The 288,358-nt window shown below is 41.3% G+C and overlaps 5 protein-coding genes across 24 annotated transcripts; 1 reads left to right on the forward strand and 4 right to left on the reverse strand.

Moving 5' to 3' along the window:
- Positions 1-38,262: 38,262 nt before the first annotated feature.
- Positions 38,263-123,013, reverse strand: LOC111563637 (heterogeneous nuclear ribonucleoprotein L-like). 6 transcript variants are annotated; one of them, XM_055018583.1, is made up of 16 exons: positions 122,876-123,013; positions 122,512-122,767; positions 107,111-107,229; positions 93,154-93,263; positions 92,909-93,036; positions 89,511-89,588; positions 88,769-88,854; positions 88,150-88,246; positions 84,534-84,606; positions 58,026-58,097; positions 54,720-54,937; positions 53,821-53,942; positions 44,268-44,469; positions 43,308-43,365; positions 43,044-43,142; positions 38,263-42,196 (listed from the first exon to the last, which is right to left on the reverse strand). In XM_055018583.1, the coding sequence occupies exons 2-16, from the start codon at positions 122,746-122,748 to the stop codon at positions 42,141-42,143; spliced, it is 1,755 nt and encodes a 584-aa protein (XP_054874558.1). In that variant the 5' UTR covers positions 122,749-122,767; positions 122,876-123,013; the 3' UTR covers positions 38,263-42,140. The 6 variants fall into 6 exon arrangements, with proteins under 6 accessions (XP_054874558.1, XP_054874557.1, XP_054874559.1 ...); XM_055018582.1 differs by having other exon boundaries at positions 122,866-123,004; XM_055018584.1 differs by lacking the exon at positions 89,511-89,588 and having other exon boundaries at positions 122,512-122,923.
- Positions 122,935-166,155, reverse strand: galm (galactose mutarotase). 7 transcript variants are annotated; one of them, XM_035944745.2, is made up of 11 exons: positions 166,043-166,155; positions 164,097-164,290; positions 162,383-162,537; positions 161,030-161,068; positions 160,679-160,792; positions 160,225-160,317; positions 142,402-142,489; positions 141,161-141,311; positions 140,946-141,059; positions 123,832-123,891; positions 122,935-123,076 (listed from the first exon to the last, which is right to left on the reverse strand). In XM_035944745.2, the coding sequence occupies exons 2-10, from the start codon at positions 164,281-164,283 to the stop codon at positions 123,837-123,839; spliced, it is 996 nt and encodes a 331-aa protein (XP_035800638.1). In that variant the 5' UTR covers positions 164,284-164,290; positions 166,043-166,155; the 3' UTR covers positions 122,935-123,076; positions 123,832-123,836. The 7 variants fall into 7 exon arrangements, with proteins under 7 accessions (XP_035800638.1, XP_035800635.2, XP_035800633.1 ...); XM_035944742.2 differs by having other exon boundaries at positions 140,885-141,059; XM_035944740.2 differs by lacking the exon at positions 122,935-123,076 and having other exon boundaries at positions 123,784-123,891; positions 140,885-141,059.
- A 3,889-nt stretch (positions 166,156-170,044) lies between these two features.
- Positions 170,045-204,439, reverse strand: si:dkey-191g9.5 (rap1 GTPase-GDP dissociation stimulator 1). Of its 9 annotated transcripts, none has more exons than XM_055018308.1 (15): positions 204,131-204,436; positions 197,628-197,736; positions 190,882-190,986; positions 189,349-189,471; positions 188,496-188,621; positions 183,737-183,865; positions 183,018-183,143; positions 181,677-181,820; positions 180,727-180,885; positions 178,911-179,045; positions 178,398-178,523; positions 177,293-177,432; positions 177,040-177,166; positions 174,789-174,917; positions 170,045-171,981 (listed from the first exon to the last, which is right to left on the reverse strand). In XM_055018308.1, the coding sequence occupies exons 2-15, from the start codon at positions 197,728-197,730 to the stop codon at positions 171,854-171,856; spliced, it is 1,800 nt and encodes a 599-aa protein (XP_054874283.1). In that variant the 5' UTR covers positions 197,731-197,736; positions 204,131-204,436; the 3' UTR covers positions 170,045-171,853. The 9 variants fall into 9 exon arrangements, with proteins under 9 accessions (XP_054874283.1, XP_054874284.1, XP_054874288.1 ...); XM_055018309.1 differs by having other exon boundaries at positions 180,727-180,858; positions 204,131-204,435; XM_055018313.1 differs by lacking the exons at positions 197,628-197,736; positions 204,131-204,436 and adding exons at positions 196,879-196,987; positions 197,102-197,583.
- Positions 204,440-205,388: 949 nt separating this feature from the next.
- Positions 205,389-213,935, reverse strand: LOC118469776 (uncharacterized). Its single transcript, XM_055018315.1, has 3 exons — positions 210,567-213,935; positions 210,423-210,493; positions 205,389-210,339 (listed from the first exon to the last, which is right to left on the reverse strand). The coding sequence occupies exon 3, from the start codon at positions 206,685-206,687 to the stop codon at positions 205,692-205,694; it is 996 nt and encodes a 331-aa protein (XP_054874290.1). The 5' UTR covers positions 206,688-210,339; positions 210,423-210,493; positions 210,567-213,935; the 3' UTR covers positions 205,389-205,691.
- Positions 213,936-257,569: 43,634 nt separating this feature from the next.
- On the forward strand, positions 257,570-275,731 carry chchd1 (coiled-coil-helix-coiled-coil-helix domain containing 1). Its single transcript, XM_023262837.3, has 3 exons — positions 257,570-257,906; positions 273,623-273,741; positions 275,440-275,731. Exons 1-3 carry the CDS (start codon positions 257,768-257,770, stop codon positions 275,548-275,550), a joined length of 369 nt encoding a protein of 122 aa, XP_023118605.1. The 5' UTR covers positions 257,570-257,767; the 3' UTR covers positions 275,551-275,731.
- Positions 275,732-288,358: the final 12,627 nt, after the last annotated feature.

A 288,358-nucleotide genomic window follows, 5' to 3' on the forward strand; every position in this document is an offset into this window, starting at 1 on the left:
CACATAAGTCACAAAATAGTTTATTAGTCAGCAGCAAAATCAAAACTATTTACAATGTGCAAAGTACAAACTGTGGTGGGCCTCTCCTACAGTGGAGGACTAAAAGTAAAACTATATACAACTATAGGTGCTGGTCATATAATTAGAATATCATGAAAAAAGTTGTTCATTATTTCAGTAATTCCATTCAAAAAGTGAAACTTGTATATTATACTCATTCATTACACAGAGACTGATATATTTCAAATGTTTATTTCTCTTAACTTTGATGATTATACCTGAATACTCTGCTTAGGACATTCTACGACTCTGTGGTAGCGTCTGCTATTTTCTATGCAGTGGTCTGCTGGGGAGCAGGGAGCACTGAAAGGGACAGAAAGAGACTAAACAGACTGGTCAGGAGGGCTGGTTCTGTCCTGGACTGTTCCCTGGACTCCATAGAGGAGGTGGGTGAGAGGAGGATGTTGTCAAAGCTCACATCCATCATGGACAATCCCTCTCACCCACTGCATGACACTGTGGGGTCTTTAAGCAGCTCCTTCAGCAGCAGACTGAGACATCCACCCTGCAAGAAAGAGCGCTATCGCAGGTCCTTCATTCCATCTGCTATAAGACTTTACAACATCAGCATCACTGGCTGATGTTAACATAAACTGGACTATATCATTACCACCCCAAACCATAAAATTTGCACTGACATTCTTGCACTGCACATCTCTGCACTTTTAAACTTTATTTTTATTTTTATTTTTTCTGTTAAAAATTTTTTTCACCCTTGTATATATTGTAAATAAAGCTGCCGTAACAATGTAAATTTCCCCTGGAGTGGGGAGAAATAAAGAACTTTATCTTATCTTATACTAACAAAAATCTCAAATTTGGTATCTCTGAAAATTAGAATATTGTAGAAAGGTTCAATATTGAAGACACCTCTAATCAGCTAATTAACTCAAAACACCTGCAAAGGCCTTTAAATGGTCTCTCAGCCTAGTTCTGTAGGCTACACAATCATGGGGAAGACTGCTGACCTGACAGTTGTCCAAAAGACGAGCTTTTTCATGATATTCTAATTATATGACCAGCACTTGTAAATCTCAAGTCTATGGGAGGTGGACTCGCTGCCCACTGCCTACCCAGCTACCCCAGCTGCCCCAGCACACCCAGGAATGACTGGTTGAAGGCAGTATTCTGGGCCATCTCCTCCCGCTGCAAGGCCGCTTCATTCTCTCTTGCCTCGCTGAGGAACAACCAGATGTTCTCATCATGCTGGGCATGACTCCACTCCTCCTCAGCCTGCATCTCCACAAGTACGCTAGGAAGGTCCAATTTTCTGTGGCCCCCTTTCCTCTTGCCTAGACCAAAGACAGAAAAGTGATCAGAGTCAGCTTTAATGGCCAAGTAAGTACACAATATACACGGAATTTGGTTTCGGCTGTTGGTGTCATCCTAGGAATATGGAAGAGAATAATAAAAAATAAACAATAGAAAGAGGAACAGGGAGGAAAAAGAAATAGTAAAATAGAACACAATATAAACAGAAATGTACAGCTAGACTGGAATGTATGAACACATTAGCAAAATGGTAATTGCTATAAACACAGTAGTGGTGATTTTTGTGTACAGGGCTCTGTAGTCCAAATGTCCAGGGTGAGTGGGGTCTCTGATGATGTTTTCTGCAGTCCGTACTATGGGCTGTAGTCTGTTTCTGTCCTGCTGTGTGGTTGATCCAGAGGTGCACAGGACAGATCGGATGACTGCAGTGTAGAACTGGATCAACAGCTCATGTGGCAGGCCATGTCTCCTCAGCTGTTGTAGGAAATACATCCTCTGCTGAGCCTTTTTCAGGAGGTCCTGAGAGATTGTAGTCCCCAGGAGCTAGAAGGACTCCACAGCTATGATGTGATGTGTTTAGCCACCCGTCCATCCATTTTCAATCATGATCATGTCTTTGATACTTTAATAAACTTCTGGCACTCTTCGCTTTAACCAAAGCACAAGCAGTAACTCCTCCACCACAAACAAAAACGACGTGGTGTGAACTTCACTTCATCCTGTGCACATTTTGGAGTTGGTAAGAACAGCTGTGTTTTCTCATTTTTATGTATATTTTCATTCAGTTTCACAGCTACCTAGTGACTATAAGAAGAATGGTTGCAATACTACACCGCACCAGAACGTAAATTAATTAGAGTGACTTACTTGTTAAATCAATGGAAAATAAATGCAGCTGCATGTGTTCTGTTTATGTGTCACTGTAGCTACATGTAGCTTTCATCAGGCGTTCCTGAGCTGGCTGCTGCACAGTTTGCATTTACACCTGCCTGAATTCTTGGTCGTTGGTCTCGTTGTTCTGATCATGCTTGCAGGCATTTACACCTGTAGTAATAATAATAATGCGAAAATCAACCATGCTCTCTGTTTACCGTGTCTTACCGGTGATAAGACGTTGCTGTGACGTGCTGGAGGTTGATGTTGACAGGGTCGGTGTCGAAGCTGGTGCTGGAGAGGAGCTGCTGCTGGTGGTGGAGAGGAGGCAGGGGAGCTGGGGGCTCCGCGACGGAGGTGGAGTAGGCTTCGCATGTGGAAAGGGATTCTTGAACAGAAATAAACACTCACACTAAGTACAAGAAAAACACGGCATGCTGACTGAAGTATTAGCTTCTGAGAGCTAAACGTTAGAAACAGCAGCACGAAATACAAGCAGAGCACGGAGTTAGCGCCGATGGCTAACTAGCTATCTTATTGTCTGCTACAGGAGACAACGACGTTACTTTCTAAAAATACTTGTTTGCTTAAAAGAAGCTTGCCACCAATGGGATAAATGATGTATAAGTTTCTTGAAGTTACAAAACACTCACCGTCCTCGAACGTCTCCAACAATGCAGCGGCTGAGTCTCCCTCCTGTTGCTCGCCGGTGCGATGTAGCCATCGGTGCCAGTAAATGGCTTCCATTAAACCTCTTCCAACACCTCCTGGTTGACCCACGCCGGCCGTTGTGGTCCTGGGTGGACCGATAGTCACTTTTGAGCTTTTTCAGCTTCTCCCTACACTGCTTCTGTCCTCTTTATATACAGTCTACTGTATATGTGAGCGGCCATCCGCTCAGAGACCTCCTGATAAACTTTCTCCGTCCAGCTCTCTCTGTATTCTTTGGTCCGCCACCAAAGACAAAGTCTCGACCTCTTCATTCACCCACGGTACAGGTCTGGCTGTCATATTAAAATTATGAAGAACAGAGAGTTTCGTGAAGAGCAATGCACACCATCGCTGTTTACAGTCATTTTTTAATGCAGGATTTTGTTTTCGTGCTGAAGTTGCTCTGTGTCGTCACTCCCTGCCCAATCAGTGGCCTGCACTATGTAAACGCCACATTATCGGCTCATCTCAGCTCGCTGGGAACCTCAGCCGAGAAGGTGCTGAAAATTAGTCCGTATGGAAACGCTCGCAAACAAAGATGAGACGAGCCGTACCGTGCCGAGTAGATGCTTGTGGAATCGCGGCTAAACAAAGACGAGCGGAGCCGTGCCGCGCCGAGTAGGTCCTAAAGGAAAAGCGCTCGACACTCCGAGCATCGCTGCAATTTGACAGGCTGGTAATCCACAAAGAACGTGATGTTCCAGAACTTCCCTCGGTATGCCAAACGCCCTGGTCCCTGTGTGTGCTCCTGTTGCACCCTGGTACCAGAAAACCGGCGGAGTACTTCCTCTAAATTTGCAGTCACTCTACGGTCAACATCTTGGTCGGAAAGTGCGGAAATAACTTCAACAACTTCAATAAATTCCTCTGCTTTACACGCTACATGCTCGCGGTCAGCAGGTCCTGCTTCCACATACTCTGCAAGGTCTAAAATATCTCTCACCAACTCTCTAGAAAGTTCACAGCGACTCTCCCTCTACACAGCCTCCATGTTTAGAAAGACTTCTACTTCCGGTTTCAAGGCAGACAAAAGCAGTGGATTAGACTAGATTCACGTTAGTCCCGCCCACGGACTTTGACGGGCGAGGTTGACAGATAAAATTAATTCATGATCCACTGCAACACAAGGACCATGAAATAATTAATTAAATCGTGAAATAATGAAATATGTTTTTTACTTAAAATAATTGTTATTTTAATAAATTAATGACATATTTAATAACACATTTATGTATTTAATTCCAATTTTAATTAATTAATGACATATTTAATTCCAATTTTAACTAATTAATGACATATTTAATTATTTAATGATATATTTATTTAATAACACATTTAAGTATTTAATTCCAATTTTAATTAATTAATGACATATTTAATTCCAATTTTAATTAATTAATGAAATATTTAATTCCAATTTTAATTAATTAATGACATATTTAATTAATTATTTAATGATGTATTTATTTATTTAATTTTGGCACTTTTAGTCCTCCATACACACATACCTAACCAAGGTATTTATTTAAACTCTGTGTGATCCTGCCTCCTCACTGCCTCCTCACATGCGAAAGATGTCGGATATAGCCAGATTTTCTCTAAGTCAGCTCGACAATAACTAACATCCCACTTAGAGAGATAACAGATATCATGACGGTGGTTGTCATGTCATGCTGAAGCAAAAAGCTAAATAGCAAAAACAATTAATAAAGAAAACTTTATTAATTGTTTTTGCTATTTAGCTTTCTGCTTCAGACTGAGTGTGTTCACATAAAAGGGACCTTAAACGCATCATTGGGCTCTTCTCCCTCCCTCCTACTTCAGTCCACAGGTAGTAATATTGAAGACAATGAGTAATGTGATAAAGCGGTGAAAAGCGCTGCTACTGCAAATGATATGAGAGAGGAATGCTGGTAGAAAACGGCTGTTAATATATTTATTTTACTGATCAATGCAGCCGCTTATTTCTAGCGGACAGCTCCACGTTAAACTTAATTTATTTAAACACATTGTATTGAAGTAAATTAAGGTCTGACAATGTCCCATAATGAAGGGTATAACTTCAGATTTTGGGCAACTTAAAGTGAAGTTAATGTTATTGATTTAATATTCTGTGTAAGAAATACAAAATGTTTTCTAATAAAATAGAATAGCCTTTATTGTCATTGTACACAAAAATAGTAAGAAAAAAAAAGTGGGAGCAGCTCCCCATAGTGCATTTAAAAATACAAATATGCAATATGCATGACACAATAACAGTAATAAATAGAAATGCTCATGTTGCACTGTCCCATGTTTGACCAAAAGAAAATTGTCCACAAATAGTACTCCTTTGAGTTTAAAAGGATAAAAATTGTTCCTCAGTGTGTCTGAAGAGACCCTGGCCAGGGTGTGAGAGGTCAGACAGGATCTTCTTTGCCTTGCTGAGACCACAAGGACCATAAAACACACAATTTGATACATGCATGATAATACATATATAGCTGGTGGTAAATTCAAAAATATGTAGATGAGCAAATCAAGGGCAATGCAGAGTAGATTGGTGGAAATGGGTAGCTGGAAGAAGTGGGCTGGAGGAAGGTTGAGAGAGGAAGTCGGTTGGGCAAATGAAAACATCAGCTGACCCCCTCAGGGTCCCCCAGTCAGCCCTAACTATAAGCTTTGTCAAAAAGGAAGGTTTTAAGCCTGGTCTTAAAAATAGAGAGGGCGTCCGCCTCCTGAACCCAAACTGGGAGCTGGTTCCACAGGAGAGGCACCTGATAACAGAAGGCTCTGCCTCCCATTCTACTTTTAGAGATTCTAGGAACAACAAGTAAGCCTGCAGTCTGAGAGCGAAGAGTTCTGCTAGGATAATATCGTACTATCAGGTCTTTAAGATATGATGGAGATTGGTTGTTAAGAGCTTTATATGTCAGAAGAAGGATTTTGAATTCTATTCTAGATTTAACAGGAAGCCAATGAAGAGAAACCAGTATAGGAGAAATATGATCTCTCTTGCTAACTCCCGTCAGTACTCTGGCTGCAGCGTTTTGGATCAACTGTAGATGTCTGAGAGAGCTTTTGGGACAACCTGATAAGGAATTACAGTAGTCAAGCCTAGAAGTAACAAATGCATGGACTAGTTTTTCTGCATCACTCTGAGACAGGATGTTCCTGATTTTTACAATAAGGAAAAAAGAAGTGATACAGATTTGTTTTATGTGTGAGTTAAAGGACATGTCCTGGTCAAAGATAATGCCAAGGTTCCTCACAGTAGCACTGGAGGCCAATGTAATGCCATCCAGAGTAACTATATGCTTTGAAAGCAAATTTCTAAGATGTTTAGGGATAAATACAATGACTTCAGTCTTGTCTGAATTTAGTAGTAGGAAATTATAAGTAATCCAGGTCTTTATGTCCTTAAGACAATTTTGCAGTCTGGCTAGCTGATTAGTTTTGTGGTGTTTAAAGAAAAAATGTGTAATTGTAAGAAAACCAGGATGCATTGTTAAATGCCAATTTGGGTTTAAGGTTGAGCGTTGTTAGCCACCACAAGAGGGCGTGTTCTGTGTGCGACAATGTAGCCGGACAAGAGAAGGAGACGTGACATGAAGACGGCACGAGATAGACGTTAATAAACCAAGCCGCTGTTTGCAAACCTGCTTCCTTCTCCCATCGTTTTTCACCTCTGAGCCAACTTCCACTACATCTGTTATAAACACAACAGATTTTGGCGACGAGGATGGGATTGCGCCAGAGGTTGAAAAGAGTCAATTGTAGCTGGAAGCTATAAACTCTGTTGAGATGAGAGAAAGAACAGTCAAAATGGCGGCGGCAGCGTTCGGGAGAAGTGAAGACTTTAACTTCGACGAGAACGAAGAAGGATTTGATGCCTATTTGGGAAGGTTAGAGCAGTTCTTCGTTGCAAATGGGCTGACATATGGAGATGAAAAGTCAAAAGCCGTGTTCCTGACGATAGTGGGCAAGAAAAACCACACACTGCTGATGGACTTATGTGCGCCACAGAGACCGTCAGAAAAAAAAACTGATTTAATAGACCTGCTACGTGCACATTTTGTGTCGAAAACGAACTTTATTGCAGAAAGATACAAGTTTAATTCCAGAAACCAGAGAGAAGACGAGTGAGTGAGTGAGTACATGGCTAGTTTAAGGAAGCTGGCTTCAACATGCAAGTTTGGGACGTTTCTAGATGACGCTCTGGGGCCTTGTCCACACGTAGCAGGGTTTTTGGAAAACCGAATATCCTGCCCCCTCCGTCTAGAAAAAAACTTACGTACACACCACCTCGTTTTTAGAAAAAACTTCATCCACACCTAACCGCATAAGTGCGTTTTTAAGCACATTCATAAGCATGCCGGACCTTTAGGTGGCAGTAGTTCCCCAAATCCTAGCAAGGTGGTGGAGAATAACCGTACTTAACGTCGTCCTTCGCCTGTGTTGTTGAATGTGGAGCAGTATCTGGGCTTGTAAAAACAAGCAAGTAAAAAGCACCTGTACAAGAAACAGTGCCCAAAACCTTGTGAAAGCATCCATACTGTTACCAAATGTAAACACAGGTCGCATATGTGACGTAAGAACATATTTTGTCGCAGGCGGTGACGTTTCGAAACGCAAAACCCCGGTTACTGATGTCCACATGCAGACGCATAAAACGGAGAATTCGCAAATCTTCACTTTGGTCGGAGTTTTTAAAAAGAATCGTTTTTGATGACGTAAATCTGCGTTTTCGTGTGGATGATAGGCCGAATCGTAGAAAAATATCTTCGTTTTGTGAGATACCCAGCTACGTGTGGACAAGGCCTGAGAGATAGATTCATGTGCGGGGTTAAAAATGCAGAGCTCCGTGATCGAATGCTAAATGCTGCTCACACTGGCTTTGACACTGGCGGGAGCTTATGATATGGGACTGGCACATGAGGTGACAAAACAGAATGCACAGCAGTTGTCACACCAGACGTTCAAAAATAACGCCGTCACAAAAACAACCACACTAAAAAAGGAGATAAGCGCAAAGCTATGTTACAGATGTTCAGGAAGTGGACATAAACCAGATGAATGTCGTTTCAAGGATGTGGAATGCCGGACGTGTAAAAGGCATGCCGTTCCCGACCGCCAGGAAGAAATGACAAGCAGACCAAGTGGACCAAACACCTGGATGCAACAGCTGCAGCGCCAAGGGCCCCTAGTGACCAGGGTCAAGAGCACCAAACACCGGTGGAGGGAAACACTTTTTCTGGTGCTCCGCAGGAGAACGTGCATTCACGGCAGCCAAAGTCGGAAGTCCAGCCTCTCCAGACCAAGCACCCTAAGGCAGGGACAGCAAAGGGTCACTCAGCACCGAGCTTTGTCACAGAGTATCGAGCAGGTAACATTAAAGATGTTGAACTGTATTCAGTAGAAACTGGAGGTGAGGACACTGGTCCTGAAAGTGATGTACTGATTGAAAAGCCTTTCTATGTGTATGTAAGGGTGAATGACAAACGTCTAAAAATGGAAGTAGACACAGGGGCAGCTGTGTCTGGGATCTCAGAAAAACTGTACAAACGAAGGTTTAGGAAGATAAAACTAATGCCTGCAAATTGGGTGTTAAAAACCTACTGCAAGCACTCACTGGTAGCATCTCTGTAAATGTGAAAAATAATGGGATCAGTCACACACTTGCTGATAGTACAAGGTAATGGTCCAGCATTACTGGGAAGAGACTGGATCAGGAGGCTAAAACTGGAGTGTTCTTCTGTAAACAGAGTAGTGCAGGAGAGTGTTGAGGAGTTATGTTTCAACCCAGTCTGGGAAAGGTGAAAGGGTTTAAAGCTAAACTCCATGTAGCATCAGGTGCCATGCCAAGGTTTTGTAAACCTCGTTCTGTGCCTTATGCACTTCGGGAGGCTGTAGAACAAGATGGAAGAAGAGGGGGTTATTACAACTGTTAACTATAGTGAATGGACAGCTCCTACTGTAAACATTCCAAAGATGGACCAGACTGTAAGGATATGTGGGTGTTACAACCCGACTGTCTAGGGTAGTCAGGTGGTAATCAAAAGAGAGAGAGAGAGAGAGAAAAAAAAAAGGAAAGAACCAACCGGAAACTGAACTATAGAGTGACGGGCCGTGATTTATTTTGAAAAGCAAAAGGGGTACATGACAGTAACAAGCGATGGGGGAGTTAAATGCAAAAGAGAAAAAAAAGCGGGTGCTACAGAAATAAAAGAACCAAACATAACCGAAAGCGAACTGTCCTGACAGTTGTTGAACCAAATAAAAGGAAAAGGTATAACGGGGAACTAATGTACACAACTCACGTAACTCAAACATACAAATGCTGTAGCACCCCTATCTAAACTAACAAGGAGCATATGACTGAACCTGCTAATTGCTAGCGTTTATCTCCCCCACGGACACTAGGTTTACCAGAATTTCGCAACACAACACCGGGCAGCTCAGCTTCACCTACGAGCTGCCGCCGACATACTGCGTGACTGACTCTTTTGACAGCTCTCCCCGTCAGCATGGTAGGAGGAGTCCTCTCGTCCTGGACCAATCCAGCAGCTCCTCGGACAGCAGGCGGGCCCAACCCCAGAACCACGGAGGAAGGATGCCTCTGATGGCAGACGGCTTACAGCTGTTCCTGATGGAAAATCAAGAAAGGAGGAGGAGCGCAACGGCCCAAGGCCGTAACACTCCCCCCCATAAAACACAAACCCAGGGTTTGAAACTCAAACATCACACACCTAAAACAAGTACACTCACATCCTGGACAGGGCATCCGCAAAGGTGTTCTCCGAGCCCTTCTTGTGGCAGATCTTTAACTTATAGTCCTGCATCAACAGGGCCCAGCGCATCAGCCTCTGATTGTGGTTATACATACGAGACAGAAACACGATTGGATTATGGTCAGTGTAAACAACAGTAGGCAAAGGGCTAGATCCAACATAGACCTCGAAGTGTTGAAGTGCCAGTAACAGTGCCAGTGTCTCCTTCTCAATAGTCGAATAGTTTACCTGATGACCGTCAAATTTACGTGAAAAATAACACACTGGATGATCCAATCCTTGGGCATCCTCCTGCAAAAGCACAGCACCAGTGCCCACGGCACTGGCATCAACCTCCAATTTAAAGGGACGGGCCATATCAGGTGCAGCCAGCACAGGAGCATGACAAAGAAGGGACTTGGCACACTCAAAAGCATGCTGACACTCAGAAGTCCACAGAAAGTCAACCTTCGGACTAAGTAAGCTGGTAAGGGGATGTACAACAGAAGAGAAATTACGACAAAATCCTCTATAGTATCCCACCATTCCCAAGAACCGGCGCAACTCACGCCTAGTGGAGGGGGCAGGGTATGCGAGAATGGAAGCTATTTTCGCCCCCACAGGTCGCACCTGACCCTGTCCCACCTGCCGCCCTAAGTATGTGATGGTGGCTCTACCAAAGTCACATTTAGCCAAGTTCAGTGTGAGGGAAGCCCTATCCAGACGACTGAACACCTGATGTAATATCCCTATATGGTCCTCCCATGTGCTAGAGTACACCACAATATCGTCCAGATATGCGCTGCAATTGGGGAGTCCACGCAGAACTTCATTCACCAGCCTCTGAAATGTAGCAGGTGCATTGCACATACCAAAAGCCATAACTGTATACTGTAAAAAACGGTTGGGCGTCACAAAAGCAGAAATGCTGGAGGCGCGCTCGGTGAGGGGGACTTGCCAGTAGCCCTTCAGGAGGTCAAGTTTACTCACATATCTGGCATTTCCTACACTGTCAATGCAATCCTCCATCCGTGGTAGAGGATAGGAATCAGGAACGGTGACAGAGTTCACTCTACGGAAATCAGTAATAAAACGAGGGGAGCCATCTGGCTTCGCCTCCAGCAAACAAGGGGAGCTCCACGGACTGGAACTGGGCTTTGCCATACCGTGCTCCAACAAATAATCAGTTTCCGCAGTCATTAGGGCCCTCTTCATGGCATTCACCCGATAAGGGTGCTGCTTAATAGCTCTAGCATTCCCAACATCAATGTCATGCTTAACCACAGTTGTTTGTGTGGGAATATCATTAAATAAACACCGAAAGTCACTTACTAATGCCAAGACATCCTTCTTCTGATCACCAGGTAAGTGATTCAGTTGCTCAGGGAGAGCCTGCAGCATCTCCGAATTCGGTAGTCGGGCGCTTTGTGCAGGAACATGGGGCATGCGCAAACCATCATCACCATCAGGAGCCACTGCCTCCGCAGACACCGCAGATATAGCAGCAACTTGAGCAGGTTTCAGGGCACCTACACTGGGTGTCTGACCACCATGATATAGCTTCAACATATTAACATGGCAAACCCGTGACTTGCGCCTCCTATCGGGAGTGCATAAGACGTAATTGGTCTCCCCATGCTTCTTGAGGACCTCATAAGGACCAGAGTACTTGGCAGCAAGTGCAGAACCAAGGACAGGGAGAAGGACCAGGACTTTATCACCAACCTGAAATTCCCTTTTAACGGCTGACTGATCAAACCGACGCTTCATAACGACCTGGGAGGCCTTTAGAGACTCCTGGGCCAGGAGATTTGCACGGCGCAAATGCTCACGAAACTGACTCACATATCCCGCAAGTGATCTATCGCCAGCCTCCACTAGAGACAGAAACTTCTCCTTTAACGCCCTCAGCGGTCCTCAAGGTGTATGGCCAAACACAAGCTCAGCAGGACTGAAGCCAAGCCATTCTTGCACAGCTTCACGTGCAGCAAACAATAAAAATGGGATCCCCTCATCCCACCCTCTCTCAGTCTGCAGACAATATTTACGCAGCATCGACTTTAAAGTCTGATGCCATCGCTCTAACGCACCTTGCGACTCCGGATGATACGCACTGGAGACAACACGCTGCACGTCCAAAGACTTAACCACCTGCTTAAATAAACGGGACTGGAAGTTCGTGCCCTGATCCGTTTGGATTATTTTCGGGAGCCCAAATGTAGAAAAAAACTTAGTTAGAGCCTTAACAATCGCACTGGCTGTAATTTTCCGCAGCGGAAATGCCTCAGGAAAACGCGTCACAGCACACATTATAGTCAACAAGTACTGGTTGCCACTTTTCGTCCTGGGCAGCGGACCAACACAGTCGACTAAGACCCGGTCAAATGGCTGTCCAGAAGCAGGAATCGGTTGCAGAGGGGCTACAGGTATAACCTGATTCGGTTTCCCTGCAATCTGACATACATGACAACTACAACAATAATGAGCCACATCCCGTTTCAACCCGGGCCAAAAGAAATGCCTAAGCAGAAGTTGGTATGTCTTGTTAATCCCCAGATGTCCCGACCACTGGCCTTCATGAGCCAAGGACAGAATAGCTGTGCGATAGCAAGCAGGAACCACAATCTGCTTCACAACATTCCAGTCAGAAACAGCAGCACCATAGGGTGACCATTTACGCATCAAAATGTCACGATCAATAAAATAAGCCGCACCGGCACTGTTAGGTTCCTCAGCACTTACCACACTGGAGAAACATTTGTGCAATGTTGGATCAGCCCTCTGAGCCGCGCATAACTGATCGCATGTCACTGGGAGAGAGACCCATCGTCAGGGAGAGGCTCCGAAGCACATAGCTTCACCGGCTCAGCCTGCTCGGACGAAGACGCGGGAGTGTCCTCCGCCGACGGCTCCGCGGGTGCTTCACCTGAAAGAGCTGACATTAATACAGTATCCGACAACGAAACATCGGATCGATTGCGCAACTGAGCACGAGTAACCACGCACGCCGGATATAACGGAGACGGCGTGGATGCCGGCAGATCAGTGACTGCAGGATTGTCCAATATTTCTAAAGTGTGCAGCACTCTGCCACATCGTTCCCCATTAACATTACAACACCTTCAATCGGGAGCGCCGAACACACCGCAACAGGGAAAAACCCACTGACAAGTTTGGAGTCAATATGAACTCTGTGAACAGGCCGCGGGACTTTTCCCATCTCTATACCACGCAAACAAATATTGTAACCGCAAGCTGACCGTTCGGAGAACGGCAACGCACTGGACAAAATTACGGAGTACGAAGTGCCGGTGTCTCGCAAAATACGCACAGACTGCTGATCAACCGATTCACCAGTTAAGGACACACGACCCTCGAAAACAAACGGCTCAAAACAAGAGTCAAATTTCCCATTGCTATGTACATTTGTGGGCTGGATGCGGGGCTCTGCTCGGATCAGCCCAACGCCTTTCGGTTGCGGAGGATATCCCTGAGTTTTGCGCCGCAGTACACCACAATCTGCGATGACATGTCCAGGATCATGACAGTAATAACATCCACGACTCCTCCTCCTCGGACTCCCAGGCTTAACAGAAGGAGGACGTTGCCGCAGACGATAATCATCGGCACTATCATCGGCCACACCAAAGGATGTTTTGTGCGTCAGCACATATTCGTCAGCGAAAGTGGCAGCAGTGGTGAGTGACATGACTTTTTGCTCATTTAAATACATAACAATGCGATCCAGCAGACACCTTTTAAATTCTTCTAATAATAATAACTCCTGCAAGGAATCAAAAGTATCAGCTTTGGAAGCCACACACCACTTATCAAAAAGAACTGACTTCTCCCTAGCAAACTCAACATAACTCTGATCAGACGCTCTTTTCTGGTTCCTAAACCTCTGTCGATAAGCCTCGGGTACCAATTCATAGGCCTGCAGTATGGCAGCTTTCACAGAGTCATAATCCAAACTAGCCTCAAGAGGGAGCGAAGCTACAACCTCTTGAGCTTTGCCATGTATTTTACTTTGAATCAGTAGCGGCCAAACCTCCCGCGGCCACCGTAGAGCGCCAGCTCAAAGGCTGCAAAATACGAGTCAACCTCTGACTCTCTAAAATTTGGAACAATCGGAATATACTTACAAACGTCAAACGAGGCGGCTGGCAAACCGGTGGAAGCGGACCCAGCAGCTCCATCAGAGGCAGGTAGCGACCGAGCAGCCTGAGCGTCTAGCTCCAGCTTACGCAGCGTCACAGCCGTGTCGGCTTCAATCTGCAGTCTTTTCACCTCCAGCTCAAATTGTCTTGCCTGCTCCTTCTCCTGGGCGTCTAAGCGGAGACGAGCAAGGCGAACTTTCAGCCGCGCCTCATCCCGCGACCCAGCACTTACAGGTGAAAGTGGATCAAAACGGGGAAGTGTGAGCGGAGTTTTCACCCGCTCATCTCCACCCACATCCACACCAGCACCTGAGGAAGCGTGAGGCACCTCCTCATCTTTAGAGCTTCCCCCATCCAGGGAGCCATGTTCCATCACAGCAGGGACAGCAGACGCAGACACCTTAATCACACCCATTTCCACCAGCCTACCTGCAACGATAGCCTTCAGTTCACGTTTGACTGTTTGCTTCGGAATATCAATGCCGAAATGCTCGGCAATCTGCTGCAAATCATACTTGCGGCAGCACTCAAGCAGCTCGAGAGAGGGGCTGGCCACAAACTGATCCCACCTGAATACAGCTGCCATACTCGCCTCACAATAACCCCCCCTCCAAAAAAAATCACAGCCTGGCCAACTCCAGAAGGGACGAGCCCCCACTTGTTACAACCCGACTGTCTAGGGTAGTCAGGTGGTAATCAAAAGAGAGAGAGAGAGAGAGAGAAAAAAAAAGGAAAGAACCAACAGGAAACTGAACTATAGAGTGACGGGCCGTGATTTATTTTGAAAAGCAAAAGGGGTACATGACGGTAACAAGCGATGGGGGAGTTAAATGCAAAAGAGAAAAAAAAGCGGGTGCTACAGAACTAAAAGAACCAAACATAACTGAAAGCGAACTGTCCTGACAGTTGTTGAACCAAATAAAAGGAAAAGGTATAACGGGGAACTAATGTACACAACTCACGTAACTCAAACATACAAATGCTGTAGCACTCCTATCTAAACTAACAAGGAGCATATGACTGAACCTGCTAATTGCTAGCGTTTATCTCCCCCACGGACACTAGGTTTACCAGAATTTCGCAACACAACACCGGGCAGCTCAGCTTCACCTACGAGCTGCCGCCGACATACTGCGTGACTGACTCTTCTGACAGCTCTCCCTGTCAGCATGGTAGGAGGAGTCCTCTCGTCCTGGACCAATCCAGCAGCTCCTCGGACAGCAGGCGGGCCCAACCCCAGAACCACGGAGGAAGGATGCCTCTGATGGCAGACGGCTTACAGCTGTTCCTGATGGAAAATCAAGAAAGGAGGAGGAGCGCAACGGCCCAAGGCCGTAACAGGGGATTATAAAGTGTCTATCAACCCATGGCTGGAGGTAGATCAGTACCCCATTCCAAAACCACAGGATCTATTCACAAAACTTGCAGGAGGTGAGAAATTCACTAAGCTTGATTTGTCACAAGCCTATCAACAAGTAAAGTTAGACGAGAGCTCTAAGCAATACTTGACCATTAATACACACAAGGGGCTTTATCAAGTAAACAGACTCCCCTATGGTGTAGCAAGCGCTCCTGCAATATTTCAAAAACTAATGGATCAAGTTCTTCAGGGCCTTGATGGTGTCATTTGTTACTTAGATGATATTCTAATCACCAGACAGGACACAGAAACGCACATGAAAAACCTGGAGCAGGTGCTTAAAAGACTGAAAACTCATAACCTACGGGTTAACAAAGAAAAGTGTGACTTTTTCCAGCACAGTGTTTCATATTTGGGACATGTCATTGATGCTGAGGGAATACACCCCATGCGAGAAAAATGTGAGGCTATTGCTAAAGCAGCAGTTCCTACTAACACGACTCAACTTAAATCATTTCTCTCATTGTTGAGATACTATGGAAAGTTTATACCTACTCTTTCTACCCTGATAGCACCTATGACTGATTTGCTACAAAAAAATGCTAAGTGGGAGTGGTCTGCATCATGCCAGAAAGCATTTGAGGAAGCTAAAAAGCAGCTTATCTCTAACAGAGTTCTTGTACACTACAACCCAGGGCTACCACTCATTTTAGCGTGTGATGCTTCACCAGTGGGGGTAGGAGCAGTGATATCACACAAGATGTCTGATAGCTTTTGCCTCTAGGATGCTAACAAAAGCCGAAAGAAACTATTCCCAGATAGAAAAGGAGGCATTAGGCTTGATTTTTGGGGTGATGAAGTTTCATGAGTATTTGTTTGGTCGTAAGTTTACGCTAGTAACTGACCACAAACCACTACTGAAAATCTTGGGTCCTAAAACAGGTGTACCTCCTTTAGCAGCAGCTATGATGCAAAGATGGTCTCTGCTTTTAGCAGCATATATGAGATCCAGCTATGAGATCCAGTACAAACCCTCTGGACAGCATGGAAATGCAGATGCATTATCCAGACTGCCTGTAACAACTGACAGTTTTCCAAAACCCACTGTAACAACTGACAGTTTTCCTAAACCCAATCCAGTGTTTAGGGTATCCTATTTAGACAGTTTGCCCGTCACAGCAAAAGTTATAGCACAAGAAACAAAGAGAGACCCTGTGCTCATAAAGGTGAAACAGTACATTTTGTCAGGATGGCCAAAGTATGTACCAGAGGCAGTGCTACAACCCTACGCGAAACGAAAGTTTGAGCTCACATTGGAAGATGACTGCGTTCTCTGGGGTTTCAGGGTGGTCATACCAGAACAACTACAAGGCAGGCTCTTATCAGAGTTACATGATAGTCACTGGGGTATGGTGAAAATGAAGGCTCACTCCAGAAGCTTATTTTGGTGGCCAACACTTGATGAGGACATAGAAAGTGAAGTAAATCTGTGTGACATATGTAAGCAGCAACGTAGCATGCCAGCTACAGCGCCTGTTCACACATGGAAATGGGCTACGGGTCCATGGGAAAGAATACATCTGGATTTTGCTGAGGTTAATAAGCAAATGTTTCTAGTTGTTTTTGGATGCATATGCTCGCTGGCCTGAGATATGCCATGACATATGCCAAACACAACAGCCAGTAAAACTATTGAAGTTTTGAGAATCTTATTTGCCTCATATGGGTTGCCAAAAGAAGTAGTCACAGACAATGGACCTCAGTTTACTTCAGCTGACTTTGAGACATTTCTTCGGCTGAATGTGGTTAATCACATTAAAACTCCAGCATATCACCCAGCCTCAAATGGCTTGGCTTAACGTCTGGTTCAAAACTTTAAAAAGTCTTTAGCAAAGAACAGAGCAGTAGGTGGCATGTCATTGCAGCATTGTATTGCTAATTTCTTGATGAGTTACAGAAACATGCCACACTCTACAACCAAGAAAACTCCAGCAGAGTTGTTTTTGAAGAGACAGGTCCGCACTAGGTTATCCCTAGTTAAACCAGAGGTATCACAGGTTTTCCAACCAAGGGATTTTTCTGAACAGTCAGATAAAAACAAGAAACTCGGGTCTTCCTCTGTAGGTCAAGCAGTGCTTGTAAAGAACTACAGGGGAGGAGAGACGTGGCTTGATGGTGTGATTATAGATGTCTTGGGTCCTGTTACATATTTAGTAAATGTACAAGAGATATGTGTAAAAAGACATGTAAACCAAATGTTGGATGCAAAAAGAAAGAAGGTGACGACTGAACGGACTGTGACAAACACTGAGGGAAACTGGGATGGTTATGATCATCCAGAGGACAATGCACAGAACACTGACGCAGTAGCTGATGTGGATGAACAGACACTTCAGGACTCTCAGAGCTCAGAGGAACCTGACGGAGCTCTGGAAAATCCTGCAAGCTCCAAACGTTCAGAGCGCCCCAAGCGAAATGTGCGCCCACCTCAACGCTTGGACTTATAATGGAATTTCTAAAAGACAGTTCATGGTGTTCTGGACTGTATATGATCTCTATGCAATCGTTAAAGGCACACAAATTGAACAAGGAAAACTTGTGTGTAAGTGTTCGTAAATTGGGAATTTAGAGATGGCAAGTTGTTATGTCTCTTTTTGAGAAATATTTTGTTTTGAATAGAACATAAAACAATAAGAAAATTGTTAGTTTTAAGCTACAGGGGAGGAGCTGTGGTGTTTAAAGAAAATGTGTAATTGTAAGAAAACCAGGATGCATTGTTAAATGCCAATTTGGGTTTAAGGTTGAGCGTTGTTAGTCATAACCACCACAAGAGGGCGGTAATGCACCCTGGCATGTTCTGTGTGTGACAATGTAGCCGGACAAGAGAAGGAGACGTGACATGAAGACGGCATGAGATAGACGTTAATAAACCAAGCCGCTGTTTGCAAACCTGCTCCTTTCTCCTGTCGTTTTTCACCTCTGAGCCAACTTCCACTACATCTGTTATAAACACAACAAGTTTTATCTGGCTTCATAGATAAATACAATTGAGTGTCATCAGCGTAACAATGGAAATTAATACAGTGCTTCCTAATAATATTGCCTAAGGGAAGCATGTATAATGTGAACAGTATTGTCCTAAGACAGAACCCTGAGGAACTCCATGGTTAAACCTAGTATGCTCAGAAGAGTCATTGTTGACATGCACAAACTGGAACCTGTCTGATAAGTAGGGTTTAAACCAGTCCAGTGCTGTCCCTTTAATGCCAATACAATGTTCCAGTCGTTGTAATAAAAGCTTGTGGTCGATTGTGTCAAATGCTGCACTAAGGTCCAACAAAATAAGTACAGAGACCAGTCCATTATCTGACGCTATGAGATGGTCATTAGTAGCTTTTCACCAGAGCTGTTTCTGTGCAATTTCTGTGGAAATTGGTCTATAGTTGGCTAAAACATCTGGATCTAGAGTGGGCTTTTTAAGTAAAGGTTTGATTACAGCAATCTGTAAAAGCCTGTGGTACATAGCCTGTTACTAGAGAGAGATTAATGAGATCTAACATTAAGGAATTAATTAAAGGTAGAGCCTCCTTGAACAGTTTAATTGGAATAGGATCTAAAAGACATGTTGATGGTTTGGATGTAGAAACTATTGAAATTAGTTCAGAGAGATGTATGGGGGTGAAAAATTCTAAATAACCATCTGGTCTTACAGCCATTTCTAAAGCATTTGCATTCGATGATACATCTGTGACATTTGTAGAAAGGGCCAGATTAATTTTTTCTCTAATCGTTATAATTTTATTTGTAAAGAAGCTCATGAAGTCGTTACTGCTCAGAGCTAAACGAATACAAGGTTCAACAGAGCTCTGACTCTTTGTCAGCCTGGCTACAGTGCTGAAGAGAAACCTGGGGTTGTTCTTGTTTTCCTCTATTAAAGATGAATAATATGTTGTCCTGGCATTACGAAGAGCTTTTTTATAAATTACTAGACTATTTTTCCAAGCGTCATAAACTTCCTCTAAATTAGTAGAATATACCACTTCCTTTCCAGCTTTCGGGACGCCTGCTTTTAAGTCCGCAGCTGGGAATTATACCAAGGAGCAGGTCCTCTCTGAGATAGAACTTTGTTTTTTACAGGTGCAACACTATCAAGTGTTGTACGCAGTGAGGCTGCAGCATTATTAACAATATAATCCACTTCTGTGGGGGTAAAATTATAATATTTCCCTTCCATTTTATCAGTAAGTGGTGCTAAAGTAAATAGAGAGGGTATTATTTCCTTAAATTTAGTCACCGAATTGTCAGACAGACATCTACTGTAATGATATTTATTCTTACCTCCTATACAATCTATTGTTGTAAATTGAAACGTTATCATAAAATGGTCAGAAAGAAGAGGGTTCCGGGGAAATACTGTTAACTGTTCGATTTCTATGCCATATGTCAGAACAAGGTCTAGGGTGTAATTAAAACTATGAGTTGGTTCATTTACATGTTGAGAAAACCCAATTGAGTCTAATATTGAATTAAAAGCTGTCGTAAGGCTGTCACTGTCCACGTCACCATGAATGTTAAAGTCACCCACAATAATCACTTTATCTGAGCTGAGCACTAAATCAGATAAAAAGTCCGAGAATTGAGATAAAAACTCAGAGTAAGGAGGACGATATACAACAACAAATAAAACTGGTTTCTGAGCTTTCAAATCTGGATGAGAGAGACTGAGAGTAAGATTTTCAAATGAACTGTAACTAGGTTTAGGTCTCTGGTTCATTTTTAAGCTAGATAGGTAAATTGCTGCCACTCCTCCTCCTCGGCCCGTGATTCGAGGAACATGACAGTTAGTATGACTAGTAGGAGTTGATTCATTTAGACTAACATATTCTTCCTGCTGCAACCAGGTTTCAGTCAAACAGAACAAATCAATCTGGTGATCAGTTATCAAATCATTTACTAATAGAGATTTAGACGAGAGAGATCTAATATTTAACAGACCACATTTAATCGTCCTGTTTCTTCGCTCAGTTGAAATAGTGGTATTACTTTTTATTAGATTTTTATGGTTACTATGTCTTTTGTTTATTTTTGAATTGTTTAATTTATTGAATTTTGGTGGTCAGGGGACAGACACAGTCTCAATAAAGCTAACTGAATTACTGGAGGGTGACAGCTGAGAGGAAACTGCAGAGGTGTGTGGAAAACTACAACTCTGCATCCTGGTCTGAACTCTGGGTTGTCATGCTTTAGGACAGGGGTAGCCAACACGGTGCCCGCGGGCGCGTGGTTGCACGCAGAGACCATGTGAGTTACCCCAGACATGTTCTAAAAATAACACTAGTCACCATGAAATTCCTTATAAAAAAATTGGAGTTGCTGTTCTTTTAAAATCAAAAATACTTACATTAATGCAGATTTTAAATTACAATATTTGTTATAATTATTATTATTATTATTATTTTTTTACAAAAACGTCTTCGGTATAAATGAACTTTGACCTTGTCCAAGTCAAAGTTCGCTGCGCATGTCCAACTATACGTCACCCTGCTGAAGCGCCCGGGCGCAGACACTTTGGGAAGCTAGATGTGTTTTTTTTTTTTTTGTTATTAAACTTTTTATTCGAAGAAACAGCTCATACATGTTGCTCTTATTTTGTATACATCTCGTCAAGTCTTAACAAGCTGATAAGGAAAAAAAAGAAAAAAAATAGGACAAAACAAAACAAAGAGGGAAAAAAAGGGGGGGAGAGAAAGAAAAATAAAATTACAAAAATCTCAATGGGCGTCCTCAGTGTTTGAAAGGTGGGAAATTATCATGGTAACTAGAAAATAGCAGTAACAGCCGTAAAAATAAATGAGTTTGTCTGTCCCATATGCTCCTTCCTTTATCTGTGATTTCTCCTGAGAACATTATCTTATCAGGGGTGAAAACAGCATTGACGAGCCACATCCGCCCAAATGATAACAATAAATATAGATAGATTGCTGCATACATTTATAACACTGACCAATAGTAGTTTAATTGCTGAACTGAAACAGAAAACAGAACCCGGTGAGTGGAGTCAGAAACTAGGTTTTTTTTTTTAATCACTTTACCCAGCCTTTTGCCTATAAGTTTCTAGATAGTTTATCCAGATTTTCCAGTAACTTTCAAACTTATCTTGTTCAAGCCTAAGAATGTATGCTAGCTTCTCCATTATGAAAATGTCCTGAACCACTTTGATCCAATCCTCGACTGTAGGAGAATCTTTTGCCAACCATTTCCTTGTGATTGCTTTCTTACTCGCTACTATTAAAATATTATACATATATTTGTTTTCAGGTCCCTTCACATCATCCGGTCTTAGTCCCAGACATAAGGTCTCGAATCCTGATGGAATCACTATTTTCATAATTTTCTCCATGTTCAATTTAATTTCTTCCCAATATTTTGAAATGACCGGGCAGTCCCAGAACACATGAAAATGTGTTGCCTTACTCTCTCCACAGGATCTCCAGCAAAACGTACTTCCTCCCAAAGCAATCCTTTGAGCTGGAACTCTAAAAAACCTAGCGATACTTTTCCACCCAAATTCTCTCCAGGACAGAGCAGATGTACTTTTCCACTGTTGACTAATTATTTTCCCCCATGTTTCCATCTGTATTATGGTGTTACTCTCCTCCCATTTTTCCTTTATATATGCAGTATCGTCCCTTACTAGCTCTTGTAACACCTTATAAATTTTCGATATGTTTCCACGTCCAGGGTCTGACCTGAGGCTGAGTAGAAATATTTTCGCTATACCTAGATTAGTTTGTTGCAATTCTTCCTTTTTCGTTATTTTCTCTAGGTAATGTCTTAGTTGCAAAAATCTATAAAAATCTTGATTGGTTAAATCAAATCGATTTTTTAGATCTTGAAATTGTCGCAGTGTGCCTCCCTCATAAAGATCGCCATGCTTTATTAACCCCTTATCAGCCCACTGCTTAAATCTTGCAACCATCCTGTTTGGTAAAAAATCTGAGTCATATCCTATCCATCTTAAAATCCAGTATGGTTCCTTGGTCTTGTTTTCACTGACTACCCTGTGCCAAATCCTAACTGACATTTTTCTGCATGGGTTTATATCTTTTAAACAGGAATACAGCCCACTGTCCCCTATAACTGCTTGTAATGGGATATTGCTAGATATCTGACATTCTATGTCTTTCCATTTCGCTTTATAGGAAGGATTGCAAATGTTAACCAAAATTTTTATCTGCACCGCTTGATAATTTTTAATATTTGGGAGAGAGAGGCCTCCTTTGTCTTTTGCTAGCTGAAGAGTCTTACAGCGAATTCTTGGCCTCTTCCCCTGCCAAATGAATCGAGAGATCAATTTGTCTAATTCCCTAAATTTCCCCTCTGGAAGTTCTGCTGGTATGTTTTGGAACAAATATAATAATCTGGGTAGCACGTTCATTTTTATTGCTTCCACTCTCTGTCCTAATCCTAGAAAGGGAACTAGATTCCACCTGGTCAGATCAGATTTAATTTTGGAAAATAGGGGGTCATAATTCTCTGATAAAATCATGTTCGGGTGTTTTGGGATATTCACCCCAAGATATTTAATTGACTTTGAATCCCAACTGACTTTAAATTCCTCTCTGATGTCTTGGTTAGGAGAATAATTAAAAGTCAAAATTTGTGGGTAACATTATCAGGGTATACCCTGATAATGTTCCATACTCCCTTAGAGTTAAAAGCAATTCTGAGAGGGAAGTGGATGGATGCCCCAAGTATATCAAAATATCATCAGCGAACAGGGCAATTTTGTGTTCTTTTTGGGACACCATGATCCCCTTTATCTTCTCATTCTGTCTTATCCATTGACTCAAGGGCTCTATAAAGATGGCGAATAAGAGCGGAGACACAGGACAACCCTGTCGACATCCCCTTTCTAGTTCAAAATTATTTGATAATCCTCCATTAATCCGAATTTTAGCTATTGGTTTATAATGTAGAGCTTGTATTATTTTAACAAAATCCTCGTGGAACTTGAACCTCTCTAATGTCTTATATAAGAAAGACCAATCAACAGAGTCGAATGCCTTCTCTGCGTCTAACCCTAACAGCCTCTAAATTGCTTTCGTTTATATGGTTAATAACATGTAATGTCCTCCTAATGTTGTCCTGTGCTTGCCTCATTCTAATGAACCCTGCTTGATCCAACTGTATAATATATGGAAGTATCATTTCTAAGCGTTTTGCTAAAATTGATATGAAGAGTTTATAATCCTGATTCAACAAACTAACTGGGCGGTAATTACAGCAATCTGTCTTGTCTTTACTATCTTTTGGTATTACAGTTATAATTGCTTCCCTCCAAGATGGAGGAATCTCTCCTTTTTCAAGGACCCAGTTGAATGTTCTCAGGAGTACTAGCGATAAAGAGTCACTGAAATTCTTATACCATTCCCCTTGTACTGTCTTCTCTGCACTCACGATGCATAAACAGTCAGCTAAACACCTTTCCTTCACCATGACTCCATAGACAGTATCCAAGTTTGTCCACAGGTTTATTGGCTAAGAAAGGGTGAAACTGAAATAAAAGGCAGAAAATACAATTATGGTCAGGCTGCCGTACACTAGACAAAGGGTTACCTAAACTGGCTTATGAATACAAGCAATTTTCCATTAATATGTTAAATCTGTAACTTAAATGCAAATAACAAAGACAATAATGCACTCATCTTCTGACTATCACAAACAAAATGTAATCATAATCAGCCAACATAGACGGCTCTAGTGCAGGCAAACATTATGCATATCAGCATACCATTCTCAGTTTAAAATATTATTATCTGTTCAACACCCATGCAAGAACACAACTAAACATGAGACAAGACATACATACTTGCGATGCTGCCACAAAATCTAACGCTGGAGCAGATGGATGCAGATAACATCAGCCTGTCTTTCTGACCACATTCTCTCTCTCAGGAGCAGAACGCTTCCTGACTCAGGTCACATGACATGAACAGATGATCAACTTAGAAATTATCAAGAACGGCCACCAGGAGGTGCTACAACTAACAGAAATCTTAACTGTAACAGAACACTCCCCGCCTGGCGTGATTGAACGCCACTATACAACAGACAACATGCCTATGCTTTGTTAGCAGGAAGAAGAATAACCAGTTCAGTCACTGGCCTCAATAAGAGCTTAGTCCCGTCTCTCCTGGAGACTTTGACTTCTACTGTGCGTACTTTGCTGTCCGCACTGGGAAAAGTTTGTGTGATCAGTCCTAACAGCCACTCATTCTGTTTCAGCTGGTCATCCTTGATGAGCACAACGTTCCCAGTTAGGTTGACTGGAATGCCACTTTCTCCGTGGCTGAAGAGTGGCAAGATAATGTCTTTTCCATTTGTCCCAAAAGGTCTGAGCCAAGTGCTGGACTTGGCGCCACTGGTGTTTAAAAAGGTTCTTGTCATTAAAGTCACCAGCAGGGGTGGAAGGCAGGCTTACCTTCTGTGTAAGAAGAGTGGCAGGTGTCAGTATCAGTGGATCATCCGGGTCGGTAGATACCGGAATAAGGGGTCTGGAATTAATAATGGCAGTCACCTCTGCCATGAGGGTAGTGAGTACCTCATGGGTCAACTTAGAAGTTCCACGCTGGAGGAACATAGAGTTGAGGATCTTCCTTGCCATCCCTATCATCCTCTCCCATGAGCCTCCCATGTGTGAAGCATGAGGAGGGTTGAAAGTCCAAGTACAGCCCTGTTCAAGCAAGTACTTCTCCACAGACCTATTGTCAATGTTGGAGGGAATCCGTAACTCCTTACAGGCACTGATGAAGTTTGTTCCCCTGTCCGATCGAATGGATGTCACTGGGCCCCTGATGGCCAGAAAATGTCTGAGAGCATTGATAAAACTTGAAGTATCAAGAGACTCAATGATTTCTATGTGGACTGCTCTCACGCTCATACAGGTGAATATCACAGCCCATCGTTTACTTTGTGCAAGACCTCCTCTTGTTTTGCGTGAGGAAACTGTCCACGGTCCAAAGACATCCAATCCGACATTGCTAAATGGAGGTTCTTTTGATAGTCGATCAGCTGGAAGGTTAGCCATCTGCTGTGTCTGGAATGATCCGCGGAGCCTACAGCATGTCACACAACGATGAAGGATGCTGCTGACACATCTTTTGTCACCGACTATCCAAAGGCCAGCAGCACGTACTGCTCCTTCAGTGAGAAGTCGTCCCTGATGGTGGATTTGAGCATGGTAATGCCTGACCAGAAGTGTGGCAATGTGATGCTTACCAGGGATGATAAGAGGTTTCTTCTCATCTTGCTGAATGTCTGATTCTGCAATACGTCCTCCAACTCTTAGGAGTCCATTAGTGTCAATGAAGGGATCTAAAGCCCTAATCGGACTGTTCTTTGGAAGCATCTTTTTTCCCCGAAGACAGGCAAACTCTTGAATGTAAGTTTCCTCCTGCATAGCACGGATGATGGTGTCCTTGGATCTTGAAAGTTCTGCAGGCGTGAATAGTCTTTGACAATGATGCCAACCTTTGCAACCACCAGTCTCGGTTGCTGAGTCTTTGTGGAAGAGACGTGCGATGTGAATCAGCTGCGCAGTAGCACAAGTCAGAGACTTCCAAGTGGATAACTTGGAGAAACGCTGGGATCCGAGTTGATTATTGAATGTGGTTGTGCTTAGTGTGGAGACTTGTGGACGTATCTCTGTGTCCAAAGAAGGGTTTACAAGTTCAAAAACATCCTTCTCCTGAGGGCCATTTTGAGGGTGTTTCAAGAATTCAGGCCCACGAATCCAGGTAGTATCAGAGAGACGACTGGCAGTGACAAACCGCGTAGCTAGATCTGCTGGATTTTTGTCTGTAGGAACATACTGCCATTGCTCTGGGCGAGAGGATCGCCTTATTCGTAAGATCCTATTGCTTACATAGACGTAAAAACGTCTGGTCTCGTTGTAGATGTAGCCCAGTACAACCTTACTATCAGTATAGAAGGTTGTGTCATCCAAATGTATGTCAATCTCGGAGGAGATAAGGTCAGCTAATTCCACTGCCAAAACCGTTGCACAAAGCTCCAACCTCGGAACAGTATGTTCAGGTCGTGGAGAAAGCTTGGCCTTACCCATGACGAAGCCTGTATAGATGTTACCGTCCTTTCCTGTGAGTTTGAGATAGGCAACTGCACTTATGGCTTTAGTTGAAGCATCAGAGAAAACACACAGTTCTCTACGTGCAGCTTCCATAGGAGAGATATCAGTATATGGTCTTGATATCTTGAGATCGCTCAGACCTTTCAGTGAGTCTCGCCATGTGACCCACATCTCCGCCATCTCTTGAGGCAAAGGAGAGTCCCAGTCACCATTTTCCAATGTAAGTTCTCTGAGGATCGATTTGCCTTCGATGGTGACAGGTGCAATAAATCCTAGAGGGTCGTATATGCTATTCACCATTGACAACACACCTCGACGAGTGAATGGCTTCTCTTCTGTGCTCACTTTAAAGGTGAAAGTGTCAGACTTAATGTCCCAGTTAAGACCCAGGCTGCGCTGCATTGGCAAGGTGTCAGAGCCTAGGTCCAGATCTTTGAGGTCACTGGCGTGGTCCTGAGATGGGAAGGCCTCCATAACTCCCCTTTTGTTTGAAGCTATTTTGTGCAGCCTCAGGTTGGAGTTGGCAAGAGTCTCTTGTGTCTTTTTCACCAGCTCAACCGCTGCCTCAACTGTAGGGAGAGATTTCAAACCATCATCGATATAGAAATCCCGGTTAACAAACTGCTTGACGTCCGGATCTCCATCTTGCACAGACTGCCTTAGACAGTAGACAGCTACTGCTGGAGAGGGACTGTTCCCAAAAACATGGACCCTCATTCTATACTCCTTTATCTCCTTTTCAGGGTCATGGTCTTCAAACCACAAAAACCTCAAGAAATTGCGGTCCTCTTCCTTGACGAGGAAACAATGGAACATCTGCTGGATGTCCACTGTAACTGCAACTGCCTCTCTGCGGAATCTGATGAGTACCCCCACCAAGGTATTGTTAAGGTCAGGCCCGGTTAAAAGAACATCATTAAGCGACACTCCGTCATGCTGAGCGCTTGAATCAAACACCACGCGGATGTTGCCAGGCTTCCTTGGATGATACACACCAAAGGCAGGCAAGTACCATCGCTCTTCATGTTCCTTGAGAAGAGGTGCCTCTTCAGCATGTCGGTTTTGAAACACCTTGTCCACGAAAGTGACAAAGTCCTGCTTCATTTCAGGCCTTTTCTCAAAGTTCCGCTTGAGAGAGAAGAGACGTTTCAGAGCCTGGGCTCTGTTGTTTGGGAGTCGACGCCTGGGTGACTTAAATGGCAGTGGAGCCACCCAATGGTTGCTGCTGTCTTTCTTTAGGCCTTGCTCCATTATTTGTATGAAGAAAAGATCTTCGATTGAGGGAGCCACGTTGTTGTCCTGGCTTGTCTGTTGAAATACTGTGTCACCGCAGAGCTCACCTTTGTCTTTGCTGCAGGTAAGTTTCTCTCTGGAATGCATTACATCGCCATCTAGGGACCTAAAGCTGTTGAATTTTTCCCTCACTTGAAAGACGTTGGGGCAGGGCTCAAAGATGCTAAGACGTCCATGTTCCATCGTGTTGGTGTATAATGCATTCACACTAACAGGCTTATGAATGCTTCCCAAACAGACATTGCCGACTATTACCCACCCCAAGTCAAGCTTCTGAGCATACGGAGCATCATGGGGCCCGTTCAGCTGTTCACGAACCTTGTGGACTCTTATGACATCTCGTCCCAAGAGAAGCATGATTTGAGCTTCGGGGTCTAGTTTTGGAATTAGGTGAGCCACTGACTTCAGGTGAGGGTGGCCAAGAGCAGCGTCTGGTGTTGGGATCTCTGACCTGTTATCAGGTATCTCGTTACATTCTAGAAGGCTTGGTAGAGGAAAGCTGATTTTCCCATCCAGAGATCTAATCCGATAGCCAGAAGCTATTCTTCCCATAGTGTCAGTCACTCCAGAGCAGGTGCGAAGAAAGTACTGAGCGTTGGGCCCCTGAATGTTGAAATGCTCAAAAAACTCAGAACGAGCAAGAGATCTATTACTCTGCTCATCAAGGATTGCATAGAGCCTCAATGTTTGTTTTTGGCAGTCAATAGGGTGAACCTCAACTAAACAGATTTTAGAACAGGATCTGTCACTGAAATCACCTCTACAAACTTGCATGCAGTTTGCTGTTACCTCTGAGCATGTTGTCGAGTCCTCCTCCCCGCCATGGTCTGGGGAGGAGCCTTGGCCTTTGGACCAGGGTGGTGCTCCTGGATGGAGGGCGGAGACATGTTTCTCGCTTTGGCACTCAGAGCAAATTACACTCACTTTGCAGGTTCTGGCCATGTGTGACGTGGATGAGCAACATCTGAAACATATTCCATTCTCTTTTAAGAATGTTTTGCGTTCATCGAGTGGTTTCTCTCTGAAGGCACGGCACTTTGCTAATGAGTGGGGCCTTTTGTGTATAGGGCACTGCCTCTTAGGATCTTCGATGTTCTTAGGATGCTCATCCAAATCAAGTTGGGCTTCAGAAGATATATCAGTCTTATGAACTGAGATTTCTCTCTGTCTGTTAGTTTTCCATGCAGTCTTGTCCATTTTTAGGTGAGCATCAGCCTGACCAGAAAGATTGAAGCTTGGATCGTTCCTGATCCTTGCCTGAGTGCTAATGAAATCGACAAACACAGCGAAGGGAGGAAAAGACACCCGATGTTGCTGTTTGTAGCTGGATCCAACAGAGAGCCACTTTTCCTGTAGGCTGTACGGCAATTTCTGGACTATAGGATTAACACCACGTGCCGTATCGAGGTAAGAAAGACCTGGAAGATCTCCTTCCACCTTTGCTGCCTCTAGCTCCATTAAGAGATCGCTGAGATCGCGAAGCTTTGAATAGTCTTTGTTTGATAATTTGGGGAAATTGTCTATGCGTCGAAAAAGAGCAGCCTCGATTACCTCTGGCGCACCATAGCATTCATCCAGTCTGTCCCAGATCATCTGTAGCCCTCTGAGCGGGTCATTAATATGGACGGCCCTTATCCGTGCAGCATGCAGAGCTGATTCTTTTCCCAGCCATTTAACTAGAAGGTCTATTTCTTCACTAGTGGTCAGATCTAAGCCTGCGATGGCATTTAGGAAGGTTCTTTGCCAAGCTCTATAACTTTCTGCTAGGTCATTGAATTTCAGCAAGCCAGTAGTGACAAGCTCTCTACGAGCAAAGTACTTTGCAAAATCAGTGGCTGAGTCGTCATGCTTGGTGTAAGGGGATTGTGAAACCCTTGGCTGGTTTAATGCTGATAGCCTTTTTCCAAAGTCACTTTGATCTTTCCCGAAAGGGTGTCGAGTATCTGAAGCGGGGTGTGGCCTCTGAGCTGTGTTTCTGTAGGGTGTCTGAGGCATGGGGTTGATGGCTTGGTTGGCATCAGCTGAAGGACGGTTACGCTCTACGTTGAGGTGATGAGTTTGAAAGGAACGTGGAGGCTGTGGTTCCATGAAACCCTCCTCGTGGGTAGAGAATGCACGTGCGTCTGGCGCTGGCTCTATGATGTCGTGCTCCTTAGCCTGCTCGGCCACATATTCTCTAGTGCGCTGTGCTGGATCAAAGGGAGGTGCATGAAGTCGAAGACTATGACGTTCGCTGTGAGCATCAGCAGCTGACTCTAATGCCACTGCTTCTGCTGTAGCAACCGCTGCTTCCTTTTCTAGGTTTAGCATATCAATGGATGCTTCTAAACATGCCTTTTCCAACTTTATTTTCATCTCTTTCTCTGCAAAGGATAAGCGTGCTTTGGCAGCCTCTGCTTTGGCTCTGGCCATGGCCGCAGCCGTCGCCGTAGAAACTCTGCTGGAGCCCCGTGAGGACGTCTTCTCTTCATCCATCGTCTGTAGGGATAAAGCTGGCTTGTCAGAGGCGTGGCGTGACTGAGGTGTTTGCATCTGGTGTGCGTTGCGTTATCTGATCTGCGTCGCAGCCGCAATTTCACTGTACTGTCTTCTCTGCACTCACGATGCATAAACAGTCAGCTAAACACCTTTCCTTCACCATGACTCCATAGACAGTATCCAAGTTTGTCCACAGGTTTATTGGCTAAGAAAGGGTGAAACTGAAATAAAAGGCAGAAAATACAATTATGGTCAGGCTGCCGTACACTAGACAAAGGGTTACCTAAACTGGCTTATGAATACAAGCAATTTTCCATTAATATGTTAAATCTGTAACTTAAATGCAAATAACAAAGACAATAATGCACTCATCTTCTGACTATCACAAACAAAATGTAATCATAATCAGCCAACATAGACGGCTCTAGTGCAGGCAAACATTATGCATATCAGCATACCATTCTCAGTTTAAAATATTATTATCTGTTCAACACCCATGCAAGAACACAACTAAACATGAGACAAGACATACATACTTGCGATGCTGCCACAAAATCTAACGCTGGAGCAGATGGATGCAGATAACATCAGCCTGTCTTTCTGACCACATTCTCTCTCTCAGGAGCAGAACGCTTCCTGACTCACGTCACATGACATGAACAGATGATCAACTTAGAAATGATCAAGAACGGCCACCAGGAGGTGCTACAACTAACAGAAATCTTAACTGTAACAGAACACCCCTGGGAACCCATCGGAACCTGGAGACTTATTAGGTTTAAGTCTAGAGATTGCTTTTTGGAGTCCTCTTACAGTCACATTGGCCAATAAGACTTTATTCTGGTCTTCTTTAATTGTTGGGAGATTAAGTGAAGCAAGCAGAGATTCAGGTGACTTGTCCCCTTTACTGGCCATCCGGGCATATAGATTTTTGTAATATTTTTCAAAACAACTACGAATGTCCTGAAAGTCATGTTTCATTTGTTTAGTGACTGGGTCTTTGATTTTATATACTATTCTCTCTGCTTGTTGTTTTTTTAATTTATAAGCCAGAATTTTAGCTGATTTACTACCTGCTTCATAGTACCTCTGTTTCAAAAAGGTTAGCTTCTTCTGAATGTCAACCTCATAAATTTCTTTGATCTGATTTTTATTTTCCTCAATTTTCTGAGTAATGTCCTGTTGGACATCCTTTTTATGTTTTGTTTCCAAATTACCTAGCTCTTTTTCTAGTTTATCCAATTTTTCCTGTCTGAGCTTCTTTTGTAGGGCCAATTTCGCGATGATTTTCCCTCTCAGGACAGCTTTACCTGTGTCCCATACCATGAGTGGGGATACTTCCCCATTATCGTTTTCTGATAGGTATAACTGAATTTCCTTTTGAAGTTCTTCCTTCATTTTTCCTTTAAGTACATTTAAATTAAGTCTCCAGGAAAAAGTATTTTTGCTACTTTTTAAACTTAAATCTAGGTAAACCGTACTGTGGTCCGACAAATCCATTATCCCAATTTTACAAGACCTTACAAAACCGCTATCTTTACTATACATTAAAAAATAATCGATCCTTGAGTAAGATTTATGTGGTGGGGAATAAAATGTGTAGTCTCTAGTTGTGGGATTGAACTCCCTCCATACATCACAAATGCCCATCTCTCTTATCATCTTTCTCACCTTATTGCCTACCGTGTTATTCTGAGCCTGAGTTAATCTTGACACATCCCACTTTGGGTTTAGTCTCAAATTAAAATCACCACCACAAATCACCATTCCCTGGGCTTTTGTAATCATTAGATCAAATATCTGTCTATAGAACCCCCATGTCGCACCTGGAGGTGCATATACATTTAAGAGAGTGATTCCTGAACTTTCTAATTTTCCTACAATCATATTATACCTGCCTTCTTTGTCCACGATTTCTGATATCTTTTCAAAAACCACTCTTTTTGATATCAGTGTTGCCACCCCCCTTCTGTGTCCTGTTTTATAAGACGATGAATAGACCTGGTTAAAGCCCTGCCTTTTAAGTTTAGCATGTTCGGAATCGGTTAAATGGGTCTCTTGCAGAAGTATTATGTCTACCTTGTCTTTTTTCATTTTTCCCAGAATTTTACTTCTTTTTACCAGGTTAAGTGCACCCTTCACATTATAAGAAGCCAACCTAAGTGGAACTTTTCGGCTTTCCATTATAAATCAGGTGTTACCTTTAATCTTACTAAAAGGAGTCTGGAAGCGTATATTATTCTCCCGCAGCACCTTCTTCGCCTCCGCGTACTCCCGGCGCTTCCTGAGGGTCTCCGGTGCATAATCGTGGTCCACAAAAACTCTTCTCTCCTAATACAGAAACCCCTTTTTCTGCCACACCAGTTTCAGGATTTCTTCTTTAGTTTTGCTACTGGAGAACTTAAAAACTATGGATCTCGGGGGAGAGTCGGCCGGGGGTTTCGATCCCAATGCGCGATGTGCACGCTCAATGTTGAGGTCGTCGGTGGGAGGCAGTTCTAGTTTATCCCTCAGCAAATTTTCCACGAATGTTATCATCGATGTGGAGTTGCTCTCCGACCCCTCCTCTATACCGTGAATTCGTATATTGTCCAGTCTCGCTCTTCCCTCATGATCCGTTAGCTTATCTACCAACTTAGCTTGTAGCTTTAGCAGCTCCCTCGTAGCCTCCTCCAGCCCCTGCACTCTTTCCTCTGACTCAGAAATTTGCATTTCGGCTTCGTCAACTCTGCTGTTAGTTGCCTTAATGTCCTCTCGTATCTCTCGAAGAGTGTCTGCATTTTCACGCTGAAACTCTCTCAGCTCTTGCAATATCATCTGCAGGCTAGCCATGTCCGCATCCACCTGTAGCTCTTCTTTGTCAAGATGGCTAGCTGTATCGTCCTCGACCGATTCTTCCTCGGTTGTTTGAGCTCTTTCCTTCGACTGTGAGACGTTTTTTTGTTTAGGTTTAGGCATACTGTAAACGCCTCTCAAACTTCTTCTGTTCATATGAAACAATTTTTCTAGAAATACGGCGTTTGTCTTGAAGATCGAGGAGCTCTGGTAATATGCTGTCTACCTCATGGCTGCTAGAGCAGAAGTCCTAGATGTGGTTTTTACCCCCCAAAACATGACAGAGAAGTGAAAGAGTAAAAACACTATTTTCACGATGACTGGGAGGAAGAGTTCTTTTTCACAACAGTGAAAGATAAATGTATGTGTCCTATTTGCAGGGCGACTATTGCGTCGGCAAAGCGGCACAATGTGGAGAGACTCTACTTGAGCCGCCACAAAGCTTCCATGCTAACTACCCACCTGGTAGCACACATAGACTGTATGCGCACTATGGACAGAAAAAGCCCGGGACTTAAAGGCAGCTTTGACATCTACTACGCGGCAAAAAGTTTCTTCGTGGAGAAAAATGTACCAGTAGAAATGCTTGTTTCAGTGACGACGGATGGGTTCCTCCATGACGGGTCGGCATGCAGGCTTCATTGTACAATGCAGAGGTGATCCAGACTTCCCAACATTCCTACATTACCATTGCATTATTCACCAGCAGGCCGGATTTGATCATGTGATGACTCGTGTCGTGAAGATCATAAATGGCTCCAAAGCCAAACAACCAGGACATTGAAGGTGCTGCTGGAGGAGCTGTCAGCTGAACATGGTTAACCTCTTACTACACACAGAAACCCCATGGATCAGCAGGGGACCAGTTTTGCAGCATTTTTTTTGTCACTTTTGGCCGAAATCAAAGAGTTGATGCAATCCAAAGGGGAAGACATCTTGCTGCTTGAGGACACTGAGTGGATTCTCGACCTTGCATTTTTAACGGACATCACTGGGAAACTGAAACATCTGAACTGTGAGCTGCAAAGTAAAGGTAAGACATGATAAGCTCTGCAATGCCAGTCTTCTCACTAACACACATTTACAGACAAAGAAAGAGGTAACATATGTTGTCATTCAAAACACCGTGCCATTACACAAAAATGTGAAAAATAATTAGTTGAAAACATGTAATGATTTGTTGTTATGATCTGTTAAAAATGTTGCAATGCTGGTGAAAAATGCTGGTGATTAGTACTAATGTGATACGATTCATTTCAAAATGTGAAAGAGTTGATTTTTTCTTACATAATCGATAATTTGTACAAACATGGGACAGAGTTCATGAATTGTTCAAAAATGTTACAAAGGTAGTGGACTGCAGAAATGAAGCATGATTTGATGACAGTTAATGATTTCCTAAAACTGTTAGAAGTGACAATTTGCACAGAAATGTGTGATTTTGAACAAAATGCTGCAAATATGCTGATTCATACAAAACTTACAAGAAAGATAGTTACAAAATTTTCAGAGATGGGATACCTCTGACTTTTAAATATTGTAACAGATTTCCATATGTGTGTGTGTGTGTGTGTGTGTGTGTGTGTGTGTGTGTGTGTGTGTGTTTCCTACCGTCGTTGTGGAAATCGTTGTTAATAATTATTTTAAGGAATAATTAACATAAATAACATAAATGTGATCAGACGGTCTTTTTACATATTATTTTCATTATTATTATTGTTGTTTAAAGATAATGGCGCAAGTTTGCTATTGAGGAAGTCTGTATCAAACAAGGTGCCCTTCATACTACTCAGTACCCTTGAAGTTACTCTCAGGTTCAAAAAGGTTGGTGACCCCTGCTTTAGGAGTTCTAATAAAATCAGCCATATTCCTAGAAATGAGAGCTGCACCAGCCAAAGTGGGATGGATGCCGTCTCTCCTAATCAGACCAGGTTTTCCCCAAAAAGAGCTCCAATTGTCTATAAAGCCAATGTTGTTTGCAGTACACCACGTAGACAACCAGCGGTTGTCTACGAAATGATGACATGCGGCTAAACATACCGTCGCTGGTCAGATATGGCAGGGGTCTAGAGAAAACTACAGAGTCCGACATGGTTTTGGCAAAGTTACACACCGATGCCACTAACTTTGGTGACCTCCGATTGGCGTAACCGGGTGTCATTACCGCCGACAATAACAATCTTACTGTATTTATGATTATCTTTAGCCAGCAGTTTCAAATTTGCTTCTATGTCACCTGCTCTGGCCCCTGGGAGGCATTTTACTATGGTTGCTGGTGTCACTAGCTTCACGTTTTTGACTATGGAGCTGCCAATGATCAGAGTTGGTTTCTCAGCGGGTGTGTCGTTGAGTGGGGAAAAACGATTAGAAATGTGAAGCGGTTTGTGGTGTGCCGGGACAGCGGGCTTGAGTTTAGGACTACGTTTCCTACGAACTGTCACCCAGCTACCCTGACTTCCCGGCTGCTCGGGAGCTGCTAGGGGACTGCTAGCAGAAGCTACACTAGCAGCTATGCCATTGCGGTCTGCACCGGCTAAGGGGGCCTGGCTAACAGCTAGCAGGGTGTTTTCCATGGTGCGGAGCCGCGCTTCCAATTCAGAGAGCCTCGCCTCCAAAGCTACAAAGAGACTGCATTTATTACAGGTATCGCTATCACTAAAGGATACAGAGGAGTAACTAAACATGTGACACACTGAGCAGGAAAGAGAAGGAGAGGAAGAGGGAGAAGCCATGCTAACTACTAAGTGCTAGGCTAGCGGACAGATATAACAGATTAACTTAGAATTAAGTACTGAGAAGGTGCTTGAAGAAAACGAGTGTATGTTCCGATTCAAGTATTACCGCTACACACAGATTTAGTGAATATAAAATTAGATGGAGTATCCACTCGTCAGTCAGAGAACACAACACAGCGCTACAACAGGAAGTGACGCAATTTGCTCACCGTGACGTCAGACGTCAGTGGGAAGAAGCATAAGTATCGAGATCTACCTAGGTAAGAAGAGAGCCATCTTTGTGACACTGAAAACTCTACAAGAGTACATATAGGCATCTGATGAACTTAAGACCCAGTTACTATTAGCTTTTATTTCAGGTCAGAACTCTGTGGAAAGTGTAAGGGACATTGAGTGATGGTGGAAAGTTTAGGACAATTTTGAAACCAATAAACAAGGATTGGGTGTGTTTTGTTGTTCCCTTACCTTTAGTACATCCTAAATTCAGGTGATGTGTACATCTGTTGCCTTCAGGGAAGGCCAGCAGCGGCTCATTAACAATCAGAGCAAAATAGCCCGTTTAGAAAAATATACACTACTGTTCAAAAGTTTGGAGACACTTAGAAATGTCCTTATTTTTGAAGGAAAACCATTTTTTTTCAATGAAGATAACATTAAATTAATCAGAAATACGGTCTAGACATTGTTAATGTGGTAAATGACTATTCCAGCTGGAAATGACTGATTTTTAATGGAATATCTACATAGGAGTACAGAGGCCCATTTCCAGTACCCATCACTCCTGTGTTCTAATGCTACATTGTGTTAGACAATGGTGTTGAAAGTCTAATTGATGATTAGAAAACCCTTGTGCAATTCTGTTAGCTCATGAATAAAAGTGTGAGTTTTCATGGAAAACATGTAATTGCCTGGGTGACCCCAAACTCTTGAATGGGAGTGTATAAAAAAATGTATGTAGAATGTATTTGTAATGGTCTTCCACTATGCTAGTTGCGTAAATATGTTTGTGGTGTTTCACTGGAATAATTACAGACTTTTCCTGTGTTTAATTATATTGAAAGAAGAAATGGAAGCATTTTCACAAAGCTATATGAAATCAATTAATTGAAGTGGTGGCAAAGAGAGAGTAATTAAATGATTATTAAATTTGATTGGCACTGTTTCTATTTCCATATTATCTTTACAAGATAAATTAATAATTGACTTGAAAAATGTTTTCTTAGAATTGTCATCAAATTAATTGGGAAATAAATGTCTTTTCATACTAGCATTTCACTTTAACTAAATTGATACATAATTTCAATGCTAATTCAAATAAACCATTTATAGTTGTTGGAGCACAATCTCATTCTACCAAGAAAACAGACTATGTGTGAGATAGCTCCTGCACATTTGTTGAATGAAGCGATAGGAGAAGGTATTTAGGTCTCATTAAACATGTTTATTTAACAGCAGATTGAATATAGTACAGAGCTCTGGGTCCAAACTTCTATCCCTGACAACAACAGAGTTCTTGTCAGTTCACGAAGTCTACCACACTATTCTTCCCCTGACCCAGCCTTAATTCTAGTTTCACGGGTGCATAAGCATTCAGGGTGTGTCTTTCTTCTGATTGGTTGTCTTCTGCGCATCTGACTCCCTCCTTTGCTTATGAGCAGCCATCTTGTTGTCCCGATATGGATGCTCCGAACCTCACAGCCATGAAGATGGTTCCCCTCTCTTTGTGGGGGAGGATGAAACCTCAGCAGTTGTTCTTATATGTGGAACAGAGTCTTCCAGCACAACCTTGAAACAGAGTCTCCATCATAACTTTTCACCTAGTACTTTTCCACTCTTGCATATCTCCCTCCTCCAGTATTTTTCCATTTTCATAGACAGTGTAAAATATCATCATAAACAGTGCAAAGCATTAAGACATATGATTCTATAAAAGCAAGCAGTTAGTATAAAAACAGAAATCCCACATAGTAAACAACTTATTCATTAATGTGCTTAAATGTTTTATGACAGAGGCACACAATAGACAAGAAAAGCACTCAGAGAGCGCTCCACCAAGGCTGCTCAGCCATTGTACCATTGCCGCTATCTCGCAATGATACAGAAATCTTTAACAAATCCGTGGATCCAGACTATAAGCCACATCACTGCCAAAATCCAATTAGGTGGCCTTTGTATCATTTCTGACCTTCCCTGAAAATTTCATCCAAATCCGTTGGTCCGTTTTTGAGCAATGTTGCACACAGACAAACAGAAGGACAAACCTACGCCAATCGTCACATAACTCCGCCACGTTCCTTGGTGGAGTAATAAGAAACTAACTGGCATTACAGTGTTTTTCTCTTTTAATGATTGGCAAAAAAGTTTAAGGCACCCTGAATATGGTACAACGTACCAGATGGTCCTTTTCATCAGACTAAAGTGAATGTTTGATTTAATTTTATTCGTATAGTGCAAATTCACAACATATGTCATCTCACAGCGCTTAGCACAGTAAAGTACAGGCCGTACAAATTCTAAACAGAGAACCGCAAACCCAACAAGCCAAAACTGTGAAACTGTAAATGAAGAAAAGTCAAAAACAGCAGTGTGTCTGTGACTTCACAGCCCAAATCTGATTTATTTCATTTGAACATATACACATAAGTTACAACTACAGGGATTCTTAAATGAAGGGAACAATCTTGTTCAGTGTGTTTTTCTGTGTTTTATTGCTGACTATAAACTATTACCAACAGGAAACCTTAACAGCCTCAAACTCTGAAGATAACTATGGATCTGTCTCAAACCATCAGTTCTTCGATTAACCCACTTGGCCACTGTCTCTTACTATAGAAAATAAAAACGTAAATTCAGCCCTCTAAGATACAAGAAAGTAACTGATCTATTTTAATTTTTTACCAGAAGCTGATCAATTCGAATATGTATGCTGCTAAAATGCTGCATGGTGTAAATAGATGAAAGTAAAATTTAATTTGAATTAAAAACATTTCTATTATTGGTTTTTTATTTAAAGAAAAACCCACATGCTACATATTGCATGTTTGGTTTCTATAACATTGCCATAAATGTGTTTTTCCAGTCCTCAGAGGATTAAAAACTCACATCAGCTTCCATCATTAATCAAAGCTTAAAGGCGTGAACTTTAAAAACAGAAAATCTTGTTAGAAATTACAGTAAAATTTAGCTGATGTAAGACAAAACCTCTCAGCATCCATTTAAAACTGTTGCACAACATCTAAATGAGTAATAACTTAGACTGAGATAGGCTTGGTCTGCTGAAACCTTTTCCAACTCATCCTTATTTACATATTATTTACAATAGGCATGCATTAATTCACAACTGTGATGGATCCTGGCGTACTAAAAGAGAGTTTTAGAGCAGTAAGATCTGAATGGAACAGATGTACATGATGTTTGCGACTATACCTCAGCAAAAAACAAACAAAAAAAAAAGACCTATAAGAAGCTCAGTGTGTCTCCTCACCCATACTGTGCCTTCATGTTAATCTTATGCATCTTGTAGTATTTTGATAGTCTGTTTATTCACTTATATTTTATGCAAAATCCAAAAAGAAAAGTAAAACCACTGCATTGGCAATATATTTTAAAAAATAAACACCACAATGAAAGTGAATATGGTGTTCTATATGACAAAGCAAAATGTCATAAGATATTACACAACTGCAGTAGCTTTATGTGCACAATGCAAATAGTTACATATTTCTATCTTTTGTAATAACTGCAATCTTTCCCTGCTTTAACAAGAATGGAATTGTTACATGCTGAGACTGAAACTAAGATTAGACTATTTCTGTTAAAATTACCACTCAAACTGCAGAGTTCTACTTTAACATCCTAGTCTTATAGTAACTGTGCATTTTCTTTTTAAAAAGCAGAGCTGCAATAGATATTTCAGCTGGATTCACTTGTTTTAAAACATCAAATTGGACTCAGCTAAAGGTCCATCTTCTGTTCGGTTGCACTCAAGTGTAATGTTATATATTGACTCAGAGCAGGTAAGCTGATGAGTGAGCTGTCAGCATGTTTCTTGTTCCGGACAGGAATAAATAACAAATTGGCAAGCTCACTATTCATCATATCCAAGTCATTACACATATTCTATTAGTTTACAGTGACTGCTACAGTGAGCTGCCACTGCAACAGCCTATGAAGTATCGATAAACAGCAGAAATTTTCCTTAAAGATCAGATTATAATAGTGACTTGTTGACATATTAGGGCCAATATCTCTAGTTGAATCACCTGGTAAGCTATGGCTGTGTTTACATGCATGTAGAATCATATGGTTTTTGTCTCAACACATACCAAGATCTGAGCTAATTTTCAGGTTCTGATTCTTGGCTTGTCATGTAGACTTCTCACATCTCTGGTTTTTAATTTAACAGTTTTATACTGTTTTAATTCTGTTTTGTATGTGTGACATTATGTATCTACCATAACTGAAATGCCATATAGTGAAAGGCCTTATGTCACCACTGTGTCTGGGGTGGTCAGCATACTGTGAGAAAGTTATGATTATTCCACTGAATCATACTGAAAATCATATTTATAGACATAATCCACAGCCTCATGGGTAAAATTAAATATCATCTGTACAATTATACTGATTCCATGTGAATAAATACCCATTATAATACTACAACAAAAATGATATTACTACATGTGTACAATATCCATCCATCTATTTTCTATACATCACTCTATCCTGTGGAGGGTTGTGTGATGTATACATTTGTTCCAGAGATATAGTCTTTAGCCTACCAGAATAATTTAATATATTAAATATTAAAGAAACATGTAAGAGTGTTGAATAAGCAGCTTTAAAGTCTGAACATCTGCCAGTGGCTCCTTGACACTGTATTTTAATAAAACCTATAATAAGAAAGAAAGAAAGACAATAACAGTAACAATACAACAATTGGGTTTTTTATTATAACAATAATAAAAAACCCAACAATAATAACATTCCTATTCATAGAGCGTGATAAGGAGCTGAAAATGTAACATTTGTTCTGAGGGCACTGCTATCAAAAAGGTCACAAACTTTAGAGTCAGAGTAGTTCAAGAGTCCCTGTGTTTGGCACCCCCAACTCCTCTGCTGCTCGTTTCTATCTCAAGTACGTGTTCACGTTTACCTCTTGTTGTGATTGGAATACTTTGAAAGTGTTCAACTGAAGATGTCATGAGAAACTTTTTAATTACAACACTTTTCAAACAGATCAGGATGGTTAGCTCAACACTATCTGTTTTAGGTTCACCCACTATAACAGAGTATGTACAACAGGATGCAGTAGTTTGTGAGCATATTGTACATTTAGATTCATGTATGAAATGTACAGCTGTCTACAACATTAGTAACAGTATTTGATAACATGAGATTTTGACTTGACTACATTATCAAAAGCTAATAATGTGTTGCTAATGTTAGATAAAGGCTCACAAATTTTCCTTTTGCAACTTTGAAAACGAAAACAGACCACGTTTGTTCTTCTCCTCCACGTCAATGGAAAACCCCGAGCTGTAAGTTAACCCAACCAGTACTGGGAAAGCTGAAGATGGGGATAAGACAAATAACAGGAGCTTTTTTTTTTTTTTTTTTTAAGAAACATTTGAATTCCTTCTCTGAGAAACATGAATATTCACTAAAGTCCAATGGAAATTAACTAGCTTTCCAGATGCCGTGTCATAGACCAAGTGTTTGAGGTTTGGAGGTCACCAGAACCATTAGGAGTTTACTCTGGGGACCAATGTCCACAGCAAACATGAAAGTTGAACTGAGATATCTCATGTTCACCAAACAGTGGAGACATATCTCTTTCTTAAGGCTTAGCTACCATCATAGCAGTATCTGTTTGATTGCATCCACTTTTACTGTATTTGATGGATAACAGTTTAAAAGGACTTTGTGTATTTACTTACTGTTTGAAACAGTAAAAGGTTATGTAAGTGACCATATACCACCTGCACTGATAATGTCTTAAGAGATGTTTGAGGTCACTGAAGCAGATTCAGGTTCGTACAGCCGACTTCTCAGAGTAGGTCGTCCTTGCCGGTCAAAGACAGGTTTACCATGCAGTGAAGACATCTGGGACAAACAGATCCTCCAAGTGTCATACATGATGATAAAATCACATTAGAATCATTTTTCAAGTAGGGTACTAGTCTGTCAGCGTGTTGGCTTGTGATTTGATGCTGGGATGACAGATGTACATTGATGATCCGTTTGAAGACAGTGACAGTGTTGTCTCCTTAATACTCTTCTTACAATGTTGCTTTATCTTCTTTAAATTCCATCTCTCTCTCATTTCTTTTTTCATTTTCTTTCTGTTATTCTCTCCTGCACTGTTTCACGTGTCTTTTCTCAAGATCCTGCTCCTGCTTCCTCTCTCAGGTCAGAGGTCAGCCATCTTCAGACTCAGCAGCCTGTTCTGTGCTCTGCAGGTTTTTATAGATGAGATGAGGTGGAAAAACACAATTTCAGGGTGTACGGGTTGGATCCATCTGCAATCACACAAACACACACATAAACATACTTTCTATAAGAACCTGAGTAAGACATTAGCTGTGCCCTGTTACAGATAGTGTATTTCGTTGAAAGAAATGGCACTTCTTCTGCCCCTTTTGGCTTCCTTCTTTAAATATCCATTTATTTAGATTTATTTATTACTTTTTGCACCTAGGACCAGAGTTACTAAGAAATAAGATGACATTATGGAAAAGGACTTACAAATTGCTTAAAAGTGTTTGTTATACATACATACACTACAGTTTAAAAGTTTGGGGTCACTTAGAAATGTCCTTATTTTTGAAAGAAAAGCAGTTTTTTTCAATGAAGATTACATTAAATTAATCAGAAATACAGTCTAGACTTTGATAATGTGGTAAATGACTTCTAGCTGGAAACGGCTGATTTTTTAATGGAATATCTACATAGAGGTACAGAGGAACATTTCCAGCAACCATCACTCCTGTGTTCTAATGCTACATTGTGTTATATAATGGTGTTGAAAGGTTAATTGATGATTAGAAAACCCTTGTGCAATTCTGTTAGCTCATGAATAAAAGTGTGAGTTTTCATGGAAAACATGGAATTGCCTGGATGACCCAAACAGATTTTGTCATACTTCCAGAAGAACTAAAATAAACCTTTTTTTTCATGAGTGATTGGTTTTGTTTGACAAAGGTTTACATGATTTTATCACAGAAAATTCTGAGTAATAGCAGTCATTGGAAAGTCAGGACTGCCATGATATATGGTCTTTACCATTTTCACAGATTTTATCTACAGACATTTTTTTTTTTTCACAAATAGAAACCCTTCTTCTGCACAAACTTAAAATACACTTACTGGGTATCCTAATCTGGTAGTGGTTGAGAACAGTAAGAACCTCCACAGCCTCTGTCTTACTGTCAAACTCCAACAAGCCAGAGATGGTCTTAGAAGAGGCTAAGAGAAAAATACAGAATGAGGCATTAAAGACAGATCATCAAAGTGATGATTAGTTCAGACAGAAGTAAAATTATCCAGCTTTTCACAGTCTAAAAGAAAATGTATTTGATAAAGAAAAATATAAGAATCAAATAAAAAGTTTCACATTGAAGTTCTACTTACGTTTGGCATCAAACATCTTGAATTTGACAAAGCCAGGCACATCATGCTCCGTACAAAGCTGTCAAACAAACACAGTCACTAATGAATGAGTATGTCTGCTTTAGGCAAGCTTTAGATTGTGATTAGTAACTTGTGTGTGTAGTCTTCCTTGCCCATTTCCTGAGTTTTGTATTTTGGAGTTCAGTGTTCAATTACTTAAAATTAGCCTAGCCTTTTGTTTAGTTAACTTGCCCACTAACCCTCCCCAATTCACATCCCTGGTTAATTTCTGTTTATTTGGTTTTTGTATGTCGTATTCAACATATACTAATTCTAAATAAATACTTTCTGCACCCAGAAACCCACCCAAAACAATCCAGCATTGTTTCCCCTCCTGTGTCCAGAGGGCTCTACTATGAAGCAAGTGTAGAGGGTTAGCGAGGTATGTAAGCTTAAAGCCAGACGTTTCAGTATCATGAAGGTTGCTCTCTTTGGCTCTTCTATTATATTGTGGAATTAACATGGTTGGGAGCAGATAATGTTTAGAGTTTCGGATTTAAATTGTCTGGAAGGAGCCAAATTTTCGTGATGAACCTTTATGAGCGATATAGATTCTCAGTTGATTCTTAGAATGTTATGCAAAACTGCTGAGCTGTGAGTTACTGATATCAATGAGTGAAGCCATGCAGTTACAGTATCACATGCTGTAAGCATCCCATTGCCACAGAACCTGATGTGTATATAGCTGGTGATGCAGAAATCGCATGTTTTTAATTTAGGTCCATTTACACTGCTGGTATTTCAGCTGATAGAACAGAGAGTAGGTTTATACTTAATTTTATATCTCAGAAATTCTTGTGTTTTTATATATTTTTAATTCCTCAAACTTGCGCCTTACATGCTTCTGGGTTTAGAAGTAAATGACGGATTTTAAAACTTCATTGAGAAAAGAAGGTCATTAATTAGAGAGAAGCACCATACCCTCAGTAAATGGTCCTGTGATATGCATGGAGGAACATTGTAGTAGTGTAGCACTGCAGAGGGAGGCTGGATGATGTTTTTGGAGGCCTGACCAGCACTGCTGAAGCGGTTGTTCCTGGTCATGGCAAAGTCTTTATAGCTGCTGCTGCCATCCTCTAACTCAAACACCTGACTGGGGATCACAGCATGCTGCTTGGACACACTGCACACAACAAAACAGTGTTACTTATATATATGATCAAATCAATGCAAAAATAACTAAAATACCATAAACACAATCAAAGCACATTTTTCAGAGCTAAGAGTGTGAGAACAGAGAACCTTTAACAGAACAAAAGAGAGCAGAGGTATCAAATATAAAACACTTTTGTAAAAACTTTAAAGCCCATTTTAGAAATGCATATATATGCATGTATAACCTCATATGACTTACATAAACATTAAATTAATAAAACAAATACTGTATTGGTCTACAAACATCTGCAATAGGCACTGGCTTTTCGCTTCTGTTCCCAACACAAACTCTGAAGAGATCAGTGCAGGACTCTGGGAATGTTTATTTCACAATTTAATGGCAAAATAATGAAGATAATGATGAATCTTAGTAATATTGTATTTAACTTATATGGAGAGGCTTTCTAACTGTGAAGTTTCCATGTACTTGTAAAGACCATGTTTATCATGTTAGTCTGAACATTACAATACAACTTTGAATTTTCCATGATGGAACTGTACAAAGTCTAAATGATGGAAACATGAAAAATTCAAATGAAACCCGTGCATCTGATGAAATCTGCAGGGTTAAAAATATTCAGATTCAGAAAACTTTACTTGGGGGACTTTATTTGCCCCCAGGGTACAAATATACATACAGCAACTTCAATGATCAGTTTTGGTGATTTGGAAAACTTAGTTTTTCATAGCAGCATGAACTCTTAACTTCTTGTGAGCAAATACTATTGACTACAGCTGGTGACTCTCTGTGACAATTTAAACAGAGCCCATTTCACACACGCATTAGACTCTGCCACAAGAACTACAATGGGAAAGTCTGAGGAGCTCAGTAAAGATCTGAAAAAGCAAATCGTTGACTTGGACAAGTCAGGAAAGCCTTTTGAAGCATTTCAAAGTATCTACAGATCCCAAAACCATCTCTGCAAATGTTTGTTTCTAAATATAAAGTGAATGGCACAGTTGTGTCACTTCCAATATCAGGAAGAAAACACAAACTACCACCTGCTGCTGTGTAACAACTTATCTAGATAGTCAAGAGTCAACCAAGAATCACCAAAAAGCAGGTCTGCAATGCATTAGCAGCTGCTGGAACACAGATGTCAGTGTCCACAGTCAAAGGTGTTTTACATTGCCATGGACTGAGAGGCTGTCATGCAACAAGTAAGCCCTTTCTTCAAAAACTGCACCTTTAGACTCAACATAAGTTTGCTGCTGATCACATGGACAAAAAAAGATCTTCTGGAGAAAAGTTCTGTGGTCAGATGAAACAAAAACTGAACTATTTGGCCACAATGATATATTTGGAGGAGAGAAGGTGAGACCTTTAACCCCAAGAACACCAAACCTACTGTTTCACATGGTGGTGATGGTATGATACTCTGGGGATGTTTTGGTGCCAGTAGAACTGGTGTGTAAATGTTGTTATTTAAGGTCTGAGTTCAAGTAATGAATAACTTCATATGGTTATAATTTAATGTAATAAATAGTATTTCATATTTTCTAATTTGATGAGTTAAGTTAAAAAAACAGTAAAAAGGGTAAAGGTTCCATGTAAGAACTAAAGTTGCACGTTTTGCTTCTGCTACGGATTGAGTGAGGGACAACATGATCAGAGGACAGGTTCACTTCCCGAGCCGATTTGGACATATTTGAGTGACTTCATGGACTTCAAAGGACTTTAAGGCCACTCTTTCATTGACAGGCAGTGCAATGAGGTACGTTTATTTGTGTATTTGTTTTCTTTATGTCTGAACAGTTATCGTTATTGTGAACTCTATTCTTAAAATGTTTCTACTGTTCATGCACAATTGCAGTTCTTACGGCGTTAGCCTGACGTTAGCCTGGCCATCTTGGCATGAACCCGACATGTAAGGATGAAATCACTCGTGGAGCGGTCTGATGGAGTAGACACGTGTGTCCGAGCTCCCAACCTTCAACATTCCTATTTGCCCATTTGGCCTCATCTGTTTTTGCTTTACCTATACCTTACTCATTACATAAAGTCCGAGTGAAACCATGTCGAAGAAACCGAAAAGAAAGGAACAGGGGCGAGAAGAATCTAACATCACCAGTGTGATCTCAGCGTTGCTAATGGCGCAGCTAGGGGAGCACAAAGAGGCACTTTTGGCGGAGATAAAAGGCACCTATGTGAAATATGAGGCCAAACTGGACATGGTACAAGCCACAGTAAATGACCACCAACTTCGCATTGATAAACTGGAGTAGTTTGCGAACTCTGTTGGAGATATGGATCCGAGGCTAACTGTTTTGGCTTCGGAGAATTCTATGATAAAAGCTAAAATAATAGACCTCGAAGGGAGAAGTCGGCGCAACAACATTCGCATCCTCGGTCTCCCTGAAAACCTAGAAGGCTCTCAACCGACTGCCTTCTTCTCCCGATTGCTCTTCGACGTGCTTGGTACTGATGTTCTGCAATCTTCACCTGAATTAGACTGGGTGCATCACACTCTAGCTGCAAGGCCGGGCCCACAGGGTAGACTCCAGGCTGTGCTAATCTGTTTTCACCGATTCCAAACCCGAGAGCTGGTGGTGCGTGAAGCCCGAAAACTTCAGGGCAAGCTGAAATACGATGGCCATCCTTTCCACATCTTTGAGGACTACACTCCCGAGGTCGCGGAACAACGTGCCCAGTACCAGGACATCATGAAGAAGTTATACAACCTGGGCCTTAAACCTGCCCTCCGGTACCCTGCTAAGCTCTCTATCATGGCCGAAGACATATCGATAAAGTTTCTCCCTTCGGTGAAAGAAGCCATTGACTTTATTGCATCATATCACCAGGACACACAGCCTGCCGGAAATTGACTTTTATGTAGTTGGTTAATATACATGTTTCAGTCTCTACCTGTCGCTAAAGAGGAAGGCCGGCTACTTGGACTAATGTTGATATGGCTCAAAGAATGTAAGCTGACTGCCATAGAGCGGTACGGGACTGTGTTCTGTATGTGTTGGAAAATATTACTTTCTTAGTTTCTTTCACTAGTTACTTGGTGCTTTTCGCTGAGCTAGTGCCTTGTTGTCCTGCTATTACAAAATCACAATTTCTCAATATATTTGCCCTTTTTTTCCTGCTTTCATGGTTATCAATATTGCCATGGTATTTTTGTGTGATGACACTAAGTGACCAAAATCCAAAATGCCTTAACGATATGGGAGATGGGAATTTGGGAAGAGGAAAGTCTTAGAGTGCAGTTAGCACGATGGTGCAATGAACACAAAAGTTTTTGATTTTTGTGTGGGAGTTCTCAGACCTGTCTTGTTTTTTTTTTGTTTGTTTTGTTTTTGGGGTTTTTTGGCTTGTTTTTTTGTTTTATTTCTCTCCTCTCTTGGTTTTCTGTTTTTTGTTTTTTTTTCCCCAATCCCATTGCAGATGCTCAATCTGCTTACCTTGCGTACCTCGGACTCCAGTGGTATGTTACACATTTACAACTATCCCTGTGACTTTGTCATTGAGATATGACTTCAAACAATGTACTTAAGCTTGTATCTTGGAATGTGAAGGGGATGGGGCATGCCACAAAGCTGGGTAGTGATCCACCTGGATCGGCTGAAAGGTGACGTGTACTTTCTCCAGGAAACACACATGCTTAACAGGGATATAGTTCAACTTAAAAAAGGCTGGGTTGGAGAGGTTTTCCACTCAACGTTTAACCGCAAAGCCAGGGGTGCTGCCATACTTATTCGTAGGGGGGTGCCATTCACCACAGATAGATCAATATTAGACCCACATAGGAGGTATGTGATGGTTTTGGGGAGACTCCAAGGCATTTCTGTTTTGTTTGTGTCTATGGTCCCAACTGGGATGACAGCCTCTTCATAACTAGTTTAATCACATCCTTTCCCGACCTTGAAAGCCATTACATGATCATTGGAGGCGATTTTAATTTAGTTCAGGATTTGGTGCTGGATCAATCATTCAGTAAAGTTGCTCCACCATCCAGATCAGCAAAAACTTTAGCTACCTTGTCACAACAATTTGGCCTTACATGGAGACATAGATTTCCGGAGACCAAAACATACTCCTTTTTCTCTCATGTTCATCACTCCTACTCCCGGATTAATTTTTTTTCTTTTAGATGTGAGGTTAATTTCAAAAATAGTTACAACAGAATACCACACCATCATTATCTCGGACCATGCCCTAACTTCTCTGGATTTGGCTATGTTTGCACACCCGCACCTGCCGAGACCTTGGAGGTTCAACTGTGTCCTTTTGGCGGAAGACCGCTACAAACAATTTGTGCACTCACAAATCACTATGTTTTTTGAGCTGAATGACTTGCCCGACACAGGTAGAGGAATACTTTGGGAGGCATCCAAAGCCTACGTTAGGGGCCACCTTATTTCATTTATATCGAACGCCAAGAAAGTTGAGAATTCACAAAGAGCCAGAATTCTGAGGGATATAAAGGCTATTGATGAACGTTATGCTGTCAACCCGGACCCAAGCCTATATGGGGAACGCCTTAAACTGCAGACTGAGTTTGAGTTTATAGACCTGATAGTACCATATTATCCTATCAGAACTCTTTGCTCTCAGACTGCAGGCTTACTTGTTGTTCCTAGAATCTCTAAAAGTAGAATGGGAGGCAGAGCCTTCAGTTATCAGGCGCCTCTCCTGTGGAACCGGCTCCCAGTTTGGGTTCGGGAGGCAGACACCCTCTCTATTTTTAAGACCGGGCTTAAAACCTTCCTTTTTGACAAAGCTTATAGTTAGGGCTGACTGGGGGGACCCTGAAGGGGTCAGCTGATGTTTTCATTTGCCCAACCGACTTCCCCTCTCAACCTTCCTCCAGCCCACTGCTTCCAGCTGCCCATTTCCACCAATCTACTCTGCATTGCCCTTACTATACTTGATTTGCTCATCTACTTATTTTTGAATTTACCACCAGCTTTATATGTAGTATATTTAATGCCAGAGCCGTACATCATAGCAGTAAACTATAATCAGTTTCCATGTTAGTTGTACTTTGCATGTATCATCTGTCTTATCATGCATGTATCAGATTGTGTGTTTTATGGTCCTTGCCCCCCCACCCCCACCTCTCTACCTCTACCCCTCTACCTCTATCCCTCTACCCCTCTAACCCTCTACCTCTAACCCTCTACCTCTGCCTCTCTACCTCTAACCCTCTACCTCTAACCTTCTACCTCTATCCCCCTACCGCTACCCCTCTACCTCTACCCCTCTACCTCTATCCCTCTACCCCTCTACCTCTAACCCTCTACCTCTACCTCTAATCCTCTACCTCTATCCCTCTACCTCTACCCCTCTACCTCTTCTGTCCCTCTCAACCCGCCCGGCCAGCAGGCAGATGGGTCCCCCCACATAAAGAGCCAGGTTCTTCTCGAGGTTTTTTTCCCTGTTACAAGGGTGTTTCCTTGCCACTGTCGCCTTTTGGCTTGCTCTGGGGGTCAGGCATATGGGTTCTGTAAAGCGTCTTGAGACAATTTGACTGTAATTGGCGCTATATAAATAAAATTGAATATAATTTAATTTCCATCACTAGGGTTAACACCTTGTTACTAAAATCTAAACAGCATTTTTATGAATCAGGAGACAAAGCAGGCAAGCTACTCCAGGCAAGGGCTGAGGCAACTTCAAGGCTAATCCAAAGAGTTAAAGCAGCTACAGGAGAGGTACTTAGTGACCCAAACTTAACAGTACTTTTGCAGAATTTTACACCTCTCTCTATGCCTCAGATCACCCTCATTCACCAAACAGTACACTGGCCAAAATCGATTTTCCACAAATTTCCAGGGATAAAGCAGAAACGCTGGGGGTCCCTGTCCCATGGCTGAGGTTCAAGAAGCTATTAAATTGCTTCAGAGTGGCAAGTCACCTGGCCCAGACGGCTTTACCACCGAATATTACAAGACCTTTTCCAACTTGCTTAGGCCTTATCTGACTGATATGTATAATGAAAAAAAAAAAAAAAAAAGCTCAGCTCAGCTCCCGGATACCCTGTCAGAGGCCACCATCTGTCTTCTTCTCAAAAAGGGTAAGTACCCTCTTTTATGCAGCAGTTACAGGCCAATTTCTCTTCTGAACATTGACCTCAAAATTCTTTCCAAGGTTCTTGCTTTACGGCTTCAGAATGTTTTGTCACCTATTATAGGGATGGACCAGACTGGTTTTATGCCAAGCCGACAATCCTTTCACAATATGAGGCATCTGTTGAACATTGTTGCATCACCCTGTTCTTCATCCCCAGAGGCTGTGGTCTCCCTCGACGCAGAGAAGGCCTTCGACAGGGTTGAGTGGAGCTTTCTATATGAAGTGTTGGCCAGGTTTGGGCTGGGTGGGACTTTTGTTGACTGGGTTAAGCTTGTCTACTCCTCACCAAAGGCCTCAGTCTGAACTAACAATATTTCTTCTCCCCTATTTCCTTTACGCCGTGGTACGAGACAGGGATGCCCTCTTTCCCCAATTTTGTTCACATTGGCCATAAAACCGTTGGCTCTTTGGTTATGCTCAGTTGCTGGCTTTCAGGGTATTATCCGTTCAGGTACAGTCCAATCAAGGTTTCCTTATATGTGGATGACCTCCTCCTTTATGTATCAGATCCAGTCCCATTCCCTACAATTTTTAACATTCTTGATGAATACAGCAGTGTCTCTGGAAACAAACTCAATTTCCAAAAAAGTGAGATCCTTCTGATAAATGAATTGGCCAAGCAGCTTCCTCATTCCATAGTTCCGTTTAAATGGTCAAGTGATGGTCTCCGCTACCTAGGTATTCATATCACCACATCTCTCTCTGATCTTTATCGCAATAATCTTGCTCCCCTTCTTGTAAAGACTGAAGGGGATTTTGATCGCTTGTCAGCTTTACCCCTATCACTTATGGGCTGAATAAATTTGATTAAGATGGTTGTCCTCCCCAAATTTTTATACTTTTTTCAGCACCTTCCTGTTTTGCTGACTAAATCTTTCTTAGACACTTCGGACAAGAAAATCTCAACATTCTTATGGAATGGTAAGCTGTCAAGAATCCGCAAATCGATTTTGCAATCCCCCAAGGACAGAGGCGACTTTGCTCTTCCCGTTTTCAGACATTATTAGGCAGCAAACATCCAAAAGCTTCTCTTTTGGCTGTGTGAAGATCAAGAATCCGTGCCTGTGTGGGTACATTTAGAAAACAACGCCTTTCCGTTTTCACCGCGATCAATTTTGCGCGCACAACTTCCTCTACCTGTATCGAATTTGGCCAGCTGTTCCATTGTGACTGTCTCTTTAAAGATCTGGTGTCAGTTTAGAAAGGCTTTTGACCTTCTGGCTCCATCTACTCTGACCTCCATATACAGAAATTGGCCTTCGAGCCGTCTAAGTCTGATTCAGCTTTCCGGGTCTGGCATAACAATGGTATAAATTCAGTCAATGATCTGTACACAGACAAGACCTTTTCGTCTTTTACACAACTTGAAACAGAGTATAACCTCCCACGACGTCATCTTTTTTGTTTCTTTCAGATCCGCGACTATGTCAAAAAATTATTCCCCCACTTCCCAAATCGCCCTCCAGAAACCTTAGTTGATACTCTTTTAAATACAGATCTGATTGCTAAGGGATGCATTTCTTTTTAATATAGGTCAATTTGGTCTATATCTTCAACTTCCCTCTCTGCTGTTCAAAGCATGTGGGAGGAGAGTCTCAATGTTAAATTAACAGAACAACAGTGGGAATCTGCACTTTCTCTTGTTCATTTGTCATCAATCTGGGTCTGGTACAGGCTGATTCAATGTAAGGTTTTATTCAGAACTCACTATACAAATGCAAGACTAGCAACAACTCCTGCCACAGGAGTCACTTCTGTTAGTGACTCCTGTGGCAAATGCAATTTATCTCCCGCAAATCATGCACATATGTTCTGGTTGTGTGTTAAGCTGGGGTCATTTTGGTCATACATGTTTGATACATTAACTAAGGCATACGGTTATGCTATTGCCCCAAACAGTTTGTCTGCAATTTTTGGCATTGTCCCTTTCATGGGCGCTCCTAAAAATTTGAAGCAGGCCTTGGTATTCTCCACCCTGTTAGCCCATCAGCTGATTCTCCTTAACTGGAAACTCCCCAGTCCTCCTTCACATTCTTGTTGGGTCTGTGAGGTGCTTTATAGCTTGAAGCTTGAAAGACTCAGGTTTGCACTAAGAGGCTTGGTGAAATCATTTCATGTTACTTGGGATCCTTTTTTGAACTATGTACATTCCCTGAATTTTTCATCTAAGCTGGTAGATTGATATGTGTAATTATTCTTTTTTTGTATTCATTTTATTTAATATCATTTATCTTATCTCCCCTTTTCCTTCTTTGTTTTTTTTATTTAACTTCTCTTTATTTACTTTACTTATTGTTCTTTTTCATCAATTTTTCTTTTTTTCTCTCTTTTTTTGTGTTCTGAGCGTTTGGCCTGGTAGTGGGTGGAGGGTCAGCACCCTAGCCACCCGCTGGTGGCTAGGGTGCTGACATTCGGATGTGACAATCAACACTTTTGCTATATTTTCATACCTTGTGCTGTAAATCACACTGTCTAAAATGTTCAAAATGTTCTATAAATAAACTTGGGAAAAAAAGGATGAAATCGCTCCAAGGATTGTGATGAAAAAACGCCCGTTTCAAAAGAATGACCTGCGTCTGTGGTCATGAAGAGAGTTACATGGTGGTTTACATAAAGTGCCAGAAGGCTCTGTCTTCGACACAGTTGGGTGTTCCAAGAAGGCAGTGAGCCCCAACACACTTTAAAAGGGTTAAAGAAATGGCTAAATGAGGCTAGAATTAAGGTTTTGGACTGGTCTCCCCAAAGTCCGGACTCAAACCCCATTAAGAACCTGTAGACTGTGTTGAAGAAATAAGTCTGTCACAAAGCCAACAAATTTTGTTTAACTGTACCAATACTGTCCAGAGGAGGGGTCAAAGACACAACCAGCCATTTGCCAGAAGCTTATGGATGGCTACCAAAAGCCCTTAGTTGGGGTGAAAATGGTCAAGGGACATTTAACCAATATGTGTATATGTGTGTATATTTTTAAACCAGCAGATTTTGTCATATGTACAGAAGACCTACAAAAAGTCTATGAAAGAATCAAAATTCATTATTGTTTTTTGTGACAAAGAGGCATGGTTTCAATGACTCCATCAGAGAAAATTCCGAGCTGTACAAGTCATTGCAAACTCAAGACTACAATGATACTAGCATGTCATGGTCTTTACAAGTTTATGTAAACTTTTTTTCATCACTGTATAACAGCATACATTATAAAACATATGAACCTTGTGTGTATTTTCATCTGCTTCTTACCAGACGTTAAGTCTTTTGCCAAACACCTTGATGCTGTTGAGGTGTGTGATGGCTCTATCCACAGCATACTCATCCCCCATCTCAACCAATGCTGTACCAGGAACACTCTTCATAAACTTCACCTACAACCACACAGTCACTGTTAATAATGGACATGCTGTAATTATAGTGACCTATTAGGACACCCTTTTCTAACCCTAACTTCTATAAGTGACACAAACAAAATCCACTGTCCCAGTTCTGTGTAAAAATACATTGGAAAGTTTGTCTAAATATAACACAGGAAGGATATTTTAGATTGGCATTTAGATGGCATCAGGTGGTAATTTATACATTATGCTTAAAAAAGTTTACTTATTATATTTAAGTCAATTTTGTTTATACAGTGCCAATTCATGACCAATGTCATCTCAAGGTACTTCGCATTGCAAGGTGAAGACCTCACAAAATTTTTACAGAGAAACTCAACAAATTTAAAGTCTCTATTGGATTCCCACTGAGCAAGCACTTGGCAATAGTGGGGGGAAAAAATCCCATTCAAAGGGAAAGAAACAAAAACCCACAGAGCCAGGATAAAGGAGGACATCCATTTGCTGAAGTATGTTGAAGAGATTATAGCTGTAATCAGAGCTGCACTTGGATTTTATGAAATAACAGTGTTCTATGAAAAGGTCTGATTTTACATCTTGCAGTACTTCTGTCAGTGGTATAATCATACAGATTATTTTGATGCTAGTATTGGGATGTCCAGGCCATGAGAAGTACATTCAGAAAGGTGGGAGTTTTTTGTGTGCAATTCCTACACTCCAATCATGTAACAGAAAAATCTACAAAACTGCAAAAGACATGAAACAGCAAAAGTTTACAAAGGTCAAATTTAAGATTATACACACACCTACCTTCTCAATGTTGCCATAGAGGCAGAAGAGGTTGAAGATCCGGGTGCAGTTCATCTTGGAAGGATGGAGACCACTTACCATGGCAACAGAGCTAGGGGCATGGCCAGAGTATGAGGAGGATGACTGGGGCAAAGGATAGGATACCATGTCTGGAACATCCACTGACGTAAGCTTGTATCTGCTGTTGTTGGGCAGAGGTAGCAGGGGACATGGTGGACCTGAGTGTGGAACACAGTCGAAGTTCACAAAACTCTTCTGCAATTCACTGGAATAGCAGCATTATCATCTGGACGATTATAAATAAAATAGGAACTCCTCCTACTAGGATCCCCCTTAAAGGCCTAAAGTAAATGCAACCTTTGTTGTATAAACACCTGTACCTGTGTTTTGATAACTCTCTTGTTACTATCATTGCCCATCATTCACCATTCTCTTCTGCACACACCAAGAAATAGAACCTTATGGTTCTAATTTACTTTGTTGAGGGTTACACAGTTTATCATGCACAATGCTAGCCAAAATCTAGTGTTAGAATCATGTACATTTCATGCTGAAAATGTAAACACATTTGTTGCTGATATTGGACATGTTTGATGTAATGTTTATCCACACCGTGATTCCTTGCTGATCTGTAGCAGAGAATACAAACACAAAGAGAGAATTTTGTACACAAAAGATCTCAATTTGATTTGGCTAATTTAGATCCTGTTGATTTACAGGGTAAATTTCATACAGATTGAAAACTATGGATTTTGTCACAGTGGGAAAGGTATATGGCTATTATATATTGATAGTTTAACTGTATGATTTCTGTTGTTTGTTGATGTGCTAATGTCAACACCCATACCACACATGTTGTACATTTGTGCACACTTGTACATTTGTCTGCCTCTTTATCTTAGTAATATAAACAAACATGCGCAAGATTCTATCAACATGTATACAGTAGCCAACACAAGTGTGTGTACATAGTGTGTAACTTCCACAGTGTGCATACGAGTAATTCTATAATTCAGATACACTTTACATCAACAAAAACGTATAAAAACAACGGTCTTCTCCAATAGAATAATGAGTGGTTCAAGTTAATATATTCCTTCAGTGTAATACATCTGCCAGTTGCAAAGCTTAAGAATGAACCTTTTTTAAATATATCACACTTGGAAAGGATTTTTGAGCTTTTAATCTATGTTACAAACTAACTACATGCTAATACAGATTTTGATTTAGTCCTGCAATTAAAGTCACATGCATTTTAAGTGCTCTTGTGCCTATTCTCCCCCATGTACAGTGCCATGAAAAATAATTCAACCCCCTCCTAATTTCTTCTGTTTTTGTGTGCATCTCAGATACCCAAGTCCTGTTCAAACACCGAGAACTTTCAGCATACTATGTTAAATGAAAAGAAACTCCAGAAGAGATTGGAGGTGACTGAAATACATCAGTCTGGGAAGGGATACAAAGCTATTTCCTTGGTTCTGTGATTACAGATCCATAGTGAAAACAACACTCAACTTTGGTGCTTTAATAATAATAATTTAACACTGAAAGGGATCATTTTCAGTACAACAAATGTATATTTAATATGTAAAGCATATTTTGTTGGTAATTTGTACTGTACTTTCACTATAGCCAAAATTATTTTTTTTCCTAAGGCCAGGAATTTCATTTGTGCATCATTTTCAAATGTTGTTGTGTAGGATTTCAAGCTACTTTAAAACTCTTTCACAATAACACACTCACTAGTTTTCCCCAGTGTGCGGATGTCTATCCTGGACACCAGTACATAACAGTTTACCAGTAGCAGATCTGTCCTTCTGATTATTGGATTTAGACAAGGTTAGTGTCCCCCTGAGCCTTGTATCTCTGCTGTTTTTCGACTGTGACCTCTATTAAAATCGGGAACACATTTTGAAATGTGTTGACTTTGGAGAAAGTTAAAGTTTACCCACACGCATGTGTGTGAATAAAGTATGTTGGAATATACACTACCATTCAAAGGTTTGGAGTCACCCAGACAATTTCATGTTTACCATGAAAACTCACACTTTTATTCATGCGCTAACATAATTGCACAAGGGTTTTCTAATCATCAATTAGCCTTTCAATACAATTAGCTAACACAATGTAGCATTAGAACACAGGAGTGAAGGTTGCTGGAAATGTTCCTCTGTACCCCTATGTAGATATTCCATTAAAAATCAGCTGTTTCCAGCTAGAATAATCATTTATCACATTAATAATGTCTAGACTGTATTTCTGATTAATTTAATGTTATCTTCATTGAAAAAATGCTTTTGAATGCTAAGGACATTTCTAAGTGACCTCAAACTTTTGAACGGTAGTGTGTAATTTATTTTTGTCAAACCAGTGAACAATCCCTTTAATCCTAATGGTTCATTACATCAGGTCCCTCTGATGCATAATATAGGAAGAAACTATGACAAAACAGAGTATGTAACGCAACTGATCCATTACCATCTGTTATATCAGGTCAAATCAGTTAAGCTACCAGTGAGTTGGCTTCACTGTGTAACTTAAGTGACAGGTAACTTAGTTGACAATTTTCCTATTTTGACATAATTTCAGTGGTATGCCATGTCTGGTTAACCATGTCATTTTCTAGATCAGCTTTGCTCCAAATTTAAATTAAACTATAAGCATGTATGTAATATAGTTGGCAACCAACTAATACACTAATTGAAAATACACTATTTTTGATAAATCACTGGAAAATAACAAGACATATATGTTACAAATATCAACAAGCTCCCATTGCACTCTTTCTTGTGATAGATGTTACACATGTATGCAATGAAATGTTCATAAGTAATTCAACAAGAGTGTTGACATGGATGCTGTAGGCAGCTTGATAACAAAGTTTGATGTAATCTTAAAATTGTGACATCAAACGGATGACTGTCATACAGATGACACACATCTACTTTAACCCCCTTCCAGCCCATTTTGTCCACGTGTGTTATGTGTGGTGTGAAACAAAAATAAAATCAGAGTAATTACCAGGGATCAGTTTTCAAATGCATGTGAAGGTATACCTACCGCTACACCTGTGTCCATTACACAACTGGTAATCTACACTTACGTTATGCTGTGTGTGTGTGTGTGTGTGTGTGTGTGTGTGTGTGTGTGTGTGTGTGTGTGTGTGTGTGTGTGTGTGTGCAGGATGCAGGATGCAGGAGAGTGTCAGGTTTCTCCTTTAAGTATGGGGACATTAGATGAAGTAGTAGCATTGTGTAAAGCACGAGATTCAGTTACAAGTTTAATTCTAATGTGGCTTAGACTTACCATAGCCATTATCACTGTAGGATGATGGGTGTTCTCCTAAAATGGCCTGTCTCTGTCTTCCCTTTCCACGGTCTGAAACACAGATACAAACACACACACACATTACAAATTGAGCGCACTTTCCTGAAGTCAATACATTGAAAACTTTGCATTCTCTACTGATGACAACTTCAAAGTAAAACATATTTACCTCATGACACTGCTTCATCCAGACAAATTAAGTTTGGGAGGGTGGTTACAATGTACAGCCTGTGTAATGATTTTTCTGTTTACTTTTATTTTTCACATAAATAAGCTTAATTAACCTGCAGGTTTATTTACAACCTGTTTGATGATCTGACTGCTTGGATCTATCTTTCGCAAGGTTGATGTGCTCCCAGATCTCAGCGATTAACTTGGTGATTAAAATAACAATGTTGTTGCTAGAAGTAATACACAAAACAACAAGAATAAGACCCAAGCTATTAAAAAAACTATTCTTCACCATATCCCTAAACCGTCACAAAGACAAAGTACACTAGTAGAATGCTGCAAGATCAAGCTTAATGTTTTCTTGAAACTGTTATGTTGTAGCCTAACATGTAGGGGCACTGTCAGTCAATGATGGAGCTCTATAACAGGGGTTCCCAAGGGGGCCGCGAGATGCCGGGGGGGTGGGGGGTGGGGGTGGGGGGGTGGGGGTGGGGGGGTGTAACCCATAGACTGTATATAAAGATGGACATAGCACCGTGACGTCACCCGTTGGTTTCTGCACTGAGAAAATGAAGATCGGATTTTGCTACTTCCTGGTTGACATCTTGGATTTTTGGAGCCAGAGACGAAAAAAAAGTTTCTCAGAGGGCGGAACCGGAGAGCAGTGATTGGTCAGACTGACTGAGAGCCAAGGACTCTGCCCCGCCCACATTTACCGGCTTCTGCCGTTTACCGACGCTGCTGCTAACAACGGTAGCCTCCAAAAAGTCGAGCGTAAGTGTCAACTAAGTCACCTTTGTAACTAGTTGTACTTTTCTCCATATCTGGACAATATCACATATAAAGCAGTGACCTACATTATTGTAGCTGAAGTTACTGTAAGTTAACATCAGACTGTAACCTCTGATATAAACATGTTCTAACATCGTGTTTTAAAGTTGTTCTGTAAATCTCAAGTTATGTTTCCTAACTTTGTGTTCACACTAATGCTAAATCAGGTTTGTCAGTATCATAAATTAGTGAACTGTTAGCTGTAGCTAAGTGTCCTGTAGGTCACAGTTGATAAATCATAATGGATCAATCATCCATCCATCCATCCATTATCTATACACCGCTTATTCCTCACTAGGGTCGCGGGGGGGGGGCTGGAGCCTATCCCAGCCGACTCGGGCGAAGGCAGGGGACACCCTAGACAGGTCGCCAGTCCGTCGCAGGGCCACATACACAGACAAACAATCACTCTCACATTCACACCTACGGGCAATTTAGAATAATCAATTAACCTCAGCATATTTTTTGGACTGTGGGAGGAAGCCGGAGTACCCGGAGAAAACCCACGCATGCACAGGGAGAACATGCAAACTCCATGCAGAAAGATCCCGGGAAAGCCGGGACGCGAACCAGGGATCTTCTCGCTGCAAGGCGAAAGTGCTAACCACTACGCCACTGTGCAGCCCTGGATCAATCATAACAGATCGATAACTGCTGTCTTGAGGTGCAGTTCATTAATTATCAGCAGATATAAATGAATCTATGTTAATGTTCCTCCAGAGAACTCTGTTACTGATCAATGTTGATCTCTCAGTTCAGTGAATGAAGAACAGTTCAGTTCTGAGTTAATATCTCTGTTCTTTGGTACTGTTTTTAACAGCTTCTGTTCATACAACAGTGTATGGTCAGGTAACTATGTGGAACTCATGTTAATGCTAATGATATATTAGAATAAAACAATAAAATTTATTGTCCATTTAAGGCAGTAAAATGTTCTTTGGCCTCAACCAGGAAAACAAACATTTCCATAAGATTAAAAAATAGGACAAAATACAACATTCTATTGTGTTCCATTCATATACTGCTGTGTTCACTCTCATATTTAACGTTCCAGCAGTTGGAATTAAAGAACCTTGGAGATCTTTTCCTCACTGTTAGTGTCTTTTTCTTCCAGCCTTGGTCTGGATCATTGGGGACATCTGGTCTGATGGACTGAGAGCTCCACAGAGCATGAACATCCAGCTGTGGTTGTCTGAGATGAAGAGTCTTCTCTCCTTCATCACTGTGAAGAAGAGCAGCACTGATGTCCTCCTCATCCTTCCATGAATAACAATAATGCTGCAGATTCAGCTCCTCTCTTCAGAATACAACTTGTCTTGTGACTGTTCAGTATTTACACTTCACTGTCAGCAACACATTATTTATTTAATCCATTTATTACATGTGTTTACACATCTTTACAGTTCAGAATTGTTAAATAATGCAGTTTTTACATGTGCAATAAAGGTAATAATGAAGCTCCTGCCCTGAATGTGTTGATGTGTTAATACTGCATATCTGCTATAAATAAGATGGACTTTTTATGTTGTATTTCTGCTACAACAGCAGAGATGAAGTTAAAAGTGATGAATAGAACCCCTGAATACTAAGAACAGAGAATAATAAACTGCTGAAACAGTTGGTCTGTCCTTCTGTAAGTGAAAGCTAAACTGGAAGTGGTTCACTGGGGATGTCCATTCGGTGTCCTTCTTCACAACCAGATGAGGTTTTCCTTCTGTTGCCTTCATTCAGAATATCCTCACAGGGAACATGAGACACCTGAGATGAAGACAGATGTCAGTCAGCATCAACAGCAGAGGTTCATTTTAAAGTGACCTTGGAAAGATTTCCTCTGTCATATATAGTTTTCCAAGCACTGAAAGACAGAAAGGCCTGTAGTCACTTTACCTTTAGGAGAGAGGATTTTACTATCCAGCTTCTCTGTGCTGCAATTTAAATGTAGTACGTAGTGTATGATGTAGTGTTCATCATTACTTTGGGCATATTCTGGGAGTTTATTTTTCCAATCTACACTGTACTACATCATGTGAATCAGTCATTAAACAGCGTTAACCGTTATGGAGTAAATTTACAGTTTTCTCCAGTTTAACTTAAGAGACAGCAGATACTCAGGACTACTGACAACACAGAACCTAACGTTACTGTTTTAATCACATTTAGGTTTTCTAAACATTCCATTAATATGAACCAGCGTCTCAATTGACAGTTTTATCAACTAAATGTACAACATTACACTAACGCAACTCACTTCAGCTGTTTACATGAAACACAACACAAACATTGTTAGCTTAATGCTACATTAGCTTTAATCAGGCTACGACTGAGCAGCTAGCTCGGTTAGCATCGTTAACATTAAAGCTAATATTTACTGGAAACTAACTCTTTTCTCTGGTCAACACACACAGAAATAAATTCCACCAACATCTGGAGTGCATTGTACACATTATATCTGACACTAAAGCTGCATATAAAGTGCAGTAAAACCGGCACCGTTAAGAAAATAAACTCTTACCGAACAATCAGAGTCCTTTCAGTGTAGAAGGTAGAAACTGGTTAAAACAAGCCAACACGCAGAAAAACTATCTGTGGAAAATGTTCTGCTGCTTCACCGATAAATAAACCAACAGTGATCACATCAGAGTTAATCCAAATGAGAATACGGTTTACGGTGAATGAGGGTCTCGGCTGCCCTCCTCCAGATGACCTGTCAATCATTCCAGACCAGACAGTCAATCAAGTAACCCCGCCCCTTGGCTCTGCAAAACTTTAACGCTCTATATAAAATTCAGTATTGATTTATTTCAAGATCGGCCACCTGATCTCTCGTTTTGACCATAACAGCTAATGAAAAAATCCTGAGCAGTAGAAAAGTGATCTATCAAGTCTATCAAATTTTAGTTTTTCCCGTGATGAACTGGGGTCTATGGAGCTAGAGCTTTTTGGAGCCAGCCCCTGGTGGACGGTGTGATATTGCAAGTTTTTGACACTTCCGGGTAGGCTTCATTTTTGGAGCTAGGCACTACGTCCATCGTTATCAAACAGTCTATGATGTAACCCCAGAGGTCATTACGACAGATTAGCAACAGTATCATTTGCAGGTTACAGGTCACTTTACAGCGCCTCAGTAAACATCACAGACTGCGTCACACACATCAGTATACACTAGTGGATTTCTTCTGAACATCGCATATCAATACAGTAGGATTTAAGCTGTTGATATTATCTTCAAAATGAAACGTTGGCTAATACCAACAAAAGATAAGGTAGAGAGGCAAGTGGAAAAGGGAGCAGAGGAGAGCGGAGAACCACCTTCAAAAAAAGCCATCACCTTCTGGCGCGGGAGGAGGAGCGGATCACCACCGTAAGGGGATCAGTAAGCAGCCGAACCAGCCTTCCAAGTGTTGCAAGTATCGAGAGGAGTATATCCAGTATGGATTCACGTGCATCATTGTCAATGAAAGTGTGCACTCAGATGCTTGCACACGAGAGTTTAAAGCCGGTGAAAATGCTGAGACACTTGAAAACGAAGCACCCCTCTCTTGCCGCCAAACCAACTGATTTTTTCTGCCAAAAAGAGAGTTGCAAGGCCAAAAGAACGTAATAACATACCAAACAACAATCTCTACTAAAGCCCACAAGGCATCATATGAGGTGGCATATTTAGTTGCACGGGCAAAAAAGCCTCACACAATCGGGGAAACCTTAATAAAACCTGCTGCTGTTGCTATGTGTCGGACAATGCATGGAGATAAACAGGCGCAGGAGATGGAAGTGCCGTTGTCTGACGGGACGATATCCCGACGCATCACCTACATGGTCCGGGACATAAAATGTCAGCTGATTGACAGAGTGAAGAAAGGGAAATATACTTTGCAATTAGATGAATCTTTGGATGTGTCAAACTCTGCCAATCTGCTTGTTTTTGTGAGATACAGTTTTGGTGGAAAACTTAATGAGGACATGCTGTTTTGCACCCCACTGGAGGCAAAGTGCACAGATGAGGACATTTTCACTAAACTTGACAGCAAACTAAAAGAAGAGGGGCTGTCCTGGGATCAGTGCATCGGTGTGTGTACAGACGGTGCTTCTGCAATGCTGGCGAAAAAGAAAGGATTAAAAGCGAGAGTTTTACAGGTGGTGCCCCACGTAAACTTCACGCACTGCATTATCCACAGAGAAGCTCTTCCGAGTAAAACGCTCGACCTAGAGCTTAACAGTGTTCTGGAGACCACGATAAAAATGGTCAACTACATCAAATCCCATCCACTCAACACCAGGCTGTTTACCACCCTCTGCAGTGAACTGGGATTGGAGCATCAGGGCCTTTGTCTTGTACATTTGACAACCTGAATGGACTGAACATGTCATTGCAAGGTGAAAACACAAACATCCTGTCGCTGAATGACAAAATCCACTCATTCAAAAGAAAAGTCGACCGCTAGACAGCGCAAGTTAAAATGGGCAGGATTGATGTTTCCTGAGCTGGAGGAATTCATGGAGGAAAATTATCTGCATGTGAACACTGTGAAGAAGTCTATCACATCCCACCTTTGAGCCCTCCTGGAACATTTTAACAAGTTTTTCCCAGAGGAAACGGCACCGGAAAAATATGACTGGATACGATCACCGGTTCACTGCAACGACAGCCAGTCATCTGTCATCCGACATGAAGGACGCGCTGGTTGAACTGTCCAGTGACCGCACCTTACAGACAGCCTTTAATTCAAAGCCACTTTCTTAGTTTTGGATTTCAGTTCAGAAAGAATATCCTCAGCGCTCCAGGGCCGCCATGGACATACTGACGCCGTTTGGCTGTACATACCTGTGTGAAAAAATGTTCTCAGCACTGACATATATTAAAAACAAGTACAGATCGCACCTGAACATGGAGAATGATCTCCGAGTGGCTGTCTCCAAAATTAAACCAAGAATAGACTTGCTGTGCTCCACGCACAGTGTCCACCCATCTCATTAGTTGAGACTGAGCGATTGTAACATAGTTATTCTCAAATGAAACTTTGCACCGCAACGATCCTCATGTTTACTCAGTGCCACAGGTTATGGCTGCTACTTTGACTGAGATATTGTTCTGCTTACATGAAAATTAAAGTGTATAAATAAGTAAGTTCGCACATAACAGCAACAATGTTCATTTATAAATTACATGGAGATTATTTTGGCTGATGTATTCTGATTTCCTCATATAGTAAATTGTTAGATGTAAAATCATATCATGGCTGTCAGGCTGTTCTGTTCCTTCTTGTTCCGATTGGTGCGTGTGTCGTGTGCACACGTTTTGTTAGGTTTCAGTCACCTCGGAGGATAGTGTGGGTCACCAGTCTCAGGAACCGTTATTTTGGGGGTCGCGGGCTGTAAAGTTTGGGAACCACTGCTCTATAATATCAGAATGGGTGCACTAATATACTTGTCAACTGTAATCAGAATATTGTGTAAATTTTGCTGGGATTTTACTGCATTCACAGTCAAAAGTACACTTTTAGTCAGAAGGGATCGAGCAGTATTGCTTGAAATGTCTTTTTTCTGAACAAAATGCAGAAGTAGAAAACCTTGGGGGGCAGCTATGAACCTGTGAGGTCGCATTTCTTGTCGCTCCGCCAAATCCGATTTAAATCTTCAAAAACGAACAGAACCAGAGTTGAATATACCATATTACAATACACCATTTTGCTAAGAAGCTGTTTAGTGCATAGGGTTTGCTGCAATGTCTCCGAAAAAGGCAAAAACAGAATCTACGGTTGAAGCAGCTGCAGGCCCTAACGAAGCCCCGGGACAAAGTAAAGAAGCTAATGACGCTAGCCCCCGTACCCACTCTGACCCAGTCCTCTTAGCCATTACATCTCTCCGCTCGGAACTGGCCGATTTTAAGACTGAAATTTGCCGTACAATTGAGACCAAGATCGCAGATGCGACCGCTGTGTTAAGAGGGGAGTTGGCAAGTCTGAAAGCCGAGAATGATTCCACGATTGCGGCGCTGAAAACCAAAATGAATGAGCACGGCCTGGAGCTACAGGAGCTAGCCGAGGCGGCTAATAGCTCGGCTGAAACGGTGCGGGAGCTTGATTCCAGCGTTAAGTATCTACGAGAACAAGTTGCTTTCCTTTCTGAAAAATGCACTGATTTGGAAGGGAGGTCTAAGCGGCTAAATCTGAGGGTGGCTGGTTTGAAAGAGGGCAAAGAAATAGGTCCTAGTATGAGAGATTTTGCAGCCCAGTTATTGAAAGAGGCACTGGACCTGGATGAGATTCCGCTAATTGACAGAGCCCATAGAGCCCTGAGGAGAAGACCCGGAGATACAGAGCCACCCAGACATCTGATTATAAAAGTGCATTACTGCCATACTTATGATGACATTATGAGCAAAGTTATGGGCACCAGTGAGATTCACTTTCGAGGACAAAAAATCCGCATCTTTCGAGATCTGCCACCGGAGGTTGCTAAACGCCGTGCAGCATTCACCACCGTGAGGAGGATGCTTCGAGACAAACCGGGCTTCAGATACGGACTTTGGTACCCAGCCAAGCTTCGCCTCACTCACGATGGAATAGAGAAGATTTTCACGGATCCTAAGGAGGCTACGCGATATGTGGAGCGGCTTCTCAACAACCAGAACAGTGGGTAAACCTTAACATCAGCGATGGATAAAGAATTAATTTGCCCAAAACAGGTCTCTTTTTTTACTATATTCTAGCAATGCTTGTCAACCCAAAACTTTGACTTAAGACTTAAAATGTTTTTTCATAATATGTGTTCTTGGTTAATACCTGTTTTTGTCTTGTTAATTTGTTACTACTTGCTATATAGAGGCTTGAATTATTTTCTGGTTCTTTGTTCAGTACTAAACTAGGAGCTACTTCTTAGCATAGATATGTCGGAAACTGAGTTAATGGATAGTCGGAGGATTGTTGGGTTCACTAGGGAGGATGGCTGGCACCACTCCCTTAGACCCACTAAAGGTGGTGGTATTTTTTGTGTATATTTAGTGTTTTTCTTTTTTTTCTTTTTTTCTTTTTCTTTTTATTTATTTATTTTTTTATCGGGTGGGGTGCTATCTGTGACAAATACAAAACCCGGTGCCACATAACTTAAAAGCAAATTGTAGCAATATGACGGAAAATGGAACGAGTAGTGAATGTAATAAAAAGGGAACTTTAACATTTTGCTCTTGGAATGTGAATGGGATCAATGAACCAGTAAAACGGGGCAAAGTGATTGCACATTTAAAATCATTACATGCAGATGTGATCTTCCTACAGGAGACACATCTTAAAAATGATGCACACTGCAAAATCAGAGCTAAGTGGATAGGCCAAGTATTTCACTCTAAATTCCCATCCAAAGCAAGGGGAGCAGCAGTAATTATACGGAAAAATGTCCCTTTTCTACATAAATCAACTATTGCAGATAAGGAAGGTCGATTTGTTATAGTCATAGGTGAGATCCAGTCTTTGCCTATTACATTATTAAATATCTATGGTCCAAATAAGGATGAACCTGATTTTCTTAAGAAAACATTTGACTTGATTCCAGACATTTCAACTACAAACTTAATAATTGGGGGTGATTTCAACTTAGTTCTTGATACATATCTGGATCGATCTTCAACCCAAAGAATGCCTTTGCCCAACGCTTCTGTTTTTTTAAACACATTTATTTCAAATTCAGGGCTTATAGACATCTGGAGAGTGTTAAACCCATCGGGAAGAGAATACTCATTCTACTCTGGGGTCCATAATTCATACTCAAGAATTGATTTCTTCTTACTGGACAATAAACTTGTGCAAGGGGTCCAAAATGTAAAATATCAAAATATTGTTATTTCAGACCATAGCCCAGTAACCATTTCGTTACAATTTTTGGAGCCTGGGGTAAATCATAAAAGTTGGAGATTAGATCCTCAACTTCTTACAAAGAAAGCTTTTTGTGATTATTTGAAAGACAACATAAATCTGTTTTTTGAAAAAAATGATACAGATGGTATATCTCCGCTTCTTCTATGGGACGCATTTAAGGCTTTTATACGAGGCTGTATCATTTCTTTTCAGGCATCTGAGAAAAGAAAATCCAACTTAGAACGTTTACAATTAGAAGCAGAAATAAAAAGGTTAGACTCTGAAAATGCAAAACAGCCATCTGTGCAGCTCCACAGTAAAATATCTGCTCTAAAATATAAACTTAATAAGCTTTTGTCTGAAAAATTATCTCGGGCTTTCATGTATGTGAAGCAGTCCTACTTTGAATTTGGTGATAAGCCACACAAATTACTTGCAAGACAATTAAGAAAAAGAGAGAGTGAACGGGTCATTCATGCAATCAGGTCAAATTCTGGGTCGTTGGTGAACTCTCATAAAGAGATCAACAAAACTTTTCAACAATTTTATAAGGACTTATATAGTTCAAAATGTAATGCACCTCGCGAAGTAATGATCAGCTTCTTAAACAAATGTAAATTGCCTACGCTATCACAGAATGACAGACAATCCCTAGACGGAGAACTAACTCTTTTAGAACTGACTAATACTATCCGTTCTTTAAGTAATGGAAAAAGCCCAGGACCAGATGGTCTATGTGAGTTTTACAAGAAGTTTACGAATTTATTAACACCATATTTGCTAAAAATGTTTAACAGGGCTCTAGAGGAAGGCCGAATGCCCCAAACCCTAAATGAAGCAGCAGTAACTCTCATTCCAAAAAAAGGAAAAGATCTAGAGCAGGTCGGATCATATAGACCAATCTCCTTATTGAATTCGGATCAAAAAATACTGGCAAAATCTTTAGCTAAACGACTAAGTATTCACATGGTTAAACTTGTACATCCAGACCAAACAGGGTTTATCCCAACAAGACATCCATCCCACAATTTAAGACGCCTTTTTAATATAATCCACTCTGCAAGGTATCCAAATGAAGATCTACTTATTTTAAGCCTTGACGCAGAAAAGGCTTTTGATTGCGTTGAATGGCCCTATTTATATGCTGTGTTGGAAAAATTTGGCATTGGTCCAAAATTCATTGCTTGGACACAGCTGTTGTACAGTGATCCTTACGCCAGGATACTCACAAATAAAACTCTGTCGGAACCTATAAAATTATTTCGCGGGACACGACAGGGATGTGTTTTGAGCCCTCTTCTCTTTGCCTTAGCATTGGAACCTCTAGCTGAAACAATTAGAAAACATAACAACATTTATGGTTACAACACCAAATATTCGTCAAATAAAATTTCATTGTACGCCGATGATATTTTGATGTATATAACTAAACCTTCAGACTCAATTCCCAGTGTGCTAGAAACAATAAATCTTTTTAGCTCTTTTTCTGGATATAGAATAAACTGGGGAAAAAGTGAGCTGATGCCAATTAAATGTGATGATCCCAATATACTTAATCAAATGCCATTTAAAATTGCCTCTGAAAAAATTACTTACCTGGGAATTGAGATCACAAAATCTTACAAGTCTTTGTATGAAGCTAACTTTGTAAAAATATTAGAAGCGTTTAAAAATAAGGTGGAATTTTGGAAGTCACTCCCACTCTCCTTAATTGGTAGAGTGAACGCTATTAAAATGGTTTGTCTCCCCCAACTCCTATATCTATTTCAAAACATTCCGATATATCTTACATCGTCTTTTTTCAAAAGATTAGATTCAATATTTCTCCCTTTTATTTGGAATTATAAGAGTCACAGAATAAAAAAGAAGCACCTTTGCAAAACGAAAAAATTAGGTGGATTGGCCCTGCCGGAATTTAAATACTATTATCTTGCAACTAATATACAATATATTGCTCACTGGTTAGATGACACTGCTATAGTGGGAAGCTGGCTGGAAATAGAGCGAGAAGACTGTCTACCTTATGCTCTAGGTGCTATTGTATTCTCCCCTGTTTCCCTCAAGAATTCTTATTATAATTACAATCCTGTTATCCATAATACAGTCCGAGTTTGGAGACAGTCAAAGAATTTAAGTTAAAAGCTCTGTCTTTTGCAACTCCTATTGCTGCTAATCCGTCCTTCACACCTTCAGTCATTGATGGAACTTTTGACCGGTGGAAAGAAATGGGATTACAAAATGTGGGGCACTTGTATGCCCAAGGTAAATTTGTCTCATTTCAGCAACTTAAGGAAAAATACAATCTAGAAACCAAAGACTTTTTCAGGTATCTGCAAATCAGGAATTATGTAAGATCCCATATTCAGTCCTTTGAAACAGCAACCCCGGACAGAATAGATCAATGCCTGATGGATTGTATCACAGGGAACAATACCTAGGCCTATGTTATGTTCATTTGTGTTCAATAAATGCACGACATTGTTTAATTCAATTTAAAATATTGCATAGGTTACACTTTTCCAAAACACATTTACATAAAATATTTCCTGATGTATCACCAATTTGTGACAAATGTGAATGTGAAGAAGCAAATCTACTTCATAGTTTTGTAATGTGTAACAAGTTGCAGAGTTTTTGGACTTCTTTGTTTATGTTTTTCTCACGTCTTTTTAAGGTAAAAATAGAACCTGACCCTGTCTGGATTATTATTGGACTTTCAGAACAGTCTATAAAACTTAACAGCTTCCAAAATCAACTCATGTCATATTGTCTCATGACTGCAAAGAGACTGATCCTTCTATTATGGAAAGGAAAAGAGGTTCCCTCATTAAAAGCTTGGATATCTGTAATGACCGACACTCTTCATCTAGAAAGGATTCGTTACTATATTAATGACAAACTGGAAGATTTTGAACAAATGTGGAAGCCATTTGTTTTGTTTCTGGAAAATATGGATCAATAATTTAATCGAACAAATGGATAGCACATAGTGGGTGGGAATGGGTAAGGGTATTTTTGTTTTTGTATTTGTATTTCTTTTTGTTTATGTGTATACATATATATGTTTATATTTTATTTATTATTGTTATTTTTTGTAGTTTTAATTTTGTTTATGTGGCTTGTCTTTTTTTTTTTGAAAAATGTTAAAAATGAAGCAATAATGGCTGTACTGATTAAGCTGTTTAACAAAGAGGCTTCTAATAAAAACATTTGAAACAGAAGTAGAAAACCTTGAAGGAAAATTAAACTTTATTTGCAATTGTTTTGTCAATCATTTCCATCCATCCAGCAATCCCTTTTGAAATGTAGCGTTGCTTTCACTGCAATATACTCCATACAATACTATGCCCATCTCCCCAAAACATACTGTAGCTCCTTCTAGGGGATCTCAACAGATAGGATGCCTCTGGAGGGAGGCTTCAAGGAAGCATCCCAGTCAGAAGCCCCAAACACTTCAAGTAGATCATTTTAAGGTCAATGCGTCGCAGTTCTTCCTAAAGTTCCTTCCTGATTTCTGAGCTCATCTTCCTGTCTCTAATGTTGAACCCAGCCCTGCCACCTCACAAAGAAAACTAAATTCCTCCACTTGCATCATTCATTTGGTCACCACCCAAAACACAAAGCCATACAACCTTTTCCATCAGGCTCAGTTCCCTTTTCAACACAATGATTTGATCCAACACTCACACTGGCGGCTCGATCCCTGGCTTGACCACATGCTGAAGACACCAGACTTCAAATTTCTCTCAATGGCAAGGAAGCACCTTGCATGGTAGCTCTGCTACCACTGATATGTGAGTATGTGTGAGTGCACTGTAGAGCCTAGCTAGGGTTAAAGGCACTACACTAATCAGCCACAACATTATGACCACTGACAGGACAAGTGTATAACATTGATCATATTGGTACTATGTGGTGTTCTGCTGGAAAACCTCAGATTTTGACATCCGTGTTGATGAGACTTAGACACCCAAATAAATGTCCCAGAACAAGCACATTCCTTCATGCAAATGGAAATCTTAAATGTCACTGGCGTTCCCCCACAGTAAAATGCACCCCACCACATTGCAAAAACATCAAACAGTCAGGAACATCTTGAGGAACATGACAATCGCCCAAGATAAGGATTTGACCTCTAAATTTCCAAGATCCCATTCTGATCAAGCATGAACAGGATGCAGTGGAACAAGTTTGATTCACAGACGCTCCACTGCACAACCCAGAGTACCCAAAGGATCCACTGCCAGCATCCTGGTGCCAGACCCCATAGGACACCCTGAGAGGTCGTCTGGTCCATGCCCAATGGTTAAGACCACATACAGTCATGGCCGAAAATATTGGCACCCCTGGAATTTTTCCAGAAAATACACAATTTCTCCCAGAAATTATTGCAATTACAAATGTTTTTGGTATACACATGGTTATTTCCTTCATGTGCATTGGAAAAAAACAAAAGAGCAGAAGAAAAGAAGCCAAAATTGACATAATTTTATACAAGACAAAAAATGGGCTGGACAAAATTGTTGGCACCCTCAACTCAATATTTGGTTGCACACCCTTTGGAAGAAATAACCGAAACCAATCGTTTCCTATAACCATCAACAAGCTTCTTACACCTCTCAAATGGAATTTTGGACCACTCTTCTTTTGCAAACTGCTCCAGGTCTCTCAAATTTGAAGGATGCCTTCTTGCAACAGCAATTTTGAGATCTCTCCATAGGTGTTCAATGGGATTTAGATCCGGACTCATTGCTGGCCACTTCAAAACTCTCCAGCACTTTGTCTCCAACCATTTCTTGGTGCTATTTGAGGTATGTTTTGGGTCATTGTCCCGCTGGAACACTCATCACCTCTGACACAGACCGAGCTTTCTGACACTAGGCCCAAACACTGCGGCCCAAAATATTTTGATAGTCTCCAGATTTCATGATTCCTTGCACACCATCAAGGCACCCAGCGCCAGAGGCAGCAAAACAACCCCAAAACATCTTTGAACCTCCATCATGTTTGACTGTAGGTACTGTGTTCTTTTCTTTGTAGGCCTCATTCTGTTTTCTGTAAACAGTAGAATGACGTGTTTTTCCAAAAAGCTCTACCTTAGTCTCATCTGTCCACAAAATGTTCTCCCAGAAGGATTGAGGCTTACTCAGGTACATTTTTGCAAACTCCAGTCTGGCTTTTTTATGTCTCTTTGTCAGCAGTGGGGTTCTCCTCGGCCTCCTGCCATAGCGCTTCTTCTCATTCAGATGACGACGTATGGCCCGAGCTGACGCTTTTGCACTCTGAGTCTGCAGGACAGCCTGAATTTGTGTGAAAGTTGACTGAGGATGTTTATCCACCATTCCAACTATCCTGCGTTGCATTCTTTCGTCAATTTTCCTCTTCCGTCCCTGTCCAGGGAGATTAGCCACAGTTCCATGGGTTATAAACTTCTTGATTATACTACGCACAGTGAACAAAGGAACTTCAAGATCTCTGGAGATGGTCTTGTAATCTTGAGATTGTTCATATTTTTTCCACAATTTTGCTTCTGAAGTCCTCAGACACTTCTCAGCTCTTCTTTCTCTTCTCCATGCTTGGTGTGACAAACATAGGCACATGACACAAAGGTTGAGTCAACTTTTATCATTCTGCCTTCAGGTGCGATTTCTATATTGCCAGCACCTGTTGCTTGCCATAGGTGAGTTTAAACAAGCATCACACTCTTTTTTTTTTCACACTCTTAAAATAAAATGATTTACCCACAGTTTTAAAAGGGTGCCAACAATTTTGTCAGCCCATTTTTTTAAGTCTTGTGTAAAATTATGTCAATATTGGCTTTTTTTCCTCTGCTTTTTTGTATTTTTCCAATGCAGATGAAGGAAATAAACACGTGTATACCAAAAAGATTTGTAATTGCAACAATGTCTGGGAGAAATGGTGTATTTTCTGGAAAAATTCCAGGGGTGCCAATATTTTCATCCATGGCAGGCGGTCATAATATTATGTCTGATTGGTGTATGTAAGTGCAGACCATTTACCATTTTATCATTACTCTGTCAAAAGTGCGGCGGAGTTATGAGATGATCAGTGTTGGTTTGTATGTCTGTTAGCAACATTACTCAAAAACAGACTAACGGATTTGGATGAAATTTTCAGGGAAGGTCAGAAATGTCACAAGGTCCAACTGAGTAGATTTCGGCAGTGATGCGGTTTATAGTCTGGATCTACGGATTCGTTAAAGATTTCTGTATTATTGACAGATAGCGGCACGGCATCCTGTTTCAGTCAATTCCCGCCACATTTAGGTCACACGATTTGGTATCCGTACATAATGTACACATGCATAACACACACCTGTGTTCAGTGCACGGCCATTTTGTTTGTGGGTACATCTATATTAAATGTCCACATTCTATAGTGTCATGATTTCTGATCATCAATAACTAAAAAACAAATGCTGCATTTCCAAAAAATGCGGAATCAATGAATGAACATCCTTGAAGGAGTACTGCGCTCTCTAAGTGCTTTTCTAATTTACTACTGCACTTTTTAAACTTGTTTCATCTTACCATCACCTCTGAGCAGGCCTCCTGTCATGGTTTGCTTAACAATAGAGCCGTCCCCCATATAGTGCAATGTATAACCACTATGGTGAGGTTGGAGGTGTTTGTGCCTCACACGTAGCCGCAAATTTATTTTTTTAATTCACTTAAATCCAGTATTATTTGTATCACAGCAATTCACAATATATGTCATCTCAAGGCATTTCACATAGTACGCTGAAGACTTCAAAGTCGTACAAAGAAATCTAACAAAGTCTCCTTCAGATTCCCTTTAAGCAAGCACTAGGCAACAGTATGTGGAGTATGTGTGAACATCGGTATGTTGAGGTCACACATCGAAACTAAAAGAAATACAGCACTGGCAAAAAGCAAAAATACAGCTCAAAGGCCACCACACTGGACATTCTGTTAATCTTTCTGTGCCTTGTGATTTTTTTTTACATGAAACAGACCATGGCAGAATCATGCCAGTCCCCAGTGCCACCCGGAATGTTGCTAATAGCTGAGATCTGAGCCACAATAACTTGCAATTTTCACTTTGCTTGACTTTCTTTGTAATTTTTGTTGTGTCTTGAAAAGAGCTGCCTATATGTGATAACACATCCAATGCACATAACAGCTCATGAAACATGAAACAGCTCATGGACACTTTCCTCTGCATTGTCATCCAGAGATTAGAATTACATAAACAACTGTCAAAACAGAAACACTCTGTTTCAAAGAAGTGTGACATTATGACATCAGGTAGAAGAGCTGCTGCTTGTATTCCAAACATTATATAATCATTCCACTTTTTTGTGTTAAAAGTGTGAATTGTTTCAAAATACATTAATTTCTTTAAATTACACTCGTTAACAATGATTCTACACCCAAAAATATCAATGTCCAATGCATGTTATGTAGAAATGGAAGTGAGTAAACAGAATTAACAGCTTTAAGGCGGTTTTATTCAGAAATAGGTAGTATAGTGATACAAAGGCTTTCAGATGAACAGAGATTTGAAAGAGACAGTACCTGTGAGGCATCAAGCTTTCTCTTTTTTCTCCCTCAGCACGAAAGAACATCAACCTGCATTTCATTGTCATCATAATGATAAACACATCACCATCATTACTGTGGCTGTCAAACACATTTAATCACCATCTCATCCAGCAAAGGATTACATAGTGCAGAGTATTCACTTCATACAAGCTATACCACATTGGAGGTACACTGAAATGACAGACTTTTTTTTTTTAATGAGACCCAGAGATATTTGAAATGAAGACAGAATGACCACCTAATACAAATTATACTGTAATAATGTATAAAGATACTTGCTTGAGATTGTTTTGGTCGACAGTGCATGATGTAACTGACTGCCTAAAATGTGCAAATGGAAACTCTGAATTTAATTATTCCAAATTTCAGTAATCTTAGGGTTTGGACAATGTTGAGCGTAGATGGATGTAAAAGAAATGATGATGTCCATTCCCCAAAAAAGGAGAAAGAAAACTAGACAAAAGGAGTGGTACTGTCTCCAGAAAGAGATACTTGAGCTGGTTCTGAACAACATAAATGATTTCAAAATATAGACCATGAGACTGCTTCTCTCTAATTTAGGGAAATCAAGTCCTTGCATGACAGATTTTTAGGAAGATTAAAGATGCAAAAAATGCATTGCATTAGTGTTACATGAGTTGACCAGTTATCAGTCTGACACACATAACTGAATACAGGACTCTCCAAATTTCTACCAGAACTGAGGCATGGCACAGACAGTATAAATAAATGCTTGGAACAACAAGCTCTTACAGAAGGAAGTTGGAAAATAATTTAATAACTGCTGTTGATGACTGCGATAGACTGGTGACCTGAGCAGGGTGTCCCTTGCCTTCACCCTAAGTCAGCTGAGATAGACTCCAGCCCCTCGCGACCTTAATTAGGATTAAGTGGTGTATAGATAATGGATGGATTGATGCTGTTGATGGATAAAGTTCATTTAAGATGTCACTAGTGACTGATTCTTAGCAACACTATCATGGGCTGTCTGGTATGTATGTTGTCATGAGAGAAATGTGGTTAAATCTGTAGAGTTACCACAAAAATGGTGGTCTAACACCATACGGTGAGACACGTCCACCAATGGCCCGTGTTGAGCTCTATCGGTGACTAAATATTTTATTGTCATAGATTTTCTTTTCTGTCTTTGTGCAAGCTAATCTGAAGCAACATGAACCGCGTCATGCCTCAACACACAAATATACATACGCACAAAAAGGTGGTTAATGTATGGCTAACATCAGTGATAGATGACAAAAGAGAGAAAGGGGCAAGAGAAAGGGCAGAATAAAAATTACAAGGAGTTAATTTGAGAAGAAAACAAAAGAAGGAAGTGGTGGAAAGCAAAGTGTGGAGAATGAGGGTGAAGAAAAGAGGAGAAGGGACATGGATCAAAGGAAAGACAAGAAAGAAAAGAAAGAGAATAAATGTATTGCTGAAGAGAAGGGGAAGTTAAGGTAGAGGTATGTTGGAGGATGTTGAGCACTGAGTAATTATTGGACCATAACTGAGTCATTATTAAAGCCATGGTCACTGCATTCAAATTTAATGAGCTACAGTACTTAGAGGGTTACAGTTCGATAGAATTTTAAAACATACCTACTGGTACATTTAATTAGTGTTTGTAAAGGGCATAGACACTCAAATAGTAGTAGAGATGCAAAGAGTTGTTAAAGCTTTTTGTTTTTATTAAAGAACAACAGCAGCTTTTGTCCTGGTCAAACAAAAGAGAGGCAGAACAGTACAGACAGGCTCTAAGTTTCTGGTAAATATTGGTAACAGAAGCAGAAACTATGAGAAAATTTTTTTCACTAACATATCTTTAGCCCTGTGTGTTCACTGCTTTCTGTCATGGACAATGTAAGAACAGAAATGTAATGTAAGATCATCAGCACCACAGCAGCCTCCACTTCAGTTATGAGTCCTGGTAAAACACTTGTTGTAGGAAATATGAGAAAATCAAGTCTAGCATCACACTTGCACAAAACTGCTTGAGTCACAGTGTACACAAAAAAGAATCCAAATCATCAGAACCAGATATGTCAACTTTTTATTTCAATACATTCCTCTTCCTTGGCAAAACCTGCTACCTAAATAACCTACAACATGTGTATGATATTATTAAGAGAAAATATATCCTGGAACCTATAGCTTGCAGCAGAGATGAGGACTGGGTTGCAGAGGTCTTATGAGAATACTTATTTCTAATTCCACACCCTCAGATGTTTTAATTTTTCACATTTGTAGTAGGTAAAATGTGATGTTCAGCTATAAATTAACCTGTATGATGTGATATGACTCTTGTTAAAAGATGTATGAAGCATGACTTTGGCGTTAGGTAAATATCTCAGACTGTCTCATTAGAAGAAGGTATATCAAATATCAGATATGTGGTGAATAAAAGTTTAAATGACTGCTGCATTGGATCTTCACCTCTCCCTTTGCTCCATTTAATCTGTTACAATGCTACTCAAGACAATTCTTATTTTGACTTGTCTCTGTCTGGGCCATTGCAATGTACCTCCATGAAAACATGAATTACTGAACATATGCATTTATTTTTGTTAACATTTATTCTACAACAGAGTTGGGACCAGTTCACTAGCAAACAATTATTTCAATAATCATTTTTTAAAATTCTCCTATGTTTATTGTGCTGTATACCTCACAATAGCCAATGCTTGATTATGTAATATTTGTCCAGAGTGGCACTGCAGAAAATATCATGTAGTCATTGAAATGAAAAGATTTTATAGCATTAAACCACAAAAATGGCCACAAATTTATTGATAATCTGCTCATTGAATGCAAACATTAATTGTGTATGATGGAAAGACCTGACCTGTACATAGCATTTAGGGGAAGATCAGGGTCTAGGCCAGGGGTCGGCAACCCCCGGCTCCAGAGCCGCATGCGGCTCTTTAGTGCCCCTCTAGTGGCTCCCTGGAGCCTCTTCAAAAATGCATGAAAATGGAAAAAGATAGGGGGGGGCGAATATATATTTTTTTGTTTTAATATGGTTTCTGTAGAGGACAAACATGACAAACATTCTTAACGTTTTCCAGTGCTGTAAAAATGTGCAAAATAAATAACAAATTTCAACATTTCTGTCAACGAAGATTTGCGTCTAGCCTACGACACAAGTTTCGGCGCGGCGCAGTGCCAGGCAGGTGACTGTTGTAAACAAACCGGCGGGTGTGTTATGGGCCATGGATCGCAAAGGTTAAAAAGAGAAAAATAGCTGACGAGAACAGAGGATTTAAGGAAGAATGGACCGAATTATTTGCTTTCATTTCCAATGCGGAAGGATTGCCTGCATGTTTGCTCTGTCATGAGAAGTTGTCCAATAACAAAAAGAGTAATTTGGAAAGACATTTCCAGTGAAGGCATGCTAAATTTGCAGCCGACCACCCAATTGGGAGTGAGAGAAAAAGTGCGATTACAGTACTTTTGTAGAAATTAGAGGAGCGCAAAGATAGATTTAAGAAGTGGATTGCATCTCCAAACTCCACTACTGCTGCAAGTTTTGTTGCAACCCGAGAGATAATAAAGCGTGGAAAACCGTTCACAGATGGTAATTACATGAAGGATTCATTCATCAAAATATCAAACATGAACTACATCAAGTCCAAACACCGCACCCGCCTCACAGAGGAGAGTTTGCAGTCCTGTGTGAAGATTAAAGTTTCATCTTACGTGCCCGATGTTGAGAAGCTGTCCAGTGATGTCCGAAAACAGAAGTCACATTAAACAGGTGAGAACACAATCCTGTCAAAGGCACATATTTAGTAACAAAGTGCCTGTTTTTATAAAGAGATTTCCGATTTTTGTTAGTATTTGAAATGACGCTTCGATATTATTGTGTTTTATTGCTCAGGTCCGAGGATTGCTGCGCTTGTATTGTGCGTGTCTGTTGCTGAGATAAGAGGGGGAAAAGAGAAGAGTATGCTGCTACGTTGTACCCTTGCACTGACTTACTTGGCATTTGCAGAAAACTAAAGAGAAGAGGAAAATGCAACAAAAATTGAGCTTAAACTGTCTTATAAGAGGTCTCAATCTTGTTGACATACTGAGGTGTCCTGTGTATTTTTTGAGTGCTTGGGCGTCTGGGTGTAGCTGGTTTGGGAGTATCTATAAGTATCTATAAGGGTGGAGGATTTTATGCTTTACATTTTCAAAAAGCTACCTTACTGCGTTTTATTTTTTTAAGCAAGCTGTCTTTTAATTGCAGGCTGTTTTGTTACTCGTTTGCAATTGTAGCCTATTCGTGTCTGTTGCCACCATAAAGGGGGAAAAGAGAAAAGGATTGCTCTGCATTTTTTTCATTTGCACTGACTTAGGCTACTTAACTTGGCATTTGCAGAAAACTAAGAGAAGAGGATAATGCACAGAAATGCACTGAAATCGAAATCAAACTGGCTTGTTTTCATTTCATAAAGCCTAATTACCTTTTCAAAAGGCTGCTGTTTTATTTTTATAATTGCAGGTTGCGTTTTAACTGCAGGCGTTTTATTGCACTCTGTTGCCCAGATAAGGGGGAAAAGAGGATTGTATTGTTATTGAGGTTTGAAGAGGACTGCATTTTATTTCCATAGGAAGGTCTGAAATTACAGGAGGCCTATTATGCACATTCCGTTCTGTTTTGGTTTTTTTCGAATCCTCAAAATAAAAATGACACCAAAAATCTTATTTCTTTACTGTATTTTTATAATTGCATCAGTGCAACAAAACATAATACATTAATCTTGTAATGGAAGTTAAACTTAAAGCACCAAATAGCGTACAGCAGAGTAGTCATGTGGTGTGTCATTCTCTCCAGGATGTGCTGCAGGGAAAGTAAACATTTAATCATGAATGTTCATTATGTATTTGTATGCTATTTTGTCAGTTTGATAGTAGGCTAATATAGCTAATATAAACTTACAGCGTGTGTTGCCTTCATATAAGGCTTATATAAGGCTTTTAATATTTTGCGGCTCCAGACAGATTTGTTTTTTGTTTTTTTGGTCCAATATGGCTCTTTGAACATTTTGGGTTGCTGACCCCTGGTCTAGACAAAACTTGAGGTAACTTATCCCGTTTCCCCAGTTGCCTGATAACATGAGTGACATGTTTCTCTATGAAGGGAATGCTCTCTCAGCATTATCTTCGGAAGCCTTTTTATCATTACTCTGGTCAGTACTGGCTAGCAGTTGTGATGCTTGTTTCAAGGTGGAGCCACAGCCCCTCCCTGTAAAAGGGATTGACATGGCATCACCCAACATTCAAGCTCACCCCAGATCACCCTCCTTGCTTTACACAAGGAGGGTGATCTGGAGAGACACCTCATTCATGTTAACAGACAGCTGGGGTTACGAGATAAGTAGCCTCAGGGTCTCTTTCAAACATTTATTTCAGTGTCTCACTATGGGGATACACAGACTCCCTCATTGCCATATAAGCTCATCTCAATGATTGTTAATTTAGGAGGTCCCATTCGGGCCCATACTTCAGACAGTATGAGCAGTGATGGTAAAGTGACATCAAACCTATGGAACCTTGCAAAGGTCATAGGTGAAGCCCAACTTGCTGCTGCATATATTTCTTCTACTGTCACCTTTTTAAATACCTTTGGTCAAATTGGCACGGGGTCCTGCAAGGGATTGCAGTCCGTTGCTGCTGTAGGCCATCTCAATCGTCTCCACTGTCCAAAGCGATAGGCAATGCTTACTAATGGGCTTGCCCACGAGGGGTTTATTCCATGGAATAAAGAGATGATCAGACCTCCTAAAAGATTTTGTTCTTTCAACATAAGCGTCCAGTGCACCCCAGCTCTAAAGGAACACACATCAATGATGGATTTTTGGGCACAGAGGCAGGGTTTAGTTTAAATATGACCTGAAGATTACCCTGTGTAAACAGAGTGCATTTTGCATGTACTGACAGTGCATGAATGTCACAGTCTGTCACTGGCTCTTTCTGAAGGGATCTCCCTTATTGTCCATTTAGACAGCAGAGAGGAAATTTCCTCCTGCAGATTCCTTGCTGGTTCTCCCTTTTCCCCCACACATTTTTCCTTTGCCCTCAGCAACATGCATTGATGCACCAGAATGGAATGCATGTGCGACTGTGACACTCCTGACTGAACTGATCAGTGTCTCGTCTCTTCAATAGAATGTGCTCTGTAGGATCCAACTTGGGCCAAACTTGCCTCTCCAACTGGGCTCTGGAAGTGAGCCGTGAAGTGAGCGTGGAGCTCGGAAGTCCGCTTCTTCTTGCTGTCTGACTGCTTGTCTGTAGGTGGGGCTGGTACCCCACTATGAGTAGTAGCAGGTGGGAAGTTTTTCCGGCGCTACTGGCTCTTTGGTTCTGTGATGCTTGCTGACAGAACCAAAGCATTAGCTGTCTTTGGAGGAGCTGGACCCATGACCTGCATGAATGTGCGCCAACCAGGCTGGACAGACAACTCTCGCTGTGTCTTTCTGGGAAGGCATAGCTGGAGGGCTGCTCCCTCCTTCTTTTTCTCTTCACAGTGCCATTACATGGTGGCAAAAGAAGTGCCAAAGAGGACAGCGGGGTCAATACTCTTGTACATGATATGTCTATTTTCTCTTTCTGTGAGCCCCAACAGATTCAACCATCTACTTCTTTGCTGGACAGCAAAGCATCTTGCCCTAATAGCATGAGGTGGAGGTTTCACCTGTTACCATGATCCTTGGAACTGACAATGTCGAAGGACAGTTTTTTGCAATTTTCTCCATCAGTCCCATGTATCTCTTTTGCAGAGATTTGCGTAGAGACGGCAAAGGTGAAGTCGTCACCCTCATTCGAGAAGTGATGTTCCAGCATTGTTTTGGAGGAATCAATGAGGAGCTCCTCATCAGCTTCAAGAGAGTGTGACATGATAGCTTCATACCTGGCCTTGTTGTTCTCTACCAGCAGGAGAATAGCATTCATCTCATCGTCCGATCTGGACACCATTTACGATAGCTATCGTCGGATCGTTGCTCGACAAACTAGCCTGACATGCTAGTCTGTGGTGCAGACACTTTGAGGTAAAGCTGGCGCACTGTTCACAGGACCACGGTGTGGCTATTGGCGGTTGGGTGCTTTGCAGCCCAAGGCACATCATACACGTGTACGATCCTGAAATTTTGCAACCCTAGGGACACATTCTGGGTGGCAGTTTGCTGTCTGCCATTTCAAAATTAGCCTGGTATAGCTAGTTCAGTCAGGCAATATAGCTAATGCTATTAATTCTGGGTAGGGAGTTGTGTTGGGCAATGATGACCTAGCTAATGTGGTGACTAGTGCTTGTGCTACTGGGCTTGTTGACCATGTGTAGCAGGGGCAGTTAGCTTGGGCAGCTAATTGCTTTGCAAGGTGCATGGTGCCAAATACATGCTCTCCATCCTGACTCTCAGGTGAAGAGTCAGCAGCGACTGACCAGCATAAGCCGTGCTAGCATCCAGTGATTAAGGTGTTAGCTTTCTCCATTGGACTGGTAAGCTAGGAACTAGTGCTGACAGTCAAGAGAGAAAGCTTTCTGAGTAAAGCAAGGAGAGGAAATTGAATGGAGGAGGGCACCACATCATCCTCTTTTATCGGAAAAGAACATGGCTCCATCTTGACGCAAGCATCATGACTGTCAGTCAATACCGGCTGGACTAATGACATCAAGGCTTCTAGGGATAATTCTAAGTAAACATTCCCCTGGCGATACAGTGAAATGAACATTTGAAAAAGAACTGTAGTAAATGTTGCTCTATGGATCGTGACTATCCATAGAAAACTTCATGGCGATCTGAGTAGTAGTTGCCACAGATATCGAGCTTTGGACCAATAAACATGGGTTTTGTTGTTTAACACCAATTTTAAATAGTATGGCTAAGAAGCTTTTTCATATTTTCATTTATGTAGTCAACTTATTCTCATTTCTTGAAGAGACTGAATTAAGAATGAACTGGCCCCAACGTCAGTCTCATCAAACAGTTCAAGAATATTCAGAAAGAATTCTAACCTACACAGGACATACAGTATAAAGAATGCAGCATTTGTTGTAGTTTGCTGTACACTGGACTGTGCATAGTTAACACAAACAGTTATTTCTCAAGCTGTATTACAAAACAACCACTGTCCCCATTGTTTTAAGAGTCATTGATACATTTCAATTAATCATTAGAAAGAAAAAACAAACATAAAACGTATTAACATTAACAAAATATAAAAGGCACATTCATGATTGTATCTGAATGTACCAGCTACTGTCGCTGGGGATTTCAGGTTAGGGCTGTCACAGTATACTGGTTTTTACAAACAGTGAAACAATAAATAGGTCCTACTTTTCAAATTTGCTTGAACGTGTTATGTCAGGGTCAAAGGAAGCATTACTGCATTCAAATCATTTCTATTCCTTTAGTTTAGCTGAGCAGTCTCCTATTCATTATAAAGGTGATAAAACAACAGGTGTGTTAATAAGTCAGATCAGACCTCTTTAATGGAGTAAGGTGAGAGATTTTACATGTAATTTTAATAATTGGTTGACACTCTTGTCTTCTATTGTTTAATCTATTGTTACCTGTTTTATGTCTGAAGTGCTAGAACATAAACGTGGGCCCCGCCTTAACATTAACACTGTCTTATTTTTACTGAAGAACAAAGTTAGACTTTTTGTCATGAACTGGGTTGCTACACACACAGACAAGCAAACACATACATAGAATGTGAGACAGCGTGTGTAGACATATGTCAAGCTCCTTCCACTCTGTCTTCCAAGTTAATGTACAAAGACAGCTACTATGTTGTTTAGCTTTCATCTGTCTATTAACTGTATGTCTTCATGCTGTGAATTTCTGCATGTTGTCCTGCATTTTGCACAGAATGGTATGTCATTTTGAATTTCACAATGAAATGCTCACTAAAATGTTTCACACTAATTTTATTTAGCCATTTCATGACTTTCTAATAGGAATATGTAATATGTTATTTTATGGAGTTGTGATTTTTGCTGTGGTATTGTCTGGCATGTAAAGGTACAATAAAAATCAGATATTGTGACAGCCTTAACTCGGAAAGTGTAAAGTGACAGAGAACACAATTTTGACATTTAAACTGTAGATTAATACAGCCAGAATTTTTGACCTATGCACAATGTTGAGCTTTTACCCATTAACGTTTCTTAATCAGATTTTGCAGTAAAAATGAATCAAAAAAATGATTTTAGGTTATACAGTGTTTTTAATCTTCACTTGGACTTGCGTGACTTTCATTAAAGAAACACTGCAGTTAAATTTAGAGGCTGTGTAAATGATCAGGCCATGCAAGATTATTTCTGCAGACAGAAGAGATAAAAACACAAGATGACGTAGATAAATAGAAGGAAGTGCTACTGGAGTCCTGCAGAGAGAGGTGGGGCTGAGGCTTCCTGGGCATGTTGAAGCAGCAGCTGCATGGTGGTCAGCAGGAATGAGATCCATCTCCTTTTCTCCCTCTCTCTTTTTTGCTGGGTTGCGAAGGTGAAGATGGAAGAATGTTGCTGTGCATGGTCAGCCTGTAGTCCATCCCTTTTTCTGTTCTCTTTCTGTCTCCCTTAATGTCTGTCTCTCTCTCCCTCTCTCTCTCCCTCCCTTTCTCTCCCTCTCTCCCCCACAGTAGGCGGAGGTGCAAGCTTGTGAGAGGCTACTGACCAGCTGGTGTGAGAGTGTTTAGGTTGGAGATGGAGAGACAGTATGCGTAGGATTCTTGTGATGGATATCTACGGTCCAAACTGATAATGACTGTACTCGTAATCCACAGTCAGAGACTGACCGATTAGTGAAGATCTGGATGCACTTTCACAAGTGATTGCAAATACTGAGACCATTGTCATCTATTTGCTTAACATAAATCAAGGACAGCCGCATTTGAAGGAAATATGCCCTCAGAGAAAAATAAGACTGAAACAGTACCTTCCACATCACAGAGTGTCCAGTACTGCAAAATTTAGGGTTATACCACACAGTGCAGTTGACGGCATCTGACATTAGTGTAAGTATGAAATAAAGAAAAAAGAGAGACAGTTTATGTCTTACCTCGTCTGACCAGGTACGGTTTAGTGTAGTCCCAGCTCTCATTGTCATTCTTAATCACATTCAGACGTGTTGGCTGTTGACACACAAAGTAAAAGAATTGTTTAGGATGCATGTTAAAATATCAGATATACAGGAACTGCCACACTATAACAATAAATAAATCTCTACCTCTACAGATCATAAGTACTATTTAATGAAGATGACACCATTTCATTTTTATCCTCTTTTTGTCACCATTGGAAACCTTCTGTCTGTTTTATATCCAACTCTTTCAACATAGTCTAGTTGGAAAAAATAACGTATTTTATTTTTAAGAACACAGAGGAGACTCTTGCATAGAACCTCATATCCAAACCCATCAGGGAAACTGTTAAACGTTACAAAGTTGTAGGTGTTTGGATGGATAAAAGTCTAATTTTTAAGACGCACACCGATCAGACTTAACATTATGACCACTGACAGGTGAAGTAAATAACACTGATTATCTCTTCATCATGGCACCTGTTCGTGGGTTGGATATATTAGGCAGCAAGTGAACATTTTGTCCTCAAAGTTGATGCGTTAGAAGCAGGAAAAATGGGCAAGCATAAGGATTTGAGTGAGTTTGACAAGGAGCAAATTGTGATGGCTAGATGACTGGGTCAGAGCATCTCCAAAACTGCAGCTCTTGTGGGGTGTTCCTGGTCTTCTCTGTCAGTATCTATTAAAAGGGGTTCAAGAAAGAAACAGTGGTGAACCAGCGACAGGGTCATGGTCAAGGCTTATTGATAAATGTGGGTAGCGAAGGCTGGCTTGTGTGGTTCGATCCAACAGACCAGCTACTGTTGCTCAAAATGCTGAAGAAGTTAATGTTGGTACTGATAGAAAGGTATCAGAATACACAGTGCATTGCAGTTTGTTGCTAATGGGGCTGCATGGCTGCCCATGCTGACCCTTGTGCACCACAGAAAGTGCCAACAATGGACACATGAGCTTCAGAACTGGTTGTGGGGACGTGGAACATCGCCTCACTGGCGGGGAAAGAACCTGAGCTGGTGCTCAGATACAAACTGGGCTCACCTCCATGCATACCAAGGGTTCTGAAACCAAACTCCAGGAGAGGGGTGACACTCTCCTTTTCTGGTGTTGCTCAGGGTGACAGGTCCCAGGCAGGTGGAGGGATACTCACAAGCCCATGGCTGAGCGCTACTCTGTTGCAATTTTCCCCGGACAACGAGAGTCACAGACAGGCGATTGCATGTTGCGGAGGGGAGAACTCTGACTGTTGTTTATGCTTATGCACCAAACAGTAGCTCAGAGTATTTGGCCTTCTGGGAGTGTCTGGGTGGTGTCCATAGTTCTCCTGGCAAGAACTGCTGACCTGTACTAGGGACAATGTCAGGTGGTGGAAAGAGCATTTCAAGGAACTCCTGAACCCAGTTAACAGGGAGGCAGAGCCTGAAGACTCAGGGGAATCTTCATCAATATCTGTGGTAGAGGCTGCCGTGGTAGTTAAGAAGCTCCTTGGTGGTAAAGCGCCAGTTATGTTTTGCCCCGAGATGCTGAAGGCTTTGGACATTGTTGGACTGTCTTGGCTGGTACGTTTCTTCAATGTCATGCAGGTAATGGGTACGGTGCCTGTGGAGTGACAGACTGGGGTGATGGTTCCCATTTTCCGAAAGGGAGACCAGAAAATGCATTCCAATTACCAGGGTATCACACTTCTCAGCCTCCTCGGGAAAGTTTACTCTAGGGTGCTGGAAGGGAGACTGTCAAACCTCTGATACAGAAGGAGCAATGGGGATTCTGTCTTGGACATGTAACAGTGGACCAGCTCTTTACTCTTGCCAAGCTGCTGAGGAGGTCATGGGAATTCGACCAGCCAGTCCACGTGTTTTGTGGATATGGAAAAGGCCAACCGTGTCTCCCGAGGGGCTCTGTGGTGGGTACTGCAGGAGTATGGTGTAACGGGATCGCTGATGTGAGCTATTCAGTCCCTGTACAACCAAAGTGAGAGCTGTGTCTGCATTTTTGGCACAAAGCAAGACAAAGCTGGGTGCCAGACTCTGCCAGGGTTGCCGCTTGTCCCTGTTCATGGACAGGATCTCAAGACACAGCTGGGGTGAGGAGGGTATTCAGTTTGGGGAGCTCAGGATCGCATCTCTGCTTATTGCAGTTGATGTGCCACTGTTGGCTTCATCAGAATGTGACCTGCAGCATGCACTGGAGCGGTCTGCAGCCAAGTTAGCACCACCAAGTCCAAGGTCATGGTTCTCTGCCAGAAACCGGTGGATTGCTCCCTCCGGGTTTAGGAGAGTTGCTTCCCCAAGCGAAAGAGTTAAGTGTCTTGGGATCTTGTTCAAGACGGAAAAATGGAGCGAATGATGGACAGACGGCTTGGTATGGTGTCCCCAGTAATGCGGGTGTTGTACCAGACCATCGTGGTGAAGAGGGAGCTGAGCTGCAAGGTGAAGCTCTCAATTTACCAGTCCATCTACTTTTCAACCCTCACCTATGGTCATGGGGGTTGAAAAGTACACCAAAAGAACAAGATTGCGGGTACAAGTAGCCGGAATGAGATTCCTCCAAAGGATGGTTGGGCTCAGCCTTAGAGATCAGAGAGCAGCTTGGACAAGTTAAATTTCAGTTTTACTTCTCTCTTTTTGGCCATATATTCTCTCTTTCTTTCTCTGCTATGTCAGAAGATGGGCTGATTAAAAGAAGAAAGGCAACAAATATATATATATATACACACACACACACACACACACACACACACACACACACACACACGCACTGTTGAGGTGACAAAATAAGTACTAACTACTGAAGTAATGCTTTACATTTGTGAGTGACTCCAATGCTTCATACAAAATATCAATGGTAAAACAAGGTTTATAGTCCTGGGTAGCAGGGAACTCTCAGGTATTGAATTTGATAGCATTTTAATTGGTTCTGAATCCCAATTTGACATTAACAATGATAGAAACTATAGTTAATAACTATCTAATCTAAACCAGGCCATTCTGCCAGGCTGAAAATTGTAAGACTTTCAGTAAATATGTCATCACCACTTTATGACTGTCATTAACCCTGTCATGACTCCTTCATTTATTAAGGAAAAAACAGTTTGTTCCCCACTGATGGCCTCTGGTGCTGCACAAGGTAAAGGAAAATATAAACTTTAAATATATATTAATTGTACTTCAGTCAATATCCATTAAAAAGTCACTGATGTTTTTCATGCACAAAGCAGTAAACATTACCTGAAGGCAAACTCGGTTTATATTGCTACAAGTTACAGAACTGACGCTCTATCAGAGTACAGTGATCAGGCTGAGGCACATGTTCTTCTCAAGTTATCAAAAATATTAACACAACTTCTTACTTCAACATACTGAGTATCTCCTACAAACATCACATTTTGCAGTTTTGTTGGTTACTGAACATTTAAACAATATTGCTAAGTTTTATCGTATTTCTAACCATCAGAAAGAGAGAAAAAAAGAGACTGGGTACACACATGACATGAAAGGTTCATCTTAAGGAACCTGTAGTTTCAGCACATCAATGCTAATATCACCATTACAAAATGGCACCAGGCTTTAACTGCTTTGACGTGTTTTGTGCATCTTACCCTTGCATATTCAATCTTGAGTGTACAGCAACCAGCATAGATGTCAGCTCCATTCAGAGCTGCTTTGGCCTTTTGAGCACACTGAATAGACTCAAACCTGGAGCAGCAGGGTTAAAGAGAGGCCACTACACATTCCAGCACAAAGATACACAAAGTATACATTACATTTATTCGCCACATATTTTTGAAGAGTAAAAAATAGGAGCTAGAATTGACAGTGTATCTGTTTTAAATAAATTACTAAAAGCATGCTTTGTGTAGTACAAGCACTTAGAAGTGTTTATGACAAAATATGAGCCAAAAGTTGTACAAATGTCTGAAAAAGCACGGAGTCTGTTGTTCACACTTCAATGTTGATTTATATCCCTGATAACAAAGAGGAGTTATGACCAATATGAGCACAGGTTTGAACTGGATACAAGCAGCAGAGAGCAAGTTTAGAAACAGCAGAGGAGTGCTGGTGGTAAGGAGCAAAGGGTACCAGATGGGCACCAGCACTCTGAATTAGCTGCAAAGGGCTGATGGCTTCCACTCTGAGATGCCAATCCTGCAAGTAGTTAGCTCTACCTTACTCATATGGGGGTAATGACACACACATTCACCCATTCAGGAAGGATACTCCACCATGGCTTGGATTCCATTTCGTTTAAAGATGACAATCCTCAGCACACTGCCGATAGGGTTACATACGGTGTACAGAACATCCTGGACGAAAATGGAAAATGAAATTCAATATTCAGCACAGCCTATAGGTTTTTAATGCTGAGGACTGAGGACACTGTGTATTTCACGAATAAAATCATGAAGGTACTGTAGTGGTAAGACAGAAATATACAGTTACTCCATGCTGATGCATCCTCTGGTCATTTTTTTCATTTATTTTTTTTTAGTATCTGGGCAGTTTGTATGACATTCAGTAAATCAGCATCTCACCAGAATAATGCAAACACACCTCAACAGAGTTTCGAGCCCACAGTTTGTGTTTTACTTTTCTGAAATACATAAAGTGAAAATAGTGTCATTTTCTGGTCAAACTTTTAAAGAAATAAACCATTTGACCATGTATAAAATAAAATAAAATACGATGAAAAATTTGAATTATATCAAATATAAATAAATTCATATATTATAAACATTGTAAAAAAAAATCAATTACATTTATTAAAATACAGATTTTGATGTTGACATTATGTACAGGTTTATTTGGAAACTATCCATTATTTTTCAAACCTTAGTATACATAATTTTTCTTTTGAACATCAGCAGAAGCATCTGTAAAATGATTTTTTTCCCCTGAAATATATAAAGTGAAAACAGTGTCATTTTATAATCAAACCTTGTAAAAGAACAAATCATTTTACCAAGTATGAAAACACAGTGTTAGGTCTGCCTCTGCAGGTCCTGGCTAGGGCCCCTCCTTCCCCTTGTGTGTGTGTTTCCTTTTTAGGAAAGAGTGACAGCGAGACAGCAGCGGCATGTTTCACAGTTCTCATCTGAGCAATCAGCAGAAGTGGGAGCAGATGTGCAGAACCAATCAGTCCACCACTCCATCACTTTATAACGTGACTCCTCTCTTCATTCTTCGTTGGATCGTAAAAAGCAACTAGTTAGTGTTTACTCAGTTAGTCTTGCTGTTATTTTTTTAAGAACCTTAGTAATTGGTGTCTATTCTCCTCTCAGCCTAGACTGTGCCCAGATTTGGACTCCTCGGACCCACCTGCCTACCGGCCTTCCCCCACTGTCAGGATTAGTCACCCGGTTCATTCTCCAACCGTTTCTCCGTCGATTACCAGCTCCTGCCTCACCAGCCGTCGCCGCTGCAGCCGCACGTCCATGCCTCCGTTCCATCGTCGAGCCACAGCCAGCCATCCCTTCTAGTTGCCAGCTGAGCACCCGTCCGCGCAGACTCCATTAGTGTTTATAGTTCTTAAAGAATAAAAGTGCTATAGTAGTTTTTTGTTTACAGGACCCCAGCTCATAGTTAGAGTTCTAATAGCCATAATGTTTATCTTCCTAGTTGTTGGTTATTCCACTTAAAACATTTGAGTTTCTAGTTTGCGTGTCTAGTGTGACACTTTAGTTTGGGTGGCTTCCTTAATAGGCCTTTTGTTTTCTGAACTTGCTGTAGAAATTTAAGCTAGCGTAAGCTGTAGTTCTCCTGCCCAGGAATTACCTGTTGTGGGTCCACCAGCCACTAGAGGCAACAATCAATTCTAGTTAAAGTCGTTATCCTGTTGTTCCGGTACTCCCGGTATTTTGAGTTTCTCTGGGAATTGTAGTTCGTTATCCCTTGTTTTTGAATAAAAGACTATTACCGCATAGTCTGACTCCATCTCTTCCCTGCATCTGAGCTTTTAAGATAACAAAACCTAACACACAGATTTTGGATATTATTATTTACAGTTTTGAACTGTTAATTCTGGTTAACATGTAAATAGATATTTACAGAGATTCTACTAGTTAATATGTCTGATTTAAGCAAATCTATACAATAACAGTAAATTGTTTAAACATAGAGTGAAAACCAGTTTTTAACAGTTTAGCAATCTTCAACACTCCATTAGAAGAACACAACATGGCTTTGAGTCACATCATATCAAACTAAAACAACAATTAAAACTGAAACCTTCAGTCCTGTTTAAATCAGAACCACCATTTTGTACAACAGCAACATGGTTCTACTCAACCATAGAGGCAGACACATGCAGAAATATACATTTTAGTTTGGTTTATTTGATGAATTTGGATGTGTTTTGTATTTTTTCCTTTAAATTTGTTCATCCTCTTCTTTATTTATTTATTTTTTTAAATTTGAGGACAATTTAGACAAAAACACAAATTAGGCTAATTGTAGCCTAATTTGTGTTTTTTTGTGTTGTGGGAGGAAAATGGAGCATCCTGGGGAAAACCCACGCTAACACGGGGAGAACACACAACTTCACACAGAAACATGAGGTGTTTCTGTGAGGCTGCAGTGCTGAACACCGTACTACCGTGCTGCCCTTTGGATAGGGAAAGATAGAGGAAGGATAGAGGTGTGAGAAAGGGGTAAGAAAGGGTTGAGGAAGGGGGAAAAAATGGGAGGAAGTTGGGAGGAAGTTGGAGAAAGGAGGTTTAGAATATCCAGCTACAGCAACACACCTTCATCTTCTTTGCTTTCTTCTCTTTTTTTCGCATTTTTTCCTCCTCCCTCTGCTCTGCTCTCTTGAAACAGCAAAAGATCTCTTGTTCAGCTGTTTCTTAGCGAGGAGCTCCTGCAGCTCTTCATTGTCTTTCTGCAGGATTTAATTTTCTTCTTTAGATTTTTTGCTCTGTTCCATCAGGACTTTTACTTCCTCCTGAATCGACAACTTGTCCTGCTCCAGAGCTTGCTTGTCCTTCTGGAGATCATTCTTTTCTCCTTCCAGACCATCTTTTTTGATCAGGAGATCATGATTTTTAACATCCAGATCCTGTTTTTCTTTCTGGAGATTTTCATTTTTAACCTCCAGATCCTATTTGACTTTCTGGAGATCACTTTTTTTTCCTCCAGATTGTTTACCTCATCTCTGAGGATTTTGGTCGTTTCGTCTAATTGCTGATTTTTCTCGTGGAGGTCTGTATTTTCTCTTTCCAATTGTACATTTTGATCTTGGAGGTCTTTATTTTTGACCTCCAACTCTTCTTTCTCAGCACAATATTTAGCCTTCAGTCTCAGAAAGGCCTCTTTAGATTTGGTTTTTGCCTCCTTGTTCTTCTCCTGGAGGACCTTAATCTCCCCGGTCAACCTTTCCGTCAGCTCACTCAGGTCCTTGTTGTACTTTTCAAGAATATTATTGGAGGCCTTTAGCAACTTTTTATCGCAGGTCAGAGTTATTGTATCTGCCTGCATGTCGGACCTGCCAGACCTCTTGTTATTTTTTTCTGGTTTCCTTCCTACTTCCTGCAGTTGCTTCTCCATTTTTTAAATTTTGCTCCTGGAGCTTCTTTTTGGCTTCCTGCAGCTCCTTTATCATTTTCTGCATTTCTTCTCTCTCCTCGAGATTTCTCTCTTTCTGCTGCAGACAAATGAATTCTTTGTCAACCAATTCCTGTTTTAACGCCAGTTCTTGGTTGTGAAGCTGGAGATCTCTGACTTTTGCCTCCAGTAGTTTTTTGTCCTTTATCAGAAGGGCCTTTTCTTCCTGGAGGTTTTAGCACCTCTGTTCCAGTTCGTGCAGCTTTTTCACATCCACCATCTTTGGAGTGATCATTCTTTTCTCCTTCCAGACCATCTTTTTGGATCTGGAGATCATAATTTTTAACTTCTAGGTCCTGTTTTTCATTCTGGAGATTTTCTTTTTTAACCTCCAGATACTGTTTTATCTTCTGGAGATCACATTTTTTTTTCTCCAGATTGCTTTCTCTTTCCAATTGTGCATTTTTTTACAGCAACCCTGTGATTGACCGATCAAAATTTTTTTTATCGTGTCACAGCACTAATAATGTTAGTTTATCCAATAATTTTTGGTCCCTTAAAAAGGTGGAGGACACATATGAAATATGTTGTAATTCCTACACCTTCACCTGATTTCAATGTAAACACCCTCAAATTAAAGCTGAAAGTCTGAACTTAAAGCACATTTTGATTGTTTAATTTCAAATCAATTGTGGTGGTGTACAGAGTCAAAATGTTGAAAACTGTCAATGTCCAAATATATATGGACCTATGTGCATTTTGTTCTCCATGACCCTTTCTACTCCTCATAGTGTGTGTGTATGTGTGCATGTGTGTGTTTACCGTGGTTATAGGGTAGAGGGGGTTCTGTATGGACAGCAAGAGGACCTTGTTGCCACTGTTAGGGTTGTCTGCATTGGTTGGCCTGGTGATTCTCTTGGATGTGGAGTAATTAAAGTATGCCTGTTGGCCTGATGAACAGATGGAGGAAAATATGAACATATAAAGTACATTACATACAAGCATGTGTTACCAATAAATTTATGGCCATCAGTAAGTCTTCACAGTGAAAAAGCTGGGAATCAAACCTGCGATGTATACAGGTTCCTTGGCTCCACAAGACACACAGAGGTCAGCACTCTCTCCTGCAGAGAACTCCACCAAGGCCTGACGCTTGAACGGCATCATCATCACATAACTGAGAACACACACATAAACAAGTTGATAAGACATACACATGCTTTTCACTCAAATATTTTTTAGCCTAATTGGCCTTTGGGTAAGTCATCTCCTCTGTCCGCCAAATTGCAGCTCCTCCATGTTTACTGTGTTTCAATCCTCAGTATTTTGTTCTCAGCAAATCTCAATGGAAATGTGATGCTGTCAACTTTGAGGCAAGGGCATATGCCTTCCCATCTCCAGTGAGGAAATAAAAGAGGTCACTGCCTTCGTTTAATGAAACAAAATAAAGCACGAAATTATGTGAGTGTGAGAGCCTTTGAAGAAAATATGAAGGCACTACAGCAAGGTATGCATGTGTGGGTATGCTGGAAGCATGGTTTTTTGGCAGCTCATGATACACCTGGCCTTGAGACATCATCTGTCACATCTGCCAATCCTGTTGCTCCACTGACGAAAGTATGATGTCATGAAACTGCTTGTGTGAAATACAAGTAAAACCCTTACATTTTATTTTATATACATTATATATATGGGGCAAAGTCAACAAACTGTTTGAATTATGATTCTATACATTTGGTTTTTATGTGCCAAAGACAAGTACTGCTACCTGCCTGTTCTGCCTGCTCACCTGCAGTCTACTTCCCTTTGGTGAACCATCCAGTTGAAAGCAAGGTTAATAAATATTGCACCACAGATGGAGTATAAATAATGAAGGAGTTATTTAGAGTGGAAACTGCAGCATCACAAATTGTTTAGTGTAATTACTCAGCACATGTAATTATCTTAACACTAACACTACTAAAGCTCACTGCAGATTATTTATGCAGTTAATTTTTTCTACTTCATGTGTCTCACAATAAATATATATTAATGTTTAAATGTTCAGATTGTTGGAATGCTTGTTGTTCGATCCTAAACAAGTTAATATATCGAGAACACAGAAAAAGTGCTGAGTGAGGTGCCTGTGGGAAATTTAAAAATAGTTTGATTCAAGTTTTATGTGACTTTCTAAATAATGGTTTAGTTTGGGGGTTTTATTGATGATGATGTAGGCATTTCTGTGTATTTGTTTAGTTATTTAGATATCATTTGTTTAGTTTCATATCACCTACTTATCTACCATACTGTATATTTGCTATTGCTGTCTTTATGCTGATGCAGTTCTACCATTATTGACATTCTATAACAAATTTAGATACAAAAATGGTGGTTTGATTTCAATGAAATACAAACCATTTGGTATTGTGGTGTTGCTCAGTAGTGCTTATTTTTTCTCAGGCAGGGTAGAGAGACCAGCTTGCAAAAATCAACAGAACAGAATATCTTTACTGTCATCGTACATCAAAAGTTCAAACAGTGTGTTCATTGTGGGATGGGTCTTTTAAAATGCTCTGGGCCTTATTAAGGCAGCAGGAACTGTACAGTTCTTCCATGGAGGGGAGAGGGCCGGAGATGATGTTCTGGTGACAACCCTCAGAAGTGCTTTCCTCTCCACTTCTGTGCAGCTGGCAAACCACACACAGATACAGTAGGTCAGTATGTCCTTTATGTAGCAGCGGTGGAAGGACACCAGTAGCTTTTGTGTGACATCATTCTTCCTGAGAATTGTCAGGAAATCTCTACTGTGCCTTCTTCATTAGTGATTTTGTGTTACTGGTCCAGGTCAAGTCATCCTCCATGCACACACTGATGTAAATAGGTTAAATGTGTGTTTAATTCTTTCCGAAGTCTATAATCATCTTCTTGTTTCTAGTGGTGTTAAGGACCAGGTTGTTGTCTGTGCACTACACAGAGCTCCACCTCCTCCCAGTGAGTGGACTTATTCCACAGGAGATGAGCTTCACTACAGTGGTGTCATCTGCATATTTAATGTTGCTGTTGCTGGGGTCGGTGGGGATGCAGTCGTGAGTGTAGAGGATGTAGAGCAGGGGGCTCATCACACATCCTGTGGGGAGTCGAGTGTTGAGAGTAAGGAGATGTGGGGATCAACTCTTACCCTCTGAGAACAGCTGTCAGGAAGATTCAAGAAGAAGTTCCAAGTCACTGAGTTTGGTCACCAGCCTGTGGAGGAGGATGGTGTTACATGTGGAGCTAGCTTCTCCACTGCTTTAGGTGAGACAGGGTAGTGTGGAGAGTTGTGGTTGTGGCATCTTCTGCGTACCTATTAGCCCTGTAGGCAAACTGATGTGTGTCAAAAAGGTGGGAGGCTGGAGATGATGTGCGTCTGAATCAGTTTCTGAAAACACTTCATTATGACAGGAGTAAGTGCCACTGGGCGGCAGACATTCAGGCTGCTAATGGTGGTCTTTTTTTGTCAATGGAACTATGCCTGAGGACTTCAGGCAGAGTGGGAGAGTGAACTGTAATAGAGACTGGTTGAAGTTCTTGGAGGAGACACCTACCCACTGGTCAGAATATACTCTCAGGACCTACCCCGGGGACACCATCAGGATCTGCAGCCTTCCTTTGGTTCACTGCCCTTGGCGTGCGCTTCACCTCATGATCCTCCATCATGAAGATGTGGGCTGCATGTGATGCAGCCGACTCCACCTCAGAGTGGGCAAAGAAGTGGTTCAGCTCCTCTGCCAGCTAGTCATCACCATCCACGGCTGAGAGGTTGCTAGATTTGTAGCTGGTGATGTGTTGAACCCCCTGCCACACCTGCGTTGTATTGTTGCTGCGGAAGTAGCCCTCAATCTTCCTCCTGTAAACAGCCTTGACATTTCTGATGCCTCTCTTCTGGTTGGCTCAGACAGCACTGTATTTTGCCCCGTCACCAGACCTGAAAGCAGCATTTCTGACCCTGAGCAGGTGCTGGACTTCTTTTGTCATCCAAGACTCTTGGTTGGGATGAACCCGGATAGACTTGTCCATACTGACAGTGTCCATGCAGTGTTTAATGTAACACAGGACAACTGCTGTGTTATACAGACCCTTTCCACTCAAAAAATAGAATACCATGGAAAACTCTATTTCCATAATTCCATTCAAAAAATTAAACTTTCATAGATTATAGATTCAGGGCCCGCAATTTAAATGATTTCAAGTATTAATTTGTTTATTTTTTCATAATTTGGGCTTCCAGCTCATAAAACCCACGAAAACAGGAATTCAAAAAATCTGAATACTGTGAAGAAATCAGCCCAAATTTTGCAGGGCATGAATGTTTTAAACTGAGTGTCACACACTAATCATCTACTAAACTCAGAGCACCTGCACAGGTTTCCCCAGGTGTCATTAAATTGTTTCAGTTTGGTTCAACTGTCTCAGTTTGGTTCAATATGGGGAAGACTGCAGACTTGACAACTGGCCAGAAGACCATCATTGATACCCTCCATAGGATGGGTAAGCTACAAAAGTTCATAGCTAACGAGGCTGGCTGTTCACAGAGTGCTGTGTCCAAGCATTTCAATGGAAAGTCTACTGGAAGGGAAAAATGTGGCAGGAGAGATGCACCAGCAAAAGAGATGACCGTGGGCTTCAGCGGATTATTAAACAGAGAAGATTCAAGAATCTGGCAGAGATCCAGAGAGAGTGGAATGAGGCAGGAGTCACAGCTTCAAAAACCACCACATTCAGACACATCGGAGAGATGGGCTACAACTGTCGGGTTCTTCGTGTCAAGCCACTTCTGAGTCTGAGCCAACGTAGGAAGCGTCTCAACTGGGCCAAGGAGAAGAAGGACTGGACTGTTGGCCAGTGGTCCAAGGTTCTCTTTTCCGATGAAAGTGTGCCTTTCATTCGGGAATCAAGGTCCAAGGGTTTGGAGGAAGACAGGGTGAGGAACAGAACCCAAGCTGCTTGAGGTCAAGTGTGAAATATCCAGTCAGTCATGATTTGGGGTGCAATGTCCGGTGCAGGTGTTGGTAAAACTCTGCTTTCTTAAATCCAAGGTCACCACAACAGTCTACCTGAATGTTATAGAGGACTTCATGATTCCTTCTGCTGAGAATCTGTATGGAGATGCAGATTTCATCTTCCAGCAGGACCTGGCCCCTGCCCATACTGCCAGAAGCACCAAAACCTGGTTTGATGCCCATGCCATCACAGTGCTTGACTGGCTAGCCAACTTGCCAGACCTAAACCCCATTGAGAATCTATGGGGCATTATCAAGAGGAAAATGGGGGGCACCAGACCCAAAAACAAAGAAGAGCTGACAGCAAGCATCAAGGAAATCTGGGCTTCCATAACTCCCAGGCAATGCCACAGGCTGATTGCCTCAATGCCATGGCGCATCGAGGCAGTGATTAAGGCAAAGGGATTCCCAACCAAGTACTGAAGATTGACATATCGTTTTGTAAGGTACCATATTTTGATTGATTTGATGTGATCCTAATTTCTTTTTTTTGTGCAAAAACTGAGAAGTAAATGGTGATTTCTTCACAGTATTCCAATTTTTTGAATTCCTGTTTTCATGGGTGTTATGAGCTGGAAGCCCAAATTATGTAAAAATAAACGAATAAATATTTGAAATCATTTAAATTGTGGGCCCTGAATCTATAATCTATGAAAGTTTAATTTTTTGAATGGAATTATGGAAATAAAGTTTTCCATGGTATTCTAATTTTTTGGAAAGGGTCTGTATGTACTCCTCCAGGTCCTGGTGTTCAAAATTATCCCAATTTGTCCTTTGAAGGCAGTTCTGCAGCTAACGAGAGGCACCATCAGGCAATGTTTCAACAGTTTTTGTTGTGGCAGGAGCACTTTTCTCTGAGAGAGGTGTAAGCCAAAATTAAGAGAAGGGACAAATGGTCAGACTGATCCAGGCATGGTAGTGGTTTGACTCTGTAGCTCTGTATTATGCTAGAGCACTGCTTTTAAATTAGCATGGTTGAAGTCCCTTGCTATGATGTGAACAGCCTCGGGAACCCTGCTCTGTTGATAGCTAAACCAGTCAAGCAAGTGTCCAAGAGCCAAGCTAGCACTGGCATCAGGTGGTATATACACAGCTGTTAGCATGATGACATTAAACTCCCGGTGTAAGGGAGTTTACTTTGGGCATGCATTTAACAGTCACGTTCTCCAGGTCTGGGGAGCAGCGGGTGACGACAGACTTAGGCCTTGTCCACACGTAGCCGGGTATCTCACAAAACGAAGATATTTTTCTACGATTCAGCCTATCATCCACACGAAAACGCATATTTACGTCATCAAAAACGATTCTTTTTAAAAACTCCGACCAAAGTGAAGATTTGCGAATTCTCCGTTTTATGCGTCTGCATGTGGACATCAGTAACCGGGGTTTTGTGTTTCAAAACGTCACCACCTGCGACAAAATATGTTCTTACGTCACATATGCGACCTGTATTTACATTCAGTAACAGTATGGATGCTCTCACAAGGTTTTGGGCGCTGTTTCTTGTACAGGCGCTTTTTACTTGCTTGTTTTTACAAGCCCAGATACTGCTCCACATTCAACAACACAGGCGAAGGACGACATTAAGGACGGTTATTCTCCACCACCTTGCTAGGATTTGGGGAACTACTACCACCTAAAGGTCCGGCATGCTTATGAATGTGCTTAAAAACGCACTTATGCGGTTAGGTGTGGATGAAGTTTTTTTCTAAACACGAGGTGGTGTGTACGTAAGTTTTTTTCTAGACGGAGGGGACAGGATATTCAGTTTTACAAAAACCCTGCTACGTGTGGACAAGGCCTCAGTGTTGATATACCAGCAGTTGTTCACATAAATGCATAACTCCCCTCTTTGGCTCTTACCAGAGTCCTTGCTTCTGTCATACCGGTGTGTGGCCTGCTAGCTGGATAGCTGTATCTGGAATGAGTTAATGAAACCAGGTCTCTGTGATTAGCAGAATGCAACTATCCCTGATGATTTTGTTTGCTGCAACCTGTAGCTTCAATTCATCCATCTTATTTGCAAGGGATCCTGCATTGGTGAGAAAAATACTTGGAAGTGGCGGCTTATGTGGTCACCTCCATAGCTTCACCAGCACGTCCACCCTGCGGCCTTGCTTTTGTCTCCAGTTCCTGCGGTGCCTCCATCTCCTGCTCACGGGATGGTAATCCATGGAGAACCCTGGCATCTGGCTACATCCATGGGGATGTCATGGAAACAGAAAAACCTGGCTGTCGTGCACTATGTATTCCTATATATAGGAAATCGCGCCAGCTGTAGATGTGATTCACCCAACAGAGTGTTGTCAGAATGAGTAACAACAAATACTCAAACTGTAGTCTTTCAGTACCCTTTGTTTCTGTCTGTTGCTGATGTATGCCTGAAAACTTCACCAAGACTGTGTGTGAACTTGACTCGACCTGTCTCTTCATGAGCATCAACAAATAACAGAAGAGCCTGCAGACTAAATTATGACTGATAGTTACAAATGTGGACAAAATTGTTAGTACCCCTCGGTTAATGAAAACAAAACCCACAATGGTCACAGAAATAATTTGAATCTGACAAAAGTAATAATAAAAATTCTAGCAAAATTAACCAATGAAAATCAGATATTGCTTTTGAACCATTGTTCAACAGAATTATTTTTAAAAATAAACTCATGAAACAGGCCTGGACAAAAATGGTGGTACCCCTAGAAAAGATTGAAAATAATGTGACCATAGGGACATGTTGTCAGGCCTGCCACTGCAGGCTCTGGTTAGAGCCCCTCCCTCCCTTTGCTCTTTCATTTTTAGGTATTTGGGGCACTGAGGCAGCGGCAGGTGTGAATGATCCTGGTAATCAGCGGAAGCAGGAGCAGGTGTGCCAGCGCCAATCAGCCAACTACCTCCACACAATATATTCGGACTCCAGTCATCAGTTCGACGCTGGATCGTGAATGCCGTGAATAGTCAGTCTAGACACATCCACTCTAAGCCAAGTTCTGTAGACGTTCAGTAATTCTGTCTATGATCTTTTGTAGTCTGGACCACGCCAGCTCCTGCGGACGACCCATTCAGAATCCCGGCTCGAGTTTCAGTACTAGTGTTTTTCTAATGAGCATTGTTGCTCTTTTTTTTCTATTAAAGCTCAGCTCTTGTTTAGGAATCTTCTGTAGTCCTTAGTTCTTACCTATAGTATTAGCGGTAGCTTGTAGTCTGAATTTTAGTCTTTATTCTTAGCTTTCCCGCCCAGGTAATACCTGCCGTGTGTTAGTCATCTTGTTTTTGTAACTCTCGGTTTTCGTCCGTCCGCCATTAGAGGTACTAGAGTTTCTGTTATAATTTGTAGTTCCATTAGTTCACTACCGCTGGGACTTGTAGTACTTATATCAGCTTCTTTTGTAAATAAATCGTTGTTTCTGCGTCCACTCGTCTCTTTCTCTTTCCCTGCGCCTGAGCCTCAGAGAAATCGTAACAGAACGATCCAGCCAAGATGAGCTCAGCAGGGAACGAGATCGAGGTTGATGGGGCAGCTGGGATTACTATTGAGGAGGTCGTAGTGAACCAAGGTACGACATTAAACCAGCATAGTGATATGTTGAAAAATCTGTCCTCTAGTAATACGGCTATGTACAATCATTTGTCGTCACTTACTGAGAGAGTTAACCAGCTAGCTGCCCGTCCCTCCGTATCCGCCCCAATAGCTAACACTGTCAGCCCTGCTACTACCGTAAAAGAACTACAAGTTCCATTTCCCGAATGCTATGGCAGTGACTTCGGCTCTTGTCAGGCGTTTTTACCACAGGTGTCTTTAGTTTTTAAGGTTCAGCCACATTCTTATTCTTCAGAAAAAGCCAGGATACCTTTTTTAGTTAGCTTATTAACGGGACATGCTCGTGACTGGGGCATGGCTGTTTGGCAGCAGTAGGGCCCCCTCTGCCATTCTTATTCTGCCTTCGCTGAGGAAATGAAGAGGAATTTCGACCATCCAGTCCAAGGAAGAAACGCATCCACCAGGTTGATGAACATTAAACAAGGAACTCGAAGTGTAGCAGAATATGCCTTTGAATTTCAGACACTGGCGGCGGAAGCCGGGTGGAATGAAGTGGCCCTGCGAGGATCATTTTACAACAGACTTAATGAACGTTAAAAGACGAGCTAGCCATGAGAGAGGAGCCCTCGACTCTGGAGCAGTGGATCACCTGTGCTTTAAAGTTGGACAACCGACTTCTGGAGAGATGGGAGAAAAAGAGCAGCAACTGGATTGGCAATCTGGAAAGATCTCTTCTTGGAGACCTTCATGTCATCAGAGCTGCCTTTGATCAGCCTTGTCTCCCTCCAATTCCAAACCTGCCAAGAACACTGAACCCATTAACTTGGAATCTGTCCCTCTACAGTATCATGATTTAGCCCCAGTATTTAGCAAATGTCGTGCTCTGTCCTTACCCCGCCACAGACCGTATGACTGTGCTATAGAACTGTTGAAAGATGCTACTTTGCCTACCAGCCGGTTATATAACCTCTCTAAGCCTGAACAGACCGCTATGGAGACCTATATTCGGGAGTCCCTGGATGCAGGAATAATTCGCCCTTCTTCATCCCCAGTAGGTGCTGGATTTTTTTTTTTGTAGAGAAGAAAGACAAGTCCCTTCGCCCCTGCATAGACTTCTGAGGCTTAAACGCCGTCATGGTAAAGAACTCATACCCTCTTCCTTTACTGAACTCTGCTTTTACCCCCGTTCAGGGAGCAACCATTTTTACTAAGTTGGACCTGCGAAGTCCCTACCACCTGATATGGATTCGTGAGGGGGATGAGTGGAAAACAGCTTTTAATACTCCATTAGGTCATTTCGAATACCTTGTCATGCCTTTTGGTCTTATCAACGCACCAGCTGTTTTCCAAAACCTTATTAATGATGTTTTAAGAGACATGCTTAACCGTTTTGTTTTCGTGTACCTATACGACATCCTAATCTACTCTCGGACACTGGAGGAACACGTAGGATATGTACAACAGGTATTGGAAAGGCTCCCGAAGAACCGCCATTTCATCAAGGGGGAAAAGTGTGAGTTTCAGGCATCCACAGTCCCATTTTTAGGCTATGTTATTTCCCCCGGGGAAATTAAGATGGATCCTGGGAAACTCACTGCAGTGCAAGACTGGCCTGTTCCGGAAAATAGGAAGCAACTGCAGCGTTTCTTAGGTTATGCCAACTTTTATTGTCATTTTATCAGAGACTATAGTAGAGTTGCTGCCCCCCTCACTGCTTTGACCTCCACAGCACGGCCCTTCTCCCGGACTAAGGAAGCTGGACGAGGTTTCCAGGACCTTAAGAATCAGTTTTCCTCGGCTCCTATCCTCACCCACCCTGATTCTTCAGTACAGTTTGTAGTGGAAATAGATGCCTCAGACACAGGAGTGGGGGCTGCCGTCTCCCAGCGTTCTCCCAAGGATCAGAAATTGCACCCATGTGCTTTCTTTTCCCGTAGGTTAAATCAATCTGAACGCAACTACGACATTGGAAATAAAGAACTATTCACTGTGAAACTGGCCTTGGAGGAGTGGCGTCATTGGTTGGAGGGCACAGAACAACCGTTTGTGGTATGGACAGACCACAAGAACCTGAAATATGTGAAGTCTGCGAAGTGTTTGAATTCCCGACAGGCTCGATGGACACTATTTTTTGGTCGTTTTAATTTTACATTGTCTTATCGCCCAGGCTCACGTAACATTAAACCCAATGCTTTATCCCGACAGTTTACCAGCTCAGAGGAGCCCAAGTCTCCAGAAACCATTCTTCCTAGTTCCTGCTTGGTGGCCACCTTGATGTGGCAGGTGGAGATCAAGGTCCAAGAGGCACAGCGACATCAACCAGACCCATGTAACGGCCCTGTTAACCGTTTGTTTGTCCCTGATAATGTTCGCTCTCAGGTGCTGCAGTGGGGGCATTTCTCTAAAATCACCTGCCATCCTGGGGTGAGCCGAACTATAGAGGTTCTTCGTGGCAAGTTTTGGTGGCCAACCATGGAGACGGACACCAAAGAATTTGTCGGAGCATGTACCATCTGTGCTGTAAAAAAACCTCCACTCAACCCAGCTGGCCTGCTTCAGCCTCTGCCGGTCCCCAGACATCCATGGTCCCACATTGCGGTGGATTTTGTAACGGTCCTGCCACCATCGCTGTCATCCTCACTATTGTAGATCGTTTCTCCAAAGCCGCCCATTTTGTGCCCCTGCCTAAGATACCCACGGCCAAAGAGACTGCAGATGCCATGGTAAATCATGTGTTTCGTCTTCACGGCATACCTGCGGATATTGTTTCAGATAGGGGACCACAGTTCACGTCAGATGTTTGGAAGGCTTTCTGCACAGCTCTCGGAGCCACGGTTAGTCTATCTTCAGGTTTTCACCTTCAGTCTAATGGACAGACTGAAAGAGCTAACCAATCTTTAGCAGTTTTTTTGTGCTGCATGGCCTCTGAAAACCCTGCTACCTGGAGCGAAAGATGGCCCTGGGTAGAATATGCTCGTAATGCCCTGTCCAGTGCTTCTTCTGGCCTTTCACCTTTTCAATGTTCTCTAGGATATCAACGTCCTCTGTTCCCTTCCCAAGAGCAAGAAATTAATATTGCCACCGTCCAGTCTGTGGTTAGGCGGTGCCAGGGCACCTGGAGGAAGGCTCGGAGGGCCCTTCTTCGGGCCGCACACAGGATGTCCACCCAGGCCAACCGCCATCAGAGACCTGCACCAACCTATCAACCTGGTCAATGGGTGTGGTTACGAGCCAAAGATCTTCCGCTCAGGGTGGAGTCTAGGAAGTTGGCTCTGTGCTTCGTGGGACCTTTTACTATAGAGCGCATTGTGAACCCTAGTGTGGTACGTTTACGTTTACCCCCTACTATGAAAATACATCCTACCTTTCACGTATCGCAGATTAAACCTGTTATGGAGAGGGCTCTTGCCCCCCCCCATCCGTTCCCCTCCGCCTCCCAGGGTCGTCGATAACACTCCAGCATACACAGTCCGACGGCTCCTGGATGTACGCCGTTGGGGACGGGGTCTGCAGTTCATCGTTGACTGGGAGGGATATGGACCAGAGGAGCGGAGTTGGATCCCTCGCAGCCTGATTATCGACCCAACTCTGATTATTGACTTTTATCGGCGTCACCCCGAATCACCCTGTTCAGGCACCTGGAAGTGCCCGGGTGGGTGGGTGGGTGGGTGGGGGGTACTGTCAGGCCTGCCACTGCAGGCTCTGGTTAGGGCCCCTCCCTCCCTTTGTTGTTCTTTCCTTTTTAGGTATTTGGGGCACTGAGGCAGCGGCAGGTGTGAATGATCCTGGTAATCAGCGGAAGCAGGAGCAGGTGTGCCAGCGCCAATCAGCCAACTGACTCCACACAATATATTCGGACTCTAGTCATCAGTTTGACGCTGGATCGTGAATGCTCATAGTCAGTCTAGACACATCCACTCTAAGCCAAGTTCTGTAGACGTTCAGTAACTCTGTCTATGATCTTTTGTAGTCCGGACCACGCCAGCTCCTGCGGACGACCCATTCAGAATCCCTTTGGATCCGTCAAGCCTTCGTGCTCACCTCCGAACCGACACCTGGATCATCTCTGCACCCGTCCAACCCTCCACGCTGACATCTGCCGTCGCTGCCGCAACCATCCTGCTCCATTCTCCTGGATTCCATTCCCTCTCCCTCTTCAAAGCCCTTGAGGTCCATAGCTGCCTTGCCCAAAGTTTGTTTCAGCACGAGCAATATGAGTTTGTAATTGATATTTTGTATTGTAGGTTAGTATTTTTGTTCTTTTTAACTAGTAGCGAAGAGATCACCGGTTGTTTTTTCCGGCTTCATAGTTTTGTTCCGTAATTTGATGATTATAGATCTTTGTTGAGTGAGAATAATAGTTCTTCGTCTCGAGTTCTGTATCTAGTTTTCCTAGTGAGCGTGGTAGCTCTTTTCGGCTCGAGTTTCAGTACTAGTGCTTTTCTAATGAGCATTGTTGCTCTTTTGTTTCTGCTAAAGCTCAGCTCTTGTTTAGGAATCTTCTGTAGTCCTTAGTTCTTATCTATAGTATTAGTGGTATCTTGTAGTCTGAATTTTAGTCTTTATTCTTAGCTTTCCTGCCCAGGTAATACCTGTCATGGGTTAGTCATCTTGTTTTTGTAACTCTTGGTTTTTGGACGCCCGCCATTAGAGGCACTAGAGTTTCTGTCATAATTTGTAGTTCCATTAGTTCGCTACCGCTGGGACTTGTAGTCCTTATTATCAGCTTCTTTTGTAAATAAATCATTGTTTCTGCATCCACTCGTCTCTTTCTCTTTCCCTGCGCCTGAGCCTCAGAGAAATCGTAGCACGTTCAATCAAGGTGTGTCCTCTAATTAGCATCACAGGTGTCTACAAACTTGTAACCAGTCAGTCAGCCTATTTATACGGTTACAAGTAGTCACTGTGCTGTTTGGTGACCTGGTGTGTACCACGCTAAACACGGACCAGAGGAAGCGAAGGAGAGAGTTGAAAGAAAATTAGGAGATTAGAAAGAAAATTATAGACAAGCATGTTAAAGGTAAAGGCTATAAGATTATCTCCAAGCAGCTTGATGTTCCTGTGACTACAGTTGCACATATTATTCAGAAATGTAAGATCCATGGGACTGTAGCCTACCTCCCTGGACGTGGCCGCAGGAGGAAAATTGATGACAAATGGAAGAGACGGATAATACGAATGGTAACAAAAGAGCCCAGAACAACCTCTAAAGACATTAAAGGTGAACTCCAAGGTCAATCAGTGTCAGATCGCACCATCCGTGGTTGTTTGAGCGAAAGTGGACTTCATGGGAGACGACCAAGGAGGACACCATTGTTGAAAACAAATCATAAAAAAGCCAGACTGGAATTTGCCAAACTGCATGTTGAGAAGCCACAAAGCTTCTGGGAGAATGTCCTATGGACAAATGAGACAAAACTGGAACTTTTTGGCAAGGCACTATGTTCACAGATGCAAAAATGAAGCATATCAAGAAAAGAACACTGTCATTACTGTGAAACATGGAGGAGGCTCTGTTATGTTCTGGGGCTGCTTTGCTGCATCCAGCACAGAGTGTCTTGAATCTGTGCAGGGTACAATGAAATCTCATGACTATCAAGGTATTCTAGAGAGAAATGTGCTGCCCAGTGTCAGAAAGCTTGGTCTCAGTCGCAGGTCATGGGTCTTGCAACAGGATAATGACCCAAAACACACAGCTAAAAACACCCAAGAATGGCTAAAAGGAAAACATTGGACTATTCTGAAGTGGCCTTCTATGAGCCCTGACCTAAATCTTATTGAACATCTGTGAAAGGAGCTGAAACATGCCGTCTGGAGAAGACACCCTTCAAACCTGAGACAACTGGAGCAGTCTGCTCATGAGGAGTGGGCCAAAATACCTGCTGAGAGGTGCAGAAGTCTCACTGACAGTTACAGAAATTGTTTGATTGCAGTGATTGCCTCAAAAGGTTGTGCAACAAAATATTACGTTAAGGGTACCATCATTTTGTCCAGGGCTGATTCATGAGTTTATTTTTAAAATAATTCTGTTAAACCATGGTTCAAAAGCAATGTCTGATTTTCACTGGTTAATTTTCATAGAATTTTTATTTATTATTACTGTTGTCAGATTCAAATTATTTCTGTGACCATTGTGGGTTTTTCTTTCATTAACCGAGGGGTACCAACAATTTTGTCCATGTGTGTAGCTAAAAAATGACTTGCTAAACCATCAGCCTTGTTGGGTGAATTGGTGACTAAAATCTGTCCTGCTAGTCTGCATGTGTTCTCCATTTACGAATGTACAGATGTGTCAGCCAGCTAACATGTCACCCCAAGCTGTACATTAGCTCTTAAAGGCATTTAGGGTCATCTGTGAGGATAAAACAGGTTTAAAGAAGTTATAAAGTTGTGTGTAGACAAATACAAGGCTCAGTTTACCTGTCTCCCACACTTAGAATAACAAACGCATAGCAGTTGCAGTCTCACCATATGGGCCCAAACCTTTCCAGGGCATCTATCAGGTCCGCTTCCACAACAGCCTCACACAGGCCCCTGACATGAACCACAGGACTGGGAGAGATACGATGGGAGTCCTCACCATTTTCCTGCAACACACACAGTCAGTCATACTTATCCAAAACAGCCATGATCACATCAAGCCAACCTTAAGGATTTTTTCATTTGCACAACAGGCAATCCAACAGACACACATCTGGTATAAAAATATGGCTGAAATTAAACCTGCCACATTGAACTACAAGTTAGTAAGATCAAGTGCTGCCAATTAAATGAACACAGATTCACCTGTACACATACCTAGAAGATCACATTGCAACATAAAAAAAAAGATTCAACTGTTCCTGCTGCAACTGTCTAGATGGTAGATGAAGCTAATGTCACAACGATAATGTACCAGAGTGAATTCCTGTGTCAAAGCAGTACATGCTGCTGTGTAGTATTTAAGCATTTGCTTAGTTTACAGTTTACAGTAAATTCACCTGTACTTAGTGACCACTTTAATAGGTTCACCAGTCCACCTGATCATTAATGCAAATATATATCAGTCATGGGGAACATACTCAGAGCAATAAGGCATGGATGATGAGAAGGTACTGTTGTTTTTCAGGCATGACACATGAAAGGAGTAAATGTTATGTCATGACAGTTGAATGTTTGGTGGTGCAAGTAGTTTCAATATTTCACAACTTGCTGATCTTCTGTATTTTTAATGAACCACAGTCTCTAGGTTTTAGAGAGAACGGTGCAAACAAGGAGAACAAAAAAAAAATCCACTGAGCAGCAGTTCTATGAGTGAAAATACATTGGTAAGAGTTGTTGTGAAGGAGGAATATGACAGTAACTCTAACAGCCAATGTTCTCTGCACGGGAATACAGGGAACCTTGAAGTGAGCAGGAGACAACAGCAGGTTCAAAAATACCGCTAAGAACAGGAAATGAAGACCACAGTGACAAAAAAAAAACCTCACAATACTCTGCTCAAAAAGAATTAAGGGAACAACTGTATTTTGCACCAGAGCTTAACTGTGCTGTAACACAATATGTCAACTAGGGCTGGCCCGAATAGCAAGTTCTGGGCTCCGGATATTTGGGCCCAATTAATGACGAATATCCAAATATTCGACTCGTTCGTTAGGAGAAATAGAATAGAAATAAGGAAGAGGGGAGATAGTAATGACACACGAAGAAACACACGAAAGGACGAGCCGAATATTCGGATCGTCAGACGGGGGAGGGGGAGTATTCGGATCTCAAAATTAATATTCGGATACCACCATATTGACCGAATATTCGGATATTTAGGTCCAGCCCTAATGCCCACACTTCTTGTATTATAAATGCATGCCACTTATTTCGACGCGTCATGTTTTGCCTTGAAAGGTTTAGAAGTACTATTCTGGAAGATGAAGAGCCATAAAAGGCAAAATCATCATCAGTGCTGTCTGTTCATTAGTACAGAGAGCTTTTTTCAATTGTCCCAGTAACTGCTAAAAACAGATAAAAAGAAGCCAGCCCTCAGTGTCTGCATAGGATGCAGTCTGGCATGTAAGCCTCCAGGAATAGACAAAAACAATTAGACATGTAAAACTGATGAAAGTGTATGTGAGGCCTAAAATTGTGCTTTGGCTAAAGGTAATGTGTGACAATTGTAGGGGTTGAAAAATTCACAAAATTAATAGCTCATATTGTAGTTTTGGGGTCACAGGTTTAAGTTCAGTTTGGTAAGTTTTTGGTAAAGCAAGAGAGGGAGGGGAATTGCCAGTTCCAGTAGAAACAGGGTTCTCTGCGTATTTTCCTGACAGAGATGAGTTTTTAGGGATTTTATCAATGACTGAAATGGGACTTTCAATGGTAATCATTTTTGAAATTAATGCAGCGAGCATTTGCTACTTGTTTTGCTTAGTGTCTGTCTGTTGCAGTCATAGTCAACTGATTGATCTAAATTATTAAATTTCCTTGAAAAAGGTTAATGACCATTGCATTCATGTTAATTTTTATTAATAACTACACTTGTAGTTATTATCTGCTGTCAGACTGCAGGCTTACTTAGGCCTGCAGTCTGACAGCGAAGAGTTCTGCTAGGGTAATACAGTACTATCAGTTCTTTAAGATATGATGGAGATTGGTTGTTAAGAGCTTTATATGTCAGAAGAAGGATTTTGAATTCTATTCTAGATTTAACAGGAAGCCAATGAAGAGAAACCAGTATAGGAGAAACATGATCTCTCTTGCTAACTCCCGTCAGTACTCTGGTTGCAGCGTTTTGGATCAGCTGTAGATGTTTCAGAGAGCTATTGGGACATCCTGATAGGAAGGAATTGCAATAGTCAAGCCTGGAAGTAACAAATGACTCATTGTTGACATGCACAAACTGGAACCTGTCTGAGAAGTAGGATTTAAACCAGTCCAGTGCTGTCCCTTTAATGCCAATAGAATATTCTAGTCGCTGCAATAAAAGTTTGTGGTCGATTGTGTCAAATGCTGCACTAAGGTCCAACAAAACAAGTATAGAGACCAGTCCATTATCTAATGCTATGAGAAGGTCATTAGTAACTTTCACCAGAGCTGTTTCTGTGCTATGATGCACTCTGAAGCCTGACTGAAACTCTTCAAACAAGCTGTTCCTTTGTAAATGTTCATATAATTGATTTGCAACTGTTCTTTCCAGAATTTTAGAGAGAAATGGGAGGTTGGATATTGGTCTATAGTTAGCTAAAACATCTGGATCTAGAGTGGGCTTTTTAAGTAAAGGTTTGATTACAGCAACCTTAAAAGCCTGTGGTACATAGCCTGTTACTAGAGAGAGATAATCAGATCTAACATTGAAGAATTAATTAAAGGTAAAGCCTCCTTGAACAGTCTAGTTGGGATAGGATCTAAAAGACATGTTGATGGTTTGGATGTAGAAACGGTTGAAATTAGTTCAAAGAGATGTAAATGCATTGTGCAGTTTTGTACTTCTAACTTCATGGCTCCGGTAGTCAGTCCATCATTTTTGTGTTGCCTTTGTAAAGTACTTTGTGACCTTTGTCTGTGAAAAGCACTTTATAGTTCAATTTTATTTACTTACTTACTTCTATCAGCACAGCAGATAGAACTTCTATGACATGCGCAGCATTGACTCTTGACAGGGTCTTGACTTTATGACAATCCTCCTCTCAAAAGAAAAACTCTTTGGATTCGGAAGATTCCTACAACTCACCCAAAAAAATATTTATATATATATTTTTTTTATTCGGATTTTCATTTTTTAAACAGAAAAGACACACACACAAGAAAAAAAAAACACTGCCAGTTCACATTCACATAAAGTGCAAGCAGTTTACATATAAGCCATATGATGCACATTGAAGGTTCCAGCGGTTCAGAATGAGTTCACTTCAGTCTTTTGAGGATATAGGCTGAGTCCTCCTATTCTTAATGTGCTCCATAAATGGTCCCCAGATTGAGAAATTTATCATGATTGTCAGACAATTTATATCGAATTTCCTCCAAATACAAACAAGATGCCTGTCGTTAAGCCACTTATAATAGCTGGGCGGCGTAGTGGCCTTCCATTCTCTCAAGATAACCCTCTTTGCAATAACCACACCAAACATGATGGCCTGTTGAGCTGACTGGGTACATGCCAGAGTTTGATTTGAACAACCTAGTATTACTGTTAAAACATCAGGTGTTATGTTTTTTTTGTATATGGCACTGTAAAAATGAAAAATCTCAGACCAGAAGTTTTTAAGCATGGGGCAGAAGAAAAATAATGATTTAATTGCAGCCAAGGCTCGATCCCATAGATCATCTGCGATCTTTGCACTTGCATCTCTCGTCCAAGCTTCCTTGAAATGGTTAGATGAGATTGGCCGAGAGAAAAGACTGACAAATTGTGAGACCGAATGCTTGGAGGTTGGAGGTTTTCTCAATAGCTCATAAAAATCATGTTGTACTGGAAGTTTGTCAAATTGAGAGATTGTTGTACAAAATGCCTGATCTGCAGATATCTAAGGAAATGAGCGGGTGAGAGATTATACTTTGTTTGCAATTTATTAAAAGATGCAAAATTATTATCGATATAAAGGTCTTTGAATGAGAGAATACTTTTATTTGACCATTGTCTAAACACGGGATCTAATGTGCCTGGTTTGAATGCTGGATTTTGGCATATAGGTGCATATATAGAAAGGTCCGGAAGATGCGGTATCTTTTTTATTTGTTTCAAAATCCTTAACGAGTTATGTAAAACAAAGTCATGTTTGATTGTTTTTAAAGGTATTTCTGGCTTACTAAATAATAAAGCAGATAAAGATGTACCAGTAAAAGATTGACAATTATGAGATTCAATTGCGGCTGCACAGTGGCGTAGTGGTTAGCACTTTCGCCTTGCAGTGAGAAGATCCCTGGTTCGCGTCCCGGCTTTCCCGGGATCTTTCTGCATGGAGTTTGCATGTTCTCCCTGTGCATGCGTGGGTTTTCTCCGGGTACTCCGGCTTCCTCCCACAGTCCAAAAATATGCTGAGGTTAATTGATTACTCTAAATTGCCCGTAGGTGTGAATGTGTGAGTGCTTGTTTGTCTATATATGTAGCCCTGCGACAGACTGGCGACCTGTCCAGGGTGTCCCCTGCCTTCGCCTGAGTCAGCTGGGATAGGCTCCAGCACCCCCCGCGACCCTAGTGAGGATTAAGCGGTGTATAGATAATGGATGGATGGATGGAGATTCAATTGCAGGCCAACACGGCTTCTGATCATCATTATGATTTTGGGACCAGAAAACCAAAGACCTGACATTGCAGGCCCAGTAGCAGTGTCTCATAATGGGCAGCCCAAGACCACCCTCTGAAGAAGGTTTGTGAAGGTGTGCTTTAGCAATGTGAGGAGTTTTACAGGCCTAAATGAATGAAGTAATTATGGAATCAACTGTTTTAAAAAATGATGTAAGAAAAATGGGTATATTCAGGAACAAATATATGAATTTAGGAAGTACAACCATTTTCACGATATTTACTCATCCGATTACAGAGATTGGGAGTAATTTGCATTTCTCAATCATGTCTCTAAGTTTATATAATAAGTGTGTAAAATTCAGTTTGAAAAGAACTTTGGGATCCTTGGGAATGGTGATTCCTAAATATTCAAAGTGCTCAGTAGTAATTTTAAAAAGTAAATTGTTAAGAAGACTTTTGTCTAATCCATCAGAAAGCAGCATAAGAACACTTTTGTCCCAGTTTATAGTAAAACCAGAAAATTGACCAAATTCCTTAATTACCTCAAGGAGAGGTGGAAGAGACCGTCTGATGTCACATAATGTCAAAATATAATCGTCAGCATACAAGCTAATAGTGTACTCCGATGCACTGTATCTGAATCCTACTATTTCAGGCTGATGGCGATGGCGAGTAGCTCAAGCGCCAGTGCAAAAAAACATTGGCAACAGGCAACAACCCTGCCTCATGCCCTGATGTAGTAAAAATGGAGGGGACTTGTTATTGTTATTAAGTATGCAAGACCTGGGACGGGCATACAGCATTTTTGCAAGAGCCATGAACCTCTTGCCAAAACCGAATTTCTGAAGAGCAATAAACATATACTCCCACTCTATTTGGTCAAAAGCCTGCTGTGCATCCAAAGAGATGACAGCAGAATATGGTATGGGCTTATTAGAATACATGATATTCAAAAGTCTACGGGTATTTGAAAATGTAAATCTTTCAGGGATAAACCCGGTTTGGTCACTATGAATTAAGGTACCAATGTGTTCGCTCAACCGATTTGCCAAGACTTTAGCAATCATTTTCTGATCACTGTTTAAAAGACTAAGAGGACGATAGGAGGTCAAATTTGTTTAATCTCTACCCTTTTTTAACAATACACAGATATTTGCATCATATAATGTTTCTGGAAATGAACCTTTTTTCACACAACAATTTATCATGCGAAGCAGCAATGGGGCAACTTTGTCAATGTGAACTTTAAAATTCAATGCCAAAATCATCAGGACCACAAGCTTTACCATTCAGAAATGAACAGATGGCATTTTTTATCTCTTCTAATGTGAAGTCTGCGTCTAGCTGTTGTTTCGCAGTATCGCTCAATGTTGGCATGTCTAATTTGTTCAAAAATTCCGATATTTCTTTCTTTGATGATGATGATTTAGATGTATACAAGTCACTGTAATATTTACAAAACGCGTCATTAATCTGCAATGGGTCAGTTATTAGTTCTCCGTTAGATAAAACTTTATAAACTGCATGGTCAGCCTGAACCCCTTTTAGTTGCCTGGCCAATATACTGCCTGCTTTGTCTCCAAGCGCAAATTGCCTTTGTTTAAGCTTTTGTATATAATTGCAAACCTGCTCACCAAGAATGCGACTGAACTCAAACTATGCATCTGCAATATTTTTTAGGACATCATCTGATTTTGAGTTTCGATATAATTCCTCCAACAAAGGGAGTTGAGCCTGGATTTCGGCCATGCGCTTCTGATTTTTTTTTATCATAAGACTGATATGAGATGATATTGCCCCTGATTACAATTTTGAATGTCTCCCACAGTATGGAATCAGACACCTCACCATTATCATTGAAATATAGAAAATCTGTAATCTTTGTTTTGTCCACTTGCCATTTCTAAGGTTAATTGCAGCTAATTGCAAGTTTTACTGCTTTAATAGCAGAAGACTTTTTCTGCGCATGCCTTATCAAATCTTATTTCAAGTGTATGGAACAAGACTTATCCGGGTCAGATTCTTGTACATGATCCATTCCACTCATTGTAAAATGTGAGTCACCTGTGAGATTTTAAATGGCCTGAGTAGACAACTGCAATAATTCAATATCTCAAATAAAAACAGTTTGTGTCAAGAGACCGAAGAGAGTAAGCACTCCCGTACAATTCAGGGAAACAGATGAAATCAAGTGTTTCCAATCTCCTACCCCGATTAAAGAAATCTGGCTGTTTGTTGGCATGACATTTAAGACATATGATTACTGGAGGAAGGTAACTGTTAGCGGGTTGCAGAAGTGCGTGTGAACTCACATGCTGACACTGGAATATCGTGAGTAATTACAGTTGGACTTCACCTTCAAAGCAAATCTTGGACAGAGTTTGGTACCAACAACTTCAAACACATTGTAATGTAAATCGATCTGCTGCAAACAAGCTTGCTGTGATAGGCCTCAGTTCTAGATGGGTCTTTGGTCAAAGTGTGACTGTGTGGGTTTAATAGCCATTGAAAAAGATATTAGGTGTTTGAATGATGTTTTGTATACTTGCTACCCTTGAATTTGGAATAGTTTTGTTTGTTTCTGATCTTGCTTTTAAAATTGAAAATATTTGAATTATTCAATGAATATTGAATTATTATTATTGTGAATGTCCAACTCTAATACCCTTGTTTTCTGTAGTGGTGAGACAGTGAGGAAAGAAAAAGCACAAACACCGTGTAGTTTACAGTGATAGCCACTTGTATAAATTACATCCTTGTACTGGAGCCAAAAAACTTCTCTTTACTCTGATGGTTATCTCATCACACAGCTGCATTAACAGCTGTAAAATCTTACATCAAAACCTGAATACACATATAGGTTCCCAGCCACTGACTATGTTTAATAACAAGTTTAATTTTGCTGTGTGTCCTTTAGCAGGTACAGAGGTAGTTGTGGCAAAATATCTTTTTGTATCAATTCCTCAGATGTGATTCTGCAAACTGGAGGCCTGTACTACGAAGCAGGATTTGATATTAATGGGGTAACATAAGGTTTACTCTAGGCTTTCAATAATACAACGGTGGTATAAAAGAATCGCCTACTGACCAATCAGTTCTCCTGGAAAATATTATCAGCATTACTCAAAGATCCAGCAGAGTTTGGAGCCCAGACAGTGAGAGGGGAAGATAGAAGTTTTTACAGCTGCAAGCAATTTCAAAGCCATTTCACTGGTCTATATGTCTTGTGTCTATATAATCTTACACAAAAACTAAACTTAAACCTTGCACTTGTTGACCTTATAATTATTACTCCATCCAGGAATCCTGCAGAGTTATGTAACGATCGGCTTTGGCTTGTCTGTCTGTCTGTTCGGAACATTACTCAGAAACGGACCAACGGATTTCGATGAAATTTTCAGGGAAGGTCAGAAATGACACAAGGACCAAGTGACTAGATTTAGGCAGCGATGCGGCTTATAGTCTGGATCTACGGATTTGTTAAAGATTTCTATATCACTGCGATATAGCGGCATGGCGTCACTGTAACTATGACAACAAGTGAACACCAAAACAATGAGACTGAATGTGAGATTACTAAATTCATCCATTTTCTATACACCACTTAATCCTCTGTAGAGTCGTGGGAGGGCTAGAGTCTATTCCAGCTGACTTAGGGAGAAGCCAGGAGACACCCTGGACAGGTCACCAATCTATCACAGGGCTACACAGAGACAGACAACCAAGTACACTCACATTCACACCTACAGACAATTTAGAATCTCCAGTTCTAATAATAATGATAATTTTATTTGTTTAGCACCTTTCAGAAGAACAATCACAAAGTGCTTTGACAGGTAGAACATAGTGAACATAGTTAACCTCAGCATATCTTTGGACTGTGGGAGGAAACCGGCTGTTTTTGGTCTGTATCATATTTTAAACTTCTTGCGTTGGTTTAGGGATTATAGTTTGTTCTTCTTGTAAGAAATACATTAACTTGTACAGGCTTGCATGTAGCCTCATATATGAGAGTCAGCCTTTTAATACCTGCTGATATTGAGAAGCCTGTTCACATTCACACAGTAGGTACTTCTATGTAGCTTTCTCTTCTGCTTTAGCTGCTGCAGCAGTGTTGTTTTTAGCTTGTTCTGTGTGCTTAAAATCTTCCTGTTTCTTAAATATTATAGTATGCCCTTCGCTTGTAAAATATATCACTCTGGTGCCAGCATATGTCCATGTTGTGATTGGTCATCAGTTGCTTCACGACCTTCATGTGATTACGCTCACAGGCAAGTTCAGAAACCGTGGGTTGACTTACAGGGTTGATAATTAGTAACGTACGACTGCTTATCCTGACTGTAGTTGTTGGTTCAGGTGAAGATTCCAAGCAAATAACAACAGCCTCAACACCCTGTACCAAATAAAGGCTTTTGCCTGGTTCCAATGTGTGGCTTTAGAGGCAAATCCAACAGTTTCTTTTATACTCTAGTTGTTTTTTAAGTGCACTTCGGTCAAGAATGGAGTGTGGCAAGGTTTCTAGGCATGAGGTCCTTGCTTATTTGGTGTTCTTTTTATAGCCTGTTGGCCTTCTGACTGTTCTGCCTTCTATGCCACCTACAGGTCTTTGGCATATAAATATTTTTCTCAGTTGTTGATTTGCTGTAAACCAATCAGTTTTAAACTTCTGCATATGAATCTGCAAACTGTGTCTGTTGAAACATATCTTGGAAATTATGTTTTAAACCATTTCCTTTTTGGTGTGATTAAATCATTTCCTCTCAAAGATATAAAGACAACTCCTTTATTATGTTGTTACGTTCTGTGGTGTGTTTGAGTAGGTAAGATAGATTATGTTTTTCTTCTCTCTTTTCCCTGTTCCCAGGTTACGCCCAGTGGGAGTGGCTAGGTGCACCTGTGGCTCCTTACAATCAGCAGGGATGGTTAAATGATGAGCCAAACCTGATTGTCATTGCCAGTGGGCCAGATCAGCTACCAGAGTGTGGAGTTGGTGTTGTTTTCTCGCGTTCTGTTTAAGACCAAGGGTCTAATTGTTAAAGGGCTGGTGACAGGGCACCTAGCTTTGTATTTACGAAGCCTGCTTTGTGTTGGAATCCTTTTCTGCTTGGTAAATGAATTCCTCTTTGGCTGAGGTCACAACCAGTTTTCCTGCCTCTGTACCTGTTCCTTCATTCTATTTGTTGCTCCCCTCATCCCTAGTTCTTGGGGACGTAACAATGTTTAGTGCTCAATGTGAAAAGGCTGGAAATATATCTATCACAGCTAAAGGAAATTCACTAACATCACAGAGATCTCAAAAGCTTAACTGTTTTGCAACTATCTGGTAGCCCTACATAGAAGAAAGTGATTAAAAAACTAAAATAATGAAAAAAATGTAGAAATCTTAGTTCACTAGTATTTTCATCAGGGTTTTACTACTTTGTGATCATCACAGCAATAATGGAGTGAAATCTCTACTGACTTTATGAAATCAGTGAAAATACTTGTGATATTTGTGATTCTCATAGACCTATTCATGCCCGAAACATGGACTTATATTTAAGGTCAATCTGACCCCGGTGCACTGTCACATACACTCTTAAATTTTGATGTACTGTCAAACTTTCTCTTATGTGTTATCATTTCAAATGACAAGACTTACCAGCAAATGCAATCACCAAAGGCTTTACACAAACAGAACTACAACCAGTAGGAGAATGGTGGGGGATGCCATTCCACTTGTTAGCAACGTGATGAAAGTGTATTCCCATTGTTAACCTGACATACCCCCTGTCCATCCTCTAGTGCCAGTGACAGTGAAGGGCAAAGGGATAGTCTAGCCGAACATGCAAGTCTAGTCTGCTTGACTGATTGATTCTTTTCTCTTGGTGGCCAACTTTTACACCAAAAGGGCTTTCAGACACAGTCTAACTCTTTCATGCTGCCTAATTTAATCCCATTTAATCCCAAACAAGAGGAAGCCTCAAAGCCCTTACTTCATTAAAAAAAACTGTTATGTGTTAAACAGGCTTTATCTGCATAGACAACAAAATCTGACCAGCAGGCTTTTTCTACATTGAAGCATAAACATTTATCCATTAACATCACAGAGGTGCAAAAAACAGTTAGCGTGTTGGCACACACAGACATCAATTTAAAAAAATTTACTTCAATGTATGGCTGATGAAGAAGTAATATTTAAGTGCACTCAAAAATAGCGTTTTTTTGAAAATCCAAATAAGTGAATGACATTCATACTATTTAGGTATGACATGTTTGCATATTTTAAGAGGGTTTTGCAAGTCTATCTACATTTTAAAACTTCCTGTGATGACAGTAAATATTTCACAACTGCAGTTTGTTTCACTTTATATCATTACCTTCACAAAGTATGTTCAGCTTGGTGCTTACAGAACCCCATGCAGAATAATTTCTACATTGTTTTTATCATTTGTCTATTATAAGCCACAATGCCACATCCTCTAAATGTATGATTCTTGATTTGGTGTACTATCTAGAAATCAGAAATCGCAATTCTGATGTATATAATTGCTTTGTCACATCCTGGAAGGCATATTTCACTATTAATGAACGTAATAATGAAACACTAGCAGGGAAATGTATGATTTGCCATTTTAGTATTTCAGCTAAGACTGAGATTGGCTGGAAGGATAATGATGGTGTCTGTGTGCACACTGTGTAGGGCTGTTACTGTTCACAATAATTAAACAGTTCATAGCCTTTACATATTAATTTGTGTTTCTATATATAGTCCTTGTTTGATGTAAACTGTTTAAGAGCCTGATCAGTAGAAAAATTGTAGCAACCTGAGCCATTCTTCAAAATCATAAACAGTATGAAATCCTAGTCAAGCCATTTTTGGATGGATGACTCAGATACATAAAATCTATCTCCAGGTACCAAAGCTATAAAAAGAATGCTGCACACATTCCAATACAAAACTGGAACTGTACACAGCAGCACAAAATATATTAAAAGCAGCCAACACATTTAGGTACCGATATGCCAGTAAGTATCAGAGTCACATTAAACAAATGCTGTACATTTTTTGGATGCACTACACTTCTAATTTGTTGCGGCCTTACAACAGATAATTACTGTCTATAACTGCACAGTAGAAACACAAAAAAGAATTAAAAATACATTTAACATTGGGAAGTCTCTCACAAATAGAAACACCAAATAGTTCTCGCAAGAGCTTTTATGAGCCTTGTAGGACTTGCATATGTCTGTGGTTATTTGTGAAAAAAGGTATGTTGTGCAGTGTCAGCCGAGTTCACAGACTGCTTTCATAAAATGGCTAGTTTTGGAATTTCAACCTTTAAAGCGCACATTCAACATTACTTTGATTTACTAATCTGAACAAGTGCTTAATACCACCTACGTAAACACTATGCAGGTATCTTAGGGTACAAATCAAAAACTAAATCAGACTTGAGATGTGCTGCACAGTGTTAGCACTTTTACGTTGCAGCTAGAAGATCCCCGGTTCACATCAAAGCCTTCCCAGGATCCTTCTGCATGGAGTTTGCATATTCTTCCTGTGCATGTGTGGGTTTTCTCCGGGTTCTCTGGCTTCCTCCCACAGTCCAAAAACATGCTCAGGTTAATTAGTAACTCTAAATTGTCTGAAGGTGTGAATGCGAGTGTGATTGTTTGTCTTTATGTGTAGCCCTGTGACAAGACTGGTGACCTGTCCAAGGGTGTTCCTTGGCTTCACACTAAGTCAGCTGGGACACCCTGCGAAACCCTAATGAGGATTAAGTGGTGTACAGATAATGGATGGATGGATGATCTGAAACATTTAAGTGTGACAAATGTGCAAAATTATGAGATTTCAAACAAATACTTTTTCATGGTACATACACAATTTGAATTATTGTTGATGAGTTTTCTATGCCTGGCAACACAGCCAGAAACAGTCTTTAATTGCTGTGACGTGGCAATAAATTAGGATGGGAGGATGAGGGACATAGAAAAAATTCCAAGTGCGTGGGGTTTCTCTGGATACTCCGGCTTCGTTCAACAGTCCAAAAACGTGCTGAGGTGAACTGGTGATTCTAAATTGTCCATAGGTATGAATGCGAGAGTGAATGTTTGTCTCTATATGTAGCCCTGTGATAGACTGGTGACCTGTCCAGGGTTTCCCCTGCTTTGACCCTAAGTCAGCTGGGATAGACTCCAGCCATCTAATGAGGATTAAGCGGTGTATAGATAATGGATGGATGGACTCTAGATTACCTGACAATTTAATCTAATATATCAAAACACTAAACACCATCCCTATCTTAGACTAAGGCTGTTGATTTTCCAATGACAAATGTTAACAGTTTCTCCAGACGATCTATATATGGGACCCAAACCTTACTATAGCAATATTTTTTACTTAAGTATACAAAAAATCTGCTGGTAATAGGACATAAAGAAGTAGAGAAAATTTTACTCACATGTTTATCAACTTATAAATACTTTCAGATCGTTTTTTAATGAATAATAATAATGTTAGATTATTCATAACGTAGCCTGAATTGTTCATGTGCTCTTCGTGATGAACATGTGTGACAGCCGAGAGCAGGGGTCAGCAACCCAAAATGTTCAAAGAGCCATATTGGAACAAAAAACAAATCTGTCTGGAGCCGCAAAATATTAAAAGCCTTATATAAGCCTTATATGAAGGCAACACATGCTGTAAGTGTATATTAGCTATATTAGCCTACTGTCAAACTGACAAAGTCGCGTACAAATACATAATGAACATTCATGATTAAATGTTTACTTTCCCTGCAGCACATCCTGGAGAGAATGACACACCACATGACTACTCTGCTGTACGCTATTTGGTGCTTTAAGTTTAACTTCCATTACAAGATTAATGTGTTATGTTTTGTTGCACTGATGAAATTAGATTTTTGGTGTCATTTTTATTTTGAGGATTCGAAAAAAACCAAAACAGAATGGAATGTGCATAATACGCCTCCTGTAATTTCAGACCTTCCTATGGAAATAAAAAGCAGTCCTCTTCAAACCTCAATAACAATACAATCCTCTTCTCTTTTCCCCCTTATCTGGGCAACAGAGTGCAATAAAACGCCTGCAGTTAAAACGCAACCTGCAATTATAAAACTAAAACAGCAGCCTTTTGAAAAGGTAATTAGGCTTTATGAAATGAAAACAAGCCAGTTTGATTTCGATTTCAGTGCATTTCTGTGCATTATCCTCTTCTCTTAGTTTTCTGCAAATGCCAAGTTAAGTAGCCTAAGTCAGTGCAAATGAAAAAAATGCAGAGCAATCCTTTTCTCTTTTCCCCCTTTATGGTGGCAACAGACATGAATAGGCTACAATTGCAAACGAGTAATAAAACAGCCTGCAATTAAAAGGCAGCTTGCTTAAAAAAAATAAAACACAGTAAGGTAGCTTTTTGAAAATGTAAAGCATAAAATAAGACAGTTTAAGCTCAATTTTTGTTGCATTTTCCTCTTCTCTTTAGTTTTCTGCAAATGCCAAGTAAGTCAGTGCAAGGGTACAACGCAGCAGCATCCTCTTCTCTTTTCCCCCTCTTATCTCAGCAACAGACACGCACAATACAAGCGCAGCAATCCTCAGAGACCAATCCTCAGAGACTTTGTTACTAAATATGTGCCTTTGACAGGATTGTGTTCTCACCCGTTGAATGTGACTTCTGTTTTCGGACATCACTGGACAGCTTCTCAACATCGGGCACGTAAGATGAAACTTTAATCTTCACACAGGACTGCAAACTCCCCTCTGTGAGGCGGGTGCGGTGTTTGGACTTGATGTAGTTCATGTTTGATATTTTGATGAATGAATCCTTCATGTAATTACCATCTGTGAACGGTTTTCCACGCTTTATTATCTCTCGGGTTGCAACAAAACTTGCAGCAGTAGTGGAGTTTGGAGATGCAATCCACTTCTTAAATCTATCTTTGCGCTCCTCTAATTTCTACAGAAGTACTGCAATCGCACTTTTTCTCTCACTCCCAATTGGGTGGTCAGCTGCACATTTAGCATGCCTTCACTGGAAATGTCTTTCCAAATTACTCTTTTTGTTATTGGACAACTTCTCATGACAGAGCAAACATGCAGGCAATCCTTCCGCATTGGAAATGAAAGCAAATAATTCGGTCCATTCTTCCTTAAATCCTCTGTTCTCGTCAGCTGTTTTTCTCTTTTTAACCTTTGGGATCCATGGCCCATAACACACCCGCCGGTTTGTTTACAACAGCCACCTGCCTGGCACTGCGCCGCGCCTAAACTTGTGTCGCAGACTAGACGCAAATCTTCGTTGACAGAAATGTTGAAATTTATTATTTATTTTGCACATTTTTACAGGACTGGAAAACGTTAAGAATGTTTGTCACGTTTGTCCTCCTACAGAAACCATATTAAAACAAAAAAATATATATATTCGCCCCCCTCCCTATCTTTTTCCATTTCCATACATTTTTGAAGAGGCTCCAGGGAGCCACTAGAGGGGCGCTAAAGAGCCGCATGCGGCTCTGGAGCCGCGGGTTGCCAACCCCTGGCCTAGAGACTCTCGACAGCATGACAGCACCAGCTAACGCACGTGCGCGTGCTCGTGCTGGTGATGCTGTGCCGCAGGGTACCGTTAGCTAACGGTTGCTCTCCTTACCCTTCGTCCTGCTCCGAACTGGCTGGCGCTCCACCGGGCCCGGTTGTCTGTCGCAGACTCTCCGTTACCGTTACCGGGCAGGGATCCAGAGTCTGAATCCTCCCCCTCCTCCAGCTCCTCTTCTCCCTCTTCTCCCTCTTCTCTTTCCTCCGCCTCCGTCTCCTCAGTTTTCAGCCGCTTTGCAGCCCTGCCGTACTCCCCTTCGTCGCACTGGACGGCTCCTTCTACCGTCGACATGCTCACGGCTGCGGTGAACCTGTTGAAGAGCGGATCTGTGTGTGGAGCTGCTCACTCTGATACGTCCATGTCGACTGTTAACCCGCAGTGTCTCCTCGTCTGTCTCCGTGTCCCTACCTGTTTTTACCTGTGGGACTGCCTCGTCTCGGCTGCGTGGTTGTCTATTGCTCTCCAACCAGTGATTTCATATGGGTGGGAGGTGAGACTGGACCGGACACGTCCCGCCCCTTGCCCTTCTGTTATTGGTCAGTCTAGTCCTGCGCCTTGGAGATACGCTGCATCATTGGTCAATGTCAATGCGTCGACAGATGGCTTATCTTTGCGCGGTCTGCGGAGGAGTGCGCAGAAAAAGGAATGGTGGGAAAAAAGCGACACAGAAAGGAGACAGACTATAAATCATAGAGCGTAGAAAACAGAGAGACAGTGTCAGGATAAGCGTTTATCTTCTGTGCCATCATAGGGGCATTTGTCTTTATCATTTTCGATATCGTTGCTGAAAACTCAACATTATCACCTGTGCATTCACTTATGACTGGCTGTCTGGCAGGCTGAAATACAAATCTGCACTTCATTTTCTGCACTATGTTTTTTGTTTTCAGTACAGTAAATAAACACATATGATGAATAATCCCAGGAGCTTCATTAGAAAACAGCTTTTAGGTTCTTTCACCTTCATCCAAGACCTTGTTTAGTTCTAAATACCTGATGGGAAGTTTCAGAAAAACAGACACATTTCTAAAACATTTGATTAAGCCTTTAAAAATCATTATTCCTATTGATGAGAACAAAATAATAAGGATGATAGTTATCAGATAGAAAATAGCCACTGCAAAGGCAAAAAAAAAGAAAACCAAGATGCTGGCAAGAATATCAGGCATGTCAGTAACATCATTAAAATGAATTAGTAATAACTCATCTTCATACATGAATCACGTCAGTAATCGCCTAATTTTATACATGATCTGTGATGGTGAAGATACTGAAAAATGAAAATGCATGGCAAAAATAGCATAACATCAGTATTTTAGAGATCCAACAAAATTCCTCAAATCATGTTTTTAGGAGAGATTGTTTCTTACTAACAGGAGTCAAGTTCCCCCTGGCTCTTCTGCAGTTGACCTTATGGCATGGGCCTCTTGATCTCTGATCAACAAAGAAGAAGCAAAATGTTAAAGTAATAAACTCGTGATCATGAGAAAACAAGTTTTGTTATCTTGCTACAATAACATAACTTAGCCACTATCTCAAGATGATCATATTAAAGAATAATTTCAAGCAAAGCTATTCCTGGGTTCCATAGTTTTGAGTCATCTATTAAACCTTTATTACAGAGCTGAAAAGAGGGGGAGCATTGTTAAAATGCTTCTTTTTTTTGTTTTTTTTTTTTTTTAAATCACTACTTTTGTCTCATTGTTTGGGTGTCCTATCTTCCATATAAGTTTCTTTCCTTTACTGCTTCCTCACAATCTTTTATATCTACTATAAAGGCTAACTATCATTATGTATGTAGCTTAGCTGTGCCAGAAAAGGTCCTCTAAACGTTGGTTGATGTTTAGCTGCTACTGTATCCCATTACATTTTTCAGTGTTCATCACCCCCATCAGTGACATTACAGTGGTTCAGACAGGTTGGCCTTTAATGTATCTCCATCACGTGCCTCATGCTGCTTTGAAAACACACATGAAAACTGATGACTGCTAGAGATTTCAAAGTTTTCCATTTTCATTTCCCCCACACAATGATGCTGCCCCCATCATGCTTCACTGTGGGGATGGTGAGTTTGTCATGATGCCCACCAAACTTTGTATCTACTCTGATGGCCCAAAAAGTTATTTTGGTGTCATCAGACCAAATGAACCTTATTCCAGTTGACTTCCACTTGACTTCTGGTAAACTTTAGTCAAGTTTTAATACAAGGTTTCTCAACAGTGTCTTTCTCTTTGCCACTGACCTAAAGCTTTGTCATGACCCCTGACTTGTAAAGAACCTGAGCAATGATTGTTGTATGTAGTCTCTGTCTTAGCCAGTGAATCTTCCATTTTGTAATGATGGCTTTAACTGTAGTCCAAATAATATTCAATGACTTTAAAATTCCTTGTATCTATCCCCTAAATTGTTCTTTTCAATAACCTTTTCACAGAATTGCTTGGAGTGTTTTGTTTTTTATTTTCTTCATGGTGTACTTATCGACAGGAGTGCTGATTCACTAGTTGAGCTTCCAGATACAGGAGTCTTTATACGACAATCTCTTGAGACATATTCACTGCACTCAAATGATCTCCATTTCACAAACTGTGTGACTCCTAGTGCACAAGTTGAGTTATTTACGTCAACATGAGAGTGATTTTATCTTTAATTTTTTTGTAAAATGCTGCAAAGTGCTGACACATTGTAAAAGATATGAAATTCTTTTTATAATATGTGGTATGGAAGGTTCTAAAGCCCATATCATAATTTTTGAAAACATTTTAAATGTGAATTTGAAAAGAATGTATTCATGCAATATAATAACATATATCATAAGTGAGATGTAGATTAATAATGTTATTGTTATTCTTGTTGCCCTAACCTCCCAAACTCTAAAACCTTCAAAATGATTTATCACACAGGAAAAAAAAAACACTGACGTAGATCTTTCCTCAATGACAGAGCTTTTATTCTAAGAATGTTTGGCAGTTTTATTTAAAATCAAATGATTCTAGCAGAAATTGAGACAAATGCTAGTGTTATTGTTTGACTGCCAAAGAAGAGGGCTTTGCCCACTTTGGACTGTTTCTCTAGGCGACTTCAATACTCATGGGCAAGGCTGTAAAAACCCGAAGAGGGGTGATTGAGAGGGACAGACTAACTGATCTGAACAAGAACGAGTACCACGTTCAAACGTGAGGTTGCTCATAAGTGTGTTTGATACCAGAGCACCTTGCAACAGGTCGATGATAAATTTTCTGGTCACATCAACAGACCTGCAGCTGTTTGTCTTGGACACTCAGGTAAAAAGAGGAGCAAAGCTGTTAGCTGATCATTACCTAGTGATGAGTAGGAAGACTGCCAAACAAACCTGGAAGACCCAAATGTGTAGTGAGGGTAACTTGTCATCAGCCGTTTACATCGCCATGGCGGACTTTTGGCCCACTCTTCTCTGCAGAATAGTTTTAATTCAGCCACATTAGATGGCTTTCAAGCATGAACTGCCCTTTTCAGGTCTTGCCACAGCATCTCATTTGGATTCAAGTCCAGACTTTAACTCAAAACCTGAATATTGTTCTTTTTGAGGCATTCAGAGGTGGACTTGCTTGTGTGCTTTGAGTCATTGTCTTGCAGCATAAACCATTTGCATAAACCTGTTATGAACTGATGGTGGATATTCTCCAGGAGGATTTTCTGATAGAGAGCAGAATTTATGGCTCCATCAGTTATGACAAGTCGTCCAGGTCTTGTGGAAGCAAAGCAGCCCCAAACCATCACACTACCACCATGTTTCACTGCAAGTATGATGTTCTTCCTTTGGAATACAGTATTAGCTTTACCCCAGATGTAACGGGAACCCATTTCTTCCAAAAAGTTCCTTTAACTCATCAGCCCACTGGATGTTATCCCAAAAGTGTTGGAGATCATCCAGATATTTTTTTGCAATTGCTGAATGAACCTTTATGTTCTTATTGCTCATGAGTGGTTTATTCCTTTCAGCTCTCCCATGGATCCATTTTCTCCCAGAGTCTTCCTTATTGTGGAATCATGTAGACCGTCCTTAATACTCCTTTCCATACTGATAAATGTCAGTTACTTTTTTCGCATCTGTTCTTGAATCTCTTTAGAACGTGCCAATATGTGTTGTTTTTTGAGACGCTTTAGCTACTTCATAATACCAGACAGGTTCTATTTAGGGATGTTTAGATTCATCAAGTCAGGCAGGAATCATATGGGTGTGGATGGTAAAATTGAACCCAATTGCCAAATGAATTTGGTAATTTGTTAGGTTGGTAGCTAAGGGGGTAATTACTTTTTCACATAGAGCAAGATAGACTGGACAGTTTCTTTCCTTCAAAAAATAAAATCATCTAAAAACTGCGTTTTGTGTTTTCTGGGGTTGTCTTTGTCTTATATTAAAATTATTTAGATGATCTGAAACATTTGAAATTGACAAACATGAAAAAAATAGACGATTTCAATCAAATACTTTTCCGTAGCAGTGTACACATAAAATTTCAATTATTGTTGATGAATTTTCTATCCCTGGCAACACAGCCAGAAATTTCATGTTTTTAATTGCTGTGAAATAATAATGAGTTAGGGATGAGAGAAAAAAATCCCAAGTCTGTGGAACTTCATTTCTCAATTCTGCCAAATGACAAAGGTAACATTTCAAAAACCATACTCCTGTAGTGTTGTTCACATTTTCATTGTGCAATTAAAGCATTCTGCCATACTTGCGGATTTTCCAGGTCTTTCATATTACAATTACTGAGGAATTCAAAAACACTTAATCACAAATATCCCTAACAGGCTTAAATGCAGTGTGGATTCCAAATAAGTTCAGGACACATCTCAAGTTGAACCATATTGTATTTGCTCTTATTTAAAATAAAAACTAATAGTTTATATTAATCACTATTAAAATTACAGTCCCTACTGTAATAAGTCAATGCAACAGTCAGTCTAGCTTTCGGTACTGACATTAAAGCACTTAATTTTTTTCAGTATTGTGTCACCCTTTATTTTTGATGACAGACTCCTCTGCAAAGAGGGTGCCATTGTTGTACAATTCATGTTGGCCAAAGCAGAATATTGGATGATAAGCTCTTCATCAAGTAATGTAATGTAATGCAATCAATACACAACAGATTTCTGTTTCTAGTGCAGTTCACAGCCTCTCTCTCTCTTATTGTTCCAGCGTCCAGATAAAATTCAAGCTCTCCCTCCCTTTCACCACCTCTGTTCCCTGCTCTTTTTGCATTACTCCTTCTTTCCAACGGTCTTTTTAAGACTCATGTCTGCAGTTTGCAGAGACTCACACTGTTCTAACCTTACCTGTGGCGTGACAGCATTACTGACCGTAAGTCAACAGGAATGTGTTACTCAGACTGTGAGCAGTAAGTGTATGCGCTGTACATAATTAGGAACTGTAAAAATTCCATCTCAGTACTCTCCAACCATGCTACAAAATCTAATGTGGTTTAGAGTTCCACTTCCCCTGGTTGCATTTGGTCATGCCTCACTGTTGCTGCTTCCTGAAAGGAAACAGCACACACACATTGTGAGAATGGTCACACATTCTCACAACACTGTTCTATATTGCAACTTCCCTTAAAATGTTCTTCAATGAAGAGACCTTTGTCACTTAACTTACTCTGTAGTCCTGTTCTAACTGTAGAACCTGAACTTGAAGCTGTGCAAATAGTAAGGTCCATATGAGTTTCTATAATATTATGACATAATTAAATCTTTGCTGTAAAAATTTACAATATTCTATAGTTATTCAAAAAAGGCCAGAAACCACTTGTGTGAAAGTGATATAATTAGAAAAAAATCACAACTGCCAAAATTATTATAATTTTACCCCCACAGAAGTGGATTATATTGTTAATAATGCTGCAGCCTCACTGCGTACAACACTTGATAGTGTTGCACCTGTCAAAAAGAAAGTTCTATCTCAGAGAGGACCTGCTCCTTGGTATAATTCCCAGCTGCGGACTTTAAAGCAGGTGTCCCAAAAGCTGGAAAGGAAGTGGTACTCCACTAATTTAGAGGAAGTTTATGTAGCTTGGACAAATAGTCTAGTGATTTATAAAAAAAGCTCTTCGTAATGCCAGGACAACATATTATTCATCTTTAATAGAGGAAAACAAGAACAACCCCAGGTTTCTCTTCAGCACTGTAGCCAGGCTGACAAAGAGTCAGAGCTCTGTTGAACCTTGTATTCCTTTAGCTTTGAGCAGTAACAACTTCATGAGCTTCTTTACAAATAAAATTATTACGATTAGAGAAAAAATTAATCTGGCCCTTCCTGCAAATGTCACAGATGTATCATCGAGTACAGATACTTTAGAATTGGCTGTAAGACCAGATGGATATTTAGAATTTTTCACTCCCATAATTCTCTCTGAACTAATTTCAATAGTTTCTACATCCAAACCATCGACATGTCTTTTAGATCCTATCCCAACTAGACTGTTCAAGGAGGCTTTACCTTTAATTAATTCCTCAATGTTAGATCTGATTAATCTCTCTCTAGTAACAGGCTATGTACCACAGGCTTTTAAGGTTGCTGTAATCAAACCTTTACTTAAAAAGCCCACTCTAGATCCAGATGTTTTAGCCAACTATAGACCAATTTCCAACCTCCCATTTCTCTCCAAAATTCTGGAAAGAACAGTTGCTAATCAATTATGTGAACATTTACAAAGGAATAGCTTTTTTGAAGAGTTTCAGTCAGGCTTCAGAGTGCATCATAGCACAGAAACAGCTCTGGTGAAAGTTACTAATGACCTTCTCATAGCGTCAGATAATGGACTGGTCTCTATACTTATTTTATTGGACCTTAGTGCAGCATTCGATACAATCGACCACAAACTTTTATTACAGCGACTAGAACATTCTATTGGCATTAAAGGGACAGCACTGGACTTGTTTAAATCCTACTTATCAGACAGGTTCCAGTTTGTGCATGTCAACAATGACTCTTCTGAGCATACTAGGGTTAATCATGGAGTTCCTCAGGGTTCTGTCTTAGGACCAATACTGTTCACATTATACATGCTTCCCTTGGGCAATATTATTAGGAAACACTGTATTAATTTCCATTGTTATGCTGACGACACTCAATTGTATTTATCTATGAAGCCAAATGAAACTGATCAGCTAGCTAGACTGCAAGATTGTCTTAAGGACATAAAGACCTGGATGACCTATAATTTCTTACTACTAAATTCAGACAAGACTGAAGTCACTGTATTTGGCCCCAAACATCTTAGAGAATTGCTTTCAAAGCATATAGTTACTCTGGATGGCATTACATTGGCCTCCAGTACTACTGTGAGGAACCTCGGTGTTATCTTTGACCAGGACATGTCCTTTAACTCGCACATAAAACAAATCTGTAGGACTTCCTTTTTCCACCTGAGAAATATTGTGAAAATCAGGAACATCCTGTCTCAGAGTGATGCAGAAAAACTAGTCCATGCATTTGTTACTTCTAGGCTTGACTACTGTAATTCCTTATTATCAGGTTGTCCCAATAGCTCTCTGAAACATCTACAGCTGATCCAAAATGCTGCAGCCAGAGTACTGACGGGAGTTAGCAAGAGAGATCATATTTCTCCTATACTGGTTTCTCTTCATTGGCTTCCTGTTAAATCTAGAATAGAATTCAAAATCCTTCTTCTGATATATAAAGCTCTTAACAACCAATCTCCATCATATCTTAAAGACCTGATAGTACCATATTATCCTAGCAGAACTCTTCGCTCTCAGACGGCAGGCTTACTTGTTGTTCCTAGAATCTCAAAGTAGAATTGGAGGCAGAGCATTCAGTTATCAGGCACCTCTCCTGTGGAACCAGCTCCCAGTTTGGGTTCGGGAGGCGGACACCCTCTCTATTTTTAAGATCCCCCCCCCCACCCCCCACCCCACCCCCCACCCCCCCCCCACCCTCCCCCACCCTAATGAGGATTAAGCGGTGTATAGATAATGGATGGATGGATATACCAGTCTGAAGACACTAATGTGAGGCCAGAAACACACTGACTCTACAGTTTAAAGTAAGAATGTTTTTATACCATCATTGGCTGGTATAAAGATGTGGCAGTGTTTCAGGAATATTGTTCTGTAGTCTGGAATTCTTTTTCAGTGACTGCAAACCTTTCTGCTCCCTGCTTGGGTTTGCTTCCTTCACACTGGTCACTGTTTACATTGACTCTATGCATCACAATAACATACAGCTTCTTAATAAGATTATTATTATCCTTTTGCACATTTCAAGTTTTTTATATTACACACTGGGTAACCTGCATATTCTCAAGGGATTAATTTGCACATTCCTGCCCACTGGAAGTGTTGCTATTACTTTGTATGACTTATAATCCCTTGATAACACTATATCCATGGCTGTGCTTTAAGTTTATGCCGTGACACCCGAGTTTGAATGAGTATAACTAATTTCTTTTAATTTTTTTTCCACCTTCACAGCCAACTCTATTAAAAAATTACGAACGAAATCACATCTCTCTGAACTAATTTCAATAGTTTCTACATCCAAACCATCGACATGTCTTTTAGATCCTATCCCAACTAGACTGTTCAAGGAGGCTTTACCTTTAATTAATTCCTCAATGTTAGATCTGATTAATCTCTCTCTAGTAACAGGCTATGTACCACAGGCTTTTAAGGTTGCTGTAATCAAACCTTTACTTAAAAAGCCCACTCTAGATCCAGATGTTTTAGCCAACTATAGACCAATTTCCAACCTCCCATTTCTCTCCAAAATTCTGGAAAGAACAGTTGCTAATCAATTATGTGAACATTTACAAAGGAATAGCTTTTTTGAAGAGTTTCAGTCAGGCTTCAGAGTGCATCATAGCACAGAAACAGCTCTGGTGAAAGTTACTAATGACCTTCTCATAGCGTCAGATAATGGACTGGTCTCTATACTTATTTTATTGGACCTTAGTGCAGCATTCGATACAATCGACCACAAACTTTTATTACAGCGACTAGAACATTCTATTGGCATTAAAGGGACAGCACTGGACTTGTTTAAATCCTACTTATCAGACAGGTTCCAGTTTGTGCATGTCAACAATGACTCTTCTGAGCATACTAGGGTTAATCATGGAGTTCCTCAGGGTTCTGTCTTAGGACCAATACTGTTCACATTATACATGCTTCCCTTGGGCAATATTATTAGGAAACACTGTATTAATTTCCATTGTTATGCTGACGACACTCAATTGTATTTATCTATGAAGCCAAATGAAACTGATCAGCTAGCTAGACTGCAAGATTGTCTTAAGGACATAAAGACCTTGATGACCTATAATTTCTTACTACTAAATTCAGACAAGACTGAAGTCACTGTATTTGGCCCCAAACATCTTAGAGAATTGCTTTCAAAGCATATAGTTACTCTGGATGGCATTACATTGGCCTCCAGTACTACTGTGAGGAACCTCGGTGTTATCTTTGACCAGGACATGTCCTTTAACTCGCACATAAAACAAATCTGTAGGACTTCCTTTTTCCACCTGAGAAATATTGTGAAAATCAGGAACATCCTGTCTCAGAGTGATGCAGAAAAACTAGTCCATGCATTTGTTACTTCTAGGCTTGACTACTGTAATTCCTTATTATCAGGTTGTCCCAATAGCTCTCTGAAACATCTACAGCTGATCCAAAATGCTGCAGCCAGAGTACTGACGGGAGTTAGCAAGAGAGATCATATTTCTCCTATACTGGTTTCTCTTCATTGGCTTCCTGTTAAATCTAGAATAGAATTCAAAATCCTTCTTCTGATATATAAAGCTCTTAACAACCAATCTCCATCATATCTTAAAGACCTGATAGTACCATATTATCCTAGCAGAACTCTTCGCTCTCAGACGGCAGGCTTACTTGTTGTTCCTAGAATCTCAAAGTAGAATTGGAGGCAGAGCATTCAGTTATCAGGCACCTCTCCTGTGGAACCAGCTCCCAGTTTGGGTTCGGGAGGCGGACACCCTCTCTATTTTTAAGATCCCCCCCCCTTTGTTTTTGTCTCCCTCTCTCAAGGGGAGATAGCCTGTCAATGGAATACACAGAGGACGTTATGTCACCTCCTTTGCAAAACACCACCTTGAAAAGATTAACCGAGACTGCTGAAGCCTCAGGGGCCAATCTGTGTCATTTCAGATAGGGGTGTTGCGACACCATGCCAGATTTTCTTCAGTTAACTGTTGTATGGGACCTAAACCAAAGTTCTGTAACATATTTTGGCAGAATTTTGACCAGGTATTTTTTGTAATTTCCCCATAAAGAAATGTCTTACCCTAGAACCCATTTTAAGGGTTTATTATCCTTTGTTGGAAAACAAAACTGGTGTACATAAGGGTCTACATTTTGTCGTGTGCAGTTCCAAGTTGTTTCCATGTTGTCTTCATGTTGTAATTTAACAACATACGATGCTTAGTTTGCATTACCTAATGTTCCCATTCGTACAGTCATGAATAAAAGTTCCCATATGCTTGTAAAGACCAAATGCATCATGACATTCTTGAGTTTCCGAGACCACCATGACACATATGATCTTTACAAGTGTATGGAAACTTATGTTCACAAAGGTAGACTTGAAGTGAAAAATTAACAAAGAAACTGATTATTTAACACAAGTCACAATATATCTCAAATTTATTTAAACATATCATGGTAATCATTATAACAAGAAAAGTGAAACCTGATATCAATGCTGTACTAAAAGCAATACAAGAATTAAATGAAAACGACTATCATTCCTCATTGGATTTACATTTCACTTATTTGTAGAAAGGAAATTCTGCAAAGCCATTTCAATGTCTCTGTTGCGCTTGTCAAATTTGTATTGTTTTTACCTCATTCATGTAGTTGGAGCTGGGATGGTGATAAAACATGAACTTTTGGTGCTTTCTTGGTATTTCAATGTTCACTAGACCTTCACAGGTAAATCGAAAGTGTCAAATTACCAATTCAAAATTACAAAAACAAACAAAAAACCCCAGCAGGACAAAAAACTGAAAATTCTGGTAGGTAATAAATCAACATTGAACCACCAGAGGTTAGTGCCCCTTTTTCTGTGTCTGAGATACTATCACCAGTGTAAATCAGAACCCTCACACTTTCATGCATTAATTCAGCTGCAGCTTCATGATGCTGACTATGTGGGCTCCATAAAGCTGAGAAAGAACGTAAAGAAGTCACACAGTCAGTGCTTAATGAGGATTTTGTTATGATCTCCAGCTCTGGCTCAGATATGCTTACTAGTTCTACTGCGTTTTATGAAATCTAAGCTGTTAAAAGCTTCTCTGTGTAATGAATGAGAGGTTTGCCAATAGCTACCCAAGATGTCTTAGCAGGATAGTAAGATGTCCTCTCATCCAAGCCCGCCTCCTCGCCTAATGGTCAAGGAGAAATTTAGCCGATGTAAATTTGTTCAACACACTGGTGGAGAATCACATCCATTGCATAATGTACCATGTCATGTGTGCAGCCTCTACCTGACTGCCTTCTATTTCCTAGAACTGCATAAACAGACTAACACTAAAAAGAACAAATGAAACTGAAACAAATGAGTAGCTTGAGTGTATGAGTGCTTCATTAGTTTTGTGTTTAATATAGGAAGTAACACATATGATCATAAATCACATAACTAGGAATGTTAGAATATCTTGTCGCTGCCCCACATCTCACATAAACAGACTGTATCATTCTGCAAATCCTATCATAGCACAGGTGTAGCAAAAATAACAATCTGCATTAAATTCCACATGTGTAAACTAGGCTAACCTTCAACTAAAAAAAAGGCACTGGTTGCTGAAGTTATGGTACGTCATTATACTGTAAACTATTACAGATGATATGATATTCACAAATGTAATCAATTAACTTTTATCAATGAAATCTTCTACTCAAAAATACCCAGTCCTCTTCTCCTCTGTCCTAATAACAGCTAAATCAGACAGTGGTGAACGTAAAGCGAGTGACATGTCGGTAAATCTCACCAGGACGAAGGAGACATTCAGGAAATGAAGCCTGTAGAAACACACACATTTTAAAGAAGAATATGAGGTTTTTGTTGGTGTTTAAGTTCAGAGCTACACTGACACGAATGGTAAAAACAGTTTGTTAGGTTGAATAATATTAAACTTTGTCTAGATAAGGGCTATCTAAAATTATGCTATAATACAAGGTTCCCATCCTATTTTTAACAAAATGCTTAGCTTGTCGCCAAGACTTACATTTCCGTCTCCGACTCATTTGTCAGGCAAACACAAACAACAGATGCTTTAGCATATGTGGCTGATTCAGAATTTTTGATTGTCAAGTAAATTGTATTCATACTGCACACTGCAAAATCACGAGTCAACTACCACAGACAGCTTTACAGTCAGTACAGCACATAACATCTTCTACAACAGCTTCATCTCCCTTTCAGTAATGTAAACATATGATCAACGTATCTGACAACCTCCTAAAGATAAATATGGATTTGAAAAGACTTGGGCTTTCTCAGTGCTACTGGACTGTACGCTACAGGGCATATTGTTAGAAGATGATAATTGTATAGCACATTAAAGGTTCTACATTATATATGGTGATAAAGAGTCATTCTTGACCTTAAGAACACATATCTGTGAAACCATATTCTAAATGCAAGGTTCATTCACGTAGCTTATTCTGGAGCTTTTGACTATTCCACAACCTTCTGCAGCAACTGTAGGTAAAACTCAGCAAAAGATAACCAGACCTTGGCTTTAGGTAATTCTGGATATATATTACTTTGTCTGTGTGTAGTCTGCTGCCCAGTCCTGCCTCTGTGTTGGCTACAGTCTGGTCAGCGTTAGTACGAGTCTTTGTGATGGCTTGCCTCCTGCCTACTTGCACTATTGATATTCCCAGAAGTCTCCTTTCCAGGAAGGAGGGCAGGCATAGCCTTGAAGATAGTTTCTACAACAAAGCAGGGCTACCAATGACATGGAAGTGTTAAGTTATGTTTTCCCTACAGCGCATGTGCGAGAGGTCCTGGAAGTACTGCGTGATCTCACAGATTATGGCGCCCAAAAAGATATACTGTGACTGTATTCTGTTATGTGTAACGGATGGCAGTAAACAAAGTTGTTGCTGAAACAAGTGTGGTTAATGAGTTAACTTTGGTAGCAGAGGATGGCTGCTGCTGGTGACTACAAGATTCCTCCGTCTCTTGACGAGAAGACGTCGTATGAAACTTGGAAAAATGAGATTGAAATCTGGAAACGAGTCACTGATCTGAATAAAAAGAAGCAAGCGCTAGCGGTTACCTTGTCACTGGCCGGCAGAGCGAAGGAAAGTGCGCTGGAAATCTCCGCTGATGACTTGAATGCAGACACTGGTATGGCCACACTCTTGACAAAGCTAGACTATGTGTTTTTAAAAGAAGAGAAGGATCGGCAATACGAAGCATGCACAGAGTTTGATAGGGTCACTAGAGAGAGCGGCGTGTCAATGGTGGATTACATTGTCAAATTTGAAAGGCAGTACAAGAAGCTACGCTCGTTTAAAATGGAGCTCCCAGATGCTGTCCAAGCCTTCAAACTACTGGATACGGCCGGTCTCGACATAAAAGACAAACAGCTAGCGCTGACTGCATGCCCCATGGTTTCCTTTGCTAATATGAAATCAGCTTTGAAAAGAATCTTCGTTGACGCCACTTCACCACGAGAGGGCAGTAATGCGCTGCAGATGAGTACAGACAATGACTGCGCCTATTACACGAGATATACAGGGAGAAGAGAAGGAAAATCAAACAGTCCACAAGTGCAAACAGTGGCACATGGCACAAATCCCCTTGATAAACGTGGTAGAAGATCACGATGTGCAGTTTGTCAGAGCACATTTCACTGGGCAAAGGACTGTCCAAACAAAAGAGAAAACGTCAAACTGACAAAGGATGAAGAGCAAAAAAGTAAATATGAGGAATGTAATATCACTTTGTTCTCTGATAGAAATCTTCATGGTGGAAGCTCTAGGGCCAGCAGTGATTGACACAGCCTGCACAAGAACAGTGTGTGGGGAAAAATGGCTTGAGGAGTATACAAGTGGACTGCCACAAAGTGAGTTACACAAAATTGTGGATGAAGTAAGTGCAAGGCCATTCAGATTTGGTGATGGCAAAGTAGTTCATTCCACAAGAAGAGTGACCCTACCAGCAAAGATAGGGCAGACCAGATGCAAAATAGAAACTGAAGTTGTCCCAGCAAACATACCAATGCTTTTAAGTAAAGCTTCATTAAAAAGGGCCAGCGCTGTTAGACATAGCACATGACAAAGTGACAATGTTTAAACAACCGGTTAAGCTTGAGCTAACATCTTCAGGACACTACTGCGTGAACTTAAGAGACGAGTGTCAAGACAAAAAAAGAGACAAGTGAAACTGAAACTCAAGGTGAAGATGAGATACTCATTGTAAAAGAAAACATGAGCACCAAAGAAAAGGAGAAAATACTACAGAAACTACACAGACAGTTTGGACATGCTTCAGTTGAGAGACTGCAAAAGCTGCTGGCCTGCTCAGGTACTAAGGACAAAGAAAGCAGTACTATTCTCAGGAACATTGTCAAACATTGTGAAACATGTAGCAGGTACAGTAAGCCAAAGCACAATCCAGTTGTAGGTCTTCCTATGGCTTCAACCTACAATGAGACCGTGGCTGTTGACCTACATGAGCCTCAACCAAATGTGTGGTATTTACATGCTATTGACCACTTCACTCGTTTCAGTGCAGGGAGTATCATCACAACAAAGAAACCTCAAGAGATTGTGAAGCAGTTCATACACTGTTGGATCAGTGTTCATGGCCCTCCGCGCAGGCTGCTTAGTGACAATGGAGGTGAATTCAACAACGAGGAAGTAAAAGACATGGCTGAGAAGTTTAATATTGAGATTAAAACTACTGCAGCTTACAGTCCATGGAGTAATGGCCTTTTGGAAAGGCACAATCAAACTCTAACTGAAATGTTACTGAAAGTTAAGAAAGACATTAAGTGCGACTGGCAGATGGCACTTGATTGGGCACTCACGGCAAAGAACTCCATGCACAACGTACATGGTTATAGCCCCTATCAACTAGTGTTTGGCCAGAACCCAAACCTGCCCTCAGTGCTCACTGATAAACCCCCAGCACTGGAAACCACTGTAAACTCTTGGGTAGCTCAACACATCGCAACTCTACATGGTATGAGAAAGGCATTCACAGAGGCTGAATGCTCTGAGACAATCCGAAGAGCTTTACGCAAACAACTGCAGCCAGTTGACGACAGATATGACACAGGAGACAAAGTCTACTATAAGAGGGTGGACTGTAATGAGTGGAAAGGGCCAGGGGTGGTAATAGGCCAAGGTGGAGCTGTTGTATTTGTAAGACATGGAGGAGTATATGTGCGAGTACATCAGACAAGACTCAGAAAAGTGGATGATCCTCAAACCAAAGATGACATTATAAAAGCAGAACAAGAGAAACAATAAATTGACACTGTTGAGAATCACACAGTTATACCAGCAACAGATTTCAGTGAAGCTGAAAGTGACAATGAGATGTCAGAGACAAACAATGGCACTAATGATGCTGATGATAATGAACCCCCTGATGCATCAGAATGAACTACAGGGAGCAGTCTTGATCAGTCTCAAATGCCACAAGCCCCATCAACACATGGTGGCCAAAAGATGAAAATTGGCCAAGTGGTAAAGTACAAAGACATTCAAAGTGGACAACCCCATACTGGGACAATTCTTAGCCGAGCAGGAAAGGCTACTGGAAAACACAACGACTGGTACAGTATACAGTTCATCCAGCCTGAGGAAATAGCACAACAGGCTCAGTCAACCTTGGTGCAATGGACAGTGTTGAGGTGGTTCCTGCAGAACAGGAGAACGTCAGCACTAACAATGAGGATGTGTTAGTTGTTAATGAAGACATCTTTCTGCCCGTCAAACATGCAGAGCTTGTCAGCTGGAAAAAGAACAATGTGTTTGATGAAGTCGAAGATGAAGGTCAGAAATGTCTCTCAACCAGGTGGGTGTGCACACTAAAGGAAAGAGGAGATGGAGTTGTGCCAAAGGCTTGACTCGTAGCAAGAGGTTTTGAAGAGCTTAATACTCAAGACCTTCCAAATGACTCACCAACGTGTGCTACAGAGTCTCTGAAAATGATCATGGCAGTCTTATGTCAAAACAAGTGGCAGCTAAACACCATTGATATTAAAGCCGCCTATCTACAAGGTAAAACACCGACTAGAGACATTTACATTCGCCCTCCTCAGGAGACACAGAGCAAAGGGACTGTGTGGAAGTTAAAGAAATGTGTTTATGGTCTAACAGATGCTTCTTTGTACTGGTACAACAGAGTCAGAGACACCATGCAACAGTTAGGAGCCACTGTGTCAAAAGTAGATCCAGCTGTATTTTACTGGTTAGATCAGTGTGGCAAGGTGATGGGGATCCTTGCATCTCATGTAGATGACTTTATCTGGGGAGGTACAGATGCATTTTCTGCTATGATCATCCTTCATTTAAAAACTGCTTTTCAGGTTGGTAGAGAAGAGCGCAGTAACTTCAGGTACATAGGAATGGAAGTACATTCTATGCAGGATGAAATTCAGGTAAAACAAAGTACATACATTAATAATCTGCAAGGCATTCCCATTGATCCTGTAAGAGCGACACAGCATGAAGTGCCCTTAACAGACAATGAAGCAGACATGTTAAAGTCCAAGATTGGACAAATTTTGTGGGTAGCAAGGCAGAGTCGACCAGACATGATGTGTGATATTTCTATCTTAGCCTCTAGCACCAAACATGCTACTATTCAGACACTGCATTCTGCAAACAAGCTCATTAGAAAACTAAAATCAGAGGATGTCATGTTGCGGTTTCAATATCTGGGAGAAAACAGCTCCCTCAAACTTGTGGTGTTCATTGATTCTTCCATGGGAAACCTCTCGGATGGTGGCACACATGGTGGACATTTTATCATGCTCATGGGTGAAAATGGGAAATTCTTACCCATCTCCTGGCAGTCCAAACGCACCAGGAGAGTTGTGCGGAGCACATTAGCAGGAGAGACTCTAGCACTTGCAGATGGGATAGACAGTGCAGTTTTTCTTGCATCACTATATTCTGAAATCACAACTGGAAGCTGTTCATGCAAAAATGTACCCATTGTGTGTGTAACTGACAACCATTCACTCCTGGATGCAGTAAAATCCACAAAGTCAGTCACTGAGAAAAGACTGCACCTTGAGATCAGTGGTATGAAGGAACTGATACACTCTGGGACCATTCAGCAGATCATCTGGTCAGCCACCAAAGAGCAGCTTGCAAACTGTCTAACCAAAAAGGGGGCATCTGCGCTCAGCCTTCTAAGAGCTCTCAGTGAAGGCGTTTGGAAACTTAAATTCTAGTTGACTTTGCAATGCTTTGCTTATTCTGTTAAGTTCCCTTTTAACTATACATTCTTTGTATAGTTTATTCTATGTTATGTTGGATATGTTTGCAATTCTGCCTATTACAGTTATTCACTTTTAAAAAAGAGAAAAAGGGGAGATTGTTAAGTTATGTTTTCCCTACAGCGCATGTGCGAGAGGCCCTGAAAGTACCGCGTGATTACACAGATTGTGGCACCCAAAAAGATATAATGTGACTGTATGCTGTTTTGTGTAACGGATGGCAGTAAACAAAGCTGTTGCTGAAACAAGTGTGGTTAATGAGTTAACAGGAAGCTCCCTGGTATCTTTGTACCTAGACCTACACTACCGTTCAAAAGTTTGGGGTCACTTAGAAATGTCCTTATTTTTTAAAGAAAAGCATTTTTTTTAAATGAAGATAACAGTAAATTAATCATAAATACAGTACATTGTTGATGTGGAAAATGACTATTCTAGCTGATTCTAGCTGAGATTTTTAATGGAATACCTACATAGGGGTACAAAGGCCCATTTCCAGCAACCATCACTCCTGTGTTCTAATGCTACATTGTGTTAGCTAATGGTGTTGAAAGGCTAATTGATGATTAGAAAACCCTTAATCAATTATGTTAGCACATGAATAAAAGTGTGAGTTTTGATGGAAAACATGAAATTGTCTCGGTGATCCCAAACTCTTGAACAGTAGCGTAGCTCTAGAGCTGGACTGCCCCCAGACTGCGAGCCTTCTGTCAGTTAACCAGTTAACTGGCACTGAAGTAGAAAGCTCCTTGCTTGATCCTGCCTTGGAGCCATCATCTGGGAATCATCTCATGTCCCACTAGATACTATGGAGTTGACCCCCCTATCTGATCCTGTGATAGCCTTTGACACCCCCCATCCCCCATAACACATACCAGTTTTGAAAACAGGTCTCTCAATGCAACATTGTATGAGTAGGTTTCAATCCATCATACCTGGTTGACAGCATCAGGCCAGTTCTGTGTCTCTAGACAAAAGGAGTTGTGCTTCCCGTACCTAGAACCACCCTTTCCTGTGATAGAGCCATCCAGGAAATTAGCAGTGTAGAACTGGACTCCTGGTTGGCTGGTAGAAACCTCTAAGACACGCCTACTTGCTGGGTGACAGACTCTGAAATAAAAAGGTTTTCCTCACAGACTTCATTAAAGACAATGATGTGTGTAATATAATAATATAAGTGTGTGTGAGAGAAAAATTATTCTGCAGCAAACCTGGCTGCAGGTCTCACGGCCCAGGGATCTTTGGGTCCTGACAGACAGAAGTTGTGGTCAAACCCTGGACCTGGAAGTTCCTTCAGCCGAGGACCAATCACAGTTTGCTGTCTGAGGTCAAAGGGTGTGCCTTCCACTGCTCTGATCTCTCCTGTCAATATATTAGATAACTGAGCTATGACTGATCCTTCTGCTACTTTTTGGCTGCACTGGGCTGAACTACAGGCTGTTTACAGAGAACAGAGATGAGAGAAACTTATTAAAAATCTAAGAAGTGAAATATCCATAGTATGTACAGTCATTATTTTTTCCTGTGTTAATAACCCATAGCATGTCATACATATTAATTCAAAATAATGTTTTTATGAAGTAAATAAAAACACTCAGGTCACTTTATTGGATAGATCTGATAAAATCCAATGCAACAGTTCTGCCATGTATTCAACTTTTATGAAGCTACTACATGTTGAAATTTTCCTGATGTTATCATAAAGATGATAATTCCACATCATCTTTATTACTGTAATGCATTGTATTTAAAGGTGATTTTAATAATTTGTTCCTTACAACAAACATAAGCAGGGGAATATATAAGGAACACTTGTAAATCTAATGCAATCCAGTACCCTAGCACTACCCATTATGATTTCGTAATAAACAGAAAGTAAAATTATCAACTTTTTGACAGTGTCAACAAAAACTGAAAATGTAGAAGCTTCTTAACAGCACAGTTTATGCCAGAGCTGTTGTGATGGACTGCATTAGATTTCACTGGTGTAGGTATTTAAGTGGCCAGTGATATACTGCAGTGAAAATGAGCACAAAGTGAGTAAAAGTGTGACAGATGCAAAAAATTGCACAAAAACTGCTTGGGGTTCAGAGGGTTAGGGCACCTCAATATCTCTCTGGCATGCTTGTAAACTATGAACTAGCTTGACCCTTGAGGTCACTCGGAACAAGTCCTCTGGTTATTAACTGTCTCTTCATGAATGCTGGAAAAACAGCCTATAGCTTTTATGCTCCAAGCTACTAGAATAACCTATCCAGTCATTGCAGGTATGCTCCAACACTATCACCATTTAAAACTAAGGTAAAAATAATAATTTCTGGCTGTATCTTTCAGTAGTCTGATTTGGCCATCGTATTAACCACAATATAATGATGCACAATCCCAGCAAATCAAAAGTGAGATAAACAGGAAGGACAGGTGAGATTTGATGATTGTTCTGTAAATGTTTTACCAGTAGGAATCGATGTGTCATCCACAGGCAGATAGGACTGTGCACTGATGGACACCTGATGGTCGTAAATATTTGAAGCATCGTGGACCTACAACACACAAACAAAAACAGTTCAGTTCATCTGGCAATTCATCCATTCAGTATTTAGGGTCTGAGCACCGAATGGTGCGAAGACCATAATGGAATGCAAGGAATTATTAGGGTCCGAGCACCAACAGTGCATAGGACCCTATTGAAACCCTAGGGTTTATTATTAGGGTCCGAGCACTGACCGTGCGAAGATCCTATTGGAATGCAAGAGATTATTATTAGGGTCTGAGCACCAACGGTGTGTAGGACCCTATTGAAACTCTTGGGTTTATTATTATTAGGGTCCGAGCACTGACGGGGCGGAGGACCCTATTGTAACCCTGGGGTTTATTAGGGTCCAAGCACCAACGGTGCGACGACCCTATTGTAATGCAAGGGATTATTATTATTAGGGTCCGAGCACCAACAGTGCAGAGGACCCTATTGAAACCCTAGGGTTTATTAGGGTCCGAGCACCAACGGTGCCGTAGGACCCTATTGTAATGCAAGGAATTATTATTAGGGTCCGAGCAACCGAATGGTGCGAAGACCCTATTGGAATGCAAGAGATTATCATTAGGATCCGAGAACCGACGGTGCCGTAGGACCCTATTGTAATGCAAGGAATTCTTATTAGGGTCCGAGCAACCAAATTGTGCGAAGACCCTATTGGAATGCAAGAGATTATTATTAGGATCCGAGCACCGACGGTGCCGTAGGACCCTATTGTAATGCAAGGAATTATTATTAGGGTCCGAGCAACCGAATGGTGCGAAGACCCTATTGGAATGCAAGAGATTATTATTAGGATCCGAGCACCGACGGTGCGGAGGACCCTATTGTAATGCAAGGAATTATCATTTTATATTCTTTATCGGCCTGGAAAAACGCACGTTTGGTGGCCTTAACATACTCAAAAACTTATGAAACTTTGCACACACATTAGGACTGGTGAAAAATTTGATATTTTATGGGGCTTGTGAAAGTGTGTGCCAAAATGGCTCCATAGCGCCACCTACAAATTTGAAAAAAGTGGTCACTAGGCCAACTGGGAGGACGTTTCATCGACAGCTACAAAATTTGGCATGCCTATGCAACACATCAGGACACACGAAAAAGTCAGTGACAGCCATGCTCTATACCCAACAGGAAGTGCGTCATCTTGCATGAACTGTAAAAATATTGTGATGAACTCCTCCTAGGGGGTAAGTCCAAGACACCTGAAATTTGGTCAGTACACACAACAGGCCTTCCTGATCAAAATTTATCAAAACGTTTCCCAGAAGCTAAAGGGTGTGTCCATGGTGATCTTCTAAACTTTGATCCTTCGCCATGAAACAGGAAGTACTGGTGTAACTCTCCTGAACATGCTCCAATCTGCCTGAAACTTTACATGTATGATCAGTGTCCTGCCCTGATGACAGCCATAAGATAATATTCATTCACAGTCATAGCGCCACCTTGTGGTATCAGGGCATTTGACATTTTTTACATTTTGACATATTGTTATCAGCCCATTGGGCAGATTCACCTCAAATGTAGTGACATAAGCCTGAACACACTGATGATGATTCACAGAAAAAATGATGTGTCATCAAAAGGTGTGTCTGTGGTAGTGCGGCGAAATTTGATGTTTCGCTATGAAAATTGAAGTACTTATATCTTGGCTGAACAAGATCAAATCTGCCCCAAACTTCACATACTGAACAACAGTCCAGGTGTGAAGACATCCACGCTCAAAAATTTGGAAATTATCATAGCGCCACGTGCCAGCAACAGGATATTTCGGCATTACATTTGCACACCCCATTTCCCTGAACTTTGTCACATAAGTCTGAAAATTGGTCAGCTGAGTCTTCACACAATGACCATGCCACAGTGTAAAGATTTTGAGTTTTCACACAACACTGTTGCCGTGGCAACGCATAGTTGATATGACAAACAATGTGCTGCTGACAGGTTAAGAATGCTCAAAACATCACCAAAATTTGCACACACATCACCACCAGCTACACGAAGAACATGCATGTGCTATAGCGCCCCCTACAGCATTTCTAACAAATAGCCCCCGAAGTGTGTTTAACCTACATCCACGAAATTTGGGAGGCCTATAGAGCACACCAGGACACACAAAAAAGCCTCTTGGAGCCATGCCCTAAACCCAACAGGAAGTCCACCATCTTGGGTTAATTGCGAGATTTTTGGTGATTTTTTTCATTTTTGAGAGCGAACTCCTCCTAGGGGTTAACTCCAGGAGACCTCAAATTTTGCAATTCCACAAAGCAGGACTTAGTGATGAAAAGTTATCAAAATGTCTCACAGAAGTAAAATTGCATGGCCATAGCGGCCTTCAGAATTTTGATGGTTCGCCATGAAACATCAACTGCTGTGTAACTATCCTCTGCATGCTCCAATCTGCCTCAGACTTTACATGTTTAATCACAGTCCAATCCTGATCACATCCATAGGCCAATATATACTCTCGGTCACAGTGCCGCCTGGTAGATGGACAAGAAATGCTGTATAACTAACCTGTACATGCTACAATCTCTCTGAAATTTTACAGATGTGATCAGAGTCCTGCCCTCATCACAACCATATGCTGAAATACAGTCACAATCATAGCACCACCCGGTGAATGTACAAGACGTGTTCTATAACTAGCCTATACATGCTCCAATCTGCTTGAAACTTTACACGTGTGATCAGAGTCTGGTCCTGATGACATCCATCGACCAATATACAGTCACATTCATAGCGCCACTTAGTGGATGGACAGAAAGTGCTGCATAACTAGCCTGTACATGCGCCAATCTGCCTGAAACTTTAAATGTGTTATCCCAGTCCAACCCTCATCCCATCCACTGCCCAAAATACACTCTTGGTCGCAGCGCCACCTGGTGGATATGCTTGAAATCGCCGACCAGCAAGGATGCGAGGACCCGTTGAATGCTGCTTGTGGCTTTAATTATTATTAATGTCCGAGCACCAACAGTGCGTAGGACCCTATTGTAATGCAAGGAATCATTATTATTATTGGGGTCCGAGCACCGCTTGACAATGCCACAGTGTGAATATTTTGACTTTACATACAATGCTGTTGCCGTGGCAACACGTTGTTGCCGTGACAAACAAAGTTCATTTTGAAGAGTTAGGAATGCTCAACAGCTCACCAAAATTACCACACACATTACCGCCGACCCAAGGTAAAACACCATATGCATCTCGGCACTGCATGTGCTATAATATTTTTAACAAACAGCCCCCGCAGCACGTTTCACCTACATCCACAAAATTTGGGAGACATATAGAGCACATCAGGACGCACGAAAAAGCCTCTTGGAGCCGTACCCTAAACCCAACAGGAAGTTCGCCATTTTGAATTAATTGGACAAATTTTGACGATTTTTTTCATTTTTGAGAATGAACTCCTTCTAGGGGGTAACTCCTAGAGACCTCAAATTTGGCCCGGACATACAACATAACATAATGATCAAAAATTATCAAAAGGTTCCTCGCAAGCCAAAGCGTGTGGCCATGGCAGCGTCCAGAATTTTGATCCTTCGCCATGAAACATCAACTGCTGTGTAACTATCCTCTGCATGCTCCAATCTGCCTCAAACTTTGCATGTTTAATCACAGTCCAATCCTGATCACATCCATAGGCCAATATACACTCTCGGTCGCAGCGCCACCTGGTGGATGGACAAGAAATGCTGTATAACTAGCCTGTGTATGCTCCAATCTGAATCAGACCTTACCATATGCTGAAATACAGTCACAATCATAGCGCCACCTGGTGGATGGAAAGGATATGCTCTATAACTAGCCTGTACATGCTCCAATCAGCCTGAAACTTTACATGTGTGATCAGAGTCCAACCATCATCACATTCATTGGCCGCAATACACTCGCGGTCAAAGCGCCACCTGGTGGACATGCTTGGATTCGCTGACCAGCAAGGATGCGAGGACCCGTTCAATGCTGCTTGCAGCTTTATTTATTATTCTTCTCCAGACAGAAGAAGGGCATTTTTGAGGGCCTAAACATGCTCTCTAAACCCATTCTCTAAACCCATCAGGAAGTCCACCATTTTGAATTCAGTGTCAGATTTTTGGTGTTTTTTGGTCATTTTCAGCAATTAATTTCTCACATGCAGTAATTCTAAAACACCTGAAATTGGGACAATATATACAACATGCCTTCAGGTTGAAAATTTGTAAAAAACTGTACATAAAACTCAAAGGGCGAGGACTTCCGGCGGCGCCATGTTCGTAAAGGACGCAAAAGTTTGAGATCTGCTGATTAACCAACTTACCAAACGACATTTGAACTAAACTCGGCAATAAACATGCCCAACGACACCGCAAAGATGAGCTCCGGAGACAGACTCTCCAGATACCAGTTTAGAAACAAAGAAGGGGACGAAAAATCGCCGGAAACAACTGAAGCTAACAAGCCTGCTAAGCCGGGCGCAGCTAGCGCTAGCAAAGATACTGAACATGCCGCTAAAACCATGGAGGAGATGCTGCAAGTTATCGTCCAATCGAACCGAGAAATACAGGGGGACATTCTGCAGATGAGGATGGATGTAAAGGAACTCAAAGGCCAATCCCAGGAATCATTCACGCGACTTGAAACATCAGTTGAAGGTTTAAGTACACAACTAACAAAGTTAGAAAAGAGGGTTGTTGACGCAGAGGAGCGTATAACAGCCACAGAGGAGACCACCGCGGCTCACAGAAAAGCCATCGGCTTCCTCCTGCAGCGTGAGGCGGAACTTGTGGAACGATGTGAGGATCTTCAGAACCGGGCGAGAAGACAAAATTTAAGGCTGTATCAGGTTCCTGAAGGAAGCGAGGGAAGAGACATGGTGACTTTCATCAAAAAGCTACTGCCGACGGTGCTGACCGAGCTACCGCTAAAAGAAGGGGACATCAGGATTGACCGGGCGCACAGAGCGCTTATGCCGAAACCGAAAGAAAATGACCCCCCTCGCTCCATCGGGATTAGATTTGCGGACTACACGGTGAAGGAACGGATCCTCCAACAAGCTTGGAAACAGCGCACAGTGAAAATGGGTGAGAGGCAGATCTACTTTGATAATGATTACTCATCTGAGCTGCAGAGGAAACGTGCCCAGGTCAGATACGTTGTTAAACAGCTGAAGCAGAAAAGTATTAAAGCGAAGTGCTTGTATCCAGCGCGATTAAGGATGATGGTGGGCTCCGAGGAAAAAACCTTTCAGACGGTAATGGACGCAGCGCCGGTGCTTCAGGACCTGAACATCCAGTTCCGAGTTGATGAGCGGGACAAAGTGGAGCGAGAGTTGGCCAGACACAGGTGGGAGAGACGGGTCGCCAACCGAGGTGGTCGGAACATCTTTACGGAAAAAGACTGCAGGTTTTTCTTTCCTTGAAATGGCTGGGCAGATTATACAAAAATAAGGTATTTCTTGGTTTGTTTGTTTAACTTAGAGAACTATGAACAGCTCTGGATAATTTTAAGTTAGATGGGTTAAAGCTAAATGTTCCTATTACCCTCCTATTATAGTCGTGTTGTGGGCTTTATATGAATATATGGACACATGGATATACATATGTACATAATATATGTGCATGTGTGTATGTATACATATATACATGTTTTTATTATTATTATGTATATTTTGCCGAGTCCAGAAGGTAATAATAGTACATTAGTTGGTCGTTTCGGTTTGTGGCATCAGCTGCAGTGGACTCAATATGAGTGATCTACACTCAGCCATCATAGGGCCGCAGCAATATACCCGATGGAGCGGGATTGCTGCACAATGTGTCATTATCCCGGAGGGACTCCGCCACCCTCCGCCCGGTTCCACACGGGAACTGGTCACTTTTGGAGGTAGGCCAGTTGAGGACTTGGAAGACAGTTTGGTATGTTTGATTCTTGATGTTCTTTATTGGGAAATGTTCAGTATTTCTGTTCTATTTTGTGTTACTTCCTTGACAACTAATAGGACTTTTATAACAGGTGATGAAGCATATGGCATTTATGAGATGAATACAAAGCATTATGACAGTAAGGATTAAAAGTATTGTTATATGGATGGTTTGACTGTGGTTAGCTACAACATAAAGGGTGTGGGAAGTCCAGTTAAAAGAAAGAAAATAATCAACTTAAAGCTTTACAATGTTCAGTTGCGATGTTACAAGAGACACATCTGTCTGAGGCAGAACACCTGAAATTAAGGAGGGATTGGGTAGAACAAATATATAGTGCATCTCATGAAGGAGGAAGGAAAAGAGGGGTTGCTATCTTAATTAGAAGGAATGTTTTTTTTAACAGTGAAAAAGTACTGAAAGACAAGGACGGCAGATATGTCATGGTGATAGGTACGATTGGGGAAGACAGATTTTCATTCTTGAATCTGTATGCACCAAATGAGGACTGTCCAAATTTTTTTAAGAAAATAGCTTCCAAATTGGCAGATGAAGGGGAGGGAATCATAGTGGTTGGGGGGGATTATAATTGTGTACTAAATTCAAATATAGACCGACTACCTGCTGAAAAGGGACCTCGAACCAAAAAATCAGTTACTGTCCTGGGAATGATGGATGGATTGGGCTTGACCGATGTATGGCGATATCATCATCCCAGAGACAGAGACTACACATATAGGTCCCATGTTCATGGGAGTTACTCCCGACTGGATATGTTTCTTGTTTCAAAGGCTGATGTACATAGAGTGACAGAATGTGAAATAGAACCTATAACTTTATCAGACCATGCCCCCATTAAGATGAAAATAAACTTAGGTCAAGAAAAACAATTCAGATACTGGAGACTTAATGTCTCAATATTGAATGACCCCCTAATTCAACAGGAACTACGTGACAGACTAAAAGAATATATGGATATAAACGATAATGAGGATGTTACTCCATCTATTCTATGGGATGGTGCCAAAGCAGTTATGAGGGGACATATTATTCAAATTACCTCGAGAATAAAAAAACAAAGAGAAGCCAGGAGACTTGAATTGGAGACTGAAATTAGGAACTTAGAGAAGGAACATAAAATATCAAGAAGAAGAAAAACCTTAGAATTATTAAAACAGGAGAGACAAAAATTAGACGACCTACTTACATATAAAGCAGAGGGAATGCTGAGATTTGTTAAAAGAAAATATTATGAAATGGGTAATAAAGCAAGTAGGTTGTTGGCTTTTCAGTTACGGAAAGCTCAATCGAAACGTGTGGTACCTAAAATTAAGCACCCTGACACGAATAGAACTACTTCCCAACCAAAAGAAATAGCAGAGGCGTTCGCTGCATACTATAAGAAATTATATGAAGGCCAAGAATTACTAGGGAAGAAGAAAAAAATAACAAAACTTCTGAATTCGATCCAATTGACCAGATTATCACAAGATGAGGCTGAGATGCTATGTTCCCCCATAACAGTACAGGAAATAATAGATAGTATAAGTAAGTTAAAGAATAGTAAATGCCCGGGTGCCGATGGCTACTCTGGGGAATACTATAAAGTTTTCACTAAGGAGTTAACCCAATTTTATGTCGGGTATATAATTATGCACTGGATGAAAGGGATCCCCCAAAAACTTGGTCAGAGGCAATTATCACAGTCATACATAAAGATGGAAAGGACCCCACTCAGTGCATGGGATATCGGCCTATAAGTTTGCTTTGTCAGGACTTAAAAATCCTGACCTCTATCTTGGCAAATAGATTACAAAAACACATTCGGAAATTAGTTAATTCAGACCAAACGGGATTCATCAGTGGACGGCAGGGCACCAATAATGTTCGTCGAGCTCTAAATCTACAATCTATTGCTTCTCATAGAAAGACTCCGTCAATGCTTCTCAGCCTTGATGCTGAGAAAGCATTTGATAGATTGGACTGGATGTTTTTGCAGCAAACACTGGCTCATATGGGTTTTAATGAAACTTTTGTGAGTTGGATTGGAGTGTTTTATATGAACCCGCGGTCAAGAGTTAGAGTTAATGGCCAATGCTCTGATTTTTTCGATCTGGGACGGGGGACAAGGCAGGGAGATGCACTTTCCCCAGCTCTGTTCGCTCTCAGCATTGAGCCCCTTGCGGAATTGATTAGAAGTAATCCCCTTATACAAGGAATTAGAGATGAGGGTGGAAACCAACATAAAATAGCTCTATACGCGGATGACATATTATTATTTATTGAAAACCCCGTCCATTCAATCCCGGCCCTCCTACAAAATCTTAAGGAATATGGTCTAGTATCGGGATATAAAGTTAATACCAGTAAATCAGAGGCAATGATGGTGTCTGGGGCATGGCCTAGCCAGCTTGACGATGTGGTGTCCTTTCACAGAGCCAAACAGGGCTTCAGATATTTAGGAATCATACTCACCCCCCAAGTAACACAACTATACCAGGCTAATTATAAAAAATTATTTGAGATATTCAGAAATGAATTGGCAAGATGGGATGTACTACCTTTATCATTTTTGGGCAGAGTAGAGGCGGTTAAAATGAACTTACTCCCCAGACTCCTGTTCTTGTTTCAGTGTCTTCCAGTCGGGATCCCAACATCAGCCTTCAATATGTTGGACAAGCTTATATCCAGATTTATATGGCAAAATAAGAGACCAAGAGTGAGACTTAAAACGCTCACTCTTGGGAAGAATAGGGGTGGACTTAGCCTCCCCAACATAAAATATTATTTCTGGGCAGCACAATTAACAGCAGTGGTAACCTGGATTAACAATGATGTGGAGTCTGGATGGGTAACCATAGAGCAGAACTCACTGCCAACTGTACCTCTCTCTGCTCTAGTGTTTCTGAGCAAGCAGTCCCAGGAGAAATTGAAAATTAAAAATGTATGGGTGAAACACACCTTAAAAATATGGTCGATAATCCAAAAGAGAATTAGAGGGACGGCTGCTCTTTCACGGGCTATGCAGATTGGTGGAAATCTGGACTTCCCCCCCTCAATAACAGATATCACTTTTAAGAGATGGGCAGACAGAAATCTAAGAGTCATTGACCAGTTGTTCTATGACAATGTTTTACAGCCATTCTCATATCTCCAAGACAAATTTTCTCTCCCCCGAAGTGATTTGTTCCGGTATTTTCAGATTAGACACTATATTACAAGCCACAAAGATTGGAATATAATTAAAAATGCTCCAACAAACGTAGAGACATACTTTATTAATATAATTAAACATCAGCTACCCAACAAAAAGCATGTTTCCCATATATACAGATATCTGTTAATGGACATGCCAGACAATACTCTTCACATTAAAAATAAATGGGAACTGGAGTTAAACATTGTAATTGAGGATGAAGAATGGGAAACAATATGTACTGGATGTCATAAGGGTATTAATAGCAATATGTGGAAGGAGTTTGATTGGAAGATGAAGACAAGGTTCTTTAAGATGCCTTCAGTGGTTTCCAAATTTACAGATAACCAAGCTGCAATATACTGTTGGAGAAAATGTGGAATGGTCGGCGACCACTCACACATATTTTGGGACTGCCCAATGATGCATCCTTTTTGGAAGGGGGTAAAGAGAGAAATAGATAAAGTTATAGGATCTGATTTACTACTCACCCCGAGTCAGTTTCTTTTTGATCAAACTCCTGAAGACAGGTACACCAGAGACCAAAAACACTTGTTACATATACTTTTGATGACTGCTAGGAAAATGGTGACAATAAAATGGATGAATCCACAGTCACCTACAGTGGCACAGTGGAAACAGAAGCTAAGGGAGGTGTATGGAATGGAGGCTTTGACTGCTCAATTACAATTAAAGGCTGATGTATTTGTGAGAAGGTGGCTACCTATAGCAAGATACCTCTCTGACTGAGGGGAACCTCACACTATGCTGAAATGTCTTCACTATCCATTTAATTTTTATTCATTCATTGATTTGATTAAGTTTTCTGGGCCCCAATAGGTTTATTTTTTTTATTCTTAATTTTTTTTTTTTTTTTCCTTTCTTTCTTTTCTGGACTCACTTTTTTGTACGGCCATACTTATTCTGTGATGTTGTCAAGGAATGTTGTGGTTTGTATGTATGTCTTATGTTCAATAAAAATACAGTTCAAAAAAAAAAAAAAACTCAAAGGGCGTGGCCATGGCAGTCGACTGAACTTGCTTCACAAAGAATCAGGAAGTTTTGTGTAAATCCCCTGTACATGCTGCAATCTACCTCAGACTTTACATGTGTGATCAGAGTCCAGTCCTGATGAATTCCATAGACCAATATACAGTCACAGTGATAGCGTCACCTGTTGGATGGACAGGAAGTGCTGCATAAATAGCCTGTACATGCTCCAATCTGCCTGAAACTTAACATCTGTGCTCAGAATCCAGCTCTGGTTGCATTCATGGACTAAAATACACTCTCAGTCGCAGCATCACCTGATGGACATGCTTGGTGTCACTGACCAGCAAGGATGCGAGGACCCGTTCAATGCTGCTTTGCAGCTTTACTTTACGATTGTTATCTCTACAAAGGAAACACGTTTGCTTTTTGCATGGGTAAATGTATGAGTCAGTGTTAATCACATGTCTGTCACAATCAAATACAGTTTAATGGTTTTCTTTATCATGCAGCATTCAGGGTAATTAGCCCAAATGACTATTAACAGAAAATTGTGTAAGGAAATGACTTTGTTTAACTAAAAGTAATGTTTCTACATCTATACATCTAACATTAATATTAGCAATTAATGAGTCCTACCATACTAAAGAACAAAAAATATTCTTGCTAGTGTTGTGTCTATTTTAACTATTTCTTTCTTCTTGTAAACTATTTGATACATGCAGTCATTCTACATTTTCCTTCTTGTATTTCTCTCTTTTAGCTAAGTCTTTTGTCTTGGCAGGTCGTCCCATTTGTTTTGTTGTTTTAGTGTTATTGCTTGTCTATTTCTGTTTTACTTTTTGCACTTTATTCTGCAGTAACTGCCTAAAGTATAGTAAGTTAAAATGGTTTGCCTTAAAGGTATATGTCCACAGGATCTGTCAACTTCTCGCATCCCACTCTTTGTCTATGTGAAATGTACTGCATTGCATACGGGTTGTGTTGGAGTGCGTCATCCCGGAGCTCATTTGCATAAAGTAGTTTCATTTATGCAAATGAGGTACAGGGGGTGGAGGTCCGACACATCATGAAACTTTCGCTAAATGTCTGAACCAGCCATTGTTGAACTAAAATGAGGATAGATTCAGCAGATTATTTCTCACCTTATATGATTTCAGAAATACTTCTTACTGAACTGCTTTCATAATAAAAGAGAAGCCTGTGGACATGTACAGAAGATAAAGTGAAGATTTACTTTTTTTGTGCAAATTTCTCACATTCATAGTAATCTACAATCCGTTAGACATTTCTGTAATTTCCACTGATTTTTAACGTATTTTACCCAATACACATACCCTGGCAAAATTTGTGAAATATCGTACATGTTTTTTTAGAAAATATGTTTGATCATGGAAAAATTTTTCTTTCATTTAGGGTTAGTGGTCAGACAAAAATATTTACAATCACGCAACTGTATTTGCTCTGATCATTTGTGTTTTCATTACAGAATAGTTTACATTAGAACATTTTACAAATTCTGCCAGCGTATGTAAACTTATGTGCACAACTGTATGTTTGTCTGCCAGTCAACCTTGGTTTGAAAGACTATGTGTATGAACGTGAAGTTCTAATTAACATCGGATTAAGATGCATCTTGTCAGTGACCATTGAGTTTCATGACTCTCACAATATCCCGCCTCATACTGTGAGAGCACCGGGCTCACTGTGGCTTGTTGTTGGTCTCTGCAAGCAGCAGAGATGGAGAAGAGAGAGGAACCAGAAGCAAGGCTGTTGGTCTGGCCTACTAGCGAGGCTGTGGAGACAACCACACAAACTGCCTCTTACAAGCCTCAGCAATGCCAGGTCTGTTGTCAACAAGGGGGACAACCTAGCGCTGCTACTGGCTGCTAAAGGATCAAAATAGTTGTGTGATGGTAATCACAGAGATTTGGCTGCACCCACTAATCTCTGACACAGCTCTTCAGCTAGATGGCCCCTCGCTACACCGCTCTGACAGGAACCGAGCCTCCAGTAAGAGCCGAAGAGAAGGACTGTGTATCTGCGTTCATGAGGCATGGTGTACTAACAGCAGGAATACAGACTGTCACTGTTCCCTAGACCTGGAGTTTCTGTTGGTAGTATGCAGATCCTTCTATTTACCCACTTGTGTTGTGACTTTAACAACTGTTTGCATCCCATCCATCCATCCATCCATCGCTTAGTTGTCAATAGGGTCGCGGGGGGCGGTTAGGGTCCCAGCTGACTTGGGGTGAAGGCATGGGACACCCTGGACAGGTTGCTAGAAACGATCACACTCACATTCACACCAGCAGGCAATTTAGAATAATCAGTTAACCTGTAATTAAACTGTGGGAGGAAGCCGGAGTACCCGGAGAAAACCCACACATGCAATATGCAAACTCCATGCAGAAAGATCACGGGAAGGCCAGGACGTGAACTGGTGGTCTTCTAGCTGCAAGGCGAAAGTGCTAACCACGCCACTGTGCAGCCCCCTGTTTACATCCCTCCCAATGGAAATGTTAGCGTCACACTTAGCCTCCTTGTGGCTAATGGAAACAAAGCAGGAAACAGCATGTGCTGGAAAGAGCAGCACAGTTACCCTGATGGTGTCCATATCCTGGCCTGCAACTTTGACCATGCATGCCTCAAATCAGCTCGCCTCAGTTTTGTGCAGCATGTGAACCGTGCCACTAGGGGCAAAAACACTCTGGACTGTGTTTATTCAAATGTAAAGCATGCTCAAAGAGCCGTGCCAACGCCTCACTTGGGGCTCTGTGACCATTTCTCACCACTCATGCTTCCAGCCTATGTTCCCCTAAGGAGGCGAGCAAAGTCAAGCAGGAGGGTAATTTGGACCTGACTGGAAGATGAACTGGCTAAACTACAGGACTGTTCTGAGCACACATCATGGGGCATTTTTGAACAAGATGACATCAGTGTACAGTACCAGTCAAAAGTTTGGACACACCTTCTCATTTAATGGTTTTTCTTTATTTTCATGACCATTTACATTGTAAATTGCCACTGAAGACATCACAACTATGAATTAGTTTGAATGAAGGGATGCAGATGGAAAATAGCTTAAAGCAAACTCTGGTGCAATACATCAAATGGAAATATTTATGTTTAATACTGTACATGGTCCCTTTTTAAATAAACTGATAATATTAATAATAATAATACAGCAGCTGACTATCTACAAGGGCTGCACCACCAGCAGCTCCGACATCGACATCTTACCGGCAGATGATCTAAATCACTTCTTTGCCAGGTTGGAACAGCCTGCAAATCCACTGCCCCTACCTGCACCCCACACAAATTCATTCACCTTGCAGGAACAGGAGGTGAGGCCATCGCTGGGAAGCCCAGGAAAGCAGCTGCCCCGATGGGATTTTCACTAGACTCTTCAACATCTCCCATGCTGCCATCCCTTCATGCCTAAAGACAGCAACAATCATTCCCATCAACGACAAAAAAATGTCTTAACTATAGAAGAGTGGTGATGAAGTGCTTGGAAACGCTGGTGTTACAGCACATTAAAGTCGGCGTCTATGTTTGTCTCGACCCACATCAGTACGCATATCGACAAAACAGATCCACCGACGATGCCATTTCTACTAATCTGCATATCAGCCTGGGACACCTGGAACACCGACACAGCTACACTATATTGTCAAAAGTATTCGCTCACCCATCCAAATAATCAGAATCAGGTGTTCCAATCACTTCCATGGCCACAGGTGTATAAAATCAAGCACCTAGGCATGCAGGCTGCTTTTACAAACATTTGTGAAAGAATGGGTCGCTCTCAGGAGCTCAGTGAATTCCAGCATGTAACTGTGATAGGATGCCACCTGTGCAACAAATCCAGTCGTGACATTTCCTCGCTCCTAAATATTCCACAGTCAACTGTCAGCTGTATTATAAGAAAGTGGAAGTGTGTGGGAACGACAGCAACTCAGCCACGAAATGGTAGGCCACATAAACTGATGGAGCGGGGTCAGCGGATGCTGACGTGCATAGTGCGAAGAGGTTGCCAACTTTCTGCAGAGTCAATCGCTAAAGACCTTCAAACTTCATGTGGCCTTCAGATTAGCTCAAGAAGAGTGCACAGAGAGCTTGATGGAATGGGTTTCCATGGACGAGCAGCTGAATCCAAGCCATACATCACCAAGTGCAATGCAAAGCATGAGATGCAGTGGTGTAAAGCATGCCGCCATTGGACTCTAGAGCAGTGGAGACGTGTTCTCTGGAGTGACGAATCGCGCTTCTCCATCTGGCAATCTGATGGACGAGTCTGGGTTTGGCGGTTGTCAGGAGAACGATACTTGTCGGACTGCATTGTGCCAAGTGCAAAGTTTGGTGGAGGAGGGATTATGGTGTGGGGTTGTTTTTCAGGAGCTGGGCTTGGCCCCTTAGTTCCAGTGAAAGGAACTCTGAATGCTTCAGCATACCAAGACATTTTGGACAATTCCATGCTCCCAACTTTGTGAGAACAGTTTGGAGCTGGCCCCTTCCTCTTCCAACATGACTGTGCACCAGTGCACAAAGCAAGGTCCATAAAGACATTGATGACAGAGTCTGGTGTGGATGAACTTGACTGGCCTGCACAGAGTCCTGACCTCAACCCGATAGAACACCTTTGGGATGAATTAGAGTGGAGACTGAGAGCCAGGCCTTCTGGTCCAACATCAGTGTGTGACCTCACAAATGCGCTGCTGGAAGAATGGTCAAAAATTCCCATAAACACACTCCTAAACCTTGTGGACAGCCTTCCCAGAAGAGTTGAAGCTGTTATAGCTGCAAAAGGTGGACCGACGTCATATTGAACCCTATGGATTAGGAATGGGATGTCACTTACATTCATATGCGAATCAAGGCAGGTGAATACTTTTGGCAATATAGTGTATGTGAGGATGCTCTTCATAGATTACAGTTCAGCCTTTAATACAATCGTCCCTCACGTACTGCATAACAAACTGCTCAACCTGGGCCTCGCTCCACCCACCTGCACTTGCATCCTTGATTTCCTCTAACAGACAGTTAGACTTGGCCCCCACCTCTCCTCTACCATCATGCTCAGCACGGGTGCCCCACAAGGCCACGTCCACTACTGTACTCCTTGTACACTTATCCCTCCAACACAGTTATTAAATTTGCTGATGACACCAGTGTAATGGGACTTATTACAGGGGGAGATGAGTCTGTCTACAGGGATGAGATTCAGCAGCTGACAGAATGGTGCTCACTGAACATCACCAAAAAAAAAGGAAATGATTCTGGACTTCAAATCAATTAATTGTCAACTCTATAGGTTGTCCAGAAATATCAGGCAAGCAGTGTTTCCCTAGCACACAGATTCAAGTAGTTAAGGACATTTCTAATTAATGCATTTTGGTCAGATCAAATCAATTCAATCTGTAGTCATTTTCCACGAAACTACATTGCCATCTAGTGGTAGTGAATACCTGCTATAAGAAGGTCACTATATTGCCAAAAGTATTCGCTCATCCATCCAAATAATCAGAATCAGGTGTTCCAATCACTTCCATGGCCACAGGTGTATAAAATCAAGCACCTAGGTATGCAGACTGCTTTTACAAACATTTGTGAAAGAATGGGTCGCTCTCAGGAGCTCAGTGAATTCCAGCATGGAACTGTGATAGGATGCCACCTGTGCAACAAATCCAGTCGTGACATTTCCTCGCTCCTAAATATTCCACAGTCAACTGTCGTCAGTCAGCCATATTATAAGAAAGTGGAAGTGTGTGGGAACGACAGCAACTCAGCCACGAAGTAGTAGACCACGTAAACTGACGGAGCGGGGTCAGCGGATGCTGAGGCGCATAGTGCCAAGAGGTTGCCAACTTTCTGCAGAGTCAATCGCTACAAACACTTCAAACTTCATGTGGCCTTCAGATTAGCTCAAGAACAGTGCACAAAGAGCTTCATGGAATGGGTTTCCATGGCCATCTGTCTACATGATTCCACAATAAGGAAGACTGGGAGAAAATGGATCCATAGGAGAGTTGCACGGATCAAACCACAACTTAGCAAAAAGAATATAAAGGTTTGTCTGCCATTTGCAAAAGAAGTATCTAGATGAGCCCCAAGACTTTTGGGATAACATCCTGTGGACTGTTGAGTCAAAGGTGGAACTTTTTGGAAAACATGGGTCCATTACATCAGGTGTAACGCTAATACTGCATTCCACAAGAAGAACATGATACCAGCAGTGAACCATGGTGGTGGTACTGTGGTGGTTTAGGGCTGCCTTGCTTCCACAGGACCTAGACGACTTGTCATAATTAATGGAGCCATGAATTCTGCTATCTATCAAAAAATCCTCCTGGAGAATATCTACCATCAGTTCATGACCTAAAGCTCAACACAAATGGTTTATTCAGCAAGACAATGAGCCAAAGCACACAAGTAAGTCCACCAAGTGGCTCAAAAAGAACAAAACCCAACCAGTTATTAGGTTTCGGGGGGCAACTGCTTTTTCACATGGGTGATTACAGGTTTTCAATAAATCATTTCAAAACTACATTTTGTGTTTTGTGGATTATCTGTCTAATATTAAATGAATAAAAATATTAGTTTGGTGATCTGGAACATTTACATGTGTAAAATATGCAAAAATATAAGATATTAAGAAGGGGGCAGATACCTTTTCTTAGCACTGCGCCACGCATTCGTGCCAGTGCATTATGCTGTTTTGATTCCTCTCCAACAGCGTGGGTTGCAGCTGCACCATAGTGCTGGAAAGTCTTTTTGACTGTCTGAGTTAGTCTGTCCCTGCCTGATGCATGAAACGAGTTATTTAGCTGTTGTATGTTCCAAAGATAAAGTGATCTCTACCCGATTATTATACAAAACAAAAATGAGAAGAGAAGGCTGGTGGAGAGGTATGACTCATATACACCTGATGATCAGAGTGCAAGCACGGGCTGAGAGATACCAACTGACCCAGCAAATAAGGAACAGCACTACATTTACAGTAATTGCAACATAGCACTGAGCCTGCAAAACTGAATGAAAACTACTCACAATCGTGATTTTGGCTTCCCACGATTATGTGATCATAAACGACTACAGCACTGACAGTTAAAATGTGTTGCACACATAGAAAACAATCCATGCAGATAAAATCAATGGATTTCTCCATGGGTAAATCTGACCTTAGACCTCTTTTGCTATTTTCAAATAATATTTGGTCAGATACTTGCCCAGGTGTTTAGCTTTTTTTAGATGAATTCAGTGCTAATACCAACAACACCAGAATACAGGAGAGACTGGCTTCAAAGCTTCCTTATACCAGTTCTGAAGTGGGACACACTGGTTTGCAATAAAATCTACTTTACCGCCGGTTACTATACAATTTGGAATTAGACACTCATTCCTCTGTCAGACATCATCCTTTTTTACTATTAACAGTGTGCGTAAAAGTTTTAATAGTACATTAGTGTACTACGTGTAGTGGTTGTTCTGAATGACTGATTATTGTGATCTTGTGTTCATGTAATGATCTATTTTTTGTCCTCTCATCACCTTCATACTTATCATTGCTTCCCTTAAACATTTACTGAAACAAATGTAGCTGAGACAAGTTAGCTGATCATATAGTTGACTATGTGCTCTTACCTGCCCAGCCAGGTTGAAGTAGGAGTGATTGGTGAGGTTGATGGGGGTGGTTTTGGTAGACGAGGCTTGGTATTCAGCAGTTAGTGTTTCCCCCTGAACAAACAATTCAATTCTTACTGAACTCACATCATTTATTTAACAATAACTAACGACAACAAACTTATTATGGCATTTTGCAACACGCAAGAAATGTTTCTTTGAGGGAATAAAGATATCTTCCTCTAATTTTGGGACAAATACCATAATTATTCAACATCTAATAAGTCTGAGACATTTTTCATCCCAGGGTGTTTCATTTTATTAGAAATGTTTTCACTGAAGAACACTGTGTTGACCTCTGTGACTCGTTTGAGTGGAATCATTTGAGCTCTGTTCGATCATCCCAGTCAAAAGCAACCTTTGTGTGCTGAAGCAGAAAAGAGCTGGAAGTTAGGAACTCACTAGGTGTGTTTACCTGTAAGGTGTAAGACACAGAGGCCTTAACCTCTCCAGGATAACCCTGGTCTTCATCTGGACTGGTAAGACTCAGCTGGACACCATCCTCTACTGCTGTAGCAAGCCAGATTGCCTGGAGGGACAAGCACACATTTGCTATTCAATAAATACATAGAGTGAAAGTGGTCACAGTTTGACAGCTAGCAATGTAAAATGAAATAGTGCACACATGTAAGCCCATGTCATGGAATGTTGGTGAAAGAAGAATATCTACCGATATTTTATTGATTCGCCTCTTTATTTTTGTATAAAATTGAGGCATCACTGGTCTGATTTAAAAATCAAGTGATTGTCGTAAAGTTTCACTTACTTGGACCAAGATTTCATCCTTCAGTGAGTCTTGACAAAACTAATGACAACAGTGACCAAAATGTTAAATATACAGTGCATTCCAAACTATGTTAACAGCAGAAGGTAATTTGATATTTTGGCTTCTTTAGGCAAAACAAGACAAAAGTAGAGACTGGCTTTTAGTTGTTATTTTATGCTATTTACATCCTAATATATTGTATAATGTTATAGTGTGCTCTATCAGCATGACAAATCTAACAACAGCAAAATCCACACAACTGTTACTAATGATATTAACAAAGCATTGATACGTGTTATAACAGGTTCAAACAGGTTCTGACAGGTTCTAATCTGTCCCAGACCAACATCCATCAGCCCTACAGTGTTTAGTGGCTCCACATCCGTTAGGTTAAGCTTCTAAATAAGAGTCTCTCTTGTGTGTTTGCTGAAACACCTGGATCCATGCAGGCTTTTTAAGTAGAGGGTTAATTACAGCCAACAGAGTAGATGTGCCTTAAAGTGCAGTACCACTGAGGGTCATTCAACGCTCGCTCCAAAAGGCTTCCATTCAAAAAACATAAATTTCTCTCATTAAATGTTGAGTCCAACAAGTGTTTTCAACAAGTCACTATATTTGTTAAATTCACTCTTCTGATCAGAGTGCTGGCACTCCATCTGAAAATAATTCCATAAATAAGTAGAAATTAGACTTCAAAAAGAGGTATGTTTATGGGCCAAGGGAAAGATGACCAGGAGGGTTATTCACCGCTGAATTTAAGTTGTTGCCTTGTTGTTTTGATGCTACATTACTGTTATTTTCTCATTATTTTCCAATATAATAGGCAATACATTTTTAACAAACATTTTTGTTAGTTAGCTTGTTTTAATAAGTTAATAGGGCGCCCTGATTCCAGCCTGACACTAGAAGAGTTAGTAAATTTGCTGCCCGCCACCCTTGTGAATGCCCATCAGACTTGATCAATCCAGAAAGGACTAAAATCAAGAGCAATGAATGGCTGAACCCTTCAAGAAAAAAAACCAAAACATACATAACACAACAAATTTGAGAGAACAGAGACTATATTGTGGGCTACCTCTTTAATCGCCTTTTTAGTTTCTCTTCAAGCCCCACCAGCAGCTCCACTTGTCTGCTGTCAGTTGCTGATGGAAACTCCACACTTCCATGCAGTATGACCCATTTCTGTCTGCTCTACACCTCACCTCAAATCAGGAAGTGCAACAACATAACACCACACTGATACCAAACAGTGTTACCTTGGTTTATCCAGGTTCTACAATTTTTGGCTACAACCTTTTTTTTTTTAAATCTCATTGAAGTTTATTTCATAAACACATATTCACCTAGTCTTACCTTATTGAAGCCCTTCAGACCTCCATGCAGTGCGTTTGGTCCATTGTTGATTTCTAGTTGGTATTCCTTTTCCTCCACTACAAAGCGTCCCCCTGCAATCCTGTTGGCCACACGGCCTACCACAGCACCCATATACCGCTTATCTGACACATAACCTAAAAAGAGAACACAACACAGGTCATCTTAGTGGGTTCAAGTGCTGCTTAAAATATGCTCAATAAAATAAAATTAAAAAACAACCAAATAACACTTTTGCCCTGACACAATGTAGCTCCTCTATGCTGTGATGTTGCTATCAGAAAAACAAACCTTCATGTCAGTTTATGCTATTTAGTCATGACAAAGCAATGCCTTGTTTCTGTGATATGAATTCAATAACCAATGCAAATTTAAATGTTAAAATAACTACCGTAATTTCTTAGTGCAGGTTAACATATGTGTGAAGAAAAAACAGTCATATATGTATCCAGTAGGAGTACTTTGGAAGTTACACATACACTGCCTGTCCAAAAAAAGTCACCACCTGGATTTAACTAAGCAAATAGTTAAAAGCCTTCCATTGGATAATTACTGCAGTGATGAATACGTTTCAGCTGGCAACAACTCATTTAACCCTAGCTGATGCAGTGAGGAGCTTCAAAAAGAATTCTCACGTTGACCTGGTCGATTATCGTGGCCGATACTTGGTATAATTCTGATTATTGGTATCGGTATTTTTATGGACTGATTGTTGATAAATCAAATGCACTATTTCAGCAACCTCTCTCTGTCTGTAGTCACTCTGTGGTCTCAGAAATGTCCCTCAAGCAGAGACTGCAAAAATTGAACAAGAAATACAAGTCGTTGCCACATTCAAGGAAATTAGTTGCTATCACAGTGGTTAAGTATAGCCACCAACGGTTAGTGGCAGCTACTAATTACCCTGAAACAGAGTCTGGAAAACAATAATAACAAAGCTTTGAGATATAGATCTACGTCGGAAATAAAAGTGATCGAACAATGACAGAAAATTAAGAAGAACATCACTGAAGGAGACAAACTGATCAGTCTCAGGAGGGGTTTGGTAGGGTCTCCCAAGGCAGATTTGTCCTGGCGTAACTCACGTGGACAACAACTTGCTACAGTCATTCATTGTGTTTTACAATGCTAGCAAGAGTTAAGGGTAGTTTTGGAATAATTTTAAGATTATAATAAGACTGCAAATCCTCGTAAACATCCAGAACTCATTACGTACAGATCTCAAACTAAATCCTGGATCATGTTAAAGTCAACCCTTTTTTAAGAGAGATGAGTTTTCGATAATCTGGTGCTTATTGCTTCATGATCCTTCAATTGCATCATAGTTTTTTTCTTGTGCATTATACCATATAGTCTTCTGAATGTAGTTTGTGATCTCTGCTGTCCATTGTGGGTGTTGTTGTTGAGTTATTTGTTTTAAAGGTCCATTTAGAAGAAGGCAAATTAGCTTTGACTGTAAATGCTGCATTTTGTGGCACTGATTCATTTTACACAAATAATCACTAAAATGAAATCATCTGATGCCAACATTTTTCTTAAATTCTGAAATATGCATGTAATTATCTCTGTTCAAATACAGGGTTCCAAAAAAACATCCTTTTTAGTGATTTGTTCTCAAATCTACTCATTATATTCATTCTAATTAATTTTGTGCAGTGCAGATGCAGATGGAAAGATGCTTTATTTTGCCTCCTACCTTCCAGGTCATCATAGCCCAGGACTACATCCTCCATTTGACCATTGTTTCCTCTGCAGCACACAGCCCTGATGATGGCACCCAGGGTCAGGACCTCCACTTTCACGTTAGAAGACTGGAGAACCCACAGGTCCACGCTGCCCACATCAGCCACCTCTCCCCACGGCTGATGGCTTACCTGAGTCATCTTGGACCTTGTAGACACCATGTCAGGGCAAAACAGAACATAGAGCAGGGGTGTCAAATAGGGCTGCCACAAACGACGCGTCGACTAATCGCCTGAGCACGATACGTCATCAAAAGCGGAAGTGAGCGCGCAATGCAACAGAAATCACCGTCCGAGTGGAGCGCGGAACACGCATGGACATCCGCGCTGTATCGTGCATATATAGTATATGCATATATTATATACGCACAATACAGCGTGGACATCCGCGTTTACGATACAGCGCGGACATCCGCGCCGCATCGTGCATATACTATATATGCACGATACAGCGCGGATGTCCATGCGTGTTCCGCGCTCCACTCGGACAGTGATTTCTGTTGCATTGCGCGCTCACTTCCGCTTTTGATGACGTATCGTGCTCAGGCGATTCGTCGACGCGTCGTTTGTGGCAGCCCTAGTGTCAAATTCATTTTAGTTCAGGGGCCACATACAGGCCAGATTGATCTCAAGTGGGCCAGACCAGTAAAATCAGAGCATAACAACCTATAAATAATCCCAATTCCAAATTTTCCCTTTGTTTTAGTGCAAAAAAGTACATTCTGAAAATGTTCACATTTAATGAACTACCTTCTTACAAAACATTATGAACAACCTGAAACTTCAGAGGAAAAAAAAGTGCAATTTCAACAAGACAAGCACTCAGAGAGCGCAGTACTCTGCCAAGGCTACTCAGTCGTTGTATGATTTCCGATAGTTAAGTCCCAATAAGTCCGCACTGGTCGATTTGCAGCAGGATCGCAATCATGTGATCGTCAACAGGCAGCTGACATAGTGTTCACTTGTTGTCATAGTTACAGTGACGCTGTCTCACAATATAATACAGAAATCTTTAATAAATCCGTGGATCCACACTATAAACCGCAATGCTGCCAAAATCTAATCAATCGGTCCTTGTGTCATTTCTGACCTTCCCTGAAAATTTCATCCAATCCGTCAGTCTGTTTTTGAGTCGTGGAGAACAGACAGACATACAGACGTACACCGATGGTCACATAACTCCACATTCCTTGGCGGAGTAGCAACATTATGCCTCAGTCTATCATTTACACATTACAACTTACAGATCATAGAGTATCTCTAAAGATGCAAAACATTTAGCCACTGGTATCTGGAACTGAACAATAGAGTATTTTACTGTATGATCAAAACAACTGGTCATGATCTAGAAATTATTTTAAATGCAGTTATGCAGTTTTACAAATTGACAATTTACAGTTAATGTCTTCTCTAATTTTTACCCTGCGGACCGGACTGGAGGCTCTGAATGGCCGGTATTGGCCCGCGGGCCGTATGTTTGACACCCCTGAGAGCCTCATGTAAAAGTGACGGTTGAAATGTTTCTCTCAATGAGACTACAGTCCTTCACCCACACCTTCATTCCTCCTACTTCATGGTTATTCTGAATGGTTTGTAGCTCAGTACATGCCGCAGTGGGACTGAAGAGATTTTGGATGGAGCCTGGACATGTATGTGTGCCTTTCCCTGCATATAGTTCATTTATGTTCACGCAAAGTGCACACAGAAAGGGGCGAAACTACTCTTTAAGATCTGATACACAGTATTTACAAGCGGTGCCTATATACGAGTCCACACAAAACTTTCAGCACAACGAGACAACTGCCTGCGAGTCTTTAAAGGACGTGACTCTTGACAACTTGACCAGAAGTAAATCATAGACCACCATAAATGCATTGCTGGACATTGTATCGCCTCTTACCTTGAAACACTTCGTCGACTCAGAAGACTTTGCCCTCGTTGTGTTTATATCCTGCTTCCTACTGTGATGACGCCTGGATGTGAAGTGCCAATTCTCCCTCAGTACAGCCTGACAGGCAGCCACTCACTGCTCTTCACAGGCATAGTGGACTTGCTTAGGTTTTTTAAAATGGTTCATTCCTGAATTGGAGGACATTTTACGTCCCACCCATCAAATTTCAAATAATCCATGTACAAAAAACTACAACATGCAATTATTATGCAAATTTACTTTTCCTGAGAGCAAATCTAAAAAAAAAAAACTAGGCGAAAAGAATGTTTGAAAATACTTTTTAAAATACCAATTAAGTCTGGAGTTCCCCTAAAATGCAGTTTTCTCTTGTCCCACCCCTCTGATGGCCAAATTGAATCTCAAAACTGTCAAAATTAAATTTAAATCTCCTTTTTTTGGTATCATTTTTTCATTGCTCTCTCTTGTAATTGTGGGAACAATTTTTTTAATCAACATAATTTTTAAATACTAATTATGCATGAAACGTGTGTCCCACAACATGTACCCAACCGTGTTAGCATAACCTTTTTAGCTGGTAGAAGAAGAAAACAGTGAATCACATGATATGCTGGAATTAACATCATCAGTTTTCCAAAAGAATGTAGAGCAAAGCTATGTCCTCTCTTCTATTTTTCAGATTTTCATAACATTGTCACCCTTGACTGAGTGTCTCTAACTCATGCAACCCTGTTGTTCATATCATCAGGATAAGACAAATTCTTTTGACTGTTTTCCATCAGTCAGTTTGTCCTCTTGGTCAGCAGTAACAGTTAGCTAAATATCTAGCTTCTACTGCTGTGAAAAAGCTAACATTAGCATGGATTAGCAACCCCTTTACTGTGATTGAGTAGGGTTAGCAAACAACAAATAAAACATGGAATAAAAATGGTACCAGTGATGTGTAAGCTGAGCCAATCAAGCCTTTGATAGTTTATTATCTATTATTGATGAGTATGTAGCAGAAAACTGTAAAAGAGAAGGTTTATTTTTCAAACATTTTGAAGTCCAAATGTCCTCCAATTCTGAAATGACCCACATACTAGTATCTCCCATTTGCTCCATTACAGGAATATTTGACCAACATAAAAAAAGATTTGAATTTTAGTCTTTTCCACACTACATTAATCAAGAATAGTCGAACAGCAGTGATGGCCATTTGTAAAAATCCATCCATCCATTATCTATATACTGCTTATTCCTCATTAGGGTCATAGGAGGCTCGGGTCTATCCCAGCTGACTTAGGGTGAAGGCAGGGGACACCCAGGACAGGTCACCAGTCTATCACAGGGCTACACATAGAGACAAACAATCACACTCACATTCGCACCTACGGACAATTTAGAATCACCAGTTCATAAATTTATATTTTATGGTGGCGTTAAAAAATAAAAATGCACATTTCTAAATTCTCTTCACATTCTACCATCGTGTGACTTGAATTATAAGTAAAAATATATACTGTATTATTGCACTGACCTGATCACTTTCAATCACACCTCTAGACCCACTTGTTCAGAACTACTTTTAATACATAATACTAATTAATTTTTATGTGTTTTATGACTTGTTTTTTGATGCTCCTCTGTTATAATGTTTGCTGATTTTATAATGTAACTATGTAAAGTGTCTTTGAGTATTTTGACCCAGAGATCATGAAATACAGCTGTAGGTTACAACACTTGAGATTGTTTTATGGCTCTTATCCCGGTTGTTTTCTCCTGACTAGATCCTTGCTTGTGTTGTATCTATTCTCAGATGTACATCGCTTTGGATAAAAGGGTCTCCTAAAGGAAATGTCGAAACTGTAGAATAATGAAACAATGGACAGGTGGTGCAGCTGTGCCACACGTCATATTTAACTGACTAAAATGTCATTTTAATCTTAAGGCTACCACGTGAGGATTGAAGAAAATACACTGTACAAACAAGAGACAGGAGACATCCCATGACCCTATACTGCTCTCCCTAGATCAAAGCTTTTAACATGTCACAAATGTGCCTCCCAGCTGGAAAAAGTAAAGATTTGCTGACAAATGTGAAATAATATCTGGTTGTGTATACAGAATATATGTAATATATGTGAATACAGATATTAAATGAAACATAAAAAAACTACTGCTTTATTTCTATTAACACGTTATTGATTTAGGTTGTATAGAACACACATGCTCCTTCTCTCCCTATGATTACATGAGCAGTTCAATATGTAGCTTCTTCACATTGTGCTTCGATAGAATTCCTCTGTCAGATGCAAAACTTTCTTTTCTTTTTTGCTGTATACAGAAATGTCCTTTATAGAGGAGTGTTGGATATTGCTGTTATACTGTCACCACATGTACAAGCAATTTGCTAGTGGCTGATTGTGTACACCGAAAAGTATCAAAATGCTAACAATAGGATGAGTGATGTACATTGGTAGACAAGGATGAGGTGGTTCTTATATATTTTTTAAAAAATCTTTACCTTCTAAAACTATTGTCAAGCTGACAGTTTATGGTTCTTGATTTTGATTCCAAGTTGCACTGGCATTTGTGAGAGAAGCCAAAAGCTGAAGCCCATTAATAAAGATTAAAATTTGGAATGAAAGATTGAATAAGTCTGCTAATGTCCTTCAGTGCTGTTGTAATGTAACTCTGTGATAAGATGTGCCAGCGAATGTACCTATGCATTAATAAAACATCACATTTAGGCCAAATTCAAACAAATAAATCAGTTTTCACAATAAGGTACCTGGTTTCATCCAGAAACAGTTGGTCTGATGTTATAGGTTGTAAAATATACAAAAATAGTCTGTTGCAAAGTATTTTCTAATTCACTCTTGATAATAAAATCACTCACTCCCATAAATAATCCTACATGTGCAACACATACACTGCTGTTAAAAAGTTTGGGGTCACCCAGACAATTTCATGTTTTCCATGAAAACTCACACTTTCATTTGGGGCTAACATAACTGCACAAGGGTTTTCTAATCATCAGTTAGCTTTTCAACACCAAAAGCTAACACAATGTAGCATTTGAACACAGGAGTGATGGTTGCTGGAAATGTTCCTCTGTACCCCTATATAGATATTCCATTAAAAATCATCCGTTTCAAGCGAAAATAGTCATTTACAACATTAACAATGTCTAGACTGTATTTCCGATTCATTTGATGTTATCTGCATTGAAAAAAACTGCATTTCTTTTAAAAGTAAGGACATTCCTAAATGACCCCAAAGTTTTGAACGGTAGTGTATGAGCATAACTTCAGGCCAGACATAGCCAGGTTATTTTGTGTGTAATGATAGGCAGCACCACAAATGACTTCAATAATGACAAAATGGTTCTTTCTTTAACCGTGTAACAGCAATGGTTCTCTAAGTCTAACCTATAGTATACAGTGTAATTTCACTGTATGAATCAGGTACTTTGTGGTTCCTACTGGTAATGTCGTGTGGTACAGTGGAAGAAAACAAGACAAGGAGGAATAAGTAATTAGTAACAATTTAACATTGTAGGAAAAGAAGAAATGAGTTACTGTCATTTTCCTCCTTAATGACACAGTAAAACAAAGTTCAGAAAATTAATTTTGTAATTCCATGCTGTACTCGTAGGCACACTTTAAAAAAAAATACAGCATTTAAATATCAGCAGGAACCAGTCAGTATTTTATTAGCATCTGATTCATGGAGCAAAATAACTTCAAAATCCTTTGTTTTTGCATTTGGACATTTTGCTAATGGTTGTCAGTAACAGTTTTGACATACTCTGACAGACAGTGTTGTCCTGCTGATGAAGCCTTAATGCTACATTCATGTCATATCAGAGTTACTGTGAGTCTCACATCATTCTCATCGACTCCACCATGAGGATCACTTCTTAAAAGTGAAGCTTTCACACATCTGCCATTCATCATGTATGACATGATCACAGCTTCAAACATTTAGATCATTTCAGTCTGACAAATCTAGAGGCAAAGGGCACCTTTATTTAGTGCTTCTACTAGGGTTAGCAATTATTTGGTTATTCTTTTCGTAACCTGTAATTCTATCTACATATGCATAAATCATATAACAATCTTCACTTTATGTACAGTGCAGTTCCTACCGGAAAAGCTCGTGGACAAAATCCAGTAGACCAAAAGATTCCAGGATGAGGCCATGCAGTGCACTATGACTGCTTGTTAATGTGGCTCCTTTGATAGCTTTACTTCACTTTTCTTTACAGAATGACAGTACCAGACATTAAAACGCTTTGATGGTGGTCAATGAGCTTCTTATAAAATAAAGATTCTGACGATGGGAAATATCTTTAGTCAATGAGACCAGGTTACAGCCTGCCAAAAATATCTTAGGGACATTGTACACCAGTAATTTGCAAAGATACAGAGAACATAAGCCTAAAACACCGTACATTGACTTTTATATTAAAGATCTTATCTATTGATTTGATTTGTAAGTTAATTCAAAATGCACACAATACTGACACATTACATGTCACATGTTTGATTAAAATGTTACTTAATTCAGATTTTTTTAACCATAGTTCCATGCTTAGCACATGTGATGACAGCTGAACTATCTCCATGACAACAGATCAGGCCGTCTTCACTGAGGAGGGCTGTCAAACTGGCTGTCACTTTTTGTCACATATCACACCTTTCTGATTTAGAGAGAGAGGCCAGTTTTTAAACGTGTTTTTGGTGCATATTCAGTAAAAAATAAAAATTATAGTCATCTAGTAAATATCTGAACTTTGTATGAAATACTTGCTACTACTAAAGGAAATAAACATTGAACTTTTAAACAAGTACAAACCTAGCTTATAAGGAAAACTCATTTGCATCTGCTAGTTGAGCACAAACAAGATAAGCTTCATCCATTGGTACATCCACCTACCCCTTTGGTCCAGGGCAAGGTAACATAACAACGTTATGTTACCTAGGTAGGTTTCTGTTAAAAAAAAAAAAAAAAAAAAAAAAAAAATATGCAGCTATTCATGTCCTTCACTAAATTACCTAAAGATTTTAAAGATATTTGGGAGCTGGCATGTCCTAATTTTAACACTAGATCTTAAATGCATTTCTGTAGATATTTATTCTATTGGGGACTTGGAGAATTAGAGCCCATAGTTTCAAATCTTAGGCATCTCCAAGCACATCTGTTATTTTAGTTCAGTACAAAACAAACAATAAAAAAGATAAAAGAAGAAGTGGAAAATAAATCATTGGGTTTGGTCTTTGATAATTATACTCTCAGCCAGTCAAATCAGTAGTCTCACCACAGGGAAGCATTGATGATAGTAGCTAAAAAGATGAACTTGTGTGGACTGTGAAGAGCAGCACTGTGTGATTACACGGCACCACAAACCTACAGCCAGAGCCAGATGGTGTCAGTTTTAATTTAATTTGTGCAAATGACTGCATCAGTCCGAGCGATTTCAGTTGATCTTGCCTCATAAATGGTCATATTATGTCAGCATGTGCATCATCATGCATCTAAAAAAATAAAACATGAAATTATTCTTGTCAAAAAGAAAATTTTGTCAAGAGGCAATGACACAAAACTAATGAGCCCTTCACTCCAACATAGACAACATACATAACACTGCCACTAAAATTTGGTCCTTAAGTCTTTCACTGCCACAAAAGAGGTGACATTTTAAAAGTCAGTTTTCAATATCTGTGCAGTAAGATCATTTGAACCAGAGTATGTGTTTGACAAAGCTGGATAAATCCATTGAACAGATGAGATCCTTTGTTGCTGCAGGATGCTGGTTTAGCTGGCATCACCGAGAAGTGTCAGTATGGAGCTGGCCTGCGAGGCAAGTTTTTCGCTGCTATGATCTGTCAGTTTTATGAGGCTTTCCCTCATATTTATGGTGTTCAGCTCATCCTTCATCGCACCTAGATCAGACAACAATGTAAACAGGAAGGAAGAGAAGCATGAGATAGGTTGTAGTAGTGGTCAAATTATGAAGATGTGCTGTATTCAGTTCCAGATAATTCTCTGAACGTCTGTGGGTGTGTACGTTGTGTACATGTGTGGATTGTGTCATCTATATGTAACTTTTCCACTCGTCTTTTAAAATGAAGAACATAAGATGAGCTACTTTTCCCTTAAGAGCACAATAAAGAGCCCTGCAACATCACAGGTCTTTTGAACTGCAGTCCCTCCAATGGAGACCAAAGGCTTTTTGTCTGGCACACCTCTCATGCAGGTCATATTGGTAAAATTTCTTTCTAAGTACAGACACATGTATGTTGATACCAACAGCTATACATTTACCTTCAGATCCTGTAATGAAATTTAGGAGTTCTTGGAGACGGTTTGTTTTGGGGCTGAATTTGCTGTGGCAAATTTGTTGTTTGAACTCCTTCTAGGCCTTTCGAAACTCCTTCCCAGACTTACACAACTGTTCAAAAGTTTGGGGTCACCCAGACAATTTCATGTTTTCCATGAAAACTCACACTTTTATTCATGTGTTAACATAATTGCACAAGAATTTTCTAATGATCAATTAGTCTTTCAACACCACTAACTAACACAATGTAGCATTAGAACAAAGGAGTGATGGTTGCTGGAAATGGTCCTCTGTACTCCTATGTAGATATTCCATTAAAATCAATCAGCCGTTTCAATCCAAGGAACCATAATCGATTTAATGAGCCATTCGCAGTTTCACTGTACCAGCCGTGTGTACTTAGACTTGTATTTCATTAATCTTTGAGACAAGCATATGCTACTAGCAGGATCAACCAGGTAGCCCAGAGAATGTGACGTTTCATTTAACACGTTAACAATGTCTAGACTGTATTTCTGATTAATTTAATGTTATCTTCACTGAAAAAAATGCTTTTCTTTCAAAGGTTCAAGTATTTGCTTGCTCAAATATGCTTAAAATGTCTACGGCATCCACATTTTGCTTTTTCACATGACTATTTAGGTCAACATATAATTGACTTTTGAAGTCCATGGGATATATCTTACATACGTTTTTATGAAAAGTTTTTAAAAAAAATCAATATTTTTTATGTTCATTATGATCATGTCTTTACAAATTCCATAATTAATTTTTATGGAAACAATCACTTATTAATAACAAACGACTGGATATCACTAAAATGTCAACTAAATAGCCATCCGAATTTAAATCACAACCATCTTCTAATTAGCTAAACAATAATAAAAATTAGCTTATTCAAAAATAGTTTTGACTGTGTTCTTTTTATTAAGTTGAGATAATCAAGATGGATGTTTCTTTTTAGGCAATATGTCAAATTTTACATGGAAAAAAAACTAACTGTAACTGTGTCTGAGAAATCCCTTTCAACTAAGTTACCCATTACAAAAACACCTCTCAAGAAAGTGTGTTAATTCCAAATCTCATGATCCATGATGTCATTTCCTCTTGAAGAAAACACTGGCGAGACTCCAAGGCTTTCTGAGTTATTTAATATAAAGTAGCGTGTGAGTCAAGTGTGGATTAATTGCATGTCAACAGGTTCATTACAATAACTTTATAAATAACTTTCAATTTCAATTTTACTCAGTTGTATATATAATATTTAGAAGAATCTTTCTGTAAAAATGCCATGTGGTGTTTGGTTGTAGGTGGCCATGTTGATTTTAGGCCTGAAAACAGCAAAAATGTCAACTATGATACCTGTCAACTATGGTACAAAACGTCCCGCAATTATATGTTTACCCATATACAATTTTTTCATAGATCTGCCTAAATTGATCATGGCCATCCAGATTATTGAAAAGTGCTTAGCATGACCTTTAACCTTCTGACCAGAACTGTGGTTTTAAGCTACTAGATCATTAATTAGTGGAGAACTAGACATAAATCTAGATTATTTTCCATATAAGGTGTGTAAAAACTATACGATAGGTATTCTCAGTTTGTAACAAAATGACCATGCAGGGCTGTGTTCACACCTACACTACATCCCAAAAGTTTGGAAGCAAGATCAAATTTGGACAAAACAAGATCATGGTTCCATTGGTATACTTTACAACAAAATATACATGATTTTTGTATGAAGCGTCACTCATCAGAACACATTTTACTATAATTATCAAGTATTTGTATCTGTACTTTTGTTTCTTTACTCAGCTGTTTCTTTCCAGTCATTTCTGTTGTAGTTACAGAGGGATGGACACAGTTGAGATTTATTGGGACACAAAAGTATGTAAACTCTCAAAAACCAAAGAGCTAAAGCGAATAATGCAAACTACAGTTTGTTTTTTATTTTTGCACTGAAGTTGTGACTCTTGTAAATCTTCTCGACCCTAAAATTAAGTCCTTCTTTTGTTAACAATTATTCAGAAGTTGTCTGGTAACTTCATTGTATACCTAAAGGTAAAGTGAGGAAAACAGTTTATATCAGTGAAAGCAAAGTCTGATCACGCAGTAAATCCCAATATCCATAGAATTCATATTAGTTTTTAAGAAAGACATGAACAGAAACTTGAAGTTGCTTCCAAATGTTTGGCCTGTGTTGGCATTGCTTCCAAACCTTTATTTACTTTCTGTAAATGCCAGATTTATTGTACTGTGCACCCTGTTAGAGGCCTCTGCTGTGCTAAAACAAACAAACAAAAAACATTATTTCTAAAAAATAATTACAGTTTTTCTCATCATGAAAGTTGCTTTAGAACAGAATTTCTGTGATTTTTGTGTGTTGCTGTAAAATCAAACACATACTGGAGTTGGCGAGGCTGCAGATGAGACCCAAAGCACTGAACTTGACCTCGACTGCTCCTGTATGATCTTCCAGCATCTTCTTCAGCATGTGTAACAACTCTGCCTCCCTAACCGGATCCTTCATTGACTCTGCAGTGTTCACAAACACCCACAAACATAGAGGTAAACATGCATGCAAATGCATTATAATTCCATTTCTAATGTTTTTTTTATTCAAAACTGGAACATGTCTTGTCATATACCTCAAGCTGTTGTCTATGATGTAGTTTTTTTGCAATAGGACAACTAGAGTGTAGTTTAAATTTTTGGGTTTGTCCTGTGTGTTCCTTTGCATTGATTGCATCTGTTTAAAATGGTCTTGAGTGTTTCAATGTTTGAAGTTTGTCATTCACTTGCAGTACTTTTGTGTTTTTTGATAGAGTACAGGCAGGAATTTTGCTTTCTTCATTTTGCATTGTGATTCTCACTTCACCTTTTCATAAAGGCATAAAGCTTAGTTCACTTGTACAGTTTGGGGCTCTAAACCTTTTCAGAAATGGAGCAATTGCTTTCACAACTTGTAGTGAGAATGGTTGCATTTTACTTTCCATCATAATCACATTTAATATTTTGAATCATATCTCCTGAACCAAACATGTTAACACAGAAAAGAGGACATCGGGTCGAGTGTTTTCATAATCAGGGATTACAATGATACCATATACAACATCATAAACAGTTTTAAGACAACAGAACTTAGAGATGCTACGTGAAGGAAATCACATTACCTGAGAATCTATTTTCATAATATCACATCTGTGACATAAATGCTCTGCAGACCTTTAAAAGCTTCTGTTCATTAACCCTGGTGATACAGTGACTGTAGTGAGTAGAACAATACTCATTATGACTTTCTTATTTCAGAAACATGTTTGATTGTTTTGTTGTTCTTCAACTTGTTCTTTACAGTCTCCTCTACAGTTTCCTCGACATAGACTAAGAGGTGTCAACTTTGTGGAGGTTTCTTTGCATTTGCAGTGATCCCTGCAGCCACTTGACAGTTCTACGATGGACAAGCTTAACTGTGAGTTGACTTGGCTTTCATGGTTTTGTCAAAGACTGATGATCAAATGCAAAAAAGCAACAGCCTTTCATACAGTTACAACTGTGTTTTTGTGCTATGATGCTTGGTTCGGGAGACATGATGTAAAATATATAATTTGCTTAAGGTAGAAAGTAAACGGTGGTCATGGCCACCATAAGGCATTTTTGCAATGATTCCATTTCTGAAAATGTTCTGTACAACTGTACAAGTGTAACAAGTTTCATGCTTTTATGAAAAAATGAACACATCTCCTAAACACTGGCATAAAATCATTTGAACAACTCCCGGATTTCTTGTTTTAGTAAAACATTCAGTGCATCAGCAACTGACACTCATGAACTGCCTTCTATAATCTGTTACAAGCCAAACATTTTGTGCAGAAAATTTAAAATATTATTTACAATTACATTTTATGTAAAGCAAATATGATGTACTGTGCACAGCAAATGAAGTAACAAGAAACCTCAAACAGCTAATACTCAGAAGGGATTAAAAAACAAGGGTGGTAGAGGAGTTAAAGTTGGGAACAATACAGCCATGTGTGCATCAGCATGTAACAGAGGAATCCCACAGACATAAATTGTCTGAACCAGAAGAGAAATTAATGACCTGAACTGAGAACACCTCAGACCAGCTTCTCCATTTTCAACACAGCATGACATTAACTAGAAAGCTTGTTTTTGGAGAACACTGACAAGCATTTCCACTCATTCTCATTCTCATTCCATGAGAGTAGAGACAGAAATATGCAGCATACACACCAAATCAATCTAAGAACACATCCAGAGAAAAACTCGGTGTTTGTTTTTGTAACAAAACATTTTCCTACCATTTACAAATCAAATGTCTGATGTATTTCAGAGAGTGTTAGGGTCTCTATTGATCAAGAATCTCAGAGTGGTATACTCAGTTCTAACTGGCCGATAGTAATTTTGGTGCCGCTTCTAGGCTAAGGAATAGCAATGTTGTTGTTCTTCAGGATATAGAAGAGTTGCAGTGCTGTTCTAACCTCTCAGAAGTTCCAGGTATGTCTACATGTAAATCACAGACTGATGAATGCACATCAGCCTAAGAGTTCATATTTGGATCTAGTCAACTATCTAGACTCTGACATGCCTGATAAATTTAGACCCAGAACTTCCGACATAAACTCTGAAATTGCCTTACCAATGTCAATGGCAGATGCTATCGCCAGGGCAACCAGGGCTTCATTCTGCATGATGACATGCTCACTTGTTGCCATACATATAAGGTGCCGAACCCCATCCGCCCTGGCTACTGCACGGACAACTTCCTGTTAGAGAGAGGAAACCAACCCAACAGCCACTGAGTTAATCTCCAATAAACTCTGTATGACCACCAAGAAGAAAACAATTTCAACTTTATCTGAAGCAAACTTTCAGATCAGAAAGAGACTCACAGGGTTGCGGCTGTGTCTGATAAGGGCAGCCAAAAGGCGACTGGCTTCACCTCGGACTCCCGCATGGTCTTTGGCTTCACACCACTCCATGATACGAGCTAGCAGCACGGCATCTCTTCCTAGCACTAAGGCCGCCTCCTCTGACAAATAGAAAAAAGAGAGAAGGAATAATAGTAGGGTTTGGAAGAAGAGTGGTCTAACTCACTTTCTGCAGTTTTTGAGAAAAATGGGTTAAAAGTTTTGTGTTTTCAAGAATGGCCTAATACTCAAAGCACCACTGTAACACAATATTTGGGTTGTGGGTTAGACCATTTTGCCACTAATATCTAGACAGAAATTATATAAAAACCCCTCAATACATTTAAACAATAACAGAAAACATCAATGTCATCAGCATTTAGCAAGTTGTTCAGGAGAAAAAGAATGGACATACACACAGAACACCCTTTGAAGCTCCAATGTACTTTAATGAAACAACGATAATGAGAGTGGAGCACAGAAAGAACTTTATACATGCCATGCTACAAAATGTCCAATGTTTGATGAGGATGGAGCAAGAGTAAAAAAAAAAAAAAAAAAAAAAAAAAAAAGATCAAATGGGCCCTTCCCCCTAGAAACACAATGGGCATTTTTCACTATTTTCTGGCATTGTATAGATCATTTGATTACTTGGTTAACTGAGAAAGTAAAAGGCCTGGTGTCCAAGGTGTAAGGGGGAATTGTAATCGGAGGGAGGGGATTGGAAAAGAAATAAAAAATTTAAAGGTAACCCACAAAGAGTGTTCAAATTGAGACACATGTTATCCCCTCAGTGGAGTGTCTGATGGAGCCATCCACAAGTCCTTCTTTGCACCCCTCTATTTTTTTCCACACTTGTAAACCCAGTCCAGTCTTTTACAAAGATGTACAAAAGTTATTCAGATATCTTCTACAAAATGACAGTCATGGCCATGGCAAATTTAAACAATTCTCTTGTCCAAATTGAAGGTTTTGTGTAATTGTAATGTCACATGACACAAGAGGAATCCCATCTGGTAACTCTAGTACTGAATGCAATTATTCTCATGCATAAATATTTAATATTTCAACTAACAGCTTTGCTCACCTTGTCCATCCACCATCATGCGCAGTGTACCCAGCAGTTTGAACTGAACTGGTGGCATGTCAGAGCGCAGCAAGGACTTTATTCTCTCAGTCACCCCATCTTCCAGCATCCTCACTTTGTTGGTGGCTAGAAGACACATGTTTGGCATGTCACACACTTTCCAGGTGTTTCAGTCTAAGAGGTATGCACGTTCACAATGGATTAAAAGAACAAGAAAACACTGAGAACAACTTTAGCATGTCATTTTTAATAAAATTTGAAAGAAAGCATTTATTTTAATAATGCTTCACATCTTTTTACTAGCATGTTAAGAGTTTTCTTGGTTTTTCTGATTGACCCATGTCTCATATTTTTCTGACAATTTGACAGCTTAACTTTTTTTGAAGACTGCTCAGTGTAAATTGTGTTTTGCTGGTGGAAAGACATACCTCTTTCCTTTAAAACCTATGTTACAGTGTTAAAGAGGAGTGTTACAGAGGAGCCCTATTGCTACTGTTTTGCTGAGAACAGTACCAGGAATGGCTAGGTTTCTGAGCGCGCTCAGTCCAGCATGTTGAACAGACACATCTCCTTCATCCACATGCTGCTCCAACAAGGTCAGGATGTGAGGAACCACACCAAGATCCAGCATCTTCACACAGTTACTGTCTGACAGAAACACAGTGACCCAACAAAGACACCTTCAGATCCTGATTATTATATTAGAGTAAACAACCAACACACAAACTCAATATTGTTCTCCTATTACAAGGAACATCACTTAAAATAAGCCAACATGCAATCTGGTGAACTGTTGTTGTTTTTGTTGAGAAGCTGATCTGGTTTGGCTCCTTTAAGCTCTGTTTTTGGTGTTTACTTGTTCCTGTGAAAAACACACTATATTGCCAAATGTATTCGCTCACCCATCCAAATAATCAGAATTGGGTGTTCCAATCACTTCCATGGCCACAGGTGTATAAAATTAAGCACCTAGGTATGCAGACTGCTTTTACAAACATTTGTGAAAGAATGGGTCACTCTCAGGAGCTCAGTGAATTCCAGCATGGAACTGTGATAGGATGCCACCTGTGCAACAAATCCAGTCGTGACATTTCCTGGCTCCTAAATATTCCACAGTCAACTGTCAGCTGTATTATAAGAAAGTAGAAGTGTGTGGGAACGACAGCAACTCATCCATGAAGTGGTAGGCCACGTAAACTGACGGAGCGGGGTCAGCGGATGCTAAGGCGTATAGTGCCAAGAGGTCGCCAACTTTCTGCAGAGTCAATCGCTACAGACCTTCAAACTTCACTGTGGCCTTCAGATTAGCTCAAGAAAAGTGCTTCAGCAGAGAGCTTCATGGAATGGGTTTCTATGGCCGAGCAGCTGTATCCCAGCCATACATCACCAAGTGCAATGCAAAGCGTGGGATGCAGTGGTGTAAAGCACGCCACCACTGGACTCTAGAGCAGTGGAGACACGTTCTCTGGAGTGACGAATCGCGCTTCTCCATCTGGCAATCTGATGGACGAGTCTGGGTTTGGCGATTGCCAGGAGAAAGATACTTGTTGGACTGCATTGTGCCAAGTGTAAAGTTTGGTGGAGGGGGGATTATGGTGTGGAGTTGTTTTTCAGGAGCTGGGCTTGGCCCCTTAGTTCCAGTGAACTCTGAATGCTTCAGCATACCAAGACATTTTGGACAATTCCATGCTCTCAACTTTGTGGGAACAGTTTGGAGCTGGCCCCTTCCTCTTCCAACATGACTGTGCACCAGTGCACAAAGCAAGGTCCATAAAGACATGGATGACAGAGTCTGGTGTGGATGAGCTTGAGTCCTGACCTCAACCTGATAGAACACCTTTGGGATGAATTAGAGTGGAGACTGAGAACCAGGCCTTCTCGTCCAACATCAGTGTGTGACCTCACAAATGTGCTTCTGGAAGAATGGTCAAAAATTCCCATAAACACACTCCTAAAACTTGTGGACAGCCTTCCCAGAAGAGTTGAAGCTGTTATAGCTGCAAAGGGTGGACCGACGTCATATTGAACCCTATGGATTAGGAATGGGATGTCACTTACATTCATATGCGAATCAAGGCAGGTGAGCGAATACTTTTGGCAATATAGTGTATCTGACTCCTCAGCTGCTAAATGTTCCATTATGTTCAGCAATTTCTGCTGTCTGCTGGCTGTGCAGTAAGTGCTGCTGCTGGAAATGACCATTTGAAAGCAGGTAAAGACAAATAAAGCCTAATGATGCTAAGAAGTTCTGTGGAGCTTAGAGCAGCTGTAAATGTCCTGTCAGAAACTTAATAGTGATGCCACAACACTTCACAGTCTGTGTTCTTACCGTTCCTGGCGAAGTTAGCAATGGCAAGGGCTCCTGACAGCTGCAGCTGGGTGTTGGAGCTCTGTAGCCAGGACAGAACATCCTGATACACCAGACCCGTTCCGTCACCAAAACACTTCTGCATAGACTCGTCTGACAAATACGCACACAGAAACACACCTTTGAACAGACAAATTGACAAATTACAGTCTAACACAACAGATAACACACTGTTTTGTCCAAAAATCAGTAGTGACATTATCATCCCTGTGAAGCCTGAAAAGGGAAGCCAGTGCACAAGTGTCACAAACCCCCATTCTTTCTAAGAGCCAGCAGGGGGTGACATCTCTGTTTGCAACAAGAAATCTGGAATCTGAAAAATGATCCTACTCCTCCCCTGATCTGTAACCTTATCAAACATTTTACCAATGCGTTTATGATCTCTGTGGCTAGTTTCAAGACTTTTTCAATAATAGCAGGTCTTCATGTCGTAATTTCTGCTTCTATTTAGAAAATAGCAGTGAAAATAGACATTAAATAAAGTGTGGTATGTTTTCGGGAGGGGATGTTGTGTGATGACAGGTGGCTACTGTATCACTGTGCATACTGTTCTTGAATGCTCAGTCAGATCCATTTGCCATCATTACTTTCAGTTTTGAAAAGTAAGATCTATATCCATTATTTGAAACAAGTGTGGTCAAGTCTCTGATTTATCTTTTGCTGGCCAATCTGAGCTAAATATGCACAGTAATTCAGATGCACAGAATTTTCAGATGATTTGCATCAGATTTATCACAACACATCTTCAGTGAGGAATGCGGTGCAATTTCTGTGATTTAAAGGAAAGTGTGAAAGGGGTGAGAGACAGACAAACAGAATTACAGAGAAAATTTCAAGGGTGGATGTGAATACACCTAGGCAGAGCTGTTGGTGATACGCAGACACATTCCAAGATGTCTTTTTTCACTCACCTCCTAAAAGCAGGGATACTATGAGGTTGGAAGCAATCTTGATGCTGCAGAGGTCATGTGGGTCAGAACCTCCTTGCAGACCCTGAATCATCTCTGATAAAGCCTCTGGTACTCCTGACTCTGCAAACTGCAGCTTCAGTGTATCTGGTAGCACAGCACAGTTAGGTAAACCCTCTTGTTGTCTTCTTTAAACATTATTAACAGCTAATGTACATTTTTTGATGTTTTTCATGTATAACATCATTAAATATGATGATATTTTTTATACACTGTCATTCAAAAGTTTGGGGTCACTCAGAAATGTCCTTATTTTTGAAAGAAAAGCAGTTTTTTTTAATGAAGGTAACATTAAATTGATCAGAAATACAGTCTAGACAATGTTAATCTGGCAAATGACTATTCTTGCTGGAAACAGCTAATTTTTAATGGAATATCTGCATAGGGGTACAGAGGAACATTTCCAGCAACCATCTCTTCTGTGTTCTAATGGTACATTGTGTTAGCTAATCATGTTGAAAGGCTAACTGATGATTAGAAAACCTGTGTGCAATTGTGTTAGCACATGAATAAAAGTGTGAGTTTTCATGGAAAACATGAAATTGTCTGGGTGACCCCAAACTTTTGAGCGGTAGTGGACTGAAGTTTTTTCTCTTTTCTGATACTATAAGATCAGATTTTCATCAGAAAGGCTGACACTACATCCAATGATCACACACATCCTAAGTTTTTGTTCCTCATCTCTCTGTCTTCAGTATTTGTTGACACAGTCACACAACCTTTAACTTACATAAGTGAGAATACTAAACCTGCACTGGTCAAAGTTTATCTTCAGCCGAGGTGACTTGAGGAATTTGTTCATACATTTTGAATAATCATAGCAGATTCAATTGATCCAACTTTGTAACTTGTCTGCAGTGTATTGTTTTTAATAATAGTGATATGCTTGTGATCCATGAGCATGCTGTTTTATGCCTAATATTCTGAATTGTTCATTCCTCTACTTAAGAGCTTACAATAGGGATGAAATATTCTATTAGGTATGTGTAATCTTATATTATATTAACAGTTTATATTGTTAGCTAATCCAGCAAATTCAAGGTAATGCATTCCAAAATAAAATCTCTCTATGATGATTGTGTTGGTTCAGATTTCGATTGTTCGATAGCGGGTTTACTGTACTTTATGTGCTGCTTCTATAGCAAGGGATTGGCTGTCTCATAATAAAAACTAAGAACAATGTCATAAATGATGGCTTATGATATCTTCTGACAAATTTAAGAGGTTTCATCAGTACGTTTTCCTTTGTCTAACCTTTTTCCTGCAGCACCCTGTGTGTCTTACCACTCTCGCCCAGTGAGCCCAGTATTTCCAAAATGACATGTCTGCGCTCAGCATCAGGAGCACGTTTCAGCTGAGTAATCAGTACATCTGCCACATCCAGCTCTGTCAGGGCCTCCCTTGCAGAGTCTGCAAACACAGAGGTCTATAACCATTGACAGTGCTGGAAATAACTAATTATCCTGACTCATATATCTGACGTCTGCAGCTAAATTAACACAGTAGCTTTTTGAAATGGCACATTTCCCATCCGTCTTCCTGAGAAGAGTTTCAGTATCAATATTATTTTTATTATTATTATTATACATTTAACAGTGTTAGCCAGCTGTCTTCTGGGACAAGCTTTCCTTGCTTTACCCTGGTTGTATCACTGTGTAAGCCGTAACTGTGTCACCCATCACGATAAGATGAGTTGGCAAGAAAAATGACTAAAGTTAGATCAGTGCTTTTTTGTTCATTCTTCTCCCTGAATTCTCTTGATACTGTCAAATTGTTGAAAGATTATACATGGCTGATAGTGTTGGACAGTCTGTGTTTCATGACTGACAAGAGCCATCGAAATAAGGCATGGAGAATACATATAAAATGTAGAGCTGATCAAGAACTCAAAAAGGGCAATCCTGTAGCTGTGGATACCATGTTTAAATACTGAGACACTGTGATTGAAATCACAGTTCATTAATAAATAATTACTATAATGAATACAATCACTTAATAATCACCCAAGTCCACCAGGTTACAGAGTGCCAGCAGGCAGACGTTGACCAGCGGGTCGTTCTCTGGATACTCCTTCATTATTGACACCAGTCTAGGGATGACACCACTCTGGACTAACTGCTCCTGCTGGTATGCTGGGTAAGAGTTGAGAGAGAGAGGGGGGAGAGTGTAAGTGTTCAGGGCTAAAGTGACAGATATAGACATACTGTTTTAACATTTACTTCACTTCAAAGGTGAGAATGTGATGTCAGTCATTTGGAACTTGGCATGATTGTTGACAGGCTGGTTTTCTCAAACTACTGATGTAATCATATTTCCATTGCAGCAGTCTCCAGAACTTAATCAGAATGATGATGAACAAAGCTGTGCATTGAGCAGCAGTAGTGTAGATGGAAATGTCTTTTTGATAAAGCAGGTCAGAGGAGAACGGATCAGGCTGCTTGGAAGAAGAAGCTTTCATGATCCACATATTCTGTACATTGTAGCACAGGCAAATGCGTTTTCTACATATCCTGGCTTGTTAGGTTCCACTTCTGTCAGCCAAGAACAGAAATCTGAAGTTGCAGTGGGAACAGCATCAATTAAAGTGGATAGTCAGGTCAAGTCAATGTTTTTTTTTTTAAATACAAAACATTTGAGACAATAATGCTTGATCCAAACTGCTTTCAAGTAAAAAACATTATGATTCGTGTTATGAAATTAACCAAATTTTTGTTTTTATATTTGTTTTAAGATGGCGAAACCACACCTACAACCAACATGATCTTCTGATCATAGGTCTACAGCGTAATCAGGCCGTTATGAGTGAAATTCTGCACTCAGACAATATACCTGAGGACATAGCCAGACCAATGGGCTTTCTATGGATTGTTATTGATGCCGTCGGGTTCCAGAGACAGAGGCGGCGCAGGAAGCAGAAGTGAGGTTGCCGGTCCGGTCTACTTTTGTCAAGCCTGCCTCGGCAGGCTGTGGCTAGGGTTCCCCCCTCCTCTTGTTGTTTGTTTTTCCTTTTTTTTTTTTTGTCTGCATTTGTTCTCATTGTTTAACTCCACAAAAGGGGAGTCAACATTGTATGAGTTCGATGCATATTTTAGTCTTGCAGCCAAATATTTTAATATTTAGTGCATGTGTGTGACCATCACCGGCCCTCCCTGAAAGCTAAGCAGATATTCTTTATTAGAATTCCCTATTATAAGCCAGGGAGGGCAGTGCTACACCTCAGTGATGTGTGGGGGAAACAAAGACTGGACAGGACGAACAGGACCAACAGGATGAACAGGATGAACAGGGATAGAAATTAACAGGCGGTGCTATTGCAATTAAAGATTGTAAGGTGGTGTGTTATTCCCAACTACTAACTGTCCATCAATGAATAAAAAAAATAAATAAAAATTTGAAAAAAGAAAAGAAAACCAAACCAGCACAAAAGAAAAAGAAAATCAATAAATAAATAATTAAACAAACAGTACTGAGCACCATAATTGTGGATGTCTTGATAGTATAGAATAGAATAGAATAGAATAGGCCAGAAAAGGATACTAGTGCAAGAGAGAATGAGTTTAGGGTAGAGAGTCTGGAGAGATTCTCAGCACATTCTGGCGGGTCCCATCATTCGCTGAAATGGGACTCGGCAGTAGCTGGCGAGACCTGATCAAACATGCCAGTGTGAAGAACCCCGAAGTCCAGAACAGCAATCATGGCAAGGCAGGGCCAAGCCAACAGGGCACCCCTCCCCCCGGGCCGTAGGAGCCACAGGGTGGCGCCCCCAGAGAGCCACCGGGGCCACCGTGAATGACGCGAACCCGGAGAACAAGAGGGAGCAGCTACCGACACCCCCTGCGCGCCCAGACCGACCCAGGCGGCCCAGGGCATGAGGACCCACCCGCCACCCAAACCCCAACCCCGCCTACCGCACCAGCCTGGACCCGTCGGGCACGCAGGAGAACCCCCCCGACCACAGCCCCCAGGTCCCGGGGACCCCCCAGCCACAGCAACACGGGTGATGGTCCACCCCCGCCACCCCATAGCCATAAGGGGGCCGGGTCCCACCAGCGAGGCCATATTAGTGAGATCTCCCCCATTACTCCCTATTAATATGTCTCCCGATCCCAGACTGGAGACATTATCCCTGCACCGTGATACTGTAACCCTGAGTGTCATGTGGTGCATTAAAAGTGGGGAGGCTGGGCGAGGCGTCCAGGGGGCAGGCCAGAGGACCACAGAAGATGGCTACTCTGCAGCCTACCCTGGCCCAAGTTCCCCGAGCCGTCCCAGACCTACCCCCAAGGTGTGAGTGTGTGTTTTTCCTTTTTAGGTATTGTGTGCTGTGGCAGTGGCGGCAGGTGTGAGCAATCCTGGGCATCAGCAGAAGCAGGAACAGGTGTGCCAATACCAATCAGTCATCCACCTCTACACAATATATTCAGACTCCAGTCATCAATTCGACGCCAGATCGTGAATGCTCACAGTTAGTCTGCTACTCGTTCACTCTAGCCAAGCTTGTAGTATTGATTCTTTAGTAATTCTGCTTTTGCTCTTTTTAGTCCAGACCCCACCTGCTCTGGTGATCGAACCATCCTGCCTTTTTGGACTCACCGAGACCTCTGTGTTCCAAGCTGTTTTCTGGATCATCTCCGTCACTCTTCTGTCCACCGTCCGATCCACATCTGCCGTCGCTGCCGCGACCACCAGCCCCAGCCCCAGCCCCCTGCACATTAGCACCCTAGCCGACAGTACGGCCCAACACGAACTGATTCAAGGCATTATAGGATAACGTTTGTCATAGGTTAGTATTTATTTGTGGTACCTTATAACTGGTGAGGGGTTCACCCGGTACTCTTATTTGTAGTTCTGGTTTACAATCTAGTGATTGTGAACATTGTTTCCAGTAAGCTTAATTGTTTCTCAGCTTCGAGTTCTACCTTAGTTTTACTAGTGAGCTTAGTTGCTCTTCATTTACAGTTCTTCCTCTGTACTTTTGTGAGCATATAGTTGCTCCTTAGCTTCGAGTTCTACCTTAGTTTTCTGTGAGTATAGTTGCTCAACTATTCCTCAGCTTTGGCTGTTATAGTTCCTAGCTCTCCTGCCCAGGTTGTGCCTGCCGTGGGTCAGTCTCCTTGTGTTGTTGTGACTAATTGTTCATTCCGCTTGCGATTAGGGGCACTCTAGCTCTTTTGTGTTTAGTTACTGTATCTGTTTCCCTTTCTGGACACTAGATCATAGGGAATTGTTGTTCCTGTCTCCATTTGTTATTGTAAATAAATCATTGTGTTTGCACCTGTTCGTCTGCTCTTTTCCTGTGCCTGAGCCTCAGAAATACTTAACAACTTGCCAGGCTAAGGAAACAACTACACAAATTGCAGCTACCTAGCATTATAATAACAATCTAACAAATCCATTACCAACAGAATGGATGAACTGAAGCTACAAGTCTCCTCAAACAAACCTTTTATTATGATCATCCAAGTTTCAGTGGCTGAACTTATCACCCGTTACAAATACTTCATTGCCAAGGGACTGAGATGGAAATTAGCTTAAAGCTAATTCTGGTGCAATACATCAAATGGCAACATTTATGTTTAAAATTGTACATGGTCCCTTTTTATATAAACTGATAATAATCATCATCATCATAAAAAACTATGTCATAATTGAAACAGTGTAAGGAACACCCTTGCTAGATACAAGCTAGTCATGTTCTGTAGTTCAGCTACCTAGCAGACATTGAGATCAAGTGTACTAACAGTTGCAATTAAGTGTTGCTAATATAAACATATTTAACTGTAGAAAACGATTGCTCATATCTGATGAAGCATTTTGATGATACTGATTGAACTTGCCAACTGCCTATGTTCAAAAAGGTTGACTATTTGGATTGGTGTCAACAATCACACTAATAGACAAAGATAAACACTGGATGGCGATTAAGGTCAACACCTTAAAATTAATTTGAGATAATGTAGGTCAGCTGACCTCAGGTAGTGGTAGATAGTGAAGCGTTGCTCATGTTAGTTAACCGCAATTAGAATCTAACTAGCTATGTCTCATGATAAACATCAACTAAAGCTGGTTTATAAAATGCTGCTATTAACTAGATTAGAGTTCAGTTGATGCATTAAAATGTCAAAAAATGCTGTTATTTCGTCAACTTTGGAAATGTCAACATCAGTATCTGGAAATGTCAATGTCCCCATCAAACGCATCCCATCCGTATTCTCCAAATATGACAGAAGTCTATGGCACTCTCACAACTCTCTTATTCAACAGCACTTGGTCTGGCTATGTGGGACTTGATGTGGTAGAACACGAGATTGGCAGTATGAGTGTGCAGCTGACAAATCTGCAGAAATGTGATGCAATCATGTCAACATGGAACAGAATGTCAAAGGAATATTTCCTGCATCTTGTGAAATCCATGACACCAAGAACTGAGACTGTTGCAGATTCTGTTTATGTCTTAAAAAAAACATTGTAGCTTCATTTTCATTCCTTGATCTCACTGGTTGACTGTAATTATAATCATGTAGCTGATGCAAGAGATAATACTTTGGCACAATGCAGAAAATTTGATCAAGTGATAGTAAAAAGTAGTTTTACATTTGAGAATTATAAGCCACATTCATGGTACCTACTTAACCCAAAGACAGCCTTATGTCTATCATTTTCTGTAACCTTCAAAAGAACACAGACTCATCATGTCTCATATTACACTGTTCACCATTATCAAACTCTGCTGACTGAGCGAGACCTGTCAGACCAACTTACAGTTGTCAAAGCAAATGCGTCCAATGGCCCTGCCAGTGTTCAGCAGCATTTCCTGGTCATTGCTCTTTAGATGGGGAACCAGCACTTTCACCAGGCCTGCCTGGATGCATGGCTCCCTGACTGCAGCTACAACACACACACGGACAGGATTTATTCTCTTGGACTCTGTTGTACCAGTGATTACAGGTTTAATGCAGCATGGTATTATACTTTCATACTACAGTACTGGAACACAAGGTGCAGAAAAAGCATTAACTGTTAACACTAGCTGTTGATTATAGACCGGAAACAATTATAACTAGCAATTACAGTTTCAGCTATATTTAGCCACTATTTCAAGAATTTGAAAATGTCCTGCTATAGTGGCCACAGAATTAGTACTAAAAGATACAGTGGAAGACTGTATTATCTAGTGTTGGGGGCACTATTACCTAGTAATAGGTTACATCCAGTATTACCTATTACTAGGTAATACTGGATGTAACTTAGACAGAGTTAAAAGCAGCTCACAGATCAGAATAATTCTACATATATTGACTTTAAATCACAGATGACATAAAGAATAAAAAATGTTTTCTTCCCTGTACTGTGACATATTTTACATCTAAAGTACATCTAGCATTATATATGTACTCTATATTTGCTTCAGCCAGTGCTATTTGAAACACAGTGCAAAATGTTTGAAATGGGTCGAATCAAACCCTAAAGGTGGTTGTACATTATGCAGTCAAATGCTATGATTCATCCTTTTACATATAACATTTCTCTGTAATTCAGCCTTCAGAGCTGTTTTTTCTATTGCTCATGAAATATCAATGCAATATAACAACTAATAACTGTGCCAATATTCTACCTTCTCGTGCCATCTCTGCTACCACCAGAGCCACCTGGCAGCTCAGGTTGCTTTTACTCCGTAAGGTCTGAGCCAGTGTGGGTAGGATCCCACTTCTGACCGTCTCAACAGCAGCATCTTTCTCTGTGAACACACAAATGCATTAGTTCAGAATGATCGCAGTGTCAAGATATCTAATAATATATTACAGCATACACCAGAAGTATGTCAGCTGAGTTTAGGTTGATCATTTAAGTTTTCACCATAAGTCCTTAGACAGACTTTAAGTCAAAGGGTATATACTGTAGCTTGTCTTTTCTCTATTGCACCATTCAGACTTTTTCTTTCACAAATTATATTTGACAAAGGTAAAGGTTCTGGAACCAGACTTCTGGAAAGGGGTTGGATTCTCTCTTTTTACAGAGCTACCCAGGATGAGAGGCATCAAGCGGGTGTGACGATACTCGGAAGTTGGAGTCTTCACTTAAGAATGAGCAGATCAGAGTCTTGTTGGAGTCCCTGGATGGTGTCCTGGAAGGGGTTCTGCCCAGGGACTCCATAGTTCTCCTGGGGGTCTTCAAATTGGTGTCGTGTTATTTGACTTCTGTGCGAGTCATGGACTCACCGTAAAAACACCATGTTTGAACATAAGGTGGTTCATAAGTCTACTGTGCACCAAAGGACCTTTGGCGTGAGGCCAATGTTTGACATTGTAGTCATGTCATCTGCCTTGCAGCCGTATGTCTCAGACACTCAGGGGAAGAGAGGAGCAGAACTGTCATCTGATCACTGCTTGGCGGGGAGCTGGATCTGAAGGGAAAGACTGCAGCACAGACCTGGTGAACCCAAAACGTGTGGGTGAACTGTGAACTATCAGTTTTCCCACTTCTGAAAGAGTTTCTCCTGCATCCATAGGGAGGTCGGGGGGAATGAATCTGAGTAGGCTATGTTTAAAGCCTCTATTGCTACAGTGGCTATAAGGAGCTGTGGTCAGAAGGTCACTGGTGCCTGTCGTAGCAGCAACCTAAAAACCTGCTGGTGGATGCCAGTAGTGAAGGAGGCCGTCAAGCTGAAGAATGAGGCCTTTTGGGCTTGTTTGGCTGCTCTATAGCAGCAGACAGGTACCAGGGGACTAAAAGGGCCGCAGCTGTGGCAGTTGCAGAAGCAAAAACTTGTGGGTGTAGGAGGAGTTTGTAGAGGCTATGGAGAACACTCACTGACAGATTCTCAAGGCTCAATTGGGGTAAGGATGGTGAACGGTCTTGGGGACCTCAGGTTCACATCTCCGCTTTTTACAGATGATTGGTTCTGTTGTGGTCATCAGACTGTGACCTTCAGCGTGAACTGCAGTGGTTTGCAGCTGTGTGTGAAGCAACCAGAATGAGAATCAGTACCTTCAAGTCTGCCACAATGGTTTTCAGCCAAAAAATGGCAGGGTTGGTGATGGAGTACGGGAACACAAACCTGTTCACTCACTCATAATATTAGGAGCACATGCGTGTGTGCATGCATGTGTCTGTGTGTGCATGTGTGCAAGTGTGTTACATCACTTACTCTTTTCTAGCAGCGCAGTTAACACTATATCCAAATGAGACTTGAGCTCTTCGTCAGTCAGCTCTGTACTCACACTGATAGCCTTTAATGCATCGCTTAGAGAGTCTGCAACATACATAAAAATACACATCACCAACAAGTTTAAAAAAAGGTCAGCTTCTCTGTAGCATCTATCATTTTCATCATAGTATGGCACATGTTTCAATATTGTAATTGACAATATTTATTCCAAAATTAATTCTTTAATGCTCCAACCCATTTACACAAAAGCTGGCACACCATGGTGGGAAATTAGCAGTATTACTATTGAATGAATCACATTTGGAAATATCTGTCAGCGGCTTAAAAAGTTAATTTCACTTCCTGGCACACACATATTCACACACACACTCACGGCTTGTCACTTCAATTAACAAGAAAAGCACTGAGAGAGCCAGTACTCCACCAAGACTGTTCATTACCTAACCTTGCACAGGCCTGTGTAATGCATGTGTACATACTGAATTGCATGACATAAATACGTAGTGGGTGGCGGGAATTGATGGGAATGAGAAACACTCCCACAGTTTGATCAGTTGTTCCTTGTATCATTTCCGATACGTCCACAGCGGTGGATTTGTAGTAGGATCACAATCATGTGATCGTCAGCAGGCCGCCGAGGTAGCGTTCACTTGTTGCCATGGTTACTGTGCCGCTATCAGACGCCGTGCCGCTATCTCAATGTGAAATCCTTAAGAAATCCGTGGATCCAGACTTTAAGCCGCATCACTGTCAAAATCGAATCACTTGGTCCTTGGGTCATTTCTGACCCTCCCTGAAAATTTCAACCAAATCCCTCAGTCCATTTTTGAGTAATGTTGCTAACATGCTTCAGCATTTTTTAGGAGCTGGGCTTGGCCCCTTAGTTCCAGTGAAAGGAACTCTGAATGCTTCAGCATACCAAGACATTCTGGACAATTCCATGCTCCCAACTTTGTGGGAACAGTTTGGAGCTGGCCCCTTCCTCTTCCAACATGACTGTGCACCAGTGCACAAAGCAAGGTCTATAAAGACATGGATGACAGAGTCTGGTGTGGATGAACTTGACTGGCCTGCACAGAGTCTTGACCTCAACACCTTTGGGATGAATTAGAGTGGAGACTGAGAGCCAGGCCTTCTGGTCCAACATCAGTGTGTGACCTCACAAATGTGCTTCTGGAAGAATGGTCTCAAATTCCCATAAACACACTCCTAAACCTTGTGGACAGCCTTCCCAGAAGAGTTGAAGCTGTTATAGCTGCAAAGGGCAAGTTGTCATTTTTTCCTGACATGACCAGGGAAACTGCAGAAAAGAGGAAGAAGTTCACTGATGCCAGACAGATGCTGAGTGAGCTGGATGTGCGCTTCACCTTGGCATACCCAGCGGAGTTACGTTTTACGTGGAGGGGCAAACGAGTGAAGTTTACTGACCATCGCCAAGCTATGGCCTTCTTAAACAATGATGAGGAGGACACAATGGAGGAACTGCAGTAGTGTGTGGCTTTAAAGGAAATTCCGGACGCCAAATTCTGCCATGTGTGACTTGTGTTTTTGGATATGGACCTCCGAGACAGACTTCTGTAGGTAAACTTTTACTCTGACCACTCGTGTGTCACATGGGCCGTGTATATGGGAGGGTTCGCTCTAAACAGAGGGGGGTTGCTATGGGATTAGGAAAGTTCATGTTTATTGAATTATTTCAGTTGTTTGTTCTTAAAAATAGGTTTGCATCATTTTTGTTTGTGTTTTGTGACAACATAATGGCACATCTTGTTTTTAACCCTTTAACGTTCTGCTCAACCATTTGGTAGAGCACATTTTAACTCACTATATCTTAATGAAAAATATGTTTTGCTTAATTCCACTTGTTTCAGCCATCTCTACCACTAATTAAGTACCACTCTGAGGTATATTACACTAAAAAAAAGTCCAGTAGATGTCATTGTGGCTGGATGATTTATGGAGAGTAGTCAGTCCAAAAGAAACAGAGTATACATTTTATTCACATAAACACAAATCACATTCTAGAATTGATTATTTTTTAATAGTAACAATTCGGTTGAAAATACTTCAGATTGTACCATAGGACCAATAGCATTGACAGATAATGCTACAGTGCACCTGGGTATGATTCTGGAACCGGAAGTAGTTAGAAAGAGCAGATGGAGACTAAATGTGTCTTTATTACAAAACCTTGACTTTCTTAAATTATTAGAAGATAAGCTTGATAGTTTCTTTGAACTTAATATTGGGTCAACAGAAAATATTGGTACAGTTTGGGAGGCATCAAAGTACGGAGGACTAAAAGTGCCAAAATTAAATAAATAAATGAATAAATACATCATTAAATAATTAATTAAATATGTCATTAATTAAAATTGGAATATGTCATTAATTAAAATTGGAATTAAATACATAAATGTGTTATTAAATGTGTCATTAATTCTGTAAAATACCAATTCATTTTAGGTAAAAAAAACATATAATATTATTTCACTAATTAATTATTTCATGGTCCTTGTGTTGCAGTGGATCATGAATTTATTTTATCTGTCAACCTCGCCCGTCAAAGTCGGTGGGCGGGGCTAACGCGAATCTAGTCTAATCCACTGCTTTGGTTTGCCTTGAAACCGGAAGTAGAAGAAGTCTTTCTAAATATGGCAGCTGCGTTGATGGAGGATCGCCGTGAATTTTCTAGAGAGTTGGTGAGAGATATCTTAGACCTTGCAGAGCATGTGGAAGAAGGACCTGCTGACCCCGAGCATGTAGCGTGTAAAGCAGAGGAATTTATTGAAGTTGCTGAAGTTATTTCCGCACTTTCCGACCAAGATGTTGACTGTAGAGTGACTGCAAATTTAGAGGAAGTGCTCCGCCGCTTTTCTGGTACCAGGGCGCAACAGGAGCACACACAGGGACCAGGGCGTTTGGCGTTTGACATACTGAGGGAAGTTCTGGAACATCACGTTCTTTGTGGATTACCAGCCTGTCAAATTGCAGTGATGCTCGGAGTGTCAAGGGCTTTTCCTTTAGGACCTACTCGGCGCGGCACGGCTCGGCTCGTCTTTGTTTAGCCCTGATTCCACAAGCATCTACTCGGAGCGGTACGGCTCGGCTTGTCTTTGTTTGTGAGCTTTTCCATCAGGACTAGTGCCTGGTACCAGGCACTGTTTTCAGCACCTTCTTGGCTGAGGTTCCCAGCGAGCTGAGATGAGCCGATAATGTGACGTCTACATACTGCAGGCCACTGATTGGACAGGGAATGACGACACACAGAGCGACTCAGGCACGAAAACAAAACCCTGCATTGAAAAACTGTAAACAGCGACGGTGTGCATTGCTCTTCATGGAACTCTCTGTTCTTCAAAATTTTATTATGACACCCAGACCTGTACTGTGGGTGAATGAAGAGGTCGAGACTTTTCTGTCTTTGGTGGCAGACCAAAGAATACAGAGGGAGCTGGACGGAGAAATTTATCAGGAGGTCTCAGAGCGGATGGCCGCCCACATATACAGTAGATTGTATATAAATAGGACAGAAGCAGTGTGGGGAGAAGCTGAAAAAGCTCAAAAGTGACTATCGGTCCACCAAGGACCACAATGGCCAGCGTGGGTCAACCACGGTGTTTTTAGTGTACTTAGGGTGAGTGTTTATTTCTGTTTAAGAATCCCTTTCCACGTGCGAAGCCTACTCCACCTCCGTCATGGAGCCCCCAGCTCCCCTGCCTCCTCTCCAGCATCAGCTTCGAAGTACCAGCTCGGACACCGACCCTGTCAACATCAACCTCCAGCACGTCACAGCAACGTCTTATCACCAGTAAGACGCGGTAAACAGAGACCATGGTTGATTTTCGCATTATTGTTATTATTATTGCAGGTGTACATGCCTTCAAGCATGATCAGAACAGCAAGTCCAATGACCAATAATTCAGGCAGGTGTAAATGCAAACTGTGCAGCATGCCAGCTCAGGAACGCCTGATGAAAGCTACATGTAGCTACAGTGACACATAAACAGAACACGTGCAGCTGCATTTTTTTTCCGTTGACTTAACAAGTAAGTCACTAATTAATTTACGTTCTGGTGCAGTGTAGTATTCCAACCATTCTTCTTATAGTCACTAGGTAACTGAAACTGAATGGCTGGATGAAAGTATACATAGAAATAAGAAAACACAGCTGTTCTTAGCAACTCCAAAATGTGCGCAAGACGAAACGAAGTTCACACCACGTTGTTTTAGTTGTGGTGAAGGAGGTACTGTTTGTGCTTCAGTTAAAGAGTACCAAAAATTTATTAAAGTAACAGTATCAAAGACATGATCATGATTGAAAATCAGTGGACGGATGGCTAAACACATCACATCACAGCTGTGGAGTCCTTCAAGCTCCTGGGGACTACAATCTCTCAGGACCTGCAGTTGGAGACGAACATCCACTTCATCCTGAAAAAGGCTCAGCAGAAGATGTATTTCCTATGACAGATCAGCCACACAGCAGGACAGAAACAGACTACAGCGTGTAGTACAGACTGCAGAAAACATCATCAGAGACCCCACTCACCCTGGACATAAACTGTTCTCCCCCCTCCCCTCTGGCAGGCACTACAGATCCCTGTACACAGAAATCACCAGACACAAAAACAGTTTCTTCCCTACTGCCATCACTGTAATAAACAGCTGAGCCATTCCTACACACCTGTACAATAGTCAGTATTCCAATGGACATGTACAGGTTTTTTTTTTCACCATGAACAGCATTCTCTGCTTTTTGCACTACTGTTGTTGTGTACATACTTGGCCATTAAAGCTGATTCTGATCACTTTTCTGTCTTTGGTCTAGGCAAGAGAAAAAAGGGGCCACAGAAAATTGGACCTTCCAAGCGTACTTGTGGAGATGCAGGCTGAGGAGGAGCGGAGTCATTCCCAGCATGATGAGAACATCCAGTTGCTCCTCAGCGAGGCAAGAGAGAATGAAGCGGCCTTGCAGCGGAGGAGATGGCCCAGAATACTGCCTTCAACCAGTCATTCCTGGGTGTGCTGAGGCAGGTAGTGGGCAGCCGGCGAGTGTGAGCAAGTCCACCTCCAAAAGACTTGAGATTTACAGGTGCTGGTCATATAATTAGAATATCATGAAAAAGCTCGTCTTTTGGACAACTGTTAGGTCAGCAGTCTTCCCCCATGATTGTGTAGCCTACAGAACTAGACTGAGAGACCATTTAAAGACCTTTGCAGATGTTTTGAGTTTATTAGCAGATTAGAGGTGTCTTCAATATTCAACCATTCCAAATATAGGATTTTCATTTGTATTCAGGTATGATCAAAATTAAGAGAAATAAACAATTGAAATATATCAGTCTCTGTGTAATGAATGAGTATAATATACAAGTTTCACTTTTTGAATGGAATTACTGAATTACTTTTTCATGATATTCTAATTATATGACCAGCACCTGTAGTTGTATATAGTTTTACTTTTAGCCCTCCACTGTAGGACAGGCCCACCACAGTTTGTACTTTGCACATTGTAAATAGTTTTGATTTTGCTGCTGACTAATAAACTATTTTGTGACTTGTGTGACTGCATCGTAACTTTTCATTTTGTCTGTTAAGACACTGGTAGGAAAAGAGTCAACAGTCTGAACCAAACAATTCTGTATTCCCTAATAATGTATCTGTGTTTAATGGGATTTAACATGTTTTAACACAAACTACTTCATGGTTCATAATTCCGTTGACTGAATTACACCAAAGCAATACTGATTTATCAAACTGAAATATTCTTAGAACAGCTGTTTTAATGTTTTGGCGTTCAAGTTCTCATTTAATCTTGCTAACCTTCACAAATAAAACAATAGCATAGACACATCTGCAAAAGGTACGAAAGTTTATTGTCAGAATTGCATTCAAGAAAACAATAGCGGTCCGGGGACCGAAAAACAGAAGTATAACAAGAAGAATAACCTTTAACCTCTGCATGACACGTACTGCATCAGTGCATCCTGTACATCTCTGCCCTCCTCCTTTACACCTTGTGCCACTGCAGGCTCATGTGCTGCTGCTTCAGGTAAATCCTATGAAGGCTCATAAGAGCCATCTGAAACACATACACAGCATACATATTTTAATACCTAATAGCATTAAACTGCAGCCATTACAGGGTCGTTCACAGGACTGATACACGATAGCTAGCAAACTAGCATTAGCTTACCCTCATATGTCGTCTAGTTCATATCCTCGTCTTCGACTTGATACTGCTGCATCGCCTCCCAAACTCTGTGTGTCTCCTGAGTGTTTCGACTCGCCGCTCTCAGCTTTCTCCAACTTCTATTACTTTGAATCTGACAGAAAGCCACAGACCGAGCAGCAGGTGTATCATTGCCGCCATGTCCATTGTTGTGTTGCGTTTGTGTCGCACACAAGTGACGGTAAGGGACTTTCGGACCGCCGTGCTATGACGACTCCACCCACGATGAGGTGGTACAGTGTAATGGAAAAACAACTAAACCGAGACCAGTACAGTAGTGGCGAGCCGTACCGCGCCGAGTAGGTGCAAAAGGAAATGCTAAAGGGAATTTTGTCTTGCACGGCGCTGTATCTACATTTGGGGTAGAGGACCGAGTCCTTAGCGGTTGCCAATAAAGTTTTGTTTAATAGGGTATCCAAACCAACGTAGAGGTGAATAGCGCCACCCAGTGTATCTGAATGTGTTCACAAGCTCTGCATCAATCCATTACCTGGAATCGATTTGCCTTGACTTGATGTGCAGGGTAACCAATCAGGTGTTAGGATCCGCCCACCGACTTTGACGGGCGAGGTTGACAGATAAAATAAATTCATGATCCACTGCAACACAAGGACCATAAAATAATTAATAAATTAGTGAAATAATAATATGTTTTTTTAACCTAAAATGAATAGGTATTTTAATGAATTAATGACATATTTCATACCACATTTATGTATTTAATTCCAATTTTAATTAATTAGTGACATATTTAATTCCAATTTTAATTAATTAATTAATGCCATATTTAATTAATTATTTAATGATGTATTTATTTTTTTAATTTTGCCACTTTTAGTCCTCCACATAAAGGCCTTTATGAGGGTAAAATTATTGCCAATGGTAGCAAGCAAAAGAGAGAACAATCAAAAAAGATTCTAACTTTGGAGACTGAGCTTAAAGAACTGGAGAAGAGGTTATCAGCACATTATGCAGATACAATATTGAAGCAAATTTGTGATCGAAAGCTACAGGTAAATGAAATATACAATAAAAAAGTTGAATATGCCCTATTTAGACTAAATAGCAATTTCTATGAGAGTGGAGAAAAAGCAGGGAAACTTTTAGCCAGGCAGCTTTAAAAAAAAAAAGAAGAAGAAGCTCACTATACTATACCTGCCATTAAAGATGAGACAGGTGTACTGAAAACTAGCACTGGTGATATAATAAAGTCTTTTTAACATTTTATAAGAAACAAGCAAGTGAGTTTGATTAACATTGATTGCAAAATACTGACTAAAGTTCTTGCCCTCAGGATGGAAAAAATATTACCATGTTTGATTCACTCTGACCAAGTAGGCTTTGAGAAGGGAAGAACATCATCCGATAATGTAAGAAGGCTTCTGCACCTCATGTGGCAGAACAAAAATAATAGTGTGCCATTTGCTGCTTTATCATTGGATGCCCATAAGCCTTTGATAGAGTAGAATGGAGCTTCCTCCAATACACTCTTAAAGCATTTGGATTTGGTGAAGGTCTAATTAAATGGGTGAGTGTTATCTACTCTGATCCCATAGCAGCAGTTTTAACAAATGGACTGGTCTCACCATTGTTTAGTTTGAAGTGCGGGACAAAACAGGGGGATCCTCTGAGCCCTCTGTTGTTCATTCTATTCCTAGAGTCTTTAGCAGCTGCAATTAGAACAAATAGGGGTATTGGGGGAGTTATACATGGTCCTGAAGAGAACAAGATGTTTTTGTCTGCTGATGATATTTTGTTTCTTCTTAGAGTTACATCCTCTTCAGTTCTGAAGGTTCTATCTACTATTGATAATTTTTCAAAATTATCAGGATACAAAATAAACTGGCAAAAGTCAGAAGTTATGCCTGTATCAAAGGGGTGTTTACAACCTCTTCTTTCTCCATTCCAGTTTCGGTGGGTTCCTGATGGAATGGAATATTTAGGAATTAGGTTATGCTCGGGGTTGAATAACGTCATCTCAATAAATATACAGCCATTACTACAGAAATTGAAAACAAATTTGGATAAGTGGAAATTATTGAATCTTTCTCTATGGGGAAAAATTAACACTATTAAAATGCTTGTTGTTCCAGAGTTTAATTATATATCAATGATGATTCCAATAATAATAGACAATACATTTCTGAAACAATATAATGGCCTAATCAAAGAATTTCATTGGAACGGTAAGAAAGCAAGAATTGGACTAAGAAAACTCACAGCTTTGAGTGATTACAGAGGTCTCGCTCTTCCAGACATGGAATTATATAATCTTGCATTTGAAATGAAAAAATTATCTAGACATTGGAAAGATGAGGCCGCAAATGTTAGGTGGATGAAGATTGAAAGGAAAATAGCAGCTCTGTTTAATATTATCCAATTGCTCTCGCAAAAGTCTACAAATTCATTACAACAGAACTCACTCTTACAACATTCACAGTGGGCATGGGCACAAGCTTATAAGAGATTAGGAATTTCTCCCTATAAACAGATTTATTCTTCTGTGTGGAATAATCCATTAGTGCGCATTGGAAAATCTTCCTTTTTGTGGTGGAAGTGGCTTGAACAAGGGGTGCAAAAAATAGAACATTTATATCGAGATGATAATTTTATGACATTTAATATGTTAAAAGAAATGTTTAACTTGACTGACAAAGGGGCTTTCTGGAAATATTTACAGATTAGGAGTAGTGTGGGTTCAGTTTTTAGTGTAAATCAGATACAAAGGGATAATACATTGCAGGATTGGATGGATATACCAAGTCATCTTCAGTCAGCATCAGTGTTTTACAAGAAGAGGTAGCTTTTGTCTTATCAAGGTACTGTATCTGTATGTGATGGTCTAAGATTGAGCTGGCAAAGGGATCTGCAATCTGAGATTAATGAAGAGACTTGGAAGAATCTTATTTCAAAAATAGGGTGGGCAACCAGAGATGCGAGAAGCAAATTTGTCCAATGTAAAACTGTACATAGATATTATTTTACACCTTCAAGGTTATTTAAAATGGGCTTGTTACAAACTGATACTTGCTGGAAATGTGGAACAGAAACTGGTACATATCTCCATTGTTTCTGGGAATGTCCTTTAGTTTTTCCATTTTGGACTGAAGCTATCAAAAATTTGGAAAATGGATAGGCTTGTCTATCCCAATTGTGCCTCAGTTGTACTTGCTGGGAGACACATCTCTCATGCCCCCCGAGTGTACGAAAGAAAAGTCTAGCTTGGTGGTCGCTGCATTTGTAGTGGCTGCCAGACTAATCCTATGGATTTGGAAGAGCCCTCATAGACCCAGAATTGAGCAATGGGTGAAATTGATGACTGAGTCCGCTGCTTACGAGACATTCATTTCTCCATTATCCATTATCTATACACCGCTTAATCCTCATTAGGGTCGCGGGGGGGGCTGGAGCCTATCCCAGCTGACTCAGGCGAAGGCAGGGGACACCCTAGACAGGTCGCCAGTCTGTCGCAGGGCTACATACAGAGACAAACAATCACTCTCACATTCACACCTACGGGCAATTTAGAATGATCAATTAACCTCAGCATATTTTTGGACTGTGGGAGGAAGCCGGAGTACCCGGAGAAAACCCACGCATGCACAGGGAGAACATGCAAACTTCATGCAGAAAGATCCCGGGAAAGCCGGGACGCGAACCAGGGATCTTCTCGCTGCAAGGCGAAAGTGCTAACCACTATACCACTGTGCAGCCCCAACATTCATTTCTAAATTTCATAATGTCCAGGATAAAACCAACAAAACAAAGATATATTTTATCTCATTTATTAGAAAACAAGACTCTGCCGTCATTAGAACATCTTGATTGTGCCACATTCTGTTATTGTGTTGTTGGGTTTTTTTGATGTATTTTATTATTATTATTATTATTATTATTATTATTATTATTATTATTATTATTATTATTATTATTATTATTATTATTATTTGTACATGTCTTGGCTTTTGTTTTGTTAACTGAAAAGGAAAAGTCAATAAAAATTTAAATGACAAAAAAAATCCAAATCCATGGATCCAGATTATAAGCCACATCACAGCCAAAATTTTATAATTTGGTCCTTGTATCATTTCTGACCTTCCCTGAAAATTCCATCCAAATCTGTTATTCCGTTTTGAGTAATGTTTTTGACAGACAGAACAGGGGTCCGTTTCACGAAGCAGGTTCAACAAACTCTGAGTGTAACCCTGTAACCCTGAGTTGATCTACTCTGAGACAGAAAACTCTGAGTTTCCCTCATTTCAGGGTTAACAAACTCAGAGTTTTCACTAAACCTGCTTCGTGAAACGGACCCTAGACGGACAGACAAACCAACGCCAATCGTCACATAACTCCATTGAGGCTTCGCCTCCTTGGCAGCATAATAAAGCAACCACTGGGAAAAATACCATTGTGAAACAAAAGCAGAATGTGGAAATTATTACGTTTTTAAATTTATCGTTTTTTTTTTAATCTATATATGTAGTTCCTTCAGGGTTATGGTGGAATTTTTTTTAGCACTGCACCCCTTAACATTAAGCTTTAGGTTCCCTCACAATTCCAGTAAATTACTTTGTGATACTTTTGCATTACTTCAGAATAGGTTTTGCATTCCCTCTGAGTGCAGAGAGTCCAGCAAAGAGTTTAGACAGTTCAGGGAAACACTCTGCAGATCCCAGAGATATAGTATTTTGTGTGTTGCATTGATTGCTTACTACTCATTTTATGAATCTGTTCGGCTGTACTAGTGGAACCTGCAGTATTGCTATGACAAATGAGGTCTGTATTGAACAGTTCTTCTACCTCACATTTCATGACCAACATTCATTTTTATTATATGTAGCAGTACCCTCCATGTCACAAGGCAGGAAAGTAAAACCCGATATTTACTGATTCATTCAGTCTATGTGGATTCTACCAAGAAGCCTGTAGTTGCAGACGATGTTGTGAGCATTTCTACTTGTGCTGGTGTCTGTATCGCCCTGCAATTTCAGTGCCAAAACGCTAGTGGGTGTTGAGGTTTCTGGCATTTGTGCTGAGTTTGTTTTTGTACTTAAAACAAAGGCAGCAAAAATGGTGTAGATCATGTTGGAGTTGGAGTTATTAAATATTGGACAACAATTACTTTTAATAAAATACAGTAAGAGCAACAGAGAAAAGAGGGATGTCAGAACTTTTTGAGCCAGAAGCATCATATTTGTAAAAATCAATATGCAGTGTAAATGCGTCATACTACAGGAAATCTTTCCCAGCAGTGCAATCACTGTTGTGGTTTGCATTGCCACAACCTGTAGTTACATTAATGGGGTGATGTTTATTAGGATTCAACCCAGAAGCATTGTTCAAGCTTAAGGGTGCGAAGGTTGCAGTGGTAGATAGGCATGAAACAGTTGTCTTACGGTAGTTTGTCTCTGTCAGAGACCTATAGTTATATAGCTGTCTTTTTTTTTTTATTAACGAGACTGTCTTCCCATAGTGCTTAGTTTGCAAACCGATTGTTCAAACAGTTATTATGTGCCATAACCTGAATCTTACTTTGACCCTAACTAGATCCTTTGTGCCATGGATAGAAAGAAAAAGCAAGAATAATGTTTTTTTGTAGAATTGCACAACATCAATGTTGTTGTTTAGTGATTTGGTTGAATAACATCATGACAGTTTGCTTTTACTCAATTACAGCCATTTATCCTCAGGCATCTTTAATATTTCTTCTATTGCTGGCATGAAATACAAATCAGACGCAAGCTTTAAACACACACAGTATAGGGAATCACAAACAAGCCAACACAGGAAGGATAGACCTGAGGATGGTAATCACCTCAGCTAATCCCTTGAAAGTCGAATAGAAATAGCCTGAGTGGAGGGGGCTATCAGGCTGATTCAGAGCCTGTTATGTCAGGATCTAACCCCCATGTCCTTCCGTGAGTGTCTGACCATGCGCATTTGTGTATGTGTGTGAGAGCTGGCAAACAACTTCCCAATCAGTCCCACAGTGTTTTGCTAAGGAGTCCTCGGGTGCTGATTACAGCTACTTTAAGTGCATTGCATCTTTTCACATATACGAACATTAGGGTATTAGTACTAACTTCATAGGCGGGGGTAGACATCATACCAGGAACAACTGTATTGGATTAGACCATACATATACTGTATGGTCTAATCCAATACAGTAGTCCAGCAATAAATCCGATCTCTGTGATGCTTATTATGTTCAGTGTTGCTAAGACTGTGGCAGAGAGCTGTTGATTCACTCTATATGATCATTTTTAAAACTGTAAACTTATGATGCTGTTTATGTATTTTTAGGGGCCATCTCAGGACAGACTGCAAACTTTCTTAAATTTTTATGTGTGAGGCAATGGTTCACGGCATGTATTTGTCCCTTTACAAATAAGCATTTATAAAATGCTGCCCATGTGGTTCATGCAGCAGAGCAGCAGTGGGGAAGACAGAAGCCACCAACAGTCAACCGCAGACAGCAGCCGCACTAGCTTCAGATTAGGCTGGGATGCTGGGGGTGGTTTGCTTTACCCTATAATGCATGACAGTCATTGGCTAATGGATATTAGCCAGTGATTTCTGTCCCTTACATTCCTAAATACAGTGCACCGTTACTGCCCAGTGGCACAAACAGCTCCGTGTTCTTCGGATTGTCTGGCCTTAGTGTAGAACTGGGGAGTGCTGCTTCTTTATAATTTGCACCAAAATAGCTGAAATATTAAAAATTTTATACAAAAATCCATCTATCCATCTATCCATCCATCCATCCATCCATCCATCCATCCATACATACATACATACATACATACATACATACATACATACATACATACATACATACATACATACATACATACATACATACATACATACATACATACATACATACATACATACATACATACATACATACATACATACATACATACATACACACATACACACAGACACTCACAAAAACACAAACAAGAGAATGTCAGATATGGAGCTACTCACCGGTATCTGTCATGGCTGTTGATCAGCAGGTTCTCTGCTAGCTGGCTCAATGTCTCTTGCTTTCTAGCAGAGTGTGTGTGTGCGTGTGTGTGTGTGCGTGTGTGTTCGTGTGTGTATGTGTCTGTGGAAGTATGGCTAGAAAGACCCTCCCTTCTTAAAGTCAGATGAACCCCGATTCCCCAAATCCGTCTCTCACTTGGTCTGTCTGTTTCTCTCTTCCTCGCTCCAGCTCCCTTAATCCCATTACTGAACTATTTCTCTTCCTCTGGCTCTCTCTTCTGCTGTGCATCTCTGTCTCTCTCACCCCCACCATTTCCAACCTCACTGCGCTTGCGTTTTCTCGCCCTGCTCATTCGCTCTCTGTTCCCACCTTGGTTTTTTCACTCTCTTTCTCAGTTCACACATCCATAAAATCTTTGTTTGGAAAAGAGCTTATGTCAAAGCATCTATAAGAATGCAGTAACCAGCAACTTAAAATAAATACATGTTTTAAAAATAGACATGATTATTCACAATGCCAAGGCTGTAGCAAACTTCCCTTATTGTGTTCAAGATTTTTTTTAACTCCTGTAAAAAAAATGAAGCCGTTATTTCAGAGACATTGAGTGAAAAAACACTTTGCTAGAAAAGACAGTGTCTGACAATAGCAACAAAAACAATTCATATATATCTGAAGCAATTGTGAGGGAATATAGGACAGTGAACTAAGTCTGTAAAGTATGTTTATATGTAGGTTACTGTATATATACTGCACAGTAAATTTTGCAGTGTTAAATTAACACTTAGAGTTAAATTTAACACTGATTCCGAGTCTATTTGGTCCCTAACCTGAAGTAGTGTTAAATCTGTAGTGTTAAAATTTTAGTGTTAAATTAACACTAGAGTACAGACGAGAGTGTAAATTTTACTCTGAGTAGTGTAAATATTACTCTGAGTAGTGTTGATAGTTTACTCTTCTGTGGTGATAAATCAACTCTGACTGAGTTGCTCATTAACACTGCCTTGGTGGTCAAGTAACTCTGATAAGGTTTGATTTTACACTCTACTGTGCTGATTGTTTACTCCCTTGCAGTGAAAAAAAACCTGATAGAGTAAATACTAAAATCTGTTAACATTGCAGTGTTGATACTACTTCTGAAAATAACTCTTGGTGGTGTTGATTTTACACTTTACCCTTTCACAGAGTCAAATTAACTCTAACCAAATTTGTCTTGTAAATAGCTAAATAGTGAGTACAAAACACATTACCACAATATCATACATTTAACAACTTTTATTTTCCTGTCAGGCCAAAATATCATCAGGTAGAAAATATAAAAACGCTGACCTTAGGTCTGCATAAAATGGCAGTATGGGACAACATATAATGATGAACCCAATGTTCCATACACCATTTGAACATCAAATGGTTTGAAGTAAGGCAGCTCATTTATGTCCAACACCTTTACAACTTTGTCTGGATGCAGCCTAATCTTAAAGGCATGGTAATGCTCATCAAAACACAGGGTTTCCATCAGTTTTCCACAGAGCAATACAATATCATTTTTCACAACAATAGTCTTTATCTTACAAAACACAGGCATATATCAAATGCCACCTCAGTACAGACAATGAAGTCACAGTGGTACTCTGTACCCTGATGTTTTATCCACTTGGCAGAATACACACTGGCTGTTGACAATACAGCTCCAAATTTGGAAGCAACGTCTGGACGTTCTTGGAGCTCATCAAGCATCAGTGTCTTTCCTGAACCTAAAGTTAATCTCTCCTTGCTATTGGTCTCCTGATACATTGCCATACAACTCTGGTGCTTTTTGGCTAATGTTAGCGTAATGTTTTTAAAGCATTTCAGTTGTTTCTTGAAGAAATTATGTTTAGCTTCATAACGCATGCACCACATGTGCAGAACCGGACCAATTTTCCTTATACAATGAAGGTAATGAATCATGAACTGATGCTTTGGTAAGAGGTTGATTGCAGGAAATAACTGCTTGAAGAGCCAATGATGATCAATGATGAAATGTTTGAGGTAAATGGTCACACCCTCTGACAGGACAGGTGAAAAAACAATGTTGACAATCTGTAGAAGCAAAAGTAAAAGATGCCAGTACTTATCATCTGACTGGAATAAATCTCCAAATATTAAAGGCATGTTGCACAGTAAGCACCAAGACTGCATGGCATTCAGGCCCAAATCATTACTTCCATCAAACAACTTTACTCTCGGTGGACGGTTTCGTTGCTGATTGTACCCATAGTCAAATGCATGTATTCTACCAGCTAGCTGTTCATCACTGAGGAAGTTATCATTAACGTACTGCAGAACACGTTTCATCTCAAACTGAGCAACCCCCTCTAAAATATCATGCATTACATCTACAGAATAATTGGTTGCTGTGTTGAAATACTGAAGAGAGTTCAACAGACAAAAGCGTTTCGCACCATATGCATGAGGTAGCGTAGGATCTGTTTGTATAGTTTGACAGTGCGTTGCGTGCATCTCCATAGTTCTTAATACAATCCTAGGATCATCTTCACAGAACAGTTTGAAATCCATCTTTCTCAATGTGGCAAGGCTACGAGGGTTAGATGTATGTTTGCTATCTATCACGTGTCCGACAACGCCACCTGGGGGAGTTTCACCCCCAGGAGATCTATTTAGGGAGGACCGTTGTCAAGCAACGGGATGTCATGTGAAAGGAGGTCAGTACAACCCAAGTCGCCATCATATGCAGAGAAGACAGAGCTGTATTTCTGCAGCAGAGACCGCACCTCGGCTTGATCCTGTTCTGCCAAGGCAGACAGGTCTACGGGTTCTACTCCACTCTGCGCAGGATTGCCAGTCACTTGGGAGGATACTGCGGCTACGGCAGACCTCACCTCAGTGACTCCAGTAGGTAGACTCACCACCTGGGCATAACTGAGGGCACCCAGGCTGGTACGTGGGTAGAGCAGGACTTCAGTTGCCCCTACACTGACCACCGGGATGTAGACCGTACCACGGGCAGACCGGACCAGACAGGGAGAAGCAAGCAGCCCGGCTGGCAACCCTGATTGAGGGGGCTCAAAGAGCACCTCCTGGCCAGAATATTGCTCGGGACAGGTGCTCGCGACGAACTGCATGACACCGCCAGGTATTCGCACTGCCCGCGGGCCTCGAACCCTGGCAGTACCAAAAAGATCTTTTGGGTGCTGAATGGTGGACTGGTGATATTGTTGCAGGGCCTCAATAACTGACTCAGGAGCCTGAGTCACCACAGGCAAGCTGAAAAGGGCAGCCCCATGTGCCCCAAAAAGGTCACGATAACATCCGACGGATGACATTCATCCCCAAGATTCCAGAGACCGAAGATGACACACCTGGAGGGTCTCGCACCACCAGTATGCCACAACCAGGAAACACTTTACCACACAATGCCACGTCCAACTCAAGATAGCCGATGTAGGGGATTGCTAATCCATTAGCGGCCCGAAGTTGCAGCCAATGGCAAGACTGGAGGCGATCGGCACCCCAAGGTGCAAAATGCTGCAAAAAGAAGCTCTCTGTGATGGTGGACACCATGGACCCAGTGTCCACTAAGCATGGGACCATGACACCGCCCATGGAGAGATTAATGTGAGGGCAAGATGACATTAATTTACCTACGGTCCCCTCCCTTGAGCCCATCAACACCCCATCTGAGCTGTGGCTCAGCAACTCAGTGGGCTTCAGTTTTCCGGCTGGCGGGAAGCAGAAGGGGGCCTGACCACATTGGCGGTCAGACCAAGGGCCGAAGTAGCACGAGCACGAGGAGGAGCCCGTTCTCCATCACATTCCCTGGCAAAATGACCTGGTTGCTGACACCTTCGACAGATTACAGGACCAGGGCGACTAGGGCGGGGCTGCAAGGATGAGGCCTGCAAAGCTGCCACCGTCTGAGTGAGCTGGTTGAGTTGTTCCTGTTGACGTTTCAGGAGTTCCTTCAACTCACCCAGTTCAGAGCCCTGTGACATGGACAGAGGCAGTGAATGGGGATTGCTCTGTACCCCGTACTGTAGACCATACCTGGCTGGGAGAGAACGGCTACGCTCTCTAGCGTCCCCTTGGAAGCCCCTCTCTCTCCCAACGAATTGCTTCAGCACGCACTTCCAGCAAAGTAGACTGAGGCCGATGACGGACCAACTGCTTCAGTTCCCGACGAAGAGCACAGTCAAGAACATGTTCCACAAACTGGTCACGCAGTAGAACTGCCACATTCAGAAGGCCGTCAGGTGCACACCGCTTCACCTGATCCATGAGGGCCATCAGCGCCAAAGAAAACTCCTGTAAGGTCTCTCCTTCCTGCTTCATCCGAGAGAAGAAGGCTTGTTGCAAGGTTACGTATGACTGAGTGTCACCATACAAGTCGTTCAGGATAGCAAGGATCTGAGCAGGATCTGCTTGCTCGGCACTGGTACGATACTTAATCTCCTTTCTAGCTTCCCCCTCTAGATGATCAAACATAAAGAGGGCCTGATCGACAGCTGACAAGCGACGGGCACGCATACAAGCCTGGACTTCCTCTGCCCATTCAGTTATACTGATGCCAGTTTTACCGTTAAACATGGGATATCTACGGTCTCTTGGTACCACTACCAGCCGCTCTGTTACTGTAGCGCTGGTATCTGCTAATGCAGCAGTACTCACTGGAGCAGAAGGGGCTGAGGTGGCAGCACTTGGGCCGGCCTGCAAGGCCTCCCTCTCCTGACGAAGCCGTTCATTATCTGCCTTCAGCTGCATAACAAGGTCTCTGAGCTGTTGCATTTCCTCCTCCATTGCACCAGAGGGCGAGCTGCTCCAAAGCTTACCAGAAACAAATTTTAGAAGCCTGATGTTTAAAACTGACTAAATTTACACGCCAACTACTGCTGTTCTGTCTCTAAAACCATGCACACATAACAGGCAAGCTATCAACAGCAATTTAACAAATACAAAAAAAAAAACACAAAATAAGAAAAATGGAATACACATCTGTCTTCACAGTGTCATCCTGCCGACAACGCCAAGAATGTGGCAAGGCTACGAGGGTTAGATGTATGTTTGCTATCTATCACGTGTCCGACAACGCCACCTGGGGGAGTTTCACCCCCAGGAGATCTATTTAGGGGGGACCACCACTCCAATACAGACCACAAGAAAGGTCACACAGGTACGAAAGGCACCGGAGACTGACGCGATTCCACTTTAAGTATAGAAAAATGAAATTTATTAACAATATTTAAAAATGTACACTCTTTCTAAAACAGACCTTGTTGGCGATGCCAAGACATAACTTGGTAGTAAGTGGCACAGTATTAATCTAATCCTCAAGGGCCCCCCCTGACTTAATTAAGTGTGCCACCGAAACAGTCACCAGGCACAGGGCTGAGGGCTTACCAGGCAGCGATGACGAACTGGAGGGGAGAAGGGAAGGGTCCTAATGCACCACACCACACGTGAACAAAACAAAATCATTGACAAACACCCAAGTGCACTATTGTACAGGGAGTGAAGGGACCACCACCGCCGGGGGAAATCAGTCAGCCACCAGCCACCTGGCCCAACAGCTCCTGTCAAAGGAAAAGAGGCAAACTGTTAATCACGAAAAAAACGAGGCACACCTACATAGATCTCAAATAAACTGCCACACCACCACACTAGGCTGGGCCCACGAGGTCACCACCAAGGCCAATTACGCCAACATGCACCCCTTACTCCCTCGCCCAGTCAACCCAATAAACCAAAAAAAGGAAAACAAAATTTACAAACCCAAACAAAAAAAAGATAACTGAATAATTTAAATATGCAATCACAACAAATAAGTAAATAAACAAAACTAACTAATCAAGAATCCCAAGATCTATACTAACACTAACAATTCTAATACTAACAATTCTAATACAAAAAAAACTGCAACAACCCTAATAATAATAATAATAATAATAATAATAATACTCTCAATAACAGGCGTGCTGGGCAAGAGGCATACGCACACCAAGATCGTTGTTCTTTTTTTTTTTTTTTTTTTTTTTTTTTTTAAAACATCATACAACAACAACAATAAAACAGCTGCCGATGAGCAGAGAGCTTGCCGCGATGAACTGTAGACAGAACAGCAGTAGCCCGCTTCAGGAAGTAGAGCCGCCCGTCAATGTAGCCACAGCTTTTCAGGCAACAGGGGAGACAGCCGCAGAAAAATGCAGCTCAATCACTGCCAACAGCAACCAGAAACATAGTCATTTCATGTGCAGCCCAACAAACACGCATAAGAGCGATAGAAACGAGCCAGCCTACCTCAGGAATTCAATGCAGCGCGTGAATTATTACGCCCGGCTCCCAGCCTTCAGCCAGAATACGGCCCGACTCTGCTAAAAAGCAGAAAGCACATCAAACACCACTAATATAGCCCAGCGATGTAGCGACCACGTCGGCACATACCTGATGACAGGAGACAGCGAAAGCTCGACAGCCAGTGTCTCAAAACCACCACGCAAATCCCTGCTAAGCCATGCTACTAATGTAGCCCTCCGGCTCCAGGAACAGGAAAGAGGATGCCTGTACGCAGATATAACTGGGTGTGGCACCGCCCAGCAAGCAAGGTGCATTAGGCAGACTACTCCCAGCTGCGCAGACCGGATCTGATGCACACGATACGAGTGGAGGCGGACTGAGCCGTCCAACCACACCAAGAAGACAGAAACGTCAATATCGAGCCCCAAACGACTCCACAAAGTCAAACAGACTATGTAAACCAAGATTATCTCCAGTGACCTGAATTAGGGTACCCCGAATCCCATGTTCAAACATTGGAATTTCAAGTCCCTCCATCTCAAGTCTTTTCAGATCATTGACAAGTGGCTCCAGTATTGAATTAAAACCATAATGTTTGATGTCCTGTGCATGGAAAAGAGCACACAAATGAATATTAATTAAAGAGGAATTAAAAATTGGGGGGAAATTCCTTAATGTAAAATATATAGCACCTAATTTATGTACACCCTTTTTAGAGCCCAAAGGATTTGCAGTTTCAAAGTCGTCATAAAACAGCTGAATCTGCAAGGCATCTTTTTCAACAGAAAACAGGAGACTTTCTTTATAATAGGTGGCATCCCTTAAGTCTGCATACACTCCTTCATTTAGCATTAGTCTGGGCTTGAACATGTTTGCAATTTCTGGGTTTTGAACAATTGTCTTCAGTGTTTCCAAAATGGGAACATATGCAAACTTGTCAGTTACAATGACCTGGTCATATGTCCCAGTAGTTTTGTTTCTTCTGCTGTCAAATCTTGTGCCAAGCACCTTTTTAACAGGTTCAACATTTCCCCATTTCTCTGCAAAGTATTTTTTTCATTTAGTTTCTGAATTTAAGGGTGTGAATGGGTTTTCAAACTTTTGGAAGGTTTGGTCTAATTTGTCCTTACTGTCTGTGTCCTGTGCAGATAAACACTGCATAGCTGCATCTTTTGCCTGACTATGAATCTCAAAAAATACTTCCTCCATAGATGAGACAAAACTATTTATGTTATGGCCACAGCCTGAGGCTGTGGTCAGCTGCAGTACTCTCTCCTCCTCTGGTCCTGCTCTCTCCCTCTTTCACTTTCCCTCTTTCTGGCTCTTAGGTGTGCAGGTGTTGATTTCTGATTGGTAAATCATGTGTAGGTGGGATTCATACAATCAAGCTGCTCCTGCACCACTCTGCTTTGGATGTGGGACAGTGAACAACGACTAGTTAGTGCTTGTACAACTAAAGTCTTTGCCATCGTTGTTTTTTTAGCTTTTAGTAATTCTGTTCTCTCTGTTTAGTTTGATTCCTGCCTGCTTCTACTCCCGGACTTTCGATCTGATCACCTCCTCCATCGTCTTCCATCTGGACACACTCAGTGAATACATCTGCATCAGCCGAACCTATGGAAGAGCTTCACGCCGCCACCTGTGACACCTTTCCACCGTGACGGACAAAGGTTTGGAGAAAGCCAGGAATCCCACACTCCTGTTGCAGCTGCCCACCCGCTGCTACTACATCTGTTGGAAGGGTTCTTTTACCTGGACTGGTTGAGCCTGGCTGTTTCCCTAACATGAACTCTGTTCCTCCGAAGCTACCAGTTAAGTCCCTGTTCTCGAGCATTACCAGACTTAGTTTAACCTGTGTTAGTATTTTCAGTAGTGCATGAATTGTATCCTGTAATATTCTCTGGTTAAATAATTACCTTGTTTTCTTTATTCTGGTTTTGGGTTAATGGGTTCAGGATTACTGTTAGTATGTATTCCAATTTCTATTTGTTTTAGGATCTCCTGCTTTGGTGTTACCAACCATGGGTTATCATTAGTCCTTAGTTGTTTATATTATTCTGCCCGTCCTCTAGAGGGATTACTCCTTGCCGTGTGTAGACAGCTCAGTACCCTTCTGGTTCTGTGTTCTAGTTTCCAGTTAAATTGTAGTTCCAGTTTTCTGTGTTGTAAATAAAAGCATCTAAACCCTCTTTTCGACCGGGGTGGAGCCCGTTCGGAGTTGGAGCCGGCGCCCGACTTGGCGCCGGTTTTTTGTGTTTCGACCACCGGAGCTGCGGCTCCGGGCTCCAAAAACTGGGGCCGTTTCGGGCACCAACTCGTTGCTGGGCCAGACTTGGCCAGAGTTGAGAGCCGAGCACGTCACGGGCAGAGGGCGGGGTGACATCTAAAAACATCTAAAAAGATAAACATAGATATGATCATCAACTTATTGTGCGTGTTTAACCGCTAAGTAATCAATGCAAGCGTAGTCGAAGCTAAGTAGCTAAGCTAACGCTAGCACGTTTACTGTTAAGTATCCAAAGCTCTTTGATAATTACCTTTCTTCTCAAACGTGATCGCGGGCATTGGAACGGCGACGCCGATGGGTAACCCCTAACAGAAGGTTTTGCTGTTCAGCGATGGTGAGACACACTAGCAAAGCCATGAACACCACTCCAATGAAGTCCTCCATTGTTGTTGTGTGGGTTTCCGTACGGCGTGAACGCTGTTGAACGGTTACGTACGCAGTACATACACACATTTTGTGGTGGCGCAATGACGCAGCTCCAACTTTGCTCCTTCTGAATGGAAACACAAACCCATTCTGGGGCGGCACGAGATTTGAACCAAAAAAGCACCGGCTCTCAACTTTGAACCAACCTAGCACCTGGTGCTCTTTGGTCGAAAGCCCCCATAAGAAATTTGACCCGAGTCTGTAATCTCTTTCCTGCACCTGAGCCTTTGCACCCACTGTAACAATTTACAGTAGACTGACCTAATCCAGCTGCCTTAAGTTGTGCAACAGCATTGGCACACATATCCAGACAACTCCTATTAGACTTTCTTGACTCAGATGTTGTGGCTGTCTCATCTACATTAACTGTCACTGCCTCATCTACCCTGTTTAAGTGAACATTGGTGTCCATCTGTTGTTCAGTACATTCAGTGTGTTTGGTGTTCAAATGCTTCCTAAAACCAGAAAAAGTACTAAACACACGGCCGCATCCAATTTGAATGCATTTAAGGCTTAGATTTTTTTTCCAAGCAGGTAACCTTGAACGAATCGTAAATATCGAACAAGCATGTTTGAACTAGTTAACTCAGCTTGACAAACAAAACACTTCATGATGGAAGACGAATGTCAAACACTACAGAGGCAACCTTGCCCTTACTTCCGCAACACGAGGACTCTCTTTGACTTTGCCGACATCAATGTTGTACACAGTGGTCTGGATGAACATGTACATGTTGTGGTGCATGGTGTTGTATGATGTTCCAAACACGTGTGCTTTAAACGGTTCATCAAAAGTACCAAGAGAAGAGGGTGACCTGCAAGGTATGGCATTCTTGTCGAGAATGAAGAACTGATGGATTGTGTTCTTCCTCGTTCCAACAGCCAAGAGATAGGGTTGAGTGCTGGTAGTAATGGCATCAAGATGCTCTTGGATGCTTGTTCCAGTCTATGGAGAAGAGATTTAAAAAAATTATATGGTTGATATTATAATAGAAGTGTTCACATGATAAATTAATGTAAAATATACATGATCAATTGAGGAAAAAATACAAACCTTCTTGAAGACAAGATACTTTTCAGCCCGGGACGCAGACATCTTTCCTGGCCTCTTCCGACCCAGAGCAGTAGATGGAATCAAGTGTAAGAGCAGTAAAATCGATGAGAGGTCACTGTCCCAACCTGTGACAACACAAGTTTGATAACATGCTTGAATTGTGGACCACCAATATCTTTTAGTACACTGCAATGTCAGCAGCATCTTTATAACAATATAGATAAAAGATGGTACTTTAAAACCACCACAACAAACTATTCTAAAAATCCTTATGGTTAAGCCAAATATTTTATTCAATATACGGTTCCAGTCAACATTTTGGATGCACTTCAACATGTAAATGAATATATGCTTACAAACATCTTACTAAAGTCAACATCCACTTCAGCACCATCCTCAGGAGGATCAGCTGCCAGAAGGAGGTCCTCAAGCTCACTGATAGAGGGAAGCTTTCTGCATTGTTGGATGATCTTTTTCTTGAATGTGGTTGGCCACTTCTCCAGAAACTCGTCCGATACATCCTCTCCAAACATCAGAACAAAATCCTGTTCAACCTGGAGAGGGATGTTTGGTGATAATTTCAGGATTACACAGTCAACCATAGAAGGTGCAATAGTTGTAAAATATTGATACAATTCCCATCTACTGAAGTGAAAACTATTAAAGTGTCATAACACTGTTAAAATGAGATAATTACCAAGCCTTTGATGTCTTTGAAACGTGGAAAATCAGATAGTATGTCGCTTGACTGCTGTGGGTCAAGGACCATGTTACACCGATGGACAAATGTCAGCTTCATCTTCTTCCTGACCGTGTCCTCATCAGCTGAATGTTTCATCAGTGAGATCGCTTCCTTGTGTAGCCGGATGGTTTCTCCCTCCTGGCCGCTGTATGGCACTGTGCCAATTCAATCACCACTGTGACAGCAGTGCAGCATCCGGCGCCGCTGTATATATACACAGGTGGGTGGCTTCACCTCAGTCTCATGCTTTCTGCTCTGAGCTTTCCTCGTGGAGGTGACTGCAGCCGGGCATGCTCGATCTGGCGTGGTAAATCGGGGCGCACGTAACATCGCTGGTACAGCGACGACTGTGACGCTGAGAGACGAGTCGCTCAGCGTGCCGTGGGTGCATCCGTGTTGGTGGCCATAACTGCCGCGGTTGTTGGTGAGTCTTCTCCGCCTGCTTGCTGTCACGCTGCGCCACGGCTAATTGGGCTGCAGTTAAGCGTGTGGAATGTTGGATGCCACCGCTTCCCTGGACTGGCTGCTGTTTCGGCTCTTTTCCTACGGCTGGTTCGGCTCTTTTCCTACAGCCGTTTCGGCTTTTGTCTTTTCCTACGGCTGTTTCGGTTCTTGTCTTTTTCTACGGCTGTTTCGGCTCTCTGTTCAGCTCTCTTGTCGACTTGTGTCGGCTCGCTCTCTCTGTGGCTCTTTGCTTCAGCGTAGTAGTTTTATTGCACTGCACTTTCGGCACTAAGGCTTTGTAACGCTATTATATTGCCTCATATTGTATATGCGTTTTAACTATTGTTCTGTGGAGTGAATGTGTGTGCGCGTGTGTGTGTTTTATGATTATGTGTATCGGTCTGGTCACCAGGCTTCTGTTAAGTTAGCCTTACTAATAATTTGTTTCTTTTGTGCAGGTTCGGCGAGCCTCGGCGGCAGTCCAATCCCTGGTGGTGGTTTCACGAGTCCCCTTTTTTGTTGGTGTGTCGTGTCACAGGTGTGGGATTATTTTTGGACCCCTTTTCTCTTTGATTTTTCTGATTCTTGCCTGCCGCCATGGTAAGCCGGTCTACCCCTTTAATATTTAAGTTGAGTTTTTCTATTTTCCTATTTTAACCTGGTGGCCTTGACCCTTACTTATCATAATTAATATTGTAATTAAATAAAGATATTATTTTTTGGAACACGTCTCTAGCCCAAGTGATTATGAACCTGTGTGTGCCTTGAGAGTGTTTAAATGATCCTTGGTTGATCCTATTGAATAGAATGTCCCGGGGGTTAAATTCCCCTGGGTGGTGTTGTCGCAACCTTCATCTAAATCCTAGCCGCTGTGCGTTTATTCACGCGCTCCAACACGCATTCTTCTCCTCACTCCTCATGCCACACTTGCACTCATCTTCACTTAGGACAGTCTCTGGAATGAATTGGGAAACTCGTCTGACAGTTGGTCCTCTCGACATGTCTTCACCAGATGGTCCTTCCACTGATGCTAAACAATATGCGGACATACTACTGATGATAATCACATACATTTTAAAACTCTTTTAGTCACTTGGATGTAACCATATTTTTAAGAAAAAATAGTTTATTGGCTGAAAAGCATTGCAATATATGCAACAAAGGCAATAACTGATCTTGTGACTATTCTGTTCAATACATTTGTCCAATATTATTATAGGATTACCTCCAAATAATGATCACCTGTCTTTAGCATTGCATCTCTGAATAGTTTTAAGTCTCCAGGCAAAGTACCCAGTGCCACTGTCGCCATCATAATGATGCTCCTTGGACAATGAAAGGATTGCAAAAACAGGCACTTTATTGGTGATAAAAGCGGAAAACACAATGTTTTGGGAGGATTCAAAATATTTTAACATTATAACAACCATTACAGTGTGCAACTCACATAGCCATACTTGGAGAATGGGTCTCTGAGGTAGGGGAAGAAGTTCACAATCCTCGTGCATACATTTCTTTCACCTGTCTGGGCGGAGATGAACTGCAAGAAAAAAAAAATCACATCAACATTTCCTAGATTTACTTTAGATTTCAAATTACTCTGAAACCTAAATAAGAACACAAATGCTAATTAAAGCCAATAAACGCATTACCCATTCTTCTCCGTCATATCATCTACCAGTATGTTCACCATTTTCCTTCTGCTCTCATCTGCCAAGGACTTAGTTCGGTTGTATTCATTTATTATGTATTCTCCACCAGATTTCTTGGTAAGAATGGATTCCACCAGCTTAAATACAAATACCAAACAAAAACAGAAAACAGTTTCAGGATTATATCTACTGCAATACAAAGTTAACTTAAATGCTGGACATAATGACTTGAACAAAGTCCTCAAACAATGCAGTTTAAGATCTCCATTTGTACCATTTTAATCCTTGTCCTATAGAAAGCATTAGTGCAGGGATGTAAGGATATATCCTGAATCGATTAAAAAACGATACAATAAGGGAGGAATTGATGCAGCAAAAGTTGTGTCCGGATACTCTTTCTAAATGGTGGGGGAGCTGTGCTTAATATGTAGCTTGTCACCAAAGCGGCACAACAAGCAGTAAAAATGATCTGAATGCTTCCTGATTAACTTAGACGCTAATGTCAGCTGTTAGCTCGCCATGTAACAAGTGTGTACGCAGTGTTCATGGAGAAATGAGCCTCGGTTGACATTGCCGTCACCCACTGCAACAATTTCTAACAAGAAATGAGCCCTGGTTGAGCCCCAGTTGCAGCCCCCCTCCCCCCTTCCGGGATGCTGTTGCAGAAGCTTTGAATAGTCTCGATTAATTACTAATGAAAAACAACAACAAAGTTGTGAGTGTTGACCTTAAAGCGCAACATACATAACATACACAGTCATCCCCTAACCAGACTAACAGAAGAGCAAAGGAAATAACCAAGTGCAGGTATTTCTATGGCTTTTATGATGTTTTACAAATGTAGGATTTGATAAACACATTACAGCTAAAATTTTGCATTCCCATATCCCCACGTTTGAGCCAGTCTGTAATGCCTGTCCTTTACATGGAAACAAAAACTTTGTTTATAAAAAGAACATAAGAGGAACATATATTTTTCAACTTTTCTTGTTTGAGAATTTAAATAACAGACTTATCATCTACATTTTAACTTTAATCTAGCTTTCTTAAAAATCAGGGTTCGAATCATATCGTGGGTTGAGTGTATTGTTACATTCTTACATTAGTGTCTGTGTGAAGTCTTACTTGTTTAGCATCTGACATTTTCTGGAAGGGCTTTCTGGAAGGATGATTGTATCAGAGCCTGATGAACCAACAGATGAAAGCTGGGACTCAGGAGAGGCTACCATAGAGACAAATTTTAACCACAATTGGCAACAGGAGAAACAAGACATGTTACACATATTTCCCTCACACCCATACCGTATCTAATGAAGAATATAAGCTTCACCTGAGAAAAAAATAATTTAGCTTTATTAGAAATAAAGATTCACTTTGTGTCACTATTTGAGTAAATAGGTTAATATAGATTACAAATTTAACTGGAACAAACCTCTTTCATATGTGATGGTTAGCACCCCAGTGGAGGGATCCTTTATGATGTCCTCAAAGAAATCATCATCCAACTCGGTCCCTGAACTGTCAACGACTTTACCACCTTCCATTACAGCCGGGACACCAAATTTGGAAAAATGCTAGGAAACAGGAACAAAAGTGGAAACCAAAAGGTCATTAGATATCTTTATTAAATTAACAAACTCCCATAATTTCAGTAGGGCTACCACTTTCTCAAAAGATCAAGTGCCAACGAATGTCAAATGGTATATGCCATGCAAAAAACACAACACATCAAATGAAACATGACTTATGATATCTGTAATCTTATCTTATGGCATTTCTTCGTGCTAGTAAGTTAGCAGGTGACTCATCATAGTGTAAAGCAGCTGGTGTGTACAAAGTCTCTTTGCTAGTTACCTCGCCATAAACGATGCAGAAACCAAAATATTTCCACATAGTGCTTCTCAGATATTTTGGTGTCATAATTGTGTGCTCCGGCGGCCTATACTCACTAGTGTCCTCCATTTTTGTAGCAAACAACATAATATTACTAGCTTATTTTACTAGCAGGTCATAGGTCAAGCTCATAGTAAAGATTTACAGAAGCGTGCACCGGATCAAACAGCAAACTACATCACATTATCTGTTGGGCTCATAGACAGTACATTTTGAATTCAAACCTGTCATTAGAGTTACAATCTGAACTTTTGATTGAAGATTTGATATAAAGCGAGAGCCCTAATCTCCAGTAAATCAGTTTTACATAGCTAAATTCAGTTAATAGCACAGTTAAAGCTCCTTGCACAAACCTCACATTCACAATATCAAATTCTTACCTGCATTCAAAAAGTCTGACAGATTTGTCTCCATTATTCTACCAAACTTTTGGGCATCACCAAGTTTCACTTTGAGTAGCATCTTCCCTGCAGAAAGTACAGTGGGTACGGAAAGTATTCAGACCCCTTTAAATATTTCACTCTTTGTTTCATTGCAGCCATTTGCTAAAATCAAAAAAGTTCATTTTATTTCTCATTAATGTACACTCAGCACCCTATCTTGACAGAAAAAAACAGAAATGCAGAAATTTTTGCAAATTTATTAAAAAAGAAAAACTGAAATATCACACGGTCATAGGTATTCAGACCCTTTGCTCAGTATTGAGTAGAAGCACCCTTTTGAGCTAGTACAGCCATGAGTCTTCTTGGGAATGATGCAACAAGTTTTTCACACCTGGATTTGGGGATCCTCTGCCATTCTTCCTTGCAGATCCTCTCCAGTTCTGTCAGGTTGGACGGTGAACGTTGGTGGACAGCCATTTTCAGATCTCTCCAGAGATGCTCAATTGGGTTTAGGTCAGGGCTCTGGCTGGGCCAGTCAAGAATGGTCACAGAGTTGTTCCGAAGCCACTCCTTTGTTATTTTAGCTGTGTGCTTAGGGTCATTGTCTTGTTGGAAGGTGAACCTTCGGCCCAGTCTGAGGTCCAGAGCACTCTGGAAGAGGTTTTCTTCCAGGATATCTCTGTACTTGACCGCATTCATCTTTCCTTCAATTGCAACCAGTCGTCCTGTCCCTGCAGCTGAAAAACACCCCCATAGCATGATGCTGCCACCACCATGTTTCACTGTTGGGATGGTATTGGGCAGGTGATGAGCAGTGCCTGGTTTTCTCCACACATACCGCTTAGAATTAACGCCACAAAGTTCAATCTTGGTCTCATCAGACCAGAGAATCTTATTTCTTATAGTCTGGGAGTCCTTCATGTGTTTTTTGGCAAACTCTATGCAGGCTTTCATATGTCTTGCACTGAGGAGAGGCTTCCGTCGGGCCACTCTGCCATAAAGGCCCGACTGGTGGAGGGCTGCAGTGATAGTTGACTTTGTGGAACTTTCTCCCATCTCCCTGCTGCATCTCTGGAGCTCAGCCACGGTGATCTTTGGGTTCTTCTTTACCTCTCTCACCAAGGCTCTTCTCCCACGATTGCTGAGTTTGGCTGGACGGCCAGGTCTAGGAAAAGTTCTGGTCATCCCAAACTTCTTCCATTTAAGGATTATGGAGGCCACTGTGCTCTTAGGAACCTTGAGTGCTGCAGAAATTCTTTTGTAACCTTGGCCAGATCTGTGCCTTGCCACAATTCTGTCTCTGAGCTCCTTGGGCAGTTCCTTCGACCTCATGATTCTCATTTGCTCTGACATGCACTGTGAGCTGTAAGGTCTTATATAGACAGGTGTGTGCCTTTCCTAATCAAGTCCAATCAGTTTAATTAAACACAGCTGGACTCCAATGAAGAAGCAGAACCATCTCAAGGAGGATCAGAAGAAATGGACCGCAGGTGAGTTAAATATGAGTGTCACAGTAAAGGGTCTGAATACTTATGACCGTGTGATATTTCAGTTTTTCTTTTTTAATAAATTTGCAAAAATTTCTACATTTCTGTTTTTTTCTGTCAAGATAGGGTGCTGAGTGTACATTAAGAAGAAATAAAATGAACTTTTTGGATTTTAGTAAATAGCTGCAATGAAACAGAGTGAAAAATTTAAAGGGGTCTGAATACTTTCCGTACCCACTGTATATTGCACATAAGCAGGATCAGCACAACATAATAGGGGTAAAAGTTCACATGCTCATTCTTACAATAAACAAAAACAACAAAATAAGTTTGACAGGCACATAGGGCCAGTTCTAAATAAATTAGGCAGGTTTTTACGGAGATGAATGCATGCAACTTTTGATAAAAAAAAAGGTTTCAAGCCACATGCAGTTGACAAGCTATCAACTAGGCTAACAACTCATCTTGCCTAAGGTAAAAACATGTTTCCACCACAAAATCATTTTAATAAATCACATTTCGCTATACAGCAATAGGCCTTCTATCTAGAATTAAAACATACTTCACTATGATCAGCCCTGGCCACTTGTCTACATGTTCTGCCCAACACACATTAGACAGAACTACATGACTAGGACATCACCACTCTCCTAGTTTTAATGAGCTATCACGGTCTGCTTCACAGTCATTTTAATGGACAATGAACAGTGTGCAACAGCTGAAAGAGTAATTCAATGTTAACACTAACACTACACTGAAAATCATTTTTCAGTCAATAAATAAGCCAAACATAAATCTGTTAGGTTATACAAATTATGTAAAACTTACATATTAAATCCTCTGGTTCAGTTACCGTTTGTACTTGTTACACGGCCCGCGCGCGCAATGTAACCTGAGGCGGCTAATTAATCAAGCTAACGTTAGCTAATTTCTTCCCTCTCTAACTATGGAAACTATGCATAGTACACAACACAATCACTCTTCGGGCTTATATAAACCATATTTACCCCTCACCTCGTGTCTAGCCCGATGCTATCTAGTTAGTTAATAAGTTTACTGACACTGGCACAATTAAGCTAGTATCCACTCGGTCACATTATCTCTTTTAGAATTCGGTATTTTCAGATACAAAACCGCCAGAAGATAACTGAAATGCTCAGTGAATAATGATATAAAGTAATTCTGACATGCTGCTTCAGTTGAAATCCCAAATAATTAGTTTAGTAAGTAATGAAGAGAAACTTACCTTCGAGAAAATGGCGTCTTCAAAATTCCGACGGGTTTGAAAATGAGGAGGAGGTGGGAGGAGCCTTTCAGAGTACTTCTAACACTACCTCGTTTAACTCCGAGAATTAACACCAACACTGGGGGGCGTTTTACTCCAGTTGTTGTTGAAATAACTCTGATAGAGTCAATGCACTTTGACACTACATATTTAACACTGGGGAATTTACTGTGTGCCCTCCCATAAATATAACCCCATTTATTTTTTTGCACAAGTAGGTTATTACAAAAACATGATGCTACATTGTCGATCGTAATTAGCAAAGCCATCAAAAGCACATAAGAATGATGTGATGCAAACATGTAAAATCTAAAGTGAAAATGACATATTTGATCGAGTAAGAGTTAACCATGTATGTATGTATATACAGTCATGGAAAAATTTATTAGACCACCCTTGTTTTCTTCAATTTCTTGTTCATTTTAATGCCTGGTACAACTAAAGGCACATTTGTTTGGACAAATGTAATGATAACAACAAAAATAGCTCATAAGAGTTTAATTTAAGAGCTAATATCTAGCCATTTTCCATGGTTTTCTCAATAATAACCAAAATCACTCAAGTTCTTACATCAATAGCTATGGCATTGTACTGCTAAAAACAGTGCTTTTAGACATTCCATGTTTTCTTTTCTGTCTGTTTTAGCCACATGATACACACAGGAGTTAGTACTTGATTGCATAACCTTTGTTTTTGATGACTGCAGCCATGCATCTTGACATGCTCTCCACCAGCTTCTGACATTATTCTACTGTCACAGCAGCCAATTCCTGTCGCACAAATTCAAACAAATTTGCTTTGTTGTGGGATGTGTGGTTCTCCATTTTGCGTTTGATAATTCTCCACAGGTTTTCAGGTGGATTTAGATGTGGTGATTGAGCAGGCCAAGGCATGGTTCCAATGTTCTGGTTCTCCATCCAGGCTTTAACTGACCTTGCCGTGTGACAAAGGGCATTGTCTTGTTTGAAAATCCAGTCATCCGAAGCAGGAAAGAGTTTTCCAGCTGATGGAAGAAGACTGTTTTGAAGAGTAGCCCTGGTTCATTTACCCTTCACACTATTGCATTTGCCCTGTTCCACCCATACTGAAACAACCCCAGATCGTCACTGATCCACCCCCATATTTTACTGTAGGGGCAAGACAGTCTGGTTTGTAGGCTTCTCCAGGCATCCTCCTAATCAGTAAGTTGGTTGGAGTGGGCATCAACTGACAATTGGACTAATCACTGAAAACCTTAGCCCAGTCATCAACAGTCCAATCTTTGTGATCCCCAGCAAAGAGCAATTGGGCTTTCCTCTGCCTTTCATTGATGAAGGGCTTCTTCCATGCCCTGTGTGACTTCAGACCAGCTTCAAGAAGCTGGTTTCAAACTGTCCTTGTCGAACAAGTCACATTTGTCAACAGTACCCACTCATTTTTAAGGTCCCTGGAGGTCTGACGACGATTCCTGACACAGGAACGGATGAGTACACAGTCATCTCGTGGGGTAGAAAGACGTTTCCTGCTGTGACCAGCTAGCAGTTTGGTAGTACCATGTTCAACTTGGGGCTGAACAGCGGTGTAGTGATTAGCATTTTCGCCTTGCAGCTAGGATCCCTGGTTCGCATCCTGGCTTTCCCAGAATCTTTCTGCATGGAGTTTGCATGTTCTCCCTGTGCATGCGTGGGTACTCCGGCTTCCTCCCACAGTCCAAAAATATGCTGAGGTTAAGAAGAAGATGAAGAAGAAGCTCCTTCTGAGTCTTGGTTGGAAGAAGATGAAGAAGACGCTCCTCCTGAGTCTGGTTCTGAAGAAGATGAAGGAGAAGAAGAAGCTCCTCCTGAGTCTGGGTCGGAAGGAGATGAAGAGGAAGAAGGGGATGGAGAAGAAGAAGCTCCTCCTGAGTCCTGGTCGGAAGTAGACAAAGAAGAAGAAGGAGATGGAGAAGATGATGCTCCTCCTGAGTCTTGATCGTGTGGCGAGCGGAGGGGCCGGGATAAACTAGGGTGCTACAACTACTGAATGTAGACACTGGCCAAACAACGCCACCCTGGGACTTTCACCCAGGGAATTATAACTACTACTAATGAGAAGGCAACTCAGGTTCGTTCTACGGATGAGGCAGGAGACGTGATTCCAATGAAAGCAGAAAGATACAAATTTTATTTAATATCAAAAATACTCATTTTAAAACCAATTTTTAAAAACAACCATTCACACGGGATTGTTAAATGAAGGATTTGGGGACTAATCAGAGCTGGGGACTAATCAGAGCTGGGGACTCTCTGGTGGAGGTTTGGGCCAATGGGCATCACAAGGGAGCCCAGGAGAAATCACCCCACTCACATGTGAATGTGGTCGGTTGGAAAGGCCATATTTAAAGTTTATTATTTGAACAGACACCCCCTCTAATTTTTGTTTTTAACTGAACTGCTTTAACAGTATGTTGAGGTCAATTCCATTTTTTCGCCAGTAGGTGGTGATCTGGTTCTGTTGTGGATCCATCAGAGAGACTATATCTGTAAGCTCTGCCCATGCGCAGCCCAGAAATAAATGCATGAGGCATGAGGAAGACACTAACTTCGTGCTCTCTCTGTTAATCCACAGGTAAAGCAAAACGTAGCTTTTCTAACTTTATGTTGGTACGGTATTAACTGTATGAGTACGGTGTTAAGTATTTTTGTGATGTGTATAAGTGTGTTGAAACGTGTATTAAGGTAAACGAGTGCTGGCTCAATGCCAAGAGGCTCAGCGTGTTGTTGCTAACTAAGAAGCACTATAGTTTCCATTTAAGTGTCAGTGTTGTACAATGGCATCAACTGTGTTCAGTAAAGTCGATGTGTTCTACATATTATCCAGTCTTAGCTTGCTAGAAGTGAGTAAATGTTATTTTTTTGGGCAAGAAGCTCCATGTTATGCTAGTTGCTAGTAGTCTAGCACACTCCCGGGTAAAATAGCACTGCTGGTAAAGTGTATGCGTACGTGTGTGTGTACATGTGAATTACAGGGTATAACAGCAAATGATAAGTAAATGTCTTAGTAAATATGAGTTATTTTGCTGTGTTTTATGAGTTTAGCCTTATGAGTTTATGTTAATTCATTGTAGATTCATGTGCTCTTATTTGGCTTGAAAAAGAGTTTTGTATAATTTTTTTATTATTTTGTTACCCAAATTGTTGTTCTATTGATGAGATATTGTGTGTATGAGATGTAGAGAAGCCACACTTTAACTGGAAAGCCTATTATGGGAAATGTAATTAATTGATTGTTGTTTGTTAATTGTTCATAATGATGCGCAGTCCAGAAATAAATGCATGAGGCATGAGGAAGACACTAACTTCGTGCTCTCTCTGTTAATCCACAGCCATTAGTTACTTCCGGTTACACAGTATTTTCTGGCCTGTGTAATCTTTGCTGCCGGTCCAGATTACCCCTAGGTCTGGTGCCGGTAACATGAACATGCACACACACACACACATACACCTGAGTGAAGAACTCAAAAAAAACAACCAGGGGATGGGCAGCACGCCACACAGAAAGGGGTTCTCACCACCCGAAGACACCAGTCCCCACCACCGGAGGCCCACAACTTCTGCAAATCACAAAGGGAAAGGAACAGTCATTAACCGGGTTCCATAAATCAATTAACAAAATAACAATTACAAACACTGAAGAAAACTACTTAACATAATAAACAACAAAAAAAATATCAAAACTGAAGCATTCAATTAAAGAATTGATGAATAGACACTAACTTATAACATAAGCAAAATCCACTGATAACACAAAACGACTAATCAAGTGCAGTCACATGACAAACAAATCAGAAATCAGAAAATACCTAACCGAAACAAATGGCCATGTGACTGCAGTAAATACTCAAAAAAACACACAAGGAGAAAAGAAAGAAAACTCAAACCCTGTTTTCACACATGCACTCTGAATGTTAAAATAAATAGCATGTACAATGGTTGGTCAGCGTCCACAGAGACAAGCTGAGGCAGCCCAACACCCGCAGCACTAACACAGAAGCAGATAACAGACTGAAAGAAGACAAAGCTGACCGGCAGCGCCGGCAAAGCAGACCCACATCTGCGAGACAGACCCACAGAGGCAAAGCAGCAGTGTCTCCTGCATTCGTGACCCAGTGTAGTCAGCACAGCTCCAGAAAAACAGCGGCCACGCCAATCAGTAAAATCTGTCCACCACGAGGGAATGGGGAGCAACCGGCAGCCACGATAACAGCCAGTAACAGCCCGCGAGCGGCTCACAGCTCGGACTGGACATGCAGCAGCCAGCGAGCGGCTCAGCTCTCCGGCTATGGACACCCAACAGTGACTCTGTTGGCAACGGTAAACAGGAAGTGAGGCCAACGGGGAGCGGGGCGTGCCCCTGACGTCACAGCAAGAGAATGGTGAGTAACCTTTGCCCAGCTTTATAGTGTGTCCTCCTGCCGTGATTGGTCAAAGCAAGTCACGGTCATATTATCACAGGAGCATAACACAGCCAACCCAAAGAGGTGCAGCACTCATTCTGCTACAATTGGAAGAAGGAAATGAAGAAGCTCCTCCTAAGTCTGGGTCGGAAGAAGACAAAGAAAAAGGAGAAGAAGAAGCTCATCCTGAGTCTGGGTCAGAAGAAGACAACAAAGAAGGGGAAGAGAAAGCACCTCTTGAGTTGGAGTGGAAGAAGGAGAAGAAGAAGCTCCTGTGAGTCTGAGTCAGAAGGAAACGAAGAAGAAATAGAAGAAGAAGCTCTGAGTATGTGTCAGAAGAAGATGAAGAACAAGGAGAAGAAGAAGCTCCTTCTGAGTCTAGGTCAGAAGAAGAAGGAGAAGACGATGCTCCTCCTGAGTCTGGGTTAGATGAAGGCGAAGGAGAAGAAGAAGCTCCTCCTGAGTCTGGGTCGGACAATGGAGAAGGAGAAGATCATAGTGAGTCTGAATCTGAAGAAGGAGAAGAAGAAGCTCCTACTGAGTCTGGGTTGGAAGACGGAGAAGAAGAAGGAGATGAAGAAGCTCCTCTTAAGTCTAGGTCGGAAGAAGGAAAAGAAGATGATCCTCCTGAGGTTGGCCAAAAGAAGACGAAGAAGAAGGAGAAGAAGAAGCTCCTCCTGAGACTGGGTCAGAAGAAGGAGAAGAAAAAAAAAGAAGAAGGAGAAGAAGAAAGTGGGCAGGAAACGCCTTCCAACAAGATAAAGCCCCTTGCCACATGGTAAGGTCAGTTTGAGCCTGAATGGAGAACCAGAACTTTGGAATGATGCCTTGGCCTACTCAATCACCAGATATAAATCCAATTGAAAACCTATAGAAAATAATCAAACGCAAAATGGAGAACCACAAGCCCAAAAACAAAGCAAATTTGTTTGAATTTGTACAGAACAATGTCAGAAGCTGGTGGAGAGCATGCCCAGACACATGTCTGCAGTCATCAAAAACAATGGTTATGCAATCAAGTACTAACTCCTGTGGGTTTCATGTGACTAAAACAAACAGAAAAGAAAACATGGAATGTATAAAAGCACTGTTTCTAGCAGTACAATGCCATAGTTATTGATGCAAGAACTTACACACGTGGACAAAATTGTTGATACCCCTCGGTTAATGAAAGAAAAACCCACAATGGTCACAGAAATAATTTGAATCTGACAAAAGTAATAATAAATAAAAATTCTATGAAAATTAACCAATGACAATCAGACATTGCTTTTGAACTGTGGTTCAACAGAATTATTTTAAAAAACAAAACTCATGAAACAGGCTTGGACAAAAATGATGGTACCCTTAACTTAATATTTTGTTGCACAGCCTTTTGTAATCAAATGATTTCTCCATACAATTTTTCCACTTTTCCACACAAACGTTGTGCCAGGTGTAGTTGACTGTATACACACACACACACACACACACACACACACACACACACACACATATGTAGTGTTTCCTCTACATTCATTTAGGAGCGGCGGGCTGCCATTCCTAAATCCTAGCCACCGCTCCTTCCCAATTTTTTTTTTTCAATTGTCGCAAATACACCACCGCCGCATGTCTCCACCTTCACAGCTGTGTTCTGCACTGTGTCGGGTACTCGCGAGTATTAGGTAAACTACAGATGACTATCTTGCTCAGTATCTACTCTTTGATATGTTGGGTTCATTAACGTTGGTTGATTAGTCACGAGAGCGCAGCCTTGAAAGTGACATCACGTCAAGCACCCAGGCACCCAGGTCAGAGTCAGAGGAGTGTCGTCTTGGAAAATAGGGCAGCAACTTACCAGAGAAAAGTTATTAGCTAAAGATAACTCATAATAGATTTTACAACTTAAACATCCATCCATCCATCCATTATCTATACACCGCTTAATCCTCACTAGGGTCGCAGGGGGGGCTGGAGCCTATCCCAGCTGACTCGGGCGAAGGCAGGGGACACCCTAGACAGGTCGCCAGTCTGTCGCAGGGCCACATACAAAGACAAACAAGCACTCTCACATTCACACCTACGGGCAATTTAGAATAATCAATTAACCTCAGCATATTTTTGGACTGTGGGAGGAAGCCGGAGTACCCGGAGAAAACCCACGCATGCACAGGGAGAACATGCAAACTCCATGCAGAAAGATCCCAGGAAAGCCGGGACGTGAACCAGGGACCTTCTTGCTGCAAGGCGAAAGTGCTAACCACTACGCCACTGTGCAGCCCCTACAACTTAAACAGACATTCACAAAATATTGATGGCCAGCTAACGTTACATAACATATCGGTAGCTTCAGTTAATTGGGCCCAGTGCCAACCATAGACCGGATAATAAAGATGGACGTAGCATCTGTGACGTCACTTGTTGGTTTCTGCACTGAGAAAATGAAGCCTCTTCCTGGTTGACATCTTGGAGTTTTAGAGCCAGTGACGACAAGAAGATTCACAGAGGGCAGACCTGGAGTGCAGTGATTGGTCAGACTGACTGAGAGCCGAGGACTATCTATCCCGCCCACATTTACCGGCTTCTGCTGTTTACCAACGCTGCTGCTAACAACGTTAGCCTCCTAAAGTGAAGATAAACTCTACAGGTAAGTCATTTTTGTAACTAGTTGTACTCTTCTCCGCATCTGGACAATATCACGTATATTTTCTTTGGAGCTGCTGCAACGATGAACTTTCCCCACTGTGAGATCAATAAAGTTTATCCTTATCCTTAAAGCAGTGAAATTACTGTAAGTTAACATCAGACTGGAACCTCTGATATAAACATGTTCTAACATCGTGTTGTTCTGTAAATCTGAGGTTACGTTTCCTGATTTAGTGTTAATGCTGATGCTAAATCAGGTTAGTCAGTGTCATAAACTAGTTAACTGTAAGCTGCAGCTAAGTGTCCTGCAGGTCACAGCTGATCAGTCATAATGGATTGATAATTACTGTTTTAATGATCTTCAGATATAAATAAATCTACGTTTATGTTCCTCCACAGAACTGTTAATGATGAATGTTAATCTCTCAGTTCAGTTCTGAGTTAATATCTCTGTTCTTTGCTTCAGACTGTTTTTTTCTCTACAATAGTGTATGGTCACGTAACTGTGGCACTCATGCTAATGCTAATGATACATGACAATAAAAAGAATAAACTTTATTGTCCATCTGAGGCAGTAAAATGGTCTTTAGCCTCAACCAGGAAAACAAACATTTCCAAAAGATTAAAAAATAGAACAAAAACACATCACTCTATTGTGTTCCATTCATATCCTGATGTGTCCTCTCCAATGTTCCCTCTAATTTTTCATGAGTCTGAGCAAACACACAAACTCCCTGAGCGGTCCCTTGGACCACTGTGAGCAACATCAGACGTGTGCACTGTGGTCACGCCAGCATCGCATCCATCCAAGTTACATGGTTTATTAAAAGAATCAAATTCCAGCATTTACATTTCTGTTAAAACACTTTGTCAACAGGAGTCAGTTGATGGCTGTGGTGGTTTTGGTGACACTACAGTGTATAAGAGTGAAGTTATTGAATATTTTTGTCTCTCTTTGCTTTTGCAGCAGTTTTGCAATTTGTAGACGGTCCCTGTGCACTCCATAGACACCAATGTTATTTCTGCAGCTTGAAAGACAGCTAATTTTGATAAAACTGGGCTTGTAGCACATTGTCTGCCTTGCAACAATGGGAAAGAGGCATCATTTATGTTTTGACAACCTATATCTAACAAGTTATTGATGCTGGAAGTCTGAATCTGTGAATATCTTTCCAACTTTACCGAACTGGGGGCCACTACCACTCAAGGAGTGGTATATTTAATTTTCAAAAAAACAAAGTGCTTTATTAACACGAAACTAAATATTTTATATTGTTTTATGATCACAGGTTCTGCCAGAAAAGAAGTGGCCTCAATTTAAACAGTAAAACCATACTACTAAAATGCAAAGACCAACCAGAATGCAATACTGGATTCGGTAAAAACATAAACAACTAAATGCAGAATACTGTACAAAGAAATTCTCTACAGACATTTTTCTTTCATCTAAATCTGAACACAATTAATGTATTAACTTATTTATGTGTGTATGCATGTATTTATTGATTTATTTATTTAGTACTGTTAACATAGAGTTCTGAGTGAGTTTTTCTTTAGATAGGGAAAGGCCATTTATTGATCACAGGCTATTAAATAAATGTTTCTTAAAAACTAAAAAGCATTTTCAAAAAACAACTTAGGCATTTATTGAGTCACTAAAATACTGTAGAGTCTATGGCCACATCAGCATGATTATAAGCATCCTCTGGTAAATTCACAACCATATACTGATGTCCCTTACCATATAGACTTCAGGCAGAGGTGGAAAGAGTACTAAAAATTTGTACTCAAATACAAGTACTGTTACATTGCTTAAATTGTACTCAATTACAAGTAAAAGTACTGGTGTTAAAAAAATACTTCAGTAAAAATACAAAGTACTCTTCTCAAAAACTACTCAGAGTATTAATTACTTTTTAACCAGTGATGTTTTGAGTTGTCAAATGCAGGTATTTGATTTGATTCTCCTGTATAAAATACCTAAATTCAAAGCACATTTCTTAGACGAACAATTTATAGAAAAATTACACAAAGGCAATTTGTTTTGTAAACAAATTTAGATATAAAGCAGGAATTTTGTTTGTTAAATGAATGATAAAAATGTTTTGGAACCTGTGTAGAACAGTCTAAACTTTTCCCAATACACTGCAAACAACAGGCAGGTAAGTGTCGTAAACTCTTAGACATACTAGCATTTCTGTCACACATCACTTTCTGAATCTTTTGTTCAGTTTCGGCAGGAGCTGGTTTTTTAAGTTAACAGAGTCTATCCGGCTTCGTTTGGTTGTGAAGAATAGACCAGCACAGCTAAAATTCGTTCACATGCAGTAGAGGCAGGCAGAGCTGTGTTCAGCTTGAGAGAGAGCTTCTTAAGGGCTGAGAAGAAGTGCAGCAGCTCCATGGTGTCTGTGGCAAAAGCAAGATAACCATAAAGCTTAACTGGACTTTGCAGCCTTTTGGAGATTGGTCTGGAGAAGAAATCATCTTCATTGGATGACTCTCTTTGCTGATCCTCGCTCTCATGCTCCGTTGTTTCAAGATGTTTTTTGATGTATGTCAAGGCTGTAATTGCAAGCAGACAACACAATTTTAATTTTGGTGAATAATCCTGAACACACAAACTTCCATCCATCCATTATCTATACCCTCATAAGGGTCGCTGGAGCCTATCCCAGCTGACTTGGGGCGTAGGCAGGGGATACCCTGGAGAGGTCGCCAGTCTGTCGCAGGGCTACATGGACAGACAAACAATCGCATTCACACCTATGGGCAATTTAAAGTAATCAATTAACCTCAGCATGTTTCCGGACTGTGGGAGGAAGTCGGAGTACCCAGAGAAAACCCATGCATGGTCAGGGAGAACATGCAAACTCCATGCAGAAAGATCCTGGGAAGGCCGGGACATGAACCAGGGATCTTCTAGCTGCAAGGCAAAGGTGCTAACCACTACACCACTGTCCAGCCCACACAAACTTAAATCAGCTAATTCTCAAAAAGGATTCTCTGGTATTTAGGACAGCCCATCACTACCTGACAACCTATTAGGTGAGCCACAACTGAGATGTTAAATATAATTATACATGTATTCAAACAAAAGGGGTAACGCTTATCATACAAAAACATTTTCATTCAGGTATCTTAAGGTAAGAGAAGAAGGGACCCCTTGCTCGTGTCCTTTTTTCCATGCTTCCAAACATTAGTCTAAATGTGAAGCACTATTTACCTCCCTTACCGACAAGCTAACATAACATGGAGCTAACATGCTAACATGCAATTGGTGTTCTAGTTTCAAATAGCATAGTGTCAGTCTAGCACAAAATATAGGCCTGCTGAATGTAGGCCTGTGAGTATTAAATGACTAAAGATTTAATTTATTGTAATGACGGTGGTTGTCCAAATATTAAGATAAAACACTTCTAAGAATTGTAGCTCAATTGTGCACGCACACGCACACGTTAGCTAGCTTCATCTTATTTTTATATCAGGCTAACCGGACAGGGAGGAACAGAAACAAAAATCCAAGAAGAGACGGGTGGGCGGAGGGGGTGTGGATGGAGGGACAAAAAACCAAGTGTCCAGAACAGTCAGGGGCGGCACTAAGGTATTCCGGTGGACGGCCCGGGTGCTGGACGGGCACACAGAACCCCTCTGGAGGCCGGCGACGGAACCCCTCTGGATGCCGGCGGCGGAACCCCTCGGGAGGCCGGCGACGAAGGAGGCGGAACCCCTCGGGAGGCCGGCGACGAAGGAGGCGGAACTCCCCGGGAGGCCGGCGACGGCGGACGAGACGAGGACCCCCGGGAGGCCGGCGGCGGCGGACGAGACGAGGACCCTCGGGAGGCCGGGCTGGGGACCGATGAAGGCGGGACCCCTCTGGAGGCCGGGCTGGGGACTGACGAAGGCGGGACCCCTCTGGACGCCAGGCTGGGGACCAACGAAGGCGGGACCCCTCTGGAGGCCGGGCTGGGGACCGACGAAGGCGGGACCCCTCTGGAGGCCCAGGAGCAGGGGGTTTGTCAGCTGACAGCGGACAGCAGACTGAGGCTGAACAGTCACTGGGCCTGGGATGCTGTCAGCTGACACGGGCTCAACAGTCTCTGGGCCGGGGAGGCTGTCAGCTGACACGGGCTCAACAGTCTCTGGGCCGGGGAGGCTGTCAGCTGACACGGGCTCAACAGTCTCTGGGCCAGGGGGTTCGTCAGCTGACACGGGCTCAACAGTCTCTGGGCCGGGGATGCTGTCGGCTGACACGGGCTCAACAGTCTCTGGGCCGGGGATGCTGACGGCTGACCCGGGCTCAACAGTCTCTGGGCCAGGGGGTTGGTCAGCTGACCCGGGCTCTACAGTCTCTGGGCCAGGGGGTTGGTCAGCTGACCCGGGCTCTACAGTCTCTCGGCCAGGGGGTTGGTCAGCTGACCCCGGCTCTAAAGTTTCTCGGCCAGGGGGTTGGTCAGCTGACCCAGGCTCTACAGTCTCTCGGCCAGGGGGTTGGTCAGCTGACCCAGGCTCTACAGTCTCTCGGCCAAGGGGTTGGTCAGCTGACCCAGGCTGGTTCGAGGCGGTGTCGACAGCGTCGACCCCCTCGGAGACGGGTGAGGCGGCGTCGGCGTCGTCGACCCCCTCGGAGATGGGTGAGGCGGAATCGTCGACCCCCTCGGAGATGGGTGAGGCGGCGTCGTCGACCCCCTCGGAGACGGGTGAGGCGGCGTTGTCGACCCCCTCGGAGATGGGTGAGGCGGCGTCGTCGACCCCCTCGGAGACTGGTGAGGCGGAGACAGGTGAGGCGGCGTCGTCGACCCCCTCGGAGATGGGTGAGGCGGCGTCGTCGACAGCATCAACCCCCCCCGGAGATGGGTGAGGCGGCATCGTCAGCGTCGTCGACCCCCTCGGGGACGGGTGAGGCGGCGTCGACAGCATCGTCGACCCCCTCGAAGATGGTCAGGAGACGGGGCTCGACAGCGGAACCTCGGAGGGGTTCGGCAGCGGGACCTCAGTGGGGCTCGGCAGCGGGACCTCGGTGGGGCTCGACAGCGGGACCTCGGTGGCTGCTGCGGAGCGGCGAGGTCTGGGCACTGGGGAGCGGCGGGATCTCTGCGGCGCTCGGCGGTGGCGGGACCTCTGCGGCGCTCGGTGGCGGCGAGGTCTGGGGTCTCCTGGAACCTCTCTTCCTTCTGGAAGACCTTCTGGAGGGTGGCTTGTCAGAGTGCTGGGGTCCAGGTTCAGGTGGGGAACTGATCTGACTGGGGTGGAAATTGTCCAGTCCAAGGGCTCTATCAAGCAGGAAGGAGCACAGGTCGCTAGAGGAAATGGAGATGGGAGGTGATTGGGAACTCCGGTGTCGGGGACCCCGCTTTCGACCAGAGCTAGGCTTAAAGGCGAGATGGGTCCCCTCAAAAGAAGACTTGCTGCAAACATCGTCCAGGGGGCCAGGGGAAACAGGATATGAGGGGTAATCAGGTGGTGGTGCTAGTCCATGATTACTCCCCGACTGAAGGTTCAGAACACCTATTCTAACACTCCGTGGAGTGGATTCAGAGTTAGCAGGGAAACTAGTGGGCTGGTGGCTAACAGGTGGACTAGCAGGCAGGTGGCTAGCAGATGGACTAGCAGGCTGAGTGCAGGTTGGATACGTGGCTGAGGCAGGAAGGGTAACATATTGCAAGGGTGAGTTCAAGAACTTTAGGATATGGGCCGGTAGGTGGCACATTAACCAGGGCATCTGGGAGGCCGCCCTGCGACCCTGAGACACAGTCTTATCTCGGTGCTCCTGATCCTGAGCCTTCTTCCACTCGCACCATAACTCAAACAGGTGGTCATAATATAAAAGGTATTTCTCACAAGAAAAAAAATGTCCAGGGGATTTGGTGAAGGGGCAGAGCCAGCCTTTGAGCCTGCTGGGTTCAATTCGGGCTGGCTCAAACTGTTACATTTTCCTGCTGAACTCATGTCTTGGCCGGATCGTACTGTTACACTGTTCAGGGTGGCTCAGGTGCAGAAAATGAACAGACAGACTTTGAATGCAACACTGATTTATTTACAAGGGTACTTAGCACTACAAGCGGAAACTAGGATTTAAACAGGAAACGGAAATAGAGAGCAAAAGGCTCTGGATCTAACAGCGGCACCTAGGGGCCGGGCGGAACTGTAGCAAGACAAAACTATATCTCTAACTCGTGGTAGGTAACACCTAGGCGAGAAAGGCCAAGCTCAAGAATACTAAAAACTAACACAAGGCTATCTTTACAAGGATAGCGAGAGGTAACTACAACAGAAATCTTCTCAAAATACAGTGTCTCATCAACGAGAGCTATAACTTTGACTGGACTACAAACTCACGAATTATACTGGGAATGCTCAGAACTGGTTCACCACAGTAGCAGCCAGGGTTTGGAGCAGTGTGCTTCGGGCCAGATGGTGGATGGCTTGAAGCAGCAACAGGTGTGATGTAAGCAGATGTTTTAGCAGTATTACTATTGAATTAATCAGATTTGGAAATATCTGTCAGCGGCTTAAAAAGTTAATTTCACTTTCTGGCACACACATATTCACACACACACACACACTCACGGCTTGTCACTTAAGGAAAGCACTGAGAGAGCCAGTACTCCACCAAGACTGTTCATTACCTAACCTTGCACAGGCTTGTGTAATGCAGGTGTACATACCGAATTGCATGACATAAATACGTAGTGGGCGGCGGGAATTGATGGGACTGAGAAACACTCCCACAGTTTAATCAGTTGTTCCTTGTATCATTTCCGATACGTCCACAGCGGTGGATTTGTAGTAGGATCACAATCATGTGATCGTCAGCAGGCCGCCGAGGTAGCGTTCACTTGTTGCCATGGTTACTGTGCCGCTATCAGACGCTGTGCCGCTATCTCAATGTGAAATCCTTAAGAAATCCGTGGATCCAGACTTTAAGCCGCATCACTGTCGAAATCGAATCACTTGGTCCTTGTGTCATTTCTGACCCTCCCTGAAAATTTCAACCAAATCCCTCAGTCCATTTTTGAGTAATGTTGCTAACATGCTTCAGCATTTTTCAGGAGCTGGGCTTGGCCCCTTAGTTCCAGGGAAAGGAACTCTGAATGCTTCAGCATACCAAGACATTTTGGACAATTCCATGCTCCCAACTTTGTGGGAACAGTTTGGAGCTGGCCCCTTCCTCTTCCAACATGACTGTGCACCAGTGCACAAAGCAAGGTCTATAAAGACATGGATGACAGAGTCTGGTGTGGATGAACTTGACTGGCCTGCACAGAGTCTTGACCTCAACACCTTTGGGATAAATTAGAGCGGAGACTGAGAGCCAGGCCTTCTGGTCCAACATCAGTGTGTGACCTCACAAATGTGCTTCTGGAAGAATGGTCTCAAATTCCCATAAACATGCTCCTAAACCTTGTGGACAGCCTTCCCAGAAGAGTTGAAGCTGTTATAGCTGCAAAGGGTGGACCGACGTCATACTGAACCCTATGGATTAGGAATGGGATGTCACTTACGTTCATATGCGAGTCAAGGCAGGTGAGCGAATACTTTTGGCAATATAGTGTATGTGTGCCAGTGGATTACAGACTTTTTGACCAATCACCCACAAACAGTGAGACTTGGTCCCCACGCCTCCCAAGCCCTGACATTGAGCACAGAAGCACCGCAGGGTTGAGTGCTCAGCCTTGCTCTACACTCCCTCTTCACCTGGGGACTGCACACCGACTCGTTCCACGAACAAGATCATCAAGTTCGTAGATGGCACAGATGTCAAGTGTCTCATCTCAAACGGTGATGAGACCGCCTACAGGGACAAAATCTGCAGACTGACAGGTTGGTGTGCAGAAACCAACCTGTCCTTAAACATCAGGAAGACAAAGGAGCTCATCCTGGATTTCAGGCAGAAACAGGATATGCATCTGCCACTCAGGATAGGGGATCAGGTGGTGGAACAGGTGAACAGTTTTACGTTCCTAGGGACCCACATCAGCAATAACCTCAAATGGACTGTAACTACTGCATCTGCAGTTAAAAAAAAAGGCCCAGGAAAGACTGCATCTCCTCAGGACACTGAGGAAAAACTACATTTCTGCCAGTCTGCTGAAGACCTTTTATCACTGCTCAGTAGAGAGCGTACTGACCTACTCTATCTTGGCATGGTTTGGAAACTGCTCAGAGGGAGACGGGGCAGCTCTCCAGAGGGTGGTTGACTCGGCACAAAAATCATTGGACTCTACCTCCCCCCCGAAAGACATCTACAGGTCACGCTGTTACAGCAAGGCTTGTAGAATCATCAGCAACAACCCTCACCCCTTCTATCAGATGTTCACGTTAGTACCCTCTGGAAGGCGCTACAGGGCTCTAAGTACCACACCACAAGGTTCTGAGACAGTTTCTACTCCTCAGCTGTCCGAGAACTAAACTCTGGACTCCCTGTCCCACTGCCCTCACCTCCACCATCCAAATAGACTTCTGACCTATTTCTGTGCTATAGAACTGTGTGCAACTGCCAAATGCACTTTAAACATTATGCACTTTAATGATTTAATGAGTTTTTACAGATATTTATTACTTATTTAATCTGTGTTTGTGTGTGGAAGTGTGTGACAGATGACTGTTGTTAGAGCTGTTTTTGAATTTCATTGTATTGACCTCAATGCCATGGCAATAAAGACAATTCAATTCAATATATATCCACTCACTGGCCACTTCATTAGGTACCCCTGTTCAATTGCTTGTTAACACAAATAGCTAATCAGCCAATCGCATGGCCGTAGCTTAATGCATTTAGACACGTAGACGTGGTCAAGACAACTTGCTGTAGTTCAAACCAAGCATCAGAATGGGGAAGAAAGGGGATTTAAGTGACTTTAAATGTGCCATGGTTGTTGGTGCCAGACGGGCTGGTCTGAGTATTTCACAAACTTCTGATCTACTGGGATTTTTGCTTACAACCATCTCTAGGGTTTAAAGAGAATGGTCCAAAAAAGAGAAAATATCCAGTGAATGGCAGTTGTGTGGATGAAACTGCCTGTTTAATGTGGTGGTGGTGTAATGGTGTGGGGGATATTTTCTTGGCAGACTATGGGCCCCTTAGTACCAGTTGAGCATCATTTCAACACCACAGCCTTCCTGAGTATTGTTGCTAACCATGTCCATTCCTTTATAACCACAGTGTACCCAACTTCTGATGGCTACCTCCAGCAGGATAATGAACCACATCACAAAGCTTAAATCATCTCAAACTGGTTTCTTGAACTTGACAATGAGTTCACTGACTAAAATGGCTTCCACAGTCATCAGATCTCAATCCAATAGAGCACCTTTGGGATGGGGTGGAACAGGAGACTCACATCATTTATGTGCTGCTGACAAATCTGCAGCAAATGCATTATGCTATCATGTCAATGTGGACCAAAATCTCTGAAGAATGTTTCCAACACCTTGTTGAAAGTATGAAATGAAGAATTAAGGCAATTCTGAAGGCAACAGGGGGTCCAACCTTTTACTAGCAAGGAGTACCTAATAAAGTGGCCAGTGAGTGTATACACACACACACGCACACGCACACGCACACGCACACGCACACGCACACGCACACACACACACACACACACACACACACACACACACACACACACACACACACACACACTTCACTATCCATTCACTCTCATTATTACTCTACAGTCAGAATTAATTTGTCATTGTCTTTGTTTTACTATAGTTTTTTTTTATACGTCTGTAACTCTGTTTTTCTTTTATGTTTGGGACAATGGATGGAAATTAGCACGTGCTAAATTTGGCTTATTTTCTGCAATCCTCTGAAAAGCTATGAGATTGCATGTTCCTTAATATTCACTGTCCCATCCAAATAAAGAAATAAAAATAAGTAGTCTGTCTCCCTTAGATGCTGGCTACTTTTTCTCCCTCTGTCCTAAAATGCTCTAAATCTGTTCTAAGTTTATGTGGGCAGGTCGGAGAAAAGGGAGACCAGGAAAACTGGAGAACCAATCCTTTTTTAATCTAATTCTGTATTAACTTTTAGTCCCACTCAAAAACAAAGATTTAAAATAACTAATGTAAGAAATGTCTTTTTTTGGAGAGCTGCAGGGAGCTCATTCTAGTTGCCCTGTTAATGCCAGTCACAACCTGTTTTGTGCAACTCCTACTTTGTCCAAATTTCTTCACAGACAAAGAATGTAAAGTTAGTAGTAAACTTAGAGCAGCCACATCAATGAAAAATGCACCAGGTTGAAAAAACAAAATCTCTTCTAATTGTTGATTCATTAACCACACTTGTTTCAGCGACAACTTTGTTTACTGCCATCCGTTACACATTCCAGAATACAGCTATAGTACATATTTTTGGGCGCCACAATCTGTGTAATCACGCGGTACTTTCAGGGCCTCTCGCACATGCACTGTAGGGAAAACATAACTTAACAATCTCCCCTTTATCTTTCTTAAAAGTGAATAACTGTAATAGGCAGAATTGTAAACATATGCAACATAACATAGAATAAACTATACAAAGAATGTATAGCTAAAAGGGAACTTAACAGAATAAGCAAAGCATTGCAAAGTCAACTAGAATTTAAGTTTCCAAACGCCTTCACTGAGAGCTCTTAGAAGGCTGAGCACAGATGCCCCCTTTTTGGTTAGACAGTTTGCAAGCTGCTCTTTGGTGGCTGACCAGATGATCTGCTGAATGGTCTCAGAGTGTATCAGTTCCTTCATACCACTGATCTCAAGGTGCAGTCTTTTCTCAGTGACTGACTTTGTGGATTTTACTGCATCCAGGAGTGAATGGTTGTCAGTTACACACACAATGGGTACATTTTTGCATGAACAGCTTCCAGTTGCGATTTCAGAATATAGTGACGCAAGAAAAACTGCACTGTCTATCCCATCTGCAAGTGCTAGAGTCTCTCCTGCTAATGTGCTCCGCACAACTCTCCTGATGCGTTTGGACTGCCAGGAGATGGGTGAGAATTTCCCATTTTCACCCATGAGCATGATAAAATGTCCACCCTGTGTGCCACCATCCGAGAGGTTTCCCATGGAAGAATCAATGAACACCACAAGTTTGAGGGAGCTGTTTTCTCCCAGATATTGAAACCGCAACATGACATCCTCTGATTTTAGTTTTCTAATGAGCTTTTTGCAGAATGCAGTGTCTGAATAGTAGCATGTTTGGTGCTAGAGGCTAAGATAGAAATGTCACACGTCACGTCTGGTCGACTCTGCCTTGCTACCCACAAAATTTGTCCAATCTTGGACTTTAACATGTCTGCTTCATTGTCTGTTAAGGGCACTTCATGCTGTGTCGCTCTTACAGGATCAATGGGAATGCCTTGCAGATTATTAATGTATGTACTTTGTTTTACCTGAATTTCATCCTGCATAGAATGTACTTCCATTCCTATGTACCTGAAGTTACTGTGCTCTTCTCTACCAACCTGAAAAGCAGTTTTTAACTGAGGGATGATCATAGCGGAAAATGCATCTGTACCTCCCCAGATAAAGTCATCTACATGAGATGCAAGTATCCCCATCACCTTGCCACACTGCTCTAACCAGTAAAATACAGCTGGACCTACTTTTGACACAGTGGCTCCTAACTGTTGCATGGTATTTCTGACTCTGTTGTACCAGTACAAAGAAGCATCTGTTAGACCATAAACACATTTCTTTAACTTCCACACAGTCCCTTTGCTCTGTGTCTCCCGAGGAGGGCGAATGTAAATGTCTCTAGTCAGTGTTTTACCTTGTAGAAAGGCGGCTTTAATATCAATGGTATTTAGCTGCCACTTGTTTTGACATATGACTGCCATGATCATTTTCAGAGACTCTGTAGCACACGTTGGTGAGTCATTTGGAAGGTCTTGAGTATTAAGCTCTTCAAAACCTCTTGCTACGAGTCTAGCCTTTGGCACAATTCCAGCTGCTGTTTCCTTTAGTGTGCACACCCACCTGTTTGAGATACATTTCTGACCTTCATCTTCGACTTCATCAAACACATTGTTCTTTTTCCAGCTGACAAGCTCTGCATGTTTGGCGGGCAGAAAGAGGTCTTCATTAACAACTAACACATCCTCATTGTTAGTGCTGACGTTCTCTCGTTCTGCGGGAACCACCTCAATGCTGTCCATTGCACCAAGGTTGACCAAGCCTGTTGTGCCAGCTATTTCCTCAGGCTGGCTGAACTGTATATTGTACCAGTCTTTGTTTTTTCCAGTAGCCTTTCCTGCTCGGCTAAGAATTGTCCCAGTATGGTGTTGTCCACTTTGAATGTCTTTGTACTTTACCACTTGGCCAAATTTCATCTTTTGGCTGCCATGTGTTGATGGGGCTTGTGGCATTTGAGACTGATCAAGACTGCTCCCTGTAGTTGACTCTGATGCATCAGGGGGCTCATTATCATCAGCATCATTAGTGCCATTGTTTGTCTCTGACATCTCCTCATTGTCACTTTCAGCTTCACTGAAATCTGCTGCTGGTGTAACTGTGTGATTCTCAACAGTGTCAATTTATTGTTTCTCTTGTTCTGCTTTTATAATGTCATCTTTGGTTTGAGGATCATCCACTTTTCTGAGTCTTGTCTGATGTACTCGCACATATACTCCTCCATGTCTTACAAATACAACAGCTCCACCTTGGCCTATTACCACCCCTGGCCCTTTCCACTCATTACAGTCCACCCTCTTATAGTAGACTTTGTCTCCTGTGTCATATCTGTCGTCAACTGGCTGCAGTTGTTTGCGTAAAGCTCTTCGGATTGTCTCAGAGCATTCAGCCTCTGTGAATGCCTTTCTCATACCATGGAGAGTTGCGATGTGTTGAGCTACCCAAGAGCTTACAGTGGTTTCCAGTGCTGGGGTTTATCAGTGAGCACTGAGGGCAGGTTTGGGTTTTGGCCAAACACTAGTTGATAAGGGCTATAACCATGTACGTTGTGCATGGAGTTCTTTGCCATGAGTGCCCAATCAAGTGCTATCTTCCAGTCGCAGTTATTGTCTTTCTTAACTTTCAGTAACATTTCAGTTAGAGTTTGATTGTGCCTTTCCAAAAGGCTGTTACTCCATGGACTGTAAGCTGAAGTAGTTTTAATCTCAATATTAAACTTCTCAGCCATGTCTTTTACTTCCTCGTTGTTGAATTCACCTCCATTGTCACTAAACAGCCTGTGCGGTGGGCCATGCACACTGATCCAACAGTGTATGAACTGCTTCTAAATCTCTTGAGGTTTATGTGTTGTGATAATACTCCCTGCACTGAAACGAGTGAAGTGGTCAATAGCATGTAAATACCACACATTTGGTTGAAGCTCATGTAGGTCAACAGCCACAGTCTCATTGTAGGTTGAAGCCATAGGAAGACCTACAACTGGCTTGTGCTTTGCTACTGTACCTGCTACATGTTTCACAATGTTTGACAATGTTCCTGAGAATAGCACTGCTTTCTTTGTAGTTTCAGTAGTATTTTCTCCTTTTCTTTGGTGCTCATGTTTTCTTTTACAATGAGTATCTCATCTTCACCTTGAGTGTCAGTTTCACTTGTCTCTTTTTTGTCTTGACACTTGTGTCTTAAGTTCACGCAGCAGTGTCCTGAAGATGTTAGCTCAAGCTTAACCAGTTGTTTAAACATTGTCACTTTGTCATGTGCTATGTCTAACACAGCGCTGGCCCTTTTTAATGAAGCTTTACTTAAAAGCATTGGTATGTTTGCTGGGACAACTTCAGTTTCTATTTTGCATCTGGTCTGCCCTATCTTTGCTGGTAGGGTCACTCTTCTTGTGGAATGAACTACTTTGCCATCACCAAATCTGAATGGCCTTGCACTTACTTCATCCACAATTTTGTGTAACTCACTTTGTGGCAGTCCACTTGTATATTCCTCAAGCCATTCTTCCTCACACACTGTTCTTGTGCAGGCTGTCATTCACTGCTGGCCCTAGAGCTTCCACCATGAAGATTTCTGCATGAGACAAAGTTTCATCAGAGAACAAAGTGATATTACATTCCTCACATTCACTTTTTTGTTCTTTATCCTTTGTCAGTTTGACATTTTCTCTTTTGTTTGGACAGTCCTTTGCCCAGTGAAATGTGTTCTGACAAACTGCACATCGTGATCTTCTACCACGTTTATCAAGGGGGTTTGTGCCATGTGCCACTGTTTGCACTTGTGGGCTGTTTGATTTTCCTTCTCTTCTCCCTGTATATCTCGTGTAATAGGCGCAGTCTTGTCTGTACTCATCTGCAGCGCATTACTGCCCTCTCGTGGTGAAGTGGCGTCACCAAAGATTCTTTTCAAAGCTGATTACATATTAGCAAAGGAAACCGTGGGGCATGCAGTCAGCGCTAGCTGTTTGTCTTTTATGTCGAGACCGGCCGTATCCAGTAGTTTGAAGGCTTGGACAGCATCTGGGAGCTCCATTTTAAACGAGCGTAGCTTCTTGTACTGCCTTTCAAATTTGACAATGTAATCCACCATTGACACGCCGCTCTCTCTAGTGACCCTATCAAACTCTGTGTATGCTTCGTATTGCTGATCCTTCTCTTCTTTTAAAAACACAGAGTCTGGCTTTGTCAAGAGTGTGGCCATACCAGTGTCTGCATTCAAGTCATCAGCGGAGATTTCCAGCGCACTTTCCTTCGCTCTGCCGGTCAGTGACAAGGTAACCGCTAGCGCTTGCTTCTTTTTATCCAGATCAGTGACTCGTTTCCAGATTTCAATCTCATTTTTCCAAGTTTTGTACGACGTCTTCTCATCAAAAGACGGAGGAATCTTGTAGTTACCAGCAGCAGCCATCCTCTGCTACCAGTGTTGATTCATTAACCACACTTGTTTCAGCGACAACTTTGTTTACTGCCATCCGTTGTACATACCAGAATACAGCCACAGTATGTATTTTTGGGCGCCACAATCTGTGTAATCGCGCGGTACTTCCAGGACCTCTCGCACGTGCGCTGTAGGGAAAACATTACTTAACACTGATCATTGCAATTGAGTGCCTAAACCTAATTCTAAATTTAACCCTAAAACTAAATTTTAACCACCACACAGTGCTTGTAAGGGCTGTGAAAAGTGAGGACCAGCTAAAAGGTCTTCACATTGATCATCTAAAATTCAAACTGGTCTTCTCCAGGATATCTTGACAAGTATACATACACACATATACAAGTTGAAGCCAGCAGCAGCTACACTTTTATTGCTGGAAATCAGTTGGAAGGTTTAAAGAATTAGTCACTACAAGAGAAGGCAAATGCCACAGCTGGTAAGGATGCTGTTTCTGCTCACTATACAAAGTATACAGCAGGGGGAGCGCTTGTACCTTTATCTGCTCATGCAGGGCAGTTAACAGGACTGCTCATCCAATTCGATTCAATTTTATTTATATAGCACAAATCCACAACATATGTCATCTCATAGCACTTAATATGTTAAGGCACAGACCTTATCTGTGTTAAATAGAGAACCCAACAATCCAGTGTTGTCTTTGGATTCCCTATGAGCAAGCGGTTGGCAATGGTGGGAAGGAACAAAAAAATCCTCCTTAACCCTTTGATGCGCAACATAGGTCAAAAGTGACCCCTATTCAATGAAATATGGCTATTTTTGGACCCATGTTGCACATCAAAGGGTTAAGTAGGGTGAGGGGAAAAACACCTCAGACAGAACCAGGCTCGGGGAAGGCAGCCATCTGCATTGAGTGGTTGGGGTGAGAGTGGGGATGAGGCGTGTGGGGGATAGCAAGATAGCAGATGGACAGCAAGCAATACAAACAGAACTCTGGGTTCAGTTAGGATGATATGGTACAGCAACTTCTTTAAGATGGAGCTTGATCATTAAGAGTTTTATATGTGAGAAGTAGGATTTTAAATTCCATCCTGGATTTTACAGGGAGTTGACGAAGAAACGATAATATGTGAGAAATATGATCTCTCTTACTGGTTCCTGTCAGAAATGTGGTGGCAGCATTTTGTATCAGCTGGAGGTTTTAAAGAGAGTTATTGATAATAAGGAAATACAATAGTCCAGCCTAGAAGTTATAAATGCATGGACCTGTTTCTCAGCATCACTCTTAGACAGGATGTTCCTGATTTTTACAATAATGTGCCGTGAGCTGTTATTGAGCTGTGCCTCTAAGTCGCTGAGTCAGATGTAAATACCTGGAAATGAAAGCTGAAATGTTGATCTCTTGTCTCATATTCATCATTTGATGTCAAACCCTAATGTTTTCAGTCCAGTGCAAAAATAAAGGAATTGGCCTCACTGTTCCAATACTTTTAAAGGGGAGTGTAGCTGAACATGTCATACCGAACAAGAGAGAGTGAGAGAGAAGCTAAGTTATATTAAGATCTCCAAGGCAGTTTTGAACACAAAGGAGCAGCCTGTGTAGTAATTTAACTGATTGTCCAGACGGATATTAGTGCCACAGCCCTCCGTCTGCACTGGGAAAAATGTGATTAATGGTTTGACATGACTCTTAAATGACAAAAACTATCTGTTAAGTAATGCAACTACAAGTAATGCATCTGTAAAATATAGCACATTGCTTTGTAAGATTGTTAACAAAGGAAAAGGATTTCATGGGTGCATTTATAATAAATCAGTGGCCTTGATTGTTCAACGTAGAGTCAAAAGCATGTGTACAAAGTGATATCTCAAAGAAGCTCCTCAGCCAATGGGTCTGATTCGTGGAAAATGAGCATAATTAGATTGTCTGCTGTTAAAATTAGGTTAGCTGAAGGAAAGAACACTCACTGTAGTATAATAAAGTCCTGGTAAGCTAATGTTACCCAGCTCGGGATGAGGTGAGGTGGGGGCAGCAGCGCATGACACAAGACACATAGAATGTGTCAGACTTTTCTCCTTATTTTTAATGTTTCTTCTGTTTTTACTCCTTACCCTGTGTTTCTTCTTGTTGGTTCCCTGTTTGTTCTCTCTATGTCTGGGTGTGTGTCTGTCCAGAGTGTAATACTAAAGTCAATTGATTCCCCCTTTGCTTCAAGTTTAAAATCTCTGCTTTGTCCTACCAGCCTCGCCAGCTCCATGCTATTCCTCCCTCTGTTATCATGTTCAAACTAGCCTCCCTTCATCATCAGCTCAATTCACCCTGTCTGCCACGGTCTCAGCTCTGCACTTCCACAATCAGCTTTGTCTTTCCAGTCTGCGTCAGCCTGAAAGCCATTTGCCTGCTTCTATCCATCCATGCACCGCTTAATCCTCGTTAGGGTCGCAGAGGAGGGGCCGGAGCCTATCCCGACTTAGGGCAAAAGAAGGAACAAATTCACACCTAAGGACAATTTAGAATCACTAATTAACCTCAACATGTTTTTAGGAGCATGCACAGGGAGAACACACAAAAAGACATCACGCGACTCAGGAATCTTCTAGCTGTGAGGCGACAGTGCTCACCCCTGAGACACTGTTTAGCCCATTTGCCTGCCGGCCAGACAAAATCTCCTGCCTGCCACACTTCACTGGGAGCTTCAACTCACCTCTACACCTGACTTACCATTCACATTCCTCAATAGGACTGTCATACCCTCCACCCACACTTTTGCTTAGCTGGCAGTTCTCACTTTATTTTCCCTTTCTCTTATTAGTGGTGTGTGTGTGGATGTGTGTGTGTTTGTGTGTGTTTCTGACTGGTTAATCAGCAGATTGAGGACACATGCAGTGGGGAGTGGCTCACCTGCCCATTGTCTTCTCCTGCCACAAAAGAAGGGCCCGATCTTCATTCAGTGCGGGACCGTTGTGCATAACTTAGTCAACTCAGGCTCTGCTCAATCTAGCCTGCTGTTTCTGTGCCTAATTCTCTGTCGCCATTCCCACTTGGACACCTGTGCTGATCATCACAAAACACTTGCATCTGAATCCTGACTTGTGTCTGCCATTCACTGTTCTCCACGCAATCTGAAGGCCCATGCTACCAAGCCACTCCAATCATCCCCTCTGCTTGCATTCCCCTGATCACTCTCTCTACTGTTAGCTAAGTAATTGCTTTTCATAGTGTGCTTCTGTTCCTTGACTTGATTTCCTGTGTATTGTGCTGTGTGTGCGTTCTTGTATTTTGCATTCCCTGCTCCTGTTAACTTTTCCAGCCCTGTTATACTCGGTTCTGGTTAGTTCCCTTCCCTGATAACTTTAGATTCTTGTGATTAAGTCTAATTCATTGTGCAGTTGGGTTCCTTTTCACCAGTCACACTCATGTATGATTGATGCTAGGCTTGTTGAATCTAAGCATCACTAGATACTTGTAGAACTTGTCTGGCATTGTGAGGGAACTCACTGGTCTCAAAAAGTAGCACATGATTCCAGTTCAAAAGAAATTTAAGAACAGATGTAAAACAAAATCACTGACAGTCTGGAAAGGGTTACAAAGCCATTGCTAAGGCTCTGGGACTCCAGAGAACCACAGTGATAGACATGATCCACACAATGAGAAAACATGTAACAGTGGTGAACCTTCCCAGGAGTGGTCAGCCTACCAACATTTCTCCAAGAGCACTGATATCTAATCCAGGAGGTCACAAAAGAACCCAGGTGAACATCAAAAGATCTGCAGACCCCACTGGCCTCAGTTAAGGTTCATGTACATGATTCCACAATAAGGAAGGCTCTGGGAGAAAATGGATCCATGGGAGAGTTGCAAGGTGCAAACCACAACTGACCAAAAAGAACATAAAGGTTCACCTGGTATTTGCAAAAAAAAAAATATCTGAATGAGCTCCAAAACTTCTGGCAGTTATGCCAGAAGTCTACATCCTGTAGACTGACAAATCAAAGGTGGAACTTTTTGGAAGACATGAGTCCTGTTACATCTGGTGTAAAGCTAATACTGCATTCCACAAGAAGAACATGATACCAACAGTGAGACATGGTGGTGGTAGTGTGATGGTTTAGGGCTCTTTGCTTCCACAGGACCTGGACGACTTGATGCTACTAATGATGCTACAAAAAAGAACTGACCATAGTTTACAAAAATAAAATAAATTCACATTGTGGCAGTAGCTTAGATTGACTTTTTACTGACCACTGACATCATAGCCAGAAGATGAGTGTACATAAAGCTTTCATGCAGTTGATAGCTGTTTTATGTATGGCATCATCTTGTGAACACCTTTTGAGTTGGAGGACACATCAGCAGGAACAAATCAACAGGGTCTGCTTTAGTTTGTTTCATGCAGTCCGCTGCAGTTCCTCCATAGGTCACAAAATCTGGTTTACTGGATGGACTATGTATTGACTATGTATGTATGTATTGGACTATGTACTATGCTAGCAACAAAAGTTGCCATGCTTACGTTTACTCTTCTTATGATCAAAAGATGCATGCAGGCATAAAATTCTCATTATATATCAGTAGTAGACCCTTTTAAAAATGTATGTACAAAATATCTCAGTTATATCTCTTAATTAAGGTATTTAAATAAATTATTCTTGTACAAGTTTGAGGCAGACATCTCCTTCCATCGGTGTAGGCAGGAGGTAAAGAGGCCTAGTCATGTGACCATTCACACTAGTTACATGACATTGATGCAATTTGGAGGAGACAACCTATTCTTTGATTTTAAAATGTGCATTAGCTGTCCAAAGCCAAAACAACACTTCGAGAGAGTAAAAATTAAAACAATAATGAGCGGCAACAATTGTTGCCAGTGGGATTAAAAGGGTTAACATCGACACACTAATATTTATGATACCGGAGCAGCTTCAAAATCAGTGATACATCTGCACCTATCGCTTCAGCCAAGATCACTTGGAGCTCCTCTTCAATTCCATCAGGGCATCTGGTAGGGATTTCAGAATTTTTCTTTTTCCCCCCTTGTGACTGAGAGCTGTGATGGTCTACTAAGTGGGGATAAAAAGTATATACTGTACACGCGAAGAAAAACTTTGGTGTGAAGCTGATATCCTATATAGTATGCAGAGGCTACATTGTTGTCAGCTGTAAAGCTTCATTAGTTTTGTTATCATTTTTTAGGATCTGATAAGAGTAAATGCTCAGAGCTAAAACCATAGTACGTATGTACATTGACGTTAATGTGTTTTTGTTGTTTATCTAAGGGGGCTGGAATAACAATCCATCGGGAGGCCAATTCCAGGCTATTTTCCGTCAACTCATGGTCAACTGTGGTGTGTCTCCTGGCAAGTCTGGAAATGTGGCAGCAGTGAATGACACTGTGTCCCTGTCTGCTGTTGATCTTTCCTCAGCTTCAGCAGCAGAAGAATCTGAAGACCTCCCATCCCTGTTCGCCAACATCCCCGCTCTCGTGTGTGACCACAGTTGTTTGCCCACATGTTTTGGTGGCCTTGTGGACAATGCTGTGACATATATATCAGGGTTTGTTGTGAGACGCATTTTAAGGACGCTGTCTTGTGGTGTGTGCCATAGTAGCCTGGTGACAGATGCTGCACCTGCATTTTTTGATTAGAGCTACCACTTGCTGACCCTCAGGAATAAGGGAGGGCTCATGATTCTTTCTGAGGGGACAGTGAAGGTTGTCACATCAGCAGAACGCTTCACTCGCCAGTCAGAACCAGGGCAAAACGTGAGTGTGTCCTCTCTCAACTGGTTGGTCCGTGCAGACATTGGATCACAGGACATATTTTTTCTCAAGGACACACAGGGCACATCGAGGACACACAGTATGGCATTGAAAACCATCACTTTGGGCTCATGGAAGTGGTAGTGTCTGTTTTCCACAAACTAAGATACCATCACATAGCAAAAATGAGAACACTAAAACTCCATATTGGCAATTCACGGAAGAGGCTGTGTAAGACAGTCCTTTTCCAAGGTTTCTAAATTGGTGAAATAAAGCAACCTCAAAATCAGTTTGAGCAGTTGCTGTCATCCATCTATAAATATGTAAATATATGTAACAACAAATATGGAAAATATGTAAATATAATGAATAAATATCTAATACAATAGGTAAATAAGTAACAATAAATAAATATGTAATGTGATAGGTTAATATGTAAGGATAAATATATATGTAAATAAATAAATAGATTACCATCTATGATCTTCCTCCAAACCCATTTTATGATTGGGATTACAGGCAATCCTTTAGGACTGCTCTCAAATAATTGAAACGTTGCTAAACAAGGTTATGTTTATCAAATTAAAGAGCTTTGGTCTCCAGTATATTGGCTAATTCGGTTCTTTGTACTTAATTTATTAGCATGATTTCTTTTTATATATGTTGTGTACATACTTATTTACTTCTCTGTCTACTTTTCTTACTGACCTTATGAGCATTTGTACTTGATAAGTCCCAAAAGGGTGAGAGGATTATAGGCTTGGTCTCAATTTGCATGGTGCTGGCAGTGGGATCTATGGATTAATATAAAATTGGTGGCCAATCACATATTTTTCATCCATTTTTCTACTAGGACCACAACTATTCGTTGCCCAGTTCTCCATCTGTTTTGAAGGCCAGGATCAGTGAGGCTGCAGCCAGTGTTGAGCCTGGAGAAGAAGAAAAGAAATGCGCAGGTGCGAGAAAAGAGTGCAAAGACCACTATAAAGGCTCTACTGAAGATTCTGAGAGAGAAGAACCTACTGACTGAGGAGCTTTGTGAGAGGCTGGAAATATACTCAGGTATAATGAAAATATTGTTTACTTAACACCCTTTGTCAGATTACATTTTTAGTATTTAAGGGTACTTACTCATTTATGCAAATTGAATTTCAGATCTCCCTTTAGCCCTCTTCAAAAAGAGAAAGCAAAATGATTATTCAGCGGAGCAGCGAGAGTTTGCCATCACCCTGCATCTCCATGGTCCTAAAGCGTACAGCTTCCTCAGAGACACACTACATCTTCCTTTCCCACACTCACACTCACTCCAAAGGTAATCTTAATGTTGTTTTATTGACTTTACCAAAAAATACATAAATCAATAAAGCCCTGCGTACTACTCCCTGGAATAAACAGTAAAAATTGAAGCAAATCTACAAACTCGTGTGTAAAATTCTGCCATGTTGTGAGCCTGCTCTTATGCTATTGGGGGGACCAGTGTTGTTTTTTTAAACAACTGAAATGAAACAAGTATTTGTAAGCACTTGATTATAAATTTTGTAATTTTTAAAGGTGGCTCTCTTCTTTGGATGACAAGACTGGTCTCAGCATCATGATGCTGGACATGTTGGAGCAGAGACAAAAGGAAGACCCTGCCAAGTATGGCCGTGTCTCTCTGATGCTAGATGCCATGGCGATAAAGAGACATATTCAGTACAATGCACGCACCAAAGCAATGTCTGGATATGTGGATATGGGTGCTGGAAATAATGAAACTGATGTAGCCACTGAGGCTCTAGTGTTCATGGTTGTTGGCTTACGAGGACACTGGAAAGCTCCAATTGTTTATTATTTTACAACTTCACTTTCACCAGAAACCCAGAAAAAGCTCCTTGTACATGCTTTAGAGGAACTCCATAAGCGGCACATTCAAAAGTGTTGTGTTTGACTATGGATGGTCATGCCACCAATATAAGCATGTGCAACCAACTTGGTTGTGAGCTGAGGGGAAACCCACATGGACTGTTGAAAACCAGCTTTCCACACCCAGCTGACCCTTATCATGAGGTGTTCGTGATGATGGATGCTTGCCACATGTTGAAGCTGGCACGCAATATGTTGCAGGTAACGTGATGATTTACAATTTACTGTCTTTACTTGTACAAGTAAGTACTGACAAAGATTCTGTCTGCAGGCATACAGTCCAATCAAGAGCACTTTAGTCCAGATTTAGTGGAGCCACATTGATCAGTTGAACAGCTTACAGAAAAAAGAAGGACTTCATGCAGCCAACAGACTGACCGACAAACACATGCATTTTGACAACCAGAAAATGAAGATGTCCTTGGCTGCACAGACTTTGAGCCACTCTGTTGCAGTAGCCTTTCGCACCCTGAGGGATCTTGGCTATTCAGAGTTTCAAAGCTGTGAAGCAACAGCAGAGTTCATTGAGGTAATGCAACACTGTGGATATGTGTTCCTGAAAAAAAGCCTTTTGATTATTCTGCTGCATATAGGGGGAATTTATTTGATCTATCTGATACTACTGACACCTTGTTGTGCTGAATTTGGAGAAACTTTTCACTAACGCTAGATTGTTGGGTGTGATTAGTTAATTATTTAATCGGCCAAATTCACCAAAAAAAATCCCTTTTGAAACCTTGAAGTTCATTGGCATCCCTGACCTATTTTGCAAAAAAAAATAAAAAAATCACACAGTCCTCACTGCTTTACTGCCTTTGTGCAATTATAATGTGGTTATTTGTTCCTAGATCATTGACAGGCTCTTCGATGTAATGAATAGTCGCAATCCCCGTGCCAGAGGATACAAAGGTCCCCTGGGAAAGCTCAATTGGTGGGAGAAAGTTCTATTCTTGAAGAAAGCCAGGAAGTACCTGATTACTTTGGTGATTCAATTCAATTTTATTTATATAGCGCCAATTACAAATTGTCTCAAGACGCTTTACAGAACCCATATGCCTGACATCCAGAGCAAGCCAAAAAGGCGACAGTGGCAAGGAAAACACCCTTTTAACAGGGAAAAAAAACCTTGAGCAGAACCCGGCTCTTTATGTGGGGGGACCCATCTGCCTGCTGGCCGGGCGGGTTGAGAGGGACAGAAGAGGTAGAGAGGTAGAGATAGAGGGATAGAGATAGAGGGGTAGAGGTAGAGGGGTAGAGGGGTAGCGGTAGAGGGTTAGAGGTAGAGGGTTAGAGGTAGAGGGTTAGAGGTGGAGGTAGAGGGATAGAGGTGGAGGGTTACAGGTAGAGGGTTAGAGGTGGAGGTAGAGGGATAGAGGTAGAGGAGTGGGGGGGACAAGGACCATAAAACACACAATTTGATACATGCATGATAAGACAGATAATACATGCAAAGTACAACTAACATGGAAACTGATTATAGTTTACTGCTATGGTGTACGGCTCTGGCATTAAATATACTACATATATAGCTGGTGGTAAATTCAAAAATATGTAGATGAGCAAATCAAGTATAGTAAAGGCAATGCAGAGTAGATTGGTGGAAATGGGCAGCTGGAAGCAATGGGCTGGAGGAAGGTCAGCGGCAGCATCCCACAGATGGAGACTAGGCCAGTTGGTGGGAGAACAACCATACATCTGAAGCATCCAGCTCTGCGACCAGGGACACTCGGAGAAACGACACAGGGAGAAACAGAGTGAGTGTAATGCAATAATGGTATATATAGTAAATACATAGGTAGTTACAGAAGGGCTCAGTGCATCCAGAGAGGTTCCCCAGCAGCCTAGGCCTATAGCAGCAGAACTAGGGGCAAACTAAAGGATGTCAAGGGGGGAAGTTAGTTGTGCAAATGAAGACACCAGCTGACCCCCTCAGGGTCCCCCAGTCAGCCCTAACTATAAGCTTTGTCAGAAAGGAAGGTTTTAAGCCTGGTCTTAAAAATAGAGAGGGTGTCCGCCTCCCGAACCCAAACTGGGAGCTGGTTCCACAGGAGAGGCGCCTGATAACTGAAGGCTCTGCCTCCCATTCTACTTTTAGAGATTCTAGGAACAAGTAAGCCTGCAGTCTGAGAGCGAAGAGGGTCACCAAAGTCACAGCTGTGACCCTAGCCTAGCCTCCCATCCCACAGACTGTACTGGTAAATATGTAAATTTGCAGAAGACTTTCAGGGCTTAGCCTGCCTAAAGACAAACAGGACAAGACAGAAGTGGTCAAAGGTCATGCTCCAGCTGGTGGCCGAAAACCCAACCAATGAAAAGCTGAGTTGCTGAAAGGCATTCCTCAATCAGTTTTCAGCACCGGACAGGCTCTGACTTCGAGGGCAGGAGAAACAACTGGTTGAAAACAAATGTTTTTATTGTAAAATTTACCATTCTGCTCAACACAGTTAAAAGCTCACAACAAGCTCTAAGCTGTGCCTGCCTGCTAGTGTGGTAAGAACAGAATAGTTCTACAGTAACTGGCTGGCACATTGGCAGGCACATCATTTTACCTGTTTACAAGAATACCAAAACTATGGCCTAATTATACAGACATAACCTTGAATGTGGGGGAACAACACATCAGCAAATAACTTCATCAAAAATTTTGGAACGGACTTTTGGAAAAAGTCACCGGGAAAAACCCCTGTAGCTGTTTTCATTGTGTAATTCTGCTTTACTATGAGTGCATTTTTATTGTGGCAAAGTGTAAAATGGGACAGTGTGTATTTGTGTGCTGGGAGTCAAAAAGTCAACAACTTCATCAGAACATTTTAAAGGAATGCTCAAACACGGTCAGCAGGATTCAGCCCACTTCAATCCTCAAAGAAGACTGTTTAACTGGACTTCTATTGTTTTTTTTAATGTTTCCCGTGTGTGTGTGTGTGTGTGTGTGTGTGTGTGTGTGTGTGTGTGTGTGTGTGTGTGTGTGTGTGTGTGTGTGTGAGAGGTCTTGAAGGTTAAAAGTTCATTAGGCTCCTGTCTTTCCTTTCTCCCACTGTTGTTGAGCTTATCAAGAATAAAAGTTTGGTCACATGTTGAAATTTTGAGCATACGTCTCATGATATCAAAAAAAGAAAGGAGTTTAATGTAATGTGTGCTATACTGGTGTCTGGATGGGAGTGAGATAGAAGCATCTAATCACTGGATGAACATGCAGAGACACAGAGAACCCCTGATAGCTTCCAGGCAGACTGTGGCAGGAACATACCACCTGTAGTGTATTGTTATACTGTTACTGTTGTTTTATTGTGAAAGGTAACCGGATGTGGAAGAGGATATGATTTCCGGTATAGCAAGGTTGACGGTGATGGACAATAATAAATGATTGACTCGCTGCTGTTCGTACACTTCGTCGTCCTGTCAGGTTATTTAATGTACCACCAAACATTACACCACCCGGATGAGCCATATGTCTCCGGAAACTTTGAGACAGAAGGTGAACACAGTCTGTAAATCAGACAGTTTTTATTTGTAGTGTGTGTGTGTGTATGCATGAGTGTTAAAAGAACAGAGTACTTGGTATGAACTCCTCACTTTATATTGGACATTTGATGCAAATATTGCTCTAATTGAAACAGCTATTATCTGTATTTCTAATTAATTATAGAAAATGACAATATGAAAACAGAGTGACCATGTGGAAGAGCTTTCTAATAGCAACAAACCCTAAATCATCAGCTTTCTTCACCTTTGTTTTAGCCCATTGTTTGGGTGGGCCACCCACAACTTTGCAGTTAGTTCAGTTTCACTGTTCTCATAGAGTTGTTTTCAGGCAGCTGTTTTCAGAGAAAAAAGTTGAGAAAACGCTAAAGAGTCACTCCACCCTGTTCAACAGCTTACAGCATACAGACGCTATAACAGACTAGCTTGTGAGCATAGTGGAATACTGAACAGATGATAAGCCTGACATTTCCCCCAGGGCATATATCATTTGGTCACAAATGCCACATCAAATGAATGTAATACTGAACTTAAGTGCAGCTATCCTGTAACTAAGATGACTGTGCCCTTTACCTTTGTGTGTTTTGAAATTACTTTTTTGCAAATCTGTTTCAGATGGAAAAGTTCATGAGATGAAAAATGGTGGGTGTGATTTCCCCTGGAGGCTGGTGTTATAGAGCTGATCCTGAGCTCATTTGATATGGCAGCAACTAGATTAGATTTTGCTGACAGTGCATCCACACTGAACATGCCCTTAGAAACAGGCAGATGTTAAGACTTGCCTTGCATTCTCTCTGACATTTATATAGGCCAAGTGCCAGAAGAACACAGTGCAGAGGACTACATATATAGCCTTTCTTTATCATTGTCACTGGTAGCACTCACTAATGCTATGCAATGGTAGTGATCTGAAATGAATGACAACAACTGATATGGCATCATTTGGTTTGTAATTAAGTAATGAATCTGCGTCTATCATGACCTGTTCATCCTTCTGCTTTAGGCACTTAATGTCACATTTTTGAAAATTTGGTTTACTCTAAGCTCCTTCAGGGAAGTCCTTTTTGAAATGTGGTTTTCATGCACAGTGGAGTTCAAATGAAAAGCAGCCAACAAGTGCTCAGCACCTCTGGGAAGTCCTTCAATACTGTGGGAAAACCATTCAAGGAGACTACCTCATGAAGTTGATTCAGAGAATGCCAAGAGTGTGCAAAGCTGTCATCAAAGTAAAAGGGGGCTACTTTAAAGAATCTAAAATATAAAATATATTCTGATTTGTTTAATACTTTTTTGTTTACTACATAATTCTAATGTGTTCTTTCATAGTTTTGATGTCATCAGTATTAATCTACAATTTAGAAAATAATTAAAATAAATACGTACCATCTACCTAAACTTTGTTGCAGACCATGTACACCCTTTGATGGAAATGGTATTCCCTAATGGATGCGGCCTCTTTCAGCACGATAATGTGTCGTGCCACAAAGCAAAAATGGTTCAGGAATGGTTTGAGGAGCACGAGTTTGAGGTGTTGACTTGGCTTCCAATTTCCCCAGATCTCAATCCGATCGAGCATCTGTGGGATGTGCTGGACAAACAAGTTTGATCCATGGAGGACCCATCTTGAAACTTACAGCACTTAAAGAATCTGCTGTATACCACAGCACACCTACAGGGCTCTAGTGGAGTCCATGCCTCGACAGGTCAAGGCTGTTTTGGCAGCAAAAAGAGGGATGAACAAAGTATTAGGCAAGTGGTCTTAATGCCTGGTGATCAGTGTAAACAGAACAGCAAACATAGTGATGGTCCAATACCATCTTGGACACCATCTGTTTAACCCACTACCCTCAGGTAGATGCTTCAGGTCCATCAAATCATTAACAAACAGACTGAAAACCAGCTTCTACCCCAAAACCATAAGAGAACTCTGCCAAACTCTACTAGCCTACAAGCAATTCAACTCAATTGAGTCTACACTCTGTTAATTTGTGTAATTTCTAATCTTCTAGTATTTAAATTCTAATTAATGGCTCCTACACAGCTGCTTCCTGCTCACTGCTCCCTTATGTTTGTGCCTCTTCATCACTGCCTTCATCACACCTGCAGACTACTTTCATATACCTTACATATTCCCACAGTTGGTTGAATAAGCCAATAAAGCCTTTGTCTTTGTTTGGGACCTTCTCTGCACTGCAGGCCATGGGTCTTCTGTTATTGTCTATGTTTCGACAGTGACTGTTAGATACAAACTGCCTGAGTGTTATATATTTTTAGTTATTATGAGAATTGGAAAAATATTTTTTAAAAACTGACTTGGCAAAATGTCTTTTTGTCCTTGCATTTCTATATTGGAGAGGAGTAAAAATCATATGGATTTTTTTCTTTGCTCAGCAGAAAAAATCCGGTCTGAAGGGGTTAAGGGCCCCAAGGAGGGAGAGACATCCTTCTGTATGTCGACAACCAACAGTAAAGAATCTATTTCGCCGTCTGACTACTGGGGATTACGACAGCCCCTGAATTTACGACACCGACTTGCTTCTTACGGCAAACATGGCGCTGCACACATTATCTAAGTAAAGAAATTAGGTACTGAAGCATAGCCGCTAGTGTGTTTGTTGTTTTGGGTTCTTTTTTGCTCATTTGTCCTTTACAAAGTTCTATTTATTAGCATAGTGCAGCAGCAGGTCTCCGCGCTGCTTAGCAGAGTTGTTAAGCCTTCAGAGAAATGGCAGCTCAGGGAGGCGTCGCGTTCCAGGAGAAGGTCAGCAGGCTGGTGAGCCGACAGAACGGAAAACCAGTGCTGAAACCCAGCAGGGCTCTGGCTCTGGGAGATACTGTATCCAACCGCAACCCCAAGAAAAGAGGTAAGAAGGAAGACTGAGTGTTTGCTTGCTTCCCTCAGGTCAGCAGCAGAGACACAGACATGAGGCTCCTTACAGAGCAGCACGTGCTGTGGCTTTCTATAGTTAACCTGGCGATCAGGTTAACTGGCGATAGTTGCCGTCTCCAGATTTTTAGTCCGCAGATTCGTTACGATCAGACCTGGCTGTGCGTGAAATAAAGATACTAGATTTTTTTTTTTTAAAAGACCGCGGAAAAACGTCGGCATCACTACGTGATAAAGTCTATATCCATGTAAACATCACCTAGAGACAGTAAAAATAAATGTGCTGGCCGAAATAAAAGTGGTTAAAAAACACGTATTTTTCAAGTACGGTGAGAGGATTCGAAACGATGTAATGCAGCAGTAAAATTACGAGACCACAGTCTTACCGTGCCACCGTTCAGTCCAACAAATATCCCGCTTCATACACATAGATCACTGTCTTTCTGTCAGGTGTTGAACACCTGGTGATTGTTCAGGAATCACGCCCATGTCAACTGGGGATAGTCGCAACTTAACACAGGCTGCCTGGTTAATAACGAGCCACAAAACTATTTATTGTCTCAACAAGAAAACCCACAACATAGAAGCACGCCCACTGTTGTGTTGTGTGTTAGTCTGAGTTCAGTGGAACAGATCCAGAGCAGAACTTCAAGTTTAAAGGGATAGTTCGGGATTTTTGACATGAATCTCTATGGCATCCCTATCATTAGTAACGTACACTCTCACTGTCTTACCCCCGACAGTGTCCCGTGAGCCGAGTTCTGGTCCGGTTCAGAACTCGGCTCACGGGACACTGTCGGGGGTAAGACAGTGAGAGTGTACGTTACTAATGATAGGGATGCCATAGAGATTCATGTCAAAAATCCCGAACTATCCCTTTAACTCGGGTTTGTTCACAGAAACACTCAGACCTTCAGCAGCCTCCCATAATAACAACATGCAGCAGAACATTTGCTTGATTTGATAAAATACATCGGAACAAACTGAGACCACATTGTCAAAACTAGTCACTCAGAAAACAATAAAAACACGTTCAGTCATCTACGTCCTAACCCGTCATTTCAGAGCGTGTTAACACCTGACTATCTATATATATATATATATATATATATATATATATATATATATATATATATATATATATATATATATATATATATACACATACATACATATATATATATATATATATATATATATATATTTTTTTTTTTTTTTTTTTTTTTAAAAGGGAAATAAAGGGATCCAATCTGGTCAAAACAAACAATAGATTATTCGTTCTGCACCGTGAGCCATGAACACTTACTGGATGTATTGAAGTACAGTCAAATTTGAACGTTACAGCTACAGATATTCCGAATGGACACTGAAGTGATCGTGCGCCATATTTGTATATTTAGCCTATATGTACTTAAAGATGGATTAGGAGCATGATATTAAGTCAAATGCTGTCAAACAACACAGTTCACTCTAGTCTTCCTCTGCAACATCTTTAAAAGTATATTTTTGCCATTTCTAAACCAACCAGGGTGTTTGGGAAGACACAAATCACACAAATCTATTGTTTGTTTTGACCAGATTGGATCCCTTTATTTCCTTCTCTTTTTTTTTTTTTTTTTTAAATATTGTCAGTGGGGTTTTTTTTGAACATTTTATTTATGAAGAGTTTCAAGTGCAATTGTAAGACAATAACAAAGACATCAACAGTGATAAGAAAACAAAAAACAGAATAGGTAAATATCAAATTCGCAACAATGAGAAACATGTGAAATAAGAAAAAAAATAAAGAAAATAAAATAACCAGATAAATAAATAAAATGGGGAGGGGGGCAAAAATCACAGCAGTGTCTGCTTCTCCACTGTACAGCTGTCCATCTTACCAGAAGGGTACATAAGTGAGGTAGGAGGGCAAAGAGAGTGTCATTGGTCGTTCATATGCTCTAACACTGGATTCCATATCCTGGAGAACTTCCCGGAACTTACCGGAAAGTTCATATCTCAGTCTTTCCACACATAGAATACTAATGAGTTCCCTCAGCCAAGTCTCAAACTTGGGGGCAACATCAGATTTCCACAGTTTTAGGAGACATCTCTTAGCAATTGTCATACAAAGAATCAGAGCAGTACATATGTTACAATCCAGGTTTTTTAACATGTTAGAGTATCCTAACAGAGCAGTTTCGGGGTCAGGTGTTAAAATAATGTTAAAAACAGATGAAAACCATTGAAAAATGAGAGACCAAAAATTATGTATTTTCAGACAAGACCAGAAGAGATGTGTAAGAGTACATTCTGCTGCATTACATCTATTACACAATGGAGAAAGATTAGGAAAGATTTTATTTAATCTAGTCTTAGAATAATGTAATCTATGAACTACCTTGTACTGGATCAGTTGGAGCCTAGCATTTATCAAGCAAGACTCGATATTTGTTAGTACTTCGTCTCATGTTTCATCCTCGATTTCAATATCCAGCTCACCTTCCCAGGCTTGTTTTATTTTAATAGTAGATGAATCTAGAGTACTTGAGAAATAGAAGACCAGCTCTGAGATCAGGCATTTTTCTTCAGGGGGTCCCAGCAGGGATCTGAACAAGGCATTATTTTCAGATGGTAATTTATATGACTTGGTAATCTGTCGGACATAGTGTCTCAATTGTAAATATCTAAAAAAATGAGTTTTTGAAAGGGAAAATTTGGACTGTAATTGTTCAAAGGAGCCTAAGTGTCCATCAACATAAAGGTCTTTTAAACAAACAATACCCATACAACTCCACTCTCTAAAGGCAGTGTCCACAAGAGATGGCAAAAAAGCATAGTTCTACCAGATTGGAGTGTGTACTGAGGTGTTTGGAAGCACAAAACGCTTTCTAATTTGATTCCAAATCCTCTGAGTATTCAACAGAACAAAATGATCCTTCCTGTAGACCATGGGGGGCCTTGGGGACAAGAAGAGGAGAGCAGAGAGGGAAGTCTTGTGGGTTAGGCTTTTTTCAATGACAAGCCAAGGGGGCGGGATGAACCCATCCCCTTTCTCATAGCAGTATTGCCAGTACACCATGACACTGACATTGGCGGCCCAGTAGTAGTGCTGAAAACACGTAAGACCCAGGGCCCCACAGTCTCTTGATTTCTGAAGATGGCTTTTAGCAATCTTATGTGTTTTATATCCCCAAACAAAAGGCATGATAATGGAATCAAGAAGCTTAAAAAAGGATTTAGGAATGAAAACAGGAATGATCTGAAATGAATATAAAAATCTCGGCAGCAAGACCATCTTGACAGCATTAACACGTCCAATCAAGGATAAAGGCAGTGTTCTCCATTTTTCTATGTTTTCCTTGAGTTTGTTCAATTTTTCTGTGAAATTCAGTTTTAAAATGTGGCTAGGGTTTTTTGAAAGTTTAATGCCCAGGTATTTCACGTAGTCAGAGGTTATTTTAAAGGGTGTAGTTGTCAGGAATAGTGGGTCCAGGTCTTTAGCTATTGATACAAGCTCACTCTTCTGCCAATTAATAGTGTAACCAGAGACTTCTCCAAAGGAGTAGATAAGCTGGAGTAAATGTGGTATTGATTGTTCGGGTTGGATACAAAAAGGGCCACGTCGTCTGCATATAAAGAAATTTTATGATCAACTCCTCCTAATGTTACAGGTTTAATGAAGACATGCTCCCTAATGCTAATTGCCAGAGGTTCAATGGCTAATGCGAAGAGAAGCGGTGAGAGGGGGCACCCCTGCCATGTCCCCCTCTGCAAAGTAAAGGCAGGTGACCTATCTGAGTTGGTAAGAACAGATGCCGTAGGTTGAGCATACAGCATGCGCACCCAGGAAATAAAAGACGGACCCAGACCAAATTTCTCCAGATCCCTCAAAAGATTCTGCTATTCCACCTGGCCGAAAGCCTTCTCCGCGTCCAGACACAGGATGGCTTGCTTAGAGCTTTTGTCAAAAGAATAATACATAATGTCCATTACACGTCTAACATTAAAGAAAGAGAATTGATTCGGAATGAAGCGTGTCTGATCCGTGTAAATTGTGGATTCTATACACTCATTTAGCCTTTTTGCCAGTATATTAGTAAATATCTTAAAATCTAGCTTGAGCATGGGAATTGGACGATATGATGAAGGCTCAGTTTCGTCCCTGTCCTGCTTCAGTAAGAGTGAAATATTCGCATCATATAAGGTTGGAGAAAGTCTTTCGGATGAGTGGGAAAACATCCTGTGTAGAATTGGAGTTATCTGATTTGCAAATTTCTTATAAAATTCTATGCTAAAACGATCCGGTCCTGGGTTTTTCCCATTTTGCATTGATCTGATAGAGTTCAGTATTTCTGCTGGGGATATTTCCGCATTAAGGGCTTCACGTGAGGTGTCATCTAGTCTTGGTATGTTTAGATTTTTTTAACCAATTGTCCACGTCACCTGTGGCTTTGGATCTGTAAAGCTCTTCATAATACTCTTTGAAGCGAGAGTTTATCAATTTCGGGTCTGTTAAGATTACTCCAGTGCGAGATTTTATTTTGTGGATAGTAGGGCTGCCACAAACGACGCGTCGACGAATCGCCTGAGCACGATACGTCATCAAAAGCGGAAGTGAGCGCGCAATGCAACAGAAATCACCGTCCGAGTGGAGCGCGGAACACGCATGGACATCCGCGCTGTATCGTGCATATATAGTATATGCACGATGCGGCGCGGATGTCCGCGCTGTATCGTAAACGCGGATGTCCACCCTGTATTGTGCATATATAATATATGCAGATACTATATATGCACGATACAGCGCGGATGTCCATGCGTGTTCCGCGCTCCACTCGGACGGTGATTTCTGTTGCATTGCGCGCTCACTTCCGCTTTTGATGACGTATCGTGCTCAGGCGATTAGTCGACGCGTCGTTTGTGGCAGCCCTAGTGGATAGCTCTGCTGGCCTGTTGACCCCTGAGCTGGCGAGCTAAAAACGTATGGGGTTTGTCACTAAGTTCAAAATATTGCCTCCTAAGTCACAGGAGCTGGTCACAAACCTGTTGCGATAAGATTGTATTATATTCATATTAAAAATTAAGAATATTTTGCAATGTTTGAGAATTGCCTGTACTTCTGTATAATGATTCTAATTGTGAGATCTCAGAGTCAATTTCATCTAAACGAGTCTTATTTGACTTTTTCAAAGCTGCCTCAGATGCAATAATATGGCCTCTCATAACAGCTTTGAACATTTCCCACAAGGTTGAATCTGAGACGTCTGAGGTGTCAATTATTCTCAAGATATTGTGTAACTTTTTACAGACATATGTTTACATAAGTTTTCGTCTGCTAACAGAGATGAGTGGAAATGCCACAAGGAGCTCGGTCTGGATTTATTGAAATTGAGGGTCATGGAGGTTGGGGCGTGGTCCAAGATCAAGATGTTATAGTATCTGGTGTTTGTAACATTTGATATAGGTTTAGCATCCAATAAAAATAAAATCAATGTAGGAATATGATTTGTGCTTATTTGAAAAAAAAGAATATTCTCTATCTGTTGGATGATGGAGCCGCCATATGTCAACTGAATTAGTGGAAGCAATAAGATTATTCAAGACTGTGGAGGCATTAGAGGGATTACATATTTTGCTAGCTGACCTGTCCAGATGGGAGTCAAGTATTGCATTGTGGTCCCCAGCAACTATTAAATTGGTGTTTGAAAGGTTAGGTAACTTCTCAAGCATTTTTCTGAAAAATGCTGGGTCATCAATGTTTGGCCCATAAATGTTCAGCAGCGTTACATGAAGAGAATAAAGATGACCCGTTACAATAATATATCGGCCATTTGGATCACATAGTGTTGAGATGTGTTTTAAAAGGTATATTTCTTCGGATAATGATAGCAACACCTCGAGCTTTGCTTGAAAATGTGGATTGATATATTTTGTCTGCCTAGCTGCAACGCAAACGCTTCTGTTCAGATGGTCTAATATGAGTCTCTTGAAGGAACAGCATGTCTGCAGCCAAAGACTTAAGAAAAAAAACCTTAGCACGTTTAATTGAATGGCCTAGACCACGAACATTCCAGCTGACCAAGTTGATACCCTCATCTTTACCTCTAAGTCTCATAAGGAAGTGGAGATTGTGTTACATGGACAGTGGTGATGAATTGCCCCAAGTAAAAAAAAAAATAGACATTCACTCAGAAAAACACATAAAGTGAACTTACATTTACCCACCCCAAACTCCCACTTTCCCAAACAAAGCGGGTTAAAGTCTCCCAACATACCATCCTCAGGGGTCCTTAACTAGTCAATAAATAACCAGTAATATCGCTAGTTAGCTAACTAAGAAATAACAAAAAATAGCCTCTCCTCCAATAACAGGCCATAAACATCCTAACATTTCAGCAACAAAAATTAAAGAGACCCCAGGTGTTGATATAAGAAGATGTGAGGCAGATTGGGCACCTTGGTTTGCCAAAAGAAAACATGTGGAACAAATGTTACTCAATAGTGTAGAGTCAGGCACTTAAGTAAAATGGTCTGGAGAAAATAGGGCACACTGGTAAGAAACAACAGTGATCCTGTATTTAGCGTTACCCCCCAACAGCCAGTCTGTGCCGCAGCAGGTTGCAAGTAATAGTCAATCTGTCTTGCTGCCAGCGTTAGCCGGCGCAAATCAAACAATCTCATGCAAAGCCATTACCCCTCCTCAGCCCGGTAGCTGAGCAGAAAGCGATCGGCATCTTCTGGAGTGTTAAAGATCTTGTTAATGTCAGTACCTTTGGTGACTTGGAGCCGTGCAGGGTAGAGGAATCCAGTGCGCATCCCGGTGTTGTTAAATTTTTTCCTCACCTCCTCAAATGGCTTCATTATCTTCGTAGGAAAATCAGGATATATGTGTATCTGTGTCCCGTCGTAGGTCAGAGGGGTGTTCTCCCATGCCAGCCGCAGTATTTTCTCCTTCACCCAAAAGCTGTGAATCCAGGCTATCATGACACGGGGACGCACACCAGCGTCAGGTAGCTGTCCCAGTCTGTGTGCTCTATCGACTTCTATTGGGGTGGGGAAGTGAGCCGGACCCAACAAATTGCGCAAAAAGTTGGCAAAAAAGTCCACAGGGTTGTTACCCTCAGATCTTTCTGGCAAGTCCACCACTTTTATATTCTGGCGCCGGGAGTGTGCCTAGAGATCGATGATCTTATGTTGGAATACTTTATGATTCTCTTCTAACTGCAGACAGTGTTGTTTTAGCTGAGTCAGCCTGACATCAAGGTCACTGCTAGCCGCCTCCATAGTAGAAATCCGAGCCTCATGTTCGGTCAAGGTGGCCTGCATCGTTTGCAGGGACGCCTCCAGGTTGTTGAATCGGTCCTCCATCTTTTTACTCATATCATTTATAGCTGCAAGGATAGCCGCTGTATCAGCATTTGCCTCGGCCACCGGCGGAGTTAGCTCTGGCGCGTCCTCCTTACCCTCGATGCTAGCGTTAGCATTAGCCTCTCGCGCCATGTTTGCTGAGGGCGTTTTCTTGGCATTAGTCTGCTGTTTCTGTTCCCTCCTGGTAGCCATGACTGCACAGACAAAAAATGAGTGTGATGGCTGACTTTCTAGCGGGTACAAGCAGTTGAGAAATGTTATATTGCTTGCATATTACTATATTGGATGGGAGCTCAGAAAAGTGCATCTACACCATAGTATGCGCTCTAGTGCCCCCTTCATATTGTCAGTGGTGAACGTGCTCTGAAATGACGGGTTAGGACGTGGATGACTGAATGTGTTTTTATTGTTTTCTGAGTGACTAGTTTTGACAATGTGGTCTCAGTTTGTTCCGATGTATTTTATCAAATCAAGTAAATGTTCTGCTGCGTGTTGTTCTGATGGGAGGCTACTGAGGGTCTGAGTGTTTCTGTGAACAAACCCGAGTTAAAACTGAAGTTCTGTTCTGGATCTGTTCCACGGAACACACACACCAACACAAAACACAACAGTGAACGTGCTTCTATGTTGTGGGTTTTCTTGGTGAGACAAATAGTTTTGTGGCTCGTTATTAACCAGGCAGCCTGTGTAAAGTTTTGACTGTCCCCAGTTGACATGGGCATGATTTCTGAATAATCACCCAGTGTTCAACACCTGACAGAATGACAGTGATCTATGTGTATTAAGTGGGATGTTTGTTGGACTGATCTGTGGCATGGTGAGTGAGACTGTGGTCTCGTAATTTTACCGCTGGACAACGTGGTTTCGAATCCTCTCGCCGTACTTGAAAAATATGTGGGTTTTTTTTTTTCTTTTCGAAGAGCACATTTCTTTTTACTGTCTGTAGATGGTGTTTACATGGATATAGACTTTATCACGTAGTGATGTCGACGCTTTTCAGCGAGGTCTTCTTTATCTAGTATCTTTATTTCAAGCACAGCCAGGTCTGATGGTGACGAATCTGCGGACTAAACGTCTGGAGACGGCAACTATCACCAGTTAACCTGCTCGCCAGTTAAACTGGAACACCAGATGTATAACGTTGTGTTTACATAAAGGAGTACAGCAATATATTCGTTATATCATGACGCATATCAGTATCCAATACCAGTTTATGGTACATGTATTACATCTCATGTACACATAGGAACACGACTTAAAGCATGTCGAATTGATCACAACTTGCTTTGAATAGAATAGATTACAATAGTCAAACAGACCATACACTAGCTGGTGCACATTGAGAATGAAATTTCAATACAGAAATTCACCATTGTACTGGTAAGAAACAAAAATGAAAAATATTCTAAATAGAGTGTAAAAAATATTTACAGTATATACATGTAAGGGTGTCCCAAAAAAATTGACATTATTTAATCACCTAATAATTTGTTTAAAGTTTGTTTGCTCTTTTTGCTTAAGAAAGTATAATCATTTTTATTTGTCTGTTTTCAGGAACAGACATGCCGTTTACTGCAACAGAAAAGGCGTTCTGTGTATTGAAGTATGCCCAAACTCAGTCAAATGTGAATGCACAACGTGTATTTATTAGAATATTTCTTCAACAAGAGCCAACAGGAAAGCAAATTTGGATGTGGCAATTACCAATTATGACCTGTCCAGGGTGTCCCTTGCCTTGGCCCCAAGTCAGCTGGGATAGGCTCCAGCCTCCCCGTGACCCTAATGAGTATTAAGTGGGTTATAGATGATGGATGGATGGATGGATGGAATTACCAATTACATCTACAAATTACCGTCCCCCAGAATTTTTCATTTGTAATTTGTAGAATAAAACATTTTATTACCAAAATAAATCCTATTAAGTATCATTTCTCCTGACCATGTTGTCACTCCGATATGGAAATCTCAAATGATGTAAATTTTTTTGGGACACTCTGTATATAAACACACATAATTATACATACACACCTGCATACATACACGTCCGCACACATTTATTGCACACTGAAATGTAGCAGCAGTATTGCACGGAGTTATATGCACAGAGAGAAACATGAAATGTACCAGCTGTTACATTTCACAGTGAGCCATGGGTGCCCCTGCCCAGAAGGATTATTGGGAATTGAGGAGTCTGATAGCTTGGGGGATGAAACTGTTGTAGAACCTGGCTGTTCTCACTCTGATGCTGCAGAACCTCCTCCCACAGGGGAACAGGGAGAACAGTCCATGCTGTGGATGCGTGGAGTCTTTGATAATGTTGCGGGCTCTGCTGAGACAGCACTTGTGTGCAACATCCTGGATGGGTGGAAGAGAGGTCCGGATGATCTTCTCTGCGGTCGTCTTTCAGGTTGATTCGAGTTGTTACTGTATGAGGCTGTCATGGTATAACATATCACGATTTGACACTACATAATGTTAAAAAATTATGAGAACTTAGTCTTAAGGTTTTTCCTTTTATGCAACACACTACTTCTACTCCACTAAAGAGAGGTACCTTATATTGCAGTAAAGTATAATAATATAATAATAATACATTATATATATAACACCCTTAAGAATGGCGTTCAGAAGGTGCTTTAACAGTCAAAACATGCAAACACAGAAAATCAAGCAAGAAATAAGGAGACAAGGCAGAGTAGTCAAATAAAGTAAATAGTGCGAATGATAAGTTAAATGAATAATTACGGTAACTAGGTTAGCACGCATATCAAAGGAACTAGGCAGTTTAAAAATTAAAGAACCTACTTGGTTAAAAGTTAGAAAATAAAGATTTAAAAAATTGAGAATTAGAAATGACATCAAACCAAAGAACCAGGCAGCTAAAATTAAAATAAAATAAGAGAGGAGATATAAAATAAACAGGACATAGTACAGAATAGAACACTAAAACTAATTAAAGCTAAAACTAAACTTCACATAAAAGTAAGTAAGTTAAGTAAATTCAGAGTCAGAAAACTTTATTTGTCCCAAGGGGGCAATTAAATGTATTTACTTACATTCCTTGACTGTTTAGCTAAAAGAATATATTATCTATGCGCTTTTAAAAGCATGTCCTATAATTTGTTAATTTACGTTTGCTGTAGGTGATTGAAATTGCAGCTCCCCACACCTCACTCCAGGGTCGGTGTATGTGTTAAGGCTGGAATATACTTTCTGCACGAACGAGCTGCGCGGAAATCAGCTGCACGGAAATCCGTGCGAGAGAACGTGTGTGCATTTATACTCCGTGGGGCGTCTGCTCCCAAACTGCAGGGGGCAGTGTATCGCAAACACATGTCTACCTGGTCTACTCTGGTACTAAACTAAAGAAGAAGAAGTTTGCCATTGTTTACACCACTTACAACACGGCATTTTACCGAATAAAAGCGTTTCAGCTGTTAGTTTTAATTTCACACCATGAATTGTTCATAACCCGGTTACCACGGTGATCTCTGTGTGATGAATCGTATAAGTGCACGTATTTGTAGACTTCAGCTACGAGTAGGTCCTGGCCCTCCGCCATGTTTTTCCGCGCGGCTCCGTCCACGTTGGTTAGAAAAATGTGGAGGTGCGCAGAGTGGAAATTTTCCGCACGGAAAGGCCGCTCGAGGGGGCGTGGGTGCGAAAATGATGCAATTTTTCCGCACGGAGCCGCACGGACCTTGCGGACGCGGCAAGCATAAAACAAGCTTTAGTAAGACCAGTAAGACCACAAGATTTAAATTTAGTCATCTGTCCAAGTCCACAAGGGTCACCATTGCAGATTGAATGCACCACAAGTGAAAACAAATGATGCTCAAAGCAAATGCTTATTTTGAGGAATGAGGTGACAGAGACTGATCCATCAACTTAGATTTTTTAACGGGTAACCAGTAACAAAAATATACACCTTTTATACATATTGTAATACCTGGTTAAATGCTTTAGTCACTTTAATTACACATAAAATGCAAATAGCTATCCATTGCTGTTATTCTTTAGCTCACCATCAGATAATGTGTGGATTTTACTGTATTTGAACATTTATTGTATTTTAACATTAGCTAACTTTGAAGCACTTCAAATTCCCTTAATAAACAACCAAAATAACAACAAGCATCACATTAACAAATACAGGCACAATCAGCAGATTTGGGAAAAATAAACAAGCCAGTCAGCGCACATGAGCTTTAACCCTCACGTGGATTTACGCTTCAAAGCGTAAAAAGTGACGCACCGGCGCGTCAGCGCAAATGGGAGGAAGACAAAGCGTCAACGAGTCTCCCTTTAAACTTGTGTTGAAAGTGTGGATTTGGCATTTTCTACCAGTTTTTGAATTGTGTTGATAGGCCCAGTAAAACCAGAGTTATGATAAAAAATAAACACCATACTTTTTGAGCGAACATTAGGCGAGCACGTGTCGTGCGTCAGTGGCCACGTTTACATGAAGTTTTTTAATTTGGAATTATTAATTCGGAATTAAGGTTTACATGGACCGCACGTTTATCCCCTTCCTTAATTCCGCTTTAACGCTTGGGCGTTGGAAAGGATTCTGATTGGACAGGGAGGGGACGTGACGTATCCCTGTTTACCGGAAGAAAACAAACTCCATTTGCCGTGGCATTTCTTTTCCCCAACAACATGGAGGAACAACTAATAATCACGCTTTTCGCTTTGCTTTTTATTGTCGTTTTGAAACAGCAACTCGACAATGGCGTACTACTTTTGTTGCGTCACTTGAGAAGGAGAAGAGAGATAGAATACCGGAGAAGGGAGGCAGACGACCAAGCTGTGTACGTCGCTACGTCATCGCTACGTGAGGAGCCAAGCATGCGCAGAATGACCGGAATTAACTAAAGCGGAATTAACTGTATACATGAATAGAATGTACACAGGAATTAGTTTATTCGGAATTAACATCGGAATAAACCAGGTGGTTTATTGGGAATTACGTTTATTCGGAATTAAGTGTTCACAAGGAGATTTTAAAGCGGAATTAACTTTAATAAGCCAATTCGGAATCTCGCCGCGCGTAAGGTATGCTGGTCCGGGTGAAAGGTCGGAATACCCCAGATCATAAACATGGCCGAGTGCTACGCAGATATTGATTACTTTGAGCGTTGTAAAGTCAATGCTTTAAAGGAATTTTGTAAGGAACGAGGATACAGTGTTATCGGGAAGCGAAAGAAAGAACTCGTGTCCCTTGCTTGGACATTGTCATTTCAAAAGGCCCCAACAGTTTTAACAAAACAGCAGGAAAGGGAGGCTGTCAACCTTGATTATAAATCCCCGCTCGAGATCGATGTTTACGGGTGTCACCTGAGAATTCCAGATCCTTTAGAGCTCAGAGAAGGTTGGGAGAATGAGTCGACAGCAGCAAATAAATGGCCACCCTGCATGTACATAGATATCAATAATTATCTAAATAGCAAGGACGAGCAAAACTTGCTAACGACTACAAAGTCCGCGCGACGTTCTGGATCTTTTCTTTCATTAGGAAATGTGACGAGTACATAAGGCGTGTCACATATACAGCGCGAGGTTCCTTTATTGCACTCATGAATAGGGCAAAACTCTTCCATCCACTTCTTTAGCCCACAGGTACCGTTGTGGCAGTCCCGCACTGAACAATGGGGACTTGGCATATTGCCTTAAAAAGACTTTAAGCAGTGTAAACACTTAAGTCGCTACAAATAGCAGGTCGTTCCACTGCGATAGTATGGTTTTGTTGATAACGTAGTGTGTGATGAACTCTGACCCGGAAGCTATTGAGGGATAAACGTGCATGCATACTGATAATTCCGATTTGGCTTATTCCGAATTAAAGAGGAATTAAAGGTCTCATGTAAACATGGCAAGTGTATGGTGAACGGCTGAAGCTTGTTTTATGCTTGCCGCGTCCGTGAGGTCCGTGCGGCTCCGTACGGAAAAATTACGTCATTTTCGCACCCACGCACCCTCGAGCGGCCTTTCCGTGTGGAAAATTTCCGCTCCGCACACCTCCACATTCTTCTAACCAACGCGGACGGAGCCGCGCTGAAAAACATGGCGGAGAGCCAGGACTTTGATTTTGTAAATAGTTGTGCAAAAGCGCCTAAAATTTTCCTGCATTTTAGTGCAAATATTGGTATACTACTGTGTTGATTGCTAAATTTGCACATTATTTTCTGATATAAACAATTCATATTTGCATTCTAAGTTCTGAAAAGGGTTGGTTACACATGTTTACGGTAGTCAACAGTAAAAAATCTAACTTTTTTCTACTGGGACTTTGTGTTTTTTCTGCAATTTTAGGTCAAATGTGTTCATATATTATATCAAAGTGTATATACAATTGTAGAATCACACAGGTGAGGTTGTGCTGAAAAAAAGGCACCAAGCATGCAACAGTTTTTAAGGTGAAATATAAAAGGTAAAATCAGAATTGGTCAAAAATGGACCTCAGTCAAATTGGCCCCCCAGATTCCTAAGGGTTAAAGGCATTGTTAAAAGGTTTGCTGTCTTACAAACTGCCTTTCTGGTCTCTGTAGGTGACTCAGATTCGTACATGGTCTCCACAGACCTCAGCCAGGCAAGTTAACAGCATCTTATTTTGCTGCTGTGCCTGTTAGAACAGTACTTTCACTACTGGTCCTCATTCACTGCATGGAAGACTTGTTAATGAGGCCTGTGTTACATGGAAACATGGCTTAAGTGATCAATACACAAAGCTTTGACGGAAAAGCACCTTCATCACAGATACAGAATTTGCTAAAGAGCACAAGACTTAATGAGATGTATATTTTACGTAAGGTGCAATTTGATACTCTTACAAGCGCAGTATATATGAAGGTTTTTACAAATGTGTCAGTGTATGTGTATGCTTGATATCATAGTGTTTTCATACAGAGTTTTAAGGGCCTCAGAAGGGGAGAGAGATCTTTCTGTATCTTAATAAGCAGCAGTAAAGAAATGTTTTGACTACTGAGGAGGTCAGCACAGTACTTTCACTGCTGGCCAGCTTTTACTTTGACACAGTCCATCCCTTTTTATGGTCTGCATCACACTCAGACTGATTAGAGTGATTTGTTTTGGCTTGCTCTCTGTTTGAAAGTGGATTCTCTGTTTTATTAATGCAGGTTTTAAGCACCTCGTCTTGGTTCCAGAATTTTAAAACTCTAGTTTGACATGACACTGTGCAAGGAAACTCTTTTGTCTTCCACCCCTTCAAAACATTATCATTAATGAATCGGAAATGGGATGGTTGCTGCTAGACTTCGGAGGTGCTTTGATGTGTGGCTGCATGATTTCCATCAAAGGAGCCCAAAGATAGTGGGAAGTAAATTTTCCAAAGTCCTGTGCCAAGTCCACCCACTGTGGTTAACATACCTCAGGAATAACCACATGGACTTGACATGGTCTTACAGGGTATACAGCAGCTGCTTACAAACTGGATTGTAGCACCAAGTCCCAACCATCAATCCATCCATCCATTATCCATATACCGCTCAGTCCTCATTAGGGTAGTGGGGGAGGCTGGAGTCTATCCCAGCTGACTTAAGCTGAAGGCAGGGGACACCTGGACAGGTCACCAGTCTATCACAGGGCTACATATAGAGACAAACAAGTCCCAACCAGCCTTTAGCAAACATCTAAAGGAGTTCTGTGTTTGACATGAGGGACAATGCAGACAGCTTACATGGAACTGCATTCATGTAAGCAGTCTGCATTTCAGTGTCTGCATCAGTAAGTATACAGGGATGTGAAAACCCAGAATTGGTCTTTATCCTTTCCATGTCCACTGAGGGTCCACTAGCGTCCACATAGTGTAAATCTCATCATCTGCTCGAGCCTGCAAGATTCCATGTGGATTTCTCTTTGAACATCTGCGTGCATCCTAAAATTTGTGTCTGCACAACTATCCTATAGTGGCAGTAGTGTGCATGTTTTTAGTAGATTCTGATCTACTCATTGTGTGGAGTGGAGTCCACCAAATGGACTGAAAAATAGTATAATGGCAACTACACATCCAGTCCTGTCATGTTCTCTTCTACAAGAAAGTGTAATTGAGGCTTAACAAATTGTTCCCAGACAGCTTTTTTTTTTTTTTTTTTTTTTTTGGTATTTGGAATGCTACAGGTTTAGATGAAAACTTCAGCACAGCCGTTGAAGAGAGGTGATTTTTTTTTTATCACCATTTTCAAATAATTGAAAAGGATGTGGTGTTGTTTCCTGTCTTTGTAGCCAAATTCCTTCATCTCATACAACTTAAGTTCCTGGTAGTTCAATATATTAAGTATAATGCAAGTTGGATTTAGGAGTAAACATGAGCTTATTTCTCCACAGAGGCTACCTGTATCACCGAGATTTCAGTCCTGATGGCCTGTTGGAAGCAGAACAACTTTGTGGACAGTTTGTGCTGTAATGAGACTAATGCCTTCTATACCTGTGTAGCGAAGGCTCAGGTATGTGTAATGCTTCTACATCTTCACAGACCTAAGTGTCTTAAAAGTAGAGGAGTCATATATGTTTTTTATATATATATATATATATATATATATATATATATATATATATATATATATATATACATATACATATGTGTGTGTGTGTGTGTGTGTGTGTGTGTGTGTGTATAGTCCCAGCAGAACATTGCCTAGGTAAAAAAAAAACAAAAAACAACTGACCTTTCCATTGGTGCTTGCCTCTTAATGCTAGCTGCCACACTAACATTAGGAAGCTAGCATTTACTGACTAGCGTGGTACCTGGCAATGGAATAAAAGCAAGATGTATAACAAAACAGAGCCTGACATCAACAAAATCCTCACTTACGATGTTTCTCTCTAAACATCACGGTTAGATGACATATTTTCATCTCCAAGTTCTTTTTCTGTTACAGGTCCTTTTCCCCCTGTCACTTACAAGTATGACACCATAACAAAGCAGACCACTATTGGTGATGGTGCTCATTAATTTACAAGTCAAACATTAAAGAGCTAATTTAGATTTTGGCTTTGAGGACAACCTTTTTGTGTTCTAATTAAGTGCACAGAACAATTAAGTGGGAATAACTCCATTGTGGCAAAACTGTCAGGACCTTATCATTCCAATGCAATGATTAGTTTATAATAAATGTAGTTCATATTTTGTAACTTCATCATATGTTTTGTGCATATCGAGTATAAATCTTAAAAAATAACCATTTAGGAGACATATTTGTCTCTTAAATGTGATGGGGTAGAACTGTTAAGTAGCATGAAATGATGGTGTAGAGTTAATTTTTTTTAACATAAGTACCTGTATTATCAAATATCGCAAAGACATGTTTTGGAAATATACGGGACTTTTAAAACTCTGGTCAGGGTCTGAATTTCAGAGCCTGTTTTACAAAGGTAGACTTTAATTCTGTCTTGGATCAAATAATAATCAAATGTTTGAATGCAGCTCCTTACTGTGTTAAGTGTGACAAAGTTTTAAAAAAAAAACCCCAGAGTAGATCTGAGGCATTTTTACATTTAAAAACATGACTGAGGAATCACATAGTGCAGCGATATGAAAACCTGCTAATTCGTCAATCAGAATAATATAGTTTTTTTGTAAGTAAGGAGAACTGATGTGTTAGCTACTGCATGTTTCCAAAAGGTTACTGTGCTGTGTTAAAGACTTTCTGTTGTAATTACTAAATCCACAACATTATCAAGCCACAAACTGTGGTCCATTACTGTTAGTCATTTACTGTCCAGTAGGTGTCACTGACTGTTATTGGACAATCATAGATCTTATTTCATAGTTAGCATAGTGACTAACTATTTAAGCTTTAGTTTGTCAATTTAATTTGCATTAGACTCATCTAAGAGTAGAATGAAGACTGGCCTAACTATAGAGAACAATCCAAAATCTCTGCCGTGGTCTTAGGAAGTCTTGGGAAAATGTCAAAGAAGAAATGACAAAGTATATGCTCAGGACAGAAATCCGAAGCTGGACTGAGCAAGACTATCTACTTGTCACCTCATCATTTACATGTCATTCCTGAAATCGTCCAGTGCTTCTGCTTGGAGTAGACATGAGACAATTCTGGGCTGCCAATGTGTCCTCGTACTTTAAAAAGAAATGCATAATTTATTAAAATGTATTTGTAACAAATTTTCTTGATCCTTTACAGGCAGCTATGAAGAATAACTCAGGACAGAGCAACATCCAGGGTGGACGTCTGCCACCGAAACAAGCCACAATCCTGCTAAAGAGATACCCCAACCAGAGATCTGAGATCTAAGAAACAAACTGTTGAATGCATTTGCTATACAGACTCGAAATGTGCAGAATAACAGAAAAGCCTCTGGACTGAGTTTTGAAACTCGGTTTCATCATGTTAAGGTGTTCAGAGTTGTCAACTATTGTGTGATTCAATAATGTGGTGACGTATATATTTCATTAAAAACTAACTAAAGCATGGAGTAGACTACTGAAAATGGTGATTTCAGCACAAATACTTCACTCTTTCAGGATGCAGTCTCCAGTTTCTTATTGTTATTTGACCACTTTTGTTTCTAATTAGTATTCTGCAATACAATCTTCGTATTTGTCCGAAGTGAGAATGCCACCAGAGCAGCCAGCCAAATCTCAGATTGTGTTCACCACCATCTCCAGAACAAACCTGATGCTCCTGTTTTTATTCTGGGTGATTTTAACTATTGCATCTTGGACAAATGTTTACCAGGCTTTTATCAGTATGTGAAATGCAATACTAGGAACAACAACATTCTTGATAAATGCTATGATATAATGTCAAAGACACCAACACGGCTAGAGCAAGACCCCCTCTCAGTAACTCTGACCATAACGCAATTCAATTGCTCCCCACTTATTCAGATTCAAAAAACTTTATTTGTCCCCAGGGGGCAATTAAAAAGGCATGTAGAGCAGTCAGGCATGTAGAGCAGTCACTTATCGATCTCTTTTCAAGTCAAACAAACCTGAACTACATACTGTAAAGGTGTGGTCTGACATTAAAAAAGAGGAGCTGAAGGGCTGTTTCCTGTGCACGAACTGGGACGTTTTCTTTGAGAACGTCGATATAAATGCTGCTACTGACTCGATCACTGCTTATATCCTATTGTGTTGACTCAATTATACCCCACAAAACTGTTAAAATATACCCTAACAATAAACCTTACATCACAAGGGGAGTAAAGGAGTGTATAAAGAGGAAGAAAGTAGCCTTCAAATTAGGAGACAAGGCAGGAGTCAGAGCTGCACAGAAGGACCTCGACCAGCAGTTAACATCACGGCTGCAGCATAAGGAGAGGGCAGAACAGGAGCTGTCGAAATCCAATACAAAGAAACTGTGGGACCTCTGTCCGAGGTATGACCAACATGGACTCTAAGAGGAAGGCCTTGTTTGCTCAGAATGAAACTACAAGACCAAATGAGTTAAATAACTTCTACTTGCAGTTTGAAATGGACAATATCAGGGAGTGCAATGCGATTTTAGAGAAAGTATGCTTGCAGGGTGTATAAGGACAGAATTGTTATTGACCCTCAATCTGTCACTAGTGTTTTTAAACCCTCAAAAATTGGAAAAACAATGGGACCTGATAACATACCAGCTTTCCTGCTGAAAACATTTGCAGTAGAGCTCTGACCAGTTTGGCATCAACTTCATCAGCTCTCCGGAGATACACACTCCATACCAGAGCTTTGGAAAAAGTCTGTCATAATACCAATCCCAAAAAAAAAAGCATGTCCCCAGGTGGACAGTGATTATCGACCGGTGGCTCTCACCTCTATAGTCACGAAATCCCTGGAGAGACTCCTACTGGAGCCATTGCTTGATCCTTTTCAGTTTGCTTATTCAAGAAAACGCAGCACTTGTGATCCCATGTCCACTGTGATGCACTTGGCTTTAAAGCACCTAGAAAACCCTGCAGCATATGTCAGGTTGCTTTTTATTGATTTTAGTTTTGCTTTTAACTCCATTCAATTGCACATTCTTCTCAAAAAAATGGTTGAGCCAAAGGCCAACCCATTTCTTATCAGGCGGTACCATTCCTTTCTTTCACATCGTTCACAGCAGGTGAAATTCAACTCATCTTCTCCAGTACAGCGGTAAGTAGTACACCAACGACTGTGTCAGCAACTCAGCCAAATCAGTTCGTCATCAAGTTCTCGAACGGTACTGTTATTTTCAGTTTGCTTACCCATAATCCAGACAGTCATAAAACTGCTGTGGATAAATCTGTTGATTGGTGTAGCACAACGAACTGGAGATTAACACGGAAAAAAACTGATGAGATGGTGATCGACCCCAAATCAGTAGGTGACTATAGTCCGGTGTCCATACACAGTAACAATATTAAACAGGTCACCTCTTTTAAGTACCTTGGTCAGCACATTGATAGCGACCTCAGCTGGCACACAGGTGTTTGTGCCAGAATCCATCAGCGCCTCCATTTCCTCAAATGACTCAGGCTTTTTGGTGTCTGCAGAGAAATTATGTTGATCTTCTACTGTGCAACCACTGAATCCATACTTAGGTACAGGATCACCTGCTGGTTTGGGGCTCTCACAGTCAAGATAAAAACAGATTCATAACCTGGTGAAGATGACAAGTAAAATCATGGGTACCCCTGTTCCACTAATGCCACAAGATTTACTTATACAGGTCACCATCAGGCAATGAACTTCTTGCTGATCCATCCCATGTCCTGTTCACAGAGTATGAGCTGTTGAATTCAAGCAGGAGGTACAGAGTCCTGCTGTACAGGCCCAACCATTTAAAAAACTCTTTTATCCTCGTCTCAGTCAGGCTCATTAATGAGCGACTAGGTGCAGCTACCAAAGGGAGGTAATTGGGGATGTGTGACACGTATGTATGGGGGAATGTGTTTATTTTAGTTTTGTTCTCATATTATTTTCATTTATCTTAACTTTTTTATTATATGTCATGTAATTATTATGTATTCTTAATAGTATGTGTTCTGTTTTATTGTGTTGCAGTGCAGCTGGATTTCTTGCCTTGTCTAAGGCAAATTTCTCCCACGGGAGACAATAAAGTAAACTTGAACTTAATTTAACTATACACCGATCAGCCACAACATTATGACCACTGACAGGTGAAGTGAATAACTGTTAGGGGCCTGGTCTAGCCCCGCCCCATTTCCGGGCATCTGCTCCCCTGCTGGTGTGTCTCCAGTCTGTGAGGCTCTCTGCAGCTGCTGATCAGTGGATTAGGTGCAGCTGCAAGAGCCTCACACCTGCAGCTCATACAATCAGCCGCTATAAAGACTGGCTTCACACGGCAGGGGATGTGGGATTGTACTGTATGAGTCGTGGAGAGACACCCCGGGATGTAGGAGTTTATTGAGACCCTGCAGCCACTGGAGCAGCCTGTTTTTTTCCCCTGGCCGTCCTTCAGAGGAAGGACGTGGACCCCTGCTGCCTTCTTAGAGAGAGGGCGTGGACCTTTACCACCGGACTGCCCCGATTGACCGACATGAGCCCCCCGGATTGCCGCTCCCCTGGAGCCTGACTCTTTTCCCCGTTCCAGCTAGTGAGTGCTAGCCGTAGTTAATTGTCGTCATTATTTTGAACAATAAATTCTGTTTAGACCTGCCTTCTGACTCCTCTGCGTGATCTCACTTGGGTTCGAAATTCCACACATCCTGTGAAACCCTAAGTCCTGACATTCATGTGGACATTTGACATGTACCACCCACCTAAACATTGCAGGTCAAGCAACCCCCCACCTCCCATGGCGACAGTAGTCCTTGATTGCCACCTTCAGCAGGACAATGCACTGTGACACACCGCAAAAACTGCTCAGGCAGAGCTAAGGCGTTCACCTGGGTTCCACACTCCCCAGATCCAAATCTTACTGAGCATCTGTGGGATGTTTTCCTGGTTAAGCCTGATCTAGGTCGGTCCCACCCTGCAACCCACAGGACCCACAGAATTCATTGCCACCATCCAGGTGCCACAGGACATCCTCAGAGGTCCTGTTTCCATGCCCCAATGCGTCAGAGGAGTTTTAGCAGCATAAAGGAGATCAACACAATATTAGGCAAGTGGTCATAACGTTATGCCTGATCGGTGTATATCTAAAATACAATTATCGTAATACCTCAAATGTACAATTTCCTGCTAACACTTAAGTACACACTTTAACTCAATAATTTAGAACACAGGGTATTTACCTGTAATGATTGGTCAGTGTTGTAACAGTTACTAAATACCTGAGTATATCTTCCAGTGCTGGCAGTAACACTACATTGCTGTTGACTTACCTGAAGCAGCCTTTGCCAGCTGAATAGATCAGATGTGTGTGATCAGGCAAGAGTCTTTTCTTTTACAAAAGACTATCTTAAACACCCTCCACACACACCCCCAAAAAAAACAATGAATAGACTGGTTGGACTGTTCCTTTGATGCATTATCCCTTTTCACTGACTGCTCTCCCCTTTTAATTCTTTCTTACAATCCCTGGTTAAACTGTCTATGGCTAAACTTGTTTTGTGTGGAATTAGGTTCATGTTTTGTTGGAGGGGCAGGAAGGATCTTGTGCTATGTTTGCACCCACCATTGTCAGATTGCCATGTCTGCTGCGTCCTTGTTTATCTGTTGGTCATTATACAGAACCATTTCCCCACCCTGCTTATCGTTTCCTCCTAAATAACTAGACTGCAGAGGAACGTTCTCCACAGCCTGCAGCAATCACTTACTGTTACTTGTCTTCCAGTTTCTCATTCGCTGCCCCACACCAAATTAAATAAGTTTTGCTTTTACCTTATTATCTATGAAAACATTAGCCTAAGTTAGTAAAAGAATATAATTAAACTGAAGTTTAGTACTCGCATAAATAGAAGTAGAAGTAGTCACTGCATTTTTGGCTTGAAGTCTACAAGTTTCTAACAGAAAGCCTGGATTACAAACTGGAGGAACAGAGTTGGAGACGTGATGAAGTGATGAAAACAGTATTTTGGAACTTGATTCATCAGTGTATCGTGCCTACTGATGTTTTAATTCTGACTATTCATTCTATCCTAAGCCCAACAATTTAATGAAAGTACAATGCTAAACATAGTTGGAAATAGAAGCTGAGCAGCTACACATGCAAAGTAATCTCAACTAAAGGTCAGAAGAAATACAGACACAAATCCCAAGAATACAAAACCACTAGCATGTTGTCTATTCTGTCCAACACTTTCATACTTTGGGGTGGAAGAAACATTTCAGGACTTCAGGTATTTCATCTAAATGTTGACTATAACTATTCAGTTAAATTCAATATACTTTATTGTGTCACTCGGGGAAATTTATCTTGGACTCGAAAGCTGTGCCATCAATGCCATCTCAACAACTACAGAAAAACAATATTGCACATATCCCAAACATTACACAAAACACATACATACATCATTGTAAAAACACTATAAAAAATGATTTTAAAAAAATGATTGCACAATCTTTTGGCCTAAGCAGCATTGTTTGGGAGTTTGATGGAGGTTGGAACAAATGAATTCTTATAACGGTTGAGTCTGCAGTTGGGGACTCGATATCGTCTGCCCAAGGGTAGCAGCTTGTATTCTGAGTAAAGGATATGTGACGGCTCAGTCACTATCCTCTGGGCTTGCCTAAGAACAGTTCGTTCATAAATGGACTGTAGGGATTGGTAATCATTTTTTCCCATCACCTTCATGGCCGTGTACACCAAACGAGCCAGTTTGCTTTTCAGCTTTACAGTGAGGTTGCCATACCAGGCTGACATCCCATAATGGACCAAGCCCTCCAGTACCGCCTGATAAAATAAGAACATGATGCTTTTGTCCACACCATACAGTCTCAGCCTGCGCAGGTAGTACAGTCTCTGCTGTAAACGGGAGCACATACTTTCCACATGGATGTTCCAACTAAAAGAGCTGTCTAAGTGAACTCCCAGATACTTATATGAGCTGACCTGCTCAGTGGGTGAGTCATGTATGACAACAGGACTGTGGTCACCTACTGATCTTGGGTCTAAGACCATGTCTTTAGTTTTCTGAACATTCAGGATGAGATGGTGAGCATCACACCACTGCACAAAGTGCTCTATTTCAGAAAAATAGGCTGAAGGGTTTGAATCTCTGTGCAGTAGGCTGAGGAAGGCGGTGTCATCAGAAAATTTAAAAACAAGGTTCCCGGGGAGACTGTTTGTGCATTCATTTGTGTAAAGCGTAAAAAGGACCGGGGAGTTGACACAACCCTGCGGGGCACCTGCACTGATTGATTTGCACTCTGAGAGGGTGTTATTGACTCTCACCTGCTGACTTCGATTGGTTAAAAAGGAAAGATAACGCTTGATTAAAAAAGGGTTAACACTTATCTGTCTCATTTTTAGGATGAGGAGATGGGGTTGCAGTGTGTTAAAAGCTAGCTAAAATCAATAAATAAAATTCTTGCATATGCTTTTGGGCATTCCAGGTGCTTGACAGTGAAGTGGGTGATGCTGTTGATGGCATCATCAGTATCTCTCCCCTGCCTGTAGGCAAACTGGTATGGGTCAAGTGCCAAATTAACCTCTGCTTTAAGTATAGACAACATGTATTTCTCAAAACTTTTCATTACAATTGAAGTCAGGGCCACAGGTCTGAAATCATTATTTTCAGCAGGACACTGTTTCTTAGCTACAGGAACTATTGTGGATTTTTTCCAAAGGGCAGGAACAGTGTGTGAATCCACAGACCACTGGAAGATGGAGCACCAAACTGGAGTGAACTCTTCTGCACATGCCTTTAAGAGCAGAGCAGAAATGCCATCAGGGCCAGTGGATTTTTTAGTACACACGTTTAAAGATGGACTGAATTCTATGTGGATCAATTACAATCCTGCAGCTAGCTTCAGTTAAAATAATTCTGTTTATGTTGTTACATTCCTCAGCAAAGTCATGGTTTTCAAATCTAAGAAAAAAGTAATTCAGTTCATTTGCTTTAGCGTCACATCGCACTGAGGCCATTCTATGGTTTATTGTTATTCAGAACAAGTTATGTGGCTTCCTTTAAACAAATTCTAAAAACTTCAGCAGACCTGCATTGACCCTCATTGTCTAACAACACATAAAGCTACTCAGTGATTTCCTTTGAAAACCATGTCAGGCGCTGGAGGCTCAGTTGTTGTAGCTGCCTTATTTGGATTAGGTCACAGATGATTTTCAGTTGTTTTAGGATTGTTGAGTGGAATCTATGAAAGTGTTGCTGTCTTGTAAGTGATCTACACAGTGAAAAAGGCCTCTGAGACCTCTGTCCCAAAGGCACTTGGAAGCCATTTTATGATACAGTCAAAATCAAGAGTTCTAATTGTCTGTGTTTGTGAAAGGTTGCCAAGAAAAACAGTCCATGCCTTAAAAGTTATCTGTTGTAGTCCATTCCTATTATGCCTTGGAGAGAAATCATGGACTTGTCCTGCTTATCTGTATCTTATCTTCAAAGTTCTTTGGTCGGTGTTACAGGGACAGGATGTTGACTGGTGAGTACAGTGGCACAGCTGTTGTTTGTAGAGCTTCCATTGTGTCCAAAATGTCAGATATTCACTATCGCTATATTGAACTTTTCCTCCAACCGGTCCAGACAAATTTTACTTCACCAGGACTTCCAGTCGGGTCTTACTGGCGTAGCTGCGTGTGGAGCAAGCTCCGGCAGACTTTGGACTTTTCTTATGTTGTAGTTTCTCTTAGACCTCAAGGATGTGCAGATGTTGAAGAAAACGTCCGTTGCCACTGTTACTTTTATAATATAATTTTATTATATAAAAAGACAGCATCTGTTCAGGCGCCATGGAGACTTCAGAGCCAATGTGAAAATCCCACTTGAACAAAGGGCTGGTGGTCATTTTATACCCTTTGGTGACGTATGAGGTCACAACATCTAGTCTCTGTTAGAAAACTTGGTTAAAAACAGGATACAGGATACCCCCTTGACTCTGTAGGGCCCCTCCATCACTATCTGGATGGGGGACCCCTGCATAAACATTAGCTCAGCCTGTTAAACATAAACATTCCCAGAACCAAACCAGAAAGACCTATATCTCATGTCAGAGACTACCTGTTTACGTAGGGAAAGAGGGATTGTATGTTTTCCCACAAGTTGCTGGTCAGCTAATAGAACAGACAAAACAGATTCCATTCTACTAACTTATCAACTAATACATGTCTCAGATCAGATACTACACTTACCAAAAAACCCACATAAACTACAATTTTTGTCTGCCATTTACACAAAAAGATTTATTATCTTTATCTGAAGCCAGGGACATACAAAACATCTACCAAAATGCCACCCAAGAAAGTTGCTGAAAAAGAACACACCATTGCTATTGCTAGCCCTAGCTTGACTATCGAAGCTGTATCCGACCTACTCCAAAAGCACTGAGTAGAGTGGTCTGCTGAGTTTAAATCATCACTCGCTGGGATTGAGGCCAAACTGGACCAGACAAAACTTCTCGCAGATGACCATGACCAACGAATTTCCTACCTTGAGCTAGCTGCAGATGACCTTAACCAGCAGGTCTTGGATCTCGAAGCGGTCTGCTCCACTCTCCGTGAGGAAAACGCCAAGCTCAAGGCTAAAGTCACCGACCTGGAGAATAGAAGCAGACGTTCAAACTTGCGCATCATCGGCCTGGCTGAGTCCACTGAAAGTGGTCGTCCAACAGAGTTTTTCTCTCAGCTGCTCCAGAATGTAGTCGGGAAAGACATTTTACCGAGCCTGCCTGAGATTGACAGAGCGCACCGCATGCTGACTCCAAAGCCGGGTCCAGGGCAGCGCCCCCATGGCCAGTCCTTCTCTGCCTGCATCTGTACCAGACGAAGGAGCTTATCATCCGGGAGGCCCGTCGCAGGGGGAAATTTGACTTCCATGGCCAGCAAATTCGCATTGTGGAGGACTACAGTGCGAAGGTGATGAGTTAACGAGTGCAATACAAAGATTGATGATGATGGAGCTTTACAAGAGGGGCTTTAAACCTGCCTTGCTTTACCCAGCTCGTCTCCGTCTGACGCTATCCAGCGGAGCGAAGAAATGGATCAAGTCTGATCATATTTCTCCTACACCAGTTTCTCTTCACTGGCTTCCTGTTAAATCTAGAATAGAATTCAAAATCCTTCTTTTGACATACACTATATTGGCAGAAGTTTTTGCTCACCCATCCAAATAGTCAGAATCAGGTGTTCCAATCGCTTCCATGGCCACAGGTGTATAAAATCAAGCACCTAGGCATGCAGACTGCTTTTACAAACATTTGTGAAAGAATGGCTCGCTCTCAGGAGCTCAGTGAATTCCAGCGTGGAACTGTGATAGGACGCCACCTGTGCAACAAATCCAGTCATGACATTTCCTTGCTGCTAAATATTCCACAGTCAACTGTCAGCTGTATTATAAGAAAGTGGAAGTGTGTGGGAATGACAGCAACTCAGCCACGAAGTGGTAGGCCATGTAAACTGACGGAGCTGGGTCAGCGGATGCTGAGGTGCATAGCTCCAAAGAGGTCGCCAACTTTCTGCGGAGTCAATCGCTACAAACCTTCAAACTTCACTGTGGCCTTCAGATTAGCTCAAGAACAGAGCGCAGAGAGCTTCATGGAATGGGTTTCTATGGCCGAGCAGCTGCATCCAAGCCATACATCACCAAATGCAATGCAAAGCGTCGGATGCAGTCGTGTAAAGTACGTTGCCACTGGACTCTAGAGCAGTGGAGACGCCTTCTCTGGAGTGACGAATCGCGCTTCTCCATCTGGCAATCTGATGGACGAGTCTGGGTTTGGCGGTTGCCAGGAGAACAAGATACTTGTCCGACTGCATTGTGCCAACTGTAAAGTTTGGTGGAGGGGGGATTATGGTGTGGGGTCATTTTTCAGGAGCTGGGCTTGGCCGCTTAGTTCCAGTGAAAGGAACTCTGAATGCTTCAGCATTCCAAGACATTTTGGACAATTCCATGCTCCCAACTTTGTGGGAACACTTTGGAACTGGCCCCTTCCTCTTCCAACATGACTGTGCACCAGTGCACAAAGCAAGGTCCATAAAGACATGGATGACAGAGTCTGGTGTGAATGAACTTGACTGGCCTGCACAGAGTCCTGACCTCAACCCGATAGAACACATTTGGGATGAATTAGAGTGGAGACTGAGAGCCAGGCCTTCTCATCCAACATCAGTGTGTGACCTCACAAATGCGCTTCTGGAAGAATGGTCAAAAATTCCCATAAACGCACTCCTAAACCTTGTGGACAGCCTTCCCAGAAGAGTTGAAGCTGTTACAGCTGCAAAGGGTGGACCGACGTCATATTGAACCCTATGGATTAGGAATGGGATGTCACTTATGTTTACATGCGAGTCAAGGCAGGTGAGCAAACACTTTTGGCAATATAGTGTATAAAGCTCTTAACAACCAATCTCCATCATATCTTAAAGACCTGATAGTACCATATTATCATAGCAGAACTCTTCGTTCTCAGACTGCAGGCTTACTTGTTGTTCCTAGAATCTCTAAAAGTAGAGTGGGAGGCAGAGCCTTCAGTTGTCAGGCGCCTCTCCTGTGGAACCAGCTCCCAGTTTGGCTTTGGGAGGCGAACACCCTCTCTATTTTTAAGACCAGGCTTAAAACCTTCCTTTTTGACAAAGCTTACAGTTAGGGCTGACTGGGGGACCCTGAGGGGGTCAGCTGGAGTTTTCATTTGCACAACTGACTTCCCCTTTGTCCCTTAGTTCTGCCCCTAGTTATGCTGCTGTAGGCCTAGGCTGCTGGGGGACCTCTCTTGATGCACTGAGCCCTTCTCTATCTACCTTTATATTGAATATATATACCGATATTGCATCACATTCACTCTGTTTCTCCCTGTATCCTCTCTCCGAGTGTCCCTGGTCCCAGAGCTGGATGCTTCAGATGTGTGATTGTTCTCCCACCAACTGGCCTAGTCTCCATCTGTGGGATGCTGGTGCTGACCTTCCTCAAGCCCACTGCTTCCAGCTGCCCATTTCCACCAATCTACTCTGCATTGCCCTTACTATACTTGATATGCTCATCTACATATTTTTGAATTTTACCACCAGCTATATATGAAGTATATTTAATGCCAGAGTCGTACACCATAGCAGTAAACTATAATCAGTTTCCATGTCAGTTATACTTTGCATGTATCATCTGTCTTATCATGCATGTATCAAATTGTGTTTTATGTTCCTTGCCCCCCACACCTTTCCACCCCTCTACCTCTACCTCTCTACCTCTCTACCTCTTCTGTCCCTCTCAACCTGCCCAGCCAGCAGGCAGATGAGTCCCCCCCACATAAAGAGCTGGGTTCTGCTCAAATGGCCCATTGCATTAGCAATTCGGACTTTGTTGGGACAGTATTGTTTGCTGGTTTACTGTATTTAATTCCCTGGCATACTTATGTGATTTCAAATAAGGGGTTACCATTACTATTTACTATTACCTCTGTCTGACTTTTGCATTTTGTGTTTGAGTTTTATGTTGCACTTGGAAGAAGAGTTTGAGAAGAGGATTTTTTTCAGAGCTTGTTGCTTTATTATTATTATTATTATTATTATTATTATTATTATTATTATTATTATTATTATTATTATTATTTTGTTTTCTATAAATATTTTGTTGCAGCTATCTTGGTTAGGGAGGTTGACTATGTCTTCCTTAATAACCAACTTTTACCTTTTGTTACTACCTGTGAGTATCAGCTGATTGTAATATCTGATCACGCACCTGTGTTGCTCTCCTTGTCACTTCCTGGCGTTCCTCCTGAGTGTAGACGTGTAGACGATCGAACTCAACTTTGCTATCAGATGCAGAATTTGTTAAATTTATAGAGAATGAAATAGTTTTTTTCATCGATACTAACACAAATCCAGATATCTCCTAGCTTATCCCGTGGGATACACTCAAAGCTTACGTTCGTGGGCAGATTATTGCTTTTACTGTCCTAATGAAGCGTAAATCAGTTCAGGAACAAAATTACCTAATCCATCAAATAGGACAATTAGACAAACAGTATGCCCAGAATAAATCATCTGATATATACAAAAAGAGAGTCGAGTTGAAGACTAGATTTGATTTGCTCACCACCTACCATGTTGAACAGCTGCTTTTAAGGAATAAAACCAGCTTCTATACCTATGGGGATGAGTCTGATAAACTACTAGTCAATCACCTTAAGAGTTCCGGGTCAAAGCAGGCTATTTTGAGAATACAGCTGAGTAATGGTGAGACTATAACTGATCCCTTAAAAATTAACATGGCCTTCAAAGAATATTATACACAACTTTATACTTCAGAGTCCAGTGCAACGTCCAAGACGATTGGTGATTTTCTTGATAACCTTAATATTCCCAAGCTTTCCACACACTGCTAAAAGGCTGGAGGAGCCAATCTCCCCTTCCGAAATTGCTAAGGCCATAACTTCAATGCAATTGAACAAGTGTCCCGGCCCCGATGGCTTCCCATCGGAATTTTTAAAGAAATTTTGTCAAACTCTTTCGCCGCTGCTGTGCTCTGTTTTTTCAGAATCCTGCAAATTGAACCAACTGCCCCGATCCTTTACTGAGGCATGCATTACTCTAATTGCAAAGAAAGACAAAGACCCAACCAGCTGATCCTCATACAGGCCCATTTCCCTCCTGAACACAGATGCCTGGCAAAAGTGCTGGCTCACAGACTGAAAAACCTTCTTCCTTTCATTATATCAAAAGATCAAACTGGTTTTATTAGACAATCATATTTTAACATCAGACGCCTCTTTGACATTCTCTACACTGCTCAGGAGGATAGGCCGGAATGTGTCATCTCAGTTGACGCAGAGAAGGCATTTGACCGTGTTGAATGGCCGTATCTATTCACTTCCTTTTGCTTGTGGCTTGAATTGCTCTACTCTCATCCCACTGCCATGATCCGCACCAACTCTCAACGGTCAAGGCCTTTCAGTTTGCACCGTGGGACCCGTCAAGGGTGTCCCCGGAGCCCGATGCTCTTCAATTTAGCCATAGAACCTCTTGCTATAGCCCTTCGTACTTCCAGTGGTCTGTCTGGTATTTGGAGAGGAGGCGTGGA

The sequence above is a fragment of the Amphiprion ocellaris genome, chromosome 16, assembly GCF_022539595.1.
Source record: "Amphiprion ocellaris isolate individual 3 ecotype Okinawa chromosome 16, ASM2253959v1, whole genome shotgun sequence".
In the NCBI taxonomy this organism is placed as follows: Eukaryota; Metazoa; Chordata; class Actinopteri; family Pomacentridae; genus Amphiprion; species Amphiprion ocellaris.

What these genes read in the sequence shown, in the direction of transcription:
- LOC111563637 (XM_055018583.1), bottom strand. Translation starts at nt 122,748, where the DNA reads ATGTCGACGGTAGAAGGAGCCGTCCAGTGCGACGAAGGGGAGTACGGC. An exon ending in ACACTGTGTTTTCATACTTG is followed by an intron (nt 88,855 to 89,510) that starts GTAAAATGATTT and finishes ATTTTCGTCCAG; the next exon opens with GATGTTCTGTACACCGTATG. An exon ending in CTACAGTGATAATGGCTATG is followed by an intron (nt 54,938 to 58,025) that starts GTAAGTCTAAGC and finishes TTCCACACTCAG; the next exon opens with GTCCACCATGTCCCCTGCTA.
- galm (XM_035944740.2), bottom strand. Translation starts at nt 164,283, where the DNA reads ATGACTCAGGTAAGCCATCAGCCGTGGGGAGAGGTGGCTGATGTGGGC. An exon ending in CTGTGTCTTACACCTTACAG is followed by an intron (nt 160,318 to 160,678) that starts GTAAACACACCT and finishes TTGTTTGTTCAG; the next exon opens with GGGGAAACACTAACTGCTGA. An exon ending in TGACACATCGATTCCTACTG is followed by an intron (nt 141,312 to 142,401) that starts GTAAAACATTTA and finishes ATATATTGACAG; the next exon opens with GAGAGATCAGAGCAGTGGAA.
- si:dkey-191g9.5 (XM_055018308.1), bottom strand. Translation starts at nt 197,730, where the DNA reads ATGAATTTATTTTATCTGTCAACCTCGCCCGTCAAAGTCGGTGGGCGG. An exon ending in ACGCATTTGCTTTGACAACT is followed by an intron (nt 183,866 to 188,495) that starts GTAAGTTGGTCT and finishes ACTCTTACCCAG; the next exon opens with CATACCAGCAGGAGCAGTTA. An exon ending in CAGAAACCTAGCCATTCCTG is followed by an intron (nt 178,524 to 178,910) that starts GTACTGTTCTCA and finishes TGTGTCTTCTAG; the next exon opens with CCACCAACAAAGTGAGGATG.
- LOC118469776 (XM_055018315.1), bottom strand. Translation starts at nt 206,687, where the DNA reads ATGGATTTCAAACTGTTCTGTGAAGATGATCCTAGGATTGTATTAAGA.
- chchd1 (XM_023262837.3), top strand. Translation starts at nt 257,768, where the DNA reads ATGGCAGCTCAGGGAGGCGTCGCGTTCCAGGAGAAGGTCAGCAGGCTG. An exon ending in CCGCAACCCCAAGAAAAGAG is followed by an intron (nt 257,907 to 273,622) that starts GTAAGAAGGAAG and finishes ATTTCTCCACAG; the next exon opens with AGGCTACCTGTATCACCGAG. An exon ending in CCTGTGTAGCGAAGGCTCAG is followed by an intron (nt 273,742 to 275,439) that starts GTATGTGTAATG and finishes GATCCTTTACAG; the next exon opens with GCAGCTATGAAGAATAACTC.